This window comes from Cavia porcellus, unplaced genomic scaffold (assembly GCF_034190915.1).
Source record: "Cavia porcellus strain 051 isolate PalLab524CR breed Dunkin Hartley unplaced genomic scaffold, mCavPor4.1 scaffold_18, whole genome shotgun sequence".
Classification (NCBI taxonomy): Eukaryota; Metazoa; Chordata; class Mammalia; order Rodentia; family Caviidae; genus Cavia; species Cavia porcellus.
The window spans coordinates 59,238,144-59,526,501 of NW_026947501.1; the positions used below are offsets into that span (position 1 = coordinate 59,238,144).

Genomic DNA, 288,358 nt, shown 5'->3' on the forward strand with positions numbered 1-288,358 from the left:
CAATTAGGCTTTCCATAGTTACTGATTGCCGGTCACATTTTACTTATGCTCTTTATTCAGATTTGCTGAAGACAAACTGCTGACTCATATATTTTTTCTTAAACATTTTTCTCTATTATCCTCTGGCATGAAATGCACCTGTCAAGAAGTCTTAATTTAAATCTAATGATTTTCACTTGAGTACATGTGCTAATTTTAGCTTATTTCAATAAATTTCTTTTTCTGCAACAAAATTTTACTAGACTGTCTTAGAATTCATTTTTCTGAATCAATACAAATTGTTATACTTTGATATATTTTTCCTTCTTGATCAATCTGTCTTTCTCTGAGTCACTGTTCCTATACTTTTGGAAAAGTTTTCTTGAATAGTTTTCTTTAGTATTTTTCTTGATTTTTACTTCTATTCTTCAGAAACTTCTATTGCTCTTAACTCCTGCTACTTTTGGCAGTTTTTAAATCTTTAATTCCTTTCTTATTTATTATTGATTTCTTCTTTTAATCTTGTATTTTTCCTGATTCATTCCTTGTCATACATATTAGTTCTTAACTTCTTTCTGGGATCCTTGTTTATTTGTGAAAAATACTTTATTTCTAATTCATTTTTTAGAAACTATTTTCACCTCATATTTTCTAAACTTTTTTTAGAAACTATTTTTAGGGCAAGGACTGTCTTATGTTCACTCTTGTTTCATCCTTGTGTTTATGTTGACCCTAATGGTCATCATTTCTAGACACATCATTTAACTGCTTGTTCTCTTTCATCTTATAATAATTTTGAGATTTTTTGGCTTGATAAATTTATATTTCTCATTTGTCTGTGAATTAAATTCTTAAATCCCTTTAGGAGTTAATGTTCATCTAGATTTGATTTTGCTCTTTAGTTTTTTTAATAGAATCTTCTAAAAGGTGATGTCTTGGTTTTCTGCGACTCCCTGTTCCCCTTATATTTTTATCTGGATCATGTTTAGTTTTCATTTATCTTAACATAGTAAGCTCAGGTTCCCTTCTACTTCCTTTCCTCTTCCTCTGTAGAAAATTTGTCTGAGGACCTTCATAAGGTTTACTAATGAATATTTTTTGAAGGGGCAAAATATTTCCTCATCCAGTTGCTGTCTTACTCCCTGGTATACTCTGGTGATGCCAACGTAATAATACCTCGCATTTGAAATTCCATAGAAATATCCTGTCATGGTTTGTTTTTGCTCTTGCACTGTTTTACTCCTTCAGTTTACAAATATTTCCAGTGAGTTCTATTTTTTCTGTCTTCTTGATTTCTTGTTTCCTTCAGGGATGTCTGAAAGCTCAAATTTGTACTGCTAATGTTGTTATCATCATAGTAGAATTCAAACTGGCACTTCCTTCAATAGGCAGGTTGGAGCTTTGACTCTAAGATTTGAAAATTATTTAGGGCCCTTTCATATCCTTTAGCTATCACAAAAAGATTCTGTCTTTGTTTCAGAACAACTGATTTATGTTGGAGTTCATATCAGCAGGATGATTGTGTCTTATTACTCACCAAATAATGACTTTGACATTTGTAAAATAAGAAGAACAGTCTTGGCAGTGCAAAACTCTTCTGATTCCAGGTAAGGAAAAATGTACTGCTATTATTCTCATTTTATAGCCTAACAAATAAAAGATCTTACTCTGGGATGTGTAAGTCAGCTTTCTTTCCCTGACAAAATGTCAGGTAACATCCGCTTCAATGGGGAAAGGTTTATTTTGAGTTTATCATTTCAGAACTTTGAGTCCATGTTTGATTGGCTCAGTTGCTAATTTAATGAACCTGGTGTGAGGCAAAGAATCACTGTGGGAAGTGTGTGGTGCAACAAATCTGCTCACGTAGTAGAAGTCAGGAGACAGAGTAAGGCCAAGGTATCCCAATACCCTTTCAGGACTCACTCCCAATATTGACATCTTCCAATTAATACTTCACCCACCTCCTAATACTTCCACCACAGGGTAACAGCATTATCATTTGGGAAACATATTTTCAAATGAGCTTCTGAGTAACATCTAAGATTCAAAGCATAGCAAAACAACATATTGCCCAGTACATCAATTATCAAATTTAGAAGGACATTTCTCACATAAAAATTGGTACCTCCACACTCCATCCCCGGATCTATACTCCATAGAGGGAACCCATATTCTGCAGCCTAGAGCAACGCATGGTTGTATGTGGTCATCCACTACCTCACTGCACAAGACTACTAGTGGATTTGGGGCTACCTGCTGAGTTATATGAATGTCAGATGGATTTCATTTAGTAAGTGGGCTGGGAAGCAATAAGAATATCAATGGCCTAGAACTTCCCAGGCCATCACACATCATATCCAGTTTCTTTTCTAATATATGTTCCATGTTTAATATGCAATAGCAGGAAGAGTTGCAGTAGATCAAATTTTCTAGGTTAGGACCCCTTCTTCTTAACCAACATACCCTTGTGGTCAAAGATGTAAAAGCAGATGATGCAACTCAAATGTCCAGAGATGCAAACTCTGCAGACTACTGAAATAAAAAGGTGAGCAAGGAGAAGTAAATGTTCTACTCTCAGGCCTGGCACACTGTACATTAATGACAAAAATCCTCTTCACGTGGAGAAATGCCCTTCCATACTTTTTTGAATCACAAGTCCTTTGTGTCTTCCACCTTTTACAAAGACATAGGTAAAATTAATATTCGTATTTCTTCACACTTCAGCCACATAGGAGATAGCATAAAAAAATAACAACACCAATAAATGGCATCTGACACAACTTGATAATAGCATAAATGACAGTATTGTAGGGATATTTCAAAAACTGGACAGCCTAGATTCCATCCAAAATGTGTGCTTCTGCTAGAGATTCTGCTCAGCTTCCAGCTGAGATTTATCACACAGTAACACAGGGCCAATATTGCTAGAGCTTTCATTTGTGCAAAGGAAGCAGGAAATCCAGACTATTGTTTGAAATATTCCAGAATTCAAATGTTGACAACAAATTCAATCAATTTTTAAACACTGTGTAGGCAAATATGGTGTGGGCCAAACAAAACATATCTGAAAGCCATGGGATAGAATGCATTACTTCTGCTTAAGAAGCTCAATCATATTTTTCTCCCATATTTTCATTCTTTTTTTTTTCAAGGCCAAGCTCCTGTGCTAGCTCTTCTGTGACACATTTCTTGAATTCTGCCCAAATGGCCTGTGTTTTTTCTCCTCTGTGTCCTCAGTCTCCACAGTGCAGCCTGCCGCCATAACATCCACACAGTGTCATCCTGTATGGGATTTCCTATTGATTCCTCATGAACCACTGTAAGTTGTATCAGGTAAAAGATGGCTGCAGATTAAGTGATGGCCTCTCAGAGCACCCCCTGCTTACAAAACCAGATTGTGTGAATGTGATTCTGTTTAGAGGGGAAAAAGTGGTCTTTATGGATACAATTAACTCAAGAATTTGAAGGAATGATCATCTTGATTTCTATGGGTGGGCTTCCAAGTCAACTAGGCATGTCCTTTTAAGAGACAAAGGAAAAGACAGACCAAGAAGGTCATTCAAAGACAGAGGCACAGACCAGGGTGAGGCTGACACATAAGTTACCTAATGCCTGGAACTGCTGAACCTGAGTCTTGCAGGGATCTTTCTCCTATAATCATCAAGATGATTATAATACTGCAGATAATTTTACTTTTGATTTCCTACCTAAAGAACTGAGACAAAGTAAATTTTTGCTGTTTTAAGTCCTCTCATTTGCAGTGGTTTATTACAGCAACCCCCAAAACTAGTGCAGAGAATATGTTTATAAAACTTTGTGCCTGAACACCCAGCATGCAATAGTCTGGTGTAATTGAGGCAGACAAAATATTCCTGGCTAATTCATTGCAATCACAAGTATACATTTTCACTCTTTCTAAGTTTACTAGTTTCTTTGTACACTGCATGCACAATAGCAGAAAGATATTATCTCATACCTCGTAAATAAGGCCCGTGAATGGACTTATTAAGACTGAGTAATCAAACCAGAAACAGTTTAGTAGGGTTAGGAATCTTTATGACTTGTTGCTCTCCACACAAGTGTGTGAAGTATGTATTTGTGTAAATGAAAAAGAAGAAGCAATTATTTCAGATGTTTCTGTGCTACACACAAATGCAATATGAGAGATCATCTGCTTTGGAAGGCAAAAGACCTATTGTCACTGAAGGCAGAAAAGCAGACCAGAAACTGTGCCATGATGACAAAAAAGACAAGCATTTGAATCACAGCACTACCTGTTACCAAATTAAGACACTGAGTAAATTATTTGACCTCACTGAGGGAGGGCACGTTGCAGGAGGAAGCAAGTATTAAAAGCATTAAGTAGTTTAATAGTTCCTACTAAATATCTGGACTTAGAAGGAACTGAAAATTGTTACCTACCTCCCATAGCATATGCTGTTTCTTCTTGATTGATGAATTAAAGTTTGGGGGGAAAATGGCTTCACTTAGACTACTGGTTTGAATTTAAAGGTATTAAGTTGGATTTCCTACTCTTAAAATGCAATCCAGATTGCTCTTCTATAATTCCTAAAAAGCCAGTTGAAGGGTAGAACTCTTAGTACCACCAGACCTATTAAATCTTGGCATAGTTTTGCTTACTGAAAAAAATACTCAAGTTCTGCTTGGCTCTGCATTAAACACCCTTCCTTTTGTTGATTGTTAACTGAAGTCCGTAATCAGCATTATGATTCATAATGAGAAAGTCACAAAGATGAAATCATGTTCCCACAGCTAACATCATTGCAATGTCAATACTTTTTATGAGAAGCAGTGTTGACATTTATATTTAGCCTTAGGACCTCTGTTTTCTCAGTTGGAATAATATAGCCAGTATTGTACTAGAGATGGTGGTAATCATGCCAGCATGCTCATTAATCTTCCTAAAAGGGAAATGCATCCACAACAAGCTTGTAGAGAGACAAGGGCTTTCATCTCATTTCTTGTGAATCTATCCAAAAGTTTACTCAAGGAGCAAGTGGTTCACCAAAGGGAAATATCTTTAGGCATGTTTGTCCCCTAAACATGCATAAGGTAACTTAGATTATAGAAATAATTTCATTGGCTCAGTCACTCTCAGTTGGAATCATTGGACATTTCAGCTGGCAATATCTGGAGGTATTTATGTTTGTCACAACTTAGGGAAGAATGATGCTCTTGTTATTATCTAGTGGTAGAAAGCAAGGATGCTGTTAAATTAAATATACCATAAAACACTGGCCAGTACCCAAGCAGGAAATTATATAGCCCAAAATCTCAGTAGGGCTATAGTCAAGAAACCATAAACTAGATAAACACGAGAGAAATGTCTACTAAGAAAAGTGCATTTAAATATGGGGCTTAAATAGCTGTTACGAGGCACATACACGTCAAAGCTAGGAGCCAATCTTAGAGTGAAAGAGAAAAGTGCAGTTTTGTAAAGACAGAGAAAACCAGTTCAGTTTTTTTTTTTGGGGGGGGGAGAGTATTTTTGAGTGGGAATGTGTTGTATGTCGGAGCCCAGAGAGACATGTGCCTCCTGATCTGTCAATTAAAATGAAACAACCCATGCATTTATCATAAATATATTTAAGTGCATCTGTAAAAGTCTTCCTTGGTTACTGAAAGGATAGGGGTCATCAATAAGCAAAAGAAACTGGCAATACATAAATTTATTTTATAAATATACAGTACTGATACATGATCTACTAGCTATATAAACTATTCATAATACATGGACATTGGTGAGTGTTGTGGATTAAAAACTGGTGGTCAACTTAATATCAGCTGAATTAAATCAGCCTAGTGCTGAGTGTAGATGGGCCATTTGACAGCATAAACTGAGATGTGGAGAAGAAGAGGGTTTTCTTCTTGTGAGTTTTCCTAAGTGTTGCTGTTTGGAGCCCTTGGTTCTTCTAACGTAGCTTATCAGCTGGCTTCCCTGATATGAATTCATCCATTATTATTGGAGAAGCTTTGGACCTTGCTGCTGAGAATAGCTTTTGTTCACTTTCAAGGAGCTCTGGTCCTGACGTGGAGCATCGCATACTGGGTTCCCAGAGGGGAGGGTGTTTGCTGTTTAATGACCAGCAAGACTGTCACGCTGGCTTCCTGACATTTACTCAACTGTTCTCATCTTTGGAGGAGCTCAAGACCTCACTGTTGCTGAAGATGCCTGTGGTACTTTCAAAGGGAGCCATGGTCCTTCTTCTGAGAGTGCTTTCTTGGCACCACTGTAGAACCCTCAACCTACTGGCACAGATCCTTCACCCCACTGGCATAGACTTTCTAGCTTCCACCGCTGACCTTTGGGCCTTCCCAGCATAGATCAATTGAACAGACTAACATGAGTCATTGTCATGGGCTCTAGACCTCCAGTTGGACTTGTGGGAGGCATTGTCATTGGTTCTAGGTTTTCAGCTGGACTCATGCAGGACATTGGTCGGGAAATCTAGGCCCTCAACTGGATTTTCTAGGTCTTTAAGTGTTATGGACAGATTTCCTGCACTTTCTTGTGTTTAACTCTGGGTGATCATCATAAAATAATAATAGAATATATTGTATTATATAGAATATAATACAATGTAGACTAATAATAGAAATTCTGTGCCCCTTATGTAATTGTCCTCCTTGCAACCCTGACTATAAAAGTGAGTAATCTGCGAGCATCTGCCTTTCTTTAATCAAATATGAAGCTCAGTATGGTAGCAGATGCCTGTAATCCTAGCATTTGGGGGGTGGGGTGGGAGTGTTGTTGAGGCGGATTGCCATTAATTCAAGCTAGCTTGAGCTTATAGTGAGTTTTCAAAGCCAGGATGAACTACATAGAAAGACTCTGTCAAAAAAATGAAAATTATTTTTCACTTAGGAACATTTGGATTATAGATACTGCATACTGTGTAATTCACAAAGTAACAGCTTTATGATTTCCTTGAAGAACTTTGTAAATGTTTTTGTGCTTATATGAAATTACAAAAAATACTTTAGGGTATACAAGATCTGTGTTAGGAAATGCTGGTTTTAGATAAAAGATGCTTTTACTTAACAGACTAATCTTGAAATTAATCTTTTATTAAAGTGAAAGTGGGGAAGGCATTTTATAGATTCTGTGCCACGTAGAATAATTTGCAGTCACTATTATGAAGAAATGGTAGTTGGAAAGGGTACATCTGGAGTAATTTTCTTATTATTTTCTTTTTTGGGGAAAGGTTATTGTATCTGATATTGTCCTGGCAACCATGGTGAATCGTTTTAATTAAAATAGTTTGGATGCCCAATCTGAAAGACTGAGGATTGATAGAAAGGTAAGATGTTACAGAGATTTAATAATGTGTGGTTGGGATAAAAACAAAGAAACCTAAAAACGATGGTTTTTATAAACAGAAAGCTTGAATTCTTCTAATATTCTGATGTAGAATCTGTAATCCCCAATGTGATGGTTTGTAAAAGGGGCATTAGGAGATATATAGGGCTCAAGGAAATGATGAAATTTTAGCTCCCATATTGAGAGTAGCACTCTTATAAGAGCAGACATGGAAGAGTACAAGGCAAGCAGATGTCCATTTGCAATCCAGGAAGAGAGTCCTCACCAGAATCTGACCATGGTGGCACCTTGAATTCAAACTTCCATTTCCCAGAACTGTGAGTGGATTGCTGTTACTTAAATCACCCAACAATAATACCAACCCAGAAAATAATCCCTGACCAGAAATCAATCAGCCTTGAAAATCAGAGATCAAAAATATCAGCTCCTAACACATTGCATTACCTGCCACTGCAGAGTAGTCACTAAGCAAGAGAACAGTGAGGTAGAATCTTCTGCATGACTCTGGGATCACCATGGTAACAACCAGCGCTTATTTTCCTGTTAGTTCTTTTTCTCCGGGAAACACGGAATATTTTTACAATGTTGTAATCTAAATTTTATTCTAGCAGAGAAACAAATCCATTCCCCAGGTTTGGGAACAATATAAATATACTGTGCAACCTTGCTTGGGATGCCTCTATGGACTAGTATGGAAGACTATGCTTTCTTTCAAATAAAGTAGACCAAAGTAAAACTGTAAGTCACCAGCTTGGAAGTAGGAGTGAGTGACTTTTAATCTGTAGCTGCAAATTGCACAAAGAGAACATGAAACTATTAGTAACTTCTGAGTAATACATAGACATCTTGATCCTCAACTATTACTACAAGTAAATGATTAACAAAATATATTTTTGATTTGGATCATCTTATGTGTCCTGTTAACGTCTTACTTATCATATTCAATGCCAGGAATACCTTTAAGATGGAGATATGTGAGTGACTACTTATTAACTAACAATATCAAAATATAACCATGAATATCTATTATTCTATCTAGATAAATATATTGCTATGTACATATATGCATGTATATATAAATGCATAAGTACGTACACATACATTTGAATATACATTTTGAATACATACTGCAAGATTGTTAAGAGAAGCACTTAAGAATGAGGTAGTGAAAATGTATGCACAAATACACTCTGATGAAAAGAAATGCATCTACTGCAATCTGTATACCAAGTGATTATGCCAAGGTAAACCATATGACCGCTGGATACCAATTCAATAAAAGTTCTAGTTAGAAATTAGTGCTGTACTTCAATGGACTAGTTTGTATCATAATAGTTGTTTTTCACTACCAGAAAAGTTGGGGAAGATTACTTGATGATGTATGCTAGTGACCAAGGTAGTGAGACAATGAAAGACCAAAGCCCAAAAGAAAAAAAAAAAAATTGAGATGGCAGAATAGTATAAAAAAAGCACACACCATTGGAGGAGGATTTGTTTCTTTGACATTTGCTGATTCATGAGCAAAGGCTGGAAGACTAAGAATATTAACAGATTGGGGAATTTATGGCAATGTAGCGACAAGAAAGAGAAATTAGGACTTATACAGCAATAAGGATTTGATATGCATCCCAAGTTTTTAACTAGAAAATGCCAGAAGATGCAATCAAAGGCAGATAAGTGCTTACAAAGATTAGTAGTTTTGAATCAGCCCTAGTTTCAGCCTGGATGAGGATCATTTGCCCTATCCCAACTGCCCTGAAAATGCTAACATGAATCTGGAGAACAATGTGCCAACCAAAGACTTAAATTTTTATTTCATATTTTTTTTCTTGAATAGTTTCTGTATTAGTCAGTGATTGATTACAAAAGCTTGCAGGAGTGGGCCAAGGTTCCTCAAAAAACTGCACCAGATTTTAAGACAGGACACAAAAACTTACAAGACTGTCCTATGGAGGCTGCCCAGAATCAAATACAGAAGAGTACAAAGGAGCTATTCCTGTGCTAGAAATCTGAAGGATATGGCCAAAGGCTTAGAGCCCACAGCAGTGTTCTGCATGAGTCCACATCAAGAAGTCAAAGGATCGGTGATAGAAGATGGAGGTGGGGACAGGGAGGTCAATGGGTTGGCACTACAAGCTAAAAAGTCTGCACTGGCAGGTCAAAAAGCCGATGCTGAAAGATGAAGACTGCATGAAGACCAGAGGATGCCCAAATTGGAGGCGAAGACACAGCTCCTCTGAGGAGAACAGCTGAAGCTCCTCCAAGGAAAATCAGCTGTCTTTCATGGCATAGAACAAATAAATATTATGATTTGTTCTGAGAAAGTCAGATGAAATCCTTTCCTCCCGTCATCCTCTTTATACTGCTCTGACAACAATCGTCCTTAACATGGGTCTTCTGCAACCAGAACTATGTTGATTCAAATCAGCTGGATGTGATTCACTCAAATTAACAATTAATCAATTAACCACCACTGTCTCCCATGTTGACTTAAAAGTCAAAAACAGGAAAAGCAGGAAAAAAGATAAAGAGGGAAACAAGAAGAATAAAAACAGGAAGTAGAAGATGAATTGCTAGACATAAGATATCAAGAGTTGGGAACCAGTGGGGTTAATGGGTTATCATAATAAAATAATTACAGATTATCTAAGATATGGAATCTATCATAAATTAACAAAGCCAACTTTTATATCTGAAAAAAAGTTAAAATTAGTAGTATGTAATATAGTAAAGAGGGAGGATTTCCTTTTGTTTTTGAAATTCAACATTGTTCTCATTCTTTAGTTTTGTTCCAATTTATTGATCTGTTTTATTTTTTTATTTAAAGAAACTAAAACTAAACATAAGAAAACTGAACAAAGCAGATCAAGAGAAAACATTGTAAGTGACACAGATTTCAAAGCAAGACAACAGGAGATCTACAGTGGCTACTATCATGTCTCTTATTTTCTTCTAAAGAGTTGTCTATATTTTTATACACAATGCATTCATACAAAACAAAATAGTATAAAACTGATCAGAACAGAGTAATGAAGGCATTATAGGCCTTCAGAATCAGACAATAAGAAAATCAACAATGGCTACCATCATGTCTCTTGTTCTCTTAAAAATAGCTCTCCATACCTTCATGAATATTGAAATTAAACAATACAAAACAGACCAAAACTGCTCTGAGCAAAGAATAAAAGCATTACTGGATTTCACACCATGACGATATGCAATCAACGATGGATACCATAATGTCTCTTTTTCTTTAAAGTAGCTTTTCATTTCATCAAGCATAATATTGATTCGTTCTATTTAATGTTTTTATTTGTTTCATTTAATTTTACTATGCCTGAATGCATGCACAATTGTGGATATAACAAGGTATATTATGGTAGCCATTTTTGATTTTCTGTTATCCTGTTTTGAAGTTCTATACCACTTTCACATCGCACTTTTTGTTCAAAGGAGCATAAAAAAAGCAAAGCCCAAACTAATGACCAGATAATCTTCCTACCAAAATATTGATAGGTCAGTGTTCCAATGGACAATTAGACCGTGAAAAGAAAGTAAGGGTAAAATATGAACAAAGTGGTTCAATTCCAAGCAATTCAGTTTTCTGGTTTGGATGCTGGATACGTTAGCTACATAATTTCCTGGGCATCTTAGTTCCTTCATGTGTAAAAGAGATGAGGAAAGAAAGTCTGTGGTGATGAACAAATTAGTGAAATATTTAAAAACAACTGAAATACTTTGAACAAATTAGTATGGCCCAGTGAATTTTTGCTATGACTTATCTAAAAACAGTTACTTCATCATTTGTCTAAATCACATGTGTTTTGGAGTGACGTTCTTTACACATTATTCTTGTGGACTGTATTTTTGAATTACTTTCTTGTAAAATAAATGATTCCTGGCTCTACTCACTCGTACAGCTAAGCATACTAAAGTCTTCCTACAAAATCAAAATATTATTTTTTGGTTGCAAAGTTTTCTGAACACCAGGGTAGAGGTTACAGTAATTACGTCAAATGCTGAGGAAAATCTACATAATAATACAGTTTAAAATATATGAGAAGATGAATCGTAAGAGAATATAATTCCCTCCAACTGTCTAAGTAGTATAAAATGCTTTTGAATCCAAGTACTGTATCTTCTCATTGATGGGTTTGGCAATCCTCTATTGTGGGACAATCATTTAAAAACATAAGATAAAAGACAGAACCCAGATAGTCTATAGTCAGATGATTTAGTACCTACAGAGGACAGGCAAGGAGAGTTAAAGATCAGAAATACATTGCATGCATTTTTCTATCTATATGCAGAAGAGAGTCAATGAACTCTATCAATATATCACAAGACTTAAACTTTTGAAACCAGTAGGCAACAGCTTTCAATATTTATGAGTGATCTTTTTTTAACATTGATGCCCGGCACATCGAAAATTGACAATTCTGGGAAAAACACATAATAACAACTACCCACAACTCAATTTGGGAGGATTTCCTAGAGATACTGAAACCAGGCATCTGGACCGTCTTAACACAGAAAAATGAATGATTTTGACAATCTAATGTTAATCTCTTTTTTTGGGAATGCTCCTATACAATTAGAACATTTTATAATTCTTCACAATGTATTTCCGTTTTTGTCTCTGTTTCCTAGACTAAATTCAGGCCTCTATATAATTTTTTAAAATACTCTGAAATGTTTTCTCCCCATAATGACTTTTATATCTTGTTTTACATTATTTCATGAACAATAAGGATATTCTATCTTAATTTTAATTTGATACTTGGCAAATATAATAATCAAATGATATAATCAAGATACATTTAGGAAGTGTCAGAATGGTACACAACTACCTACTTTGTGAGAAAGATTCTGCTAAGAAACTCTGCTGACCTCCAACACTCCACATCCATTTAGTAGTGACTAAAAACATTTAATTTTAGTGACTTTTGAAGAAAAACTGAGGGGATTAGTATTGTATTTTGACTCCAAGAATCTAAGGTATGATTAGACAATGAAAATACATAAAGCTCAAAAATAAATTTGATTTTTAGGTATAATTGCAATCAGAGATTCAAATGCTACCCAGCTACCGTCATGACTGCTTCATCTTTGCAAATATGTCATCTTTAAATTGTTCCACATTGTGTTCCTTAGAATGGGCCACATGATTGCCAATGGTATCTTCCATGTTTTCTCCTAATAGAGAGGGATGATTTAATTCAATTTTTGGATTGTTAGACTTTGGTTTTGGTTTGTTTTAGTGTTTGTTTGCTTGCTTTAATTTCTGGAGACATGAACTCACTATTAAGGCCAGGCTGGCCTAGAACTTGTAATCTTTTTATCTTAGTCTCCTGGGAATACGAGTATGCACCACTGCCATACCTACTTTTAATTTTTAAGAGAAATTTACATTTACAGACAAAAGACCTAAAAGTGGAGATAGGTCCCATATCCCCTCACAAAATACTGCATTGCTATTTTCACTGTTCTTAATATCTTCTGTTTATATGGTATTTTTGCTATAATCAATCAGCCAATATAGATGCACTTTTATTAAATAAAATTGATTGTTCACATTAAGATTTCCTCTCAGTGTTTTCCATTCTCTGGGTCATGATAAATGTTTAATGTTGTATATTTGTCATTATAGGACACAGAGTAATTTTGCTGTCTTTAAGGTCAACTGGACTCCACTTAAGTATCCCTCAAAACCCTGGCAAATCACTTAATTTCCCCTTCCTGTAGTCTTGCTTTTTCTAAAATGTGAAAGATTCTGAATCATTCAGATGCAGTTATAGCATACTGCTTGTTTTCTCAGCAACGTATATTTAAGGCTTCTCCAAATCTTTTCAGATCTAGGTAGTTCATCTACTTTTATCACTAAGTAATGCTCCATTGTCTGGATGTATCATCATCTTTTGTTTTGCCTATTGGAGGACATAAGAAAATAGACTCAAATTTACAGTATGCCTGAGTGATAAATCTAAGTCTACCTGATAGCAAATAGCATTTTGCATAAATCACCTTATAGACTCGTGTGTATGTGTGTTCACACTCAAGTGAGCACTGCCTCTTTCAAAAGAAGCTATACACCCGCGCCTGCGTTAGGCAGCAAGCATCCTGGTTGGGATTTTTTATCCTAATGATACCCATATTCAAACATACACACACACACACACACACAAACACACACACACACACATTTTGTTTATGAATTTTTGTGCACTGAAGACTTCCTGATACCTTGGTGTCCAAGAAAAACAAAAATATCCAACTTTCTGGCACCCATTACTACTCTATTCATCTATGCTACAAATACAAAAAAAAAAAAAAAGAACATTATATAAAATGAAATTCAGAGAGGTAGGGTTAGGATTAAAGAAGTGTGAAGATACTTTGCCTATCTATGGTAGAATCAATAGTTAGCAAAGTAAAAGTGAAGAGATATTCGAACCTACAGTCTGGTTATTTTGGTCTTAGCACTGCTGAGCTCAGAACTGCTGTAACTCAGCTCAAGTTCATTTGACTTGTTTTCCTTTACAAGGTTGAAAAACCCATCCAGAAAAATAGTCATCAGGGCCTTTTATCTACAACCTCTGTGAATGTTTAATGACCAGAACTCTTGGGCTATTATTTCTATTTTATGTACCACACCATTTTCAGTATTACCTCCCCAACTCTGTGTACCACCCTACCTCATATAACTGTCAAATGATCCATTCAATACAATTTAAGTCATTTATTCATTATGATAATTTAACATAGTTTAAACATGTCCATGTTGAATCTATTTAGTATAATTTGCACTATTACTTTAATTCAAAGTTCTATCATTTCCATTATTCAGAATATGCTTAGATGTCTTATTCTGTGAAAATTATTCTGATTTTCAGATATTACCCAAGCAGCAAAAATAAAGCAGGTAACTTGCTAGACAACAAAGTAATAAAAGTTTTCTGATGTCATAATGCCCTGACCAAATAGTAAAAATCATAATGTTCATAAAATTATCACTTTTTTTGGTACAAGGAATCAAACACAGGGCCTCATGCTTGCCAGCCAGGCATTGAGCAGCTGAGTTAAAACCCCTGCCCACAGTTATCACCCTATAAAGCAGGTACTATACTTTTTACTCTCTCTTATTTTAAAGGGAACAGTTGTGTTTAGTAAATTATTCAAAATCTGTTGAATATTGGTATTTTATTGCTTCCATGTGTCATAATTTGAAATGTAAAGTGTTAATGCATTGACTTATTATTTCTAAAATGACAATAATTCAATGGAATATCGCTTGTATGTTTCTTAGTTTACAATCAAAGTTGAATGCCAAAGGAAAACAGTTTTCACGAAGAAAGTTACTCAATACAAATTGGAATACGAATGTCCTTAAAAACTCAGGCTCAGTGGCAGCTTCAATCCCATCAGTAGAACTATAATGAGAAACTTGAGGAGATACAGATGTGGCGGAGAACGATTACTCTGTGGGCAGTGCTTCATCCTCTTATGAGCTCAAAAGAAGATAATTTTGAGAGTGCAAATGAATTGCATCCTTTTTCTTAATGATCCGCAGGGACTGCACATAGTGATTACAAGTTCACAATATTGCCAGGAATGAGCAAAGTAATATTCTCCACTTAAAACATTTCTACTTGGGAGGTTTCCTTACTTGCTAATTATGATGGCCATTATTATTGGAACATACGTTTTCTTACTCCAGTCTACAAAGCCTTGATATTTCTACCAAGGAGAATTTTAAGGCAGGACTTAGTGAAAAGAAAGAGAAACCTAAGGTAAAAGGATTAAATTCCTGTGGCAAATTCATCCCAAGAAGTTCTGTAGGTAAAACATAAAGTTTATATCAAAATGTTTTATTTTTCTCTTCAAAGTGCATTACTCAGTTTCACATCAGTACCACAAAATACCTAAGACAGATTACTTAGGTAAATAGAAATCTATTTTAACTCACTGTTCAGATGGTGGAAGTCAAAAAGTATGAGTATGCAGACCCTTGTTTTGTGCCCTTGGGGCCCTTGGGAGGTGATTTAACTGTGAAATCTGTAATTGTATCAGTGGTTCAATGCACTGGTGGAATCACAGCTTAGTGAACTATTTGGAGATAGCAGAGACTTTATGAGGTAGGTTCATTTGGGGAAAATTAGTTACTATGGAGACTTGGAAGAAAGATGTAGTCCATTTTCTGTCTCTGTCTCTGTCTCTGTCTCTTTCTGTTTCTCTGTCTCTCTGTCTTTCCCATCCCCTGTCTCCTTCCTGACCACTATGAACTGAGTAGCTTTGATTCACCATATGCTTTACTCACTGATGGTCTGTCTCCTCATAGTTATAAAAGTAAGAGAGTCAGTTGATCATGGGCTGAAAACACTCAAACAATGAGACAACATAAAATTTTTTCACCTGTAAGATGAGGTTTCTCATGTATTTCTTATAGTGATAGAAGCTTAATGAACAGTGCCACAATCTGAATGCTTTTTTGTCTCTCCAAAATCCATATGGAATTAATTGTAACTATCATGATGATGATATTAGAGATCACAACTTTGTGAAGTGATTACACAGTAAGAGCTATTTCTCAATAATGAATTTAAAACCTTTGTAAAAGAGACCAAGAAAATTTTAGCATATTGGATATAGTGAGAAAGAAGTACACACATACTATAATTATAAATGGCTCTCATCAGATATATAATCTATATGCATATTATTCTTGGACATTTTACTCTTCAGAACTCTGAGAAATAAAATTATATTACTTATTAGAAATATAACCAGTGTTATTATGTTGTCTAAGCTACCCTCTCAAATTAAGACACAGGTTTTGAACTTCAAGTATTCCTGGAAATCTTACATAATCTCAGGTTCAACTTCTTACAAACAAGGTGAATTTAGCAACTTCATAAAATTGAGAATTTAGGAATTATACTACTAAAACCCCTGGCACTTGGTAGATGTTTCCTTGGTTTCCTTAAATTAAGCAATACAGCAGCTAAGTTCTAGTTTCTCTTTTATGCAACATGGGCACACAGGATATGTAATTTAAGGTAATATCATGCAAGAATATCACTTGAGAAGATTAAAGAATATAAATAACTTGTAAAATCATTAGCATAAACTTTATAATAACCCCACTGATAAAATATTATGAGTGTATGTACAGAGACGTAAGAGAATGAATTTAATACGCTTTAGTCTTTATTCTCCAGGACACCTACCATTGTCTTTGCACTTAGTATTTAAGCAGCAATTAAGAGTAGCTTATATTCTACCTGACCTACACTTACAGATTCAATTGTGTCTTCTTTCTTTTAAATTGCTAGATTTGATCCGTCCCACAGATTGGTCCATGGGCCTCGCCTGGAGAAGGGATGGGGATGGAAGGCTGGGCAAGAGAAAGAGAGATGGAGACAGGTTGAGATTCCAATCGAGTCTCCTTTATTCTGGAAGTGTACATGCTTATATAGAGTCAAAGGGGACATGGCCTTACAGGATGGGCCAGCTTGGATCTTCTCATATGCAGTGGGCCTATCAGACTGGCAGGAAGTCATACATAGGCACATAGGTAAGCAGAGTGATGTCAACAAGAGGGGATTATGGGAGAAGTAGGCTGAAGCATGAAGTTGCTCACGTCATGTGCACTGTAGGCAAGGAGAGGATCATGGGAAATGTAGGCTGACACACAAAATGCCCTCATGGGAGGGACAGGGCAGCAGCAGCCATTCTGAGCTGCTCCCTACATCTCCTCCCTTATTATTATATATTTTTTAGGAGTATGGCAGGCCCTGGGAGGACAGCGCCTGTCTTGGGTTAAGGACTCCTCGTATGAACCCAATCGAGCCTTACCCATCATGGGCCTCCAGGGCAGCTGTTGGTCCTGGGCCTGTCTTAGGTGGCCGATTGGCACTACATATGTGTCCTAGTTGCCAATCTCTGGCTGCCTCCAGTGTCTCAGGGCATTTGGGCCACAGTATCATGTGGGCCATCGGCGAGTGTTCTTTCCCAATAAGTTTGTTGTTCTGCCATTTCCAACTGGTGGTAATGTACCTGAATGGGCTTTGCCATAAATGTGTCAATCCTGTTATTAATGTTATTAATGAGCATCATGATCCTCTGAAAAATACAAGGTCCTACAGTAAGCAGTAACAGCAAGGCGGCTAGGGGTCCCAAGAGGGGGGCAATGTAAGGGAAGAGACCCCCCTGACATGGAGGAGAAGGTGGTTTCTCCGAGGCGCTCTTTTTCTCTCTCTTTGAGGCACTCTCTTAGTTTATTTGTGGACTCTTTGACGACTCCTGAGTGGTCAGCATAAAAACAATATTCTTCCTTGAGGGCAGCACATAAGCCACCCTCCTTCATAAATAGGAGGTCTAGCCCTCTTATATTCTGTAGGACTACCTCAGATAGAGACGTCAGGGATGCCTGTAGAGCTGTCACAGATGTTTCTATTTCTTTTAAATCTTGATCTACTGCTGCCTGTAATTGAGCTAGATGCTGATTTCCCAACACTAGAGCTGTAGTCCCTGTTCCTATTCCCGTTGCAACTCCTAACCCTAGCAATACAGCTAAGGTGAGTGTTGCGGGGTTCTCTCTAACATATATATAGCTGGTCTGTGATGCCTGGAGGTAGTAGTCTCCTGGGTGGAAGGTTATGCGAGGAAGAACCTGTACAAGAACACAAAAATCTGTAGACTTGTTAAAAACAGTAGTTGCTATACAGGGAGAAAGGCCAAAATTTCAGGCCCAAGACGTTCCTGGGGGTGGAATGAGGTAATTATTTGGCTTAAACTCTGAATGAAGCTGGGCACAGAGTCGTGCTGCCAATGCTGTTGGACGATTGGAGTCCCCAAGACAAGTCCCTCTACCTGAGACGTCAGGTGTAGGGAGCCGGCCATATCTGTATAAGAGTACCCGCAAGATGGCGCTCGCCTCCCTCCACCTCGCTGCTCCCCCGCCCATCGTGTGCCCAAGATGGGGCTCACATCCTGCTTCCTGGTTCTTACTCGGCTTACCGTCCCCGCCATATATTGCCGCCCAATCACCTTTCCCCACGTGTAATCCCGTGAATGGATAACATTAGCTACATAAGCCCAAGCATAGGAAGTGCCCGACGCACAACACGGAAGAAGCCGTCGAGGACGGACATGTATTGAGGTTGCTGCCCAGTCAATAAAGGTGCTTGCAGAGGCTGAGTGTTCGTGTGCTCCATTCCGCGGGACGGAAGCGGCTCCGGACAGTCAGGGAGAGTCAGCTTGTGATGATTGCCCCAGTCACAGGCAGATGAGCTAGAAGAACCGTTAAAGGTTAAGTTGAGGGCCTTTCCTTCATAATATGAGGGAGGAGCAGCCAAGCATAACCAACAGGATTGGGTGAGATCAGGTTGGGTATGATTTAAAGCCATATATGCCCCTTTAATCAAACTGAATAGGTTAGAATGTGAATATTGAGGGGCAGGTATATGATCTGCCTGGTGTGTGTGGGGGGGGGGGCTTGAGAAATGCTTATGGTTGGGTGACTTACTGTGTTGTTTTAACAACAGTAACAGGATCTGTATTAGACTAATTGTATTTTGGATTTGGATTATATTTTGGCTTTAGAGCAGGATTTGGGCCTATGGGCATGGATGAAATCTGTAGGGGAAACTTTTTCATGAGAATAAGATTTCCCCTGTCTTTGCCTGACTCATAAACTTGAAGTCCCCAGGTGCATCCTGTCAGCCAGCCAGGGTCTTCAGGAGTGGTGACAGTGACGTTTTAGAACCTGACAGTGTCTTTGATTGGCTGTGGGTAGTCATATAGGCTGCACCCCAGTGGCCCCCATGTCAGTTTAAGATGTGTATCGGGGAAGGCGGGTTGCCATCCTGTTGCAACTGTTTTGCAGCCTCAAAGAGCACAAAAATATTCTCCCGGGGAATTACAATATGATCTGACCCCTGTTGCTGCGGGACAAAGGTAGAATTGACTTTGTCTGGGACATTGGAGCCCTGGAAAGAACCAACAGGGTGTGGGTGCAAACCATGGACTTCCTGATCCTACCCAAGTCCAAACCGTCTCTTGGTCATTCTAGCAGCTAAGCTCCCATTTCCAGGGTTGATAGAGCAGTAAGGAGGAGGGAGCATGGCAGCGCCATTTTTTTTTTGTCTTTTTTTGTTTTTATTGGTACCAGGGATCAAACTCAGCACTGCCTGTTTGCAAGGCAGGCGCTTATGCCACTGAGCTAAATTCCCAGCCCCTATTGTTGTTTTTTTTTTTTTTTTTTCACCACCAGAGTCAGTATGGAGGCAGCGCCATTTTGAGTATGAGGCGGTGCACGCCATTTTGAGTATCCTCGTGGCCTCCAGAAAAAGGAAGTGGCAGCAAGTCGCCATTTTGAAAAAGCTCTGGGATATCAAGGACCACAGAGCTGGGAGGGTTGGGCGCCTTAGATAAGTCCAGTTGTGGAGGGGTACAATTGCAGGAGGCAGATAATGCAGCCTCACCCTGGGCGAGCGTCTCCGTGACCTGAGGATCTGCATGACATTGTGTCAGCAGCTCAGAGATTAAAATCCAATATGAAAAGGCGGTTACCAGAATCTTTTGGGGCCAAAAAACCCCATAATAGTCTTTGCAAGCATCTCCCACTCTTTTCCACCTTTTAAAATTAATGGTGCCCTCTAGGGGGAACCATGGACACACTGAATGTATAAACTGAAATTACTGTATCAAATCTTTTGCCTTAACCTTAATCCCTCTAAATCTTGAGTGTCTCCCTGAGGCCACTCATGAACAATTCGTGCTCACTAAGTGCTTGTGCATGCTAATCCCGTTCACCTACTGTGATTCAGGGGAGATGTAAGGTGGCCGTCTGCACAGATCACAGAAACGAAGTCCCGAAACAGTCACGCTTTACCCCCATGAATGGTCCCGTGTCATTATCCCTCATGCCAGGTCTGTCCCACGCTGGGCGCCACTTGATCTGTCCTGCGAATCAGTCTGTGGGTCTCACCTGGAGAAGGGATGGGGATGGAGGGCTGGGCAACAGAAAAGAGAGATGGAGACAGGTTGAGATTCCAATCGAGTCTCCTTTATTCAGGAAGTGTACATGGCTTATATAGAGTCAAAGGGGACATGGCCTTACAGGATGGGCCAGCTTGGATCTTCTCATATGCAGTGGGCCTATCAGACTAGCAGGAAGTCATACGTAGGCACATAGGTAAGCGGAGGTGATGTCAACAAGAGGGGATTACGGGAGAAGTAGGCTGAAGCGGGAAGTTGCTCACGTCATGTGCACTGTAGGCAAGGAGAGGATCATGGGAAATGTAGGCTGACACACAAAATGCCCTCATGGGAGGGGCAGGGCAGCAGCAGCCATTCTGAGCTGCTCCCTACAAAATGGCTACAACTTATATAGGGTGGAGGCGGGCCAATGGGGCAGGGAGAGAGCACCGAGTGTTATCTGATAGGTCATTGTCACATCTGGATATATGATGTAAGCAGGAGAGGCTTATGGGTAATGTAGGCAGACATGAGGATCATGGAAAATGTAGGCTGACACACAAAAATGCCCTCGGGTGGGAGGGGCAGGGCAGCAGCAGCCATTCTGAGCCGCTCCCTACATAGATTGAAGTCCTAAGCCTGATATGAAGATATTTGGAGACAGATCTTTGGTGAGGCAATTAAGGCTAAATGAGTTCATAAAAACGGTGACCTAAATTAATTAGACCAAAATTCTTATAAGTAGAAAGACATCAGGAATGTGTTCATGGAAGAAAGTGCACGTCAAAGCATAATGAGAAAATCATACACCGAGAAGATGTCCCAGAAAAGGCCAACTGTACCAGGACACTGACCATAGACTTCTAGCTTTTAGGATTATAAAAAAATGAGTGTGGTGATTAAGCCACATAATGTGTTATGCTATTATGGCAGTCATAGCTGGCTAATACTCTCACCCAAATTTATCATCTACTATAGATGTGGAAAATCAAGAGTTCTCACTTTCTTTTAAGATTTTTGTTCCTTTATAAAAGGCTGGTCAAGTGAGGCATTTCATTTGCTAGAAGCAATTGAGTGGGGGAATAGTTCATGAATCAAGAAAACACCATTCTATTTTCAATAACACCAATTCACAAGAGTCTATGTCAATATAATAGTGGTCTTCCTTTAAAGAATGTCGAAGCAGGGTTTCTGTTAGAGAATTCTAAAGAGAACTCCCAATGTATTCCAGCTCAGTTTACATGTGGCTAAGGACATAGTCAGTTTCATAGTGGAAACTGTCTTATAACATGTTTGAAAAACCTGGAATCCTCAGACTTCAGGGTTCAAAGGTGTTGCATCCTGTCTCAAGATATATCTTATTCTCTTTCTAAGTTCAGTCCTGAGGGAAGCACAGTGCACACCAGTACATGCACACTTGAGCCAAGTGTGGGTCTAGAGCTTTGCAGGCAAGGGGGAATGAAGGCTTGACATATTGATAAATGTCCATTTGTGTGTGTACTTGGCCTGTCATGCAGGATGAACTTGGAGATGGGAAGAGAAACAATGTGCTAGAATTCAGGGACCAGAGAAAATCAACCCACAGAGTTCGAAAATTCTCAGTTTGAATCAGGCTTCTGGGTAAATTTAAAATCGTACAAAAATGTCACTACAAAAAGGAGGATATGTTTTATTTAACAGAATATTATCTTATTTTATAACTATTTAAAAATTATATACTCCACTTATTCTGTGCTCCTGCTCCATCGAATAGGAGGTATGACTCAGTCAAACAGAGAAAGGATACAACCGAAGCAGGCATCAGTAGGGGTGGATGGGACCGTGCATCACTGGAGATTTACTTCCCCTAATATCTAGGTTTTCACTTGGGTGCCAGATGTAGAAGTTGTATGAGCAGCAATGGGGGAGGCTAAGATTGTGCCGTAGGCATCCAGCTCCAGAAAGTATTTCATTAGGTTAGGATGGGGGCTTTAACATATATGCAGTTCCCCGAAAGTAAAACGCCACTATATAATAACAGGGTAGCTAGAAAATGACTGAAGGTACCCCACTGTCTGTAAAGCATCTGCTAATCTGTCTAAATCAGCACTACAATACTATTATATATCTATCAAGAGGTTCTGTTATATTGATGAGAAAACTTGAATCTCAAAGAGGTCACCAGAGTAGCCCAAGGTCTCACATCCAGTCGTTTATGGAGAGCCACTAAATCAATGTGATGAACTGTGTTTCCGTGGCTTCATCCTGTCACTCAGTATATGCTGTTTACAATCTTTGAAGTTACATTCAAATGTGTGTACACACACATGCACATACACATACACATATGCAAACACACACACATTCATACACATGAAAATTCATAAAATTGACAGATGTTACCATTTTGAAAAACCTAACACACCAATACATTCTTAAATATATGCAAATTGTTATTCAGTTGATTATGCAATTCTTCCAGAAAGTGGTAGTTATACCATACCATATAATTAATATTGGACTACCTACACAGAATCAAATTAGCTAAGTTTGTACTCTGTGTAATTTTCATTGCAGCACTGTCACTGAGGAATTTAAATAACTTCCAACAGTAGATTCTTTATAATACTCCTGTATTTCAGTGAGTTGTTGGAAACACTGGTGTTTGAAATAGTTTCATTGAACTTGGCAAATATCAACATTAAAATGTCTGCAAATAATATTTTTAAATGTTACAGCATCAAAAATAATTCCTATGACACTGATAGATATGTATTTCAATCTTTGGTTATTTTTGATAGATAATTATTATAGTGTAAGTCTTCCTCATGTTACAAGATGTATGAGAACTTATAAAAAGTTATTAAACTACATGAAGCAATGAATCAAAATTTAGGCAAGTAAGGAATCATTTTAAGCAAAATATGCCTTTGAGATAAAGTTTAATGTGTTGAAACAAACAATGATGACTTTTATTGTTCTGAGATAGTATGAAAGAAGGATCTAAACAATTCTTTGAGCAATCAATTCATATGACAGAATTTGTCCTTTAGAACCACAAATTCGGTTTGATTAACTATTCTTAGCAGTGGCTAAATATTTGGTGTATAACTCTTCTAATAGTTTTAGGAATTTAAGGAACAATGAATTTTTTTCTGAGATAAGATTACTTTTTTTTTTTTGTCTTTTTTTGGTACTGGGGACCTAACTCACGACCACACACTTGCAAGGCAGGCGCTTATGCCGCTGAGCTAAATCCCCAGGCCTGCTAAGATTACTTTTAATGCATCCTAGATGCTAATGAATGGATGCATTTTAATCTAATTCATTTTAAAACTTGAGCATTCTAAAAAATGAAGCATTGATATGATTTATTCATAAATTACTTAATCTGTTGTAGAAGTCTGAATAATAATCACTGAAAGGTAATGGTGCCTATTTCTTGAAACTTATAAATGTTACTAATATGACAAAAGGATATTTGCAGATGCAGCTAAATTAAATCTCGAGGTGAGGTGTTTCCATGGGTTTCTGGTTGGACAGTAAGTACAATCACATGTATCCTCTTTGGAGATGTGCAGAGGGACACTTGCTACAGACAGAAGAGGAGGAAAAAGAAAAAAAAAAGTAATGTGAAGAATCAGGCTGTGATACAATGAGGTAGCCACAAAAATGCAGAACAGCCAGAAAAAGCTACAAAACTCAGTAAACCATATATCCCTTGGATCCAGACAAACAGAGAGGCTTAACTCTGATGTCACCTTTGTTTCTCCTCTTGATAGTGGATTTGGACTTCTGACATCCAAAACTATGACACAGTGAACTATAGATGTTTTAAACTTTGTGATTATTCTTTCCAGCAGTCAAGTGAAATTCATACATCCATCTTTACTTTGATGTCTTCAGTTATGAAGCAAGGGTAACAGCAGTGCCCATTTTATAGAATGACTAGGAAATTAGGGAGTTGATCATTGTAATAAACCAAATGTATTAGTTTCTACCGCAAATGTACCCCAATATTCTTTGAATTCCAAATCTGAGGAAAGAAGAGATATTCTAGGTACTGAAAAATGCATAGATATGTGACATATATCCCAAGAACTTATGGTTGAGAGGCTGTATTAGAAATGAATAATTACATCATAAGAAATTGAAATGATCATCATAATAGATTGTTAGGTTGAAAATTTAAAGACGAAAGAGAATATCATCCTGCTATTACCTGGTAAAATTTTGTGGATGACATGGAATAAAGAAGTAAACACAAGAGAAGCTAAAACTTGAGGCCAAGTTTGTCCGATTACAGCCAAAGAACCAAAGTAAAATTTTCCAACCTTTAACGCAATAAATTGCTCTTCTTCTAATCCATGATAAGGCAATGATGAAAACAAATATCCCTTTCCTAAGTAAAATATTATTCTCTAAATTTTTCATTGCAAAGTAAGGAGGTATAAAATAAATAATTTGAGATGCACATAATAGTATAATATGATAAAATTGATAACAGAAATGTCAGTGTTTAAGATGGATTCTTTGTTAATTTAATATCATGTGGTAAGAACAGCTTGTAATTTTTTTTTCCGTTTTTATTCATTCATTTATGTTTGCAATATATACTGATTTCATTCCTCAATAGGAAAAACCATAGGATCTCTCCCTTTGTGAAACTGATTTTATTTCACTTAACATCATGGTTCAAGGTGTGCTCATTTTTCCTACAAATAACTTGAATTTTTCCTTATTTTTGGCTGAGTAGTACTCATTGTGTGTAAATATCCCATTTTCTTTACACATCTTTATCTGTTATGGACATATAGACTGTAATTTTCAATAGCTTTAAAGTATTTGTATATAATCTTAGCCTGAGATACTCCTATATGAGTAACCAAAAGTATAAATAAAGAACAAACTAAAAAAAAGAGATAATAGGAAAGGGGAAACTAGATCAAAAGAGAAGAGGACCAAGAAATGATGAAGGAAAAAGGAGGAAATAAGTAAAATACGTAGAGGTAATTTTTTGTTCACTTGGCTCTCTCAACATTCTGTCAATATATTGATGGCCATCTCTAAGCTTTTCATTTCCTATAGTCTTGAAGAGTTCTCAGCCATGAATGACAGATATACAGTAAACATTTCTGCAATATTGATGAATGAAAAGATGGTGGCAATATAAAATTAGGGCTAGTTCCTTCTAGAGAAGTTGAATGTATATGAGGACAGGATGAAGGAGTTAAAGTTACATTGAGTGGGTTCGTTCCCAAAAACCTTTCATGACTTTTGAGTTTAAAGACTATATTATTGAGTTCTCTTTCAAAAAGATCTAACTACAATGCTATGAGATTATGGAGAACTTCAGAAATAATCTTAATATCTCATTTGTATTTACAAAAGATTGTTAAAAGCAGTATCCTTACATAGGTTCAAAATTCCATTTCAAGGGGTATATTGCACAGTTCACTGAAGAACTGTACACGGGATGCACCTAAGAATAAAGAGACAATATGAGTTAAAGCTGATAAAGGGAAGTTTCTCAGAATATTCTTATCAACAAGAAGAAGTTATACAAAGTAAGACTGAATTTTTGCATTTAAGGAAAAATTAGGCATTTTTGTATCTTCAAAGCAGACTAAAATTTTTAATGTAAAATCACAATAACAAAATTAGGAATTATAAGAGATAAAAGTCATAAACTATTGTCACCCAAACCAGCACTGCTTATCATGAGAGAGCAGTGTAGATGAGCAGAAAGTATTTGGAGCCATTACAGAACTCAGATTTATTTAAACAGGGAACATCACTTACTTTTAATATTGACTTTTGTTTCCTTTTTAAAGTGTATATACATAACTTCATGTACATTGTGTTAAGAACCATATAATATAATTTAAATTAAAAAATCAGTAAATACCTGATATATAGCAGTTACTCCAGCAATAAAATTCATTATGGGTTTTGGAGTTTGCTGTTGTTTTCCTCAACTTGGTCTCCATATCCACATACTTGTAGCAATTGTACGCACAATGCATCTGTGTCCTTGATTCCTTTATGTTCTGATGGCTTCTTATGTATTCATTTCTTGACATGCACTCATTTTTAACATAGCCTTACAAAATTTTTAAATTATTTCAAATACCATCCCTTGAGTAAACATAACCTCTTGATAAACTGGTCGGCTTTCTGCAGCACACTTTCATATGCCGATTCCTGAATAAGAGATGCTAAACCTTGACAACGAAGAGCTGTCTATTATTTTCATCTGCACTTGGTGAGAAAGTTGTGGCCTCTTTCTTTCACTAATGTGGATTTTACCATCATTGTCCATGCCTCTAACCTACAGCCTTGATTACTATGGTACTCTTGACATTAGGTTACTTTTGAGCTTTGGCTGGTGAGGAACGCAGCAATTTGTCTGCTTGTGGGTTGCCCCTGCAGGAAGCACAGTGTACTAGTGTTCCATCATAAAATGCAGCAGAGCTGCTCTTTAATGAAGCCGCAGCAAGGCTGAGCATATTTGAGGAATCGCTTGAATATTTAATGTCTAAATGGAAAGGAGATATGCTCTTCTCCTTTTGGTATTTTGCCATCAGTGGTTGAACAAAAGGCACTTAATGAAGACCTCTTAGCTGAATGTTATCATTTCTAATACCAGAGGCATTATATAGCCAAAAAGTTAGATTCACAGTGGGGTTTAAAGATGCTTGTTTTCATACTCAGTGCAGATGATTATTAGGATTCTAAGGCCACTGTATGAGAACACACACCTGGTTCATCTGCTAGAACCATTTTCACAGAGTTTAAAGAAGTAAAGTATAAACCAGTGTCTGTTCATCAAGAAGAGTAATTGATTTGCTCTACAATCAAGTGAAACACAAAAGAAAACAAACAGGTAAGTGTCTTCTGACATTGCCAGTCATGTAATAATAGGTAAGATATCAGAAAAGATGTTCATGGTAATTTCATAGAAAGAAAAAATAGACAATTACCTTCGTTGAAATTTTATTTAGACTTGCCTACACATATATGGAATACAAACAATGTATTTTCTATATTGGCTGTTTCTATACTATGCAACTTCACATACTACACATAAATAGACATGAATATACATGTGGTTGATTTCTCTTTGTGTGTGCGTGTGTGTGTGTGTGTGTGTGTGTGTTTGGTACCGGGGATCGAACTCAAGACCTTGTGTTTGCCTGGCAGATGCTTGTGCCACTGAGCTAAATCCCCAGCCGCATGGCTTCTTTCTCTAAATTGACATCTTATTTCTCTTTTGAAATGTATCCTAAGTCATTATTGCATAATGTAGGCACCTTGCTTTGCAACCCTGAAATATTTCATCCAGTTTTATTTTGTACTTGTAATTTTAATAAAATGAAAATATCACAATTCTGTTAATCATTTAGTTTTGGCATATTCTTTTACAGTTTAAGTGCTTTATTGCTATTTTAGCCTGATGTTCACAAAGAGGAAACTTGTAGGCTTAATAAATATGTATATATATATATATATATATATATATTTGCAAGTTGATTAACTCACAATTCAAAATCTTTATGAGTTAACTTTAGTGTACCTTAAAAAACCTGTGGTTAGAAAACTCTAATTTTTGTGTTAATTATAAGCAGGCTTTACTGTCATGAAGATTGATTGCAAGTTCTGGAAACATGGAAGGAGATTGGTGACGGTAGTCCTAGGTCAGACACTGACCCACTAACTGCTGAACCTGAGGCCCAGAGGCAGAATTACAAAGCAGTAAAACAAAGATTTGATGTCAGATTGACCACAAACCAGGTTTCACGGTTCCTTAACACAGAGACCATGAACATGTTACAAAACACTAAAACTCAGTTTTCTCAATCTATAACATGATGATATTGATTTTCAGCTCTCCCCAAATTATTGCACACACTAACATCATTTATTTCATGCTGTGTGGGTTAAACATCAGTAGTTTGGCTGCTATTATTCATTACATCCTGTATGATAATATGAGAACAATGCACTGTTTCATTCAGCAGTCCTTTTTCATGTCACTTCTGAACTTGTAAAATGGGGGAAAATTAGGTTCACTGTTGAGTGAAGCTGTAACTTCACGAATGTCAACAACTCATTCATTTCGCTTTCTTCACCAACTCAGTTGGTGTTAACTGAGTGCATGTGGGCTGGATATTATGGTAAGAACTAATGTTCACATGATGACTAAGACGGAATCTCTGTCTTTAGAAAACAATACAATCATCCATAGAGGCACCCATCAGTGAATAGAAATTACAGTAATGTATCTCGGTAAAAAAAAAAAAAAAAAAAAGTGCCTATAATTTTGTGAATGAAGAGGAGGGGGTAAAAATCTTGAAAAGAGATGGAGCTTTATTTAAATTTAAATTGGACTATATAAGTTATAATTTAAAAAGCAAAGCAACAACAAATATTGCACTAGAGGTTTAGTAGTCCTTGGAAATGTTTTCAGTTGAACTTCAGGGAAATCAGATGACCTGCTCACACCGTCCAAGACCCAGACAGTCAGAGCTCCTCATCCTATCCCAGATCTCGAATAAGCTGTCTTTTGCAGGCACACACTGTTGGTTTTTTTTATGAATTTCTGGGTTAGGAATTGGGCCATGACCTGCAGTCTTACACTCTGGAAAACATAGCCCTTATGTTGGGTAGCCAGCCCATCTGGGGAATGCTGAAACCCTGTAATTTCCACCCATCCCTACAGCGATATTTCCTTTTCATTTGATACAAGGTGGCGATTAAAGTAAAATGTAATACAGTGCACAAGAAGCAGGCAAAGAAAAAGCATGAGAGCCGCCCAGTGAAAAAGGGAAGGAAGTTTATGGTCAAGGTAATTAACTTTTCTCTGTTTCATGCAGGCACATAGTTGAGAGACGACCATAACAATCTGTGTATTTCTGACTTCTATAAGAAAGTCACCTTCCAGCCAACACTGCCTTTCAGTGAAAGCATCATACATCATATAAATGTCCTCCCCACTCTACTTAACTTGGAAAATTTCTTCAACCTAGCTTTACAGTGAACTCAGTGACTTTGCATGCCAATCAAAAATGTAATTGGGAATCATTGGAAGGCCAGAATTAATTTCCTTTTATTTAATGGTACGAAATTATTTTCTACAGTGCTTATGGATTTTACAGTGATCATCACGTCTACCAGTTTACCAATCCATCAAATTCACTTGAGCTTTTGTTTTTTTTGCTTGTCAAATCATTTTTTCAGTTAGGATTAGAAGGAACATAAGGTATTCCATACAAATAGATGATGAGTATATCTTACCACCTCTTTATTCTAAGAAATTTCAACGTTTGATGAATTATCACAATCAAATTAAGGTTCAAAAGAGCAGGAGGAAAAATTCATTACTTTCCTAGGTAGGGAAGAATTAGGATGTAATTACCCAAGCTCAGGACCATGCTGACTGTGAATTATGGTTTGCCCCAATGTAATAAAAATTAAGTGAGACTTTGTCTTACGTTGTCAATTAAATAAACTTCTGGCCTACTGATGAAGATTTGACTTATGTTGCCTCTCTCTTAATTGTTTCAAAAGTGAGAAATTACAGAACTATCTTAATGTTTCAGAAGATTAATTGTCCATAACGCCAATTTGGTTTGCATGAACTCAGAACAGCTGTAATTATGCTCACCTTCCCTAGTGAATATACCTAAGAAAATATTTCTGAGTTACAAGTTCCATCATGTTGCATTTAAGAGGCCAAACTAAATACAATGAAATTTGCTTATTTCACTCTTTTCCTCAATGCTGTCCTACAGTTTATGTTCAATTTGCAAAGTCCTTGCAAAGTTTCCAAACTGCAAGGTTGCCAACATTTAATTTTTTCCCTTCTTCTCACCCTCTTTGAAAAATAAGATTTTTTTTTCGGCCCAGGCAATTACTTTTAGACTGATATCATCCTTTCTATTTCCATAGAATCAGCTAATAAAAAGATAAGGAAAAGAAAGATAAGTTTGAATTTCAAGTTCTCCTCTTTGTCATAACCTTTGAACTGGCTCGGAGATATGTTATCTGAGATTTTCCATTTTGTCACTAACACTATAATCATTCTAAAGTAGTCCATTAAAATTTTTACCTTTAAATATGTGCTGGGAAAATTGTTTTCTGAACACATCAACTCATCATGAAGTACATTTTCCTTATTTTTAAATTTTTAATTGACAGATAATACTTGTATATATTTGTTAGATAAAACACAACATTTTAATATACAACTCTAATTTAGCCTTTTAAATAACTACATACATACTATTCTCTGCATGAGGAAACTACTTTTAATGAAGTGTTCTCAGCTATTAGGGAAGGAGCTTAGGGATCCATACATTTAAAGTTTTAATCTAATGTCTTTAAAAGCGGAAGGAAAATGCCAAACTCTATGTATTCAGTTCCAAAGGCAGCTGTACTAAAAATATAATTCAAAAGTTTGAATGAGATTTTTGCTACTGAATGTTCTTAAAACCGCTTTCCCCTTGAGGGCTATGTTCTATGAAATAGGCTCTTTTTAGCTTTCTGGGTACAAGAGGAAGAAGAAAAACTTGGAAATGGGCAAGAAAGTGGAAATAGAGAATCCAAAATATGTACAGCTTAATAGACACCATAATTAGACACCATCCAGAGTACGCCAAAAGTTCAAAGTACCTTAGAGAGTAATACAGAAAAATTAAGAGAACAGAAATCCAAGCATGACTTAAAAAGAGGCCACGTCAGAGAAAAAACACACATCAGGAGTCAAAAAGACTGTGCTGGGTCCAGTGTTTCACTGACTGTGTGACTTTGGGTAACTTACTCCACCTCCCTTTCCTCAATTGTCATATTTTAAAAGGTAAATCCCATAATATTGTAATAAATTTAGTGGGAGCTTTCCACTGCAAACTGATATAATTCCTCCTAGAGGCACTGAGTCCTCTGGCTCCAGCAGGTCACAGTTCGGAAATATAGTCTGTGTTGGTACAATTTTCCCTTCAATTCCTTGATAATTGAGAGGGATTCACCTGGTCCCAGTCAGACCAGTCAGTGTCCATTACTGGAATGCAGTTTAGGGCATTAAACTTTGTTTGTCTTATCTGTTATACTGAGGTAATATAAGGTAATCATCCTTTGCCATATGCACAGTTAGCAAACAAACTCACAAACAGAGTGAAATGAAATAAGCAGATACTCTAAAGAATAGTTTGAGAGATTTGTTTGAATGCTGGATGGTTTTCTGTGTCCTAGCTCCAATCCTTCGTGAATGTTGCTGCCATTGGGAAATCTTGCCATGATATATGTCAGGGTTCACATAATAAATTCTCCCTTAATCCCTGGGTTTACACAGACTGATTTTATTTCCCAGCAAATAGAAGTGATTGAACTAAGAAGAATACAAACCTCACATTGTAATTGCAATGCTTCAACTGGATAATCGTAAAGAATTATACAGTCCAATGTCTAGAATGGAGTTTAATGGTCACTCATTTTTTTTCGTTCTCTCCTACATGGAGATGTTTAGAGGCCCTTGATAGTCATTCAGTACAGTACATTGGCAAGTTAGTTACATATATTTCCAATGTATAAATGAGAAAACATAGGCCTAGATGGATTTGACAACTTATTCATATGTATAAATTCATTTAATAATTCACTGTCTATTTATATTCTACCAAAGCTAGGCAGTTTTATGTCAATCAATTGAGACGCTTTGACACAGTAGTAAAAAATCATGCCTAACTCCAGTTTCAATAGAGATACAGTAGTTGAACAAGGCAGTGATAGTATCCAAACTCAGTTGCTCTTCAGATATTTGAGACCTACAGATTTCTAGTATGAGAAGCTCCTATGTAGAGCACAAGTTGTTTGAGTTCTCACCTTTCCCTATATTAATACATCAAAATTATTTCAATAATTTACTTAATTTCAGAAAGTTTGCATCATGGTTGGTTATCATTCTAATTTGAAAAATTCATGATGAAAACTATAGTTGCTTTTTCACTATTTCTGGTAAGGTTCATAAAAAAATAATACTTTTCAAATCCTTGTTTTGGAAGAAGCCAACATTCAATGAATTGCTTCTATGTGCCAAATATTATTTAGAAACAATTCCTGCACAGCTTAAATTAACTTTGCTGGTACACTGATATGATAGTTTAAAAAAATCACTTTGACATTTCAGAATAGAAAATGGTGCTGCAGAAGGCTTATGCTTAGTCATGTCAGAGAATTTACGGCAGAAGTCAGACTTCATCCCGAGGGAGTACAGTAGTATAGCCCACTTCTTAAACCCTACTCTGTGACCTGGAAAAATAGGGTGCTGGGAGTGCTGCATGGAGCAACAATCACATGTAGGATGCCTACGTGTGCCACACTGTTGCTAAGCTTGGACAGAAGTTGCTACTTTAATCTAAAGTTAAATTCTGTCACTACAAGTAATTTTGAAAGAAAATTCATATAGCAAAATTTAACTTATGCTTTGCCTTCAATTAATTCAAAGTCTATTTGACATACTTAAATTATGTTGAAGCAGGGTCTTAACTTTAGTAAAATAAGGATTAGTTCATATCTTTGACAAAAAAAATTATATTTCATAAAAACCCAGTAGAGGGCCAGGAATATAGCTCAGAGGCATAAGCACCTGTCTGGCAAGTGCAAGATCATGAGTTCAATTCCCAATACAGAAAAAACAAATGAGGAGGTTAGAGTCTCACCTTATATCATAAATAAAATCCAAGCATATAAGCTGGAATAACATTGCAAAATACTTTAATGTAAAAGCTTATGCAAAATTGTAGACAACAAATTTCATTTGCACTTTGCTACAATATTTCCAGTGTGCTGAGATTCATGAATATTTCTATCTCATATTTCTAGCTTCATATTCAATTTATTTTTAGATCAAATTTTCTAATCTCCCCAAACCTCCATTCCATCGTCTACAAATTAATGAGCAGAAATTTTAATGCTGTGATGAGATTCTGTACAATTGGCATTGGGCTTCTGCAATACTGGGCTTTTAGGTAATTTTTAGTTGCATTTGGATGTAGGAGAGTCAAGTGGCCTGATGTATCTCAACGCACACCGAGAAGACAGGCAGTACAACTGAAGACATTTGCGGAAGATTTGTTTTCTCCAGGATGGAGAACTGATATTAAACAACAAAAAATAGATCCCCAAATATGGACTGTCATTTACAATACAAGCGTTGTCTCAGTATTAGGACAATAATGTGGCAAGAAAGCAGGACAGTCTGACAGCCCTCCTCATGCACTCGGTGATTCATTCAGCCCAGTGCACATCTTTTCAATTCGCCTCGGAATGGAAGTTTTTATTGCCAGGTCTGACAAAGATATCTATCACTTCAATCCATTTCCTATTGTTTAGGCTTCATTACACATGGTCAAATCTAGCTGACAGGAAGTCTGGGCTTGTGGTTTCTGTGTATCCTTGGGATGAAATTAAAATTATGGAGTTTGATGATTGGCCATCTGTCTGTCTCTTCTACACTTTGTAAGATAACTTTTACTTCTACTCTAGCGCTTGGTTCTCACCTACGAAATGCTTTTTTATCCATTGTGTCACGAATTCAACTCAAAGCCCTGGTTGCTTGTTTTGAGGATTAGTTTATTTATCTCTTTGGTGCCTAGTTGTTTTGCTCCAGTATTAATAATTGTTAATTAGTAAGTCATGGGTAAATCTATCAATATTGATGTTAGCTGGTTACCTTTATTCTAGTGGAATCGTTTTCTAATTTTTCATTGTAATACAAAATATGAAGATAGGGGACCTCACCTATATCATATTTAATATGTTCGACAACTATGAAAGAAATTTCTCAATGTGTTTTAGGTGAATGGATGCACATTTAGGTGGTATTACTGCCGTTACATGTAATGAGAAAGTTTTCAAGGAAAGTTTTATTTAAAACTGTTACCCACAAAGCAGTAGTTATATAGTGTTATATATATGACTCTACAAGAAAATCCTCCTCATAGTTAAGTTATTTCAATTCAGAATTCTACTGTTATATCTATGCAGCAATTTAATGCAAATAAAAGTCACTAAGGACTCACAATGTGTGTAATAATAATCATCATCAACATAAAACAAATAAAAGGTGATCATACATTCCATGGCTGTAATTGTGACAGCCATGAATTCTGTTAATTAACTCATGATTTCTTCTGGAAATTGCCTTGTTTGCTCTTTTGTGTGTTGCAGTTTGGACAATTAATTATATGACTATTCTAGTTTTAATATTGTTGTCTGTTTGACATTTGAATTGCAGTGCTTTGAATCCTTTCAAATTTCTCTTCCAGAATGTCAAGTTCATAAAATCTTGTGAGAATGTGATGACTTGAATGTTTCAAGTTAACAAATGCTTGGCTTATAACATGGCCCTGCTCTATAAAACACAACAGTATTTTACACATCTTTTAATAGACAAAATTAAATAGTCACTTTAAAAACTAAAGTGAAATTCATTAGAATACACCACTGAGAAGTATGCTCAGATTTACTTGGCAATAAATTTCGGAAGCATAAATATATCTGGTAGCTGCTATAACTCAATGTCTACTCTTGAATTTTAAATATGAATCACAATAACCAAGGAGCTGACAATAGATTTTCCAAACACAGTTGGAAGTAAGCAATGATAATTACTTGGGAATAGATTCCTTATGCACAAGTGTGTCTAGTAGCAGCCATAGGTGACTGTCACTCTTGAAGTTTCAAACATAATTCATAAATACAATACTTTTGGTTAGATTAATACAGTTCCCAAATAAATAACCTCTAGTTTATTTGAATGCCTTTTAGAAAAACTTATCCAACACTGTTATAATTATTAAGGAAACACATTTTTCAACTAGAAAGATTAATCCAAGACTAGACTCCAGTATTCCAGTTGATAACCTATTTTTTTTTCCTTCACAGTCTAAAAATTCTTTTATTTTTGTGGTCACTCTCCTTTTCCTCCTACTACTCAAGTGCTGGCATTTTATGATTTCAGGATTTAAAAACTTGTAATACTATTTTCTTTTCCAAGAAAAGTCCATGAAAGCTTCACTCCTATATCTTACTCTACAACTGTCAGTTATTAGTCTTTGTTTAAAATCTTGCCTAGAGTTGTAGTGTAACAATGTTTTATAAAATCATCCTTAAAACCACATTAGTGTCACTTCTGTGTCAGTTAAACGGCTAAATGTTTTCCTACTCACTAATCCCATTTATTCCTTATAATCCATAAGGTAGTTATTGTTCTTTGTTTGTTGAGTTATATGCATCTGGACTTTTCTGAAACAATAAACATTCTTGAGGTCAGTGATGTCATACATTCTCTAGAATTCATTTTGGCATTTTGTAAGTGCTTCATGTATAAATTTTTATCACAAATCTGAAGTCACAACCATGTGCATGTGAGATGTATTAATTACCTCCGACTGCATCACAATATTAGCTCAAACTTCGTGTTTTGAAACAGAGCCCATCTATTATGTAACTATTTATGTGAGTTGGAAGTAAAGTTAGTTCTTTTTATCCATGGATTCCACATGAACCAATTCATCCATACTAGTATCAAAAGTTTTTTTGTAAAATCTATATTTGCAATAAAAATCTGTGCCATGACAACAACAGTACATGCAAATATCATGCCATTTGATGTAACAGACTTCGGCATCTGTGGACTTTGGGAACTGTAAGGGATCCTGAAGTAAGTCATCAGTCCTAGGAGTCCTCAAGCATAGGAACCTTGAGATTGTTATAACTGTCAAAAAAAGTGAGTCCCCCATAGAACTCTTCACATGCTTTTCCTAGTGCAATGTTACCATCTAGTTATTTTTAAAAGGAAATTTATTTAATAACAATAAAGTGTTTGTCAGAAAGGACAGTATAGTAAATATGCCTAAGAAGTTTTTAAATCAACATGAGAATTTACTATATGGTTGATTTAAACTGTGATGAAGATCAAATTGTGGACTGATTCTGGAGAGTAGGAAAAAAATGTTCAAATTGGAAGGGAAGCAAGGGACGGAGAGAGGGGAGGAAAGAAAGGAAATGGGATGAAAATAAAATAAATAATAGAAACAAAGTCTTATAAATGGTTTTAGGAAGAAGGATTGAAGGTAAAGGAGGTGAATAGAATAAAAATTAAGACACGTCATATACAAGTACAAATTCCCTCCAATGAACATTTATCATTATGTATGTCAAAGTGTACCAAGAAAATTATTTTAAAATCAGTGAAGGAGACTATCTTGAGGTTCAGTCTAGTCCACTGAAACTGGCCACTGTCTTTCCATATCACTTATTGTGTTTGTATACTACTAAAGTACAACTTGAAAAGCTGTATCTAGAAGTCACATATTTTGTGTAATGTGTTCAATCACATACTTTTGATTTTAACTTTAAAAGTGTTTTTGGCAATTTGAGCTCATCAGAATGTCAAGCTCCAATGCACACAAGCACTGTGGCTTGCCAGGTAACAATTCGATGCCAGGTTCGTTTTAGGTTATAGCCAGGCAAAGTCAATGGAGTACAAGCCATTGAGGGGACTTCAGATTATTATGTCTTAATATTAACATGAGTTCTCAACTAGCTTCATGTTTTAAATCCCAAGTGATGAAATTTTTATAGACTAATAATAAAAATTATAAAATAATGTATCTAGATGTCCATGAGTTATTTGTGATTCTTCATTCCAGTAAACATGCTGTTTCTGTTAAGTAAAATTTCACACAATGCTTAGACACAGTTTTACTGAGCAGAACATTCCTTTGAAGTTCCAGTAAAATTTTTCTCTTCCAATCTCTCTTCATATCTTCTTTGCAATATTGCTAACAGCAAGATATTTATAGGTAAATAAATGTGACTGCCAATTGCCAATTCCAGTTCCTTCGTTTACTACTTGTCTGATCTTGAAAATTCACAGGATTATTGGAGTGCCTAGTTCCTCCCTTACAAAGATTTTAAAAAAGAAAGAGAGAAAAGAAAGTGGATAATTATCCTTGCCTCACAGGGGGAGGTAAGGATTTAATAAGACTGATTACCTAAAGAGCCTACTGCAATTCCCAGCAAAATGTTGGCATGCAGTTCATGTTAATTTCTTCCCTCTTTCTTATATCCATGTGTCACATGTACAGCTTCAAAATGGCGATTCCATTGGAACTTTTCCTTCCAATGAATTGTATACATGTGTAAAGGTTGGGCCTTCCTGAAGCTGAGTTTCCTAAGATGACTACACTCATTCAGAAACATTGCCTATAAACCCTAGAAAACACTTTTCAATGTGGTTTTGATAAAAAAAAGTCTAAAGTTTCAAAGACTCATTGCTGAATTTTATTTCCTTTTTATATAGTAATTTCCTTTCTGCATAAATGAAATTCAGTTATTGGTTGCCTATATTTATGGAGGTTTGTCCATTTAAAGATTTCTTTCATTACACACATGTAAGAGGAAGTCCTTGAACTATAGTACTGAAATATTTGATAAGTACTTTGGCTCATAACTCTATGAAACATTAAAATATCTGATATGTGCAAGTCATACCAGACACTATGAAAGAGGATTTTAACAATATTATTAATCAAGTTATTACTTTAGTAAAGCATACATTGCAGGTCAGATACTCTTTTAAGTTATGCACATATTTGCTTACATCATCTTTTATGGTAGTAGTTATTGCTACCATTTTACAGGTGAGAAAATAGTGACCCCTAAGAGGTCAGATGGCTCACTGAAAGCCACATGAAAAACAATGAGAAAGTCCTAAATTTGAACCCAAGGTATCTGGAATCTCTACCTTCTATTAGTAGACACAGGGTTATACCTGGAAGCTCATGAATACTGCATTTCAATTATCTTTTATTTCATTATTTAAATAAATCTTTTTTTTTTACTTTCATTAGTATGTTTGCAGTACATAATGATAACATTCACTGTAAGAAATTTATATATGCAGGTAGCACACTTCAACTATATTTCCTCTTCCTTTCACCCTTTTCTGTTTTTCCTCAGATCCATTTATTTCCTTTATATAAGACCCAGTTTTAGTAAAACTCTCAGGGTAAAAATCCCCTCCTCTCTCACAAAACAGAAAAATTTAGGAAGTCCCATGGGGCTCCATGTGAACCGGTGGAGCCATCTTTGCAGTGAGATTCAGAGGGGACCGAGCCGTGAGTGGGCTCATCGCCCTGTTTCTCAGGGTGGTGAACCAATCTACCAAATTCTAAGTATGTGGAGAGGCTGACTTTGGTTCCTGGCTTATTTTCGCCCATCAAGGCTAATGGGAGACTTCAACTCTTCATTTACATGCACTCTGCAGACTCAGTCTTTCCACAGTGGTACTAAGGGAATAAGGCAGCCTACAGAGTTTCCACCATTCCAGGAGCAAGTTCCTCTGTGTTACATCACGATGCATTCCAGACTTTGGTGAGGAAAAGCGGTGCTATTTATTTGCCTTTGGAGACCCAGTGATTTAGTCTGCTAACTCACTGCCATAATACAAATCACAAGTCAGCTTTAAACAACAGAAATCTATTTTTTCAGAGTTCTGGAAGCTACTAATCCCAGATCAGAGTGCCTGCAGGCTTAGATTCTTTTGAAGCCTCACTTCTTGTCTTGCAGATGATCGAATTTTTCTGTGTCCTCATATGGCCTTTCCTCTACACACTCATTTATGTTATCACTTCTTCTTACAAAGACACAAATTATATATATATATATATATATATATATATATATGTATGTATATATATATACTCATTTTTATGCTTTTATTTATCACTAGATGCTTACTTAAATTCTGTATTTTCAAATACAATTACATTGGTTATTAGGGCTTTAGTCTATATATATGGAGAAAGACAATTAGTCCATAGTACCTTATCTATGAGCTCAGGCTGAAACAGTGCTAAAATGTACCATTTTAAAAAGTATAGTCATTGCTAAAAATAGCAACTTTGCAGTTCTTAAATAAACACAAACTCTATTGTCTTCTAAGCTTTGTATGATGCTAAATATTTATTGAAATCATAAGCAACATTTATTGAATACCTATTTGTAAAGCAGAAATAAATTAACTCACCGGACCCTTGTTATTCTTCTTCGTTTTGAAACTCATTAACTCATTTTGTAAAATGAAATTACTACAGAGAGACCAAGAATTTTGCACAGATTTTCACAAGTAATGACAGTTCCAAAATCTGAACCTAGATCTCATCTTCAGCTCTGCTTACATCACCAAAATGGGATAAATGTTTTGATATTTTGATATATGCTATAATGTTATTTGTAATGATATAATATAAAATAGAGGAATGGAGATACTTATGAAATATTTATTTTTGAAATATGGTTTTGTGAAAACCTTATCAGAAAAAGAGGCTCTTAATTCACTTTAAGCAGCTCCCCACCTCTAGGTTCACAGAGTCCAGCATTAGACTTTTCTTCCATGTTTCTTGTTTATCAACCAAGCTCCTTGGGTGGAGTCCAGTATTGCAACAGCAGACTTCCAGTTAAAGACTTACTTTGGTAAATGAAAAAATAAATAAATAAGTAAACAGTCCTCTAACCACAGTTGAAAACTAGGAGCATTCTAGATAAGGGAAGGACAGCCCAACTGAAAAACATAATGAGAGCGTAATAGCCTTCCAAACTATACTGCATTCCATTAGATCATGAGAAAGTGTTAATTTTAAATTCATTGCTAGAAAAAAGGGCAGCATCTCCAGCAAACTTTGAAAGTTTCTGAGAAATAATAGTAATGTAAAATGTTGAGCTCAATTTGTAAGTGACAAATAACAGATTTCCTCTTTGGTGAAATTTTGGTCTTCTTAATATTTTCTAAAAGTGTTACATTACTAGGTTTTCAGAAAGAATTTTTTTAAAGTAATAACTGAAACACAATCTAATTGTAGATACTGATTATTTTCTTGACAAATGATGTCTCCAAGCAGTGCTAAAGGGCAGTTTAATTTGTTAGTGGAGTTTCCTTCATCTTTATTTCAACTTGGTTGCTTTGAATAAGAACTGACCCAGTCTCTTTTTACAGAATATGAAAATAAAAATAATTTAGTTCCTGTGGTGAACATTTGGTTGGTTAGTGAATAATAAAAATAATTGAGATTTTTTGAGAGCTTGTATTCTATCATGAAATATTAAAATACTCTTTGCTTATTAATTCATGTCATTATAAAAAGAAGACATTACATTGTCATTTTACAATAGGCTAAATCTAAGAGAGTTTTAATATTTTCCTATTGGTCAGACAGCAACAGTGTTTGTAAATTAGATTATAAATCCAGCAGTATCAATTTTCTAGTGCTGCTATAAAAATTACTATAAATTATGGGGATTAAAATAATAAATCCTCATTTATCTCCAGTTCCAAAAGCTAAAAATCTGGCGTCAAGGAATGAGCCTAGTTGCACTTGCTCTGCAGGCTTTAGGGGAGAATCTTTTTTTTTTTTTTGCTTCTTTTAGAATTTTGTAATCACTGGCATGTTTTCAACTGTGTATCATCAGTTTCTGCTTTGTCTTCATATGACCTTTTCTTTGCTTGTGTCTTCTTACCTATTTCTTATGACGAAACATGTCATTGGGTTTACAGCCTACCGAGATAATCCAAGATGACTGCATTTTAAAATTCTTAATTTGAGACAGATGCTAAGAACTTTTTTTATACTATGGTCATATTCAGTGCTCTCGAGCATGTCTTTTTACGAATCATCATTCACCCTTGACAACAAACTTTTTGTCTGCAATGTTTTTGCTATGAGTCTCTAAATGTACACGAATGTACTGAAAACTGGAATGTGAAACTTCTCCTTAGGATAGAGCCATAAAGAAGGCCCAGGAATGACATGAAAGAAAGGAGTTTGAAATCTCGCTTCACTACATTTACGGTCAAGTGGTCATTGAGCTAAAGAAAGTCACCTAGTAAAACTTAATTTCAGTTGCCATTTGTGAAATCCTGTTTCTATCATATCACTTAGTGAAGATTTAAGACATTTCATAAAATAATTAAACCCTATGTTTTATTAGGGGGGTAAAATATATTTATGCTCCTTTACTGCCTGGAAAAACAAAAACATGACAAAAGTGAGAAAATAAAGAAAAATTCAGCTCTAGATGAGACTTAGAAATAGAATTTCAAAGAGAATCGGAGTCAAAATGTTCCTAAATGAACTAGTTGACTACACAGATGGAAATTTATTTTGTAAAATGATCTTAAGGAAGAAAGATAAAAGATAATTAGATTTGAAAAAGAAAATATTTTTATAGAAAATTCATAGAAAATAATTTCAATATGGTAAAATAAGTAGTTTTAGTATACAGGAAGACTTTTCCAGTTAGGAAGAGAACTTCATAGAAGTCTAGTTGTTTGGTATTATAATGTTTTGAAATAGAGACATCACGGTACAAAATTTTATTAGTGAGAATAATATTTTATATTATGGCATTGCTATTCCCATGACAGAAAGTGTTCAAGCGTCCATGCAAAAAGACAAACAAAAGTAACAGAAATCTTGAAGCAGCATATTGTAGACAGGAGAATTCACGTAGTCCATGAATCTATGATGGCTCTTCACATATGTAGTGTTGCAGAAAGACTGTGCTTTTAGAAGAATGCTATTAGCAATCAGTGATTTAAAATCAAACCTCCAAATATATTAAAAAATCAGCAGACAGGAGTAATAAGCAACCTCAGGTATAAACAGGAATTGAAATATGTTAGATAATTTTTGAAAATATCTTGGCATTTTTCAAGACTCAATGAACCCTATATTCACATTTATGCCAATACATATAAATGAGGCTGATCACTGCTAAATGTATTTCTCACTGGGAATGCCCCAACTAATACTCAAAAGTAAAAATAACAAGTAAACCATGTCAAATAGAAATTGAACTACTGTACTAGGTCAGCACTGTCACACATGCTCATGGATGAGCCTCAATAACATGGGCAAAATAACATGGGCAAAATAACAAAATAATACACAGGATGCGATTTTATTGATATGAATCTCAACTATGGGAAAATGAAACTATGTCTTTTTAGGGTGGTTATATGAAGATAAAATCACACAAAAAAAGCAGTGAACCCAAAAGATTTGAAAGCAAAGACCCCAGTAGTAGCCCAAAGTACCTGAGAGGAAATAACTGGGCTGAGGCATCTGTGCCTTCCACCGTACTGGAAAAGTTACTGTGCTTCTAAAAATCTGTAGTACTATTCATGTACTTTATTTCATGTTAACTTACCTGCTCACTTATTTTTTAATTAGAGAAATATAGTCACATTGTAACAGTAGGATTTTAGAACTTAACACATGTCTTTATTTTATAAGTAGTAATTAATTTACATGAAACTCAGGGATTTGCCTAATGTTGATTAAGAAGGAAACTACACCCTTGCCAGGATTGTGCCTTGTATTTTAAAAAGTGGGAAAATTTACACATCACAAATAATGTTTTGATATTCATTTCTATAAATGTAAATTTCACCGCTTAAAATTTTTTTAAAAATCAGGGTATATTCAACAGATTTTACTCCTCTTCTTCTTTTACTTTGGTGAATTTTGTGTGCTCAATGGTGGTCTTATCCTATGCAAAATGAAAGAAAAAAAATGCTCTCCTTTTTCCACCAGAGTTTAAAGGAAACCAAATCAAATCAACTTGTATTATAACCAGCAGGACATTTTTTTTTCATGAGAGTATATATTCGAGGAAATGAATGAAAGTTCCTGGAATTTTATAAGGTGTGATTCAGATTCAGGAAAATTATTTAAATAACTCTTAAACTACTTAAGTCTTGCTAAGCATGGCATATTTCACAAAAACCTCTCAATATTACAAGTCTAACATCATACCTGTTAGCATGATTAGATTTTACTTCATCATTCTAGAATTTGCTTTCTGTGCTATGTCTGGTTATGTGTTTGACAAGATTTTTTTGGCAAGATATAGAAAGTTTAATAGCCAAGCATGTGGGAAAGTGAGAGATTTTCCATCTGTTAATTGAGGAAAGCCAAGTGGAGGAAACGTCACTGTGCAATTCTAAAACAGTGTAGATTACGTAGATATTTCAAAATGTGGCTCTCATCATATTTGATGTTAAAGATCAGTGTATTTCATTCTACTAAAGAACAAATATTATCTTATGTTTTTCTTTTTAAAATGTTCTCTTTTATAATAGTTTTATTCAGATCAGTTTATCTATCACTCTTGCAGAGATGAGAGGGAGAATTAAATAATCTGTATTCATAATATGAACATTGCCCTGAGTACAAAATACACTGGATGAAAAGCAAGGGATAAGGGTGAATTAGATGCAAGGAGAATATATGTCCAAAGGAGGACAGAAGAGTCAAAGTTGATAGGCATAGAATTCTCCATTTCCTATTTTTGGTGGTCCAATAAGAAAAAGTTAAGATCTATTCAAAAAGTAAAGAATACTTTATAAACATTTAATTACTTTGCCACAATACATTTAGTTTAGAGAAGCTGCAAGCTAAAATGGATACCATTTAAAGGAAAGCAAGTTTGACTTTGTATTTTAAAGCAAAGAAGGAGCATTCCACAATCCCAGTGTATGTCTTTCAAGTTATAATCACTGCATTTCCATTCCCTGTGCAACTTAACACCTAAAACTTCTGTTTAGTCTTATAAGTAGATATGTCCTGGGCACAAAATAAATATAAATTGACTTCATGGCCCAAATTGAGAAATTATTGGAAGAAATGAGGCTCAACTGTGATTTTACAAAATAACCTTTGAATCCTAGTCTAAAAGAAATATTCAAAATGCACAATTTTAACATTTACAATCTGATATTGCTCCAGAATGAATTCCCTGATCAACTGGCAGAAGTGATAAAGAAGTTGAGAAAGACAGAGGAACTTACAAAAATTATGATCAAGGCAATATTGACAAGAGACAATGCAGACCATTCATTTGCTACATTAGAAGCACTTGCAAAAAAAAAAAAAAAGCACAAGATCAATGAAATAGATTAGAAGATACAACCACAAGTACAAACACACTCAACCACCTTATCTTTGATAAAGGGGCCAAACATGTTCACTGGGAGAACGACAGTCTCTTTAATAAATAGTGTTGGCAAAACTGGCTCTCAATATGCCAAAAACTAAAACTAGACCCATGCCTATCACCATGTAAAATCTAAATGGATCAAAGATCTGAATATTAAAACAGAAACACTAAATCTGTTGGAAGAAAAATTAGGTAAGAATCTCAAAGACATAGGGGTAGGTTGAGAATTCATGAACAGGAATCAAATTGCACGGGAAATAATTCCTAGAATCAATCACTGGGATCACATCTTATTAAAAAGTTTCTGCATGTCAAAAGAAATCTTGAGCATGGTGAAAAGAAAACCCACAAACTGGGAAAACATCTTAGTGAACTGTTCCTCAGACAAAGGACTTCTGTCTAAAACATACAAAGAGTTAAAATATATCAGACCCCTGAAATTCAAAGGCTCAATCTAAAAATGGGCATCTGAGATGAATACACAGTTCTCAGATGAAGAAATACAAATGACAAATAAATACATGAAAAAATGTTCATCATCATTACTCATTAGAGAAATGCAAATTAAAACACTGAGATTCCATCTCACTCCAGAAAGAATGGCCAAAGGTTAAAGAAAACTACCAACAACAAATGCTAGAGAGGCTGTGGGGAAAAAGGAACTCTCCTGCACTGTTGGTGGGAGTGTAGACTGGTGCAACCACTGTGGAGATCAGTCTGGAGATTCCTCAAAAAGCTGGTATTGGAAGTTCCACTTGACCCAGCTATTCCACTTCTAGGCATACTCCTAGAAGAACTGAAAACATCATACCACGGTGATATACATGAACCCATGTTTATAGCAGCACAATTTGTGATAGCCAGATCTTGGAAACAACCTAAGTGTCCATCAACTGAGGAATGGATAAAAAAGTTGTGGTATTTTTACACAACGGAGTACTACTCAGCTATAAAGAATGATCACATTGAGATATTTATAAATAAATGGGTGTAGCTTGAGACCATAGTCATAAGTGAAATACATCAAACTCACATATATAAATACCGTAAAGTCTCCCTAGTGTAAGAAATGGTAAGAGTACGTAAAAGTTTATGGTAATCATGATTCCCCATTACATTGCTCTGAAGCCTTATAATGTTTGCCTTCATTAGTTGCAATGGTTTTATACTGGTTTGTTTGATTTCATTATCTGTGATAGTATGAACAGTTATTTTGAAGAAAATAAGACATTATAATAGCCAGTGATGATTTAATATCAGCTTAATCTGAAGTCCTACCATGCGTCTGTTCTTCTGTTTCCATTGGTTCTATCATATTGTATCTTATTGGATTTTGTTATGTGTGATGTATAAACAAATTTTCTAGGGAAAATGAGATAATATAGTAGCTATTGTTCATTCTCTGTTATTTAGTTCTGAATGTCCTGTAATTTCATTCGCTTGAATGGTTTTATACTATTTTGTTATGTTTGATACTATTGTATATGAAGTTATGCTCAACTATTTCAAAGAAAGAGATATTATGGTAGTTACTGTTAATTATGGGTTGTCTTGTGGTGAAATACTGTGTTGCTTACATTGTTCTGTTCTGATCTGCTTTGTTTTGTCCTCTTTTGTCTTAATCTCTTTAAAATAAAAAATTTAAAAATAGTAAAAAAGCTTAAGAACTGAGTTTTTAAACAGTTGTTTAAAATAGAAGAAAACATTTAGAGATGCTTATAGAAAGATATGAAATCCAAAAGATCTAAGACTTAAAGAAAATATTTCAAGTTAAGAGAATAGAGGACATACAGAGGAATGGAAATAATCAGGGTATGACAGAAACCAAGGGTTTGAGTCTTAATTTTGCCTCATTGAACTGGATAAGACTATGTTTGCTTTTCCCATTTCTGTTATGTACTTCATTTTTTTTTTTTTTTTTACCTCCAAAATCCGGTCTCTGGCTTAAGTCTAAATTACTGTTGGTAGAATCATTGCCTCCTACAGTGTATATTTGAGGATGAGGAAAATTTTCAGCGGATAACTTCCATTAAGGCAGTGAAAGAATTCGAAAGCATTTCAGCCTGCCCTATCACAGCCAGTGACAGTCAGATAAAATAAGAAACCACAAAGTAAACTCCCCAGAGACTTTGCAAATTGAAAAAGCTAACTTGCCGAGGATTTAGCTTAGCAGCATAAGCGCTTGCCCTGGCAAGAACAAGGTCATGAGTTCAATTCCCTGTACCAAAAAACAAACAAACAAACAAAAAAGAGAAAGCTAATTTATATGTCTGAAATGGAAAGGGGCATTATTCTGGCTCAAAAGAAGTTATGTACATGAATTTGACATAAAATGCTCGATGCTACTATTCAAAAATTAAGGCACACTATGTTTTCTCTTTGAAACTTAACAGTGGTGCATAATTTAGGCAAAGTAAAATAAATTATGGGTAGTTCCTAGGGATTTGAGTCAGCGACATGGGAACAGGTAGGGAAATTCAGAAGTACTGGCTTTATTTCACTGATGTTAGTTTCCTTTCCAGGACACTGGTGATTTAAATGCATCCTATCTAAAGAGATATAGAAGTGGATTGACGCTGGGATTAAAGGAGAGTTTAATTCAGAAAAATCACAAGGTAGTTTGGTAACTATACTTGTACTATTCGCTGATATTTTTAGGGGTTAATAGAAATATGCTTCTTAGCCAAGGATTTAGCTCAGCTGCATAAGCGCCCACCTGGCAAGCGTGAGCTCCTGAGTTCCACTCCCCGCCATCCCTTACAAAACAAAACTAGCAAAAACGTGCTTCTTGTAATCATCAGCTACAAGATTATAATTCGGCTTCAATTCACTATGTAAATACCTTTTTTCTAATGTGCTGTTAACTTCATTGTTTTCTTAACCTCCACTTAAAGTATAAAAATATGAGATTTTATTCTATACTAATCTAAATGTGACATGCACTGGTGCTCTTTAAGATTCTATGAACATTATAAGTCCTCTAGTGACACATCAAAATGTTAAACAATATCATCCAAAAATCTTAGTAACGTGTTAATAATTCAAATTTTAACTCCGGTTTCTAAGTGGTGAATTTATTCAGTTCATTTTGATAAAAAAAAATCTAAATACTTTTCCTACTGCCTCTCATAGATCTTATATATGTCAACACATTCTCTTAGATATAGATCATTAGCCATCAAACATTCCTTTACCACTTTTAAATTTCATGAAGATATGTCTTACCAGAGTTTGATATGTCTTACCACAGCTGGAGATAAACAGCCTGGTTTTCCTAACTCTCTTTTGTTTGATTACCATACAAATAGGCAGAATCCTATTTTTCCTCTTTACCTTCAAGGAGAAGAAGTTGGAAGCAATCCACAGCAGGGAGCAACACTGTAGGCAAAGGAGCATGCCATCTGGTAGGAATATGCTGGAAAATCTTCAGGCTTCTCATTTCAACAAAAGTAAAAGCAAAAGTCTATTAATTCAGCTTCTAGGTTGGCCGAGAAATAAATTCCACAAGTCTCAAATTGCATCTGGTTTACTCCATGTCTGGCTCTAATATGTACAATAAAAGCCAGGCAATTTGAATGAAAATATTGTTTCTCTTTAAGCTTTTAGCAACCTGAGGCAGCAAGAGTGTTATTCCTTTCTTAAATTCAGAAACCTTCTTTCTTACGGCTCCATGATATTGATCTGGAATGCATGGTCTGTCTATTTGGGCTGTTCCTTGAATGATAAAAACAACTCAAATTTGTTCTTGAGGAGCAAAGAATAATCACAGGAGAAATAGTTCCACAAACAAATATATCTGTTAGTGAGACCTTATGCCCAAATTATCATGATACCGGTATTTGTATACTGCACTGGCAAGATGTTTGAATCTTCTAATTCGGTACATAACTGCCTTTGGAAGCTCTGTGCTACCCAATTACTGTGTAATTATGATCAAAGTCTTCTTCATACTCTCTCTATATGCACAATCACTTTGTATGTATTTTAGGGTAAGAGTCATGCTAATAGTTATCTACTTGATATCACCACATGCTGTATTAAACATTCTAAGAAATAAAAATTGTATATGCTATTCTAAAATCAATATTAACACATTCAGGAAGTAGTAACTTTGAACATTATATTGAGTGGGTGCCATAGTTTTTGATTGGTACCATCTGCCTCTGTTAAGGTAATGTCTACGTCTTTGTAATGTGAATGCGATTGAGCTGTCTTTCACATCATTATTAAAAAATTTGTCTCTTTCCATGACCCAATTCCTATTGGTACATTTTGAAGAACACTCCCTTTCCTATTCTTGAACTTATTTCTATTTGCAATATTTAGTAGTTTGATTTGTCTTAGAGCAGAAATATAGAACAATTCTAAATAAATATTCTCACTTTTTCCCCTCAAATGCTTGCTATGTGGATGCACAACGAATCATATCCTAAATATCTAATTATTATTAATATTATTATTAGTTTGCATTAGCAACCATACAACTGAAGCTGAGGGCTTCTCTGACATGGACTAAGTTCCTATGGTGCCAGCACCTTTCTCTAGCAGTTATTTAGGTCGAAATTTTAAAGTCATGATGGATCGATCGTTCAGTCTCTCCAGAGTCCTCACTGAAAGCACAGCACAGTTCAAATTCCTTTTACAAGTGCATGAAATTCTGTATTACCTGTGCCATTTTAGTTTTAGAATATATTCCTATTACCCACAGCAATTCTACTTCAAGGTCTTTTTGCCCTTCTGTCTCTCCACATAATTACAGGTTGAATATTCCTTATCCGAAATTCTTGAACTGAAAAATCTTGCAAACTTGAGATTTGTAAAAAAAATTGAAATATTTAGATATATCACATCATGAAATGTATTTACTTGTATTACCTAAATAAGATTATTTTCACAATGAAAAATATAAACATGAAATTCATTTGAAGTTGATATATACTTCATTTTTTATTAATACACATTAAAGTACAAAATAATTATATTCATTATGGGAAGTTGGTACCTGTATGTAACACATCTTAGTTCTTTTTTTAAAATTCCCATTCTCTTCTTTCTTTCCCTCATCTTCATCTTTTATTCCCCTTCCCTTTCACAAAAGTTCAATTTTCCTGTTTCTATAATCTATCTTTTATTCCACTGTTTAATCTATGTGTACTTTGGTTTCCTTACATAAAGGAATCCATGAAATATTTAAGCTTGTGCATCTGATTTATCTCATTTCCACTTCATCCATAGCCCAGAAGAAATGTCATTGGATATTTTTAGTGTACATAGGATTTAAATGCACAGTGGTCAGGTGCATTTAGGATTCCCTACTTATAGTACTACGTGCACAATGAACATGTTTTCTATCTTGCAGCACTGTGTCTTTGGATTTCCAGATTAGGGATGCTCTATCTGCACCCCACAAAGTACTTTCTACTTTCTGGATTTTCTCTGTTCATAACTGGATCCATTTATATTTCACATTTCAGATATAAAGCCATTTACTAGTGAAAGGTACCTGTTAGTTACTATATATTAAATGATGTTATTTTAATTCCCACCCATTGCTAATCTAACTTTTTTGCTGATTTATGTGTTTATTTTCTCATTTTCCTCAATGCAATATAAACTGGAGTACGGAAAGAATTTTTATTATTATTTTTTCAACAAATCCATTCTCATTAACTCGAAAGAGATCTGGAACATGTTGCCTGTTCCATAACTATTTATTACATGAAGAATGGGTGAAAGTTTGCAGTGATCAATATCTATACTAGGAATACTGTTCCTGTGGAGAGGGATTTATCTATTCTTCACAGTAGTAATCTTAATGATCCTAAATTGAGGCATGGTCTCTTTCCTTCTCTTTTCAATGACTTCTGTTCCTTGTGCTACAGTGCCAAGATTCTGTGGCCCATCAACCAGTGTCCATCATGTCTCATTTCTGTTGGTTTCTTACAAGTACCAGAATGAGAATACAAATTTAGAATTTTTTATAGGAATTTGACATCATCGTAACTTCAAATTTGTGACCATTTTTGTAATAATTATTTTATTGACTTTTAAAACAGTTGTCATTTGATTTATTATGGGGGGATGAAAGCCAGGTTTTTATCAAAAGTGGATAGAGTAGCTGTTGTAAAACTAAGTTGAGATGAACCCCCAGAAAGTTTTCTTGAAGCCCGGTGCTAGGTAACAGCTGTGAAAGCCACAGCATGTCTATAATTAGCTGGGATAAGATTTCTCAAATTTAAGAGCATAGAACTCTGGTAAGTAAAGGCAAATGTCCTACAACTCTAGCATGTTCTTAAATTAATACTTGACAAAAGTGCATAAATTCCTCATGTGTACACTAATATGCACACATAGAATCAAAACACCTTAAAATCAAATTGCAAAAGTAATAAAAAATGTGCTTAATTAACATTCATGCATAGTAATATGTTTTACTGAAATTTCATAATGTTTCAGGAATATAAAATCAACTGCTTAAGATGCAAGCTTTCACAGGTACAGAAATTTGCAGAATGGAGGCCAGTATACATTTTTTATAAAGGGCCATAAATAGCAAGTAGGTTAGATTTGTTGGTCCCATGCTGTCTTTTGCAACTTATGATGTGAACATAGTCACATAAGTCACATAGTCAATGCAATGAACGGATGTGACTGTGTTCAAAAGAACAATGTTTATGTAGTTAGTACCAAGGCATATTTGGTTTGCCCTGGTTCTTGAGTATATTGGGGAGTGCATATCTTCTGAGGGATGTGACCATATCTTATCCTTGCTAATAGTACGATATTTGGGGAAGACTCTGGGCTTGAAGTAATGGCAAAGAGCAAACAGAAAATCAGATGATAGTAGTAAGGTCTTTGAAAAAGGAATTGGCATCCAGTTTAAAGGACATGAAGGAAAAAGTGAGGGTACTAGAAACAAACCTGAGTAACAGATGTACAATAAAAAGAGGTATTTAGGTAGGACCAGGGGCTATTCTTTGTTATATCTTGCTCAAATTTTAGCACCAGACTGTAGTGAAGACAAATTAAAAACCTGCATTAGACTTAACACAGCCTCAGTAATCAAAGCAAATGATACCGATTAGCGTATTTTGAGTTAGGCCAGTCCTATTTGGGCTGCTAACTCAGCTTGCCAGACTCCATTCCTGGTGCTCTTGATCAGCAGCACTGAGAATTTCATTTAACTCATATCAAATTTGAAATGTCCCTCTGGAGTTTCTGAAAGAGCTCTTGGCTATAGGAATGAGTTGAGAGCCAGGAGCCCAGATACTCTGCCCTCCGTGTGTGTGGGGTCTAAACCCATGGATTCAGCTAATCATGGGAAAAAATTTATGTGTATTGAACATATGCAGACATTTTACCTTGTCATTAATCCCTTAAAAATACAATATATCAAATATTCACATTGCTTTTACATTGAAAGAGGTATTAAAAGCAATCTGGGAACATTTAAAATATGTAGGGAAGCATGCATAGTTTATGTTCACATATAATGCTATTTTATAAAACAGACTTAGGCATCCATGGATTTTGGTATCTGTTGGGGTCCTGGAATCGATCCCTAATAGATACCAAAGGACAATTGTATGTGGTAAAATGAGCATGAGATCATGCAGGAAAATGATGTAGGTTTTTTTCAAGGGCTCAGAATAAACCACTGAAGTCTAACACTGATACATTAACAGGATCCAGGCACAAGACACGGTGTCACCTACTTTTACTCTATGTATTACAGGGAATTAACAAATCACCCAAGAGTAGAATACTTGGAAAGCCATGTAACTTATAGAAGATGCAAAATAAAGATTGCCTGAATTTTTGTGGAGAGGCATGACTACTATCACTGAAGCCCATGGGACACTGCAGATCCAGTTAGGTATTAAAGATTCCTACTAATGTAAAATAAGGAAATTCAAGGCTTGTGCCAAGGACATTTTCTTTAAGAAAATTCACTTTACAAAAATTCTATCTGCATTGAGGGACATAATCTTGGAAAGTCTGTAACACTGTCATATAATTAGCACCTCAGGTTATATTTATTTAATCTCTTGAAAGTCAGAAGAAGCATAGCTCTATCTGGTAATGCCTTGATGAATAATACTCCTAATGGAGTTATAAATTGAAACTAATTGGTTTATGTGATTGTTATTAAGTCTAATTTAAGTTAGTTAATGGAATTTTGTTAGGCAAGGGAATAGAGCTGATCTTTGCACATGATATTTTTACTTTTGAAATAAGTTGTTGTATTACCCTTTTGGATCCATAGATATCAATAAACATGATGCGATACTATTCGCATGGTCCTCTTAAGTCAAAGGTCAATTTTGAAGAAATGTAGCAAGAAAAAATTAATAATACACCTAATATGTTAGTGTTACCATCTGGAGGGTTTCCACACACACTCTTTGTTTTCAGCAGCTTCCATATACGACCAAGGCACTGAAGTCACTGCGACAGGTTTGTGAAGTCCAAACCCATTCTCCAGTGGCTTAAAAAGATTTCAAGGCCATTTAATGAAGAAATAAATTATCTCTTACAAGAATCAAGTGCAAGAGAGGTATTAATAAATCTATTTAAGTAAAGAAAATGTACAATTAAAGGAGTCTTCTACACTATTTGATTGTTTCTTAACCGACCTGCAAAATACAGGGTAACTGAATTTGGAAATCAGTATTCATATATGTGGTCCACATTTGGATAATGTGTTTAATCTGTGTGCAATGCAGTTCTTTCAGATTTTCCAGTTAATGAATCTGCAATATTTAAACAAAGAACAATATGCTTCTACTCATACTTTGTATTTTTAGAATGTGGCTTGTTTTTCCAAATTCCAAAGAGGGTTTGAGAAATTTGGAATGGTAATGGAGTCCACTTTACCACTGTCTGCCATCTTATGTTTGGCCCTTTACTACTTCATAGCCTTTTTCAGGAAAACAAGGAGAAAGGAAACCTACATGGAAAATGAAGGGCCTTCCATCTCTTCATTAACTTCTGGATAAGTCTGTTTCCAAAGTAGCTCTCCTTAAAATCATAAATTCCAGCATCAAGATGCACTGAGTTCAGCCAGATGGACTTGAGTATGTCTGGACATGTGAGTCCATCATTCTTGGGTGCATGAATTTTCTTGTCAGAACATCATCCACAGAAAACACAGACCATGAAGAGTAAAGTCTGTTCATGCCCAATACTGATGCTCTTTATAGTGTCTGGGCTTTCCTCACTCTTTAAGAATTGATGAGTTATTCTAAAGCCATCCTGCAGACTAGATTTTATAACCATTTGGGTAGCAGCACTAAATGATTTCACTTCCCTGGACTTTATAACCCTCTATAACAACTTTACACAGCATTTAATCTCACAAATTTCCATGCTAAAAGAAACATAAGAAATATAGACAAGGTCCCTAGTTGTTTAAATTTCTGTAGCAAATCATAATGTTGGACGTTATTAAAAAAACAAGTTTCTTGATTTTAAAGCCAATGAGAAGAATTGTAACTGATTAATATGTATTACACATATACAATATGTCTTTGTAGACTGTTTCTGTATATTAACTTATTCAATGTTTACCATAGCTAAACTGTGACTGTTACCTAGTATTCTTATTTACAGATAAGGACTCTCATAGTCTCAGAGGCTAATGTATAGCTAAGATTATTCAGTTAATAATGAAATTCTGAGATTTAATCAACGTTCTTTTCAACACACTATGTTATGCACCAGGTAATGGAGAAAATAACTTGCCCTTCTATGCTGGGTAAGAATCTGAAAATGATTGACTCAGTTGCTATACTGAGTTATGAGGAAAAAAGAGCCAATTTTTCAGTGCTTTACTTACTAAAGTATAATTCTTGAAATGAAAATACTTATGGAATATGATGCTTAATATAATTGAATTTTCTTAATATCTAAAACTTGGCCATGTGGTTTCTACTCATTTTGACAATCTGTCTAGATCAATGCAGTGATTCCTTCACCTTACTAATCCTGGCAGTATTTTGATTTCCAAAACTTCTGGTAAACTTAATGACTGCAGTGTTGTTTGAAAAATACAGAAATAGTGTTGGGTATTTATTGATCTCTTCTAAGTCCAAGGTCTCATATATGATACATATTTAATATTAGATTTCAAGTGCCAAAATTATTTCAGGACACTCTTTGAAAGTCATGCAATTCTTTTCTCTAAAACAAGGAAAATTCTCAGGCACCAGAAGTATCCAAATTCAAAACATTTAATACACACTGTATTACTATATGCTAAGTACTAAATTATAAACCAAACAAACTTCAATGCATTGCAACTTCTAAAAGCTTCTGTGGTTTCACATGGCTTAGTGAACAAAGCATGAGAACTATATAAGAGTTTTCACAAATTCCAATCAATATATTCTTCCATTATTATCTTTTCTCTACTTTCCACTGATGCCACCCTGACATTTTCATAATGTGACTATTCAGAATAACCAGAAAATCCACCTTCTTGCTTTTGCTAATATTGGTCCCAGGGCTAAAATTGTTTACTTTCCAACACTATGTTTCCATATTTACTTTCATCTTCATCCGGGCATTCAATAAGTTGCTACTGGGCTGGGGATTTAGCTCAGCGGCATAAGCGCCTGCCTTGTAAATCAGGCAGTCGTGAGTTCGAACCCCGGTACCAATAAAAAGGAAAAAGACAAAAAAAAAAGTTGCTACTACAAAGATCTCTGCAGACACGCAGATTCGCGACTTTCTCAAATTTCCATGAACCGGAGTGCAGTTTGCTCTCACATTCTATTTTAACTGCTTTCTTCCTTATTTCATCAGAATTTATGTGGCAGAAGGAGTGTATCAACCACTCACAGCTTCACCAGTGTTTGTTACTATTTGTACATATAACACCACCTTCTGTGATTACTCAAGATTTATATTTTAATCACATTGCAAATTACCTAAATAAAAAATAAAATTATACAAAATGTTTTTCACTGACTTATTTTATGAATATACATATGTAATTGTTAATATAGTTTTTCTTATTTTTCATTCACAATATTTGAAATGAACAGTATGTCGTTTTGCATTATATGTTACTATACAATTTCTTTTCCTCAGTTCTTCTTAAATATTGCCTTTAAGAATTGAAAGTCTTTGCCTGGTTACGTCTCTCATAGATAATTTTGCTTTTTCTTTCCAAATGCTTAAATAAAGCTGTATTTCTGCTTGATGTTCAGTAATTCAAATGTCATCTACATTAGTGCTTCTTGTTTTATGACATACTATACTGAAATATTGTCAATTCTTTTTTTACATTTTAATTTTAAAAAAATTTCAATACAAAATAATAAGACAATAACAATAGTTAATACACTGTATGCTCTTATCTTCAAAACAGTAACTCAGAGTATAAAACGTAAACAAAAATTTCATACAAAAAATAAAAAAAGATAAAAACTTTCTTTTCAATGAACTAAGATAAACTAGTAGTATACGTGAAAAATATTAGCATATATTAAAATATATTTGAAATAACATAATTCTGAAACAATGTCTGCAAATTTCATTTTATATTTATTTCAAGGTAACGTTCTTTTATCAAAAGTTACATAACATACACTATTTCTTTGCTACTTGTAAATATATTTTTTCTCCTTCAATTATATCAGTTTTCCTGGTCATGTAATTGATTAAATGTTTGGCTTTTTTGTTTGCACTGTTTCTATTTGTTTTGGTTTCTTTTCACTTGGTAATTTTATTTTTTAGCTGACTGCTTTTAGTTCCTTGCGGATTCTAGTTTATATATCAATTTGCTAATGATTTTTTTCTAGTTTTTAATATACTTTTTCACTTTTTGTTGTTAGTTTATCTTTATGATTGAGGTTGTTAGTTTGTATTTCTGACTTTGAAATTTTGGTTTATTGAATTCATAACTATATGAACTTAATTATATAATGTACACTAAAACACTAAGGGAAATTTCCCCCATTATTTTATTTATTATTCTTTTGATAATTAGTTTGTCTTAGAGACACTATAAAATTTTTTTTAGTAAGTTTTTGTATTTTCTAAGCCATTTGCTTTTGCAATTTTTGCTTACTCATGGGCAACTCTGTCTAAATCTTTAATAGTCTTTGTTATACTGCAGGTGATTTCATAACACTGAGATATTTTCATGCTTATCCAGGCCTAGTTGTTTTTCAAAGTAAAGAATGGTCTATTGTTTTGTTTTATTTTGGCAACGTTTGGTTAGGTAGTTTTATTCTGGTTTATCTCTTCACATTGTAAAGTCTAATCCATTGTCATGGGATAATGTTTTGAGTGTCTCAAAAAGTTGATGTGTTGAAAATGTACTCTCTTAAATTCATGTGTTGATGTCATTTGGAAGTGGAAACTTCAGAGTAATTTAGACACAGTCATGAGTGTTGGATCCCCAAAATGTGCTTAGTGGCTTTATGAGAAGTGGACAAAAAACTTGGTAACGTGTGTTCCCTTAATTTTACCATGTGATGACCTCTACTATGCTATGCTAGACCAAAAAGGTCTTTGCCAGGTGACAGCACCTTGATAATGGATCTCCCAAGCTTCCGTATTATAAGAGATGAATTTCTAGGCTGCAGGTTAAGACATTCTGTTGCATCAACACTAACGCACAGCACAACCTACCACAGGAGTGTGGAGAATTCTTCTATGTTACTCGTTCTGGAACTTTGGGTTTCCACATCTTACACGGATTTCTACAAGCTATAATCACTACTTACTAAGTTTTGGAGATGCCAGTGAAATCTCAGAATCTATCAGTTTACTATCTATCAGTAAAATGAAGAGCTATGCTGAGATGTAGAGACACAATTTAATTCTAGATGAAGTTTTATCTCAATCCATAATCTGGTAATTTATGAAGCTTGAGAGGGTTTTCTTTGTCATGTTTGGTTAAGAATTCAAATTTTTCATTTTTAACACACGAATCAATTTAGTAACAGCTTTATTCTAGGTTTTCATTCTGAAATTCCTGCTCATCTTTTTTCAGATTACTCTTCTGTTGCCTTCCTAAAGACCCAAACTCTGACATTTTATTAAAAAACAAACAAACAATAGCCACAACAACAAAAATATTTCTAGCAATCTTCAACTATAATTTTAAAACCGGTGTTGATCAGCATAAATGATCTTGCCACAGAAAGTTTCACGAAATATGTCTTTCTTTTACCAGTGTTATCACTGACACCGTGCACTGTCTTAGGGACTTTTGTAATGGAGAAATTAGAGACAGATGCTGGCCAAAAGTGTGCCATGTTGCTAAGGGGAAAAAAATGACAAATCTTAAGAGACATGATCACATTTTATAAGGTATCAAAATTGCAGTCTGGGGATTTAGCTCAATGGCACAAGTGCCTACCAGGCAAGTACAAGGTCATGAGTTTGATCCCCAGTACCAAAAAAAAAAAAAAAAAAAAATCAACATTGCTACAAAAAGGGTAATAAAAAAGGAAATGATATAAATACATGATAAATAATATATTACAGATACCTACTATACATATATGCATGTACTACGTATATATTTATATATATATTATTAGAATTGAACCAGGAATCTTTACAACTTAGGCTTTAGCCTCAGTCCTCTTTCTTTCCTTCCCTTCTTTGATCTCTTCCTTTCATCGTTCTTTTCCTCTTTCTTTTCTAATGAACAGTGACTCTTCCTGTAGGGGGTTGGGATGGTGACTATTGGCTTCCTCAGAGTGATAGAGACCTATTTAGAATATCAATCCTTAGGACCTGGGTGCTTTCCCAAAGTGGGAGGTGCCTGTCTCCCCACAGTTACAAGGTATCTGGCCTCCTACCTTGACACCTTTGAGCACCCAGCATTGTCTGACTGCCTAGAATATTTCTACCTAACTCAGTTACCTGTAACCCTTCCTTCCTTCCTTCCTTCCTTCCTTCCTTCCTTCCTTCCTTCCTTCCTTCCTCCCTTTCTTTCTTCTTTGATTTCCTTCTCTTTTTCTTTTGTTTTAAGGCAAGATCTCACTCAGTCACAAAATTGTCCAGGCTGAGGTTGAAGTTAGGATCCTCCTGCTTCAGCTTCCCAGAGTACTGGGTTTACAGATATGCACCCCTACACACAGCTTGATATTTCAGAGAGTACAAAAGGGATGGAGGCTAGATTAGATACTTTTCACAAATGGAAAATTTGTAATATGAATCTATTACATGTTTGTGGAAGATGACAAGTCTGAACAGTATCTTAAAGAGTGAGAGAACGTGAAATTTGCAGATACCTTGTGGGCATGGGTAGTTATGAGAACAGGAGAAAGGAGAGAAGCCATTGGAGATGTGTGTGTCAGCAAAATTTTTAGTTTTGCTCTTGTTTGATTTCTAAGAAAATAGAATATTTGCAAGTTTTGTTGTAAAAGTTGACGAAAGCATAGAGGCAACCAGTGACTCTAACCTTTATCCTTAAAAGCTGCCCCACAGATTGAAGACGCCACCCTTGTCACCTGCCAGGTCTCCACTGAAACATTTAAACTGCCTTGCTCTTGTTTAGAAAAATAAGCTTTACCAGCAGGGCAACCTCATTTCACTGACTTCAGATTCTAGCAGGCCAACATTAGTAACAAGAGATTAGAGGTGTGAACTCCCTCAATTTATGTTAACAAGGTGCTAAATGGGAAGGCCAATTAGGGCTACCCCTGATTTCCTGCCTACTGAATAACCAGTGATGGGCTTGATCAGGGCCTAGTCCTTGTTCCATGGTATTTATAATATTCTCAGTTCATACTTAATGAATTCCTGAAAGTATAGGCTATAGATTCCTCAGGGATTGAGGAATTTTGTGGGTTCACTATAAATGCCCCAGATGCTTTCCAGAACACCTGGCAATATATTCCAGCTTCTTTAACTTCCTCTTTTTTTCTGATGCAAGGTTATTAAATATGAAATACTGCCTGCTGAAATTCACATAAAGCAGCCTAATTAGTAAGAGGAGGAAGTGAGAGTGAGGGCACACACGGGAAGGAAGGATTATAGCAGGCAATGAGAGGGATCTATAATCAAAAAACAGGGAACTCAGTCCCCTTCAGCATCCTGCCTGGTGTAACAGCCCTTTCTGCTGACATCCTTCCCCTATTCAGGTGGTTTTTCTGCTTAGAAGTATTGCAGGTTTTTCTCTCTTTCTCCTTTCATATTGTCATTTTTTGCACAGTAGCTTTATATTTACAGAAAAGTTAGGAAGATCTAGCATGGAATCATGTCATGTGACTTTCCTCCAAATGCTGATTTATTAAAAAAATACCAGAACACAGGCTCAATTTATCACAGGAAAGAAGGTTTTTTTCCCTCTCTTCCTTTTTCTCCTACTACCTTCCCTACTTCATCACATGAAAAATATGCTGCTAGCTAAGTATTCAAAAATTCTGATAAGGTTACCAGAGTGATACTCAGCTCAGGTATATATATAAACACTGTGCTCTGCTCTACAAGTTACCAAAGCAAGCTCAGTGAATCTCTTCTGATACACAGTACTCATCACTAGTGCTCAAAGCAATGAGCAGACTGAGTCAGAATATAAATTCTCTACACCACTGACTTCCTCATAGTGAGAACTGATATGCATTCTGTTGCCATTCTCTGGTAACTTCTCATTGCTTTCTGTGCAGGAGAAGCAGTATCTTTTGCTAAATTCATGGTTGAGCCCTTTATAATAAAAGACAGGTTAAGGAAAGAAAGCATACAAATCTATTTAATACAGGTTTTATGTGACACTGGGGCCTTCAGAATTGAACACCATATAGGAACAGGGGGAAACTTTTATTACAGAATTATTATTATTATTATTATTAATTCAACTATGACTAATAACAGAATTATTATTAATTCAACTATGTAGAATTATGACTGAAGAAGAACAAACCTGGTGTAATTTAGGAAAGGGTGTTCAGATTTTGTCAGCATTTCCTTGTGTCTTTCCTTTCCTCTGGGTATCGAGAGGACCCATGTAGAGAAGAGGGTCTTGTGACGGCTTTAAAAGATGATCAGAGAATACTTTATGGTCTGCTATAGAGGAAACAGGTGTGAATGTAAGAGTGGTCTTCCTGTTTCTATGGATTTGTTTTTCAAATGCCAAATTGACATAGTTTGATTTATAATGTTTTAAGCCCTGTCACTTCTTTATCTAAAATAATCCTACACTTTCTTCAAACCCCTTCTATGTTCTGAGAAGTTTTTAGAGTCAATAAGATTTTTTCCCCTATCCACACAGACTTTCTTGGGATGTCAGACAGCTGCTACAGCAACTGCCTAAACACAGCTTGAATGTGGAGGTAATGTCCTAAAGCTGTAGGAAAGAGCTAGGTGCACAGAAGATGATTCACAAAGGGTGACGAATTATGCAAATTCTACTTATCTTTAGTTACATTAAAGAGGAGAATGAAAGAAGTAGATCTAAGCCTCCATATGATTTAGGATTTCTTAGAAAATGACTGTTGTTTGGTTTGGGAAGGAAATACCAGAGGAGCAATAAATAAGTAAAAAGTTGATTACATTGTCAATCTTTAGCAACTCTTAAAGTCTGTCTTATACTTCAGTTCTCAATATTTTATTTTCCACTACTTGCAATTGGCAATGTTACAATGATTTTCTTTGTTTTTCTTCTGTATATGTCAGAAAACAGGATAGTTTCATTCTGTTTTTAACCTGAAAAACTCTTGGAAATGTAGAATGTATTGCACTATTGTTAACTACATTTTATTTCCGATGTTCTAAGTACAAACTCTTTATTAGTAATAACACCACAGAAAAGCAGTCTTTGTAAAATTGTGTCAAATATACCATCTTTCACTGTAAATTGAGAAACTCTGTGTGATAAGCTTTGGGTCTAGAGCACCGATTCTGACTGAAAGATGGTTTTTGAAGTAGGTAATATTTGGCACTCTATGGACACATATTTGTTTTATAAATCTCTCTCTTTTTTTTTATCAGTACCAGGGATCGAACTCATGACTGCCTGCTTGCAAGGTAGGCACTTATGCCGCTGAGATAAATCCCTAGCCCCTGACACATATTTGTTTAACATGAGAAGGATGTGTGCTACTGCAACCTATTGTATAGAGATTAGAGATTAGATGTAGATATAGATTAGATATAGAGATTAGAGTTTAGATATAGAGATTAGAGATGTTACTGAGCATGCCAGAGTGCATGAAAACATTCACATAACAAGAAAGAACTATCTGTTCAAAAGCCAATAATATCAGAATTTTGTTAAACAACAAAAAAGCAAACAAAGTACTCATGGGGACTTAACTTTCAATGTGTCAGTGGACAAAAAACAGTAACCCAAATTAATGGCATTTATATGCTTTCTAAAAATAATGCCTGATATAAATCATATAAATGATAATGAAAACAATATCAGAAAGCATTTTCTAGAAAATGTGACCCTCACGCACAGACACATGAAAATATCAAAAGGGTGGGTACTGGAAGGAAATGTCATGTATTTTGTTTTTAGCTGCATGCAGAGCAGGTGGAGATGAGGGCAGGAGGGATGGAGAAGGGTGATAGTTGGTGACTGGTGACCTTGGGTTTCTCTGAAAGAATCACGAAAATGGACGAGTTACTCAAGAAACTCTGTGCTCAGAGTTCACAATCTGAATAGTGAGCCTGGGATCTAAGAGAGTCAATGGTCACACTGTGCTAAAAAGGTGATCAGAGAGATATGCACAAGACAGCGACACAGCACAGAGGGCAGAGAAATAACCAAAATAGAAAAGGACTGGAAAGGCTTTCTGGATGAGCTGACAGAGGTTATGTCTAAAGTAAGTCCTAAGAAATAGGTCACTGCAAACTAGTTGAGAGGAGAAAGTAGTAGGGAATTTATTCCCGGTCAATATATTTCAAGTAATGCAGCATAGAGATCATGTATTGCAATAGGTAAAAAGACCATCAAAGGTAAGGATAGAAAAGAGAAAATAGAGACCAGAAACTCATGAAGTTTCTTCAGTGTCACTGCAAAAGGAGAGACTAACCCAGAGTTACTAGGGAAGGTTGTAAACAGGAGTAATCAATCATATCAGCTCAACCTTAGGGAAATCACTCTGAGGAGACAGTGTTTAGACAGAGGCCAGACCTGGAGTCCAGAGAGCCGCTCAGAGGACCACAGTGTGTGTGGGGAGGGCACATAAGAGACAGTATCCAGTGTCTCAGATGATATTCTAACTTAAATGAGAATTTTAAGGCTTCTAACTTTTAAAATGTGAAGAAAATCAAATATCCATAAAGCAAACAAGTTTAAACGTTCCTCTAATGAACATCCACTCTAGAACATGTGGATATATACACAGGTGAATCAGACAGGGACACTGACCTCCAGAAGTGGCACGGGAGACAGTATATGTGTAAATCAATGTAACCTAGAGTCAGAAGTGTCAAATGTCATTAGGAAGGTACAGACACCCTGCAGGGGGGTAAATAATAAGTGAAGGAGTAGAGGATCAGAAAGGCCTCACTGAGTAATACTTTATGTGAAAATAAAAGACAATTATGAAACACGTAGAATAAGAGAAGTACTCCATAGACATTTTTTCCATTAATCCTTAATGTTATGAACACTTACTATTTCTGTTTTACAGGGTATGAACAGGTCAAGAGACTTGCAAGTGGTCACCCATCCTTGTTAGATGGAAAAAATCAGAAATCAACTCCTGTGTTGATGAAACAAATACAATTCAGACAAATACAGATGAGAGGAAGAAGCTTCCCCTGCAGAAGGAAGGTTGTTATAATTTGTGTGTAGATGTTCCCCTAAAACTTCATGCACTTTTAGATGGGGCACTTTGGAGTTAACTAAATCTAGAGTTTGTGACTGTGTCATAGTAATGCTGGGATTCAGGGTTCTGAGAAGAAGGATGAGTGGTTGCTGGATCAGCCCATTAACTGGATTGGCACTGCTCTAATCCCAGCAGTCTGGATAAAATAAAAGGCACGGAATGAGTCTTGTTTTCCCCGTTTTCTCTTGCTGCTCTTTTTCTTCTGCAGCCACGAACTCTTACTCTTCTGCCATGAGCTACCCAGCCTTAGAGTCAGCTGATTACGGACTGAAACCACTACACTCTGTGAGCTGAATAAAGCTTCCCTTCTCTAACCTTGAGTGTTGCGTATCTTGGATCAGGAATGAGAAAAGTAACTAAAACAACCATCATCACTGTAGATACTAAATCCAGACAACTTAGGTATACATAAAGAAAATAGAGTTGGATAAGCAAGCATCAATACGCAGATTCTTTTTCCCATGACATGAGGATAAACACCTAAGAATCTATCATAAACAGTGTTGTGCAGACTAAATTGTGCTTCTAAGGTGAAGGACAGGCAGCTTTCCATTGCTTCCTTCCAGCTCTCTGAGGTGGGCCATCTTGAATAGTTTAGAGCAATTATTTGATCACATACTTCCTAATTGGCAAAAAAGAAAAAAAAGAAAAAAAAATGTTAATAGTATCTTCGAAATCCCTCATTCCCTAGCTGCCAGTGAAGCATGCATGGAGCAGATGCCAAAGCAGCTTGGAAACTTCCAAAAGTGCTGGAAATCGCAATTACTATTAGGCTCTCTATCTGCTGCTGCCAGGGCTGGCATCACCAGCTGCTGTGGTGCTTGCCAAGTGGCTCAGGTGGCCTGCTGAAGTGACTTCTTACTTCTAAAGTCATGCCGTGATTTTTATTCCCATTGAAGTCCCCCATGATAAAATACAGACCAAATATATAGAGTAAAGCTTCAATTGGCAAAAGTCAGAATAGATTTCAAGGAAACGCTGTCCTTAAAGAGTTACCATACAGTTAAAACTCAATATAAGGCAAAGATAAAAAAAAATTAGCTATATTTTGTGCAAATTGAAGCTATTTCTCTCATAGGTCTGTTAAATGCCTCTTCTGCCTTACAAAATGACAGGCGTAGGATGTCCTACTGCCATCATTCTGCCACTCAACCTCTTCATGACCACCACTCCTATCCTCACTTCCAACCCTCTATAAGCTACTGTAAAGTACAAAACTGTGACTGATTTCTGCTTCTATCTGCTCTGCTACAGTCTCACTGAGTTTTCTTATTAAATGATCTCTCCTGTAAATAAATGTACCTAAGTGCCCAACTGCACTTTAGGTACATTTATTTAATATTTAACTTTGTTAATTTCAATCTATTTTAACTCTTATTCTAAAGCCTGACTTGATGGCAAGCTATGAAAGAATGAGAATCAACTACCATGTGAACTTAAATATTAACACCTATAATATTGAATTCTTACTGCTGATTTGTATGTCTCACCAACTAGACTTTGAGTGTTCAAAAAACTATTGCCAGGTCATTCGTCATTATGTTCTTAATCTTGGCACAAGGTCTTCTAAATAGGAGATGATAAATCAACTGTTAAATAAATAAAACAAAATCCTTCTTCAAAAAAAAAAATAGCTTTTGGGCCCTTGTATTTTGAGTGAAATTTTATTTTCTCAACTCTTTAGTACAGTGTGGGCTATCAAGTGAAATCCAGGGTCAAGTTCTTCGAGTTCTTTGCACTTTGTTATGTGCAAGTTAATTAAACTTTGTGAAAGTTCTATATTACTGGTACTTATCTGGTGGCTTCATAGCAAGAAATCATGACTGTATGTTCTCTTCCCAGGGAGTAATATTTAGCAAATTCAGTAAGTATTAGCTGTGCATATGTTATAATTAGTAAGCACATCTTCATTACTCTCAAAGTGTACTGGACTTACAAAGGTCTGTAAACTATTTTTTCCCGTTCTTTTTACCTGGAAAAATAAAATAGAATTCTTTAAAACATGAAAATTGCTCTCTTCTTTTTAGCATTCTTTTTTGATTATCCCAGTCAGGATTTTGCATATGAATATGTACAAAGACCAGAACATGGAACTCTAATTTTGAGTAGTGTGATGTTCTATGACCCCGGGGAAGAGTCGGGAATTAGCATTCAGGTAAATCCAAGGCTGGAGATGTTCAGCGTGTAACTTATAGCCTAAAGAAGTCAGGGAAGCAAGAAGCACGGGGGGAGTGTGAGGTAGCCAGTACTGACTCACGCATAGGAGCCCATCCAAGTCCTATAGTCACATCTTTGCTCCCCCAAAAGAAGGAGCACCAGGAGTTGGAAGGTCAGTGCTCCAATCATGCAGGAAATTTTGTTTTTTCTTTTACTCTTGCCAATGTAAACAAAATTTTTGAAATACTTGAGAGTAAGATTAGAACATTCCCTTACATCAACAGATTGGACAATTTAAAAAAAAATGTTATTTGCTGTATATATATTTTTCTGACTTTTCGTTGTTGTCTGTGCTGAAATATTTTAAGGAAAATAATATGCACATGTTTATTCCAACTCTATCATTCAAGAGATGGAGGGCAGAGGGATGGTGGAGAGGAAGGTGATGAGAACAAGGAATTAAGATATGTTGTTTAGATGCACAAACTCTCTAGGAGGAAGGTGATCTTTATATAATACAAAGACGTATTTAAAAAATGAAAAAAATGTGTGTTTTCTTACAAATTTCAACAGTATAATTGTGATTGACAATATTTCCATTCTATTCATGTTTCCCTATGATATCAACATGTATTTTATTGATGATTCATTCTTGTCTAGGTATCAGCAAGGTCACTGCATTATACTTAGGTTTATTTCTTACACCTGGGTTTACACATTAATATCTTGTTACAGAAACACTTTAGAATAATATCAGTTCTGAAAGCTTGGTTAATTATTATTATTGTTATTATATGGCTTTGTAAAATATTTATTTATTTGTAAAGGGTAGGTCACATCAAAACACACACACACACACACACACATACTTTTTTCCACTTTAAGTGGGGCCAATGTGAATTGGGGATTTAGATTGTGACTCTCTAGTGATTTGGAGAAATTCATCTTTAGTTTCCTTTTAAGGGCTTCAGCCACTGATGATGCTGGCCTAAATTAATTATAGGAGATGCAACATTGTTTTTAATTCTAATTTCTTCTACTTATTAGCTGGCTAATTTTCTACTGAAAAGAAACTCCTTCTCTTTCTTTATTTGTGAGAATATTAGATTTTTTTAAATTAAGCAGTATTTTAGGTTATAATGGAGAATTTCAAAGTCTATGTAATTAGATGCTAAGGAAAATGGAAATGAAAATATTTGTTTAAAATCATGATTTTATGAGTAGCTTACAAATTTAAAAGTGTGTCTTTTAACTCTTTTTAACCTACATTTCCATATAAATACATTACTTATAAAACAGTATGTGGAATTCATTGAAAATATAAGTGTGTTATTTTCTGCATTTGGTTGTATAAAGAAATACATAACATGAGATCTACTTAATTTTAAATATTCTATACAGCGGGGCTGGGGATTTAGCTCAGCGGCATAAGCACGTGTCTTGTAACCAGGCAGTTGTGAGTTCAATTCCTGGTACCGATAAAAAATGAAAAAGACAAAAAAAATATTCTATACAGCATTGTTGAGTACAAACACAACTGAAACTTTATACCCATTGACCAGTAACTTCTCATAGTTTAAAAACCCATGAATAGAAATATATATGTAATTTTTTCATATTTGGAATTTGAATATTTTCATATTCCAATTATTTATCTGCATATAGACTGTGAACATATTTCTTGCTTAACTGTTATTCATAAAAAAGTGTTATTTAGGATCTAATAGTGTTCTCCAATAAAATTTGTTTATCACTACTTTGGTTCTTGTGTAGCTTTATGCTATTTCTAAGTGAATGAAATAGGAATATAGTTAATATTAAGATAGTTCATGCTGCAATATTGATACTCTTGATATATTAATTCACATTAAACTGATATAAAAGCAGTCATATTAATAAAAGTTAATTTGTACTTACTGAAAATAATGTATCCATTACCAGAATAAAAACTTTCTATATATGTGTTCATTAGTGCTAATATTTCCCTTATGTGATAGAGATTATTATTATTGTCTCCATTTGAAAGAATGAGGTTGTTGAGGTTTCAAAATCTTAAAAAGACTAGTCTGAAGCTCAACTATTAAGTAGTGAATCTGTTATTAAAAACAATAACTATGAGAAGTTGCTGCTTTTTTGGTATAAAGTTTCAATTGTGTTTGTACTCACCAGGGCTGCACAGAATATTTAAAATTAAGTAGATTTCATGTTATGTATTTCTTTATATAATAAAATGCATGAGAATACCACATTATTTTCAAAGACTTTTCTCTTAATTTTTTATAAGTAATTTATTTATAAATAATATATTTCTATGGAGAGGTAGGTTAAAAAGAGTTAAAAGACACTCTTATTAAGCTATTCATAAAATCATGTTTTTGCAAACAAATATTTTTACTTCCTAAGGTTCCACTACATAGCAAAGGTGATAGGGCTTCAGTCCTTTATGATTCCATATTGTATAGAGCTTCATCGCTGCCAAGGAAACTTTCTTACAAACAAAATTCTATACTGTCACTACTTGTTGAGAATTCTACATAGAAGTAGAGAAATACAACTCTCTTCTAAGCGCAGAGGGCTTCAATATTACTATTGCACAGAGCTGAATTCCACCAAAAGCTCTGTTAGTTTGGAAAATACAAATCTTCACATTTGAACTTTGAATGCAGTATTCTGAGATGCCAACATGATATTTAATATCTGGATTCTTACACAAAATTGAGACTGAGGATACATCTCTCAGTTAGGATGCTTGCACAACAGAGCATGTGTGAAGCCCTGAGTTTGATTACAAACATCGTATAAAAATGATACAATAAATATGTGAAGTTTTAAAATGATAAATTTGTCATAATTTGTTACATAGCATTAAAAACCAGTAAGTGTGCTACAGAATCCAAGATTTCCTGAAGAGAAGGAAGAGGGAACAAGGTCCAGGGATGTGTGTGAGGTCAGCGCTACTCCAAGTGTGAGCCTCTCCTCCCTCTCAGCTACCCAATTTCCACAGCTAAAAAAAATGAAGTGTTTTACACCTTAAAGAGATGTATTTAACAAAGGGGAAGTGCAAAGGCAGCACAAAGTCCAGAGGAAACAGAAACAGAAATTCTAGAGAAATTTGAGCCTTTTGTTACTCATTATAAATCAAAATATTTGAAGTAAAAATGAATAAAAATTAAAGAAGAGCTAGAAAACCCACTAGTATAGTTATAGACCTCAACACTCCTCTGTCAGTAATTTTTAGATCAAGCAGACCGAAAAATCAATAAGTACATATTTGACATCAACAGTACTATCTATTCAGTTGATTTAATTGGCATTTATAGAATACTCCATTGAACAAGAGAAGATTACACATTTCTCTTACATTCACATGGAACATACAGTAAGGTGAAGTGTAGTCTGAGCAAAGGAGAGAGAGAGAAAAGCCAGTTGACACTTTCAATAGCTAAATGTGAAACAATTTAATTTACAGAATAAATTAATAAATGCTATTAGCTTACAACTCAAATTGTAGAATGCCCTTAAGTCATAATATATAAATAAAAAGAGTGGAAAGAAACATCGTGTGTATAAGAATAAAAGTTTTATACATAGGACTGGGTGCATAGCTCAATTGTAGAGTACTTGTTTGCAAAGTACAAGTCTCCAGGACCACACGACTCACAACTTTAGATGTTTTACTGCATGACTGGCTGGTTTCAAAGCAGAAGATTGTTGTTATAGGGAAGCAGGGAGCAGGGAAATGGCATCTAAAACTACATATCCTCCAAAGGCTACATCTGCAGTGGCCTCATGCTTCCCCTGAATGTCACCTCCCAACAGCATCTTTAGCTATGAGCACCAGTGGATTCATCCAATGAAGAATATGGAGCTCCGTAATGTCATCAACTATCCAAGAGTCTGATAAACCAATCAAGTTGACAATTAAGATCACTGGCACAATTACTAAATATAATACAGCATATCAGGTGAAATTATAGAAGAGAAAAAGGGAATTAGAGAAAAAAAGAAATAAGATTAAATCAGGACTTTAATAAGAATTTGTCAAACTTCGTTCATTAGTTGTGACAAGTACATTGCATTATTGAGAGATATTGATTATTGGGGAAGCTGGGTGCCTGGGACATGGAAACTAATATCTAAAGCTCTTCTTAAATAATAATTCAGTTTTTAAAAAATCTAAGCCTGGAGTTCAGAAATAGAATTTGAAGGTTATGACACACTGGGGATGTTGCTGCCTTGATAAAGGAGAGGTGTAGCTGTATGGTAGGAATGAGGTGGACTCCAGGACTGACCATGGAACCTCAGTAACAGTCAGCAAGAAAATGGAGACCTCAGTTTTACAGTGACAAGGAACTGAATGTCCCATGTAACAGAAATGAACTCGGAAGTGGATTTTTCTCCAAAGGATCCAGATAAGCACACAATCTATGCCATACCTCCCTATCAGCTTGTCTCCTTGGGTGGAGACCAAAGATATACTTTGTCTAGACTTCTGGATTACAGAATTTTGAGTTGACAATTAAATAAGTTAATTCACTCATGGTGTGGTCTATAGTATGCAGCAACAGAACACAAATACAGAGCTCTTCAGAGTTCATCTTTCTCCCCATGCCTACCTTAGCAGAATTTCCCACTTTGATAAGGACAAGGAAAGAGATTGGAAAACCTGCTTCAGTATTCTGTCTACTCTGTCAGCTTGGCCTTTTGTTGAAAGGGCAAATTGTCAACTGTTCTGTCCTGGTGCTGTTAGCTGACCAGTTAAGGTTTGCTCCTGCACAGGGACATGCACATTTCTGAGGGCCGCATTCGAAGAAGGAAGACAGGAACTTTGAAAAGCCTACCTGGTGACAGTTACAAATCATGCTGTGCATCTATGTCTGCATCTGAGTAATGGAGTTTCGATTTGAATCCCTCTGTGCCCCCTATTTTAAATCTCAACTGTTTTGAACAGGAGAGACCAAGATAGAATTGTTATTCATACACCCCCTCCAACTTCATTTTAAAGTGCTATTTTTCTAAGAGTCAAAAAGGCATAGGAAAGGAAAACACTTCTTTTTTAAAAAAGATATTATTCTCATTAGAACTACAAAGGAAAGTGGGGTCAGGTTATAGAAAACTATGAATAACAGCATGAAATGTTTTGATTTAATGAAACTGGAACTTTTTTCTTCAACAGGGTATGACACATTGAGAATGAGGTTTCAAACCCATTAGTCTGGCAGGGCTGTGCAGTCCATGGAGGGAGGGGTGGTATGTGTGGAAACAATTATGCCTATGCAAATGCTCTATAAAATGATTTACCTTTGAGCTTCATATAAAAACTGATCTTGGCTCAAACTGGGATCGCTTAACAGGCAAGAAGAAAGAAAGGTATGAAACATAAAACTGCCTCCTTAAAAGCTTGAGACAGGCATACGTGCTTATGAAAGTTGAATTTTTGCCAACGGGCTTATAAAAAATAAAATGTCATCTCACTGCTCTTAGCGGTTGCAGCTGTACTTTCATTTCCATTTGTAGAAGAAATGATTTTCAAAGAATTTTTCATAATAGCCAAGTTTGGCAGAATACAGTATCTCAGTGTCATTTTAAGGATTCAGGTTATTAAATATGGGGGTGCTACAAACCTTCAATAAAAGTATTTACCTGGATGTCTGGCTTTTCTTATCCAAACTGTGAAAGTTGGCTTATTATAGTGAACAATGTAAGGTTTTAAACACTTTAAATCAATGAACCTCATTGTGAGATTGTGGTCTCTGGCACTTACATACTATTAAAGAAAACACTGTTTTAAATTTGCTTTTCTCTGGTATTCAGTATTTTAGATGTCACTTGAGTTATGGGTATCTCTCAAAACCTGCGGTCACTCCTGTAGGCCATGGAACTGGAGACACAAATATGCCCAGAATCAGAAGTCAGTCTAGAGTCATGTGAGTAATGTATGGAGGTTGATTGGTTGGGGAGAATGAAATACTTCCAAATCTACCAAATAATGTCATGGGTTTCATGACTTGCTTGCTAACCAACCAGAATGCTGTGAGAAGCTAATTCACATTGCCTTATGGTAGGCTTGTAATTCACAGTTTCTTTGATTGCATTTCTCTGCAAACATGCAACCTCTAGACAATGGAAGATAGCAGGCAGATAAGTAGAACACAACGCTGGGTTTCTAGATTGTATATTGGGCTTATTTTATTTAATGCCTCTGTGACTTTAAAGTGCTTCAGAGAGCACTTATTTTTTATCTGTTAAATGAGAAATACAATTAGAAAACGAGCGATATTGTTAAGAAACAAAAGCATAAATAATCTAAGTATTAGTGAAGCACCTTCTGAGAAAGAGGTAATTGGATTTGTATATACGTTACATATTTATGCAAAAATATGTTTTGATATACGTGCTGTATATATGTATTTATGTATGTGCATGTTTTCTATATCCTTAAAGGAATGATGAGAGAGGGGAGACTAGAAGAGAAGAGAAAGAAGGAGACTGAGAAAGAGATTCAGGTTAGCGAAGTAACTGACATGATTCAAGGCTCACAAGTGCTTCCATCTGCAGACTGCATCTGCAAGCTGGAGACTCAAGAGTTGATAATTAAGCATCTGTCAGAGTTTGAAGTCCTGAAAAGTATGAAAATTAAGAGAACATTTTCCATAGAAATGATGGTGGGCCCCGAGTCCAAAAAGATTCAAAGTTTTTTCAAATCCAAAGACAGGGAAAAATGACAATGTTATAGTTTGTAAAGCTATTAGAAAGAAAGGCGCATCCTCTATTGGAAGAAGACACACGTACTCATTCTATTTAGAGATCAACTGATGAGAGGAGGACAATCCATACTAACAAGAGCAATCTGCTTTATTTATTCTACTGATCTCATTGAGAGAAGGCCTCATAGAAAGGATAAGAATAATGTTTTATCAATAGCTTCACACCCAATGACCTAAACAATTTGCCACAACGTTGAATATCACAATCTATTTAAGCACAGGTTTTACTGTGAGGAACATATTGATTGATACTAATCACTCTTTTTAATTAACCATTAACCAAATGACGTATTTATAATATCTCTCAAGTAAGCACTCATAATCATATTTTTACTTAAGAAATACAGATTTCATAAGGGTTAATTGTCATGTCCATGCGTAGCAGAGGTAACATGCAGAGTCCCTATATTTTAGCTACAGAATTCTGCTTTTACAGCTAAGTTACATTGCTCATCCTCTTTTTTAAATAAGAAAACTGAGAAAACAAAAACCACAGGGCCCAATTTTCCTTCAAAGTCTGATAGCTTCAAATTAAGCTCCAAGTCAGTGTGCACGTTTATATATAACCGTGTGTGAAGCATCTCTGCCATTTTTCTGAGGAGTTGAGTAGGTGGCATGTATTTCAACAGCTCATCTCCACCAAATGAGAGCTATAATATATATTTAAAGATGATGTCAGCCTTTCTAAATATAATTTTCAACTGTGCTGGGAAAAATATAAACTGCAGCACTGTAATAATCAACATATAAATAGCTCCCGCATCTTTGCCATGTAAATTTGGATAATGATATTATGGAAGAGGATGAGCGAAAGAGACCTTCTGTTACCACTCTTTCTGCTACCAAGGGAGCAGCTGGGATAAATGACATTTTTAGTTAAAGTCGGTTTGGAAAGACTTTTATCCCATGGAGATAAGCTAAAGTCTCAAAATAAAACAACCCGAAAGTGCCAATGTTTGATTGGGCTGCATTTGAAATGGTGATATTTAATGTACGGTTTTCTCACAGTTTTGGAGAAAAAACATACAGCTTTCCATTACCCTTTGACAAACTGAACTTCCAGGTCGTTTTTTTTTTCTTTTTTCTTTTTTTGTATGTCTGTGCACATTTGGTCCAATTGGTATGATTTCAGACATTCAGCCCCTTATCGCCGAAGCTGAGAATAACGTCTTATGCAATCTTGTGCTCATCCAGGCTTTCGCGCTGTTCTGTGCTGGAGGTACTGAAATCACAGCCCTCCAGAGGGATACGTGATGGTTCCCACGCATCCCATGTCAGCTGGAGAAAGACAGAACTCTTGGGGAACTTATTTTACCGGAATGCTGATAATTCTAGGTCATACTGGGTAGATAGTTATATGGCCAATATCACAAACAGCTATTTTTACCTACCTGCTTTGAAACAGATTTGTTTTGCACAGAAATACATATATATATATATATATATATATATATATATATATATACATATATCCTCATAAATGAGAGTTCTATTAGTCATTAACTATCAATCTGAGTAAGACCCTAACACTCTTCACAGTAACACTGATTGAGTTTTGAATTTGTGTTCCTGTTTTTGACTACTAATTTTGACTCTTGGAAGTTTCTAATTGTTTAGCTTTAGTATTGCACTTTGATAAGCTCATCTCCATGATAGAAATCTGGAGAAAAAGCCTCATGTCACACCTGTGATTTTTCTGTCAGTAAATTTTTTTAAAAAATGATAGAATCAATTAGAAGTTTCTCATATCCCAGCTAGGAAAATGTAATTGGAGTTTTTCTTGCATAGCAGTTTTGCTATTGAACAGCATCAAAAGGGAAGTCTACCTACGGGATAAAGGATCTAGAGCCTCGGCTTCTCATTTTCAGGGCAGACTCTAGAACAGGTGTGACATGGGAAGAAGGGGGACTGCTGGGAGTGGCAAACGCAGGAAGTTTTTCATTCTGTAGGGAGAAGTTTAGCTCTGCTCCTACTATTCCAGTTTGGAATTCTCACCTATTGAATGCAGAATAGCAAAAAAATCAACCTATTTTTTACTTTGGTCCGAATTTTATCTTTTATTGAGTTAATCTGTTACCACGGTAGACATTTCTCTTCTTCTTTCTTTTCAAACTCACTCATGACCATTCACCTTACTACCATAGGCAGACACTCTGTGGGAAGTGAGCCATGCCTCCCACCCTGAGAGTGTTTCTTGGCTTTATTTCCCTACCTCTCAAATTGGCATAGACAGATTAATTGCTTTTGCCAGTAAGACACTAGAAAATCTAACATGAACGAATGCTTGAAACATGCTTGTTTACTGATGTTTCACTTGCTGACCAAGCACTACTGTCAAATGGACAAGTGACATCTGGCATGTGACATAAAAGGAAGCCATTGCAGAACATCTAGCACGGGATAAAATGTCAGCTGACTGCGAAGATTAGATGACTAACTCAGAGTAAAAGAGCAATGCATTAAGATCCTCAAAATGCAAAGACAAGTCAGATGAATACTGTTTTAAGCCATTAGTTTTCTGAAGGGAGAATGTTACATAGCAAAAGTTAGTTATTGTCTAGTGTAGTGTCATATAACTGCAAAGCAGCTACTTGGGGAGTTGAGGTGGGAGGACTGCAAATTTGACACCAGCCTATGCGTCACCGTAAGACCCTGTCTCAGAACAAACAATGAAAATAAAAATGAAAAAGTCTCGGAAATGTGGTTCATCCCTCCCATACTCTGATATATTTCGAAGTCTCAGTGTTCTCAAATTCTAGGATTGCAGCCTCCTACCTTAAGTTAGGATGGGTATATAACTTCTATAGAAGAGAATGGCTTAGGAAAAGTTCTCTGTAGATGATACCTATGTTGTTCCTTACTTATCAAAAATTAATTAAGTTTCTAAGTCTCTTAACATTAGCACACATTGAATTCTGATATATTTCCCTGCTCCTTAAAATTGATCTCAACTCCTGGGAATTTTGAAAATCAGCGTTTGTGTTACCATTTTGCTTACTGTGTATAACATCAATTTAGATATTGATATTATAACAGCTATATATAATAACAGATATCATAACAGCTATAAATTTATGACTGTAAAACTAACAAATAATAAAAGACAAAATTAAGTACTTATTTTCATTAAGTTAGAAACTGAAACTGAGATTGAGGCTTAACAAATAAATTTGTTTTAGTTAAAAAAAAATCTTTAGAGAGTATCCATTTTATTTAAACTAGCCATATGCCCTGCTGTGTTTAAGGCTGAATGATTCTGTATCATTTTTTTCTCTCCAAGTTATCAGAATTTACTTGGGAAGACATGCTTGTAAAATGTAAATATTCTATAAAACAAACTGTATAGAACACACTAGCAGGAAATTGGCACACTTCTCTATTAGACAAAAAGGACTGGATCTAGTCTAAAACATTCTGAGGGAATTTTAAGAAGAGACAGAATTAAGTAGGTCTCTCTCTCTCTCTCTCTCTCTCTCTCTCTCTCTCTCTCTCTCCCTCTCCTATGCAATCCATTTTCATTTTCATTTCAAAAAGCTCTAAATCAAATTGTTTTAGAAAACAAAGCAGAAACAGAAAACAGAATCAGCATTTCACACATTTGAGGTTGGAGAGGCTTAACCTTCAAAGAACGCCTGTATCACAGGCCAAATGTATGGTCAGGACTTGTCTCTAGCCTTTGTTAGCCTCACTCATTCTCACGTGAAGTGTCTGCCAACAACATAATCAATCCCACTCCAAGTTTGTAACAAATAAGTAGTTATTTCTTAAAGTCTGAAATGAAAGTATTAGGTCTGATTCTTGTTAGCAAAAACCGGGTCATGCAATCAATCTCTAGAAATGAGAAAGGGTTCAATCTGCCCATGTTGTAAGTAAAGGGCTACAAATACATAGGCTGCTCCTATCAGAAGAAGAGGGCAATACTGTACCTGAACTTCTGAAAAAAATATTTATTTTGGAAATGTTGGATTTTTATTTTGTTGCAGCAAGGAAGTGGATAATAGTAGATGGCCAGTAAGGAACTCTTTCCTTATTAGATCAGTAAGTTGACACATGCAATTAAAAATGGACTTATGTTTCAGTAATTATGTACAATTTGATTCAAGAAGCTGAGGCTTCCATTTTGGTTTCATTTCATTTTATTTCTGAGAGGAAAAAATATTTCACCAAACAAAGAATGACAATCCCAAGGAATCTCAGAAGCTTAGTGGTTACACCTACTCAGTTAAGTATTTGGCTTACTTGCAGAGTGAAGTAATTCAATGAAGCCTGCTGCCAACTGGATTGAGGTAGAACAAATGTGAGTAGCCTCATCTAATAACATGCCTCCTGGACTGTTTGGAAAAACATTTCCTTGCTAACCCAGAAGGCCAGAATTTGAATGATGTTACATCATACTCCTGAAAAGGAGTTAGGGTATAAACCACCAAGGAAGGGCAGAATTTGGAAGGTAAAAACAAGGAATGATCATAGTGAGGACCCAAGAATAAAACAGAAATCAGAAATAAGGAAGGTTTGTAGAGAAGATGCAGAAAAAAACAATCCATCACATAGAAGGCACACATTGTTAGTGAGTCTGGGTGAACTATGGAAGTTTGTAGGGAACTGAAGACATTAGGTTTCAACACAGAAGAAGCATACAAATTGTGGGTTTTTGAAGTCTCAGAAAACCTCCTGTTCTGTGGATTTTTAGGGTTCACTTTGGTTTTGGTTTTTGGAGCTTAGTTGGATAAGTCTATAAATGATAAGCAATCATAGGTGTGTGATGTGTTTAGAATGTAGTAAACAACAGAGTTGGAATATAGTGAAAGTATTCTATTTCATAACCTGCATTGACATTTCCCTGCACATTAGATACACAATTGCCTTAGGCTCCTCATTAGTATATCTACTAATTCCTCTCTTCTTAGATTAGCTATTTATATTCTCATAGTCCCCTCATCTAGAGATATCATGCTGTCTCATAATATTATTTGACAATTATATTTTACATACCATTTTATCACCCTGCTTCTTTCTGCCAGATCCATTATTTAAACCACCATTGTATTCCCAGTACCCACGTTAGTGACCAACTATTGTTTGTTTGTGTGTGCTTTGTGTTTTTTAAATAAATCAAGATGTTTAAACTGAGTTCATCTCAAGCAGTAGTAAACAATGTCATGGTGATATTCACTTATGGAACGTCTAGAAACAGAATACAACCATTGTTTTCTGTCTTCTTCTTTGTGCCAAATGACAATTTTATCCTTTGAAATTTATGGAATGAATTTTATCTTAATAATTTTGTCCTTGATGGGACAAAATACCTGACATCCACAACTTAAAGGAGCAATTTATTTGGGCCCATGTATCTTTAGCATTAAGTCTTTAGTCAGCTTTTCCTAAAATAAACAAACAAAGCATATTGCAAAAGTCAGGGAAAAGAAAGTCATTCATGTCATGGCAGCCAGGAAACAGTGAGAAATGGGAAGATACAGGGAAAAAAATGTACTTTTCCAAGTCACATCCCAGTGATGAACTCTTCCAACCAGGTGCACCTCATAACAGCATAGTGAGCTACTGAAGTTTTTAGCTGACAAATATATCCATATTTATTAGTTTTCCCATGGTCTGATCATCCAAATAGATTTTGGAGGAATTTTTTTTTATATAAATCATCACATTCCATTCTGGTCCTCAAAGTTTGATGCCCATCTCTTTATGTAAAGTGCATTTAGTCCAGCTCTAAGGGTTGCTAAAGTTTTAACGGTTCTAGCAGTGCTGAAAATCCTAGACCCAAAATCTCTTCTGAGACTCAAGGCATACTCCTAGCTGTGAGTTCCATGATTGACTTTCCTTTGCCAAACCCATCTAACATGTCCTTTCTATTTTCCGTTCAAGGAACCATGGACTGAATGCTCTAAAAACCATAAAACAACATAAACCTCTCCTCCCTTAAGTTGTGTGTCAATTTTTATTTTAGTGAAAATAAAGTGACTAAGAGAGATTTTGTTGCCAGAATTTGGATCATGTTGCTGTGACTATGCCTAACCATGTGTTTCATATGTCATTTTAACTGGCTTTCAGGAAGAGTTTGGAAGGATTTGGAGTTGCTAGCTAATGAAGCCCTAGAATTCTACAAGTAGAGTTTGAAGGTAGATTCTTGTCAGAATTCAAAATATCAGAATGTGGATAGAAATAAACATAGTAAAGACAAGACTCAGGAAGTTTCAGTTGTAATGTTGACAGTTGGACTTAAGGCCACATGTGTTATGCTCTGGCAGAAAGTTAAACATTTCTAACATATAGTTTGTCCCAAACTTATGAATGACTCCCATTCTAGGAGAATGTTAGTCAAATGCATTTGTAACTCTAGTAAAGTGATCACTGAAAAAGTGGAGTCTTATATACTGTCAGTTCTCTGATTGAACACAATACTATTGTACGCTGTTGAACTGCACAGTAAGCACGCAGCAATACAACAGTGACAATGCCTGACAGACACATGAGCTACTTCCAGGATTCAGTTACATCTATGAATATTTGTAGTGTGAGGTTTGTTTGTATCTGTGAATTTGAATGTTTGGCAGTTGGGGACCCACTGTACAATAACAGTGGGTAAACCTTTCCATTCCACAAAGGAGACAGAAAGAAATGGAGCTATAGGGATACCAAAATCCCAGAAGGGCTAACATTAAAACTGGAAATTCATTGTCCAGTATCCGGTGAAAACTGTCACAAAAAATGAAGCCCTAAGATTTCAGTGGTTCCACCTGTACAGCATCATTGGTTATAGTCCTCATGGCCTCTCTTTTATGATGACTTTATCATTATCTGTGACCTTCCTTAAAAGACATTCCATGTTTCTGGCTTCACTCTCACAGATGTCTTCATTGCTCTCCAGGGGAGTAGACACTTCTCTGATATCACATTCTTATATTCTGCATGTTCATAAAACCAGCACCACATGGATGACAATGATGTCTTTTACCATCTTAAACAGTAGCTGAGACCCCTTGTATCATGGCTGCAGAGGCCCCAAGCCACTCAGACATGTAAGTGCTATAAATCAAAACCTAGGAATCCAAATTCCTAGTCATCTTTTTAGGATGCAATATGGCTTGCTTCTCAAAGAAAGTCTTTTATTTTTCACCTTTAAGTATATGAATCATAGGTCTTACATTTTGATAAGATATTTTTAAGCCATCTTTCCTATTGCCTTGTTGCAAAATATATGGTTTCTTAGTGCCAAACTTTTCAAGAACCAAACTTTCATGTTTTTCTACCTTGTAGAGGCTTCTTCATTAACTAAACTAAAAACCTTTTAAATAGGTTTTTAGTGTCCAATTTTTATTATAAATCCAGTTGAAAGCTACCTTGTTACTCAGTGATACAACCTAAACATTGGGCTACCTTGAAATTTCCTCTGCAAGATCAATTCATTCTCTCTTTCATCTCAGTATTTCAAAAAGACTCAGGACATGGATAAAATGAGGAAAATTTTTTCTGGCAGAACATAATACACATGGCTTCAAGTCCAACTGTCAATGTTCCCAACTGAAGCCCCCTGAATTTTATCTTTACTGAATGTATTTCTACCCACATTCTGATATTTTGAATTTTGACAAAATTCTCCCATCCAGTTCTACTTACAGAACTTTAGGGATTCTTTAGTTAGCAACTCAAAATCCTTCCAAACTCCTCATGAAAGTCAAGTCCAATGGTATGTGAAGCACATGGTTAGGTATAGTCACAGCAACATGACCCAACTTTTGGTAACAAAATCTGTCCTAGTTGTTTTATTGTCTGAGGCAAAAACTACACAAACAGAACTTACAAGAGGAGAAGTTTATTTTGACTCATGGTTTTTAAAGTGTTCAGTCCATAGTTACTTGAGTCCAAGATAGGAAGGACATACTGAAAGAGTTTGGCAACTTACAACCACTCATGTCATGGTGAGCAGGAAACAGAGAGAAAGGAGTAGCCAAGGATGGTGATACTCTTTTAAGTCATGAACTACATCTTCCAGCTAGGCCCCAGCTCTTAATATCAGGCAGCTACTCAGCTCATTATCAATGAGTGAGTCCACTGACAAGTATAAAACTCCAGTGATCCAATCATCTTCAAAATACCTGAGTCCTTAGGGATAAAATTTTTATCTAAACAACAAAATATTCTCAAATATTTTATGCATGAATTTTATTTGTAGGAAGATTTATGCAAATAAAATAATTGACCAACTAGGAAGGGTATACTAGTAACTGAAATACTACTTTGCAATTTGAAGGATGCTTTCTGCATAAGAGAGCCAAATAAATTTCTAGGTAGCATATCATTCATATCTGGAAACAGATTATAAACAGAGTTATATAGCATCAAACAAATAATTTGATCTCATATATAAAGTAGGTGGACCCAATCCTAGTCTATACTTTTGTAAAAACACAACTTCAGGTCCTTCAGAATTTTCATGTGCACGTGCACACACACACACACACACACACACACACACACACACACCCTCAAGATTAGAGTTCTACTGAGCTAAACTTTACTCCCCATATTTTCCTTAATCTGTGATTACGGTAGACTCTTCCAAAACAATATTCAAAGTCAGTACTTCTTTCTCTTTTTCCATGGTTCACAGACTTGCGCTGAACCCAGTAACCTTGATTTTTGAAAAGTATTTGAGGAACACTGACATATTTTGACAGCCACGACTCATAGCTTAAATCCCCGTTTCCTGTATTTCCATTCTTCTTATAATTCACTAGAGTGTCTCCTGACTATTTTCAAGTCTACCAATTGTTTTGAGCAAAATGGATGAAATCTAACAATCATCATGAAGTGTTAACCAGAAGCAAGGATTCCATGAATTAGGGAATGAATGTGTGAAAAAAAAAAGAATATAAGTCTCTCTAAGGAAAAGTTTGGCAGCTTTTTCTATCACTTCACATACCTAGGAGCCATCCAGCCTCGGCTTTCTGCCAACTCTGGCACAGACTTGCTGTACAAAAGCCCCAGCTGAGCATGTTTAGTTAATAAGTCCAGGAGGGAAGAAAGTATGATCAGGAATCAGGTAAGAGAGGGGCCCACAGGAGATTGTTAGCAGAGACTGATGTCCTAATATATAATAGGCAAAAGTTACCATTCAGAACAAGCCCACAGGAGACAGATTCTTGCTTTAGCCAATTTAGTTTCCAGTTCAGAAAGTTACTGACCATAAATGAAATTATTTTCTGTGTTAAACCAGTTCAATGCAAGTGGTAAGGCCACTGCAATAGTACTTCGTTAGCTGGGGCGTCCCAAACTCACCACATGGAAATAAAGTAATGAATACATGCCTAAGTTGATCTTTAAAAAGAGTTGGCATTGTCACAAAGAGAAATCAATATTAAGATTTTTATAGACATTATATTTTAAAGTCGCAATAATAAAACCTTTGTACTTGGACATGAATCTTCTCTAGATCTGTGCTTTGGAAACACAGATATTACTCATAAGCACTGTGGGTTCCACTCCCACTGGTTGTTCAAAGTTGTTGGGTGCCTGGTGGTTTCCATCCAGGAGAACACCATAGCTACTTCCCCTCTGCCATCTCCACAAGGTACATTTTCAGATTGGTGCTCACTGAGGTGGAACGACACTTGTTTTAAACAAGTGGCTTGCATTTTTGACACTGATGTTGAAACTGCTTGATTCTTTGCATCTCACCTCACAGCTCAGCTCCTATCTCGTCTTTTGGATAGTGACTTCTGTCCATTGTTGCTGCTCCTGCAATATCTTTTACCTGTACCTTACCTTCTCTCTCCATCATGACAATCCAGGAGATAATTTTCACATGACCAAGGATCCTCTTACTCTCATCATTCAGTATGGAAATCCAAGTAAGAGCTTCAGCTCCTCTTTTTCTCCTTGTTTTCCAAGGCTTTCTTCATAAACTTACTTCTTTCTTTCAAATCCGAATAATTTGACCTTGTTTCTGGATAGTGCCCATCCATTTCTGAACAATAGGTGGTAGGTAGTGTTTAATCAGTCTTTTAGTAAGATTTATATGGGAGAGTCCATGCCCCATCCTGAGCCCCGGGACTTTGGGATCATCACTCCAACCAGTCAAGGAATTTCCCAGTTTCCTGCCATAATTGACTGCTCTGCAGGTCTTAGGGGTGTCTGTGCCAACTTCCCAGCTTCTCCCCGGAGGCAGGTTCTGGGGGCCTTGGGCCTGCCTGCACCTTCAATTCTGGAAACTAGGTGGCTGGAGGTGAGTGTCCCTGCACCATCCCAAGCCCTGTGAGTTTAAGAGCATCACTCCCACTGGCCAAGGAACTTCCCAGCTTCCTGCCACAATCAACCAAGTCCCCATGTCTTGGGCCTCTCTGCTCCACCCCCAGTGATGCTCTCTCAATCCAGGGAACTGGGTGGCTGGGGTACCAGGAGCTGAGGGCATAAAAGATGATTTCCAACAGGCCAGGGGAGGCCTGGGAATAACACGTGAAACACAAAAATATAGGAAAATGACAAAATGAAAGACCGAAATGCAGTCTCAAAATTCCAGCCCACCCCGAGAAACCTTATGACCAATGTACATAGAAGAAAATATATGCCATACACCTGAAATACCTGAAATATTAGCAACTGAAATAAAGAAGCAGCTCAGGGAAGCCTTAAAAGAATTCAAACTAGAAATACTCTGCCAGGTAAAAGAAGAAATGATAAAAGAAATGAAAGAGATGCTGGACACCTCACAATTTAAAAAATAGAGGAACAAAACAAAAAGACAATCCCTAGATGAACAATATAAGAAGCAAACAGAATACATGAAGCAGATTCAAAGAGATATACAGAAATCAAAAATTCCATTGTAAGTTGTCAAAACTGCCTCAACAAAAGTGAAGATAGAATTTCAGACCTCGAACACAAAATTGCAGCTAGTGAAATGAAAAGGAAAGAGTTTTTAAAAATAACAAGGAATCAAGGTCTAACAATTCAATAGCTGCAAGATGATGCAAAAGAAACAGCATAAGGTTGATAGGGATAAGTGAAAAAGAAGAGGACAATACAAAGGATATGAAGAGGAGATTTAGAGAATAATAGCTGAAAATTTCCACACATGAGAATGGGAACTGACATCAAGATCAGTGAAGCATATAGAACTCCAAATAGCCATAAGCAAAATAAAACTACACCCCGACATATAATAATCACCATCCCTGAAATCCAACAGAATAATAGAATATTAAAAACTGCCAGAGAGAAAAGACAGATCACCTACAAAGGAAAATCTATCAGAATCACAGCAGACTTCTCAGCACAAACAATAAAGTCAAGAAGAGCATGGAGTGAAGTATTTCAGATCCTAAAGGAAAATAATTTCCACCTACACTGATGTACCCTGAAAAATGGTCCTTCAAAAAGGGTGGAGAAATAAGATACTTCCATGACAAAGAACAGCTGAAGAACTTCATGATCACAGCTAACTCTGCAAATAATACTGAAAGATAATTTAGATACATTTAGGAAAAAACCACTAAGCAAAGCAGACAAACAGAATGGGAAGATAAAGAGTCAACAGCAGAAAGATAACATGTCAATGATAAAACAATATATAACAGTTATAACCACTAATGTAAATGGTCTCAATTCGCCATTTAAAAGAAACACACTGGCAGAATGGATTAAGAAACAGTATCCCACCATATGCTGTTTAAAAATCTCATCTAACCCAAAAGGATACTCACAGACTGAAAGTCAAAGGATGGAAAATAATACTTCATGCAACAGGAGCCTAAGAAAAAGCGGGGGTACCTAGTTTGTTTGCAGACAATGTGAACTTCAAACCAAGAATGATCAGAAGAGATAAAGAAGGTCATTAAAAACTGTTTAGGGGAAAACTTCAAGAGGAAGAGATAACTATCTTAAATATATATGCTCCAAATTCCACAGCACTCAGTTATAAAAAAGCAAGCACTAATAGAAATGAAAAATCTAATGAGCAACAACACAATTATAACAGGAGACCTTAACACACCATTGACACCAAGGGACAGATCAACCAGACAGAAAATCAGCAAAGAAACAACAGAATTGAACCATACCTGTGAACAAATGGACATGATAGACATATACAGAGTGTTCATCCAACAACATCAGAATATACATTCTTCTCAGCAGTACATGGGACATTCTCTAAAATAGACCATATACTAGCCCATAGAACATATTTAAGTTCAAAAGAGTTGAAATTATACCATGCATGTTATCAGATGATAGTGCTATGAAAAAAGAAATTAATGATCAAAGAAACTTTAAAAATCTCACAAATACATGGAAAATAAATAAGGCATTCTTCAGCAATCAGTGGGTCACAGAGAAAATTAAAGAAGAGTTTAAACAATACCTACAAGCTAATTCAAATACAAATACAACTTACCGGAATCTGTGGGATACAAAGAAAGTGGTCCCCAGAGGAAAATTTATGGCACTGAGTTCCCACATCAGGAAAACAGAACGAATACAAATAAATAACCTGATGCTACACCTCAAACATCTGGAAAAATAAGAGCAAGTCAAGCCCGAAGCCAAAAACAGGAAAGAAATTATAAAAATCAGAGCAGAAATCAATGCAATAGAGACTAAGAAAACAATCCAAAAAATCAATGAATCGAAGAGTTGGTTCTTTGAAAGAATAAATAAAATTGATAAGCTCTTAGCCAACTTTATTTTAAAAAGGGAAGAAAAAGCTCAAATTCATGCAATAAGTAATGAAAAAGGTGAAATCACTACAGGCTCTAGAAACACAGAAGATTATCAATATCTATTTTGAAAACCTCTCCTCTCGCAGGTTTGATAACACAGAAGAAATACACAGATTCCTAGAAACATGAAGTACCAAAGCTATGTCAAGAAGATGTAAAACTGCTCAATAACCCAATTTCTATTAATGAAATTTAAAATGTAATTAAGTCCTTATGTACAAAGAAGAGCCCAGACCCAGACGAATTCACTGAGGAATTCTACAAGAAATACAAAGAAGTCTTAATGCTGACTCTCCTCAAACTCTTCAATGAAATCAAAAGGGAATCAATCCTTCCTAAGTCATTCCTGGAAGCAAATATTACTCTAGTACCATACCTGAGAAAGACCCAACTAAAAAAGAGAATTACAGGCCAATTTCCCTAGTGAACACAGATGCAAAAATCCTTAATAAAATATTGGCAAATATGATTCAGCAAATCATCAAGAAGATCATACATCATGACCAAGTGGGATTCATCCAAGGCATGCAGGAATGGTTCATCATACATAAATCAATAAATGTAACCTACTGTATCAATAAAGCCAAAAGTAAGAATCACAGAATCATTTCTATAGTTGCAGAGAAAGCTTTTGATAAGGTCCAACATTCATTCATGATAAGAACTTTACAGAAAATTGGAATAGATGGTCTTTACCTCAGTATGATAAAGGCATTCTATGGTGTTCTATGACAAAACAACAACATGATTTTTTACCTTAAAATCATGCACAAGACAAGGAAGTCCCTTATCACCATTCCTATTTAATATAGTACTGGAAATACTAGCCAGAACAATTAGACGAGAGAGAAATAAAAGGGGTAAAGATAGGAAAAGAAGTTAAATTATCATTATTTGTGGATAACATGATACTTTCCATAGAAGACCACCAAAACTGCATTGAAAGACTCCTAGATGTAATAAATAAATAAATCCAGGAATGTAGCTGGATACAAAATCAATACTCAAAAATCAACAGCATTTCTATACACTAACAACAAAATCGCAGAGAGTGAAGTAAGAGAAGCCACACCCTTCACACTAGCATCCAAAAAATGAAATACTTTGGAATTGTTCTCACAAAAGAAGTGAAATATCTATATAGGGAAAATTATAATACACTGAAAAAAGAAATTGAAGAGAAACTCAGAAAATGTAAAGACATTCCTTGCTCATGGATAAGAAGAATAAATATTGAGAAAATGACCATTCTCCCAAAACTGTTATACAGATTCAATGCAATCTCAATAAAAATACCATCAACATACCTCATAGATCAAGAGAAATAACTCCTAAAATTCATCTGGACCCTAAGAGACCTAGAAGAGCAAAGACAGTTCTAAGCAGCAAAAGCAAGGGACAAAGCATCACAATCCCTGACTTGAAGTTTTACTACAAAGCAACTGTAGTAAAATCAATGTGGTACTGCAATAAAAACAGACCTGAAGATCAATGGAATAGATCAGAAGATACAGCCACAACTACAAACACAGTCAACCACCTTATCTTTGGTAAAGGGGCCAAATACGCTCACTGGATGAATGACAGTCTCATTAATAAATGGTGCTGGAAAAACTGGATCTCCATATGCCCAAAACTAAAGCTAGACCCATGTCTATCACCATGTACTAAATTAAAATCTAGATGGATCAAAGATCTGAATATTATAACAGAAAAACTAAATCTATTGGAAGAAAAATTGGGTAAAAAACTTGAAGACATAGGGGTAGGTAGATAATTCATGAACAAGTATCAAACCACATGGGAAATACTTCCCAGAATCAATAGTTGGGATCACGTCTTATTAAAAAGTTTCTGCTGTCAAAAGAAATCTCCAGCATAGTGAAAAGAAAACTCACAAACTGGGAAAAAATCTTGGTGAACTATCCCTCAGACAAAAGACTTCTGTCTAAAACACATAACGAAGTAAAAAAAAAAATCAGACCCCCAAAATTCAAAGATCCAATCTAAAAATGGGCATCTGAGAGGAATACAGACTTCTCAGATGAAGAAATACAAATGGCAAATAAATACATGAAAAAATGTTCATCATCATTGGTCATTAGAGAAATGCAAATTAAAACCACATTGAGATCCCATATCATTTCTGAAAGAATGGCAAGGATCAACAAAACTATAAACAACAAATGCTGGAGAGGCTGTGGGGACAAAAGCTGTGTGCACTTTTGGTGGGAGTGTAGACTGGTGCAACCATTGTGGAAGTCAGTCTGGAGATTTCTCAAAAAGCTGGGATTGGAAGTCCCATTTGTTCCAGCTATTCCACTTGTAGGCATATTCCCAGAAGAACTGAATGCATCATACCCCAGTGATATATGCACCCATGTTTATAGCAGCACAACTTGTAATAGCTGGATCTTGGAAACAACCTAAGTGTTCATCAACTGAGGAATGGATTAAAAAGTTGTGGTATTTTTATACAATGAAGTACTAGTCAGGTATAAAGAATGACCATATTGAGATATTTATAAATAAGTGGACGCAGCTTGAGACCATACTCATATGTGAAATACATCAAACTTGCATGTGTAAATTCCAAATAGTTTCCCTAGTGTAAGAAATGATAAGAATACATAAAAGTATGTGGTAATCATGATTCCCCATTATTTTGCTTTGAAGGCTTATAATGTTTTCATCCACTAGTTGGAATGGTTTTATTCTGGGTTGTTTGATTTTATTATTTGTGATGGTATGAACAGCTATTTTGAAGAAAACAAGACATTATAGTAGCTAGTTGTGATTTAATATCATCTTGTTTTGAAGTCCCACCAAGCTTTTGTTCTTCTGTCTCCATCAGTTTTATCATGTTGTATCTTATTGGAGTTTATTATATGTGATAGTATAAACAAAATTTTTTATGTACAAGGAGATAATATAGTAACCATTGTTCATTTTCTGTTAGTGGTTCTGAATACCCTGTAATACTTTCATATTTAATGGTTTTATACTGTCTTGTTATGTTTGATACTATTATATATGAAACTATGCTCAAGTATTTCAAGGAAAGAGACAATATGGTAGCTACTGTTATGTCGATTTGTCTTGTGATGAAACACTATGTTGCTTAAATTGTTCTGTTCTGACCTTTTTTTATGACCCCTTTCATCTTAATTTTTTAAAAATTAAATAATAAGATCTACATGTTCTTTTTCCCAACTTCAGAAAAATTCTTTTATGAATATCATTCATCCCTAAGCAATAGTACTTTTTAAAATTTTCAAGAGAATTCTTTCATTTTACATAAAATTGACTTCATCCAATACTCACTGTACATCTTTACAAGCCAGGCCTTTTCTGGGATGCATAACCGATATGCAGGTGCGTTATGAACTCAGCAGAAGAAAAATTCTCTGATAGAGATACTAATGCATAATAGAAAAAGGCAACAGCAGAAGTTGAGAAAAAGTTTCCAGAAAAGCAGCCACAAGCATGAGTCCAAAAGGATGAAGAGGAGATGGTGCAGTAGCCGGACAAGGACACATGGGTGGGAAGTAAGGAGTGGACCTGCTGGACACAGTAGGTAGTTCAGATGCAGCTTGGGGCTGGACTACACATTTCAGTACTGGGGAGGAGTAAGCAAGAGATGAAGCAAGAGGAGATCATACCATGTGAGATTTTTCTCTCTCGGGCTAAGGGGGAGCTCTTCACCATTACCCAAGGCCAATCTCCCATCTATAGGATAGGTTGCAAAGAGGGAGATACTCATTATGTGAAGATGCCCATGAGTTACACAGGACTTGTTAGATAGAAACTTCTAACAATAAGAATTTGATGTTTATATAGGACAAAAATGCTATATTATGAATTTGGCACATTTTTTTAGAAAAAAAAATTTAAGAAATAAGACTTTTAGAGAAATGCAAATAAAGCAACACTATTATTTCATCTTACCAAAAAATAGTGATCATCAACATATCAAATAAAAAGGAATCCTTTCAAATGTTTGGTAGGAATGTAAAACAAGTACAACCGTGGTGGAAATTAGTATGGAGATTTCTGGAAGGAGCAAAATCAGAAATTCTGTTTGATGCTAGGTATCTTTCCAAATTATGCAAAGACTTTATATTACATATATATTACAAATCTATATTAAACCTATTTAATATATTTATATATATAAATAATATATAATTATATAATATATTGCTTAATGTATAATATATTATATGATATATTACATATATATAGAGTTCTATGTAACTATAGATATCTATAGGTATATATCAGTGTTTATAGCAGCACAGTTCACATAGTTAAAGCTTAGAAGCAGCCTACACGTTCCTCTGGAGAGAAATTAACAAAGAAAATATTGCGTCTATCTACACTGGAATACCACTCAGCACTAAGGATGGATAAACTGGAAATACTTGTAGAAAAATAGATACCCATGGAGAATATAATGTTAAGTAAAATAAGTCAGACACACCATCTTAAATACTATATGGCAGCTTTCAGACAAGAGGCAAATAAAATACGAAGTAAAGGTTTGAAGGAAAGGAACAGGAAATAGATATTTTGCAAACAAGACAGGTTCCAAGAGACCAAGTTGAGGAAAGATACAGAGGGTAAATGGAAGTAAAAAGTTTTGAGTGTCAGGTTCATATAATAAATACCGACAGTGAATGTAAACATTATACATTGTAAACATCCAGTAAAAGTAATAATAATGATACCAGTGGTAATGGGGCAAGGGGATCTGTGGGAAACCCTGCAATTTGCCATCATCTTATGTTAATAAAACAACAGGCATCTTAATTTTAAATTTCTATTTAGTAGTTAAGTTTCCCTCTCTCCTCACCTAGCCTGTCACATGTCCCTGTGGTTCGGCCTGTACAGCGATTAGGCTAATTAACCTGCCTTATGGATCCGCACGCAGGAGATTCAAATTACCTTATAGCCCCTGGTCTCCCTAGAACTTCCCGCTGTTGCTAAGTTACCTGCTGACGTGTCAGAACCCAGCTCCTTCTCCAATACACTATATATTTGTTACTCTTTCTTTGAATAAATGAGACTTGATCAGAGCACTGTCTTGTCTCCATTCTTCGCATCTCTTGTCTCTTCTTATCCCCACTCCCCCTCTAGGGTCTTTGTGGACTTACCTGCAGGTCAGGACAGGGATCTAGAGACAAAGGGAGCAATGTTGGTGGGGAAGGAAGGGAAAAAATGAATGTATATGTACTACTCCCAAGTTTAATGCAATTTGTGTGTGTTGCAAACGTATATTAGTAAAATCAAATCAAATCAAGTCAAGTCAAATCAAATCAGTATTTCTAAGGGCTATCTTAGAGATTACGATTCCCTCTTCACTCTTCAGTTTTTAAAAAAGACTCGCAGCTAATGGAACCAATGGCTTTAAAACATTACTCTGAAAGTTATTCTACCTGGGGAAAATTGATCTACTGTAGGTCCATAAGTTAGGCTCAGATTTTTTTTTCTTTTTTTGTACTTTGCAAACATAAGATTTTTTTGTGTGAAAATTTGTGTGATTTTCTGGTTTCAAAATTTACTTACATTTATAACATCACCAGATTTGTAGAGACAGAAGGCAAAAAATAGGTAGATCACAGAGGCTTAGGCGGGAGGATCTCTGTGGGTTCAAGGCTAGACTGAGCTACAAAGAAATCTAGGTTATCCTGAACTTCATAGTGAAAACTCATCCAAAAAAAAAAGAAAATATAGGTAGATTACAGATGCAAAAACTCATAAATAATAAGAGATTGCTGGATGAATAGCTAGAAGATATATAAATGAGGAAAAATTTAAATACATGGTACTAACTGCTGATACTCTTTGTTTCTCATAAGCTCTTCTACCTTTAGAAATTCCTACTAGGTCTTCTAAAAAAGAGAGAAACTAAATTGTTATACTGCACAGGGTATTTCAGAGAACAGGAAATACTTTCATTTGAATCTTAATGCATTGTGCACTTGTGTCTTATCACAGGTACCTTTGACACATGGTCCTATTTTTATCCACCCATAATGCATCCTTTCACTCAAGTAGAAGGACCTTTGAGACACAAACTTTATCTGATCTTTGGAGCCCAAACACTCTAGTATTGAATCTCGCTGGACTAAGGAATAGTGGCTTTGAGGCGTGCATCGTAGACCATCTCAGTTTAGTTCAACAACATGATCTGAGTATACAGTCCTCAGTTCAGGTGAGCCAAATGACTGAAGATCAGTTGTAGATGTGGACGGGCTTGCTGACTTCATCTCAGATTAAGCTGCACTGATTCCAGGATGTCCTTTTAACATCCCCATCAATTATTACACAGTTTCCAAAAAATCATTTCAGGAGGGTCTTTTCCCCAAGAGTGAAGTGTCGACAGTAGTGTTGCATGGAACGGGCTGGGATTTAGCTCAGTGGCATAAGCGCCTGCCTAGAAAGCAGGCAGTTGTGAGTTTGATCCCTGGTACCGATAAAAACGAAAAAAAAAAAAAAAAAAAATTAGAGACTGAAACTGTTTAACTTGGCCAGATAGGAGGGGAGAATTCAGAAACATCAAACAGGAAACAAACTTATGGGATAGATCTATTATCTTGAAATAAACTTTAAGTATGCAAATAATGAGTCCATTATTGTGGTGGTTTTGCCTTATATTATTGATGCAGACCAGGTTGAATTCTTAGAGCACTATGAATAACTACAGCAGACACTGGGAATTATTCACTTACAGCTGTCAGCTACATCCTAAACCCTGCAGAAAAGTAGACTCTGAGTTTGTTGTGTTAAAGGTTACTTATGGGAAATATACTTCAGCTTACACTTTATTCCAGAAAGTTTTTAGTATGATTGAATTAGCTATGCTAATTTTATACTTAGCATAATTAATAATTGTGGCAGGTTCTCTCCTAACGTGGCAGAGCTTATTTATTTCCCTTATGTAATAATGTTTATTGGAGTATGTATATCTATCAACAGGAGTATTTGATTAAAATAAGGATTATTTTCAATAACAAGCTGATTTTATATATAAGCCAGTGAAATAGCTGAGACCCAGAATTAGATGCTGAAATGAGCAGCAAAGTAAAAGAAGAAATAGAACTCAGTGCCTGAGAGTTTACCCTGAAGGAACACTGGATATGAAAAGGTTTGCATCTCCGTACACAGCTCCTACGGAAGTTGACTTGGAATCTCTGAGGCTATGCAGCCCCATTTCTCAATCGACTTCACTTAGCCTAATGATTTACTACCAATGATGAGTTAAAGAGTTAAGTTGGATCAGGGAGTTTCTTTTGCTTAGAAAGTTAGAAATTCAAAGTCAGAGAACCAAAAGAGAAATGTTAATTACGTTTGAGTTGCTTAATAGCAATTTAAGGCAGATTCTTATTTTGCAGACATGTCCCAAGTAAGTATAACACACAAATCAGAAGTCCTGGAAACAGGGAGACCTATAGATAGATTTGGGGTCTGTGAGAAAGAGCAAACAATGACAAACTGTGTTGATATCCCATGCACCTGTTTCCTACTTATCTTTTATTTTTGCAGAGCAGTGTATTTCTTTATAGTTGATGAGGCCCTTGTAGCTAAGGGTTTGTCATGTGGACCAACAGTGACCAATAAACCTCAAAGAAGGTATGGAAGAAGATACAATAAAGACAAGAAATTATTTTTCTTGCTCCGTGATGGTGTCAAGTGAGAATATGATGTTTATGCTGTGACGTCAATTTATGACCATTAGATGCCAAATAAAAGTACCACAACCTAAAAACTAAAGCTATTAGATTGGAAGCAGATGAAGAGCCTTGGTTTCTGGTGATTTGGTTAATATTTAAGTAAACTTCTTTATACTTGATATCTCTTTAAATTTCTCAAATTTATTCTATCCCTAGTTTGGACATATAATCTGTATAGCAGAATGAATTCCAATTTATAAGTACTCTTATTTCCTGAGTTTTACCTTCACAAGTAGATTAATGTCCATGAACACCAGCTGAGTCTGACAAAATTTTGTTGTGATGTTGCCCTGTATTATCTTAAAACAAACCCGATTTCTATTCCTTGCAAATAACCATGACCTTGATACAGGCATGCAGTGATATATTTCTGAATTGAAGCACTTTGAGTAAAATCCCAGCAGAGTTCAACTGTAATGCAATGGTACATCCTCTACAGGTTAGCCACGTGGATTTTTCTGGTTATGTAGCACATGTTTTTTTTTTTTTTTTAATGTTGGAAAATAGAGATATCATTTATGTACAAACTATTCAGTGCTACCTAAGAAACGCTACAATAGCTATTTTAAAAACAACTTCAATGCACATAGTGGCAACATTTAACCCACCATAAAATTGCAGGATAATACCCAGTGAAAAAGAGTTCAAATGTTCAAAGAGTGAGATGAAAATGGAACCTGAAGATACTGGATCACTATTTGAAATTATTGGCAGGGAAGTCACTTCATTCTTACCCATTTAGGTGCATTTCAAAGGAAGCTCTCTCCCTAAAGCCTCTCTATTATGACGCTGGTCTCCAGATCACCAACTCCATTGTCCAAAGAACATTGGACATTGTCCTTGGAAAAACTTGCCAGATAAACAAGTTCTCACAAGCCTGGGGAGAGGTTAAGCAGTGCTACGTGTAGTTACTTCCAAAAATGCCTTTGCCACCGCGGCCCCTCCACCCCCAGCTTCACTGCTGCTGTGAACTTGCCAGTCCTGGAGCTCTGAGGCAGGGAGTTCTCAAAGTGACAGGCTTAAAAAATACAATTCACCTTTTGCCCTTCCACTCCCAGCTGCAGAATACTAGGCCTTCTTGAAACTCAGCTTTGTAAAAATGAATATGCACTGATATTAATAAATAGACTTTGCCCTCCTTGGCCACAAGATTCCAATTGTAGTTGATAGATAAAATCTCATTTACAAGTGCAGATGATTAAATGAGGGCACCTATGATTCAGGCAATAAGAGGAAAATGTATTTTGTATCTCCTAGTTACACACTCCAATCTGGATTTTTTTTTAATTCATAAAAATAATTAACAGCAAACCCAAATTGGCTTCAGGATATCTTCTCTTGCTAACAAAGGAGGAGAAAATCAAGTGACATTAAATGTATGGGAAAATAAAGCAATGTTCATTGTTTATCTTCATCATCGCCAGACTCCGGCAGCCCAGGGTGATGGAAGAAGCTGAAGACAGGAAATCTTACTTGGTCTCTGATGCCGAGAAGTTTCATGGCATTGGTCACTTTGGACATTCTTCCTTACATGAATTTTATGACATTTTATTTCCTCTCTGTGTTTGTCAGCAGCAGTTTAGGTAATATGAAACTCTGGAAACACTTTGAGTTTATTATTCACTACTTCTCTGAATTCAAAAGAAAATTGAGTTTAGAATATATGAGTAGGAGATAGAAAAGATATAATCTTTAATAAATCCAGGATTCTGCTATTCTCTTTATTAATAACATCGTTTTTTGAAGGAATGACTCAGAGTTTGGATAAAAAACCATAGGTTTGAATTCTAGCTTCAAATTTCTTATCTTTTTATAAAAAAAAACAAAAAAACTGCTCAGAACCTCAGTGTCCCCATCTGCCAAGCAGAAATGCTAATACCATTATCAAAATTTTGCAGAAAGATGCAAAAATGTTATATAGGGGACGATATTTGTAAGTTATAAACATCAGTAAACAGCTGTGATAATCTCCAGCATAATTGCCAATCTTTTAGAAATAATGTGTGGAATACAGTGTTTGAAAGAAAATCATAAACATTAGTCACTGAGAAAGTATTCACACTAAAGCTGTATTCAGCTTGTCATCCTGCTTGCTGCTTGCCTAAATATGTAGTTTTAATTCCTAGCTCTTTCTGCATAATGAGAGACCTGTGCAAAGGTATTATGAAGTCCAATAGAATTGTGGCACCTTCAGCAGCATTTTAAATTGATTTAGCAGAAATACAGACTCGGAACAGAATGTGTGAATGCTGAGCAAATGGACATTCAGGACTAGCTGCTAGATCATTTTTCCAAGTAGATACAGTTCCTTAATTCCCATCATTTGCAGAGAAATTACAGAAATTCTGGAGATGTCATTGCAAATGATGATGTCATTTTGACTACAAAAGGAGAGGGACACTCCTGCCAGCTCTCAGACTGCCTGGTGCAGTCACAGCATTAATGGAGGGAGGCAGGCAAGTGACTGTCCCTGTGGTTTCATTACCTGTTCCTTAGAACATGTGAGTTCTCCCTCCCAACCCACTCCCTTGCATTTACTGGAAGTGGAAAGACATCTTCCTTTCTCTATGACCTTGAGTCCTTTCTGCCTTAATCAGTGTCACACTCACCCGAGCCCAGTTATCTGTTTATAGGTTTGAGTTCCCTACAAGGCTTTTCAAAAAATGGCCTTACTCTGCTGCTTCAATAGTACCTAGAAGAGTGACTGGTTATGGTGGCTGATGGGAGAGCTTTAGTCAATGCATGCGTGTGTGAATGGGTGAGTGAGTGAATGAAAGTCAAAGCAGACATTTTTCTATATCTAAAGTTTGCAGAGGTCTCACTTTGATTTTTCAGGAATCCTCTCATATTAGTGCAAATGAATTTGTGATAATTACCTGGGACTCGAGGTCACTGAGCAATGCTGAGGATTGAGCAATAAATCGGTAGAGTTGAAATCTCTGATAACACTCACCAGAATCTTTTTCTTTTGCCTGTTTTGTTTTTTTTCTCTGTTTTCTTTTTCCTTTTTTTGGATAACAGAATTCTGTGTAGCATTGAGTCAGACCAGCTGGATCCTTTGCTGAGTAAGGAGAGGTATTGGTAATCCCATACACCAAGGTCTCCCCAAATGCTGGGAACTGCCTATAGCATTTCGTACAGTTTCTCTATACTGCTCTTCACAACAACCCTAAATATGACCACCCTTACCATTGTGCTTTTCGGAACAGGAATCTGGGGAATGGAAAATCCAGAGGTCACTCCTCTGAGTGGCAGAATGGGGATTTAAGGGATTTGGTGCTAACTCAAAACTGTTCTTTTGGAATCAGAAGAAACCTCTGAATACTGTGCCCATTGCTCTCTATTCAGTGTTAATACTGCCTGAAATATAAGCAGAGCTGGTTCTGGAACACTCCGTGCAACCCTAATGTGAAGTTTAGGCAGAGGGTAGATGGTAGCGGGTTAGAGAGACTTGCAGGGAATACTGTGTCCCACATGTTTGTCATATCACACACTGTCTTGCCTCCCTTAAACGTGGCTAAAAAGAAGTATCTAGCGTTGGAAAACTCCAAATCTGCCTTATTGCTGCTACTGATGTTCTTTTGTCTGGATGGTAATGACAGACATCTTTTGTCCAGATCTGGCAGACACAGGAAAGCAGAGCTGACTCCCTCAGGGCAGCACAGCTGCCAGCAACATAGACATCTCTAAGCTCCCTAAGTAATACAAATGTCCTTCTTTCCTTTGTCTCCACAATTATTCATGAAAAAATATTGAATAAGCTGAAATGCAATGTGATTTATGAAGCAGCTGAACTCCAAATAGTTCTGAATCCTCCCATTCCTCATGAAGAGTAGAAGGGGAATATAAACCAGCTAGGATAATAGGGAAGTGATAGATGCCAAATTTGTGGTTCCCAGGAGTCCTTCTTACCAGGCAGTTCATAGAGGCAGAAGGCAGGACTGAGTCCAAGGTAAAGCTGATCAAGGAGAACTGAGAGTCAAATGCTAGAGATAACAAGTGCATCCTGAGTTCAAAGAGAAGAAGAAAAGAATATGAAACATAAGTACCACATACCACATGTTTGCTATGGGACATGTTCTACCCTCCACATATTTTAGGAGTTACTTCATTTAATCTTGGGCAAGCATTGTCATACTTAGTAAAAGATGAGGCAGCAGATGCAGTAACAGTTGAGAACCTACAACGAGGAGGTGAAGCACAGAATGTTCATAGTGCTTAGATCAAGTCACAAAGCCCTGCTGCCATCAAACTCAGTACTGACCTGGGGGTGTGTGGGCAGGCTGTAGGTGGGTCTCTCATATGGAAAGGGCTCAAGGAAGCCACCAAATGCAACTTACTTCGGGCATGTTCTATTATGGTTTATGTCTGGGTGTCCCCTCAAAGCTTCATGCCATCATAGAGGCAACTGAGTCTAGTGTGTGTGATTGTTTGTTGTCTTGGCTGTGTGGATGCTGCACCCATCCAGCCTGCATGCAATATAAGACAGGGAAAGAGGTATGCTTTCTCCCTTTTTGCTCTTTCTGTTCTTGTTATTTGCAACCACCATGAATGGTTAAACTTCAGCCATGCCACTCGGCCTTTGAGCCATCTAAGTATAGACTGAAACCTCCAAAAATACTGTAAGCTAAATAAACATTTTTTTCCCTAATCCTGGGTGTCAGGTATTTTGTCTCAGCAACTACAGTAAAGTAACTAAGGCAGAAATCTTTATTGACTCTCTTAAACTGAAATTTGGGTCAAAGCAGCTAGAATACAATAAAAACTATCAGCTAAATTTTATAATTAAAACAACAGAGTCTAATAGATGAGAAAGAAATTGTAACTCATAAATTTGTGGCATATCTATGGATATGACATTTTGGATATTTTTTGTTTGTTTTGCTGTTTTGTTCTGTTTATGTAGTAGTTACCCATGGTATTGTTTAGACACAAAATGTCCTCCAGAAGTGCCATACACTCACTCAGGCTTTTGGAAAATGAATGAATCATGGGGAATCTCGAATAATCTTTGGGTTAACACACTGAGGAGCTCATTGCTGAATGTGTTGTTAGGAAGGGCACAACCTGGAAGGGTGAGTTATTGTCCCTGACTCCTTCCTTCTTGGCTACCTTCTTTGTTCATAGTCACTGCCATGCTGGTTTTTTTCTCACTGCCAGACAAGACTCAAGAACCAGATCCTCTGAAACTATGAGACAGAATAAACCTCTTTTGCCTTAAATTGTGGGCATTTGATATATTGTGCCACTAACTAGGCATTGACCACTGACCTCCTGCCCCTGCCTGTTGTTGTTTTAATATTTAAATAGCCATTTCAGTTCCTATTATGAGCAATCTATTTAGTTTAAACAGAATGTGAAAAGTTCTAACACATTGATACTTTCTTATATAACTCTACAGCTTACACTAAATCCACAACTTCTTCATTCAATATCCTCTTTTTGACTTCAGAAAGGACTATCATAGCCACCTCAGCCAAGAACTAGGTAAATAAATTTTGTGAGTTATTTAAATTATTTTTCGTGACATGGGGTCACTATTTCTCAGTGTCATCCTATCTATTTCCTGCCTCAATTTTCCTATATCTCTTCAACAGGAACAGCTTATAGCTTTCAATTTATTTATCCAGAGAAATGTGAAATAATTATTTGGCTAAGTGATAAGGTGAAGGCAATTGCTCCATGTCACAGGAGGTTGGTATATGCTGTTTCTGTTTGAGAAATAGTGAAATGCTTTCTTAAATGCTAGAATTAATATGTATATCACTGACACAGAAACTGGAAATTAATATTATCAAAACTATAGCTATCAGGTCATTTATGTCAGGTAATTTTCTCCTTCATTTAACAGTGGCTCAACAAGTGGGAATTTTTCCAGATGCTGTGCTATTAATCATACAAAATGATTAATAGAGCAAGGTTTCAAGCTTGAATAATACAAATTCATTCGTAAGTAAGATCATTATAGAATTAGCAGCAAAATGTGATAGCATTATGACACAGGAATGCTGAATCTAATGTTAGTTTAGAGAAAGGCTGGTTACCATTATTATTATTATTATTTTCTGGTAACATTGATTGAACTCAGGGGCTTGCCAGTGAGCAATATCCCCAATGCATTTTTTAAGTTTACATTTTGACACAGGATCTCACCAAATTGTCCAGTTTGAACTTGAACTTGCCAATCCTCCTGTCTCTGCTTCCTAGAGTTCCAGGATTACAGATGTGCACCACTATGCTTGGAATGTGGACATTTCAAAGGGTTTGTGAAGTTGTTAGCAGAGGAGTTAGTCCATGAAGGAATGAATTATATTTTGTAAACAAAAAACAAAAAACAAAAAACAAAAAAAAAAAAAAAAAAAGGAATGCAGCTCTCAGTATGGCATACCTCCTCACTAAGACAGGATCACAGAAAGGAACGTTTCTGAGATTCAGTGACTAATTCAGTTTCATACAAATGTGAAATGTGTATGACAAGATGGTCAGATATGGCACGAAGATATACTAGCCAGACATTAGAAGATAATTTAGAATAGGTTGGAAGTCAGTCTAATGCTTGAGTTTACCTGAGTCCTGCCTGGTAAATGAGATGGTTGGAATAGTGGAACAGATTTGGTTAAAGAGGGGTTATATATTGTAAAGTGTTGGAATAATCCACATAAAATCAGTAGTATGTGGACCTGACTTGAGGTGGATGAGATGAAAAACATGGCGTATATTCAGGAGACATGACACCATTCCCAGAGTCTGGCTTCCAATTACTTAGGAGCACTGTAACTCCTGAGGGTTAATCTTTGGGACAGAAAAATCAAAGTTTTTTCAGAACTAGAGGGTAGGAGAGGAGCAGTTCTTGGTGACTGGAGGACTTTTAGGAAGACTTGTCCAGCAGCAACAAACTTCAAATGGAATTTGTTGCTTGGCAGAGAATGTAAAGTAGGACTTTCAGTGTGGAAGATGTCAAAGAACACTTTGGATGAGATTTCAGAGAGAAAGCATTTAGAGGAAGATGAGAAAATGGATGACAAAAAGAACAAAGGCAAATACAGTAAGGAACCACAAACGAGGATTTAGGGAGGGGTGGTTTTGCAAAGGAAAGGAATGTACAAGTGTGAATGTTGGCATGAGGTCAAAAATGATGAGAATGTCTAGGACTGTCACCACGTTTAATCAGGACCAAGCAGCAGTCCTGGGAAAGAAGAAAGGGTGGAATGCAAATCCCAAGGAGTCTACGAGGGCAGCTGTGTGAGGATGCAGAAGGAATGAGGGAAAATGCACTTCTAGCGATTTTGGAGTTAAGAGGAATGTGGGTGTGTGGGGTGTACACTTGATGAGACACTAGGAACGATGGGTGTCGTTTGTTTAGGCTAAAATTATATACTGAATGCTGGTTTGTGAAAAAGCACTAATAAGTCAGATGGAATATCACAAATCGGAGGCCAATTTATGTATCTGTAAATTATATATTTATATGAACAAATTTTAGATACATATTAGCTTGGAAAATGTATTCATGTTCAAGTTTACATGTTTTTAGGTACACTCATGATCTTTGTCATACTCATACCCTGTAGAGTCAAATTCTGTGTAAATATTTTCATTTTAAAGCCTTTTAGGTTTTTAATATTATAGGAATAGTAATCTTTGGATATTAGCTTACTTCCTACTCTATCATTTAAGGTGGTTTGAATTATCACTATCTATGAGAAGACCAGAAATGCAGCACCATGAACAGAAAAGGCCTCCCTGCGAAGGATGGGAAGCTCCAGGAGATGTTCTGTGTCAACAACAGATCAGATCACTTTTGAACATCATGGGGATCAAAGAGGCAGGTCTAGAAAACCATAGGAATTTGGACTCACAGCTCTAAACTTCAGCCAAGAATGCTGAAGAAACCCCTTTGCAATTCCTACCTTCCTTTCTCCTTTCAAAGAATCTAAAGATGTACTGACTTTAAAGTTCAGATTAAAAAAATACAATTAGAGAGAATATGAACATGTTCAATATGGAAGAAGCTTCCAATTGGTGTAGACATTGCAGATGAATTATCTGAAACCATTTATGCCAATTCATGTAGAAATACAGACAATTCTTGTCATTACTTGTATCTTAAAGGAGAGACAAATTCCTTCACAAATTTATCACAATGTGCACGCATATTCCTTTGTATATACACAGCAATGTAACAAAAAATGACTCTGCATGCAATTAAAAGTTTTGCCATTGATTTACATTCTAAAATCTTTTCCAACAATTTGTTCTTTATTCAATGTCTTTTTAATAAAATCCTGTTATTATATTTTTTTAATTTGTTGATTGCTTTTATTTTACCATACAAACACAAAGACCTCCCCGCTCAGAATCGTCTCATGTTTTTGAGATGGTTACCATTTTCATATTCATCATTTTTGTACTTGTGCAAAACTGCAGATTCTTGGAGAGGATCAGTACATATTTACAGAGTAAACTGAATACACCCAAAGAGCTACTTCCCAAAGCAATTTCTGCACACAGAAAGAGTTGTGGTTTTTATCCCCTCACCTCATTGACTTTCACACACAAAAAATAAAGAGCTAATATCACCAGTGGGCAAATTTTGTAAAATTACTCTCCAAGTGTTTCAGCAAAACCTGCCAACACAACTCAAAACAAAAAGTCTCCCATCCCTGTGTTGTGGCAAAGGGCCTCACTGGGACGAGACGCCAGTCACACAGAGGAGAGCCAAATTGTTCAGTGGGTTTCAGAAGTGGACAGATGTTCTCCTGGGAAAATGGAGACAGGCACCACCACATACATTTTCACTTCATGTGTTAACCAATATTCCTCGCCAATTATTCAGAGGCACCCAGCAGTTAATGTATGCAAAGGCAGAAGCGGGAATCATCACTCACAGCTTCCACACAGGCCCGAACTCCTGCCAGAGTGTTAAATTCCTCTCCAGCTCCAAAAGACACGGAGTTCATTTTGTGGGGCCTTGGATGTGTTCCTTGAGGCTTATATGAGAACATCTAAAACTGATTATGAAACAGTCATTGTGGATGAATAAATATGAGAAAACAGAGCAAACTCTGAGCATTTATACATCAATATCTCAAACATGAAAGAATGGGGTTTCACATACAAGAATGCATTTGAGGTCTCAAAGGTAATTACCCCAAGGCACTGAAATAGCGCAATAAAAACAGTAGCAGCTGGACCACACTTGTGATCTACTATACTAACTGCTGTTGGCTAATTTGCAGCAGAAATATGATGTAATAAGATCAATCACCATTAATGGAAAAATAGAAAAACAAAAAGGCTATGCTGTCTACTTTATTTGGCAATGTGGTAGCAAGTGCAGACTGAAGATTAGAACCTCTACTTCCAAGTACCCTCTGTACAGTGTCATAGTATTTCTGACATCTCCTTTCTTTCAGCTTTGCAAAATTGGAGCTGATAGCTGGAAAATATGAAAATAAAAGGGTGCAAATTTTGTTTCCAATAAATTTGCACTGCTAGGCAGCTTTTCTAAAGTAATACAGCTTCCCTATTGGAAATCATGCAACATTAAATATAAATATATATGTAAAATATATACTAGTTATAAAAATATTTACATACGTTATATGTTTTTATACATATTTATTTTTATAATAAAAATGCTTATTCATATTATACCCATTTTAATTATTTCTTTTCTTTTTTTTATTTTGTTTTGTTTTCTTTTTTGAGAGATGGTTTTACTCTGTAGTCTAGGATAGCTTCAAACTTGCTATCCTCTTGCCTCAGCCCACCAAGCACTGGATTACAATCTGGAGCTACCATCCTTGGCTTCTGTTGCAGTCATTTCTATTACAAAATTGTTGAACCAAGGCATCAACTTTGTGGAACATATAGAGCTGTACCCATCAATGTCCATTAAGCTTTTTAAAAAGTAGGTAGGTTAATAGAGATCATGTGTTAACCAGATGATAGAAGCTAAGAAACCAGGGAGAGGCCCAAGAGACCCCAGACGTTACCAAGTATAAGTAGCAGCTCTCAATCATGTAGTGGGAAAAAAAGCAGGAGGAAAGATGTCCTGGGAGCTGATAAAACCTCGCAGGCCACGGATCCCTGGCAGATGACTGTCTGAAGCAGAGGGCACCATGGAAAAGAGTGCCATTTGAATGACAATGGACTACTGAGGAGACCCAGCCACTGATTAAGAAATGAGGGAGGGCAGAAGTGGGGCCACTACTGTGACCCTCCCTCTCTGCCACCCTCCAGACTCTTGCCCAGGTGAGGATCCTGGTTAAAACCAATCTACAAGGAAACCTGAATACTACATATTCAGTGTTTCTGTCCATTCAAAATTGATATGACAAAACCAAATGATGATACTTGGGGATATTTGGAAGGTGAGTATTGCTCTTATGAAAAGGACTGGTGTTCAAATCCAGATACCCCAGAAAGCTGACACTCTGATTTCAGATTTCCAGCCACCACAAATGTGAGAAGTACACATTTTAGTTTTTTATTTCTCCTTCTCCTCCTCTTTATTTCCCCTTCCTCTCCTCTCCCCCCCCCCATTTCTTGGTCTCCTTCTTATTTGCAAAAGTCTGCATCCCTTTTCCTATCATCTGCCTTCCATTTAGCTCTGTAAGAGAAAGCATAAGATATTTTGGCTACATGTGTCATTTCCCAGAACATGTCATTGGATCAAATCTAATCATACCACTACACTAAGTTAATAGCCATAATGGTCTGAAAAAATGCTATTTTCATGAAAGAAAGGAAGGGTAAATATAGAAAGAAATCTGGAGGAATGAGCAAGAGGAGCAAGGAGACACATACATTTAGAGCAGGTAACCTATTTTGGATAGACAAAATTCAGTGCTGTGGTTAGATGATGAGCACTACTTCAACAACCACAAATAAACATCTTGCAAATGTTTCAGGAGAAAGTTAAGGCTATTTTATGAAGTGCTGTGTGGTATAATTGAGTTACAATTTAAATTGGTGGTAGGATGCATAGGAAAATTTCAAACACGAGTGAAAACTACTATAGCATTGGAATTATCATTATATTTCCTCAGAGAAATGAGGAACTGCTGGGTTATGAACCATCTTCCAATCCATGCAATACTTAGATTTCTTCCTATATATAAACAGAATCCTTTTTCCTAGGTTGTACCTTGAGTTTGATGATCAAGTATAGAAAAACAAACAAACCAACAAAAACAAACTTACTTTACTGTTGTAGAACTTATTGTCCTACAATAGACCTGAAACCAGCTGAGGTTCTAAGACTGTATGTAAATTATTAGGCTAACCCTGGGTTATATGTTCATATACTGGAGTGTGCAGAGTTTTTTTTTTTTAACAGTTCAGTATCAATTAGTTGGGTTTTCAATCTTGATACAACTACTCAGCTTTGCTGCAACAGCACTAAAATAACCACAGATAACGTGGTAGGGAAGGAACATAGCTATTTTCTAGTAAAACTTTGTTTACCAAAACAGGCAGCTGCTGATCTCGCCTGAAAGTCTTGGCAGACCCCAGGTCTTCATTGTTATTTCTTTTACACTGGTGCAGGGTGCACATTTTCTTTTTCACTTTACTGAAGTTGAATACAATCATGAGCCTGCTGCTGCCCTCCCTAGCAAAGATCATTATAATACAGCATGGAGTTTGCTCCCTGGTTAATGGTGAAGCTCACATGGCTCATGACAGCAGAGAAGGAAGGAATGGCCTTCCATGGAAGGAGTCTCCAGTGGAAGCCTTCATGGAGAAGGCAGATTGGAGCTAAGTCACACAGGCTCACTATTTAGTTATGTCTATTGAGTTAGAAATGCTATATCATTTCTGTGTGGTCGTACAGCCACAGTGAATTGAAGACACTACCAAAAGACTCCAAACTAGAAAGAGATGGAGTTAAATCAGGATTCCAGCTTCATTATCCTGTTAATATTATGATTTGAGTGGCTTGAAGAAATCAGTCCCCCTAAGAAGATTGCTACCTGGCATCAAAAACTGTCTTCTCTACACCAATCTCTGCCATTAACATTCACGTCTTTTCTGAGGGATGGTGTGTGGCGGTAAATCTCATGAGGAAATAAAAGATCATATTATTCTTTTTTTTTTTTTCCTTTTTATTGGTACCGGGGATCAAACTCACAACTGCCTGCTTTCAAGGCAGGCGCTTATGCCGCTGAGCTAAACCTCCAGCCCTGATCATACTATTCTTTATAGAGTTGTGCTAGGGGAAACAGTGGCCATTAAAAAAAAAAAAATATTACCCTGCACGATGTCTGGAACAACTCTACAACTCAGTCAATCTTATACCAATTTATTTCACATTTAATGACTTTCTGAAATATAAGTTCCATGGTGTCAATATTCACCACAGGGCAGAGGAAAGTAACATTTTTTTGCATCCTCCTCCCCGCTGAGCAGTGGTAGTGGCTCACCCAGACATTAGAGGACCACATACTCCACAGCAGTATCCACCACATTAAAGGCTGGTAAAAACAGGGGACTGCAGTTAGACTTCAGAAAAAGCGTTTCTATTTAAATGAAATAAAAGCACAGGTGGTTTAGTGAATTCACTCTGAGTCAAAATCCCAAAATGCTATTTAAAGTACAAAGTGCTTAGAATCTTTTATTTTTCTGAGCAGCTCTACCCGCATAGAAACAACAATCTTACCACTACTGACGATGTGGGGTGTTCATGTATGCTGGGCTCTGGACCAGTTCTTGTGTTGTAACATTCTTTAACTGGAGAAAAAAGCCTTCTATTAAAATGCCAGAGAACTTTGAAGCATGATATTGCTAATAGTATATTTTTATAGCTCTCTCAAAACTTTGTTATGATCATAATTCTCATTTATCTCTGCCCTCTTCAGCCTCCATCAGTCATTACCGACATTGGAGGGCTGTCACCTTATGAATCCTCCCACCCAGAGATTATTCCATCGCTCGTAGTTCTAGCTCTTTATATATTGCAGTAAGGAGAATGTACCAAAGCAAATGTTGTCTTGAAAGTATGCATGTGGATAGGAAACCATTCTAAACTCAAACTGGTGTCCTACTTCCTAACAACCACTCATCAGCAGCATCACATTTTTAAAGTCTGAAGTACAACTAAAGCAGACTGAATGAAAATATAAGAAGCACTGTTCAGCCTCCAAGTACCTTCTGATTAAGTTACGAGCTATTTGCCAATAATAAGCATTAATTTGAAAGCACAGAGGCTTTGAAGCTAGGCTGTTTAGCTGTAGGTCCAAAGTTAGCCAATGTCTGGTTAAACGGAACATAAAATATCTGCTTATTTCTTCAATTCCTCCATATCCTCATCTGTAAAGTGGGAGTGATAATGTGATGCATGTAACAGGGAGGTATTCTGAGGACTAATTGACTTAACATGGACAAACCATTTAGAGCAGAGATCACGATGCAGTGAATATTATATTAATGTTTGCAGGTAGTACTTCAATGATACGTGCCAAAGACTGTGAGCCTGTATTGTGTTAAGTACTTAATAAATGTAATCTTACTTAGTCTCAGGCAACTCTGACTATAGATGTATATATAAGGAAAAACAGATCTTTGGCGCTTTTATTTCATGGTTTTGGAATGATAGAATGGAGAAGACTATCTGGCTCCCAAATTCATCATACAATAATTTGCTACATGCAAAGCTTGTAGGCTAGTTTTCCTATTAAACAAACATAAATAGAAGAAAGCATCTCCTAAAGCACAGGAATCTACAAACATCATAATATATTGCTGCATGCAGATATACCTCCTTAGCACAATAAATGTTCAAAAAAATTTATACTTAAATATTCTGTCCCCTTCAAAATCAGTCTTAGTACAGGTGGTAGCCTGGGTTAGAAGCATTTTAGGAGCACTGATCTTGCAGTCAGCATCTTCTCATTAGGATCACCCAGTGATATTGTTTTCTGCAAAACTAAATATGCACTTACTTTAACAGATGCTTTTATATTTCCTCAGGACTACCTCTAAATATTTCTCAGAAAATACTTAGAGAAAATGATGGCACATTATAGAACTGGATTTAGATTTCTTTGTTAATCTTGTTAAATTTTCCCTGGTCATGTTATCACTAGTTTTTAAACCACACAGTTATGTAAAAAACAAACAAATACATAGTGAATAATGTAAGTGCAGGACTTGAATCAGCAAATTTTCTGCAAGCAATTCCATTATAGATTGGTAACTTGTGATCGATGTAATACTAACATGTGCACTTCTTTATCTTTACCTTTACCATTACCTCTCCTTGGCCCCACCAAATTATCAGCCTCATGATTCTTCTACTGTGCTTTGCATTCAGTTGATTTCATTTTATTATTTTGGTACATATGTAGGGATAAACATCCAACTCATAGCAAACCATTTAGCACTCCAGGAAAAAAACAAAAAATCAAATCAGTACAGCATACACCAGAATAAGAACAATCTCCTATTCATGGCACATGAACCAGCAGGGATTTCATATTACCTGCTTCCAAATTCATTAGACTCAAATAGAGATCAAATACTTTCACTCCCTATAAACCCCCTAGAACACCCTACGCATTTCCTGTTGTCTAACAGTGTGTTCATGCTGGTCTATTCTGCGTTCAAAACTGAGAAGAAAGAAGAAAGGAAAGGGATTAGAAGCACAAGATAACTGATATGAAATCCAAATCTTGGACAATAAGTGAGAAAGAGATATAAACATTAGATCAAGCCATATGGATAAGAGCACAAAAAAAGAATGAGTAGTAAAACTCATTTAAAATTTTCTGCATTTTAGAAGTTATATTTAGTGTTTTGTTTGAATTATTTTGTGCTTTTACCTTCAAAATAAACCTAATGCATATATATATATATATATATACAGCCTTTATGTTATAGCTATGGACCTGAGAAGGATTATATAGTGCTTGTTGTTAATTAGCCGTTGCTTTTTAACTAATTTGGAAGAGAAGATGAGTTAGGAAGGAAGAATATGCCTTTTAAAGTGCAAATTAGCAAGATGTAGAAGGATATGCTTTTTAAAGACAAACACGCAGCATAGAATATCAGATATGTTATACTACCTTTGAATATTGAAGAATTAGATGTTAATAAAAATGAATTTGTATGCTGTGAGGTATTTTTTACAAAGGAAACCCAGGAAGCTAAGACATAAGGAAGCCAAGCTAGAGAATGACGTTGTTATAACTGTAGGAAGCTATTTAAAACAATTTTATTTCAACAGTAAAACTCATCCTAGCAAGTCTAACAGACATATAGGCCCTTAGTAAATAGCCAGATGACAGAGATGATATTTAAAATGTTAACAGGCTAGAACCAATGGATCAAAACATGCACAGGTAGACTTATAAAATGCCAACCTGAGGGTACTGTGAGTTTAAATACAAACTTACCTCGTGCAGGTTTTGTGATGCTTCCTAGTTACTCAGTCTTTACTAGCTTCAATTGCCTATAAAATGAGAATAATAGTTTCTCTTTTATAAGATTAATCTGAGTTATTTGGTTTGCTTTAGAAATTAAACTGTGGAACTATAGAATAATGCAGTTCTTATTTGCAACCAAAGCATGTTCTCACAATCTTGGCCATTAAATATAATTTGTGGCTGAAAAAATAGCTCAGACAAATTTAGGCTGCATTAATAGAAGCAACAAATCCAGATCACAGGAAGGAAAATTTTCATTATATTTTACTATACATAAAACAATCAAAATGGTAATAGCATCATGGGATATTATATTACTACTAGACAGGGCAGAAGATAAGTGATGGTAGCTTTATCTGAAAACTGATTGTTTTTTTAAACTATGATTGTAATATTAATGTGTGGCATATGTGCCTGCACTACTTGATTGGAACACACAAAACACATTGCTGATTAGTCCTGACCTTCACGCCCATTGAGCACTTTGCAAGTTGTCTAGGACATCATTTTCAACGGCCACTGTAAATTGTTTGGGATATCATCAAGCACAATGTATTTTTACACAGAGATTATGTTAGATAAAAATGTATAATGATTTTTTATATCATTCTTTAGGCTCGACATTTTGCATTTGATAATCTAATAATAATCATTGTGACTCCTGATTGACAAAATACTATTTAAAATATTGTTGCTATACTTTACTCTTCTAAAGTTCACCTTATATTTAGTAATCCTATGTCAGTGGTTTATGTATTTATTTATTTATTTTTGGTACCAGGATCTGAAGTCATGACCTTGTGCTTGCCAGGCAGACACTTAGGCCTGCTGAGCTAAATCCCCAGCTCTTAGTAATCCTATTTCAATCATAGAGTTCCTCAACAGGAACAGTGCCCAGGTCCACAGCTCCTCCAGTCTCTCCAAATTCCAGGCCCAGTGATTGATCAGCTCCATGGTAAATGTATAACATTTTCCTGCTTATCACTTGAACCATCAAGATGACAAATATGAGACATAGATGTAGGGTTTTGTTTCTCCACTTGGGCTTTGGATAGCCTTTATTCTTGTCTACTTCCTTGCTTCTCTGTTAGAGCTCTTGTCCTTGGGATAACATGGATAAACCTGGAGAACATTAGAGAACCAAGCCAACTGAAGCGCATGAGGTACCGTATGATCACTCATAAGTGGAATCTAAAGGTATTGGCTTCATAGATGTTGAGAGCAGGATGATGGTCATGTGAAGCTATGGTAATCATGAAGAGGGAGCAGAGAGACATTGGTCAGATTATACATAATTAAAATGAGATGAAAGGTGAATTTCAGGAGGTCTGTTATACCATAGATAATGATATACATTGTTAAAATGTATATCATTATAAGAATGATATACATTCTTAAAAATATACATAAAAAGAGTGAATGTCACAATATACCACCACCCAAAGGATAACTATGTGAGATACTGTATTTGCTACCTAGTTATGGCTACTCACGTCCCAAGGCACATATAGTTTAAAATAACATCCTATATGATAAAAACATGAAATGTTATCTGCCAATTTAAAAGTACATATTGATAAATAACTTACTGGCTTTTATTGCTCCATAGCTTCAAGTTAAAAGTAAATGAATATTTTTTATGTTAATAGTGTATACTTTAATTTTACATATTAGAAAACTACCACATCAAATCCAGGCATTTCTAGATACTTACTGTCACTCTACATCATGGTGCTACTCCAAAGAAGTGTAACATGCAATGTGATCTGGGGCAGAGGTGGAGCTTTTGGACCATAATGAGATCATGGGGACACTAACCTGATGAAAGGATGAATCCGCTGAGTTCATAACTGATTAACTGTCATCTGGTGAAGCCTGGCCAGGGGAAGTAGGTCCAGGGACACATAGCCTGGAAGGACGGATTCTTGTCCTCAACCTCTTCCTCTGTCTCTCTGGCCCTTTCTCTGTTCTTTGTTTTCTGACTGTCTTGAGGTAGAGATCTGTTTTTTTCATGCTGTCGCTGTTACCCAGCTGATCATAGAAGGAAACCTTTAAAATTGTGAGCCAAATTGAGCCTTTTCTCTTTTAAATTGGTCATGACAACAAAAAGTTGACCAATACAACATGAGAGTAAAATTGTTCCATTCAATGAGAAATTTGACTTGAGTAAAAACAAGTTGAAAAGGTAAAAATCATAAACATGGTGCAAACTTCTGGATTTCAATAAACCAGATAATTCTGGTAGGCTACAGGCACAGAGGTTACACATAGAATCTGGAATGATAGAATCTGGAACATGAGAGCATCAAAAAATAATTGTTTGGTAATATAAAATATGCCCCATGTGGAATAATAAAATATGCCACAATTACATAATACCATATAATTACATGTATTTCTGTATTAAACCAAGATCAAACAAAATAATTCTCAGCAAAGACATTGAGGTTTGCTATGTGACAGTCGACCAATTACAGAGGAACAACGGTGAATCTGTGAGACAGGGTTTACACATCATAAACCACAGAGGTTTCCTAAATCCTATTTTCAAACATACAGTCAAGCTTTGATGCTTCCTGTCTAACAACTAGGTAGAAAAAATATTTATTTGTGTAGCTTGTGGAGGAACTAATGGGGAGTATTATAAGTCAGCTCTCAGAAGAGTGTAATATTACTTGTGTCTTCTAAGCTACATGACCACATCCACAATGTGGCACAGATATGCACTAAATTCTGATATGAAGGGAAGTTAATTAACTGAGATCCATTAAGATCATTTATTTTCTTTTCTATTTTTTTTTTCTGCTGAAGAGTTTGTCAACAGAAGTAGCAAAAGACAAGGCACCTACATAGAAAACACAAATTCTCTGGTTTACAAAAATACCTTTATTACTTTTGAAGACTTTATTGGATCATCATCTTACTGGTAAGGCCCCAGTGATGTGGGGAGAAATAGTCAATAGCAAATATAGGAGTCATAGGATTAGAACAATAAGCAATGGCAAAAAAGAAAGCACCTTTAACATGGAAATAAGGAAACAGGATTTCTGGTTCACTTCACGTCATTTGAAAAGAGTAGGACTTTGGTGAATTAAGGAAAGTTTCCTCTGTAGTCTATGTGGTGTATTTGTTTGACTAATAATAGCAAAATATAGTTTATCAAACTCATATTGTATGACTGGGATTGCTAAATGTTGATTATTTTACTCCTTAAAACACCTATTCATATTTTTCAAATTAAATTGCTAAGAAAGCTTTATCCAAAGAATATCTTCTGGAAAACAAACTTTCTTATACTAGTAAGTTACATACAAATATGTAAAATATTTTCCCAAACAAAACTAAAAGAAATCAGATAAACTAGATGGCAGATTTTTGGTTAGAGTTTTCAAATTCTGTCTGGATGCAGTTATCATGATTTTGGTACTACAGTAAATGGTTCCCACATTTGCTCACATATGTATAATTTATTTGGATAGGTGTCAGAACTTTTGTATAGGTTTCTCAAATCTGGCTTTCCCCAGTAAGACAATAACTATTGATAAAATCTTTGGTCAGGCTGAAACTTCCCATGTGGTATGGATTAGTAGCTGGCCAGTAACAATGTCATAGCAGTGTCATTTTTAGGAGTCATTACTGCTCAGAAGTGCAAAGATTTTCTTGTTGGAGAAAAAAATGGCCCATGGCTGACTGTGAAATGTAAATTAACAACTGCCCCCAAAATATGTGTCAATTGGATTTTTGGGGACAGTATCTGAACTTCAACCAAATGTTTTGTAAGTACTATGTGAGTTTCACACCACTGAGCTACATCCATTGGACTTGGAACACAACTATAATGGACTAAAATATAAATATCTGTAATCACGAATTCTTATGGCATTTCCTAAAATAACTTTATTGAAAATTTATGCTATGAGGAAATCTGTGAGCTTATAATTCAAGAATCATTACTAATACTATTATTGAAATTTTTGGCTTTCATGCATGCATCATTAAATATACATATATAATATATATGTTAAACTGAGTTTAATTGCCTTAGTATTTTATTAGCATTATGCATATATGTACTTTTACAACTGATAAGTCACACATGCATACATATGTATGTATGATGAATTCATATTATCTATATGTACATTCACATTAATGTAAAATCCAATTAGTTGCTTACAGCAATCTTAACATCATTATCTACTTTTTTCAACTGTAAATAACTGAAGTTCAGAAAGGTTAATCAGCTTTTCAGCTCAAAAGGACAAACTCAGGGAATTAGGGTTATTGTGAACCAATAGCCTAGTGTCTACATGGAAAAATTAAAAGTGGTTCTTATTTTATATTGATGTTTATTTGCCAAGAGGAATACAGTCTTATAAATCAGTTTGAATTTTAAATCAAGCATTCTGATGCTTGTGCAATATTTCTACAAGCAGTATCTCTAATACTACCACGTGCCCTAGGAGGAGAAGCACTCCTTTTTCTTCCCTATTGAGATAAAATAAATGATATTTTCTTTTGCCCAAGGAATGATAATATTAGTCACATTTAAATGACATAAAAATAGCAGGAATATCATGGACAACTACTAACATTCCCTGAACAACAATGATGAACTAAGTAATTTTTCATATATTACTTGTAACTATGGCATTATATGACACGGCAAATTAATAATACATACTTCATCACCCATAAACTTCCTATCTATTCAAAATCTACCAAAGTTTTCCATCAAGGAGAAAACATTATGAGAATCTGTGTTTTTGTTTTCTACTCTGTAAGATAGAATTCACAAAGATAGTACTAATTGAAATCTCAAGCAATACATTTTCTAGGGCTGAGGATTTAGCTCAGCAGCCTAAGTGCCTGTCTGGCAAGCATGAAGTCATGAGTTCAGTCCCCAGTACCAAAAAACCCAAGCAAACAATACATTTTCTAATTTTAGTATAAAAATATATAGAGAAAAATACTTTCTTTCTAAGGGAAATTTTACCAAGTACACATGTAGGAAATTTTCCTACATTGTGTGTTTTCATAAAGAAAATTGGATAATCAGCATTTGATTAATAAGAAAACATTGTTTGTATTACACAGACTGTTACCAGCTACAGTACAATCAAGTTTTGGGACCACTGTACATGGAAGTAATAGTTTGGTATTTCTGTGAGGAAAGGATAGGAACACAGAAGTATTTTGTGTTCATTGCTCTGTTAGCATCTCCATTTTACTTTTATTTTTTCTCTTTTTTAAAAAATTTAACACATTTTCACTCTTTTTTGTCATTGGGTTTGTTAGTAGTGCCACAATACAAATTACAAGATCAAATATGTGATGATAGCAGAAATAAAGAGAATCTGGACTATTAAAAGACAAGGGAAGAGGGTTTTTCAGTTTTTTTTTTTTTTTTTAGTTTAAAAAGAATAAAACAAAACAAAGCAGATCAGAACAAAACAATGCAAGCAACACAGGATTTCAAAACAAGACAACAAGAAATCAGCAGTGGCTACCATAATATCCCTTGTTTTCTTTGAAATAGTTGTCCATATCTTCACACACAGTGAATTAAAACAAAACAAAATAGTATAAAGTTGATCAAAACAAAAGAATGAAAGCATTATAAGCCTTCAAAACCAGACAATAGGAAAATCAACAAAGGCTACCATAATGTTTCTTGTTCTCTTCAAAATAACTTGTATATACTTTCACATATATTGAAATCCAGTAACAGAAAATAGACTAAATCCAATCAAAACGAAGAATAAAAGTGTTAACCAACTTCAAAACAAGATGATAGGAAATCGGCAATGGCTGCCATAATGTCTTGTCTTCTTCAAAATAGCTGTTCACACCTTCACGTGTAATAAAATCAATTCTTGTGCTTTTTTAATTTTAAAACAAAAAATAGAAACAATAATTCAGAATTTCAAATCAACATAATAGAAGACTAACAATGGTTAATATATTGCGTGTTGTTACCTTGAAAGTAGCTGCTCAGAAATAAAAGACATTGGCATGTAAAAAAATGACCAAAGAGAGCACAAGCCCTTCTTTCTGATGAACTAACAAATGAATAGTATACTTACCTATCTTGTGCATGTGTATGTAATCTTTCCCTTCTTTCTTTTCTCCTTTTCCCTATCCCAGTTGTTCTTTCCATCTGAGTAGTTTCCTCACCTTTAACTTTCACATTTATTTTATATTTTGGGTCTTACTTACTCTAGGAAAGAGAGTTTTTTATGTATTGATTAAATTTTTATATGAATTTCTTTGGTTTAAATCATGACAAGACAAATTTAAAGGTATGCTATATGCCTTTGTTTTTAAGAATCTGAAATTAAATAATTTTTAGTTGTTCTCCCATAAAATTTGCCTTTTATCGTGAAATTTTACTTACAAATATAACTATTGTGTTATGAAAGAACAAAGTACTTTAAAATCACAAACTGTCTAATGTGTATGCATATACACAGTTCGTTTCTCTTGGTGCTATTTTCTCTAATTTTTCATGAATATGTTCTTTTAGAACCATTTAGAATATAAAAAGATCCAGACAAAAAATTCTATTTACACTTATTGAGCCTTGCAGGTTTGTAGTTTTTTTTTTTTTAGTAGATCCATATTAGCTCTTCCTATTGATTTAACCTTCACTGCTTTTTAATATCCTTCAGAAGAGTATTTTAGACTGAATTTTTAAAATCTCTGAAAATCTCAAATTTCTCATTCATACTGTATTTACATGTATGTATGCATAGTCGTACATGCCTTAATGAAGAAAACATGCTACGAGAAATGTGTCTTTAGGTGATCTTGTCAACATTATGCCATATAGCTTCACAAGCTTAGATGGTACAACCCACTGCATGCACAGGCAATTAGGATGATTATGTGCTTCTAGGTCCATGATGAATAAGGCAACGTTAGGTTGTCAAACACAAGAAAAAAAAATGTTGTAATCAAGAAACATGGTAAAGAGGAGATGAATGAGGCTGCTATTGAAATAATATGATATCCTGTTTGAGAGTAAACTTTGGCTTCTGTAAGTAAATCAGAGGAATAATACCTTAAATTAAGATTAGAAGGTATAATATGGTGACTATATAAGCCAATAGTAGTCATTTATTTTGAGCAGGAATTGTGTTGTACATAATTCTATGTGACTGGTGGAACAGGAGATTTGTTTACATGCCCATCACCACAAACATATGAGTCCTGAGTTTCAATATGATAGTACACTATCTGTGTCATCAGCAGATGATAGGAATATTTCACTTCTTTTATAATCTGAGTTAGGGAGTGCCAACATTTAAACAGCGTGTCATTAACAAAACACTATCATAAATACTCATGTGCTACAGAATACTGGTGTGTATGTGTGCATATGTGTGTGCAAAGATAACTTCTATATTAGTTTTACAGAGATAAAGTGTTAAAAGGATACATGTATATTTAGAAAGATTTGTTATAAAGAATGATCTCATACAATTATTGAAATCTTTTTTTTTTTTTTGTCTTCTTTTTTATCGGTTCTAAGATCTACACCAGAGAAGGCATTCTTCAGTTCTCATATGAGTGTGAAGGCCTGAGGACATGTAGAATGAATGGTGGAATTTCAGGTGTAAAGACTGATAGTCCTGAAGACCAGAGTCAGTATTTCAGTGCAAGTGTGCGAGCAGGGAAAAGCCATGTCCCTGCATTGCAAGGAGAATTTTTTTCTTATTTTGACTGAGGAAGAAGGGTGGACTTCAAACCTTTGCTGTATTTAGAATTTCCAGTGGGTGGATGGGGTATATTCATATTAGGGAGGCAATTTTTCCTACCAGTTCTGCTAGCACATATATGATTTCAATTTTTTTGTATTTGTGTATATTTGCTGTACATAATGATTATATTCCTTGTGAAGAGCTGATGTTTCTTTTTTTCTTCTCTTCATTCTCTTTATCTTCCTCCATCTCTTGGTTCCCTCATTTCTAAAAAGATCTATATCACTATTTCCTATTATCTATCTTTTATTTTGCCCTTTAATTATATTATAAGAGAAACAATATAATATTTAAGCTTGTACATCTGATCAAATCCTAATCTACCTCAACTGTACTCGCCTAGACACACCTAAGAGTGTTTAAACAAGTTTTGGGTCACTTAATTTTATTTTACTGACAATATAGATATCTATCTATATCTATATCTGTATTGAGAGCTTTCTTTTAAAATATTTTTCTGAATGATTGTCTAGGAGACTTTCTAGGAGACTAGATTTCTAGGGGACTAGAAGTGCTGTATCTAATCTTCATTATCAAAAGTGATCTTTATCTTTCATTTTCCTCTTAGCTTCAATAGCATATTTGATAGAATGGCTTGGATAGATGCTTTGAGTTTGAATCTAAACTTGACTCGGTAACCCTGCTTAATCTCAGTAATTATAGCTGCTTATCTGGGAAATGGGATGCTATATGTGCATTAGTCACCATTATTACTGTGGCAAATACACATTTTATTTCTCAAGTCTTTTGCCTTGCTAAATGCTTTTCCTGGAACTTATTATTTTACATCTCAATGACCTACAAAAGAAGTGTCTCCAAAATACAGAAACTTAAAACTACAGGGATGTGTCATTTCTCATTGTGACAGGTATCAGCTATGCCTCGACTTTTTCTTCTGCTCTATGTTCAGAATATTTGCCTCGACAACTTACAAAACTGCATTTGAGCCAGGAACAGGATGGCTGTTAGAATGTGCTAGAACACTTTCCTGGCATTTATGCCGGTTATCACTGACTGTAGTTGAGATGTTTTGGGTATCTTTCCTGTAGCTGTTCTTCCTGAAGAAGTCTAGACCTGGTTCCTGTTTAAAGTGTCGCATCTGAATTCCCAGAAAATAAAATGTGGATACTGCGAGATTTTTTCATAGGTGAGTGCTACAACTGGCCTAGCTTCACATTCACCTTAGTGCTACTGTTTAAAACACATCACGTGACAATTGAGATGCAAAGTTAAATAGACTCCATTGCATGTTGAGAAGAATGTCATGTACCTAAGCGAAAAGAATGGAATTGTAGATGACCATTTTTAAATGCATTGTCCAAAATAGAGTAATTGGGGGGACTGGTTCTTCTTCAGTGATGTGTGATGGAATTCTCCCATGCCATTTGCCTAGATTCTGATGGGTTTTGTTTTATAGACTCATTCCTTGTTTTATAGAAACATCACTCTGATCGCTACCATCTTCAAATGGAATTCTTTTTATATTTGTATCCATTTCCCTCTTTTAAAAGACACTGTCCGTATCGGATTAGGGTCCATCCTAATGAACCTGTTTAAATGTGTAAAAGTTGCCTCTCCTCATCATGTCACATTTTGAGCCAATACAGAGAGATGATGGATTTTACAATGTGAATATGAGGACTACGCAATTCAGTTTATAATAATTCTGTACTCTATTTAGTCTGATAGAGACTGTATCTTCAATTTTCAGTAAACCTCTTTCAGAAAAATGGCCCCTGGGAACTTGAGTCATGAGCTATTTTTTGTTTATTTGTGTTTACTGATGGGTTCCAAACTCCTGGAATAGTGCTTGACATAAATCAAACATTCAATACAATTTTTTGAATGAGAAAATGAGTGACAATCATCAAAATGTTAGCATACTGTCTGGAAAATGCAAAGTGCCAACAATATTTGTTCTTATCATTATCACACTCATATTTATCCTAAAAAGTCATCTTTGAATGTTGTTTTTCAAAACAGTTGGGAATGACTATTATAAAATTATTACACATACAGAATGAGCAAATGTCTATGAATTTATTTTGTTAAGTGGGTTCTTTAAGAAAATGTTTATCAGCTCCAAGGATTATGATTTAATTTGGTAATCTGGGGAGTTATCATGAGAAATCTGATGTAAATAAACCTATTAGTTTATATTTATCACTTACATTGATTGCTCACTAATTCTACAATTGCAGTTCATGTATCATTTTTCTCCACCTTCAAGTGTACTTCTGAAATATTGATTGGTTATATTTTCAAAAATATGTCTTCTCTATAATATCAAGAAATGAATTTGTCATATATGCATGTTCTATGTATTTGTCTTAACAGATAATATCAGTATGAAAAAATACTACTGGTCACTAAGGAAATTTGAATATGCGTATGGTATGTGTATCAGAAACTGCTTATCCTTCTTCATCTCAATCATAGAATTACAGTGGAAATATTTCTGAACACTATTCCTAGATTTTAAACATTAAAGAAACAATAACTTTCATTTCTTCTATATAAGAGCCATACTAAGTTTAGTAGTCAAAGTGAGCAACTCTTACTTTAACAAGACTAAGTCCTAAGGAACAATAGTCAAAGTAAAATTCACCCGCATTAACACTGTAAGCTGCCATTCAGAACCATCCATGCTGCTGATGAATTTTCAATGTGGATTAATATTTTTGTTGGTGAAAATATGCTAAGCAATCTTCCTACTAGCCTTTCAGTCTAAGACATCTTCATCAGATCTGCCTCAAATCCAGGGATCCAGTTACTAAAGACCTCACAAGTCACAGAGGTCTACAAAATAAAGTTAAAATATTGTCCAAAAGAGGCCATATGTCTGAGCAGGCTACATTTGTCTTGGTGAGGGAATGGGAGTGCTAAGACAAATCATGTCCAATATGTCAGAAAATCAAATTGGGCCTGCAAGGAAGAGGTAAATTTTAGTCAAGGGAGCTGGGAACCTTTATAAATATTCTTCTGAAATTAACACACATGATGCTGGTCTCCAAAACACTTCAATTCTTCCATTTCCCCCTAAAACAAAGAGATTAAAAATCTAACATGTGTAAATACATGTATCTTACAGTTTATGCATCAGTACATGTTATTTTAAAATTTATATAAACAGTAATATTAATACTCAACTGAGCACATGATAGAATGTAGAAAAAATGTTAAACAAAAATTAATATTACTTTAGATTGCAAAACTTATTTATATTTATTTAATTTCTCTTTAGGGATGAATATTAAATAAAATAAAAATTCCTGCAGTTATAAAATGTATACTCTTACCTGAACATAGAAAATAACAACACAAAATGTGCAAAATATAGACAAACTTAGAACATCAGAAGTGATGGGATGAAAAGCTGAGCCAAGCAATTGAACATATATTCAAGAGATTGCACATGGTCTAATTGGGAAAGTCTTCAATGAGAACGCAAGGCAGTGAATGAGACAGAATATACTAAAGATAGAGCAGCAAGCAGAGGTGAGTGCAGTAATGCAGGCCAGAGGTATTGGCAGTTGAGGGGAGAGTGGCAGCAATTGAAAGGTGAGAAATAGTAGTTCAAATGCAGAGCTGGAAAATTTAGATGCAATGAATTTGAAAAAGAGTCAAGAATACTATTATGAGAGGGCATCAAAAGAAGCCACAACTCTCCACCCTTTCCAAAGTGAATGATTTCACCTTGAGAAGAAAGTTGCGAAGCACCATGTTCCAGAATGGTGGCAGCATAGAAAACTTATTCCTCAGAATTGGATCGAGAGTGCCTGGTGGTCCAGGCACTCAGTCTCTATAGCCAAAAATAGGAAATTCTAGCTACTGCTTTAGCTGCCAGCAGACTGGCATTACTGCATGTGGTGCTGGTTTTAAGTACATGTAGAACACAAGAGCTGTGGGGCAAAGAAGGCTTCCACCCTGATTTTGGAAGACCTTAGAGGCCAGGCACTTGGCCCTTGAGATGGCAATGTATAAAGCTGTGAGGATGAAAACAAAGTGTGATAGAGACCCCATAAGTCTGAAAAAGCCGGGAATGTTGATCAGCTAAGGAAACATGCAGGGAAGGAGCAAAGTGTGCTGAAGAGAAAAGCTGTGGGAGCTGCCACCACCAGAAGTCCATAGGGGCAGAGTCAGTCACTTTGGAGCTCACAATTTGCCACAGATTGCTTTAGATGCTGCGCAGGGAACTATAGGACTTAATATTTTAGACTTGCTTTGGTCCCAGTCTTTTGCATACCTGTTTGTAACTTTTGTAATGAAAATGTTTATCTTGTGCAATTGAATGCTGGAAGTGTTTAACTTTTCATTTGTACAGGGGCTTACAGCAAAGTTTATCTTACATCTTGGAGGATACTTGGGACTTGGACTTTTCAGTAATACTGAACCTGTTAAGAGTGTGGCAACTCTTAGAGATGGACTAAATGCTCTTGCATAAAGGAATGTGCATGAGTCTTGGGGAGAGGGAGGGGCAGAATTTTGTGGTTTTAATATAATATAAACCTAGTACTGGTTAGATAGACCTAGTACTGGTTCTTAAAGATTGTTAAACTTCTGTTACGATGTTTAAAAAAGGAAAGAATAAGTATGTCTTTGTATTTGGAAACTAGTGTAAAGAAATGTATCTGGTTGCCACACTGACAAAGAGGGGAATGTAATGGTTGATACGTTGTGTCAACTTGAGAATTCTAGAAGTTTACCCAAGTAACTAAGTTATCAGGAGGTCCTCACTTGGGAACATGCTGTGTCTGTGTAAGGAGGGCAAAGAGATGCTCTAGGGGCTATACTCACACTGCAATGGGCAGCCTGATTACAGCATAAGGGAGGAAAAAAAAAGGCTTTCTTACCCCTTTTTTCGCTCTTCCTGATTTTGCTGTTTTTTCCACCATAAACTGTTATCCCCTTGTCATATGCCTCCCTGCCTTGGAGCCAGCTGATTATAAACTGAAACCTGTCCAAACTGTGATCTAAATTAACCCTTTCTTCCTTCATTGGGTAACATGTATTTTGTCTCTGCAATGAGAGAGTAACTAAGACATCCAATTAAACATTTCTAATGTTTCTGTTGTGTTAAACATTTCTAATAGATCAAGTAATGAAAAATGACTACCAACTTTAGTAGATAACCTTCTGAAGATTAGCTCTGGAGTAAGTTGAGAGCAAAGGGATATTGAAAGAGTTTTGCCCTAGAATAAATTGCTGTGCAGTTATGGTGGTGGTCTAACGTGAGGGAAGGCCAAAATGGGAACACCTACCACTTCCTGCTTCTTCTTCAGCCCTAATTGCAGCTCCCCTTCCTGTTTACGTGCACAGAGAATTCCAATTGGCTCCTCTGACATCATCAATATCACCCCCTGTTCCACTTCAATTAGAGGTCATATAACTCTCTGGCTCTCTGTATCTGATCTAGGGAGACAGTCCAGCCACCATGGGTTATGTGCTCCTTTCCAAATCCTCAACTCAATAAACCTGTTCATTTTGTACTTTTGCTTCTCTATTGCGTCAGAATACTTTAACAAATATTCAGAGAGAATTGAAGAGAATTGCAAAAGGCAAGTTAGATATATCATTGTATATATCACTTTTGAGAGTTCTTGAGTGTTCATAAAATCAGAGACCATGCTAGACAATCTTTGGACCTTCAGTCTTTCTGTGTAAATTTGTATTTTCATTGCAATGACTCATTCATTAAGCCAAGATATAATGTGTGTAATCATTGATCTGAAGTAAGCTTGTGTGCAAAATGGACTTCCTGATCACCTGCACTAGACGGATACTAATAGAGATTCACCCATCAAAGGAAAGGTATAAGAATTAGACAACCCAATGTGTTCAGTTATTAGTTAGAATATCATTAGATTATAGGCAATTTTTAGAACTAGTATTAAAGGAACAACTGATAATCATGTAGAAGAAAAAATATTCAGAGATCTTATCTCAGGTGTTCCTATTTTCACAGTATTCTAAGAGGTGACTAGGCAACCAAAGCCCATGCTTTGGAGGTAGTTTGTGCTTCCTCCTCTTATATATCTTTCTGTCCTAGAGATCTATTGGCTCAGTGTAATTCATCACAATTTCGTATAACTTTCCTTTAGGGCTACAGAGAGGCAGGGCCATTCAGATTTAGTACTGGAACATTCTGGAGTCAGAAATATGCTCCCTAAATCAGCAAAGATGCAAAAATGTGCTCCAATTTTTGGTTGTCTACCAATCAAACTTCATAAATCAGGCAAATGTCATAAAACTTATGTAGAATCAGAAGTTGACTTTTTGAAGGGAGATACAATCTCTGCAAATGCTAAATCTTCAAAAAATGAAAAAGGAAACAATTGATTTTCCTATATGTTGATATCCACTTTGGAAGCTGTTTCAATCTTAACATATTACATGCATTAATAAAAGTCAAATAAAAACACAATATGTGAAGGTTACCTAAATTATCCATGAAAAACTTAAGTTTAAAGAAAAAATACTAATAGATGTAAATTCTTCAGGAGACTATGGAAAATCACAAGTTTAATAAAAGGAGCACAATAAAGTGTATTTCTTAATGTATTAAAATGCTGCCCTAAAGTGTGACAAATGAATTGGTGAGGGAAATGTACATCCTTCTCAGATCTTGTTCTATGGCTGTGGAATGGAAAGAATGATTGCATTTAACTGAAGGGCCCATAAAATTTGAAAATCATTTGAATGGGAAATGAGCACACATAAAATTCATCCTGCATTTATAGAAGCATTTTTGTACCAAATTGTAATTCAGTATGCATTATTAAAAGAAGCAAATACAAATTGATGCTTTTCAGGATTTTTGAAATAAAATTCGGATACACACAACAAATCTATCCAGATAAAAAAGAACACTTTAATGTCTTGCAAAATAATATGTAATAACTGTAGATATTCAGCAAATCATACAACCTCTTAAAATGACAAATATAAACATTTATATGAATGTATTATGTATTTAATATGAAAATACAAACTGTACTTTATATGAATGTATTATGTATTTAATATGAAAATACAAACAGTGTACTCAAAATCACAAATATTGAACCCAGACAATGATATCCCTTCATTCAAAAATAACATTTGTGTTTTTATAGTGGACCAGAAATTATTCTAGGCAATAAAGAAATAGATTGGAACAGGATATGTTTTTGCCTTCATGAGACCTCATTATATTTAAAGGCATACATTGTTAGGTAAGCAGTTAATTTGCTTTATCTTTACAAATTTAATACAGAACAAGTGGCTATTGTATTTAGCACTTTTATTAAATTTATGAATGAAAATAAGTCTATCGTTTTCACATGTGAAAATCTACCAAAAGAATTTTAATTCTAGTTCTAACATTGCATAGCATGAATTTCTTTCAGAATATATGAAATCTCAAATGCAGGACAAAAGAAAGGCTTGCATAAGGCTGTATAGTAGGCATGACCTTCAACATTAAATTCAACCCAAATTTACTACTGGAAAAGTTTTGAAAAGTGTAACAAAGTGTTCACAGTGTTATAGAAAAAAAAAAAGCACACCTTTTTTGTTTCTATAATGAAAAGCATATTTCTGACAAAATTAAAATCAAATTACTAAGCCTGTTTCTAAGCAGTTTTACCATTTTGCATTTTTTCCAACAAACTGTAAGACTCCCACTTTAATTCTCTCAGTTCCAACAGTTGGTATTATTATTTACGGAAAGCTGCTCACTGTGTTTTCATGCTCATTTCTTGGGTTACAATGATAAGAACTATATTTTCAAGTGTCTACTTGCTATTCTCATAGATTTCTATAGAAAGTTATAAAAAATAGATTTTCATATATTTAGATTATATCTATAAATTTATATATATATATTATAAATAATATTTTATAGATGTTTTATAAAATATCCTGGGTAAACTCTTTGGTCAGATATATTCTTCTAGATATTCTTGTTTTTTAAAATAATACTGTATTTGAAGGAAACATTTTAAAATTTATTTTTAAAGTCAAATGAAGTCTAGTCTCTGAATTTGCTATTTTATTATTATTCTTTTTCTTTTCACTCCAAGAAATTTTAGCTTATCCAAAAAATTGCCTGGAATTTCTCTGTTGTTTTACTTTGAAAGCTTTAACATATTAACTCTTATGCTAAGACATATTACACATTTTGAATTATTTTTGTGTGTTTCAATGTAAATGTCATTGAGTTACTGTATAATAAATATTTGTCTAGAATCTATTAAAAAGACAAACTAAAATTCTGTATTAAAAATCTATTTAGAAAATCAAAGAGCCAGCCAAGTGTGCACCTATCACTGGTTTACATTCTGTGTTCCACTGAGATGCTTCCTGAGTTCTCTTCCCCTATCACAGCTCCTGATTGGGAGTATTGCTTCAACTCTCTTACACAATTTGTGTCAACTCTCCAATCTTATGCTTCTACCAGTTTTCTTTGAATAGACTAGATACTTCACATTTTCTTTTGAAGTTTGAAAATTAGTTTGCTTATTTCCAAACAAGAACATGCCTGCTGCTGTTACATTTGTGATTGTACTAGACCTCTAAACAATTAATGGAGAATCTATACATTATTTCTACTGAGACTTTTAATCTATGAAGTATTTATCTTTATGAAATTTCTAAAGTGTCAATATCTTACAAGAGTAATTTTAATGTTTGATTTCTAAATTGCATCTCTCATTTCTCACCAGCATCACCTTTATTTAGCACTGTCCCCACATTTCAAAAGAAGCATCTTTAAAAACACAGACAAAATCTACATTCAGAGTTATTTTGCTGGACCCTTGAGCTACCCTAAGTAATTTCTCTGTCTGTCTGTCTGTCTGTCTGTCTGTCTGTCTCTCTGTGTGTGTTTTTCTGTTTCTCTTTCTCTCTCTGTCTCTCTTTCTCTCTGTTTCTCTCTCTGTCGCTGTCTCTCTCTGTCTCTATCTCTGGTGTCATTGCTGTAGAATTTGTTGCACAACACATGTGCTGCACTGAAAACCTGAAAATCTGAGCAACCGAGTTTCAGTTCCACAGCAGAGCTCACCACTCCATAAAGTACTATACAGTTTCTACTCCTTTATTATTTTTATACCTAAAATGCTCCCACACTGTATTTCCGACTTGCAGATCATGATGGAACTTGTAGGATGGAATTGAAATGCTCTTTCATTGGCGTAACCTGTCTTAATCCCAACAAAATTAATAGTAAAATGTACGAATTGTCATTTTCATATATCCAAGTTATAATGTGGCATTTTGATGTGTGTTCAAGTTCATATGATATTGTCTTCAATTCGTATGAAACATTAGTATTACATATGCCAGAGGTTTATATGTGTTTCCATATTTTAATGATATATCGTGAAATATTTCAAAGTTATAGTAAAGAGGTTATAATACAGAGATGAACACTCCAGTGGTGGTAAACAATGGTTTATTTTCAGTCTCAGAACAACATATTTGGTCATTTTTTTGGTCTTAATTGGGGTGATGAGGAAGTTTGCTACTGGCATCTAGTGGACAGAAGCCATGGAAGAGACTAAACACAGCAGCATCCTACAAAGCACAGGACACCACCAGACAACAAAGAATTTCGGCCTTGGCACCTATCATGCAATAAGTGTACAGAAACTGCGCTACGCTTACCATTAAACTGAACTAGATGTGACTATTTTGCCACATCTGTTCCAACATTCTCCGGCAACTTTTAAATATTTAATAAAATACATTTTAAATACCCATTTATTCTTATAATCTCATTCTTTATCTTCTTTCAGTAATGATAACCACTATCTTAAAATTAACATGCTTCTAATTCTGCATATTTATACAAGTACATTTTATTTTAAGCATCAAAAGGAAGCTCTATTTTGTTAATTTTCATACATATCTAGAAGTATCAAAGTGTCTGTCAAATATTCTACCAAGTTCTTCTTTTCACTTGGTGTATTCTAATGATTTGTCATTTTGATATTCCTAGATCGTGATCATTACTTTTAATAGCTGAATAACCTTCATTGTATGCTGTTAATTAATACACCCATGGACAGTCTGTTATTTAAAATTATTTTTCCATTGAAAAAGCTATGTGATGAATTTTCTCATTATATATTTCTCTAAGGCAGTATACTGGGTTGAAAAATTTCTCCTAAAATTTTATATCTTTCTGGATACTCAGAATGTTCCTTTGTTTGGAGATACATTTAATGAAGTAAAGATGCGGTCATTCTTGGGCTCAGAAGGTAGATACAATAATAGGAAAGATTTCTTTCACACTTGGCTCTCTTTTTTACTTGGTAAAGAGTTTCTATGTGATCATAGAAATCAATATGAAATATATAAAAATAAACTAAAATAACCTAACTCAAAAAAAAAAAAACTATTTAGTCAAAACTGTGAGACTGGTAATCCAAAGTATACTAGTTTTTTTAAAAATCACATTTATTTCTTCTTACTTTATATGCTTTTAATCTTTTCTGATTTGGTTAGTTTTTTTGAGTGCAACAGACTGTGGGTTTCTGTTTTTTGATGCAGTCTGCCAATCTGTGCCTTTAACTGGGGTGCTGAATCGAGTTGCAGGGAGAATTTTTACTAAAGGGTGCAGATTTAATCCTTATTGCGTTCTCTTTGCCTTGACAACTTCTTTATTTTCCTTTTTTGTTTAACTACTTTCCTTGCTCGGTGTATGCATTACATTTTTTCCTTTTGTGTGTGTCTAAAGTTTTCTTTAATACTTTTTTGAATGTTGCTTTGATTCTCATGTATCTCTTAAACTGTTTCTGTTGTGGAATATCTTTATTACTCCATCAATTTTCAAACATAGTTTTGCAAAATATTCTGGGTTGAAAGTTCTTTATCACTAGGATATGAACCACTTCACTCCAAGACTCTTGGTCTTTAAAGTTTGTATTGAGAAGTCTGCCGTGATCCTGGTGGGTTTACATTTATATATGGGTGTTTGCGTTTCTTTTACAGTTTTTAAGATTCTGTCCTTTTGTTAGACATCTGGGATTTTGACTAAGGTGTGTCATAAGGAGTTTATTTTTTCATCATAGTAAGTTGATGTTCTGTAAACCTTGCTTAGCCATATGTTGAAATCTTTCCTTCAATTAGGATTTCTGTAAACAGATTTTTTGTTCCATGTGTGACTGTCTCCTAATTTCTCTCTAATTAGCTTTAGGTTATTCTTCTTAGAACCATCTAACTAGCTTCTGGATGAAAATATATCTTGTTTTCCTGTCACGTTTAAAGCTCTTCTGAATAATTTCTCATAATTTGCCTTTTTAGCCTTTGATTTCTGAAATCCCATCTTCACATTGTTTGTCTTCATTGTATGAATTCAATAAAATTTTTTATCTCTAACATTTTTGAAACCTATTTGTTGTATCTACATCTTTACTAAATTTGTCATTTATATTTTTAACTATTTTGATTAACTTTTCTACATTTTTGTTTTGCCATATTGACATTGGTAAGTTACGATAGATAGAAAGATAGATGATAGACTCTTGTGTGTGTGTGTGTGTGTGTGTGTGTGTGTGTGTGTACACATGCTTGTGCATGTGCTCACCCTGGGAGCTGAGATCAAATAGAATAAGGACAAATTGTAGTAGATATGAGGATTTTCTCAGCTAAAGTCTGTTGTTCAGTAATGTGGTGGTGTCTTTCTTTGTACATAAATAGTGTTCATCCCTTTAGGTTTTGAATTCAAATGATTTGGATCCTGTTAAATTTCTAATAGGTACAACAGGACAATGAATCTGATCAACATCACTCTTGTATATGAAAACTTATTTTTACACATTAACCCATTATCAGACTATCCTATCTAAAAAACAAGGGAAGGAAAATAAAATGATTCGGTAGGTTTGGAGTCACATTATCAGAGGTCATTTATAGTTGGATTAAAGGATTAATCCAAAGTGTTGAGGGGTTTTAAGACCTTTGTGGGGGAGGAATCAGGATGTAGAGGGATAGAGGTAGAATTCAGAATTGACTAAAGCAGAAACTTTGCCAGAATGTATTCATATATTTGTGATTAGATTTGTCTGAATCCACTAAGCACAGCTCTGTTAGAGGCTGACTAGGAATGGTGTCCTTCAAATCACAGCAATGGTCTGCCTTCTCTTCTACAAATAGAGGTACCTGAGGGTTATATGTGTGTACAAGGTGGAGAGACAAAGGGAGGCAAAGAAATAGGTAAACTACGGGATAGCTATGAGAACTGGATAGGGAGGAAGGATAATAAGGAAAGAGTGAGCAGAGAGAGAGAGAGAGAGAGAGAGAGAGAGAGCAGACTGCAGAAAAAATGTTAATATTTTAAAAACAGAAGTAAGTAAAAAATTAGTTTTGCTACTTTAATGTCTCTTGTTCTCTTCAAAATAGCTGTCCATACGTTTATATGTGTTTAAATTAAATAATACAAAACAGACTAAAACCGCTCTAAAAAAGATAAATTGGTAGCCAGTGTTGATTTTCCTATTTTCTGGTTTTGAAGGCCTGTAATTCTTTCATTATTGTTCTGATGATTTATACTATTTTGCATTGCTTTAATTCATTGTGTGTGAATATATAGAAAATGATTTCAATGAAAACAAGAGACATTATGGTAGCCACTGTTGATCTCCTGTTGTCTTGCTTTGAAATCCTGTGCCACTTGCATTATTTTCTTCTGACCTGCTTTGTTCTGTTTTATTTTGTTTTACTCTCCTTAGAATAAATATTAATATTTCTACAGGAGCCAGAAGTGAAGGAAAGGGATGGGGCATAGAGGAGAGAGAAAACAATGATGACGACAACAATAAAAACCCAAAACAAAATCCAATGAGAATCCAGAACACTCCAACAAGAGAATGGACACCACTTGTCATAAAGCCTGAGTGTCTACGCAGTCCCCCTCCCTATTTTAATCATGATCCATTTACAGGAGCCACACTGATTTTCCAGTGGCCTGCAGGCTGCTTACCAGCCTGCCTATATAGTGGTGAGGCTTGTCACTTTCACTGAGCCACCTCCTTGGTGCACACTGAGGGCAATGACCTGTGACTCCTGCTTCACTTGGTTCAGGGGCGCCTCAGAGATTTTTTCCAACTAAGTTGTCACCAGATGTTCTTCACCCCAGCCTATCCAGTCTTTTGCTTTGTGCTTGGATCTCAAACTGATCTTGTCTCAAGAGCTCCCCTTTCCAGCCAGCAAAATCTCACGTGGTCCCTGCACTTGGTTCAGGAACTCTTCCTCCAAGCAACAGGGTGATCACTGTTCAGAATTTCTGGCTTTGTGGAAAGGACAGGGAAGAGCTCACTCTGGACAGCTGTGCAGCTTCACTGCCTCCCTTCTGTCACCAGAGATGTGATCTGTGGGTCCCTGCCAGGGAACTTGCCTCTGTTCCACTGCTCTTGGTGTGCTTAGCCTTTCTCTGCTTGGAGGGAAGTGTTATATCCCTTGCCGGAGCTGACCCTGGAGTGGATGTGGTCTGCATGTGAATCCCTCAGTGTTTTCAGGAATGATGGGGAGAAGGACTGGTGCATGCAGTCTCCCCCAGGAGTCTCACTCCTCCTCATACTAGTCATTTTTCTCTGAATGTTAACAGCCTCTCAAGATAGCTGCTCCCCAGGAGGCATAGGGAGTAGAGTGGTGCCGTTTCCTCATTTCAGAGATTCAGCTATTTGGTTTGATTTAAATAGATCATTTTTTCAGGTTGGATTTTTAGTTCAGGGTGTGACTGCCTCCTTAATTTCATGTTCCCTGTATTTTTGGTGACTTTTCTTTGAGCATCTTGGATACACACTTCCTCTAGAGCATTATGCTGAATCCCCTCTACTCCCGTATTTTCTTTTATTTGGCCCAACTATTGTATAAGCACTTGATTTACATTATTTTAAGGCTATTTTTCCTCCATATTCTGAGTTTGGGGTTCAACTCACGAAGCCCTTGGTTCAGTTTCTGGAAGTGCTGTGACACTGCTGTCAAACTTTTTACTGGTGGCCACAGGGGAAAGTTTCATGTCTGGGGTACAGCACAGCTACTGTGGTCCAGGGCATGTGGCCCCACAGGAAAGGTGAGCAGGTCCTCAGGGCACAGAGTGGAGGCCAGGCATGAGGGAGGGAGAAGAAAGAGGGGATGTGGAGTGGGGGTGGCAGTGGGCTCCCAGAACAGGATTTGGAGTCCAGTGCCAAGAGGTAGTGACAGTAGCAGTCATCACATCTTTGTAAAGCTGTATTCTTTTTTTCACTGTAAGAGTGAACCTCTACAAATAATAGAGAGACTTTCTACTATTTTAGATTTAAAACCTAAGGAATAGATACAGCTAGTCAAGAAATCATGCCCCCTTAGTTTTGTAAATTTAAATTCCATGTTTAACATTTGACTTCAATAAGTTACTCAATTTTTGTTTCATACTTGTCTTTTCCAGAACTTACTGTGTATGAGAATTGGAAATGATGGTCTCAAAAAAGAAGAAATGGAATGAAGAGAAGGAATAATACAGGAAGGGAGGGAAAGAAGGAAAAAAGAAAAAATGAAGGAAGAGAAAAGGAGGGAAGGGAGGAAGGAGGAGAGAGTGAGGGAGGGAAGGGAAGAGGGTGCAGTGTTCACTGGTCATTGTTTCACATTTTGTACAAGTGGAGCACAGGTTCCATAGGCCTTCGATGTCTGTCTACAGCTTCCCATCAGCTTCACTGAACCCCATGAATATTGACTATATTTACTTTTTTTAAAAAATAAAGACATGAAACTTGCTTTAAATAAAGTAGCATCACCAAGTTGTCAAAGCCGTCATTTGAATTGCGGTCTGTTAGTTTTCAACAGTCCAGCTTTCTCCTCAAAAAGGATTGGGTCATTTAGAAGATCAAGACACACAGCACATTTAATTTTGAAAAGGCAATGATTCATCTAATACAAGCCCAGCTCTGGAAAACAATCTTCAAATTTAGGTGAGTAATAAGCTAGAAGAAGGGAGGACATTGGATATCTACTTAAAATGTGGAATATTCAACAATTCATGTGTCTGTGTCACGTTTCATTCAAGTACAATGTGGTTGTTCAAGAGATCTAGAGTATGTTGCAAGATGACAAAACTGGTTGGCAACAGAGCTAAAATTAGAGCTGAATACTTTTGATATATATATATATATATATATATATATATATAGTGCATATGTATAAAGTGTGATCCAAGTACTATAGTACACATGAAATATAATCTTTCATCTAATTATGTGAGATATATGAAATTTTTTATTTTATAATAAAGGAGGATAAATAAATAAGCCATGGCTCCAAGAATTGAAATATTTTTCCAGGGTCCATAACTGACAAGGTACAAAAATCAATCCTTGTTTCTTTTTATTGCAGTTATTATATGTCAACAATTTTCTAGTGAAATGTAGTTTAGTTGAAAAATAATGAATGTGTACGGATGTATTTATATGTATAACCATTCAGGCATGGATGTGTATCACATAATATTTATTTTAATAGTGGGTTATATCAATAAATATAGTCTGTGGATCATGTTTCCTGGTGATTGTTACAATCATCTAATTCTTGTAAGATCAGAACAATATTCACACAGTGACACATTCCACGGAATGTGCCTTCATGGCCAAGCAACTGGTGACCATATTCATTGATGTATTTCTTATATCATGAATCACATAAATTTATATTTATTTAAATTTATTATATATCATATGTATATTCTTATAATTAACCAAATCTCAATAAGAAATAAACTAATTTTCAATCCAAAGTCCTGATTTCCTACAACTTTAATATAATAATACTTTCTTCATGATAATGCCATATTTACTCATTTGTTATCATTTGAAATAGAATTATATAAAATCCATAAAACACACACTATTTATTCTATCTTTTGTTTATGCAAAACCAGATTGCAAAACTACATAAGTAAAGGAAAAAGAAATTCTAAGACTCAGCTATTGCATGAAATTCAAACAAACGCTCTACATCAACTCTAGAATAAAACAGTAGCAACAAGCACAGTACTTCCTTCTTTATTCTCAGGGAAGCAGAAATTGTAGTCTCCCACTTTGGAAAACCATGCTCTGGCCATGGCCTAAGAATTATGGCAATGCTTTGTGTATTATTTAAAAAGAAAGCAGGGTTATGAAAAACAAGCTTCAGTTTCTGGGTTTACTAAATGTGTAAACCAATCACTAGATAGCAAAATGAACTCACTTGTGATATAAAGCAAAATGGAAGAATTTGAAAAAAAATAAATAGAAAATTAAACAAATTGCTAGTTTTTAAAATGTATTGTAAACCTAAATATTGAGTTCAGTCATCCATGTATTGTAATCCTTCTTATAGTTTTCTGCACAATCCAAAAGGTTATATATTTGTCAAGACGTCATTGGAATCCTAGCAAGTTAATTCTAACCTACCATCACCAATCCAATCCACAGCGAGACTGAAGACACCAAGACATGTTCCAAGTTAAGGGCAGCCAAGGGGTCCTAAGTTCAATTCCTATGAGGACATGTGGACAAAGGCCTAGAATCCTAGGCCTCTCTCAGCATTTATTATCTTGTGAAGAAAGAGGATGGCTCAGGGGTGAGTGGTAGTGACAATGTTGGGGATTACTGTGTAACTTGAGCTGGCTGTCCAGGTGTGAGAATAGCATCTCTGTAATTTGCAGAGATGAAGATATGCAGAAGGATCAATTTAAGTAACCCAATTAAGGTAGCAGTGGAAATGTTTTTGGGGGCTATTGCTCTGGTTTCTGATATGCAAACTGTAGTGCCCTAGGAAGTCATAGCCTCTTATCTTGAGGCTCATACCCAGTTGACATTCCTGAAGCTATTTGCTCTAACATCTCACAAACTCAATCCTGTATTGTGGAGAGCACCATGCAAGAAAACAGGACTGTCTGATGGCTATAGACTTTGCACATTAGCACCTCTGCTAGCTTTATTTGCAATGCTCAGAGCCAAATGAAGAGAGGGAAATACTCTAGCCAGCCTTTTACATATTAGTATAAGGAAATGAGTCTCCAAGTAATCAAAGTCACAGCAATTGTTTTGGATTCAAAGGGAGTCACTGGCGTTGTCTCCCACAAAAAGTATAAAATGGAAAAGTAAATGAATTAAAGCAGCAATAAACAAATGTTACAAATGAGAACTAAAAAGCTATCAATACAGATTAGGAACATGTAGACTGGGGCTCTATGGGTCAATACTGTATACAACTAATTATACAAAATGCTAATTGATAAAACATTGCTTAATAAAACTGAGTCACGCAGAGATTTCAATATGCATATGATCATTGACAAAACGTGGCAGTTATGGAAGTTTCTCTAAAATATTACAAACTTAGGAAATTTATTGTTTATATTACATTTTCATTAAAATGTTTAATTTAAATGGTCTAAAAACTGTTTCCAAGAACAAAACATAATGGAATATTGCACAATGTATTTTATGAATTTTGTTTACACATGATGAGGTACTAAAAAAATGATATCATTTACTGATGTAAATGAAAAGTACAAATGAAATATTATCAAGCTGAATTCAACAGGAAATTAAAAGAATCATTCTCTTTTAAGAAAAGGTCATTAATCTTATTATATGAATAATCTGACAAATTATATTAACTTTTTTGTAAGAACACAATAAAAATTACATAAATGTAATGTCTCCCAAGTATGAGCCCAGGAAACAGACTGAAAGACAGCTGGCCTTCTTCCTAGCACCATAACACAAATATCAAATGGAACCCAGCTGCTAACTGCATGTCCCAGTTCAAGTTAGTAACAAAGTTACAAGTATGATTTTGTAGTTTTTGATATGTTTTATAGATACAAGCTTACTGTAAACAGGCATCGGGGAAGGAATCATCATCTTCAACTTTTGCGACATGTTTTTTTCTACAAAGAATATTAAAGACAATAAAAGTAAAGGAATACTAGTAACAATGACTTCATGACAGAAAAATACAATTTGTACACAATCTTCTACTCAGAATAATTGAAAGAAAATCATAATTCGACGACTGAAATTTAGTGAGCACTCACTTTCACCAAGCATTGTCCTGAATAAGTTGACTAAATAATATAAAAAATCATTTTCATTATTAGGGTAGGAAAAGGGAGGCTCAGAGATATAAATTAACCTGTCTGAGTTCTAATATCGAAAAAGGTGGGAGTCAGTCATTGAACCTGATTTATCGAATTCTAAAGCATTTATTTGTAATATTCTGTCATACTGGTTATTGAATGCAAGATCTCACATATACTAGGTAAGTGCTTTGCCACTGAGCTACAACTCTAGTCTCTTTATTTTTTAAATGTTTTGAGTCAGGACACCACTAAGTTGCCTGAATCTTGTCATCTTCCTGCTTCACCCTCCTGTTTGGATAACACCAGTTTATTTATATAATAACCTTTTATTTGTATAATATAACATAAAATTTACCATCTTAATCATTTTAATTTATGGATTAGCCATAATCAAAGCCCATTTTATTAAATCCTAGATAAACCATATAATATTGAAATTTTCATGAACGTTAGTATGTTTGAACATTTTTACTGTTGTTGAAGATTAGTCCTGGAAATAAATGAATGAAAAACTACTAAAATACAGTAGATTGAAGATAGGAAGTGTCATGAGTGAAACTTGTATTTTGGAGTAAAAGTATGGTCTCATATCAAATAATATACAAAGAATAATCCCATTGGTTACATAATTGAATGCAAAGAGGTATTCAATTATTATTTTATGGATTCTAGTTACCTAAATTTATAATGTTTAAGAGCATTAAAAGGAACTGGGCAGCCTGAGATGAGTGCCCATGCACCATCCTGAGTCTGGCAGAGTTTAAGATCACTACTCCCAGTGGTTGAGGAACCACCCAGCTTCCAGCCACACTTGACCAGCTCTGCAGGGTCCCAGCCTTCCTGGGCCACCCCCAGTGACCCTCTCAATCCAGGGAACTTGGTGGCTGGAGGTGAGTGTCCATGTACCATCCTAAGCCCCGGCTGAGTTTAAGATAATTGCTCCCAGTGGTCAAGGACAAGCCCAGCTTCCAGCCATCTAGGATAGACTAGGTTTTGTGGCCCAACTAGATTATGCCCAGCAGCCTAATTCAATCAGGGAGTTAAGGGCACATAAAGTGAGTTCCAGAGCATTAGTCCTTGCCCAGAGGGGGCTCTGGACCATCATCCACAGTGGGTAGGTGCCCACTCTGCTTCCTGGAACACTGAGGTGGAATGGGAAGTCCTAAGGCCTGACTAGACCATGATCAGCAACCTCTATTGAGTCTCAGGAGCTGAGAGTATAGAAGATGATTTCCAAAAGGTCCAGGGGAAGCCTTGGAACAACACTTGAAACATGAAAATACAGGAAAATGACAAAAACAAAAGACCAAAATGCAATCTCAAAGCTCCAGCCCATCTCAAGAAAGCTTAGGAGCTATGTACATAGAAGAAAATATATGACATACAGCTGAAATACCTGAAATAATAACAACTGAAGTAAAGAAACAACTCTGGGAAGCTTTAAAGGAATTCAAACTAGAAATAATCTCCCAGGTAAAAGAAAAAAATGATAAAAGTAATGAAAGAGATGCTGAACATATCTAAAGAAGACACAGCTAAAACATTGGAGGAGCAAAACAAAAAGATAGAATCCCTGGATGAACAATATAAAAAGGAAACAGAATACATGAAGCAGATTCAAAGAAATATATAGGAAATCAAAAATTCCATTGAAAGTTGAGAAAACTGCCTCAACAAAAGTGAAGATAGAATTTCAGACCTCAAAGACAAGATTGTAGCTAGTGAACAGGAAAAGAAAGATCTTTTAAAAATAACAAGGAATCGAGCCCAGCCTGTTTAGCTGCCGCGCCTGGCCACAGGTCTGCAGAGGAGGAGCTGGGCAGATCTGGGGTGCCCTCACTGGCCTCTCTGCGTGTCTGGAGGACTCTGGATTTCTGCGCCCAGACTGCTGGAGTTCCCTCAGGCTTCCAGGTGCAGTGAAGGAGAGAGGTGGGTTTAAGGCTTCCACATCAGCCTCCCCATTCCTGGCTTCATTTGGAGACCTGCTGAGCTCCCAATAGGTGGGCTGGCCCACACTACCAGCCTAGCCCAGCCTGTTTAGCTGCCGTGCCTGGCCACAGGTCTGCAGAGGAGGAGCTGGGCAGATCTGGGGTGCCCTCACTGGCCTCTCTGCGTGTCTGGAGGACTGTGGATATCTCTGCAACCAGGGAGGGTCCACAGGTTCCTGAAGCACTGCGGCCTGTGGTGAGTACCCTAACCCGGCTGCGATTGAAGAACTGTGGAGCTTCCAAGGGGCAGGTGGGCGCACAGTGTCCCTGAGGCCCAGCTTGTCTGGAACTGCGGAGTTCTGAGCAGGCAGAGGAGGGCCACTGGTTCTGCAGGCCTAATGGCTTGGAGTAGCGCGGCGCCATAGTCCCAGTAGCTCCAAACATAGAAGGGGATTTTCAACAGATCCTGAGGAAGCTTTCAAGTAACACTTGAAACATAGAAATATAGGAAAATGACAAAACGAAAGACCAAATTACAACCTCAAACCTCCAGCCCATCTCAAGAAACCCTAGGAGCGATGTATATAGAAGAAAATATATCCCATCCACCTCATATATCGGACACAATAGCCACTGAAATTGACAAGCAACTCCAGGAAGCTTTAAAGAAATTCAAACTCGAAATAATCTCCCAGATAAAAGAAGAAATGATAAAAGAAATGAAAGAGATTCTAAATATATCTAAAGAAAACACAGATAAAAAATTGGAGGAACTAAACAAAAAGATAGAATCCCTAGACGAGCAATATAAGAAACAAACAGAATACATAATGCAGATGCACAGAGATATACAGGAAATAAAAAACTCCACTGAAAGTTGTAAAAACCGCCTTAATGAAAGTGAAGATAGAATTTCAGACCTTGAAGACAGGATTGCAGCTAGTGAACAGGAAAGGAAAGATCTTTTGAAAATAACAAGGAACCAGGAAACAACAATTCAACAACTGCAAGACGATGCAAAGAAGAATAACATAAGAATGATAGGGATTAATGAAAGAGAGGGAGACAACATGAAGGATGTCAGGAGGATATTTAGAGAAGTAATAGCTGAAAATTTCCCAAGCATGAGATCAGAAACTGACATCAGGATCAGTGAAGCATATAGAACTCCAAACAGTCATAACCAAAATAAAACTACACCCAGACATATAATAGTCACCATCCCAGAAATCCAACACAAGAATAGATTATTAAAAGCTGTCAGAGAGAAAAGACAAATCACTTATAAAGGAAAACCTATCAGAATCACAGCAGACTTCTCAGCACAAACGATAAAGTCAAGAAGAGCATGGAGTGAAGTATTCCAGATCCTAAAGCAAAATGATTTCCAACCAAGACTGATATATCCTGCAAAACTATCATTCAAAATAGATGGTGCAATACGATACTTCCATGACAAAGAACAGCTGAAGAACTTCATGAACACCAAACCAACCCTGCAAAAAATATTGAAAGACAGTTTAGATACACAAAGGAAAAAACCACTAAGCAAAGCAAATAATTAAACAGAACCGAAAGATAAAGATGCAACAGCAGAGAGATAACATTCCTACAATTAACCAGCATTTAACAGTAATAACCATTAATGTAAATGGTCTCAATGCACCAATCAAAAGAAACAGACTAGCAGAATGGATCAAGAAACAAAATCCAACCATATGCTGTTTACAGGAAACCCATCTAACCCAGAAAGATACTCACAGACTGAAAGTCAAAGGATGGAAAACAATTCTTCATGCAGCAGGAATCCAAAAAAAGGCAGGAGTAGCCATTCTGTTTGCAGACAACGTGAACTTTAAACCAACAATGACCATAAAGGACAAAGAAGGTCACTACATACTCGTAAGGGGAAAACAAGAGGAAGAGATAACTATCTTAAATATATACGCACCAAACTCCAGAGCACCCAGTTATATAAAACAATTATTAACAGAAATGAAAACTCAAATTATCAGTAACACAATTGTAACAGGAGACCTTAATACACCACTGACACCAAGGGACAGATCAACCAGACAGAAAATGAGCAAAGAAATAACAGAACTGAATCACACCTGTGAACAAATGGGTTTGATAGACATATACAGAATGTTCCACCCAACAACATCAGAATACACATTCTTCTCAGCAGTACATGGATCATTTTCTAAAATAGACCATATATTAGCTCACAGAACATATTTAAGCAAATGCAAAAAAGTTGAAATCATCCCTTGCATATTATCGGATCATAGCGCTCTGAAATTAGAAATTAATGACAAAGGATACTGCAAAAATTCCGCAAACACATGGAAACTAAATAACACACTCTTGAGTAATCAGTGGGTCACAGAAGAAATTAAAGAAGAAATTAAACAATACCTAAAAGAAAATGAAAATGCAGATACAACTTACCGGAATCTGTGGGATGCAATGAAAGCCGTTCTGAGAGGAAAATTTATTGCACTGAGTTCCCACATCAGGAAAACAGAACGAATACAAGTAAATAACTTGATGCTACACCTCAAACAGCTAGAAAAAGAAGAGCAAGTCAAGCCCAAAGCCAAAAGAAGAGAGGAAATTATAAGAATCAGAGCAGAAATCAATGCAATAGAGACTAAGAAAACAATCCAAAGAATCAACGAATCAAAGAGTTGGTTCTTTGAAAGAATAAATAAAATCGATAAGCCCCTAGCCAACCTTATTTAAAAAAGGAAAGAAAAAGCTCAAATTCATGCAATAAGAAATGAAAAAGGAGAAATCACTACAGACCCAATAGAAATACAGAGGATCATCAACACCTATTTCGAAAACCGCTACTCTCAAAAGTTTGATAACACAGAAGAAATAGACAGATTCTTAGAAGCATATGAAGTACCAAAGCTAGATCAAGAGGATATAAAACTGTTGAATAACCCAATCTCTGCTAATGAAATTGAGAATGTAATTGGGTCCTTGCCCACCAAGAAGAGCCCAGGCCCAGATGGATTCACTGCAGAATTCTACAAGAAATATAAAGAAGACCTAATGCCGACACTCCTCAAACTATTCAATGAAATTGAAAGGGAAGCAATCCTTCCTAAGTCATTCCTGGAAGCAAATATTACTCTAGTACCAAAACCTGAGAAAGACCCAACTATAAAAGAGAACTATAGACCGATCTCCCTAATGAACACAGATGCAAAAATCCTCAATAAAATATTGGCAAATAGGATCCAGCAAATCATCAAGAAGATTATACACCATGACCAGGTGGGATTCATCCCAGGAATGCAAGGATGGTTCAACATACGCAAATCAATAAATGTAATCCACCATATCAATAAAGCCAAAAATAAGAATCACATGATCATCTCTATAGATGCAGAAAAAGCCTTCGATAAGGTCCAACACTTATTCATGATAAGAACTTTACAGAAAATTGGAATAAATGGTCTTTACCTCAATATAATAAAGGCCATTTATGACAAACCAACAGCCAGCATCATACTAAATGGCCAAAAATTGAAAGCCTTTACTTTAAAATCGGGTACAAGACAAGGATGTCCTTTATCACCACTCCTATTTAATATAGTACTGGAAGTACTAGCCAGAGCAATTAGGCAAGAAAGAGAAATAAAAGGGGTAAAGATAGGAAAAGAAGAAGTTAAATTATCATTGTTTGCAGATGACATGATACTCTACATAGAAGACCCCCTAAACTCCATTGAAATACTCTTAGATACAATAAATAAATTCAGTAATGTGGCTGGATACAAAATCAATACTCAGAAATCAATAGCATTCCTATACACGAACAACAAAATTACAGAGAGGGAAATAAGTGAAACTGGACTATTCACATTAGCAAGCAAAAAAATGAAATATTTAGGAATTACTCTTACGAAAGAAGTGAAAGACTTATACAGTGAAAATTATAATACACTGAAAAAGGAAATTGAAGATGATCTCAGAAAATGGAAAGACATCCCTTGCTCATGGATAGGAAGAACAAACATTGTGAAAATGGCCATTCTCCCAAAACTGTTATACAGATTCAATGCAATCCCAATAGAAATACCATCAACATACCTTATAGATCTAGAGAAATCACTCCTAAATTTCATCTGGAACCAGAAGAGACCTAGAATCGCAAAGGCAATTCTAAGCAGCAAAGACAAAGCAGGAGGCATCACAATCCCTGACTTGAAGTTATACTACAAAGCAACAGTAGTAAAATCAACATGGTATTGGAATCAAAACAGAGCTGAAGATCAGTGGAATAGATTAGAAGATACAACCACAACTACGAACACACTCAACCACCTTATTTTTGATAAAGGAGTCAAGCAGGTTCACTGGAAGAACGACAGTCTCTTTAATAAATGGTGCTGGAAAAACTGGCTCTCCATTTGCCGAAAACTAAAGCTAGACCCATGTCTAACACCATGTACTAAATTAAAATGTAAATGGGTCAAAGATCTGAATATTAAAACAGAAACACTAAATCTATTGGAAGACAAAATAGGTAGAAACCTTGGAGACATAGGAGTAGGTAAAGAATTCATGAACAGGACTCAAACCGCACGGGAAATACTTCCCAGAATCAATAACTGGGACCACTTCTTATTAAAAAGTTTCTGCATGTCAAAAGAAATCTCCAGCATAGTGAAAAGAAAACCCACAAACTGGGAAAAGATTTTAGTGAACTCTCTCTCAGACAAGGGCCTCTTGTCTAAAACATACAAAGAATTAAAGAAACTCAGACCTCTGAAATTCAAAGATCCAATCCAAAAATGGGCATCTGAGATGAATATGCAATTCTCAGATGAAGAAATGCAAATGGCAAATAAATACATGAAAAAATGCTCATCATCATTGGTCATTAGAGAAATGCAAATTAAAACCACACTGAGATACCATCTCACTCCTGAAAGAATGGCCAGGATCAAGAAAACCGACAACAAATGCTGGAGAGGCTGTGGGGAAAAAGGAACTCTCCTGCACTGCTGGTGGGAGTGTAGACTGGTACAGCCTTTGTGGAGATCTGTCTGGAGATTTCTCAAAAAGTTGGGACTGGAAATCCCATTTATTCCAGCTATTCCACTTCTAGGCATATTCCCAGAAGAACTGAAAGCATCATACCACAGTGATATATGTGCACCTATGTTTATAGCAGCACAATTTGTAATCGCCAGATCTTGGAAACAACCCAAGTGCCCATCAACTGAGGAATGGATAAAAAAGTTGTGGTATTTCTATACAATGGAGTATTATTCAGCTATAAAGAAGGATCACATTGAGATATTTATCAATAAATGGGCACAGCTTGAGACCATACTCATAAGTGAAATAAATCAATCTCGCATGTGTGAATACCGAATAATTTCCCTAATGTAAGTAATGATTCAAATATATAAAAATATGTGGTAATCATGATTCCCCATTAGGTGGCCTTGAAGCCTTATAAAGTTTTCACTCATTAATTAGAAAGGCTGTATTCTGGGCTTCTTGATATGAAAATATTTGAAGCTAGAGTATATGAAGTTTTACCCAAATATTTCAAGGAAAAAGACACTATGGTAACTACTATTAAGTCAGGTTATAAGGTGGTGAAGTACTAGGTTATTGAAACAGTCATGCTGTGACCTCTATTGTTATATTGTTATGTCCTGTTTTATCTCAATCTCCCCCTTACTGTTTCAAAAAAAAATTATTTAGTCATTTCTTATGTTTGTCTTAATTAAAGAAAAAATTCAAAAAAATTAGGATATATAAATAGTAACTCTTTTCGATTTCCTATTAACTTGTTTTGAAGTCCTGTAATACTCCCACAATCTTGTTTTGACTGATTAGACTCTGTTCCATTCTATATGATAGTATCAAGTTTGAAGACATAGGCAACTACTTTGAAGACAATAAGATTCACTAAGATACCCATTCTGGTTTGACTATTGTCTTCTTTGGAAGTCCTGTAATGTTTACAATGCCTAAGTTTTATTGGTCTTGTTCTCTACTGTTTTGTCCAACTTTATAATATCTAATAAGATAGACAATTCTTTTTAAGGAAACAAGGGACAACGTTGATAACCATTGTTGATAAACTTGTACTCTGTTCTACACCATGTGCTACGTCTATCCTTGGTATTGACTGACAGCTTTGTTTTGCCATATTTGACTGTATTCTTCCCCCCTCCCCCAAAGAAAGTAATAAGCACTAAGGAGTAATAAAATCCAAGATGTGTAAATTTTGTTGTAAAAAAGAGAGGGAAAAAAAAAAAAGAAAAGGAGCTCTAACGGATATAACAGCAAGTGTGTTTGGGGGTGTTAAATAGCTGACTTTATCAATGTTTTTGGAACATTGAACACAGCTGTTTGCAGTCTCCCTGTTTGAATGTCCACCTTGTGTTCTTTGATACTGTGATTTGAGGAACTATTTTCAAGAAAATAGTGTGTAATCTACTAGCAGGTAATTTCTTACTGTTATGGTTTTTTGTTTTGTTTTGTTTTGTTTTGTTTTGTAGTTCTGTATTGCGTGTACCCTTACGCCGCTTTGGTTTGTTTTGTGTTTTTCTCTTTTTCCTCTTAAATAAAAAAAAAAAAAAAAACTGTGAAAAAAAAATAACAAGGAATCAGGAAATAACAATTCAATGCCTGCAAGATGATATAAACAAAAACAACATAAGATTGGTAGGGATAAATAAAAAAGAAGGGGACAACACAAAGGATATCAAGAAGAGATTTAGAGAAATAATAGCTGAAAATTTCCCAAACATGAGAATGGAAACTGACATTAGGATCATTGAAGCACATAGAACTCCAAATAGCTATAACCAACATAAAACTGCACCCAGACATATAATAATCACTGTTCCAGAAATCCAACTTAGAATAGAAATTAAAAGCTGTTAAAAAGAAAAGACAGATCACCAAAAAGAAAAACCTATCAGAATCACAGAAGACTTCTCAGTACAAAAAATGAAGTCAAGAAGAGAATGCAGTGAAGGATTTCATATCCTAAAGGAAGATGATTTCCAACCCAGATTGATGTACCCTACAAAACTGTCCTTCAAAATGGATGGAGAAATAAGGTACTTCCATGACAAAGAACAGCTGAAGAACTTCATGATCATCAAGTCAACCCTGCAAAGAATACTGAAAGACAGTAGGTACACTTAGGAAAAAACCACTAAGCAAAAATACAAAGATGCAACTGCAGAAAGATAAAATGTCAACAATAAAGCAATATATAACAGTTATAACCATTAATGTAAGTGGTCTCAATTCACCAATTAAAAGAAACAGACTGGCAGAATGGATCAAGAAACAACATCCAACCATATGCTGTCTACAAGAAACCCATCTAACCCAAAAGGAAATTCACAGACTGAAAGTCAAAGAATGGAAAACAATACTGAATGCAACAGGAACCTAAGAAAAAGCGGGGGTACCTATACTGTGCAGACATTGTGAACTTCAAATCAAGAATGATCAGAAGAGATAAAAAGGTCATTACATACTGGTTAGGGGAAAACTTCAAGAGGAAGAGATAACAATCTTAAATATATATGCACCAAATTTCAGAGCACACAGTTATAACAAGCAACTATTAATAGAAATGAAAAATCAAATAAGCAGGAACACAATTATAACAGGAGAACTTAACACACCAAAGGACAGAGTAACCAGACAGAAAATCAGAAAAGAAATAATAGAACTGAACCATACCTGTGAACAAATGGACTTGATAGACACATACAGAATTTTCCATACAACAACATCAGAATATACATTCTTCTCAACAGTATATGGTACATTCCTAAAACAGACCATATAATAGTCCACAGAACATATTTAAACAAGTTCAAAAGAGTTGAAATTATCCCATGCATGTTATCGGACCATAGCACAATGAAACTAGAAATTAATGATAAAAGATACTGCAAAAACAACACAAACACATGGAAATTGAATAATACACTCTGGAACAATCAGTGGGTCACAAATGAAATTAAAGAAGAAATTAAACAATACCTACGAGCAAACAAAAATATAAATACAACTTACCAGAATCTATGGGATGCAATAAAAGCAGTCCTCAGAGGAAAATTTATTGCACTGAGTTCCCACTTAAGGAAAACCACAAATACAAATAAACCACCTGATGTTAAACCTCAAACATCTAGAAAAACAAGAGCCTGTCAAGCCCAAAGCCTAAACAAGGGAGGAAATTATAAAAATCAGAGCAGAAATTAGTGCAATAGAAACTAAGAAAACAATCCAAAGAATTAATGAATCAAAGAGTTGGTTATTTGAAAGATTAAATAAAATTGATAAGCCCCTAGCCAACCTTATTTTAAAAAAGGGAAGAAAAGCTCAAATTCATGCAATAAGGAATGAAAAAGGCAAAATCACTACAGACTCTACAGAAATACAGAAGATCATCAACACCTGTTTCAAAAATCTCTACTCTCATAGGTTTGATAACACAGAAGAAATGGACAGATTCCTAGAAACATGTGAAGTATCAAAGCTGGGTCAAGGAGATGTAAAACTGCTGAGTAACCCAATTTCTATTAATGAAATTGAAAATGTAATTAAGTCCTTACCTACAAAGAAGAACACTGGCCCAGAAGGATTCACTGCAGAATTCTACAAGAAATACAAAGACTTAATGCAGACATTCCTCAAATTCTTCAATGAAATCGAAAGGGAAGCAATCCTTCCTAAGTCATTCCGGGAAGCAAATATTACTCTAGTACCAAAACCTGAGAAAGACCCAACTAAAAAAGAGAACTACCGGCCAATCTCCCTAATGAACACAGATGCAAAAATCCTAAATAAAATATTGGCAAACACAATGCAGCAAATCATCAAGAAGATTACACAGCATGACCAAGTGGGACTCATCCCAGGCATGCAGGGATGGTTCAACATACATAAATCAATAAATGTAGTCTACCATATCAATAAAGCCAAAAGTAAGAATCACATGATCATTTCTATAGATGCAGAAAAAGCCTTCGATAAGGTCCAACATTTATTCATGATAAGAACTTTACAGAAAATCGGAATAGATGGTCTTTACCTCAATATGATAAAGGTCATCTATGACAAACCAACAGCAAGCATCATATGAAATGACCAAAACCTGGAGGCCTTTACCCTAAAATCAGACACAAGACAAGGATTTCCCTTATCATCGCTCATATTCAACATAGTACTGGAAATAATAGCCAGAGCAATAAGACAAGAGAGAGAAATAAAAGGGGTAAAGATAGGAAAAGAGGAAGTGAAATTATCAATGTTTGCAGATGACATGATACTCTACATAGAAGACCCCCAAAACTCCTCTGAAAGTCTCCTAGATGTAAATGAATTCAGCAATGTAGCTGGATACAAAATCAATACTCAAAAATCAATAGCATTTCTATACACTAACAACAAAATCACAGAGAGAGAGAAATGAGAAGCCATACCCTTCACACTAGTATCCAAAAAATGAAATACTTTGGAATTAGTCTCACGAAAGAAATAAAAGATCTACACAGGGAAAATTATAATACCCTGGAAAAGAAATCAATGAGGATCTCACAAAATGTAAAGACATCGATAGGAAGAGCAAACATTGTGAAAATGACCATCCTCCCAAAACTGTTATACAGATTCAATGCAATCCCAATAAAAATACCATCAGCATACCTAATAGATCTAGAGAAATCACTCCTAAAATCCATGTGGAACCAGAAGAGACCTAGAGTAGCAAAGACAGTTCTAAGCAGCAAAGGCAAGGTAGTAGGTATCACAATTCCTGACTTGAAGTTATATTACAAATCAACTATAGTAAAATCAACATGATACTGGAATAAAAACAGACCTAAAGATCAATGAATAGATTAGAATATACAAACACAATACCAAATGCTCAGCCACCTTATCTTTGATAAAGATGCCAAACATATTCACTGGAAGGACGGTTTCTTTAATAAATGGTGCTGGAAAAACTGGCTCTCCATATGCCGAAAACTAAAATTAAATGCATGCCTATCACCATGTACTAAACTAAAATCTAAATAGATGAAAGATCTGAATATTAAAACAGAAACACAAATGTGTTGGAAAAAATTGGGTAAAAACCTTGAAGACATAGGGGTAGGTAGAAAATTCATGAACAGGAATGGAACCTCATGGGAAATACTTCCCAGAATCAATAAGTGGGATCACCTCTTATTAAAAAGTTTCTGCACGTCAAAAGAAATCTCCAGCATAGTGAAAAGAAAACCCAAAAACTGGGAAAAAGCCTTAGTGAACTCTCTCTTAGACAAAGAACTTCTGTCTAAAACATATACAAAAAGGAAAAAAATCAGACTTCCAAATTTCAAAGATCCAATCCAAAAATGGGCATCTGAGTTGAATACACAATTCTCAAATGAAGAAATACAAATGGAAAATAAATACATGAAAAAATGTTCATCATCATTACTCATTAGAGAAATGCAAATTAAAACCACACTGAGATTCCATCTCACTCCTGAAAGAATGGCCAGGATCAAGAAAACTACCAACAGCAAATGCTGGAGAGGCTGTGGGGAAAAGGAACTCTCCTGCACTGTTGGTGGGAATATAGAGTGGTGCAACCATTGTGGAGGTCAGTCTGGAGATTTCTCAAAAACCTGGGATTGGAAATCCCATTTGTTCCAGCTATTCCACTTCTAGGCATATTCCCAGAAGAACTAAAAGCATCATAACACAGTGACATATGGGCACCCATGTTTATAGCAGCGCAATTTGTAATAGCCAGATCTTCAAAACAACCTAAGTGTCCATCAACCCAGGAATGGACAAAAAAGTTGTGGTATTTTTATGCAATGGAGTACTACTCAGCTACAAAGAGTGATCACATTGAGATATTTATAAATAAATGGGCACAGCTTGAGACCACACTCATAAGTGAAATAAATCAAACTCACCTGTATACATACCGAATAGTTTCCCTAGTGTAAGAAATGATAATAATACATAAAAGTATGTGGTAATCATGATTCTCCATTATATTGTTTTGGAGACTTACAATGTTTTCATTCATTAGTTGCAAAGTTTTTATTCTGGGTTGTTTGATTTTATTGTGTGTGATGGTATGAACAGCTATTTTGAAGAAAACAAGACATCATAATAGCTAGTGCTGATTTAATATCATCTTGTTTTGAAGTCCCATCAAAGTTTTGTTCTGTCTCCATCTGTCTTATCATGCTGTATCTGACTGGATTTTATTATATGTGATAATAGAAACAAGATTTTTATAGACAAGGAGATAATATAGAAAACATTGTTCATTTTCTGTTACTTGGTTCTAAATATCCTGTAATACTTTCATTCTCTTGAATGGTTTTACACTTGATATGTTTGATGCTACAGTATACGAAGTTATACTCAAATGTTTCAAGTAAAGAGACACTATGTGAATTACTGTTATGTTAGATTAACTTGTGATAAAATACTATGTTGCTTAAATTGTTCTGTTCTGACCTGTGCTGTTGTGTTGTTATGTTCTCTTTTATCTCCATGTCCTTTTTATTTATTTATTTATTTAATTTTTTAATTAAGGAAAAAATAAATTTAAAAAAGCAGGATTTATTATTGTAACTTTTTTGATTTCCTATTAACTTGATTTGAAACCCTGTATTGCTCTCACCATCTTCTTTTGACTGATTTTACTCTATTTTGTTTTGCTATTCTCTCTAGTATCAAGTTTGAGGGTATAGACAACTACTTTGAAGACAATAAGATTCACTATGATGTCCATTCTGGTTTGAATATTATCTCCTTTTGAAGTTATGTAATGTTTTCAATGTTTAGGTTTTATTGGTTTTGTTCTGTACTATTTTGTTCAATTTTATTATAAATCACGATACAGGCAATTCTTTTTAAGATACCAAGAGGCATTATGGTAATGTTGTTGATCACCTTGTATTCTGTTTTTACATCATGTTCTATATCCATCCTTTTATTTTGACCGACTCTGTTTTGTTTTGTCACATTTGGTTTTATTCTCTTCAAAAAAAAGTAGTAAGAGCTATGGGAGTAATAAAACCCAAAATGTGTAATTGTTATTGTAAAAAAGAGAGGAAAGGAAAGTGCTCTAAAGGATATAACTGCATTTATATTTAAGTGTGTAAGATAGATAATCATATTACTGAGTTTTAGTTGGATCACTGAAAGAACTGTTTGCAGTCTCACTGTTTGAATGTCCACTTTGCATGCTTTAATTTTGTAACTTGAACAACTATCTGTAGGGTTAGACACAGCTATTTTGAAGAAAGTAAAACGTTATAATAGCCAGTGCTGATTTAACATCATTTTACTCTCAAGTCCTACCATGCTTTTGTTCTTCTGTCTCCATTGGTTTATCATGTTGTATCATTGGATTTTATTATCTGTGATAGTATAAACAAAAATTTTTTATGGACAAGGAGATAATTTAGTAACTATTGTTCATTTTCTGTTACTTGCTTCTGAATGCCCTGTAATACTTTCATTCTCTTGAATGCTTTTATACTATTTTGTTATGTTTGATAATATAGTATTGGAAGGTATACTCAAATATTTCAAAGAAAGAGACATTATGGTAGCTACTGTTATATTGGGTTGTCTTGTGGTGAAATACTATGTTCCTTAAATTGAAATGTTCTCATCTGTTTTGTTATGTCCTCTTTTAATACTAATCTTTTAAAAATAAATTTAAAAAACATTGAAAGAAAGAATGTTTTACTATGTGCATATGGAATACCTGATTTTCATAAATTGATATCAACTACATTGAGGCACATATCATAGATTGTTAAGACTGTAAATATACAAAAATTACATAAATAATTAGGATAACTTCTATTCAGAAGAGTTATCTAGGAAATATAACCTTATATAATGTAATCATCATCTATTTATTTGCTTATTTAATAATTACTATCACACAATATCCCAGGGACTATGTTGAATATTAAAGGCCCATTATGAGGGCAAAGGACATAGCTGAGTGCACCAGTGCCTGCCTGGTACACGTGAGGTTGTGAGTTCAATCTCCAATTTAAAAAAAGCAGAAAAGAAAATAAAAATAGCTTTATGAACCTAATAAGTATTAGGAAAGTCAGATTAGAAAAGTAATCAACTGTAAACATCACCTGAAACATGGAAATCAAAAAGATAATAACAAAATTCCAAGACTGTAATAAATCCAACTGCCCCTTCAAAATACTAAGAATAGATAAAGTGGGGAGAAATTCACTTTTTGTTTGGAGTGTACAAAATAACTGTTGCTTGAAAAAGTGTTGTATTGTTTCTAAAATATGCAGATTACTGACTTCCAAGATTGTCTAATGTTTCTGAGGATTACAGAGTCAAGAGAAAAATTCCTGGTAAGGTTGCCTAAGAGAGAAGTTAGGACAATCTCTTTGATTTCTTGATTCTAAGAAAATGCATCAAATGATCAAGTGTTTATCATCACACTCTTCAAGACCATGAAGATTACATGAAAATGTAAACTACAGACCTTCCAAGAGGCATGCTGGGATAAGCATATGTGAATCAAGAGACTACAAATTTCAGGAGTACTGGAATGGGTAGAAATAGGCAATGCCCATAAACCTGGTGCAGTGTAAAGGAGCCCCTGCCAAACAAAGAATTATCCAACATAACTGCCAGTTGTGCACAGGCTGAGACACTGAGGTTTACTTCTTCTCTCCTGGTACTTAGGAAGCATCATTTGTGGAGGAGAATGCAAACACACTGTTGCTCATTTGAGTCACTCTTCTAGTCTTGGAATAAAGTGCTTGTCTGGATGAGCCAAAGTCTATTATAGGAGCCTAGAATAGCCCTGATTCTCACATATTTTTAAATGGATCTTAATGCAGAAGTTCATACCATCAGAGATCCCTGCAAGTTAGTTAGGCTAGGTGATTTGCAAGAGGTCACAGGTTTCTGCCCCAATGCTTCTATAACTTTACACTCTCGACAATCACTTCGTAGGACCTCTAGTTCTATGACTGTAAAAATAAGTCATTGATTCAAGAAGTGGCATTTTACAGTTGGAATATTTTCTATTTGCTTCCACCCACAACCTATATCACATATACCACTTTGCCCTTTCTCATTCCAGGAAAAATTCCCAATTTTCAACTTTTGTCTTTTTCATATTGAAATATGGAAAACGTGAAGCCCCAATTCCTACATACACAAGTGTGTTTCACATTCCAGTGCAGAGCATAGAGGAAAGCAAGCTTCCAATTCTAAGAAGGTACAGTCTCCAATTACAACATCTTTTTATTAGCCTATTAGTACCATGGCAGGGACGGAGGAAAGAAGCACCAAAAAGGCATTTATCTCCATTTTTATTTGCTGTTTTTGTAGTGCCTCGGCTGCGTAGTATAACTTTTAATAACAATTTTGGGTGAACTCTCAAAGACTACATAGCATTCTTTGGCTTCAATGGTGAGAAATGCTGCTTAATTAAAGCACACATTTGCAATTATATACCATGACATGCTTTTTTTAAATGGTAGATGTTATAAGGAATTTTATTAAATGTTAAAGAAATTTAAGTAAAATGTTATAAGGAACTTTATGGGAAATAGATATTTTATACTTTGTAATTAAGTAGAAAAATTATTTTTATTTCTTTAAAGATCAGGAAACTCAAGGTGACAATTATATATTTCAATACACAATTTTCCAAAATGAGTTTACAATATTATAAGGTTCAACATATATATGTTCAACAGTTTTGTCTCCACAGTTCTAAAATATATGTGTATATATTTACAAACACACACACACACACACACACACACACACACACATACACATACACACACACACACACACACACACATATATATATATATATATATATATATATATATATATATATAAATTCATGGACTATGTATGTGTGTATTTATGTATGTATGGTGTTGTAATCAGGGGTTGTGAGGAAAACAATTAAAGTGAGGACATGGAATTTATAATATTATTTTATGATTGTCACCCAGAGTTAACACAGGAAACTTCAGGAAATCTATTCACAGCATCAAAGACATAGAATATTCAACCAAGGGCCTGAACCCCACAGCAATGTCCTTCATGAGGACCCAGATGAAGGTCCAGATGAGAACCCAGATCTCGTGACAATGCCTCCTACAAGTCCACTTGGGGGTCTAGAGCCCACAAGAAGGACTCACGCCAGTCTCTTTTATGGAACCATGCTGGGAAAGCCTAAAGCTCAGTAGTGGAAGCCAGAAAGTCTATGCCAGTGGGGTGAAGGAGTTTTGCTGGTAAGTTGAGGGTTCTATGCTGGAGCCAAGAAGTCACACTCACAACAAAGACCAGGGCTGACCTGAAAAGCACCATAGCATCCTCAGCAACATGGGGCCCCAAGCTCCTCCAATGATAAACACAGTCAAGTACATGCCAGGAAGCCAGCGTGACAAGTTCATCCTGGAGCTTAAGCAGCACATGTCTTCCCCTACAGAGCCAGGAAGCGATGCTAGATGCAAGGATCAGAGCTCCTTCAGGAGAACCAGCGGCTCACATAGTAGCAGTAAAAAAACCCACAATGCCTCAACGCCTCAATGCCTAGCTTCTCCTTCTCCACATCTCTATATATGCTGGTAACTTTTCCTCAGGTAGAACGTCTACGCTCAGCATCATGCTGATTTAATTCCGCTGGTGTTAAGTTGACTACTAGTTTTTAATCTATAACACATGGTATACACATTTTAAATACTTAATTCTTTAGGAATTGTAGTAGGTCTTAATTAAATTAATTTTGAATTGATACAAAAACATAGAAAGTACACCAATTAATGGAGTAACATGATATTTTTTTTAATTTTTTATTTAAAGAAAAGGAAACAAAAAATACAAGGAGATAAAAAAGGGTAGAAATAATACAAAATTACAGAAAAATAAACAGTAAGAAATCACTGGTTGATAAGTTACATATTGCCATCTTAGAAATAGCTGTTCAGGTCACAAAATTAAAGTATTTAAAGTGACATTCAAAAAGTGACACTGCAAGCAGTTCTGCTCAGTGATCGAACAAAAACTCAGTAATATGGTTATCAGTCCTACATGTTTTACATCTCAAAGAGGGTAAGATTAAACATGTCAAAACAGAACAAAACAGTTAAAAAAACAATTTAAAGAAATACAGATTTCAAAGCAAGTCCACTGGAGATCTTCACTGTCTATCTAACTGTCTCTAGTTTCTTACAAATAGTTGTCCCCATCTTAACCCACATTATATACATATTGCATATTATAGAACTAATCAAATCATTACAGGATGATGAAGACTTTTTAGGTCTTCAAGATCTAACATTGGGGAAGACAATAATAACTACTATCGCATCTCTCATTCTCTTCGTGGTAGCCATCCCCATCTTTACATATGCTGAAATTGAACTTAAGAGACTAGACTAATATCATTTTGATCAGTGAATAATAGTATTGCTAGAATTTATATCATAATGCTACAAAATTATCATTGGGTTTCTTAGTGTCTCTTCTTCAGAGTATCTGTTCATTACATCTTGCATTATATAATCTGTTCCCGTAAATAATTTTTTAAAAAAAATCTCATATGTGAATTTATATATATATATATATATATATATATATATATATATATATATCCTCTCTGTATTATAGGGAAAAACAAATCATAACAAGACAGCAAAACAAATTCCTAGAAAAACATGCAATGGATAAGACATATAAGACCACAATATAGATGATCTTCCATAGTTACTATGTTTTCTCTTGTTATTTTCAATAGATTTGTCCACATCATCAGCTTAATATAGTTAAACATAGTATTACCTATTTTTATAAAAACACAACATTGAAAGCATTGTAGGATTTGAGAGCTGTTAATAATTAATACCAGTATGGATATCCTTTACATCTTGTCATCTTCAGAGTAGTTGCCTCTACTTTTAGGGTTGATACTAACAAGCATACCAAATTCAAATAAAATCAGCCAAGGCAAACCCATGGTCTTATGAATCAGATTCAATCAGTCATATAAGACAATGTAAGTAACACAGGATTTCAGTTTAAGTTAATAGGAAAGTAAGGATAGTTACCATGGTATAACCTGCGATTTTGGGGTCAGATTTCTGTGCCCTCAAATCTGACATGAGTGGACAGACCAGAACAAATTAAATTTAAAATAAATATGGTGATAAGACTACTGTGTCTTTTAAATCCTGATACACTATTAACAATGACCTCTGCCTTTTTTAATAGTGTTTCAGAGCTGTCTATACTAAAGACTTAGCTTACCGTCTGCCTCATGTCTGCTACTCCACTTTTCTGTTGTAATTTGTCCACCTTATTCCCTCATTCCACTGTCTGCCCCATTCATTGAGGCCTCTCTGCCACTGTTGCTAGAATCCTGATATCCTTTCCTCTCTTTCTCTGGAATGACCTTCAGCACTCTCTGTAGGGTTGGATTGGTGGCCACAAACGCTCACAGTTCCTCCTTGTCTTGGAAGCATCTTATTTCTCCATTAATTTTGAGAGAGAGTTTTTATGGGTATATGAGTCTTGGTTACATATTATTTTCTTTCAGGACTTGGAATATTTCCCCCCATTCCCTTCTTGACTTAAGAGTTTGTGTTGATAAGTCTGTTGTTATTTTGATAATTTTCCTGTTGTAGGTAATCTGCTTCTTTTCTCTGGCTGCTTTTAATATTCTGTTCTTTTGGTGGATTTCTGGAATCTTGATTAGTATATGCCTAAGTGTAGATCTGTTTTGGTTGTAGGTAGTTGGTGTTCTGTATGCCTCTTTTATCTGGATATCATTTCTTTTTGCTATACATGGGAAATTTTGCTTTAATATATCTGTGAATATTCTTTGTATTTCATTTTTGGTTGTTCCTGCTTCCTCACTCACATTCTTTATTCTTAAGTTATGTATCCTTTTGTCATCTTCTAGCCTTTGAATTGTTTCTTTCTGGTTCCTTGTTATTTTTAAGAGGTTTTTTTCTTTCACGATCATATGTCATAAATCTCTCTTCAAGTTTCAGAAGGCTGGCTTTAGTTTCTGTCAGAGCATTTTGCCAGTGTTCAATGGAGTTTTTAGTTTCCTGGTAATCTCTTTGGATCTGTTTCATGTATTCTAAATTATGTTTAAATTCTTCTTCAGAAGTTTCTCTTTCTTTTCTGATTTCCTCAGTTCTTCCATCTGTGTTCTCTTGGGTGGGGATTGTCATTTCTTTAATTAATCTATTTATATCTTGCCTCATGATATTTAAATAGATATATAAATTGTCTAATATTAAAATCAGGCTAAATATATTGGTGCCCTGAAAATTTATTTCTTTCAGGTGAAAATATTCAAAATATTTCCTTAGCTTTTTGAAATGTATAGCAGGTTGCTTACCCTACTATACAATGATATAAAACCTCTTATCTCAGTTCATTTTAAATAGTAACCCTTGATGAAACTTTCCACATCTTTCCCTTGCTTCTGTTTCCCAGTCTCTTGTGATCACTGTTACACTCAGTTTCTGTGAGACCTGCCTTTCTCAAACTGAGTGAGAGCAGGTAATATTTTTATTTCTGTGCTTCACTTACTTTCACTCAATGTAACGATCTCCAGTTCCATCCATGTTGTTGAATATGATAAAATTTCATTTTTATGGCTGAGTAGTATTTCATCATGTTTGTGCACCGCATGTTCTATATCATAATGTGTAATAATTAGGTTGTTTCCTTTTCTTCTTTTTCCAGTACTTGAGATTGAATCTAGTCCCTACACATTCAGATATAGCTCCAGTACTTTTTATTTATTTATTTGTATATTTTTGTTGAGGAAATGTCTCACAAAGCTCACAATTTTCTCAGTTGCCCCAGCTGGGCTCGAACTCGAGGTCCTACTCCCACAAGCTTCTGGAGGGAAGCCCCACACCTGACACCCTCAATGTACGTGAGACCATAGATGTCTTCTCCGCACACTGATGTAGTTTTCTTTAATATGTACCCAGGGCTGAAACTGCTAGATCGCATGACAGGTCTATTTTCAAATTTTCAAGGAGCCTCCATGCAGTCTTCGAAATGTCCTGCATGAATTCACATTGCCACTAACAATGCAAAGAGGTGGCATTTTCTCCACAGTGTCATTAGCACTTGTCAGCTTTAGTCTTTTTGGAAATAGCCAATTGTACTCAGGTAAAAGCATATCTTGTTATGGTTCTAATTGCATTTCATGAAAAACAAATTAGTGGTGTTGAGCATTTTTCACTGTTGGTCACTTGTTTATCTTCCTTGGAGAAATACCTATTCAGTTTACTGCCCAAGTTTTACTTGGAGTATGGTTTTTCCTATTGAGTTTATGGAGTCCTTTATATATTTGAGACAATTATCACTTGCCAGACATGGAGTTTACAAGCGTATTTCCCCATTATGCCAGCTATTTTTCATCCTGAAGATGTTTTTTCAGTGTATAATCTTATTAGTTGGATGTGCTCTGTTTTTGCTTCTCTTTCTGTGGTTTTGAGATCTCCAAAGTACTCCTTGCCCACTCAATATCCCTCTCATTCATTACTGCTATATCTTTGTTGTCAAATGAGTTTAAGATACAGAACAAGTAGAGCACATTCTCTGCCAATAACTAGGCTGATGTGAGGGTGCTAACAGTAATGATTTGGGGATTAAAGTTATACAACTCGGAAATGAAATTTTAATATGGGTATGTTATGTATATATTCTTTGGCTCTAAATATCACTAAACAAATGATTGCCAAACTTTGCATTTTAAAATGTTTGTTTCATATTATAATGTTAATTTTTTATGTATTGTGATAAAAGTCCATTATTAGATATTTGTTTTATGAAAGCTTTATCCCAGTTTCTTTTTTTGTTGTTGTTATTATTTTACCAGAGCCTTTCAAAACATAGAAGTTCTGAATTTTAAATGAGTTCAGGATCATGATTTGGTTATCACATATTACAAATATTTAAATTAAAATCACAATGCTTATGCATAAGTTTCCTGTATACTTGTTATAGTTATAACCTTCACATAGAAATCTGTAATCCATGAATCAATGTGAGATAAAGATCAAAGCCCATTTCTTTTGAATACTTAATATGTATCCTTTTTGGAATCAATTGGCCATATATATATATAAGACTGTTTCTGGAATCTGTGTTGTGTTTTGTCTAGCTTGATGCTATTATCACACTAATTATTATAATTTAATAGGAAATTTGATGTCAATTATCATGCCTCCCCCATTTTTCCTTTTCAAACTATTTTGGCTATTTCAAATTCATATTAGAATCATTTATTAATGTCTACAAAAAAGGATGCTAGGATTTTGCCTGGAATAGTGTTAAATCCATGGATAGATTTTAAGAGAATTGTCATACAAAAACATTGTCTTTCCACCCATGGACATGATGTATTATAAATTATTTAATGCTTCTTTAATTTGTCTCAGTAAAATTTTATGGTTTACAATTTGCAGGTCTTGCCCATCAATTTTTGATGCTTTTTTAAAACAGCATTTTATATTCCTAGTGTTGTTTAGATGGTTTTTTTGTTTCAACAATGATTGTATTTGCAGGTGGTTGGTTATTTCATAATCTTATCATTCTCTTCTGGCACAATAGATTTTTAAGATTAGACTCAAAATATAACTATCTTGTATTCTGTTAACTTGATGCATACCTGTTAGTTCCCTTTGGTACAAGGTTGTGCCAAATAAGAATAAATTTAATTCTTTCTTTCCAGTATAGGGGAAAAAAAACCCTTCAATGTACAGTCAGAATCAGCAATGTAATGATGAATACAGCCTCTAAATGCAGTCTTCCTACATTTGGATTAGCTACAAACGTTTATGTATTAATGTCTTTATTAATTTGGATGTAAGCTATAAACTCTCTATAGATTTTCAAGTTTGTGCCTTTCTACTCATAGCTTGTTGAGAATTTTTGATAGGAACTGGATGGCACATTTACCAACTGCCTTTTAGAGACTGCAAATAATCATAAATTTATTTATTTTCTTTTATACATCATCAATAAGTTTGATCACATCAATATCTTTGCGAATGATATATTGATTTTGCATTCATGAGTTACTTGAACAAATACTGATTTTTATATACATAGAGAATATATAGTGTATATGGAATTGGTGTAATACTTTAGTGTTAGAATGAAGTTACTAGTGAAGCTATTTGAATCTGAAGTTTTCTTTCTGAGTTTTTAAATCACAAGGAATATTTTCTGTTCACTCTTCTTAGGATCTTTCACCTTCTGTAATTTTCCTACTGATAACTGGTTTTACTGTGTCCATTTGAGGGCTCTCATTTTTCTATGAGTCTGAATTAATGTGTCCTTTATGTACATGATTATAGCACTACCCATGTACCTTTTTGTAAACAACATATTTCTCACACTAAAACATGATCTCCTTAACAACAACTTGAATGTATTTTTCTATGAAATAGGCAATGTATGACATACAAGAAAATATTTTTATTAAGTAAAATAATAATGATCATATTCAGTCTTTCCTAAACAGATATGTGCATAAAAAACAACCAGACACAATTATATTATTATGATTTTTGCTATGCAGCTGTGATGAGATAGAAGTATTATTGAACATGGATGTTTGCTTCAGTACTAGCTGTGCAGAGAAATGAAGACCACCCAGATGCGAGGAAACAGAAGGCATTTATTCAGAGCTTTCCCCAGTAAAGGAGTCAGTCACACTCACTTTTGCTTGGCAAAGATTCAAAGACAGGCAGGGAAATGAGAAAGCTTTGCAGTAAAAAAATAAAATAAAAAATAAATAAATAAAAAAATTTAAACAGTGAGAAGGCTTCACACTTGCTCTAATTAGAGATTATTTACCCAGGGAAGCTGAAAGTGTACCATTTAAAAGTATGATTGGTTTGGAGAGTATTGTTGGCTTTCTCTAATTGGTTATCAGGTAGAAGCAAAAACATAAAAAGAAAGGTAGACATTGTTGCTTCAGTCTTGACCAAATATGAGGCCAATTGCTTTAGAATTATGGTTTGATTTTCTGAGCTGTAGCTGTAGAGGTTTTGAGGCAGAGTTTTGCTGTTGTTTCTGGTCCAACGAATGCTGATTCTTGTGCTCACTGTTTTACTAGTAGGCTGGAAACCTTATATGACTTATTTCAAAGGCTGATGAGAAACTGAAGCTCAAGGGAAAGTAGGAACGATTTTAGTTACATACCTAAGAAGAATCAAGAATGGCCAGTAATGTCCAGCAATAAAGTGCAATAGTGGAAGAAGCATTGTCCACATAACTTAAGAATCGTTAGAAATGCAAATATCTGACAAAGAGTCACTGTATCAGATATTCTTGGGAAGGGGTTCAATAGCCTATGTTTTAATAATCCTGCCTGGTAATTCATATGCATTTGCTAATATGATTTCAAGAAGCATTGATGTAGAGCTGTGTTTATTATTCTGAGATATCTTCAAGCTAGGCAAAGAGAATTCCCTCACCCTAAATGTGCTCCTCTAGAAGTCAATGGTGTGATGTTTAGAATGATTTGCTTAACAAGGATTAGAAATAATCACTGTGTTTTAAATGTTAGATGCTCAAGTCCTTGCCAGGGATTTGAATAAATGGAGCTTTATTAGGACTGATGAAATGAGAATACTTACTTCCCTAAAGAACAGTTTAAGCCTGAACATGAAATAAATCAAAGGATATTCTAGTCTTGAAATCTGCAGATGCCATTAATTAGCAGATGAGGCATTTGGCAATTGCATTTAGTTAGAATCTTGACTTGGGGAATGGCATTTGCTATGCAAAATCCTGGCCTTGCATAAAGTAGAAATACTATATTTATGAAGATCCCACCCATGCATACCAAAAAAATTAAATAAAATCAATAAGAAGTATCAAGCCCCTCATTATCTTAAACAAACAGCCTAAAATAACTCCACAGAGAACTTGTACTGGCTACTTTACATCAGATTGGTGGCTTATGTTAATCAGAGAAAGGATGTTATTATAAGAAGCTAAAATAACTAAAATAATTTATATATTGTATAAGGCTATCATATGTATAATTTTATAATGCAACATCAGAATAGAAAAGCATTAAAAGATAAATACATTAACTTATAATGAAACTTTTCAATGATATATTTCTATCTTATTACCAAGAAAATAGCTGAGGCCATATGAAAAGTTTTTTTTTTTTTGCATGTCAAAAGAAATCACCAACAGAGTGAAAAGTGAATCCACAAGTTGCAAAGAAATCTTATCCAACTGTCTTTCTGAAAAAGGACTTCTATCTACAACATGTAAAGAATTAAAAAAAAAAAATGAGGCACCCAAAATTCAAAGATCCAATCCAAAAATGGGCATCTGAGATGAATGCACAATTCTCAGATAAAGATACACAAATGGCAAATAAATATATGAAAAAAAGTTCCCCATCATTGGCCATTCAAGACATGCAAATTAAAACAACACTAAAATTCCATCTCACTCCAGAAAGAATGGCTATCATTGAGAAATCAACCAATAACAAATGTTGGTGGAGCTGGGGGAAAAGGAACATTTCTCCATTGTTGGTAGAAGTGTGGACTGGTACAACCACTGTGGAAATCAGTGTGGAAATTCCTCAGAAAACTAGCATTAGAGGTTCCATTTGACCTAGCTATTCACCTTCTGCATATTTTATTGGAAAAATTGAAACATCAAAGCGCAGAGATATATGTGCATCCAAGTTTATAGCCGCACAATTTATAATAGCCAAACCTTGGAAATAATTCTTAATAAGTCTATATGTGTGCATTTACCCATGGCTATGAAATATAATTATTTCTCTAAAAACATCAGCTAAAGTATACCTATGTCTTCAAGAATTTTACCTATTTTGTCTTTCAGCAGATTAAGTGCTTTTGCTCTGATGTTTAAATATTTAATATATTTTTATTTTAGTTTAGTGGATGATGAGAGATATGAGTCTAGGTTGATTTTTCATTATGTGGGCATCTAGTTTTCCTAAGGCTAATTTTTAAAGGAGTTATTTATCCTCCAGTGAAAGGATTTGGTCACTTTGTCAAAGATATTGTAGCTGAGTGTGCCCAGAGTGGTGGTGGTGGTAGTTTTGCATTCTCTATACTGTCTAAACCAGTCTGGTTGGTTTATTTGCAATTTTATTATTATAGCTTGCACTATAATGTAAAGGACTGGACTGTGATACCACCTAACTTGCACTTGTTGCTCATTAGTTTTTGCTGTTCTAGGTCTGTTGTGATTCCATGTAAATTTTTCTTTTCTGTGAGAAATGCTGTTGGTGATTTGATTGGCATTATCTTGTATCTGTATAACAGTTTGAGAAGTATAGTCATTCTATTTCCTGTCTATTAAGGAGCAGAAGATATCTTTCTATTTTCTGACATCCTCTTTGATCTCTTTTTTCAGAGTAATGTGGTTTTCATTATAAAGGTCATTCATTTTCGTGTTTAGGTTAATGCCTAAAAGTTTCTTTTTCCTTGATGCCACTGTGAAAGCTACCATTTCCCAACTTCTCTTTGAGTGAATTTTCACTGGTGTGTAGAAATCCACCTGCACTACTTAATTTGTTTATTATGTTTTAAGAGTTTTGGGTGGCATTGCGGGGGACCTGCTGGGTAGAAGATCACACAATCTACAAATAATAACAATGCAATTTCTTCCTTTCCTTCAAATCACTTTTATTTCTTTCTCTTGCCTCATTGCTCTGCCTAATCTTATGACAACTATTGAAGAGAACTGCAGAAAATGGATATCCGTGTCTTGCTCTTGATTTAAGAAAAGAAAGCTTTCAGCTTCTGTATTTAGAATGAGGTTGGCCATAGGTTTGTCATATATGACTTTTATAAGATTGAGAAAGGGCCTTGTATTGTTATTTCTTGAGACTTTTTTTTAAGCATGAATGAATGTTGGATTTTGTCAAATGCTTTTTCTGCAGCTATTAAATTGATCATGCAATTTTTGCCCTTACTTCTGTCTATATTTTATATTACATTTATTGATATGCATACATTGAATCATCCTGCGCCCCAGAGATGAATCCTACATAGTTATGATGTATGATCTTTTTGATGATTTTCTACATTCTCTTTGCCAGTATCTTGTTAAGGATTTTCAAATATGTTTTCATCAAACACATTGATCTGTAGTTGTCGTTTTTTGGTTGATGTTTCTTACAATTTTGGAAGGTAACTCTTGCTCCCAGGAATGATTTTCGATGTACTGCTTCCTTTTCAGTTTTATTAGAGCTCGAAAAGTATCAGCATTCGTTCTTCTCAAAGTTCTTAGAGAATTTTCCAGTGAATCCAAAATGATGTCTTTTTTGTTGTTGTTATTGTTGTTGTTGTTGTTAGGCTGTCTATTATTTCTTTAATTTCACTAAGTGATGATATATTGTTTGGGATTTTCGTATCTTCTTGGTTTGTCTTTGGTAGTTCATATGTAAGCAAGAATTTATGCATTTGTTTCTAAATTTTCCATTTCATTAAGTGTAGTTTCACAAAGTGGTTACCAAATTTGGATTTTGGCAAAGTCCATTGTGATTTCAGCTTTTTCACTTCTAATTGCATAGATTTAGATCTTTTCTTTACTCTTTATTTTGCTAAGATTGGCTGAGTTAACGTTTAGTTTTTCAAATCATTGAATTTTTAGTCTTAGTTTCACTAATTTATGTTCTGATCCTTAAAATTTCCTTCCTCATGCTAGCTTTGTTTTGGGATTATTCTTGTTTTTCTAGTATTTTGAAATCTATCATTAGGCTTTTCATTTGAAATTGCTCTGTTTTTCAGATGTGGGAATTCTCCATTATAAGGTTTCCTCTTAGGAAAACTTGCATTGTATCCTATTGGTTCCCACATGTCACACTGGCATTATTGTTTAATTGCAGTAACTGTCTAATTTCTTTTTTGATTTTGTCTCCAGAATGTAGCCACCCTCAAGAAATCAACCAAAAATAAATGCCGTGAGGCTCTAAGGAAAAGGAAACTTCTTAATTTCTGGTGGGAGTAGGAACTGGTATATGCACTGTGGAAATCAGCATGCAGATTCCTCAAAAGTTTGAAACTAGAAATTTCATTTGGACCAACTCTTCCTTTTGTGGTTATCTTCCGAAAACAGCTAAAGATATCACGCCACAGTGATATATGCATACCTAAGTTTAAAGGAGCGCAATTCATAAAATGCAAAATTTAGAAACAGTTTATACAACCCCCTCACAGATAAACAGATAAAGATTATGTTAAGTGAAGTAAATCAGACACACAAGTTTAAATATATCTCATGATTTAGTTTATAGGCAAAACTCAATATATAAATAAAGTGCAAAGTAAAAGAAAGATAACAGGAAACATAAAGAGAAAAAAGAATTTATTGTAATCTAGCATGGACGGTGTATCTAAAATTGTACAATGATTTAGTACAATTTTCTCACAAGTTTTATACATTTTTTTGCCTATTAGTCTGGTTGTTCATCTACATATGTGACAATCAAGAGAACGTCTTGCATCAAAAGTTCAGCTTGGGAAATATTTAGTAATCAGATGCAGAAGTCTTGCAGGGAAAACTCAGCCATCACACTTGTTTTCAGTGTAACTATAAGCAAACCATTTAGTTTCTTACTTAGAGTTTCCCCATAAAATAAAATACAATTTGCTGTGCTCTTACAAAGATCAAATGGGACCATTTCTGTAAAAGTGTTCTTTAAATTTTATGTTTTTACAACTGTAAATACACATGTTATCATCAAATTAAATTAGCTCTGGAAGAGCTCCGTCTCTAATAAACTCCCTTGGTTCAGCTAGTCTTTGGCCATAGCTACAAATTTGTATATATATATATATATATATATATATATATATATATATATGTATATAGTTAGTTAGTTTTAAAAGCAGAAATGACTTCAAGTGCAGATATGCTCCCTTGAAGACAGAAAGCAAATTTTAATAAGTAAAATGTTTGTGTAAAGGGTAGAATTTAATTGATGAGACCAGATTAGGAATACTAAGACTTGTAGACCACTATGCAGGCATAGCTAGATATTTTGTGAACAATATTGGAAAAAAGTGAGTATCACATCTAGGGATTCAAAAATAAACTGGCAAGAAAGGCAAATTCAGTAGGTATTCAGAACTAGTGGATATCATGGGATACAGGGATTATGTGAATATGGTTCACAGTGAACATGATAAAAATATATATCGTATTTCTGAATGGAGGAAAGAGAAAGTACTTAAGTCAAAGCTAGTTTAATATTATGTAAAAGGAAAACTTTTGAGTATAAGATGTCATTTCAATTTTGGTTGAGAAAAACATCTTTAAATTCCTGACTAAAAATCCTATAAAATACAGGAAGATTCAGCACATTCCTAGGACAAAAGAGCAGAATGTGGGTCCTAAGAGTGAGAGGAGCCTCTGCTCTAGGGTAAGCACAGAAGCTGTGGTACAAATGAAGACCAACAGCAATAGTACATAGATCGCTGCGTTCTTACACACACACAAATCTGGAGAGGGCCAGATTTGAAGCCATTTAGTGGCAAAAGAAAGATGAGACAATACACTAGACAAAGTAAGACAAACAGAACATGGAGTAGAGGAGGGCGGATAAACAGGGTGAGGTGTTTAGATGACTCGGTGAAACTAAGGTTCAGAGCTAAACTACAAAAATCATCCACAACCTTGCTGACTAAATTCATTTCCCTCTTACAGAATGATTCTATTACATGTATACTGATGAGTGTTCAAGAACTGACACATTTCAGATGGATAGTAAAACTCTAATTGTCTTAAAGAAAACAACGTAACAATGACCAGTGAAGAATGAAACTCTTCCAGTTCTGATGAACCAAATAAATTCTGAAATATCTCCCTAAAGAAGATCCTGGACTTTGTTTTTACAAAGAAAGGCGCATTAGTTTTCTAGTTTCTGAGTCTCTCAGAAAATAACCTGTTCTGGAAGAACAAGAATACTACATAAAAGGCATAAATGCTAAATGTGGGCACTAGGAGAACACAGACATAAAAATGCCTGGCAATTTCCCTGGCTGCACTTTGCCCCACCTCTGTCCTCGCACCTGACTATTTTCTGGCATTCATTGTCAAATGGAACCCCACATTGTTAAAAACGTGACTCTTCATTCAAACATATCCACTTCATTTTTGCCTCCACAAACTTATCCAAGAGTAGATGAAATTAGTAACATTTATTTATATTTAGATGAGGGGAAACTCTAGTTCAAAGATAATGATGAAAACTAAGGAATTTTAATCAATGATATAATGGAAAAAACTGAATTGCAATTATAATATAATCATCAAATCATGTATATTTTCCTATGCAAAATGAAACAAGGACCAAAGACTACTGTGCATGTCCATCATTTTGAAAATTTCAAACATTTGTAAAAGTAAATGTAATTTTCTAAAATCATCCATTTGTGTTAAAATAGTTACATACAAATACTTGTTTTAAATTAATGGAGAATAAAAAATGTCTTAGAGCCATAATGATACTTGTGAAATACTTGAGTCATATTAATCAAAATAAAAAGACAGAAGAAAAACTATGTGTCATATATTGAAATTAAGTTGCATTTCTTGTCACTGTAATTAGAAACACAATTTATTTTTCCCTGGAAAGTCACTGGTGCTTTTGAGGCTAAAAACTTACAAGACTTAAAACAATGCTGTGATTTTTCCAAATTTCCTCAAAGAAAATAATGTGCTCAGTACACACTGAATTATGATAGGAACAGTACTAAAAATGGACAGATAAACTGGATGTAGTAAGTGAACAAAGAAATCTATGGATTATGGTTTAGCAAAGCAAAGTGTATTAATTCTTTAAAAGACTGACCACCTAGAGAGACGAGACATACAAACTCAGCAGTAAAGGTCACCAGCTGGGTTCTGTGGTCCAAGAACAGTCAGCTTTGGAAAGCTTCCAACTCTGTGCAGTTCGCAGCACATAGCTTTTGGTAAGATGATTTCAAAAGTCACTGCAGTTTAAAGAAGGCATTCGCAAAACAATGATCTGCACATCTCAAACATTTTTTAAAATCATACATATTTTACAAATGATTTTATTTAATGCCAAACTCTCTTGGAACATAGCCACCTCATGGGTAAGGTAAGTGTAAGAATGCCAGGAGCCCAAGGGTTCCATTCTGCTGAGGAGAACACAGGTGAGCTGGTAAAAGTCGCACACTGCGTAATCATTCTCACTGGGGAGCGGCCCCTTTTCTGTAAAAGAATTGTACACCACCACTCTGTCAGGTACACAGTGCCACCCTCTTTCCACACTCTGGCCCATCAGGGTCAGGTGAACCCATGACCTGGCAGAGAAAGGGATAGTTCTCAATGGACACTTTAAGACTACTGTGCATGTCCAGCATCTGGTTCTTTATCCCTTAAAACTATGTCACCAACACAAGAGCGTCCTCCCAGCCTGAGACCAAGGATAGACCAAGGATGGTTGCATCCAACATCCAGGTATGCACGTATCAGAGAAAAGCAAACTGTCCACATAAGTTAGTGAATTCCCAGGGTAGTGATAAACTCAGGGTGCCTTAATGGAAGCAACTAATGCAGACCTAGTTTTCTCATCATGGGTAGCACATCACGAAACCGAAGACTATGCTGCCACAAGATAGGTCATAATAGCGGGTGCTGGGACCCAGAAACATGGACAGCTGTGTAGAGAGGCTGCAGGACCATCGTTTCAGAAAGCAGTCAGCTGTTCCCCCACAATCCCTCAGCTACCTCACAAATAAGAACCTGAGCACTGAATGAAGTTTTGTTTTTACCCAATAGGTGCTTATTTTATGTGATGCCCCTGTGAATGGTGCAAAACATGTTTCATCTTTTATTTTATGCTTTTTGCACTAGAAGCTTAGAGACAAATGTGAAACTAGCCCTTCTTTAGATAACACAGATATTTAAGTTTTGCAATTTTATATTTCTATCTCTGTTTTCTGTTCCTGTCTTTCCATTTGTGTTTTATGTTTCTTCATGAAGTTGACTCTATGTAAGAATATGTTAAGTTGGATATAAGGGTTTTTCCCCTACTTTGTCTCTTTTCCCTATTTTATCGAGTGATATACATAACAGATAGTAAGTGAAGACTAAAGTATGTGATCATTGAGTGCCAACTATGTGTCATAAATACATTAAATATAATTAATGCTTTCCAAGTCATTGATACCTATACTGCTATGCCAGTTCCTCAGAAGAGAACCTGGAATGTCATAGATGAGAACCATACTGCACACAGTGATAAGACATCGTGAGAACAAAGCACTTAGATGCCTATAATTCCAAAAGTTCTCTCCAACTACTGCTTCTAAATTACCAAGCTCTGTACTACAGAAGTGAAGCTAATTAAGTTTGATGATCAATAGTGCTAATAGGTTCATGTGATGATAAATGAGGATGATCAGGTGCCTTTGGAAGTGTCATGGTGGATTTTTCTTAGTACTTGCTATATTATGCTTTTAAATTAAAGCCTTGTAACATCCCCTGTAACCCATCATTAGCTCTTCACAAAACCAAAGATTCTTGGGCATCCTTAACGTGAGTCCCCAGTGCTTTGATCATGAAGTTTCAAAGCTATGCCAAGTTTCCTCTGATTGCATGGCATGCAGCCCTACGTAGTTTTTATTTTTGTCTTTATGCAAATAAACAAAGGCTTGGGCCAGGATAGCAAATCAAAGATGAAAGTCTATTTATGAGAATGCCAAAACAACTTGTTGTTTATCCTTGTTCCTCTCATTCCACTCTTAATTCTTCCCAGATAGGAACAATGACACTAAATAGAAGTAATTTAAGAAAAATATCAGCTAGAAATAGCAAGCAGATAGATGACTTTGCAGAAAAAAAAATTGCTTGAAATCTTACAAGTCTGAAAGTTGATTGATCTAAACCAAATGAAAACATACCATTCACTGTTTACAAATGTCAGGCATTCAATTGGGTATTGACTACATAAGCTAATTAAATCTTTAAACAACAGTGCAAAGCCATTACTATTACCATTGTCATTATGTAGATGAGAAAACTGTCTGGGTGATAGGTTTTTATTTGTCCAAATTAATGAAGCTAGCATGTGGCAATGTCAGATCTCTGGGATCTATATCACTATGAGACCCAGTTTATCTAGAGAAATGCCTGCTAATGGTTTGTGTCTAGGTGTTCCTCCGAAGCCTCATGTGGCCATAGGGTCAGGCTTTTCAGAGGTGACTCAATCTAAAGTGTGGGATGCTGGGATTAAAGTGTATTATTATTAAGTCAGTCCACTGATTGGTTTGCTTAGCTCTGGCTAAGATTAAGCGTGCGTGAGTGTTACACTCAGGGTAGGGCTGGTAGCCTGCATACAATTTAAGGAGCAGAAAGTGTTTTGTCTCCTCCTCTTGCTGCTTTTGCTATTTTGTTGGCACCATGAACTAATTTGCTCTGCGATGGCCCTCTACCAAGCCAACCTGCTTGGAGCCAGCTGACTACAGACTGAAATCTGTACAAACTGATCTGAAATAAACCTTTCTTTTTTTAATTTGGGTGTCGGTTGTTTTGTCTCAGCACTGAGGAAAGTAACTGAGACATGTCTTACCACTACAAATAATCCAGAGGAGATACTGCTTCTTAGGAGGGAATAAGTTAAATATAAAACAGAGATCCCTTATCCTAAAAGCTTGGCACTGGAAGTGTTTCATATTTAGTTATTGCTTTGGTATTAACGTGTTTGATAGGAGATTTTACTGGCTAATCCCCCATAACCTAATATTTTTAAATCAAAATGTTCCAAAATTTGAAAGCTTTTGGCCCTCATGTCAATGCTCAACATTTTCAGATTTTGGAACTAAAAGTTTCAGATTTGTGATTTAGGATGTTTAACTTATAAAATGCTTATCATTTCTTTCCAATTTCTATTTAAAATTTCAGTCTTTTTTGAATGTCCAAACGTACTCTGTTTTTCATTAGCTTCATAGACTTATGATTTTATTCTTTTTCCAAAAGTATTATTAAATTCATGATATATTGATTTGGGGAAGAGAACTAGATTTTTTAGATTCTTGATGGGCCAGCTGAAATGAAAGACTTCTTCATTACTTTTCCAGTGATTAGTTCAGGTTTCTTAAACTGGCACAATTATTCACCTGTGTGTCTTCTGCATAAGAATGTGTTCATTAGTGCTTTGAACAGTAGAGGAATAAATATATTTATTAAATAGTTTCAAAAATATTATCTCCTCTCCTCCTCAACTCTCAACACTGATTACTACTGTCAATAATCTTACAAACACAGAGGTTAAAAGGAAAAATATTCAGTACCAAAGATATTATGGTACTGATGAAAAATGCATAGAAGAAAGAATAGCATGAAGACTCCATTAAAAAGGTCCATGTATATGACAAACTGATTTTTGATAAAAGAGAAAAACCAATGCAACACAGCAAAGTTAGTCCTTTCAAAAAGTGTTGCTACAACTGCTGGATAACCACAGAGCTTAAAAGACTCTGGAAAGGCATTAAATTTTTTACAAATATTAACCCAAATTGTTCATAGAATCTAAATATAAAATGTAAAATTATAAACGTCTTAAGTAATAACAGAGAAATTTTATTTGATCTTTAATATGAGAAGTTCTCTTTGGATGAAACACCATTGCAAAAGTCTATAAAATAAATGATTGATAAACTGGACTTTATTAAAATTATAAAACTTTTTTATGAATAAGACAGTGTCAAAACCATGAAAAAGAAAGGCTCGAACTGAGAAAATGTATGCAAAGGACACATTTGCTTAAGGACTATTGTGCAGCATATACAACTAGCTTAAAACTGAACTGTGGGAAAACAAGCAAGCCAATTAAGTAAGCAAAAGACCTTAAAAATTACCTCACCACAAAAGATGAATGCATACCAAATAAGTAGATGAAAAGACAACTTATCGCCTGTGCCATCAAAGAAATTCACATTAAAGCAACAATAAGACGCTAGTAGACACTTTAGTGCTAAATACTTCGATATTCCATCAAAGAATGGTAAGAGTGTGGGACAACAGCAATTCTCAATCATTGTTGATGGAAATGCAAAGTGGCACTGCCAGTTTTCAAGACAGTTTGGTGAGTCCTTACAAAATGATGTTTACTCTTAAATCACAGCATGGCACTTGTGCTCCTCATCTGGCCAGATGGAAAGATTACTAATTCCTCCACAGACTGTGCACATAGAAGCTTATAGAAACTTTATGTTTGCCCAAATTTGGAGGGAAAAAAAAGTCCCTCATAAAGTAAATGGTAAATAAAATGTGGCATGTGAAGACAGGAATTATCATTCTGTGCTTAAACGCACCTTGAAAGTACATGGAGGATCATGAATGCATGCTGCTAAGTGAAAGAAGCCTATTTTTTTTTTAAAAAAGTATTTCTAAATGTGTAATAGATACTGAGACAATGAAAGGAAAAGAAATTGCTCTAAAGGATATTACTATATGTAGGTTTAATTGTGCAAGATAGATAACTATACTATTAAGTTTTTGTTAATTCATCAAACAGAATAGTTTGTCCTGTCACTGTTTGATTGCCCATTTTTTGTGCTTTGATTTTGTGACTTGAGCAACTGTTTCTAAGATAATCATATGTAATTTATTGACGTGATTTCTTGCTGTTTTTGTTTTTGAAATTCTGTATTATTTCTATCCTTTTTTTTCTGTTTTGCTTTTTTTCTCTAAATTAAAAAAAAAAAAAGTATTCCATGTTTCCAACTATATGCCATTCTAGCCAAGGCAAAACTATGGAGCTATAAGGTTAGTACTTGAGATTGGGGGTGAATACGCAAATTCAACAACTCAATGAAGGGCTTCAGAGCAATGAAAATACTTAGGCATCATTCCAGGTTGGCTGTACCTATAGAGCTCACAACATGGAGAGTGAACCCTAACATAAGTAACTGACTCGATGATAATGAGATGTCAATGTAGGTTCACTGATCACTTTAAACAGCATATTTATAATAGAGAGTACAATGAATATGTGGGGACATGGGTATATGTTCCTCTCAATTTTTCTGTGTGCCTCAAACTGCTCTACAAATAAATGTAATAAGGAGTAATGCCTTGGACAACTGCACAAAGGAAGTCATTAGGTTGTTGATGACATCACTGAACTATTTTCTCAATCAACCCGACAGGCTGCCCTATTTCCAGATTCCAGTTTGGAGAACAATGTATTTCTTAATACGCAATTCAGTCTGAGGCAGATTTTCATTTGTATTTAACTGGAAACAACTGATTTGCATTTCTGAAATTCCTCTCAGTCCTGATGACTGTGCTATGGTGTGAGAATTAAAATTCAAATTTTGACCTTCTTATTTTGAAGTGAGTGACCTTGATAAAATTATTTAACCTCTCAGTTTTGAATTTTATGATCTATAAAATTTTAATTCATGCTCAGCATCACTGTCCCCTTGAGCTATGGGGTTCAAGGATGATTTTCAGTTTCTTCAGTTTCAGTTTCTTCAACAAAGAAAGAATTGGATGTAGTAAAGGATGACCCCCCCCCCAAAAAAAAAAACCTGGCAGTTTACTAAAGGGAAAGTACACTGGGAATGAGTAGACAGGTGAAAGAAAAAATGACATGCACCTAGTGTGCGTGGTGTAGTCCTTTAAAAGCCCTGCTTCCTTTAAAGTCTTTTCCATTGATGTTCTCCAGAACATGATTGACACCATGACCGACATGGTGCTGATGCTTGGTCCTTGCATCTATTGCAGATGTCCCTTCCCATAATTCACTCTACTATGATAGTATGGGTAACACGCAATCTATGTGCCTGAGCTTTCCGATGAGGTCCAAGCGAAGAATTGCTACTCTTGGTTTGGAATTTTTGCAAAGTTTCCCAGCAAATTTGGAATCCTTTATTCCCCTTATTTGGATCACAGTGTGGTAAAGGCTGAGGTGGCATCCAGGGTTTGTCTTGAGGCACTGACCAGTTTCTGGAGTGGAGTGGTCCTGTAGGGAGTAAGGGGGAGGGTGGAGAGCATCCAGGTGAATTGTTTACATTATTATTGTGCATATAAAATAAAGCATTACAGGTAAAATACCTTGCATCATGTCAATTTCTCTACAAATATTGTAGTTAATGGAAAAGAAATTGTTTCCATTAAGTTCTTCGAACTAAGTTAATTACTTCCAGAAATATAAAGTATTCATATTTCTTTTGACATAAACTCCTATTTGGTTATATTTTTCCTGTGGTAGCATCTTTGAGAACTAAGACTTTTGTGTCTTCTAAAATGTTCTTGTGAGAGGAGCTTGTTTTTCCTGTACTGTAAGCTCTGATGGCATTCAGAGCAAGGCTTTCTATAGAGTGGAGACATGATAAGCTACTGCTTCTTTGCATATAAGCATGTAATGAGAGCATTGCACAAAAGGAAACACCTAACTCTGAGGAGATATTCAGAAAAATGCATCATTTACCTGGGGGGCGTTCATTACTCTCATGTTAATAACTGTCATGCACATGGGTTTCATTGTTAACTTGAGATTTCCTGGGAACTAAGGGATTGCACAGAAAGAAGTGATAGAGGGATACGCTTTGAGCAATTGCTCTACATAGTACATGCTTTAACAGTTTTTCACACCTATTAACTCTCAGAATGATGATGATTGATTTCCTTATTTGTGCCATCATTCGACAGACATTTATTGAGTCATGGAGCAGCGTGCTAGTTCCAAATGAGATGCCGTCTGCATGTTGCTTTTTTCTTTCAATGTAGCCTGTTATCATAAGAGATTACTGGGCAAGTTTGAATTATTCCCATTTGTATTAAGGAAAGAGAAGTAAATTTATAATGATTTGCCCTGGGTCACCTGGAGCACTAGTGTTGAGATATTAGGAAAGATGCAGTGAGAAACATGAGATAATTTGTGTCATAAATTTTACAGCACTCGTAACATACTCTATGGATATTTGGTGAATGAATAATTGATTCCGAAAGCAACTCTATCTTCCTCCCATTTCCATGTCATTCTATGATGCCAGGCTACATTAAGTAATCTGTGTTTTAGTCATTATCTTGACAATATTAAATATTCTTTCATAAGTGAATTATGTTTTTGACACAGTCAAATTCTCCCAATAATGCAGTCATTTAGCACTTTAAAGAATCACTTTTATGCTGTCTTGGTGAGATATTGAAATAAAGATATATTTAATTTTTTAAAATTTCATTTTATTGTTTTGATTTGAAAAGTGCATGATAATTGTAGCTTACATTTTTCTGATAACAAGAAATAAAACCCTAAGCCAAATTAAACAAAAAGCATATAGATTTAATCAAGCCAGAACAAAAGGATGTACCAAAAACCTACCTTATCTCAATAGCTCAGTATTGATTATTTTGCTTCAAAAAAGAATTAACAATTGCTTGAAGAATTTTCAGGAAAATGAGCAGAGAAAGGAATAAGAATTTTGAAAGAAAGAAAGAAGGAAAGAAAAAAAAGGAAGAAAAGGAAGGAAGGAGGAAGGAAGGAAGGAAGGAAGGAAGGAAGGAAAAAAGGAAGGAAGGAAGGAAACCAATTAGTCTGGAACATATTCCAGCTGATTTAATGTTATGGCATAGTTTGTATTTCTCAGATCTCAACTTCAACTATTTCTTCTTTCACTACCACCAACCTACTATAATACTTTGTCTTCGTCTGGCACCCATTGTTTGAGTCATTCTTTATAGAAAAGTAGTTAAATCAGTCATTTCCAATCTATGTCTGCGTTTACGGATATATTTGTATACATTGCTCTGAGGATGGATTTTGTGGCTTCCTTTAGACTTCCAAATGAGTTCATAATTCAAAATACTTAAGAAGCACCTCTCAGTTCCTTCTTGCCTTTACCAACCTTCAATATTAGTTCACAAGTTATTGTTGAAGGCCAAACCCACAACTTCTATAGCCAGTTTGTCTCAGTTCAAAATTCCTGCTCTAAGACTAGTGTGGTTACCCCGGGCATGTTATTTAAATATATTTTATTGGCATATTAATATTACTTATATCACAAGATTTTAAAGAATATTGAAAAATGTCATGAAAATAAAATTTCTACAATAACACTAGAGCCAAGAGAGTATTATAAAATAATTAATATGTATTTATCATGAAAGAGCAAGACAGTATGGTATATAAGTATACATTACTATTATTATTCCAAAAGCCCATCATATCACAAGTAATGCAAATGCACTTCTAAACTATTCCCCAGAGCATTGATTTGCTATGGATATTATAGCAGCCTGTGTTAAAAGAACAAAAATTTTGAGACATATTTAATAATTCTTACACATTCAAAATACATACTAGTTCTTTTTCCATAAAATTATAAGCACATCTCATTAAATATGTTTAAATTCATTTAACTACATATGATTCACCACAAAGTCCTTTTCTGGAAGAAATAGCTCTTATATTCTTGTGGTGTTCTCATTTAAGTAATATAATCCTACTGGATGGTGTTACTTCACTATTGAAAATGAAGTGACACTAGTGTCTGTTGTTGTTCTTTTGGGATATAAGGGCGTATTTAGTATTTGATATTGTAATTTCCAGTGTTGACTGGGTCATTTGTAGAGTTCTATATTCTTAGAGAGCTGGGGAAAATGGAAAAGCCTCTCTCACACACATAAAATATACACACAGGACAATTCTTTTGTGAAATTACCTAGCATTACAGTTCTGATCATAAAGCATTTGAGAGAACAACAAGAATTAAAGGTCACTGACTAACAATTTCAGCATTTTCACAGTTTATTATAGTCACCTCAGCAGGGGATACTGTCAGACATCAGACACTTCGCCAAAACCCACCATCAAAGTATGTGTTTAAACTGATAAAGTGTCGCATTTTTGTCAATTTCATCTGTGGAATATTTATATTCTTTCTGCAGTTTGTTATCAAAGGTAGTTTTTTAAAAGTTAGAATTAGAGACTTGTAGTAGTAACCTTTATCCACAGGGAATACATTATAAGGTCTGAAGTAGATCTCTGGAACCAAAGACAACTCCTGTTATTTCCTGTAAGTTTTGCTACAGTTTGAGTAAGTATTCCCTTACAGGCCCTGCAGTAGTCAGGGTTTTCCTAGAGAAAACAGATATAACACGACATATACAGATGTGTAAGAAAGGACAAGATTGGTTTATGATGGTCAGCCACAGAGCAGAATGAGGAAGCATCAGAGGGTGTCTACACACTGGAGGTTGAAGGATTCAATCCAAGGTCTAGAATTCACCCTAGTGTCTTGTGCCAGTCTACACCAGCAGCTGATGGGTCTGCCACAGAAGGCCTAAGTCTCTAGGACGAAAGGCTGAAAAGTCTATGCTGGAAATCTGAAGAGTCTACACTGAAAGCCAAGAGAGGAGATCGAAAACAAAGGCAAAGATTGGAGCTATTCCAAAGAATGGAATGCACTGGTCCTGCCTCCTTCCCTTTTACCCTGCTAAGTGAGGAGCCACCCTAGTTTGGGTCTTCTACATCCTAGAGTGTAGAGTTACTAAACCCTTTTAGTTAAGCATCTAAATGTCTCAAACTGACACAATCAATCAACCACTACAGGCCCATAGGTTAAAATCTAGATCCTTGGCCTTGTGGTACTAGTGGAAATTGGCAGAACTTGAGAGACAGAAGTTCTAAGGTCACTGGAAGCACATACCTGAAGGACAGTGTGACACCTTGCTTTTTTCTTCTGCCTCTCTGTAGGTGAAAGGTTTTATCACCTCATCATACATGAACGCTGCCACCACGGAGTCTAAGCCACAGATCCATCAGTCACGAACTGTGAGACAAAATAAGCTATACATAATCAAGCACAGTGTAAGCTTTATACAGCCAGCAACTTCAGAGATAAGTAACAATAAAATAAAACTTTTTTTCCATACCAAGAATCGAACTCAACCTCATGCTTTCCAGCAAGCACCGTGAAGCTGAGCTACATCCCCAGCAAAATAGAAGATCTATAACAACAAACTGTAATAAAACTCATGTGAATGGATTTTTTCTTTCAGATTGTATTATATTATACTGTGTTGTGCAAACTTTTTGATTTGAGCAATTGAAATCGATAAAGCAGAACAGTGAATGAGTAAGGATTATACAGTTTAAAGTGAGGCATATTATCCAAGACTTTCTGAAAACCTATCTATAATTAGTTCATGAGGATGTCCATCAGAAATTACTGTAACTTGGTGACTTAAAAGGGCAGGGCCACCCTGCTTCTACAGGATGTTGGAACCTTAACTGGGTACCTCTTCCAACTGCTTGTGACCCCAGAACTCTAGTCCATCTCATTTTAACATAGATACTGTCTATGACTTCCTCTTGTCCTAATCTTACAAGAATACTAATCATTGGATTTTATACCGAATACTTTTATCCCATAATCTTTAACTAATTACATAAGCTAACCAGTTAGGATTCTTTTTTTTTTTTTTTTTTTTTTTTTGGCTTTTTCCTTTTTATCGGTACCGGGGATCAAACTCACGACTGCCTGCTTGCAAGGCAGGCACTTATGCTGCTGAGCTAAATCCCCAGCCCCGAGGATTCTTACTAAGTCTTAGCTGAATTTATGGCTGATACTGATACAGAAAAATAAAGTGATAATGTATGTGAAGAAAAAAATGCAGAATGCATTTAGGCAGAGGGGTGTGAGAACATCAGGAATGTATAATGTTTCGAGATAACTTGATCAAGTCTAAAACACAGTGTATATGTAACATTATAGCTCATGTGCAATAAAAGGAGAGATAGCATTTTGATAACAATTTCTAATTCATGGAAATACTAGCATTTTAAGAAGTACAACAATGACCTAGAAGAGAAGAGAAATTAGAATGATTGAGACTGCATTTGAGAACTTGGAGACTTTAACAACCCCATTCTTCATTCTTCCCTTACTCTTTACTCAGAGATTTGAAAACTCGCTCTACTAAATCAACTTAAACTAAGGAAAAGAGTGTGTATTAAACTGTATGGTCTAAGAATTCCACAGCCAGTCATGACACACATGAATCTATGAAACACTGAGAAAATTAATACAGTGTGCATAATTCCCATGACAGTCAGAGAATAGACAACCTTCAAAACGCCATATGTTCCTAGCTGGGAATAGTATATATATATATATATATTTTTTTTAATTTTTCTATTAGAAAAATGTTTTTTTATTTAAAAATAAGTTGACATAAAGTACTTCCAAAGTTATTTAAAAATATGTTCTATGTTCCTGAATAAATGTAATAGCAAAAAATTTGATAGTACAGAAAAAGTAAGTTTTATTTAATGTGCATCAGAAGTGCATTGTCCTTAAGGTATCAAACAGAAGCCAATTATTATGCAATAAAGATTGGGCAATGGCATGAGAAATATTCAGCTCTTATCTACATATTAAATACCAATTATATCAAGGATCTTTATGAGATAAACAAAAATAGTCTGTGGTACTGCAGGTGCCTTCCCACAGAAAGGCAGTCTGCTATGAATATTTTGGGGGAGGGGTCCTCATCCTTCTGATTCCTTACAGCTAGTAGCAGGTGACTTCCGGCTCTTTCCTACTACTGAAGGTAGACATATGCAATCAATCCAGGACATCTACACAGTTACAACTGCATAACTAAAAGAACTCAGAAAATACATTCAAAACTGCTTCAGAAAATTGCAAGAACAATGGGATACATGTGTGAAAAGTGAGGGAAAATATTTTGAGGGGAATTAGTGGCAGTATGACTTTCACTGTAATAATTTATTTTCAGTGTAAACATTCTCCTTAGTTTTTGATTGTACCACATGGCTACCCATCAACAGATAGATGCACTTTCAAAGGATGGCTTATAAACACAGGGAAATACATAATATCCACCTTTAAAGACAGGAAACACTGTCGCTTTTGTCAACAAGGATCAAGTGAAGGGATCTTGTGTTATAATAAATAAACAAAGCAGAGAAAGACAAAAGCTCATGCGTCATGATCTCACTATATGTGGAATTTGAAAGTGTGGAATTCATAGAAGGTGAGAATAGAGTGCTGAGTACCAGAAGCAGAGATGTGAGAGAATTTTAAATGTTCTTCTCATAGATTTTATGAACATTTCAGATGTTTTATATGCTATTTGCACTGATTTGATCATATCATATATATATGTGTGTGTGTGTGTGTGTGTGTGTGTATGTGTGTGTGTATCCAAGTATCACTGCATTCCATAAATATATTCAATTACTATTTGTTAATTAAAAATAGACTGAAGTTAAACATTAAATAAACTATCAGTATAGTAAACATGTGCTAGAAACATTCCTATAAGATTGAAACAATTTCGCCAAAAGCAAGATGATCTGAAAGTAAGTTAAGCATCAGAAAAAGTGAGGTAAACACATTTTAAAAGAACAACATCACACTCACATTCAGAAACATAAACATAATGTCGGCGTTCAAACAGCGATTTCAAATCCAAAAAAAAAAAAAAAAAGAATTAAAAAAGTGAGAAAACCATATTGAGAAGAAAAATTCATCATAGAAACAAAATGAGGTGGCAGCAAAAAATTCAACTATAAGTATAGGACTTTAAACCCTACAGTGAAAAACAGAGCAAGAAAAGAAATTGAAACAAAAAAATAATCAGCAAATGTAACTTCTTCAACTTAAAAGTGGAATGTCCTAAAAATGTCAGGAAGCCGAAAGAACGAGCTTAACAGCAAGTAAAGTGGTATCAAAGAAAAGATTACTGAATGTGGATATAATAATTAGAAATCAGAGAGAGAAAGAGACAGAGAGAGACTGAGACAAAGAGCCAAATCAGAGAGCCAGAATCAGAGAGTACTGAGAAGATACTGAATAGAAACCATGGACTAGAGTGGTTCAGTGCGTACATACCTGAAGTTTCAGGGTAAAATAAGGCCATGCGAGGGACCACGGGTGGATATTTAGTACAGAATAATTATTTGAAGAATGACCACATTCACTCACAAATTTGAAGACAATTATAATCTCAGAGATCCAGGAAGCTCAGTAAATACCAAGCAGAATTTAAAATAAAGCTACGCTGATATGCATAATAATTCAGTTGCTGGAAACAACCAATGAAAGAAAAAGTCTTATCAGTGGTCCTACACAGTCAGTATTGCATAAGAAAAAACAGTAAGAATAGTGATTACCCTTTCATGTGGCCAAATGACATACACTTGTCCTGCTGAAGGAAATGTCTGTCTTTTCCTATCAAGCCAAAATATAGTTTACAAGTTAAGGTGCTATGAAGAGTTTTTTTTTTTTTTTTAATGCAAGCAAAAGCCAAAGGATGTTACTGCTAACTGATCTACACTATGAAAACAAACAAACAAACAAAAAGAATAATCTTCAGGTTGAGAGAAGCTGCTACATAAGTGAAATTCAGATCCTCACAAATAAAAGGTCAGCACAGTATTAGTCGTAGTGATATGTATAAAATGTTTTCCTTTCGATTTAAAAAAAAGTTTTCAACAATCAATGAATTGTACATTTGATGAGATTTGTAGAGGTAAAATGGATAAAAATATGAGTACAATGTTGAGACAGAGAAATTATTATTACCATTACTGGATTTTACCTTCACCATGAAATGGTATGTAATTGTATGACAATAAATGTTGATGGCTTTGAAAATGGATATTGGAACCCAGGGTGTAAATGTCTGCATATCTGTGTCTAAATAATGGAGAGTGAAATGGAAAAATGTACCTTTGACCTTGGTAGTTAAGTATTTTGTGAGAACAAAGTACTGGTAGGTGGAGAGGAAATGCATGTGCTTCCCCTCCAAGGTGCAGGGCTGGGCCCTAATGCCCAGCATGAAGGCCCTGCGGGAGGGTATCTGGAGGGGAGGCCCTGTGGGAAAGAGATGGGTATGTGAAGAGGGCTGAGCCTGTGAGTGGTATCAGTGCCCTCCACCACGTGAGGAACAAGGAAAGGGCACCATCTTCAAATCAGAAAGCAGCCCTCACTGAGAATTGAACCTGCATGTTTCTTGATCCTGGATTTCCCAGACTTCCCAGTAGTGAAAAACAATTACTGTTACTTAAAAGCCAGCTATTTTATGGTACCTTGTTATAACAGCCTGAATAAATCTTTTATCAGCACAGTTTATCTTTTATAAGGAAGAAACAAAATTTTGAAATCACAGTTCATATTCAAATGTTCTATAGTTAGCATTTACATGTTAATTCTATTATTTCCAATAAATTGTTATTGACTCAGTTACAAATTTTGTATTTTATCACCAATTATTCCTCATCTAATGCTGTTTTTCTGTTTATGTACATATGAAATTCTAAACTTTAGCATTTTCTTCTAAGAATTTCTGGCAGGTTAGGTCTATTGACAACAATAATTTCTTTTAATTTTTGCTGCCTAAATCTTTAAATGTCTTTCATTGGTGAAAGATAATTGTGCAGGGTAGATGTTTAGGTAGATGTTTGCTCTCTCTCTCAAAACTTAAACATATCTACCCAGTCTCTTCTTTTTTGCATGATTTCTGAGTTATTTCAGGTATAAATCTAGTTTTGTGCCTCTGTAGGTAAGATGTTTTTTTCTACCCCAGTACCTCTATCTTCTTTTAGGATCTTTTTAAAATTAATTTTATAGTTTCCATATGATTAGTCCAGTGTAGTTTTCTTTCACATTTTCTTTTTGTATTTATCCTATTTGATGGTCCATGAAGTGTTCAGATTTGTGGCGTGGTTCTTGTCATTAATTTGGGGGATTTTTCAGTCATTGTTGTTTCATGTATTGGTTTTGTTTTTTCACTATTTCTTCTATTGGAAGACCAATGATGAATGCATTTTATACTTCTGGTAGTTTCCACACAATCTAGGTAGTCTGTTTCAATTTTTCAGTCTTTTTTTTTCCTTTGGTAGTTGTTACTTTGTCACATTTGTAGTGAAAATTGCTTCACATTTGGTAGTTGTTACTTTTAGTATTTTACTTTATGGTAGTGGGAATCAAATGGAGGACCCTCCAGGCTTGGTATGCTTGGTAGTTTTTAACCTCAAATTCACAAATTCTTTCTTCAGCTGTGTCTGGATGATTAAAAATCCCACCAAACATATTCTTCATGTCTGTCACAGTGGTTTTCATCTTCAGTATTTCTTTGTTTCTTTTCTCATATTTATACCTCTCTATATTATCCATCCGTTTTTGTGCACTATTTATTCTGTATATCAAAGACCTTAACGTAATCATCATAGATGTTTTAAAGTGTATCCTGATAATTCCAGCATCCTGCTATATTTAATTCTGACATTTAATCTATCTTTTCAAACTGTGTCGCATGGCTTTAACATACCTACATTTTTTTTTTCTTGACATGATATGCTGGATAAAAATGACTTCTATAAATAGGTCTTTAGTAATGTCGGTGTGATTGAGAAGAATGTTCAGCAAACACTATGATCAAATCTTAATATTTTGTTATTCCCATTCCTCTAACTAAAATGTCAGCTTCACAAGTGCTCCCCAGTCCTGTGATCTTCTTTAATGGCACAGGAAGGATAGAGTGCTGGAACTCGGCACCGCCTTTTTCTGCAGGGAACCCTATGAGAGAGAGACTGTGATTGTGTCTTCCCCTTATCCCTGTCAGCTCTCATTCAGCTCTGATAAAACCTAAGCAATCTCAGATTGTGGGATCATTGCTAATGTTTACCTCTGGGGGAGGCCTCCAATGATGAGACCCACTTGGAGATTTTAGTCTCTAACCCTTATGCACTATGAACCTTCAGAGATTCTTCTACTACATTTTGGGTTTACTGACCGCAGAGTTGTTCCTTCAGAGTTTCAGTTGCTGGGTTTCTGGCTCAATACACTTTTGATTCTTTGAATTTTGCGATATGACTATCTAAGTTTGCATACTGATAGCTTCACTTGCCTGATGAGCCAAGAAACAATAGGTGATTTTTCAGATTGTTCAAATTGTCACTTACTAAAATGAAGAAATTAACATGACAAACAAAAACTAAAAGTTCCTTGTTTATTTTTTGAAAAGTAATTTTACCAGATATAGAATTCTTGCTTGTTAGTCTTTTCTTTTTCTTTCTTTTTTTCTTTTTTGCTTTTGGTCACACTGGGGATCAAACCAAGGTTCTCAGGCATTGAAATTATGTGTTTTGCCACCAAGCTAAAATTTCACAACCCCAGAACTGATTTTGTTTCTTAATTCACCACTTGAAATATACCACTCTGCTACCTCATGGACTTTACACCTTTGAATAAATTTCATCTGTTAATATTATGAAGCATAGTTATTTACAATAAATGTTTTTATCTTATAATTTTGAAGAGTCTTTCTTGCCTTTGTCATCTGACCCTTTAACCATGATATGTTTAAGTTTGGATGTTTCATAGTGCTTACATTTTTATTCTTTGTGGAACAAGGCCTTGAACCCAGGGCCTCTGCATGGTGCTACACTCTTAGCTCCTTATTTATTTATTTGTCTGTTTAAAGATAGTTTCATGCTAAATGCTAAGTTGCTCAGGCTGGACTCAAACTTGCTATCTTTCTGCATCCAGAATGCTGGGTCTACAGGAAATTTTGTTTTGCTTTGTTTATTTTTGTGTTGATTTTAGTTTAACCATTTGTACTTTGCTATATTACTTAGGTACAGCTGAACTTTTTAAGAAATTAAGAAGTTTTCAGACACCATTTCCTCAAACACTTTTTCCTATTTTGGGATTATTTTCCTTTGTATGTATTGGTGTGTTTCATGGTGTCCCCTGGGTCCTTGAGGCATGATTCATCTTTCGACTGTTTCTTTCTTCCTCATGTTGAATAATCTCAGTTAGAGTATCTTCAGCATCACTGATTCTTGTTTCTCATGGTAAAGTTGCAGCTCATTAAGACAGTGATTTTTAAAATTTATTAAAAAGTACATAATTTGCAACTTTCTTTCTTTCTTTTTGAAAGTAAATTCTATAATCTAATTAATATTCTCTAATGAGATATAATTCTCATTACTTTATTTTTTAATATTTTAATCATGATTCTAATTTTTAAACATGTCTAATACACTTGATTTAAATTATTTGCCTAGTAAATCCAACCTTTGTGCTTCTACAAGGACAATTTTTTATGCTATTCTCTCTTTGTTTAAACTGCACTTCCTTGTTTCTTTGCATATATTATATCTAAATAATTTTTTTAAAAAATGATATAGCATTGAAGTCCTTAAAATAGATCTCTGAGTTTTTCTATTGTCTATTGCTCAGATTGTCTTTTTATTTAGTGATTTCCAAGGATGAATTCTGTGGAATCCACATTCTTTGTATTTGCTGTCATTGAAGTCTCTATTGGAGTGCTAGTGACAAACTAAAAATTATATGGCATTTTTCTTAATAGTTTTGTATTAGTTTCCTGACTTCCCTATGCTATGCAGGACTTGTATGTGTCCTAAGGTAGATCTATAAAGCTCTAGAGAATAGTTTACAGCACTACTGTAGTTTTATGAAAAAAAAAAAAAACTGATCACATTTATTTTGCCAATGTTCTTTCCACATTAAAAGAAGATTTTGTTCTTGAAAATCCTTATTCTCACTTCCCAGAGTATTTCCAATCTGTTTAATCACTGATCAGATTCAAAGGAAAAAATCTTTAGTTGCCTCCCAGATTCTGCTGAAATGGAAGAAAGAAGATATAATTATAGTATAATAAATTGTATTTCCTTGATTAATTCACAACACCCTTATATACTTGTGAGCTTCTGTGAAACCTGAATGACACAGGAAAATGGAGAGAATAAAACAGTTTCAGTCATTTAAAAGACTACAGTTTTCTTGAGCTATTTAAGGGTAATAAATATAACTATATATTGCTATAGGCATTACCACGAGATATCAAGGCTATAAAAATATAGCTATTCTTTTAGGTGATATGTATGACACAATGACCCATTTTTTTGGAGTTAGTTTTGCTTCTTTAAATCATTTTCAATGATCTCTACAAGCTTGAACAAAAAGCCACGTTTTTGTAATTTTATTCCATACATTATTCAGTCACAAAAAAACTGAGCAAATCCAGGAGCTGATGAAAATATCTGGGTCACAGTGAAATCCCAGTCACCATACCTGCTTCATTCTTTATGAGGAGCAGTACTTTCATTCCAGTCTTTGGGTTTATCACCACCAATGAATTGTCTGATCTCTTGAATCTTTAAATAACTTATGACTTTCAAGTATAATACCAGAATTAAGGGGTTGGGGATTTAGCTCAGCGGCATAAGAACTTGCCTTGCAAGCAGGTGGTTGTAAATTTGATCCCTGGTACTGATAAAAGGTAAATAAACAAAAATAAAATATAAAAAAATATAAAACCAGAGTTAGCATCTTTGGAAAGAATCTCCATATTCTTGTGGAAGGTTGGTGAAAGCAATCATCCACATATTTATTTAACTCAGCATTAATAATAAACACAAAACAGTTCATCTTATATTTGTGAATCAACACATATAAATTTGTGCAGTAAAAATCAAAAGTACCTTTAAACCTGATATCATTGTGTCTGGTTGATTAACCACATTTGTACAAGAGTTTCATAAAGGTTTTTTCATTTAATTTTTATGCAAACTTCTAAGTAATAGATATTTATCAACCGGTCTTCTTTGGCTTTTTTCTCAATAATATCATTTAAGAAGCTGTGAGCTTGCTACTAAATATGATGAGGTATCTTGCAACTCAAGATATTAGCCTTTAGACAAGAAGAAGCATATTTAATTGTGAAAGCCAAAACTTTGAATAACAGATCATAAATCACAAGCTACTTAAAATCATGTAAGAAAAATATGAATTTTCCCAATTAAGTGATTTTTTACATGATTTTAATACAAGTGAACTAAAGTTCAATTCAGATTTGCTTCTTGCAAATCAATTATCCCTTTAAATAGTTAGAAGATCATAGAGATCTACAAGCCAGTTATAATGAGAAAATATAAGACATTCCAAATTTTTGCATCTTACCATTTTGGATATTTAAGTATGAATCCTATTTCAGTCACTTAGTTATAGGAGTGAACTGAGGAAAGACTTACAGTTCCGTTGTCTTAAATATTATATTTGAAAAGTACAAGCAACCTAATCATACTGAATTCTCAGAATTATGTAAATATTAAGGATAAATCAGGCATAAAATACATTGTTTTAGCCTCTCCTTTTTTTCTTTTCTGTTGAGGCAGGATCTTGCTATGCAGTTCAGGCTTGCCTGTGCTCGTTTTGCAGCTCAGGTTGGCCTTGAACTCACAGCAGTCCTCCTGCCTCAGCATCTCAAGTTGGAGGATGACAGGTGTGTACCACCATGCCTGGCTGTTTCTGTCATATTGAATGTTACTCTTACTTAAAAGTTAATAAGATTAATTAATTTATTAATGGTTTAATATCAGTGAATGCAACTAATATTTTAATATATGAATCATGGAATAAATTTGTAATTTTTGTTGTTGTAAACATGTTATTCTCTCAGTTTTACAAAGATTATTTTTGCTCATGTTGAATGTGTGCATATTATTTCTTCCTTTTTATTCGATTAACTTGTCATACCAATATTGATTTTAGAACAGAGGAGAAACTTGTTTTGTCAAGGACAGCATGTATATATAGGCACACAAGTATTTATTACATAATGAATTCAACCTGAAAAGGTTGTGTTTCTTTTTTTTTTTTCTCTTATTTACTCTCATAGTGGGGTTTGAGCCCAGGGCCTCATGTATGCTAAGCACCAGTTCTACAGCTGACCTACATTCCCAGCCCTTGAAACTGAATACTAAATTTGTTTGCCATCGACAAAATACAGTTTCATATGCTTGAGAAAAAAAAGAAGAAAATGTATGCAGAATGTTCTTTTTTAGAACCATATTTTGGTGAGTTAAGTAGAAAAGAATGAGGAGCATAAGGATCAAATTTCCTTGGGAAAGAAATGTCCAGGTTTAAAAATTAAGGAAGAAAAGCACGTAGCACGCAATTTTTATATTTTGCTAAACTTGAAAAGTTTGAAAAGCAGCATTCTATATTTGATGGAAAGAAATATAGTTTTAATTCCTCACTCCTAATGCATAAATGTTTTTAATGAAAACAAAAATAATTTAATGAAAACAAAAAATATTTTCCAATTTGTACAATTTTCTTAAAATCTTAGATTTGTGATAGAAAATGAAGGTACCCTTTAAGAATTAGAAGACAGAATTTTATATTTGTCCATTTGTCTTCTTCCAGAATGAAATACTTAGAAAGACCTTTATATGTCTGGAGAGATGTTGCCTTTGGGTCTCTAATCCCTCGGTGTGATCTCCCCCCAAGAACCATCTTGTTTATCTGTGTGTTTTGAAATTTTTTTGGAAGTGGATTAGAAATTTCCACAACAACCAGCATATAGCTCATTTCCTGTCATATAGTTGGTAGTTAGTTCAATGCTTGTCAAGTAAATATTGTATCATAACTGCTTATTTAATAAATCAATATAGTGATGTGTGGGAGTAATTTTCTTAATCTTATATATTTTTCACAAAACAATAAAAATGACTAATCTCGAAGACGTATAACTTTTACCTATCACTTTTTATGTTATATTTCAAGTCAAATCTTTAGCATTGCATAACAGTCAATCCAGTTAATAAATGTTATCACCAATTTCAGTTGAAAAGCTGAATTTCATTTGCAACTGATAAAGTATTTGTGGTAAAATCACAAAATCAAAAAAACAATTTCTTTGAAGTTATCAACAGAAGAAGGCTATAAAGTTGCATGAAAAGCCATCAAAATATTTACTGTAGATTTTTCTCAGCTTTCCTTGTTTTTATAGACCAGAGGTAATACTAATAGTTTTAAAAGTTCTTGTAGTAGTCAAACTTGCGACTATTTTCTTGACCTATTTTTCAGGTGGTTGCCATATGTTTGGCTTCAATACATAGGTAGGTTTTCATTCACCTCTCTCACATATCAATCATTTTATTATGGAAACATTCTTTTTCTTAGAATGCACATTAGGTTCACTGAGTTCCCAGAAATCTATCCATGAAGAGGTAGAGAGAATATGGAGTGTGATTCAAGTGAATAAAAGGGCAACCTTTGAGTTGAGATCAAAGCAAAACTTTGAAATTCATACTTAGTCCATCTGTGAGTTCAAATATCTGGACCATTTGAATAATCTGTAAACAGGCTTTCCACTTTCCTGAGGCACTATAGTGTGCTATTTCTAAAAATATAGTGATTCTTATATGATCCCAAAACAAAGATAAAATCATGAAATTTAATTTTGATAGGGCATATTTTGTAATCTATCTTTTGCAATTAAAATTCTCTAATTTTCTTAATATATTCTATTTTTTCACTACCAAGTATTCTATCTAAATTTTCTTACATGGAATTTCAACCTATATCTTTGATCTTTAATACTGTAGAAAAGATTCTTTAAATTTCTTTGCCTCATATTAAATTAACATTTTCTAAGAAAGTGGACTGTTTCTCGAGTTCATTGTTTCTTCTGATATCAGATTCCTACATCATATTTATTAATAAACAATATAGATTTGATCATTTTGTGATATCAGCTTTGATACCCTGATTAAGGTGATGTTTGTGAGGTTCTTTCATTCCAAAACTAACATTTTTATCCTTTGTAATTGACAATAAACTTGTAGAAAACTACATTGAAACAATGTAAGTCTCATTCCTTCTTATTTACTTCCAGGTTTAGCATTTATCTGATTCATGACATAATTAGGTCTTATCTTAGTAGGTGAAAAATGAAAACTTTCTTAATACCACCATTCTTCTTTATGCATTGGTTAGGATTCCACTCAAAGACACATTTCTACTTTCTCTCTCTCTTTCTTTCTTGCTTGCTTTGTTTTTCTTTTTCTTTCTTTCCTTTCTTTCTTCCTTCCTTCCATCCTTTCTTCCTTCTTTCTCTTTTCGATAAAGGAATTTATAATCTACAATTTCTATTTTTTTGGTATTAAAATTCCTCTTGACTTGGGAAATAACAGTTTATTTAAACCCTTCCTTAAAAACTGATAATAAAGAGCCCAACTTTCAAATGTTTGAAGCAGGAAGTATATTTACTAAAGGGAATTGAAAATTAAACAGTGACTCAGCAGGTTAAACCTTGTTGCTTCAAGGTAACAAATCCAAACCTTTTAGACTTCAGTGAGGGAGTGCATGATATTTATTGGGATTGTAAAGGACACTTAGGGCTCTGAAATAAATTTTATTCTAAGTGAACAGGCAAAATATGATTGGATTTATTTTTCTATGGGACCATAATTACAGAGATGCTAGAATGGGAGAAGATCAGAGCAAGAATGATAACGAAATGGGTCCTGAAGCATGCAATTATAGTTATCTGGGACAGTGAACATAATGAGACTATTAAACTCAGGAGCATTTTTGTTTGAATATAGAATATGTGACTTAACTGGATTTGATGTTATAGAGAAAAGCAGGGATAAAAAGTGAATTATAAAAGCTTCAACTGTGGCTAGACAGAAGGTTGTGTTAACAATGAGATGTGTACATGTGACAAAAGAGGTCTACTTGGGAAATTTAGAAATAAACAATAATTATTATTTATGTGTAAGTTTGAAATACATCCAATGCCAAATCTTAGATACAGGATTCAGAAACTAACGGATGTGTTTGGTGATAGAATTATAAAGTTTGGAAAGCATAAACCTACATATATTGTACTATATAACTGAGAAAGTAAGTTGAAAAATTCATGCTATGTAGGGGGATACACATTAGTATCATCTGTTTTATTTTACTGTTAATGTAATTAATTGGCAAACAATGCAATGCTGTAGTGTTCCGCTCTGAAAAACATAACTAGTTGGCTAATTTTGTTAGTATATAAGAAAATGGATAAATTTTAAATGGAAAAATAGAATGAAAATTCTTTTGACATTTGAGCTAAAATTAAAACAATAAAGAATATAGCAAAGGGAAAAATATTCATAGAATATAATGCTGCAAAATTTTCAGATCTGGTATGGATTTTTTTCTTTTGTACACGTTTGAAACACATAATGTTCACCATTCTTGTATAGAATTGGTATATGAGCATGTTAATTTCTTTTTTGATCCCTTTTCCTTCCAATCCTTCCTCCTCCCTCTATCTTTTGATCCCTTTCCCATTTGAGAAAGATCTATGTTCCTGCTCCCTGTTATCTATATTTATTTTTCGCTTCATTTATAATTTAGATTTCTCATATGAGAAAAGCAATACTCCAACTTATGTGTCTGATATTTCACTTAACATCATGGTTCCAGGTGCATCTGGTTTCCTAGAGATGGCCAGCTTTATCTTTCTTTATCGCAAAATTGTACTCCACTGTGTGTAGGCACTACATTTCCCTTATCTACTCACCTGTCAATGGACATACAGATTGCTTCCAGGATGTAGCATTATGAATTGTGCTGCTGTAAACATAGGTATATCTATAACATTGTCATTTATTATTCAAGCAAAGGCATGAACAGAAATATTCAAAATAGTTTTTCACAATTTCTAATATGTAGAAAAACTGAATACTCATCCATAAGAAGATATATGAATATGTTTTAACATAAATCTTATATGAAAACCTTCAGATAAATAGAGTAATAAATTAATTTTACAAAATTAATGGATTGCTCAGACATTATTTTGATTAAAAGAGCTTGGATATTAAACAGTTCCTAATATCCTGTACTCATAATAGGAGCATTTTGTGAAGGATCAACAATAATAGTCACTTCATGGAATTTACTTAGGCTGGATATGAATAAAAGAAAAGTAATATCCACATCTTTGTTTCAGTTATAGCACAATTAACTGGGGTTTTCAAATATGAAGATTCGTTTTAAACTGAGTGTTTCACTTGGAAAATTAACCCAATTTATTCTACTTAAATCAGAATAAAATGTACAAATAAAATATGCATTTCTTAATTCCTTTTCACCTGTTATAGTAAAATATTGTGAAACAGTTAGGTTATGGACACTAGAAATCCACGTTTCACAAACTGGTGTAGCTTCTGGAATGGGATTTCTTCATAAATGGTGACTTCTTGTAGTATCCTGACGTGGTAGATGGGATAAGCACAGTGATTCCCTTTGCAGCTTTCACACAAGTCACTCTTCATTGCTGAAACACAGTTCCCAATACCCACAACTTAAGCTTGCTTATGGCTGTTTTTCAGGAAGTTTGGTCAAGTTCACTAACACAAATATGGTGCAACATTGTGTGATAGAATAAATGCTTAGCTCCTGCGCGGCGGGAAACAGACCAGAGGAACAGCATCAGAGAAGAAAAGAATGGGAATGAAATCTAAGCCCGGCTAAGCCCGGCGTTCACCCCTCCATGCTCTGCTGAGACATACCCACATAAATGTGCTCTACCAATCCTCTCAATGGCTCCTAAGTAAATAAGTAGAGAACACAAAGTTTAACCTCCACATTTCAGCATTTGATCACTCCTGAGGTTCTTGCCTTCTAGCGCTATCAGTGGTAGTTTAAATTTTCAGCTTCTGAAAGTAAGAAGGAAAATCCACAGACGCCAGCAACAATCATACGATACTTAAGATATTATGAAGAAAAAATGAAATAGTAATTGCAAAACTTTATATGTATATGCTTAGTTGGTAATAAAGATCAATGCTTGATAATAATTTCTATTGCTATGCAATCACAAGCAATTTCTTAAACTATTTGGTGTTTTTTTCTCATGATAAATCACAGCTTAGATCAGCTAAACATTTTGTGAAAGAAGATATGGAAATAGGCAATGAAAGCATATGAAAAAAATTAATATTATCAGTGATTGGGAAAATGAACATTAATATCACACCTACCTTTATGGAAAGCTATCATTTAAAAACAAAACTAATAATGTTGGTGAGAATGTTAGAGAGAGAGGAACTCATGACTGTGTGAATGAAAACTGATTCGGCAGTCATGGCGAATTTTACGATTCCAACAAAATGAAACACACAATTACTATATACACTAGCAATCTCACTTCCAGACTCAAATGGATACTTGTGCATCCATGTTTATAGACATGCTATTTCTAGGAGCCAAAGCAAAAGAACCAAAATAATCATCACTGGAGGAATAAATTAATAAAAACTGGTATACGAACACAACAGGAGTGTTATTAAGTCATAAAAGATCAGCTACATACTACATGCTAGAACAATCTCAAAAATATCATGCTACATTAAAGGGTTCTGACATGCGCATAAACACTGCTGCCTTGCCTGTTGGAACATTGCTACAGAGATTTTCAACAAGAGAATGATTCACTTAGGATCTGTTCAGAGCTGCTTCATATGTGCCCTTTGCGGAAGAATGTCAGTTAATGAAAACAAAACGTTGTGGTCAAGCTGAGCATGATGTATTTGTGGAGAAAAACATTTGAATTTACTAGAAACTATTTAATTCTTTTTTGTCCTTTCCTAGCAAATAAAGAATTGAAGAATTGTTTCTTCAATCTTCAATATATGTTATTTAATTTTTATTTTATTTAAAAATGTGTTTAATTTTAATTAACTTCAATTATTTAATTACAACCTAATACGAATTAATTTTCTAGCTATGTGTGGCTATTAACTATCATTTTGGACAACTTAATTCTGCACTTCTACCAACTTAAAGCACTTAGATAGTACGTTCTAAGGCATTTTAATGTATCTTACCTCTTCCAGGGAAGTCTTACGTCTTTCCAAATTGGTTCTTCCCAAGACTGCTACTGTCCTACCCCCGTCTTATCCTAACACTAACATGGTGTCTGAGAGCTGGAATACTGTGTGCAGTGTGAACAGAGCAAAGGTAACCTCACTGTGTTGTGGGAGTGTCACCTGGTCTCTGTCTGCAATATATCTCATCCTTTGCCTCTGTATGTCAATCTGTGTTTTTACAGAGTCCTTTGTTTTGTAACAGGTTCTAGATTTTATAACTTGGCTCTTGTATTTGCACAGAGATCTCGTAGCAGGGTTCACCAAGGATTTGTATGTCCTCGCGACCCTTTAACATTTTTACTTATTTATGATGTGGATTGTTATGAGTGTTTCTCCTGTCTGTGTGAATGACTATTTGACCTCCAGGTCTATTGAAATGCACTCAGTCTCACAAATCTGTTTTCCCATTCTTAGAAGGAAGCAGATACTGGAGCATGCACCTCCCTCGGAGGAAGCTCTTGGGCCTTATCTCTTTCTCCAACCAGTGCAACTCTCCTATTTCCAGATGCTAAAAAGTAGGATTCTTCCAGAGTCTCCAGGCTCTGATCAAGAAACAGTACCAACACTGAAATTGTGGGAAATCTCCAAGATTTCTGAACTTTATGGTGAGTGATTCTTTCCTTTCTTTCTCTGTTGTCATATACCTTATCTATGCCCCCTGGGATTTGAAGGGCTTTCCTAATCGGTGTGGTAAATTCCTTCAATTGAGAATCTTTATTCTTCTTACTCTTTGGATCATGCTAAAATAGCATGATCTTTAATCTTGGGTCACTGATATGTAAAACACTACTTTTAGGATGTCAAAAAAACTTTTATTTGAAGGTATAGCTGGGAATTTTGCAGTTGAAATTTGAAGAATCTAGTATATAAACTCAAAGATGCATGATCTACATGAGGTTCTAGAGCAGCCTCAGCCTACTGAAGACTTACGGAGTCTTGAGTCCCACTGGCTTCCGTGGCCATTCAGGTTCTCTGTTGTCTCACCTCATTTCCAACCACCTTTTTCTGCAGGTGTTAATTTCTAATACCACTTTTTCATGCTAAACTCGATCTCAACATTTTCCAGTGAACTCAACCTGGGGCATTCAGTTGAAGCTCAGTGGTGAGTACTGACTCTTAAATTTTTCTTCTTCTTCTTCTTTTTTTTTTTTTCTTTCTTTTTAGGCTGTATCTCCCTTTCTCAATTTTAACCTACTGCAATAAACTTAATATACTTTGCAGAGTCTTAATTGAGTGGTAATTCCAGAAAGCAAGCACGCAGCTTTTTAGAGACAAATGCTTTGGATAATATTTCAAAGCACTACCCTGCTCTGCTCCTTTACTTAGTTACCTTAGCACAAGGAAAACGAGGTCAGAAATCTGACTTTTCTTCATGAAACTTCTGTGGTAATTAGTGATTTCAGAAGAAAAAGAACTCAAAAGTGAAAACTGTGAATGTGTACACCTTTGTTTTCCTAGCCTTAGAAAATCAAAATTTATCACTAAAGTAACCTTTGATAATTTTACTTAAACATTTTCCTAGTCATATGCTAACAGTTTAACATTACCACAGGAGCAAGATCTCAACAACTATGACATTCCTCTTCTTAGTCAAAGCATGCTTCCCTGGAGACATATGAGTATATTTTATGTCTCCCTCTCATTTGCATCTTTTTAGTGCCAGTACCTTTGGCTGATTTTTGCTTTCCTTGCATATAAATCCCCCAATGTGCTGGTAATGCCTTGCTAGGAGTTTTAAGTAGGAGGGACAGCATAAGTACTCACACCTCATGTACCCAATATGCCTGAAAATGAAGAATTTTACATAATAAATTATCCAAATTGCCTAAGGTGCATTCTCAAGTATTAGAAATTTGTAGAACTATCTCAGATTGGATGAATCTTTAAAAATGCTATAGAGGCATCTTTGCCTTCTGATTTAGATTAATGCTTGTGGAGGTATCAATGCAATATTTGGAAGAATAAAACTACTAAGGATATGACAGTGTTAGTCCCAAACTAAGATATCCCAGATTCCCTTACATGAGTTGCCAACTGATTCTTCTAAACTCGTATTGTATCTGACTACCAGTCATCACACCTGTATTTAGTGAAGAAATCTAAGTCAAGCTTTAATTTTGAATGTTCAGAAAATGGGTAACCAAACTGGGAAACAGCACTGCATAAAAATATTCACTTCATGGGAAGAACTGTAGGTCTTTCTGGTAAATAAATGTAAGTGATCCAATGAATGGACACTAGTTTCTCTGTATTTTTTTGATCAAGCAATCTGAATTACAGTAAGTTTTACATCTGCATGCATGTGTGTGTGTGTATGTGTATATACAGAGCTTCACCAGCTTCCTCAAACCATCACTCATCCATCACTCTCTCTTGTCCCTCCTATTAGATGCTTCTCTCCCCAGTGACTATACATCCTAAAGAATGCAGTACTGACACTTTCTATTCTCCTACAAGTTGTTTACCACACATCCACTTCCTTTCTAGTTCCTGCTTTATTTTTATTGTATCTTATCTTTCTTCTCCCAAGTCCTATCATTTGATAAGTTATTTTCTTTTTTTTTTTTGCTCTTTTTTTTAATTTAAGGAGAAAAAGTGGAAAAACAGAAAAAGGATGCAAGTAATACAAAATTTAAAAAATAAACAGTAAGAAATCACTAGTTAATAGATTACATATTCTTATCTTAGAAATAGTTGTTCAATTTACAAAATTGAAGCATATAAAGTGGACTTTCAAACAGTGAGAGTGAAAACAGTTTTGTTTAATGATCCAAAAAACACTCAGTAATATGGTTATCTATCTTATACACTTAAACATATATGCAGTTATAACCTTTAGAGCACTTTCTTTTCTTTTCTTTTGTACAATGACAATTACACATTTTGGGTTTTATTACTCCCACAGTTCTTATTACTTTTTTTGAAGAGAGTAAAACCAAATGCGACATATCGGAACAGAGTCAGTCAAATAAAAAGGATAGACATAATAGATAATGTAAAAACAAAATATAAGGTGATCAACAACGGTTACCATACTGCCTTTTGCTATTTTAAGAAGAATTGGCAGTTATAATAAAATTTAACTAAACAGTAAAGAATAAAACCAAAGCATTGGAGACATTACAGGATTTTAAAAGAAAATAATAGTCAACTGAAATGGGCGTCATAATGATTCTTATTGTCTTCACAGTTATGCCTATAGTTTCAAACTTAGTACTATCAAGCAAAGCAAAATAGAGGAAAATCAGTCAAAACAAGATGGTGAGGGCAATACAGGATTTCAAATCAAGTTAATAGGAAATCAAAGTAGGTTACTATAATGTATCCTGCTATTTTTTATTTATTTTTCCCTTAATTAAAAAAATAAAAAGAAAAAAGTAAATAATTTTTAAAAAGGGGATTTGAGATAAAAGAGGGCATAACAACAGAACAGTGCAGGTCAAATCATAAGCATTTGAGCAAAATAGATATCCTGACATAAAAATAGTTACCATCGTGTCTCTTTCCTTGAAATCTTTAGTATAACTTCGTATACTGTAGCACCAAACATATCAAGACACTATAAAAACATTCAAGAGAATGACATTATTATTGGGTATGACATTATTACAGGGTATTTAGAACCAATTAACAGAAAATGAACAATGGTTTCTATATAAACTCCTTGTCTATAAAAGTTTTTGCTTACATTATCATATATAATAAAATCCAATAAGATACAACCTTTTAAGACCGATGGAGACAGAAGAATACAAGTTTGATGGGACTTCAAAACAAGATGATACTAAATCAGCACTAGCTATTATGATGTCTTGTTTTCTCCAAAATAGCTGTTCCTACCTTCTGATCTTCTCTGCCTCATTTCTGTTGAGCTCTTTTTCTGTCGTTTGTTGCCATTTTTTCTTCTTCATTTCATTTTCTGCTCCATTCATTGTGGCCTCTCTGCCACTATTTCTGGAATCTTGGTATTTTCCTTTTTTAGAATATCCTGCAGTATTCTCTGTAGAGTTGAATTAGTGGTTGCAAATTCCCCTAGTTCCTCTTTATCCTGGAAGCACCTTGTTTTTCCATCAATTTCTAGGGACAGTTGTGCAGTATATATCAATCTTGGCTGGAGGTTATTATCTTTCAAAGCTTGAATTATTTCCCTCCAAGCTCTTCGTGATTTGATGGTTTGTGCTGAGAAGTCTGCTGTAATTCTGATGGGTGTTCCCTTGCAAGTGATCTGTTTCTTGTCTCTGACGGCTTTTAATATTCTGTTCTTATATTGGATTTCTGGAATTTTGATTATTATATGCCTGGGTGTAGCTGTGTTTGGGTTGTAGGTGGCTGGAGTCCTGTATGCCTCATATATCTGAGTATCTTTACCATTTGCTAAATTAGGGAAATTCTCTTGGATTATTTCTGTGAATAGCTTTTGTAGTCCATTTGTTTGTGTCCCCACTTCTTCTCTTATGTTCTTAATTCTTAAGTTATAGATCCTCTTATCATCTTCTAGCTTTTGTATTGTTGCTGTTTGTTTTTTTTTTGTTATTTTTAAGAAGTTTTTCATATCATGCTCCCATATTAAAAATCTGCCCTCCAGTTCAGATAATCTATCCTTAGTTTCTTTCAAGCTGTTATGCCAGTTTTCGATAGAGTTTTTAGTTTCCTGGTTATCTCTTTGAACCTGCTTCACGTATTCTATGCTTTCTCTATTTTCTCCATCAAACAATTCCCCCCTTTTTTTCTGTTCTTCCATTCCACCATCTGTTTTTTCTTGGGCGGTGCTTAGCATTTCTCTAACTATTCTGCTTACGTCTTGCTTCATGTCATTAATAACTTCATTCCTGAACTTGTCTATGAGGCTCTGGAGATAGCGCTTTGTGTCTATTGGTGCGGTGTCTGCTATTGCATGTTTCTCAGGATTGGGGGCCAAGGACTCTTTCTTGTTGCTCCCTCTTCCCATATTCTTTGTTCCTTATATATAAGCGTATATAGGAGGCCCAGCTTCCTTCCCTGTTGGCCACAGTCTGTTTGAATTGTGCCAACTAGGTGTTCCCACCCACTGCAGTGCACCGGGGAGACACAGTCTATTGTCTGTGTCCGCCCCTCCAAGTCAACCTACCGAAGGCTTCACTACTAGGGTGCATCTCCAGGCACTGGGACCTGGGTTGGGCTAGCCTACTGGGTCTCAGCCAGCGGTGTCTCACAGGCCAGGGACTCTCCACCAATCCTGCTTGAGAGGGGGATATGTGACTGAAGTCACTGCAGCCTCTCGTTCTGGGAAGTCTGCCTGGTCCGAGTATGTCCTCTGCTGAAGCCTCCTTCTCTATGGAAGGGTCCTGATCTGCTCACTCACTGCAGGTCAGTGCAGGGCACATGGCTAGCCCCGCTCCCAACTCCATTCAATGCTTCCCCCTCTCCGAGCTTTCCTACCTCTCTCCCTGCTGTGCCAACCAGGACACAACAGCAGCTGCAGCAAATTCAAATCTCAGTTTCCAGTGGCGCGGGGTCTGGCTTCCGTGCTGAGACCTTATCTGTTCCTGTTGTATCACCGGGATTGTTTTTCCAGTTGGTTTCTCTTAGTTCGTTCCTGGGTCAACAAGAATATCCCCCCTTGCCTAGGACTTCCTGTCCGGCACCATTCCTGGATTTCAAGTGCGGTTTCTCAGAGAGCCTCTGAGGCTGCTGGTATCTATCTGCCATGTTCTTCTGGACTCCACAAAAGTTCTGATGTCTTAAAACAACTTTCATTAAGAGTCAGCAGTATTCCACCAATAAGATCTTGAGTCTGAAAGGCTGCAGTTTCTGTAAGACTTGCTTAGCTTCTTCCTCTTCATCAGCCATCATTCCCTCAGCCGTCATAAGTCATTTTCAAAGCCCCTTCTTGAAGATAGAGGAATTTCAGTAAAACAAAACCCCAATACCTTAAGTCCTTCACAAATTACTTTTGTTTGTTTGTTTGTTGTACTTCATTATGCCTTGAGTCAGTGCAGGGTATCAACTTTCTTTAAGTATATTTCACATTAGGGTACTCATCTAGCATTTTGGGGTTGGCAGAAAAAGTAACAGAAAGAAAGCATTTATTTGGTTCCAAATCAAATCTCCTCCCAAAAGTCACCTGAATTTCTCGGTGATCCATTTATATCATTTACTATTCCTGTATATGTGGTTTGATATGGTTCCAAACTCAGTCACTCTTCATTTCTGAATGGAGAATTTCTGGCACTATAAGATCTACTCTTAGTTTTCAGCCTAGCTAAACCTTCTTCTAGGCACATCTGATTGAGCACTTTTTGCCTGGGAATTTGTGTTTTTATTTCTCAAGTCTAGTTACTATATACTCTTCTGATTCTGGGCTAAAATATACACATATTATTTAGATAAATCCTCTTAATATACATTCACACTTTTCAAAATTTGTTTTTCTGAAGTTCTAGGATATGTAAAAACCTATGAAATCCTATGGTTCTTTTTTTTCCTTATGATTTTCTTTTAGTTGATATTTCTCTTTCCATTACACAGCATGTAAATGAGCCTCAATTATGTTCCATACAACACTCTTAATACTGGTACCTGACTTTGGATCATCACACACTAAGCAAGTGTCCTGCTGCCATACTGATAAATTGTGTTAACATTCTAATAATCTCTGTATGATTTGTTCTCAGCATTTTGAGTGGAATTTTATTTCCAGTCTATGCTGTATATGTTGCTTTTGAGCCACAGTAAAAAAAATTCTGTGTTCATAATACTTTTCTTGGATTTGAATTTTAACATTGTGTCCTCTGTTTGCACCCATCACTTAGGTAATTAATATTTACTTATCTTTCTGGACTTATAAATGGTAGAAAAAGTGTAAAATCACTTGGAATATAAGACATTACAATATCCCCTGTATTTGCAGTCTTGTCTATCAAAATTTAGCAATCAAATATTTAAATGTATTAACCCATTTTAATGAACAAGCACAAAATAAATATATTTTTATTTATGCATTTTGACATATATCATATTCTAGTGACTGAAAGAGAAAATAAAATTTCTCCTTTGAAGTAAAAATAACTGTGTCAAAGGGATGGAAAGCACATGGAATAATCATTTTAATAGAATACTGTTACTATTATTATACAGATAAGGGCAGCTAATAGGTACGTCTGGTATGGATCATATAACTCAAATGAATGGGCATTGCCTTAATCTTTCTGAATGTAATGCCACCTGCTTTGCTTCTTATTTTTTGATGAGAGATATAAGAGTTTCTGGAGAAAAATGCATGCTTGATTCTAGGGGGCTAAAATTCTGGGGTTTTTTTCGCTCATCTTGTGATTTTCATTTATTTGGTAGCAGTATTAGGTCAATAGCAAGCTCTCAGCTTGGGAGGTCATTGTACCTGTGCCATTCCTAGGGCTTGCCTGCCTCTACTTGGCTTTAGCATTTGCTATTTGTCAGAGAAAATGTATGCCCCAAAAGCTGCGTTCAGTAAAAGGAAAGCTTGTTATATGCTATTTTATGACGAGAAGTAAATAATGATTAACATGTTTCATATTCATCAGAATAATTTCCTTATGCTTCCATCATTTGGCCATGGGAGATTTCTTTCACATTAAAACCTGTTCTTTGGCTTCAAAAATACTGTCTAGCTCCAGGACCCTTCTGACCCCAGCAGTCTGTTCCTTTGCTGCTGAAATAGTTCTTTTCAAGGAAGAAAATATGCTCTGCTCTATTCCTTCACTGTTTCATGTCTGAAGTTTTCATTATCCAAACGGGAAATTATACATATAAAGTAATGTAGAAAGGACCTTTCCCAAGTATAGTCTGTTTTCATTCTAGCCTCTAAGCAGTCTAACAAAATGCTCTCAGAATATGTAGCTGGTGTTAATCAGATTTTATCAGAAGAGTTTATAATATTGTCAGTTAATTCTCACTGACCTTTCATGTGTGAGGTTTTTAAAACAGTCACATTTTTAAAAAAATCCAAGACAAAGCATAATAATTTATATAGTAATTGTGAACCATCTAGAACACATTTAGGTATGCTCTAGGATGCTTTGAAAAATTGTCAACTCCACCTTCCACTTTATCTGTGACTTTTTTGATCTTTCGTGATTTAGACTATTTTTACAATATGCATGTTGCATATTAAAATATTTTCTAATGCAAACATACATTTAGTGTAGATAAGAATCTGTTCTTGCCAACTAAGTTAGAAATATCAGTGCCATAAGGTTGGCTGTCTCTGGTGGACTTTTTCCATAACGAATATGCATAATTATTTGCTTTCTTAACAAGGTCTGAAAAGCACTGTAATTTAAAGTTTAGACATGTCTTGCATTATGGACTTTGGAAGAGCACACAAATGAGGTGAACAGTTTAGTAAGTGGGTTTTACAGAGTGTATTAAGTGTTCAGATGACTGATTCTTTTCATGCTCTTGATAGTAAATTCACTTTCTCATGCAATGAATTTGCTTGAGATTCATGGTCTCCTCATAAACCTCATAGTAAATGTTTAACCTCAAATTTCAAATGCTATCGTATTCTTTATGGTAATAAATGTTGTCCCAATAGGACTGTGAATTTGGCGGTTATTCTCAGTACCTTGGTTAGACAGCCCTTACCTCCCACATGTAACATATGGAGGTCTCATTTGAGTATTTGATTACAAAATTCATAAGGATTATTTTAAAACACACATATGCATCCTGTGTTTCTATGCATGTAGATGGAATTTTTTAGCCTCAATATGATTACCCCATAAAGTAAATAATCCTTCAGAAGATTTGTGGTATGGATTTGGCTATATTTCATTAAATCTGGCTGTTTTTATTATAGTATATCTTAACATTTAATAAATGTTATGAACATAGAAGAGCATTTTGATTTAAAATAAGGGTCTTTTGTGTCATTTCTAAAAAAATCACAGTTTTCATCTAATACAAAACTTGAATCATTGGGTAGGATTTCAAGTATAGTAACAAGATAATAATAAAGAATCCATTGGGAATATTCTCCTTCAGTCTAAGAATCTTATGTGCCTATATTCAAAACAATAAGGATATTAAGTATATTAAACATACTTGAATATTGATAGCATTTTTAAAATTTAACACATTTTCTTGAGAATTTAGTATATGAAATAACCATTTACCAAGCAAGAAATGACAAAATGTGTAAATAAATTCAATTCAAAATATGTCATAAATGCTTAGCATATGCAAGTGCTGAGGTAAGTGTCATATTACGGTAGATTTAATAATGAACACAATTCACTATTTGTCAGAACAGCCAAGAAATTAAAAACAAACATTTTGATAAATACGTAAGAAAAAAAATAAAAGAATAAAAGAAAGATTTTAATGCTGCTCTTGCTTTTTGTCTAAAGCAGTTTGTCAAAGGATTGCGTGTCCAACCCAATGAGTGACATCCAGAGTGCCATTCACATAAATGTCCATGACATCCATAGTCGTGGAAGCAAATACTCTGAAGTCTCACACTTCCCATTAAATACTCTGGGCCAGAAATGACACATGTCATTTCCACCTGCAACTCACTAGCTCAAATAATCCACGGCCAGCTGTAATTTAAAAGGAGCAGAAATGTACACAGAAGGAGGAAAAACAACCTTGAGTAATGTGAATGCCTGACCAACACACAGTAACCTCCTTTGTGAAGATTAATCAGCTCAGACAAACAAGGACACAGCAGCAATCACTAGCTCATTCCCGTGAGGCTGTGTTTAGTAATTACCTTGAAAGGCATAAGGAGATAGTTGACTTTCAACTTAAACCTCATGATAACAGCTCTAGTGGAAAAGATATGGTTGAAATCGAAACAGGCTTACTGGATGTAATTAGTGAATACTATTCTTTCATGGTCTTGTTGTTTATAACGTTCATAATTCTAAAGGCCGAAGGTCCAAAATTAGATATGTGTACTTGTTGAGCTTGTGGTTTGAGCTTTCATGGACGATGGTATCAGAGTGGAAATAAATGTGAAAAAGACAGAGAAGTCACATAGAAGAGGCAAAAGAGAGTGATGCCAGGAAGTATATCTCTCTTTGTAACAACCCCTTGTTACTGCAACAAATCATTTCCTGAGACCTAACTCACCCTTTCAAGCATGCTCTAATGCTTTCTTAGTGCAGATCTCCCATGACCTAACCGTCCGCCATTAGAACCAGCCTAAAAATCCACCATGTTTCAATCTTGTCACCAACGATCTAGCACAAAAAATGTAGGGGGACGAATTGCATTCAAAGCATTAGCACTAAGTAAAATATTTGCAGTCATTTCACCATGCTTCTTTTACAAGGTGGTCTCTATCTTCACTTGGATCAGATTTTGAGACACCATTTGATCTATTTTATTTTACAGAAACAATGCTGCAAATCTCATTTAGAATGTATGGTACATTAATTTCAGAGAGTAGTTGTTAGGTGAAATGAATATTAAGGAGTCAGTGAGCTAGAATTGAGCATGAAAAGGAAAAAAAAGTGTTGGGGGAATAATATTTTTGGTTCTATTATCCTATTTGCTCATTTTCTGGAAAACAAGTTATTGAGATGGAAAGTGAGGAATTGTGACTTAACTAGATCAGAGGAGCTGCCACTTGGTAGGATATTTAATTCATTCTGAGTGGGTAAGCCATTGTCAAACACAACAAATTAGGTTTAACTTTCAGGAAGGGAATTTAGGTAAGAATAGACTAAAAGGACATATAAAGTAGGATGTGAGAAGAGCATAAGCAAACGACACTGAAAATAGGAAAAAAGACACAATAAATAAAAATTTAGTAGTTTCAGGAAAAGTTACATGATGAAGCTACCAACAAAGATTTGTTATCCCAACTACACTAAAGGCTCTAACAGCAGGAGCATTTCAACTGTGATGTGCTATGCTCTGGTTCGTATCTGCTGTATCTAACAAAGTCACTCTTATACCAACTGCATTTTCTCTGTTAATACATTGTTATGAATTATTAAATGGTATAGGTTTAAACTTCCAACTATATAAATATTTTTAGGTTTTGCCTGTATTTATCGATTCTTTTTAGTATAAATGATCATTTTCTTTTGTTGTTTTTGTTTGATTGTTTGTTTCAGTGGTACTAGGAATTGAACTCATGATTCTTGTTCTTGTCAGGCAGGCGCTTATGTTGCTGAGCTAAATCCCAGGCCCCTTTTATTTATTGCTTTTTTAACCGACCTCTTTAGAGTAAGAGTCACAGTGCTGGTAATCCTCCACAAAATATTCCCACTGCTTTTGAACATTGATCTCTGATCCCATCCTTCATGTCACTTTCTGAAGCGGTTCTAGATGTCTTCTTTTGTGTGTCTTTATTGAGTGTGACAAAAAATAAACAAATGCTGTAATTGCTGCTTCCATCACATGGTGCTGTAGGCTGGAAATGTAGGCTCCTAAATGAAAATACAGGCTCCTAAAATTATTGTTGTGCATCCTTATAAAACTTTTCATGGGATCTGACTCCATACAATGTCTGCCTGTGTGCTGATTTGAAAATGATTTCAAATCCAAACATGATGAATAATTTTAGGACATTGGTACATCCAGGACAGAGCAAATAAAGACATTCTTAAAAGAGGACTTACAGGACCATTTCAGAAAAGAGTAAGAATGATAGGTTTACTCTAAAACAAGATGGAGTATTCTGAGTCAGATTAATAACAATTTGTCTTTATTTTTTAAAAATTTAAGCACATGCTGTATTTTTTCTCACATTTCATACAATATAAATGTAGTTCTACTCCTGCACATTGTTTATTAGAGTGATAATGGGATTATTCCCTATCACTGTGAATTTTGAGTGTTTTTTATACTTCTATTCTGATCTCAGTGATTCGGTATCCTGGATGACAGGTTTTGTAAGGGCTCCTAACAGGACATTTTTCCAGTGGATTTACACTTCCAAAATGAGGAGGCACTGCTGTGACATTTTACAGTATTTGGAATGTGTGATGCTCCACACAGTGCCATGACTAGTTGTGCTTTTTTTACTACAGTGAAAGCATATTATGTCTGGATTGATACGATCATATTACCGTGTTGCATTTGTAGACATTATAATCTATGGTCATTTTGCCTTTCTTGCAGGAAACTCTTAGCTAAAAGGGAGAAATTATTGGTAGGGGCTCTGTATGCATCATTTGTACAAGGCTCTTTGCATCATAGATGAGACCATACACTTGGACCATCCACTGATTTCTCCCTTTAGCAAAATCTCCAGTTCATAATGTAAACAGTGAAAGTGTTTATTCTGATTGTTTCACTTTGTTTCTGCTATATAGTAATTATATTAGTTTTAGATTCTGGAGTAATTTTTTCTTTGTTCACTAATGCTCAATGTGAGTGAAAATTAGAGCCAGGGAAGACAGACTTCTAATTACCTTATTTGGAGAGGCTGAGGCAGGAGGATCATAAGTTTGAAACCAATTTGTGCGATTTAGCAATTTGTTCTGACAAAACTTTGTTTAAATTTTTAGGAAAAAAAATTTAACTAAATCTAATGGAAAACTTCCTAACCTGTAACTTCTGCCCATGCTACATTATTACCCCTGGACACGACCCAACCAAAATATGACAAGAACAGCCTCTCTATTGCCGTCTCCCAGCATTAGCTCCTCACTATTCTGTTTCAGTCATTCAGACTTACTAATAATTCCCTTGATACGTAAAGTTCTGCCTTCTTTAGTTTCTTGAAATTCAGCTTTACTCATCATGGATTAAGGCTGTAAGCCTTTTTAGCTAGCTAAATCCAAAGCACTATTGAAAATTTAATTAATTTATCAGGAAAACTCTCAGGCTACAGGCACTAGCTAAAATATTGATTGAGGCATCTCCTTATATGTACAGTGCACATACAAACTTTTACCTGTGCTATACTTTTCTGTATAAATTTTTGGCTTCTAAGTTGGAATGTACACTCTCATAGGAAGCAAAATGGTAAGATTATTATAGAATTTATATAGATAGGGTCAGATAAATATGCTTTGACCGTAGATGAGACACATTAACATGCTATGGTATAACATCTCTGGAGGCACACACTATGATATATTTAAATTCAAATGTCCTTCATGTGTCTTATAATCATTGCCATTCTGCTGAGTTAGAGCTACACATGTACCTGAAAAAATATCAAGACATAGGTCTGGAATCAGAAAAAAATGAAATGCTATATCTAATCTACTATGTGTATAGATAGAGTTTAAGTGGGATTTCTCAAATCTATTGATCAATTATCTGAGCAATTTTTAAGAACCAGTATAGTATTAAAGGTTAAGAAGACATATAAAAGTATTACTATTAGATAATGTACTTGATTATGATAACTAAAATTAACAAATCAATGTAAGCAATATGAATTATAGTTTAGGAAAATATTTTAAGAATGTAGTGCTTTCTATAAAATCAAGAAACAATGAGATGATGAATGTGAACTTTTTCGTATTCTGTTGTTTTTCTTTTAAAGATATTTTACCTTTAGCTGGCACATAGCAATTTGACACATACTGTATATAAATGGCATATGGTATGATCTTTCATTACATATATAAAATACATAATAATCAGATCAAGGTAAGCACCATATCTATCCCCGCAGATGTTTATTGTTGTTTTATATTTGGAACATTCAAAATCTTTTCTGATGCTATTTTGAAATATTGAACTTTCCAGACACAGGTATTCTACTGACCTATGGAGTATATGAAGTTATTTCTCTTCTCCAAGTGCACCCATGTATCTCTGAAATATCCCATCCACATCCCCCATTGTCCACATCTTTCCAGACTCTTCTAATCACTGTTCTAGTTCTACTTCCATGAGGTAAACTATTTAGCACAGTTTAGTTTTATTTTCCTTACAAAGAAGTAAAATATACAGTTGTTTTCTAATGCCTGATTTATGCAACATAGTTCCATCTATGTTCCCACACACTGAAAACTATATATTTTATGTTTAGTGTATATAAGTAACACATTTTCTTTATCCATTTATTTGAAAGTCAACATCCAAATTGATTCTCCATCTTCACTACTGTGTTTAGCATTGAGATTAATATGTGAATGTGCATTTGCTTTCAACACTGTCAATGACTTTGGACACATATATAGCAATTACACTGTTGGGCCATATGGTATACTACTTGTAGCTTTTGGTGAAAGCTCAGTATTATACTCTTTAATGTCTACAATCATTTACATTCCCATCCACAATGTACAACTATATGAGAGTTTCTCAATTTCTGCATTCTTGCCCACATTTGTTATTTCTGTTTTTTTTTCTGTCATAGTCATTCTAACTGAGGTGAGGTGATGTCTCATTGTGATTTTGATTTGTATTACTGATGAATAACAATCTTAAACCTTTTTAACATAAATATTTTGGCAATTTTATCATACTTTTAAACACATTCAAATCCTTTCTCATTTTAAAATCCTTTTATTTGTAGTCTCTTCATTTTCTCCGTTGTTTGGCTTACTGTATAGAAGTTGCGTAGTGTGATGGAATACAGCTGTCAACTTCTTTTATTGCAAGTGCTTTGGAGGTTTTTTCAAAAAAGAAGGAAGATAAAGAAGGAAAAACCTTTACTCAAATATATTGTGCACACAAACACATACTAATGAAAATTCTTTAAAAATAAAGATAAATATTAAATTTAAGGATAATCCCTGTTTCCCTATTTTTTTCAAATGGCTCCATAGTTTTAGGTCTTTAATTTAAGCTTTCTATCTATTTTGAACTGAAAATTTTATATGGTGTGTGATAGAGACCCAGTGTCTTTCCTCTTTGTTTGAATATCTATTTTTCCTCGAATCCTTTGCTAAAGAGATACTGGTTTATCAAATGTTTGTTCTTACTGTTCTGGTAAAAATCAGTTGGCTGTAGATACAGTTACTTTTGGATTTTCAATAATCTTCTCTTTGTACAGATGTCTATTTGTATTCTAACATCATAGTTAATGTCTCTTTTTTAAAACTGAAACATTTTAATAGTACGTATTTTCAGCACATTGTGTTACAGTTAACCTTAGCAGTTTATGCACATACAGAACACATCCTCATTCTTTTTCTGTCCCTTAGTAACCCTCCTGGCTCATTCCAACTCCAGGTCCCCTTCCCATTTGCGAAAATTCTGTTGCTTTTTATTATATTTTAGAATCAAGAGCCTTAGTGCCTTAGATTTTGTGTTAATACAGTAGTATGGCTGCAGGGTAAGTTTAAGATATTTCTAGGTAAATGGATGCACCAGAGAGCATATTCTTCAATAAAGTGGACACAATTTTAAATACCTGGTATGAGGAACCAAAAGAGTAAATAAGGGAAATGGGAAGACTATGTTCAAATGAGAAGTGGAACAAGGCTGAAGGACAAGAGAAAGGAGAATAAAAGGGGAAAAATAGAACAAAGTTTTTGAAAATATGGAGAGCAAGGAGTTGTAAGAGTGAGAGGGGAAGGGAAAAAGAAGCGAGCTATATTATGCACAGGAACAAATTCCCTATGTTGAATGCTGTCATTATGTGTAACTAAAATGTACCTGTAAAAATAATTTAGAAAAATTTTTTTGAAAGAAATCCCTCTCTTGGCCAAGTGAAAAATAAATAAATGAACAAAAGGAGAATGGGTGAAGATTGCTGCTGATTTCCTGATGCAGATTGTGCTGTTCTCATCCTGTGAGGAGTTCAGGTCCTTGCTGTCACTGGTTAAATTGCTTAACTCATAAATGTGGCATAGTAACAAATAGCTGACTAACATCACATTCTTGACTAAGTTTATTCCAAGATGCGTTTTTGTTTGTTGGTTGGTTGGTTTGATCCTTTATTGGTTCAGCTTTTATTTGCCAGCTTGTTTGAATAGGATTGCTGTCTTGATTTCTTTCCCAGCAATTTCATTCTTAGTATATAAAAATCTACCAGTTTCATCTTGGCTTTATCTCTTGCAACGTCGGTGAGTTTGTTGGTTAGTTCTTATTGTTGGTGGAGTCTTATTTTTCCACTTATAAAATGACTTCCTCAGCAAAAAGGGACATTTGACTTCTTTTGGTGACTTCTTTTATTTTTTCCTCTTGTCTTATTTCTTTGGCTAAGGTATTCAATACTATATTGAATAAAAGCAGTATAAGTGACTATTCTAATATTTGAGTAAAAAAAGTGAGATTATTAAATTTTTTAGACTTTCAAAAAACTATTGTGATGATTCAACTTACATATAAAATTTACCCATTTCAAGGATAAAACTTATTATTTTAATTTACTTATTTATCCCCAAACGTACAACTTTTTCACCCAGTAAGATCTCTCTGATATAGACTATGTATACACACACACACACACACACACACACACACATACACACACACCTATGTATATAAAATCATAGAATAATGATCCCTTGTGACTGATTTTTTTCACTTCTCATACTTTGTAAAATTTTACCCATGTTGCAGTATGTGTCAATTTAAAAAACAACTTGTTGAGGATTTCAGACTCAATTTCTCTTTACAAATAAATTCTTGTATTTATTTGAATTCATGGATTTACATTTTGATTACTAAATTTATCTCAATGTTTTCTTTAGGTCTTTTGAAATTTACTTAAATCAATAGAGCATTTATACCTCACAGTTGGTAAATGTGATGTGGAACATCTATTACTTATTTTTATTCCACCTGATGAATAAAATGAAGAATTCTTGACACAATTAAATTTTTTTGAGGAGCATAAAACAATACAGTGCTAAAATTACCACAGTATCTACTTTAAAGGTAATCTTTGACCACAAAAACCATGGGTCTCTTAAGAAGTTTGCTAATCTTGTTTTTATCCAATAGGAACAACAACACAAAACCTTGTAGAAAGCTACTGAAGGGAAAAGGATTTTTCAAAATTAGGCAACATGTAAGATTAATTATTTTTTAAGATTGAAATATAAAAGGAGCAAAATCTCCCTAATACATGAGTGTATTTTTATGATTTTATTGCTAATGACTTGTGACAAAATGCATTGAAAAGAAGACAAACCAAAGGCAGAAGTGACAAATATTTTATGAATAACAGATAAATGTCACCTTAGCTAATTGTATGTGAATTTTAAATAAACTAAAACTAGATTGATAATTAGATTCTGTTCCAATCTCTGATAGCCAGCAAAAAATTACTATACAAGTATGTCTTCAATTTATTATTTGAATTCCAATCTCTCTCTCTAGATATCTAAAAAGATATCCAGGGAAAGAGAATCAGAAGACAAATCAGGCCATAGTTCTGACCTTGGAGCCACGCAGACCTAGTTCCACCTACTGCGGTGTTCCGTGGGTGATGTTCCCCTCGTCTTTCTAAGCCTCCCTTTCTTCAGTCCATGTATTTCAACACATGCTTCTTGAAAGTGTGTGAACTACATTGTAAGTAACACAGAGCACTTGCTATCAGGAAATTTGCAATCACTTTATGAGTAAAGTAAGGAAACCCCTTCAATAGGATGTCCATCGAATTGCCCACTGGCTGTTTCTGCTGATAGAGGATTTTCTCATGGAAATGCTTTCTGCTTTAGAACTGCATGGCGCCGAGACAAGCATACAGATGGCAAATGGACCTATTCAGAAATGCTCTCGCTGTCTCACTTCACCTTTGCTAGCTTCAATCTCCTGTTGTATGAAGAATGAGGTTAACTATCTTGTTCTGTAAGAGTTGAAAAAAAAGCAGAATTCTGAAGGTAAAGTTCATACAATTTTGCTTGGCACAGGATTTGGTAGCTCCATTTATTAACACTGAGATATTATTGCTATTATCAACATCACCACTCTGCTCCCTTTCCGAGTAAGATTTCTGAGATGAAGCTGATAAATCCAAAATAATTACTAAATGATCTTAACAAAATCCTGGTTCCATCTTGGGAATGTTTACTGTGACTTGACTTCCTTGTTTTTATAATATAGGTGTTGACATTTCAATTTAGGAATGATTGACAGCTTAAATAAAATACTACTTTGTACACTGCCTTTATTTTTGAAAATACAGTAAGTATTCGAGAAAGACTTCTTATTATTCAAAATATTAAATTTAGATGTGGCTTTCTCTCTTAATTCTTTCATTTTGAAAAATAATTTTAAAATATTATATGATGGTTATTATTATGAAATATTTTATTACCATCAGTATGAATGGTAGATTGTTTTAGGAAAGAATAATTGTTATTTTTGTGTGTGGATGTTCCCTGCAAAGCCTGATGCAGTCATAGAGGGTGGGCTTTTTCAGAGGTAGATGAATCTAGTTTGTGATTGGTTCCTAGTGCAGTTCTGGGATTAAGGGTTGAAGTACTAAACCCAATATAGGGCTAGAAGCCTGCATACAGTGTAAGTGATGGAGGAAAGAGGTGTGTCTGTTGCTTTTGCTGTCTTTCACCAACATGATTGTTGCTCCTCTGCCATGGGCCACTGTACCTTGGAGCTACCTGATTATGGACTGAAACCTCTGCAAACTGTAAGTTAAATAAACTCCTTCCCCTCTTTAACTTTAGTGTTGGGTATTTTGTGTCAGCAGTGAAAAAAGTAATTAAAACCATCTTTAAAGTCACATTGGTAACTATTATTATTCAAGACCATGAACATGGTTGTCATGAACCACAGATGGGCGAGCTCTGATTGGGTTGTAACTCCTTTTCATTGAGGATGTGGAATTTCTCACCTGGTTGATGAGAATACTTGAGAATGTTTCTTTCCTCAGAAAATGATCTAAGAAGTACAAAGTATATGTTACTAGAGGAATGACCTGAAAATGTCAATGAGGATGGGAGGGAGTGTAAAGAATTTGAAAAGCAATAAAAGAAATAAAAATGACAGTTCATGCTTGATAAGTGTGTGAGGAATACGTGTCACACAGCAAGGAAATAGAAAGTACTTCTGGAAACTAAGGTCCACGGGTGATATTAGGCAGCTGTGTGGATCCTGGGAGATTATGAAGGGTGTCAAGAACATCAGCATTAATAAATTAGAGGTCAGGGATCATACTGCTCATCAGTCAGTGTCACTGGTGATGAATGTCTTGAGGGGAAAGGTCAGTGGATGAGAGGGGACTGGCGTATTCCAGAGGAGCAGCACTTTCTCGCTAAACAGGAGGCTCTTGGAACACAGACACATCGTCATTAACTCTGTCATGTCGGTGACCAAAGGGCAAAAATCAAATCAGAGAGAACATTAGAAGAGTTTTAATAAACTAAAAAAAGTACAAAATGAAGTGTTATCCACAAAGCTATTGCTTGTAGATAATTTACATTAAAATACTAATTACTTTCTTACAATGTACTCCTTTTAAAAAATAGGTTCATGATGCCTAAACAACAGCAAAATGAGCTTTTTAAAAAACACTTTTGCAATTGTTTAGATACTTCCAATGAGAGAGCTACAAGCACAGTACAATATTAGGTCAAGAGTTCAGCTGAATAAATACAATGTTAAATTAAACAGGTACATTTTAAAATGAGTGCATACTTCTTGAGTGAGGTGGACTGATGTAATTTACACAGTTAGAGTAGGTATATTGACGTGTTTTTAGATCAAGCCCAAATACAACTATTGGGCAAAGCATAGTGAGCAGAATATACTGGAAACAGAAAACTTTGCCGATTGGTAATAATCTGAGAAAAACAGACAATAAATTCCACTTTAGCATTACTCATAAATAAATAAAAGTACATATATGACGCATTTAATAGAGCACATGGTAAGGGAGATGTGTATGACAGATCTCAATAAATGAATATGGTTGCATGCTGTGCACATGCAAATATACCTTGAATCTCAGGTAGGTACCAGATATCTAGCAGTGAGCCAAATATGCAGTCACAACCTCTTCAGACTTCTATGGAAAATAACACAGATGATAAATAAGAATGGACACAAAGGGTGTGACAGTGAAATACATGGAATTACAAGAGACACAGGTCAGAAAGCCCTGTATGGCAAGACTGTGAATTTAAATATTTTAAGGAATTGTGATTTTTCGTGAGGGAGCATCCAGGTGAAGATGAATCAGGGAGCCACTGTAGCACCAGGAGAAACACATTTCCCAATGAACCAGTGCAAAGGATGTGAGTGGAGACCTCCAAGTAGAGCACTGTGGCAGAAGCAGAGAGAGCCGGCCAAATCATCTTGGAGAGAAGAAGGAGCAGTGGGGTGGGCCAGGCAGGCCCCAGAGGACAATTGGAAGGACTTTGGTTTGAAGGAAATGGGTAATTACTGAAAGTTACAAGGAAAGGAGTAATGAGAAGACAAATTGTTACAGACCCTCTTTTCAATAGGCCTCCAAGTATGTTCATCCTAAACCCCCACGATATCAAAAGAAGGTGCAATTCTTAATCCCCCATTAGCCAGGAATCAGAAGCTCCTAGTTTAAGCAATTGAACAAGCTCATACATGGTCTAGAGGCCAAGCTGTATGTCAAAGCCAGGCAGGTTTGTGGCTGTTCTAATCTATGAATTTGTTCTAAGATGTGAGTGCATTCATTTCTTTTGATTTGCAACTCACACTTTCAATCCATTCCTTTTCTTTAACATCTCAAAAATTTCTCATTTTTAACATACATTTTAGCTTACTTGTAGGGAGCCGAGTGACAGCCCATTGCTGCCTCCCTGCCTCTCTCTCCTATGGGCACTGCGTCTGCCTACATTAACCATAATCCTCTCCTGCTTACGTCACATATCCAGATGTGACGGTGACCCTGTTGTATTCACCCCTTAACCTCTTCCTGTTCCACCTTCCACCCTTGGCCTATAAAAGGTGTGATCATTTCCTGAATAAACGGAAGCTTGATCAGATTATTTCGACTTGCTTTCATCTCTCTTTGTCTCCCCCATGTCTTTTATTTAATCCCAGTTCCCCCTTCAGGAGTTCTCCACGGATTGATCTGCAGGCTGGATCACTTACTACATTCTGATCTTGAATGAAATGCTATTTAGGAGGTATGTTTATTTTTTATTCAAGTTGTTTTTTTTTTTTCTTTTATTTCTCCCAGACTATACTTTATATAGATCTTGTGTGTGACGTTATACTTCTGTGAATTTCCTTTTCTTCTCCCTGTTTTCTTGCCTTTTGTTTTGCTTTGTCTTATCTTCTTTTGTTTTCTTCCTAATTTCCTACCTTTGGTTCACTGAAGTGAATTAGATATTTTTTATATATTGTATTGTTCATCCTAGGGAGTTCTTGGTCACATTCTTGGCTGACTTCGTCATCTCACCAGTCATACTTAGCCATCTCACCTTCCATCTTAGAGTATTCTTTTCATTGGCTCTTCATAGCTGTGTAAGGTTTCAGACTGTGGCAGGGTCTGTCTGCTAGCTGGATCCACTGACAAATTAGATCTAAATATTCTGGAAACTGAGAAGTATAGCAAAGAACTTGTTCTTAGCTCCACTACTATGTCAGAGTTGGTTGGGAGAAATGCATTTCTCATATTTATAGCTGTAAGAAATGCAACTGAAAATATGATTCCAGGAGAAAACTTATTTATTCATTTATGTTATATAAAACTGAAATCATTTTCCCATTAAAGAACGTGTGAAAATACAAATTTCAAAAGTACGTACAATACCTTGCATTACTTTTAGAATTCTTTTAGTTTTTGCTTCAGTACTTTATGTTTCTTAAAATGAACATTTCAAGGAAGCAATGAGCTGCTGTGAGCTCTTCTATTTAATTCATTATATCCTGACTTTTTTGGAAGTCTTGAAAGGAAAAATGTTAATGAAAATGAAGAATATTATACTTTCTACTTCTCAAAGAGAACTCGATTTTTCAATGTAACATAAAGACAAAAAGTGGAAGAGAGTTACCATTTCTTTGCACTGTACTTTCTTCCATAGTTTTACTCCATTACTCATGGTAAAATGTCTACTGGAAACCAGATGTGTTTCTTAGGTCACTACTATCATTAGACAATCTTTCCACATTTTAGAAAAACCTAACTCTGAGAATTGATTTTCAGTGTTCACAAGAGACTCAAAGAATTTAAAATACTTGCCCAAATTGTTGAGCGACAAACCAAGACCCAAGGCACACACACATGCACATGCACATACAATCTCAACTGAATGCTTTACCACCACCATGTGCCTTTTTAAACAAAACATAATGAATGTTCACATAGTCCTGTCCTCTGGTATTTGTATCACTCCTCATTTCACATTTCACTGCCCTGTTGGCTGTTGATGTGGTGCCATCTCTTCGAATTGCATTCCCAAGTCTCAGCCACCTCAGAGATCTATGGGCAACTTCTTTTCCTAAAAGGTGGCCTCTTAGTGGTTGAATCCAGTCCTCCTCCTCCTTCAGCCCCAGCTGTTTTCAACCTGCTGTTACTGGATACTGAACAGCTGTAACCTCACCAAGAGAGAAAGATCAGCACATGTCCAGCTTCTGAATTCTTTGATTAGTTTGCTCATGACATAGGTATGAATACAGAAGGTGATCTCTCCTAAAATATTTTGGTCATACTTTTATTTCATTGTGTGTGGGCTTTTGTCTTGCAGAATGTTGAGCAACATTCAGTTTAAAAATTCAGAAATGTTTTGTTTAACCTAAAATAATTTAATCCTATTAATGTTACTCAAATTGTTGTAACCGCAAGAATATTATCCATAGAGTTGAGTTCAATTGCTCTGGGTTCATCAGGCTATCATTGCATGATTTTTGGCCACGTTATTTTAGTGTCAGATTCCTGTAAATCTTCTAGATCCTGAAGTGTTTGAGGCCTGGAAAAAGCAAATGAGAATAGGGCGGGCGCTGGGAAGCTTATATCAGCCAAGTAATTATTTAACTTGGAAAATTTAACTCAGTCCAACGAAACAATAATATAAGATGAAACCCATATGTATTGAACTGCCAAAGAGCCTGTTTATTTTAAACAGCTTTTAGTTCCTTTAATGACACTCCTGGAATATCATTTAAGGCAGTGTCACATTTTCGACAGCAGTATTTTAAGTTTTAGATATCTAAAACTAATTAGTCCCTTGAGAATATTGATTATATTCATGTAAGTTTTATAATTATAGAGATAGAAAAATTGGTGCAAAGTTATTCTAGAATACTGTACAAAAATGACTGGAAAGGAAACCAGTTAAAATTAACACTCAACATGCAGTCACTGTCAATCCATTTCCATGTATTTTACTCTTCCAAGAATAATAAGTTATTCATTCCTTTTAGAACTTTCCCATAGATATTTTTCTCCCTTTTGTAATTGTCTTTCACTAATCCATCAACTTAAAATGGTGCCTATGTTAATATTATTGCTTATCCTAGGCTTGCTCATTATGTCTAAAATCCACAAGTACAACTGGTCTGTTCTACAAAATCTGTTTACAAGTTGTGAAGTGGTTTGTTTCAATTCAGTGGCATTTATGCTAATTAATACTTTCATAATTATGGGGCAGGAAAAGTAAGTCAAGTACACTGTTAGATTGTAGAGAGGCATAAATGAAGTGGCAGGCAAGCTGAATTCATTGCCACTGGAATGAGATAAGACTGAGGCAGGAAAACACAAACACTAGTACTATGCATGAAGCAGAGGTCTGGACCTGTGATGAGTGCCGAGACTCAGAATCTGTGTATGCAAACAATTAAAATATTGAAATTATCTACCGAACAATCATTGCTTTGAAAGTGTGTACTAAAGTAACATGTAATTTGTACGTACTTCTACTGAATAGGTAATTTACAATCCTATAGGTAAATTAAATTTGTGCTTTAGTGAAAGGACATTTCAGTTTTCTCTTAATAAATCCTATTTCCCTATCATAAAATAATTCCTAGGACTAGCTAAATATCTGAGACCTAAATAAAAATGGACATGATTTTTATGGTTGTAAAAACATATTTTAGAAAAATAAGTACGGGATGTGTGGAAGTCATATTTGTTTATTTTCTCTGTCCTTTTAGAGAAGGTATTCATTGCATTGTGTCACTATGGTGGTCTTCATGGACTGATTTTAAGCACTTGTTTGACAATGATTTTTCTTTAAAGAGGGTTTGGTGTGAATATCTAGTCCAAAAACAAAACAAACCAATCCTGCCCGCCCGCCCCCCCCCCAAAAAAAACTGGAGTCTACATTCATTTACTACTGCTACTCTAATGAAGTAACACCGATTGAGGGACCTTTCTTTTTTTTAATTTTTATTTAAATAAAAATTAAACAAAACAGAAAATAAGTAGAAATAGTACATACATTCAGAGAAATAAAACAGTAAGAAATCACTAGTTGATGTTGGTATTTTACAAATAGTTGTTCAAGGTACAAAAATGGAACATGTAAAGTGGGAATTAGAACAGAGAGACTGGAAAAAGTTCTAATCAACTGTTCAACAATAACTTAGTAACATGGATGTCAATCCCATACATTTAAACCTACATGCAGTTATCCATATCTTCACTTATGTTTAGATTAAACAAACTAACGCAGGCTAAAATTATTCTGAATAAAGAATAATAGTATTGCTGGATATCACATCATGACACTCCATGATCAGCACTGGGTACTGCAGTGTCTTCTTTTTAAAGCTGAATTTAAAGAAAGACTAAAAAAACAGAAAATGAGTAGAAATAATACATAATTTCAAAGAAAAAATAAATGGTAAGAAATCATTAGTTGATGATTACAGATTGTCTTCTTACAAATAGTTATTCAAGATACTAAAGTGGAGCATATAAAGTGGGGATTCAAACATTCAGATTGCAACCAGTTTTGTTCAACTATCCAACAAAAACTTAGAAATATGGTTATCAATCCTATACACTTAAACATATATGCAGTTACCCATATCTTCAATTATGTTGAGTTTGAATAAACCCAAGCAGGTTAATATCACTCTGAACAAAGAATAACACTATTGCTGGGTTTCACATTATGACACTCGAGCATCAGCACTGGCTATTTTAGTGTCTCCTTTTCTTCAAAGTATATGTTCATTTCATCAACTGTCATAAGATTGGTTCTCTTAAACTGTTTATAGATTCTACACATGCATGAGTCTTAACGTGAATTATTTTTTAATTTTGAAAGTAGTAAAAATGCAACAGCACAAGACAGAACAAAGCCAATCAAGACAATGCAGTGAAATTGGTACAGGATTTCACAGTAGGATACTGGGATAGTAGTAATAAGTACTATGGTATATCTAACTTAACAATAGCTGTCCAGTCAACTATGTATTGTAAAATCATACCAAAAATAGAAAATTATAAAAACAATCGAGAATACTGAATAGAGCAAAAGAAACATAACAAAACAGTGAAAACAACCTATGCCTTCAAAGAGAAGATAGAAGGAAATCCCCATATTTGCTATACTGTATATGGTCATCCTCCCAAGAGATGTTGAAACATTTATCCCCAGTAGCTATGGGGGGAGGGGGCAGGTGGGAGAAGGGTGCTTGATTTTGAGTTCGCATGGCAGTAGACTCACAGGTAATGGTTCTTCTCCAGGCCCAAGCTGCAGATGCTTACCAAAAGGGCCAGTGAATAAGCTACCTGAGTCCCTCCATGGCCGGATCTCTGGAGCTCTGTTCTCCTCCTGGCCCGCATTGCAGAGGCTTACCTAGAGGGCGGGCAAATAAGCTGCCTGAGTCCCTCCATGGCCGGATCCTGGAGCTCTGTTCTGGGACCTTTCTTTTTTAATCTAACCATTTTACAAGTAGGCTATTAGACTGAAGTCAAGGTGTCAGCAGGCCTGCCTTCCTTCTGATGGTTCTAAGCAATAATCTATTTCTTGCCTTTTCCAGATTCTAGAGTCCAGCTGTACTTTTCAGTGTTTAGTGACTTTCTCTAACATTAAAGTCAACAACAAAACATTTTCAAATATCTGCCTCATTCTGTCTTCCTTTTCTTCCTCCTTTTCTATTTTAAAGGAACCTGATGACTACATTTGGCCTGCCTGGATAATACAGGATAGTTTTATGTCAGATATTCTGCTTAATAAACATAGTTTCCTCTGTAACTTTATTCACCCATTATGATGAAAGCTAACATGTTCAGAGGTTCTGGGGATTGGGACATACACATCTTTGGATGTTCTAACTGCCACAGAGATTTAACCACAGGAAATCCTCATCTCATGGCTATGAATTTCAACTGGTTCTGATAGGCTTGCAGATACACCCTATAATCACATCTACTTGGGGGCCAGGTGCATCAAGGTTTCAGATCAGAAGATTGCATCACGGGTCACGAAGTGGAAAGTGGACTGAAATGCACCATGGTTATTTTTTGGCAGTTTATCTTTAGTCATTTTCAACCATTAACAAAAACATCGCTACTTCTTTCTTCCTATTGGCACTGGCCACATTTTCTGCCACTAGGAGAATATTTGTGAGTTTGAATTTGGTCCTTAGGAATGTAGGAGCATTTGAATCAGAGCAGCATTCTGTTTCTGAGCAAAAATTAAGTTTTGGAAACAACTGTGAAGCCATGAGGCTCTGACATCTATCTGACACTACCCATTGTCATCATTCATCAAGGCTGACTTTATTTTTATTATGGAATCTTTCTTTACATGTCCTATTACCAAAATTAATCAACTGTACTTCAGCAAGTTAGCTTAGTATACAAGTCCCATAAAGTAGTGACTTTAGAATATCATAGTTATTATGATAGAACTTTGTAGCAAGAAATCTGTTGTAGAAAAATCTGTTTCTCCTGTCAATTCTACTCATGACTGTCCCTCTTTGATCTGTTAACATATCTAGGGTAGTCAATTGAATAATGCTTCTCAGTACTTCCCTGCATTTAAAATTAGAATTCTATACCTGCCTCCTTCATCACATAGCTACCTAGTGTGTCCTTTCATGTGACTGGAGCTTTTCTTACTGCCCTGATGATGTCGGGGTTGGGCATAGCATATAGCATAAATAACATTGTGTTCTTATGTAGTTGTGCCTTACACATCCTTGCATCATTCTGCTTTCTTCCTGCATTTCCCATGAGATAGTTCCCATCAGAGAGTATCTGCTTCAAAGAGAATAAGTGACACATAAAATCATCCTGAGCTCAGCTCACAATGTGCCATCAAACTCAGCGGAGGGAGTCAATCCCTTGCAGACATGCAATTATGTGACCAGCAAAAACAAATGCTTCTTTGTTATCAGGAGGCTTAGGTTTTATGTGGTAGTCTGTAAGGACAGTAATATCTGATTGCTATGATTGCCATTCATGTCAATCTTCCCCACCCATCTTGATTCCATTATGTTCCTCAACCTTTAAATAAAGTTATTCATCCAGGTTGCATGCATTTTGACATTGTATTTATCCATATATATTTTCTATCACTGATCACTTGCTTTGGTTCAGGTGGGCATCATCCCACTCCTTGATAATAGCAGCATCCCATGGCTAGACTCTGCCTTCATCTCAATAATTCCAGTCAATACTTCTCAATGACCTAGAGTAACTCTTCTGAAATTTAAGTTCGAGAATGCCAGACTGCAGACTATAATTACGAGCTTTATGTTCACGTTAATGAAGGTCAAACACATTGTTATGCTTCATTATATACACAGACCTTCCTGATCTGTGTTCCACCTGTTTTAATACCAATGTCATTTTCTCATGTATCTCCCATAATTGAAACCAATCATTCAATTTGAAGTCCTCTTATAGGTCACATCTGACATTTTAGCCATGTCAGTATCTGACAAAGTTGACTTGCTTCTTAGTATAGCAACTTTCTTTATAGTAGTAGTACAAAAGTTAAATATCAAATGTGATATAGCAAGTAAACTTAGTACGTGAGCCCCATAAAGCAATGATTTAAAATATCATGAAGTTACTGTAATAGAACTTTCTAGAAAGAATTATATTGTAGAAAAGTTTGTATCTTACATCAGTTCTACTCAAGGATCTTTGCTTGATAATTCTGGGTAATTGTTCCCAGTTCTCTCTCTTTTCTATGTTTTTCTCCACTTTGTTGTTTCTTCAAGCTCTTTCTTTTGTTAGGAACGCCATTGTTTCTTGTATTTGTACCAAGTAGACATAAACTTAGACTCAGAAGAAAAGTTATTGCACTATAAGCTATTTTGTGACTTGTTTTCTAAGCAAAATAAGATTATGGAGTTTTATAGTTCTTTGCATAGATTATGACTCTAGTTCTTACTATCACTGCTTCAGGACATCTGGGGTCCCTGTACTATCCCACCCCACTATTGTGCTTCATTGTCCTGGTGACTTGGATAGTGTCTCATGGATTTCTTGATACATGAGTTCCCTCATTTTTGCAAATATTAATGCAGTCTATATCATATGTAGTGCTTTATCCACTGATAAAACAATGGATAAGTGTAAGCAAGTAATTAATCTTCTTATATCAATTCAGTGTTCAAGAACAGTACATGATGTTTTAATTATGAAACTCTAAAATTTATGTATCATGTTTAAATTCAAAGTACTGAAGCTGAGAGAGTAATGTCACACAGTTATTCTTTTTTATTTTGAAATGAAGAAAGAATAAAAGCAATGATCTAGAACTTCAAAACATAATAGATTAACAATATTTACTACATTGAGTATAGTTATATTTAAATTAGTTGCTCAGATTACAAGATATCAGCATGAAAAAATGATCAAACAATGAAAGCACAAATCATTCTTTTTGATGAGCTAACAGATTAGTAATGTAATTATCTTTCATATATAATGTAATATAATATTAGTATGTTTTCCCTTCTTTCTTTTCTTCTTTCCCCCAACCCAGTTGTTATTTCCTTTTGAGCAGTTTCTTCTCCTTTCACTTTCAAAATATCTGTTTTACATTTCAGACCTTATTTCCTTCTCATGGAGTGAGGACCAGTAACTGTGCTCTGTGAGTGCCACAATGACTGTAAAATACACATGCTTAAAATGTCTGTTGTTGTTCAGGGCATAAGAATTTACAACAGTCATTTAAGTTTTGTGTCCAGTTGGGGATCATTAATATGGGTTGCTGGTTTCTAACTCACATGGTAACAGCTGTGGCCAGAAGGTCCACTTCCAGATGATGTCTCATGTTTGCTGTCTTCCTCACATTATTGCCTTCCTGTCCCTTCTTTTCTCCCCTTAACATCTTTCCCTCTTCTTTCTTCTCTTCTCCTTTTTTATTCCATTTTCAATTTTCCATTTTCCTTTTCTTTATTCTCTCTTTTAAAATCACCGTAAGTGTATCTGACATCTAGCTATTTAAACCTCAGGTAGCAATTTTAATAATGAGGTGGTTTTCTTAATTGATGTGGTACATTGTCATGAGGAGAGGGTACAGTGCTCCCTGTGAAAAGTAACCCCAGATTTTGGGAGCAGTTTTGCCTGCCCCACAATGGATTATGTTTGCTATAGACCCTGTGAATTATGTGGCTCCTATTTTAATTCTCATATGAAAACTGTTTTATATATCTTTTAACTGGTCCAGAATTTATATGGAAAATAAGAATCATATCTACTGAGACTCTTCAAATGTCATTATTGTTGAACTAATATAAGAAGAGCACAGAGAAATATAGTACTAAATTTTCATGAGTTGGTGCTCCTGGTTCTTAATTTGACATTGAGAAAAATGCTCCTTAGTAAATCATTTAGATACTCCAGGCTCATGTTTATTTTTTAATAATAACAATGAAAGTGATGGGCTAGATCAGTGTTTTTCAAGCCCAGAGTAATTCACTATTCTGAAATCCCACACCTGCTTAAGAAAACAAAACATATTTCTAAAAACACTAGAAAATCATTCCACTAGATGATCAGTGTTCTTTGTTTAATTTTTGACACAATGTTGCTCCCTGTAACCCCCATGCAGGATAACCTGAAATAACAGGAGTTATGCAGGCTGGAGGGAAAAGCAAACCTAAGCTTGGACCCCCACTCAAATGTATGGTGACATTGCGTAAGATGTATAACAGATTTATTGCATAGATAGATTCACAGATAATAGGTTGGCAGAGATATAGGTAGGTAGGTAGGTAGATAGATAGATGTAACTATTTAGATTTAATCATGCAATGTGTGGGTAATTCCTGAATGCAAAGAGTGTACTCAATAATTGATAAATCATTTAAATAATTGCTAAATTCTCCCGTCTGTCTTTCAAAGGGAAAATCTGTTCAATAATAGCATCAAATATTTATACAGTGCCTTAAAACATTTTTACACATGCCTTGTTTCATTTAATTCACATGATTCCCAGCCTACATTAATTTCCTCTTTTTTACTCTGAGAAAATCAGCTCAATGTTCTGTACAAGGTCATGCAGCTAATGGATAGTGTGCTTGGGGTTTGAACCTGGACTCTGTAATGCTAAATCTATGTGAGTGCCCAGCTCCAAATGAGTTATGTTTCGCCTATTATCATGACTTTTTCTGGTTCAACTCTTCCATGTGACTCGTGTAAAATGAAATTGGTGATTGTTTATGGCATCAGTTATGTTAGCTCATCTTCTGAGGCAGCCATTGTGAAATAACATGTGCAGTGACCCCTCAGCACAAAGTCCAGCACTCATGTCACACTTGTCATTGTTCAGCGCTAATATCTACCCCACTGATCCTTAAATACACTTCCCAACGATTCACATCAAAGTGCTCTCAAAGTCACTCAACTGCCAAGTTCTGAAAATTTCAGGCTGATTAACATGAATTTCTACATGTAAGCATAGTAGTTGATCGTTAGGCCAGGTAAAGTACTACTCAAAACAAATTATGCATCAGAGGAGTTTTTAGATGACCAAATTGTTTTATTTTTTTAGAGCATGCTACACAGAAATAATGTTTGTGGATTTGGTTAGGATCAACCAAATCCTGTGGAGAAAATAACCCAACTTTACTTTTGAAATAGTAACAGCTAACTAGGTTAAAAGCAGAATAAATAACAGAGCCTTGACTTTTCTAATGATGTTGTATTGAAAATGTTCTGAAAAATACATTTAAAAAGTTGCAAGGAATGTATTCCAAATTGCACCCAATTACCTTTAATCTTCTTACTCCTTATTCCGTGTTCTCAAACAGCTCAGGTGAAACAGCCAGTAAGTAGATAAACAACAATAAAAACAATAAATCAATTACAGCACATATCCACTGGGAGTTGGGGAAATGACTGAGCACAATACATTGCTTGTTAAATTTTTATCTTGAATTATACATTGATGGTTCTATTCCTCTGTCACTCATGCCCAGTCCTACATCACGCCTATGTTTTGTCTTTACAACCTTTAAAGATGTCTGCAATTTGGTACTGTTTCACCGTGTCCTACTCCTTAGGCTCACTTGCTGTCGGTATTTTTCTGAACTAAAATTTCCACATTTGCTCTGTGCAGCAGTCTCCGATCCATTCAGTGGTTTCGGTGATCCTGTTTGGAGGTAGACCAGATGCTGACTTCTGCCCTGCACCCTGCAGGGACTACCAGCCTCAGCAGCCTAGAAGCCAGATTCCATTTCAATTCTGACTCCCTGTTACTTTATCGACAGCTGTCCTCTCGTACATTACACTCCAGGTGCACTGTTTAACTCTGTTTCATACAAATCCCAAGCTTCAAGGGCTTTGTACTGCAGCTGCCTTTACTCCAGAAGTCTGTCGCTGAGACCCTGGTAGGGCTGTATTCCACTTTCCTCCCTATCGTGACACAAACGTTGCCATTCCTGTGAGGCTCACCATGCGTGTGCTGCAGTTGCACACTGAAGTTATTTATTGCTCATCCTACTTCATTTTTCTTCTTAGTCTTCGCCATCTCAGACGTACTCCAAATTCAACTCATTCATCTTGTGTATTTTCTGCATAACTTGTTGAGAAGATAAACTTGATGAAGAGAAGACAGTTGAGTGCATCATTCACTTTTCAACATTCAGCCCCAACATCTACACCAGCATCTGGCAGATACCTCTTAAGAGTTCTGTTGTTGTTGTTTGGTTTTGTTTTATTTGTTTGTTTTTTCAGTAAATGGCTCTCTGTCATTATTTGTAATGGAGGCTTAGCACTAATAACACAGAGAAACTGTGGCTTTGACCTGCATCATCCTTAGGATTTTAGTTTGGGCACATGATTTTTGCAAACGGTTGAGTGACTACATAGCCCAATTACATAGCCCACAACTGCTTTCCTTTCTATTAGAATGAGAAAACTCATATTCAGTTCACTAGTAACTGTGAAATTTAAATGAGATAAAACTCACCAAAAGAAGATCTTAAAGTTTGATATAAATATTTAGGTATTATGCATCTCATTCCATAGCTCAATATTTAGGTATTTGTGTAGCTCATTATTCAGGTAGTGAAGTCACTCATTCCCCAAAGCATGTTCTATAGGAATTCATGCAATTGTAATCCAGAAGGATGCATGACCGCCAGTAGTTATAAGAAAGGATCTCAAAATGCACAATGAATTTAGAATTGGATGTTCTGACTAATTGCGTGATGCATTTTTGGCACAGTGGCTTTGTGCTAGCCATTTTTTCACTATAACAAAATACCTGAGGGCAAGTACTTCTAAAGAAAAGATCTTTATTTAGCTCACAGAATGGAAGCTGAAAGCCCAAATACCATAGCGCTGGCTTAGGTGAAGTCCGCCTTGGCTACATCTTTCATGGCTAGTGGCTTAGTTACACAGCACAGCATGGAAGGGTTTATAAGACCAGACAAGAACCCTGTGCAAAGGGCAAGGACTAGCCCTGTGACCATCCACCAGGCCACACCTCTCACAGTCTCACAGCTTCACAATACCCTGCACGGGGAATCAAGCCCTGTGTGCACGAGTGCACATTCAAAACACAATTCAATACAGTCCATAGCAATTGGGACACTTTGGCTGTGTCTTGATCCTTTAAATGAACTGATTTCTTCTTCCATTCCTCACCTACATCCTGCAGCACTCAATTCCATGTTTCTTTATATTTTAGGCTTCTCGTAAATGTCACATCCTTCATAACGTCCTCTTTATCTTCCCTATTTATATACTTTTATAAGGCATCAAATACTTCATTTTAATATTTTATAAGTACAGTAATTTACTCAATAGGTGCTTTCCCCACTGTAAGCACTATCAGAGCATGAGTTTTGTGCTTTTACCACTTTACTCCTAGCTCTACTACATGTCATATATTATGAATTCAGCAAATGTTTGTTGAATGAATACTAATGTACCTTTAGAAAAATTAAAATCTCAGTATTGATTCTTAAATTTCAAGTATTAAACTATTTATGTTTCCATTGTTAGATTCTTCTTATCTCTATGACTTTGTCAATGTTATATTAATCCAACAAATACTTATGAGTATCTATTACAATAATATTTTGAATATATTATGTTCTATTGCTACTATCATACATTTAATTCTACAAATTTTAATTTTTATATTGAATTTATTAATTCACTTGACACACCTGATCTAATACATGTGCACACACTCCCACCTTTACATGCTTTTATAAAAAGGGAACCTAAGGCACAGGTAACCCAGATGTCTTATCTTGAGTCACACAGGTAGAAAGTCTCAGAGTCAAAATTTTAAATCTGGTAGTTAAGTTTTAGAACTTAAAATCTTTAGAGTTTAAAATTTATCCGGAACATAAATAAGTAATACTATTCCCCAGAATCTAAGGAAAGAAGCATTTAATTGCATTGAAGTACAACTAGTTTGGTAATTTCAATATATTTTTATTGGTCATTGGAGAAATTGCATGTAAGTTGAACTTTTGCATTCAGCAATTTGTCAAAAATTATTGCTTTAGTGAATAAAAATTTAGCACGCAGTTTGTCTGGACTTTTTATATGTCACTTATCCCCCAAAATGATGTGGTTATTTGAGTACACCTTATTATTCTTGTCTCAAATATACATTATCTATCTATCATAATCTATTTATCCATCTATGGTTAAATACATATTTCCTTATGAAAATCTTTAAAGTAACTAATAAGGTATACTTTTTTATTCAATTTGCTTTTATTCACCTGTGTTTTTGAAAAACTATCTGTTTGACAATTCAGAATACCTTTTGAGCTTCAGTGTAGTTGTGTTCTCTTTGTGTCTGCAAACTACCTCAAGGAGTTCCATTTCTATGATCAAAAACATAAACGAAGTACGAAGAGTTTGTGTTTCACAAAAACACAGAGTGAGCAAGAGCTTGTAACTCTAGGTGGTCTCTTCTCAGCGGAGGGAATGAATAGAGGAACAGAAAGGTTAAGTGACCTCTCTAGCATCGCGCAGAGCACCGATTCCCCAGGGAGTGCCAGGACAATGTTTCTTCTCCATTAATTCTCCTGTGAATCATTTTATGGCTTGAAGACTCCCTAGGCCGTAAAAGTTTATTAGCCATGTGTGAGGAACTTTGCTAGGTGCTGGAGTTGTGACGATTTATGAGACATAGCCCTCGCCCAGAGGACATCACAATGTAATAGCAAAAGTAGACACAAAACATGAGATAGGAGCTAAAAGGTAAAACCCATGCAGGAGATGGACGTGTGACCGTCACCAGGGCAGTCAAGGCAGAGGCATTGGAGAAAGTGGCTTCTGATTTGAGTCTTAAGTGATAAGTAATGGTGGACGTGTTCTAGACAGATAAAGAGGACTGTAGAGGAAGACAGAGATACATAGAAGCCAAAGCAATGTGAAATTATTATGGAGAGTGCAAGTAAAATACAAGTAGCCCATCCACTGTCCCTGGGCTGTAGAACAGAAGAGGAGGACAGCAGAAAGTAGGTCTGCCTGAGGAGGTCCATACCTGGAAAGCACGGGAAGGCAGGTTTGTTTTGCTTTTGGTGGCACTGGTGAACAAACACACTGACATCTTAATGCTGAGCTAAATCCCCAATCCTTTTTAAATTTATTGATGAATTTTTATTCTGAGACAGCATCTTGCTAGTTTTGCCCGTTTGGGCTCGAACTTGGGATCCTCCTCCAGTCTCAGCCTCCCTCAGTGCTGGGATTATAGGCATACATCACCGAGCCAAAGTGGAGCCCGCATCTTAAAACTTATTTGATTACACAGGTATGTGTCATGGCTGGGAAAATTTAAACCAGAGTGTGACAGTTGGCTTTGCACTGAAGCAACCTTGGTGCCAAGCATGATCTTAGGAGGTAAGAGTGGACCAAGGGACACGAGATGGGAACTGATCACGCTAATCCAGTTGAGATTTTGGAGCTCTTAACAAAGGCAAAAGATTGGCATGGAAGGTGAAGGAGTTGTTGTGATTGTGTATTGTTTTATTTTATACATACATACATATATATATATATATATATATATATGAAATAAGTCTATTTCACATACATATTTTATGTGAATATTTTGTACCTAGTCAATAATTGAATATTGTGGCTGAAAATATAGAGAAAACAAGACTGACAGCCAAGTACTTGCAAGATAACCAATTAAAATGCATAGGACAGGTTCTTTTCTTAATTAAGCTTATTGGTACATTTTAGACACACGTAACAATCATTCTGAACATAGGGAATTTATATCTGTAAGTGATATATTTTGATTCCTCTTTCCCCCCCAGTTTCCTCTCTTCCCTTCAATCCATCTTCCCCTCCCTGTTTACAAAGCTCTGTTTCCATCTTATCTTTTTTTCCACTTCTTTTCCTTTCCCTTCCATCTTTCCCCCCATACCCCACCCTGGTTCTATCCATCCTTGCACAGTTCTTCCCATCTGACAATATCTATCTACTGTACAATTTGGTCCTTATTTACTCTGTCTGGTTTTCCCACTAGGGAGACAATGTTTAAACTTGTGAGGCTGATTTACTTTGGTTAAGGGTATGGTCTCAAATTGTACCCATGTACGAAATATCTAAGATTTTATCCTTCTTATAACAGAGTAGTACTCCATTACACAAAAAATACCACATATTCTGTGTATATTCCCCAATGAATGAGCATTTGTGTTGTTTCCAAGATAAAGCTATTATAAACTGTGCTGCTGTGAACATGAGTGGACATATATCACTGTTGTATAATATTTTTAGTTCTAATTGGAGGATACCAAGAAGGATCGGACTGATTTAAGTGGGGGTCAAATTGTAATATCACACTGACGATGTGTTTCTGTACAAGAATAAGGCCTACTCAGTAAATGAGACCTAGGAGACTTTAAAGTGAGCATGTGAAGATGGCTGAAATCATACCTGCTCATAGCTAGCATACTACTAAGCAATTGGCTCCCTTTGCTTTGTGAAGGCATATTAAATGAGAAGAGCAAATTGATTCAGGAAAACCTTCAGAGCTATGAAAAGAGGGAGGAAAGAAAGATGTTACAGACAAACAGAAGTCACATTTCGAGAGGAAAGAATAACCTAGTAAAAGAACAAATGGTTAAGTATAGAAGAATAAAATATAATCATAAAATTTAAGATATTAAGGTTTTTGATGGTATATGAGGCACGGTTTTCAGTGCATTCCAATTACTCACTGGCAATGAAGGAGTTTTAGGAAATAAAAATCGATGGTCTTTTAAAAACCATGGATCTGAATGAATTAGAAGATAAGGACAATGGGTGAGAGAAGCTCCAGGACGGCTAGTATGTTCAGGCCTTTGCTTATTTATAGGCTGAGGAAGAGGCTGTTTGGCAAAGATGCTAAAGATAAAAGAGCACAGAAATGTAGCTCCTGTGGAAAAAGATTCCAGAGGAGTGGAAGACGGATGAGACCAGCTGTGCTGCTAGTCAGGGATTAGCTAAAATTAAGGAAAGAACCTCACTCAGGGGAAGAATAGGAAATAGGGTATAGATGAAAATGAAGATAAGAATCAGAGAGGAGAGACAAGGTGAGAGAAATCTCATATCCTAGCTGAACCAAAAGTATATGCTAGGTGAACCAAAATATATGAACTCAATATAGTTGTTTCCACTAAGATAGCAAAAGAAATCAAGCTCTGTGAGGCTGACTTGGTGAGATTATTGGGACAGCAATTTTTTAAAAATCTGTTTTTGATTTTCTTGAGATAGGGTCTCACAGTGGTGTATAGGTGACGTTGTACTCATAAAGTAGCCCAGCTGGCCTTGAATTTGTGGCACTCCTCCTCCTCAGCCTCCTGAGTGCTGGGATGATGCATGTACCTAGTTAGGAAAAGCAAGATTTAGTGATCATAGCGTGAGCTGTCAAATGTCAGTGTTTCTGTTAGCATCAAGTTTAGTCTAAAATTAAGGTGGAGGAAATGAATGAGAAGATAACAAACAAGTACATGAATGAAAGTCAACAGATGGAGGAAGCCTAGAAATCGGATGCCAAATTAACTAACTGAGCTTCATTTGTAATTACTGATGTCTTCTAGACTTCGAGTTAATTGGGATGCAGAAATGAAACTAAAAGAAGTCTAAAACCTCTTTAGTATGAGTTTGTGTGTGGGAAAGAGATGACATATAATAGGAAACCTGAAAGTCAAGTGGAATTATGGAATTATCAATGGTGCATTTGGAAAATACCATCATTGTTTATTTGAGAGTGCTGGAGAGACAAAAACTGTTCTCAGACAGAGCCAGGAGTGGGAGAACACAAAGCTTTAGAAAAGGTTTATGAGAAGGTCACTAAACTGGTAGCTTTGCCCTCTTTTTTTCTCCCAGAAGAAAGAGTTGCAAGGATTCAAAAATTACTTCAGTCCATAAAAGAATCAGAGGAAGTACAGAAAGCAAAACAGTGAGAATATATAAGAAGAATGACATATAAGAATATATAAGAGAATATATAAGAAGAATGAAAGATGTCTTGTGGATGCCAAAGAACCAGAAGGGATGTGATTCAGATGTCAATCCTAATAATGTCATACACATCGCAAGAAATATAGAATCACAAAAGACACTTTTCTGAAAGAGCAAGTGGACACTCAAGTGGTCAGAGAAAGACTCTCAATGGGAAGGAAACTCATTTGGAGTTTTAGGATATTTAGAAAATAAAGTTCAGGTGATCAGTATGTGAGTATCAGGTGAGGTTGTAGGCTTTGGTTTTCTCTTGGCATTGATGGTAAGTGAAGGGAGGATGTTTCTGCTTGCTTATTCTTTAACCAGCTTGCTTAGACGTAGGGTAGAAAAAAGGGGGGGAAGTGATGGCTCTTGAGCTGTCAGGAATCAAACTTCAGCTATGGAACAATATTCTGTATTTACAAAGGGATTTCATTACCTTCAATAGCCCAGGATTATGTGGATAAGACACAGCTAAGAATGCCAGAGCGAAGGCATTGATGTTCATTATTTTGAAAGCTTAAACCGTTCACACACACACACATATTCTGGAGGCCAGAGGCATTAAAAACAGGAAATCAAAGTGGAAAAGGCCCTAGGATGTTTAGGGGTTAAGCCAAACAGTCTAGAGGTCAGGGAAAGAGTCCTACCCCTGAGGGCAGAGCAGAGCTCTGCCCAGAAACTGAAGTCTGAATGTACAAACTCAGCCAAAAACAGGCCTTAGGTGCCAGAGCCGCTGCTAATCTGTTCACAAGCGTGCGGGAATTTGGCTGGACTGAGCCTGCAGGTGAAGGCTGTTATTGACTACAGGCAAGGCGATGCCAGCATCATGTCACATCACGTTTTCAAGATTTTACAGCCTTGTTAGCAGAAAGAAAGAAAGAAAGAAAGAAAGAAAGAAAGAAAGAAAGAAAGAAAGAAAGAAAGAAAAAGTCTTCTGAATTGATAGTGGCATGTCTTATCTATACAACTAAGGCTGCAATTGGAATAAAACCTAGAATTATCAAAGTTAGAATTTTAAGCATTATACTCAGCTAATGAATTCATTATTTTTTCCCCCTCTCTCTGGAAAAGAATGGGATTCTTGAGCTCTAGCTCCAGGTCATGCAACCTGTCTGAGAAGGCAGACGCAGATAACCTTCTCATGGCTTTTAAGAGTGAGCCTATCTAGAAACAAGTAAAATTCTGCCATTTTAAAAGAGCCAAAATAATAAGGCAAGAAGAATTTAGGCCGCTATAATTTTTTTCAGAATTCATAACTTGATCCATTAAACTCCTGTTTTCATTGACCAGTTCTCTCTCTCGACTGACGCACTGAAATACTGGGCCTTTTTCTAAATATATTTACAGAACAATTGAAAACTATTCCCACCAGTAACAGAATGTCAAAGATATCATTACAAAAGTTAAATGCTTTACAGAGTCATGAAATCACAGCAATTTATTGGAGAGCCTGTTGGACACATTTGTAACTCAAATATTTCAGCTTTGACTGGGTCATTATTAACAATAGATCCACTGATGTGACTATATCCTGGGGGAATACCAGTGCTGGTTACAAGAATCATGGCAAAATAGAAGGAGGAGTAGTTTGACAACTTTTTCTAGTGACTAAATGAAACATAAAAGATTCCATGTATCATTTCTGAACAGATAAATGTTGAAGGAAACTGTAGGGAAGGCATTCATTTAAGTAGGGTTCTTGGTAAGCATGATGAATAAGATCACAGACATTGGATCCATAAAGCTTGGGTTCAAATCCTACTTCTGACAATCACCACCTGTGTTTCTCACCCATAATATGTTTGAGAAGGAAAAACTCAATATTTCTTTTGGGTCAGGAAAATGAAAGGTATAGCAGCATAAAGTTTTCAGACTAATTCTCAGATCAGAGTGACATTCTGCAAGCACATTATATAATTGTGAGGCACATGGTTCTCAGGACCTGGTTCTGTGTAGGCCAGATATGTGACCTCTCTTCTGACTTAGGCCTGATAATTTGGCACTGTTTACTTTTATGCTGAAATCAGTGCATGATTTAATATTATGGGTATAATAGATCCTCTCATTTATTGCCATATTAGTGTAGTTATAATTCGTTAGTTAATTCTCCAAATTGGCTCAAATTCTCTATTATCTTTGTCGCAGTGTTATTTGCCTTCTAAAGCAGTCAGGAATTGGAAGGCAGCATTGTAGTTGCCTTGGCAGCACTTTGCATGGTTTCATGAGTCTTGTTTTGGATATGTTCTGGGAAGAAGGAGCCAAGATTTGTAGAATTTAAAATCCCATCCTGGCAGCGACAGCATGTGACTTTATACAGACTGTTAAGGAGGTGAGATGGTTTGCTCAGCAGGTGAGAAAATTATTTCTGTTAGTCTTTCTGGCTGTCAGGATTTGGGGCAGCAATTGAGAAACCCCTTTTCTAAATACTTAAAAAGGTTTCCTTCAATGTCACCAAAATAATAGCAAAATTAATTCCATCAAAGCAATTACCAATGATCATTGTGCAAGTACTATATTATTCATTCAGGCCATCTTTAATTCAGCAAAAAATGTCTTTTCTTTGTGTCATTCACTGTTTCAAAATGCTTCAAAGTGATGACTAAAATCTGCATCTGACATCCATATGCCACAGTCCAATAGGTTTAAAAATATGCTTTTGAATATTGGTTTGCAGTCTACAATTTAAGACTGTGATTGAGAAAATATCACTTCTCTTCCTGTGTTCTCTAATAATCAGTACGGAGTCAAGTGTATACAATAAAATATACATTTTAAATGGTATTGCTGAGCCAACATTACTGCCATTATTATTTAGTAGAGGAACTTTTCAAATCATTTATTTATTTAATTGGTTATAAGGATCCGTGGTTTCCATTTCAGTGGATTTGTACATGCACATAAGATGCCATGGTTATTTTTACTCCTTCATTTCCTTTCTTGTGTCACCCTTGCCCCCAGTTTCACATTTTTGGGAGTGGTTTCATTGTGTTTAATGTCATCTTCTTATGCAGGAGATGACTTTAAGAAAAAGGGAAAATATACTTCTGTTGTGATTTAAACTTGGAAATGCATCACCTTCTTGCCCTGTGAGGGAGTGTTAGAGGGAAACTCTGGATGGGATTCGGCCTTACCACACATTTCTCACCTCTGGGAAGAACTGTAGCATGACTCTTGGGGTTGGGGTCAGGCATGGACACCTCTGAGAATGCCTATTTTACTGGCCATGCTGATGGGGTTCCCAGAGGTGGTACCTCTGGACCCAGTGCCCTATGTGTAGCAGTTTGTCTTCATTCTTTCAAAGTGACAGCAAGGGACAGTCAAGAATGCTGCAGCCCTGAAATCCAACAGGTCTGAATTTACATATTTGCTTCTGTTCTTGTTATTAGGTTGGGTTCTGTATAAGCCTCTGGGGCAGTGAGGGTGCCCCGTCCTGACTGACCTTAGTTTCTTCCATGTGGATGTGTGGAGCACACTTCTGGGTGTGTCTGGATGGGTCCTGCAGGCAACACCTTCGGATCTATTTCTGATCCCTTGCCCCTTCCTCTTTGGCTCTGTTACACTACTCAGCTTCTTGGCCATTGTGAACTAAACTACTTTTCTCTGCCACAATCTTCTGGCATGATATTCTTGTGTCGGACCAACCCAACCACGGACTGAGTCCCCTGAAACTTAACTAAATTAAACCTTCCCTTCTTTAAGCTGTAAGTGTTGTATATTGTGGTCAAGCACTGAGGACACAGTCTAAGATTTGTGTGTGTCCAGATGGTACCAGGATAGCCTACCTCACAAGGTGGTAATCAGGATTAAATGTGATAAGCACGTGAATGTGTGTGTCATGTACACATACGAATGTTTTTATCAAACATTGAAAATATGACATAAAAGAAACTTAGGAGAAATATTGTGGGATAAATTTCTTAGCTATGAGTTGTATTTCTATCCTCAGCTGTCATTTTTAAGTATGCCTCATGAAAGGCAAATTACTATTTCCATCTTACTTAGTGATACACAACTTTTTTATACTGGATGCTCCAACAGAAACAAAATCCCACAGGTTGTTGTAATCTCCAATGTCTAGTACAGAATCCAAAATATGTGTTCTTAATTCTGATTTGTGTCCTAACCTTGTCTCCAATCCAAATTTAATAATATGGTTGACTGCACCTCATCACAGGAAAGTTTAAAAAGATTCTTCAAAGGTATAATATATATAATTTTAAAGTGATTTAAAGTTTTAATCATCAAATAGTTTTGAGAATTGATTCCCACCCGTTTTTGACCTAGTAAATGAGTGATGAATGAATCAAAAATGAGAAAGTGGAATGTCTTGGCTTGTGTCTGCAATTCCAGTACACAAGTGATGAGGCAGAAGACTTGGAAGTTTGAGTTCTGCCTGCATTCTTTAATGAAGGTCAGAATGAAATACATAACTAGACCTTACCAGAGAGAGAGAGAGAGAGAGAGAGAGAGAGAGAGAGAGAGGATCCTAAATTATCAGTAACAAAATTTGAGCTGTTTAGTGTTTGTCAACTTAATAAGGTAAGTTAGAAGAAAATCATTGAAATTCTGGAATCTTAAGGTCAAACTCATCTTAGATGTTAGCTAGAGATACTAAGATGAAGAACAATTGGAGTCACAAGGGAAATTTATGATTACAGCCAGGCACTGGCTGTATAACCTTACTCCAGAGTCTTCACTTCACTACTTTATTTGCTCTTCATAGAAAAGCTATCATTTTATTATAAAATTTTAAAAAAGATCCAGTAACATTATGAATTATGCAGATTTATACAATCTTAAATAAAGTCATGACTCCTTTGCAAATTACTGTGTTTAGGATGTGATTAGAACATGGTTTCAAAAACTAATCCTGAGAAAGCATACACATAAAAATGAGCCTTGGCAACAATTTTAAGCTCTGAATAATAACTTTACAAAAAGTGATTAATTAGTAAGTATTTTAATACTAATTCAGCTAACTCTATTCATTTTCCACAGCACACTGTCTCTATTTAGCTGATTTGCCATTAAAAACACCACATTTGTAACAAGAATTATACCAGGAAAGAAAAGGAACTTCCTGTCATTGGATTCAAATGCTAATTCACAACTAAATCTTAGGGAAAAAAAATACTTCATTTACAAAAAAAAAAAAAAAAAAAAAAAAGGAAAGAAAAGCATAAAATCAATGTTACACTGCAGTAAACATATATTTATCTAATTGAAAATATTTTCAGAGGTGTAAAGTGTTTAAAGTGGGTTGTAAATATAAGAACATTTTAGAATTCAGTTCTGTTACTCAATCATAATATAATTGTGATGTTTTACAAAGGCATTCTTTAATCCAAAGTTTATATTGCATCAAACAAAAATGTTATATAATTATTCATTACTCTACTAGTTTCCAAGATGGAGTCACTTAGTTTCCCAGGGTAGATGAAAATCATAATTCCAGTAAACGAAAATTTCATTTATGTGTTTCTTCATTGAATATTTGACCTCAACCCAATTGACAGGTAGCAATGAGCCAAATGTTATATAAACTGATACTGCTTTTCCATTTTGTTCTTCCTTGTGACATAAAGAGTCTTCTACATTAAACGTTGGGAAAAAAATTAAATAAAAACTGTAATGTTTTAATCATTTCAAGCTTACCTTTCTGATTCACACATCTGTCAATATCTAAAATTTTTCTACTATGATGTGTTCAGGGCAGCAGTATGTCCCATGAACTGTCTTTAGCACAGCAATGAATTATTTTGTAAGGTCCGCAAGCTAATGTCATTTGAGAGGTTCCATGTGAGTCATCACATACTGTTAGAAAAACAAAAACAGAACCCGCTGACTCTTAAAAAGCTAAAATGGCCAGCACTGGATACCAGTCTAATTTTAGTTAAGAAATTGAAGTAGTATGTAGTTGTGGGTTTTCAGTATTATAGCAGGCTAGACAGATAGTCTTTATTATCCTGTTACTTTGATTTTCAATTGTTACCGAAATGCTTTCATTAAAGATTCAGATTTTTATTTAGAGCAAATATTATGTTAGTGTCATATCAACTAAAATCATTCCAGCACTTAAATTTAGAGGTAGAAATAAAATGCTCTCATGTAAATATTGCTACTCTTCTAGACAATCTGAGAAAAACTGTTACCAGCTTCAATAATTGTCCAAAGTATTAAGAGACAGCTCAGAGTTTGCAGCACCCAGAATCTGAACAGCGGAGTCCATAGCACCTCAGTCTGCTGAGGCAGTCACTCCCTCAGTGAATGAAAAAATGTGCTGAAGTCGCACGTACTTTACTGACAATCTAATGACACGGACAAAATTTGAAGACATGTGATAGGCTTGATTTTAACATTGCTTCCATTGCCCTTTAGAGCTCTTTTCCTCATTTGTCTAACTTCAGCATGCCATGTGTCAGTATAGCTCCTCCTGTCCAGGTAAGCGCCGCTGTAGCTTAGATAGTTAGATGGGACCCAGCTGCACAGATAGGAATAGAATTGCACTTTCAAGACTCGCCGTGGCCCAGTGGCATTGAAACAGATATCGTATCGGTGACAGTTGAGACGCTTACTCTGGCCAAGCCACCAAAAGCTACTTAAGCAGCAGTCACTCTTTGCTAAATTCAGTGACAATCCACTGGACCCAGAGCTAGTGAAGTTGAATTTAGAACCGATTTAGTGCTCAGAAGAACAGGAGAAGTTAAATCAAGAACAACCACATTGCACTTGACATTATTCATGGCTCTGAAGTAATTTCTGTATCTTTCTAATCAGGAAAAACGGTGAATAAATGTTAATATAATAGCAACAGTAGTATATCTAATTTTGGACCCTATACATTGACAATGTGCATCAGTCATTCCTCCAATTCCTACTCCCACTGCGATTTGTTGGTACTCTGATAAATCCTAGACAATGAGGTGTGAGAGCATGCTGTACATCTCACTTCCAGGCTTGGGCAGTCAGAGGCACCTCGGCTCTTGTCCCTTATTACAGTAGTCTCAGATACCACAAGGATGTAGACGGTGTAGCGGGGAGATCTGGGAGTTGCAGAATTCGATGTCAAACTATGGCCTGCTCCACATTCTGAAAGTTGAACGTAGACCTGTATCACTCACTCTGCACTAAACTAAAGTCAAAATGTACCAAGATCTAAACATTAAAACAGAAACACTTAATCTGCTGGGAGACAAAATAGGTAAAATTCTTGAAGACAGAGGTGTAGATGAAGACTTTCTGAACAAAAGCCTGGTTGTATAAGAAATAATACCAAGAATCAATAAATGAGATCACATCAAATTAAAAAGCATCTGCACAACAAAGGAAATCACTAACAGAGTAAAGAGAATATCTATAGAAAGGGAAAAAAACTTTGTCAGCTACTCCTCAGACAAAGGACTAATATCTAGAATATATTAAGAACTCTAAAAAAATTAGCCCCTCCAAATTTAAAGACTCAGTTATAAATGGGCATCTGAACTGAATAGACACTCAGATGAAGAAATACAAATAAATCCATGAAAAAGTGCTCAACACTAACGGCTGCTGGAGAAATACAAATAAAAACTCTGAGATTCAGTCTGACTACAGAGATAATGTCTACCATGAAGACATCGTGCCACAGTGCACATACCCATGTTTATAGCAGTGCAATTCCTAAAAACTCAATCTTGGACATAGTCTATGTGCCTATCAAAAGATGACTGGATAAAATAAATGTGATATTTATTCATAGTAGAGAACTATCTTGTCATAAAATGGATGCATTAGACTCATTTGAATGAAAATGGATGCTCTTTAAGGCCACAGTTCTAATGAGGTTTCTGAAGAACACAAACTTAAGTGACAGATCTTTATTTCATATGAAAAAATATATACATTCAAAATAAAAAGCGGGTAACAGAAAAAGAGGGAAGAAAGAAAACATATTATAATCTGGTCCTGACAATTTATCTAAAATTGTACCTTGATGCAGTATAATTTTCTTATTATTTTATACAATTTTGGCCAGTCATACTGGTTTACAATCTGTATACAAGAAATGATAATTAATTTGATAAGTTCTTACAAGATAAACAATGAATCTGACGCCAGAAAAAGGGATGGAGAAAAAAAAGAAATAGAAATGTATTACGCACATATACAAATTCCCTCAGTGAATATAGAAATTATGTACTGAAAATGTGAATTACAAAAAGTAATACTGAGTGTGGAGGATATAGCTCAGCATCACAGCACCTTTCTGTGAAGTACAAGGTCCTGAGTATCAGGGTCCTTGATTCTTGTTTAAAAAAAAAAAAAAAAAAAAATATATATATATATATATATATATATATATATATACATACACACACACACATACACAAGAGAGTCCAACTGCTCCTACTTTATATTTAAAAAGACTAAAACACTTAATTTTAAACAATTCCCTTGAAACAACAGAGACAGTACCACCAAGACTGCATTTCAAATTATTTTAAAACAGAGAAACAAAGGGCTAGAGAATGGTCACTATATATAAACACAGGACATTTGTCATGCAGATCAGAGTCAATCCAATCCTTTCAGTAAGTCAGCATGAGTTTCAAAGTAGGTACTTATAAAATAGGAATGGTACAGCATATAGTCCTTGAATCTCTTCTAAGAAAAATATTTTCATTATCAGAGATGCTACTTGGTTACAGGATAATTATTAAAATATCATGTCCTTCACAAGGAAAAATATTTTTGGAATTGGCTTTACATGCATATCGTGTTTCACAAGTGAGTGCCTTAGTTACTTTTCATCTTTGAGACAATACATTATATCAAAATTAAAAGAAGAAAGGTTTATCTAAATTCACAATTTGAAGAGCTTTCAATCCATAGTCAGCTGGTTCCAAGGCAGGCTAGGGTGGCAAGAGGAAATGGCAAAGGTGAAATAGTCCATGGCATGATAGTCAAGAAGCACAGAGTGATCAAGGGTGGAAGGAAGGAGACGACCCTTTCATGCTCACTCCAAGTGACCCTCCACCTCTGACCAGGCTTCCCCGTCCAGCATCAAATTTTGTTATAAATTTATCAGATAAGTATCACAGCTTCATGATCCAGTCACCTCCCAAAGTCCACACATGAGCACATGAGGTTTTGAGATGACATCTATATGGAAACCATAGCAATGAGAATATTACCTTAATATTGCAAAGATATTGAATGTGTATCAACTTTTTCCTTCCAGACTATAATTTAGTGATTCAGTATTAATTCAAGGCCAATAAATGAACTAAAATACGTTAATCTTATTCCTAGCGGGATTGTATCTTCTGGAATTCTTACTACTTTGATTGAGCCTAAATGAATCTATTACTAATTCTAAAATTAATGAAAGAAACTGGGTCCTGAAATCTTTATTATGTGATTTATCTGATCTTACTGACAATATGTTCCCATCAGCACCTCCAGTACCCAACAACTCTCATTTCTAATATGCTTTATGGAACTAACCACCAGACTTATAGTATACCTATAACTTCAAGGTCATTTCTCAAGTCTTGAGTAATCTCCACATTTAGTAGCCATTTTTGACAATTTGGTACTCATTATGCTTTCTTTGAAAAAAAAGCCTTCAAATTTTAAAGTTCTGTAAAATATCTTTAGCTGGTTTTAATTTCTTCATCCATATGTACTCAAGGCCAGCTCACACAAAAGCCTGTTCTCTTCTTTGATAATTTAAAAAGAGCAACAATGTTTTCAGAAAGAAAAATTTACTTTCAACCATTTTAGTTGGATTCTTGCTAATTCTTGAGTGAGTGCCTTACATAATATGTGAGGGATTTTTCAAAAGATCTGGGATCTAGTTGTATTTCATCCACTGAAACTAGCTGTTTCAAGATGGGAAACACATTTGCTTTCACTGAATTGTAACTTAAAGTTTGTTGTGAAGAATGACAAAGATTCCAGAGTTATTTCCACTGCTCTCTTTTTGGGTTGATATATGAATAGCTGATTCATTTAATCTTTTACCTAGACTTCTGCAATATATTCCTAAATTTCACGACCCACCAAATAGCACTCATCTCTGCACTCGTCTTTTAAGATCTTTATGAAGACATAATTTTCTCATATACAATTTCCTTATTGCAGATGTACAATTGTATGATGTTAACAAATTTAGTAATATATCAAATATTACAATGTCTTAGAATGTTTCAAGGTAATCACAAATCTCTCCTGTATCTCTTTAAATTTAATCCTTTGTGTATGGATAAAATGTAAGTTTCCAATCATATGCACAGGTAGCTGACCTGCTGTCTATCTTTATGAATATTTGTATACTGAACATTAAAAAAAGCAACTATATAACATGTAATATCTGTCAATCTGTTTTCACTTTAAAACTTTAACTTTGTTCCATATTTTAGTATGTAACGTTACTTTATTCCTTTTTCCCATGATAGCATTGCTTTATATGACCATTTCTGCAATTTCACTGGTTGGCTGGAATTTATATTGTTTCCAAATTTGCATATTATGAATAATGCCACTGTGCTCACTTGTGTACCGACTTTGAAAGAAATAATTTTGGGGGGGAGAGGTGATAACAGTGGAACAATAGGGTCTTATGAATATATCAACTACTTAAGTTGCCCAGAGGTTTTCTAAATTGTTTGTAATAATTTCCATTCCAATCAGCAACATATGGAGGACTCAGTTTTCTTTCATCCTACCCAAATATTAATATCATTCCTCATTCTGAGGGTAGCCATCATAACAGATATATAGTGATATCTCATTATCATTTTAACTTTCACCTTTGTAACAGCTGGAAAAGCTGTGGCACTAGGCGTGTGCCTTTGAAGGACATGTTTTTAAGTTTCTAATATTTTCAAACCCCACATTTTCTCTTTCTCTCTGTGGTTCACATTGGTCCTCAATGTGCTATGTTACTGCCTGTGCTGGTTAAGCTTAAGTGAGGCTTGGGAGAGCCACACTTCAGGTGCATCTAGGTAGGTCACGGAGGTGAGACCCTAGGTACAGTTGCCGGTCTCTCTCCCCTCCTGTCTGCTGCTGCTACTCTTGCCAAATACGCACTAAGCAGCTTTGTTCTGTCATGACCTTCCATACATGATGTTCCTGCCTCAGAGCCAGCCTACCACGTAATGAACCCCTTGAAAATCTGGACCATATTAAACCTATCCTCTAAATTGTGAGTGTCAAGTATTGTGGCCCAGTAATGGCAAAAATGACTGTACGCTGCCCAAAATTGTCCCTACAGATTTCTCTTTTTTGAAGTGCCTTCTTCCTCTCTCTGTATACAATTAACTATTTTCTTGCTTCCTATCTTAGTTCACGCATTACATTCTGATCTTTCTAACTATGTGAATTATCCTATAAAATATTTATAAGTAACAGATAATTTTAATCCTTAATATTTACCAATTTTAATCCTTAATATTTACTATTATTTTCCTTGTGCAAAACAATTTTGTTTTGTTTAATGCCAGTATCTGTGATGATTTTGTGACAATCTTGAAGTAAAGAGCCAAGATATCATTTTCTTACATAGTGTTAAAGATGGTGTTTGGTTTCCTGCAGTTGCAAATAAATTTTGAAGTAGATTTTCTTTGCATCTACTGGGAACCCAAATCTTTGTCACTCATGGAGGGTACAAAGATAAATTAGATACATTACTGTTACCTTTATACATATTAGTGTGAATAGATTATTTTTAACATTAACATTACCACAGTCAAAGACTGTCTCTTGATCCACCTTAGATAATATTCTTTCCATGATTTAGCTTTGGAGAGACAAAAGTTCATACTGACTATAGACACAAACATCAGCCTCAAGAAATAATCACTTGAGGTTAAATTTTAATGTCTTGCAGTTGTCATGTATTTAATATATGTTTTACTTTTATGATTAAAGTGATATGAAAAGACAAGGGTTTTACAAGGTTTATACTATAAATTTAAGCTAACATGAAAAGTACTTCAATCAATGAGAGAAATTGGCAGATAAAAATTTTCTGTTAAGTCTCACTTGATGTGATTCTTACTTAACATGAAAACAGAGGTCTTTCGTGGTATTCTAATCTCAGAATAAAGAGATATAAAAATGTAACTGGACAATTAAGAGGATAAATGGGGAAAGGAAATAGAAGATAGATAAGAAAAATGATTGATATAAAAATAAATACTGTGGATGTGTTACTTTTGCCTGTTATGAGCTGCACTTCCACTATCAAAGCATGATTTTTCCACAGTCAGTCAGTGTGATTGGCAACCCTTCCTTTGCTCCCTGGCAACTCAGATCAGTAGATTTACTTTAGCCAGTGACGTAATATTAAAATTTACATAGATACAGATGCAGATATAGAGGTACAGAGATACACCCATATCTTATTTTATTATTTTGCTAATTCTCTTACAATTTTTCCTTTTGCCACAAGAACAATATGTCTCAAATAGGAGTTCTTCTATTAGTCTGCTCCTTATTTTATGTTTTGTCCTTTTTTGTTTGTTTGTTTGTTTGTTTTTAGATAGAGTTACCTTATGAAATCCAAGCTGATCTGAACTCACAATGTAGCCCAGACTGGTCTCAAACTTGTGATTCTTCTGCCTCTAATTTGAATCTTAAAGTGGAAAAACATGTAGAACAGATTTCAATGAAATCCGTAGATGCTAGTAAAAATGTGAAATTAGCCACTGTTGTTCCTACTCACGAAGAGTTTGGGTTATAGAAACCCTGCCAAAGAACCCAGAGTTATAATAAGTGCAAATTGTTTAAAATTTTTGAGGAGTAGTGTAGATACGTCTTCTTTTTCAGCATAAATTTTTCTGTTGAAAACACCATATATTAACCTGGTGCATATTTTCATCTGCTTGTGATGCTTTGATGTTACATATATATCATGAAAAACCTCAGAAAGAAAAGAGCGAAGCAAATTAAAACAACCACCGCCCTAAAGAGTCAATTCTCTTTTTTCCCAAGGAGACACTGAAAAAAACCAACGTTCTGAAGCTGCTTTGATAGAGGATATTCCGCAAGCGTTACCTCAGACTTGCAGTTACAATCCACGGATACTGGTTTCTAAAATGTGAAGGGTAACATCTTTTCCTTTTTGAGGGAAAAGACAGATTCTGTATCACAGCAGACTGGATTCCTAACAACTGTTAAAATTGGAATTTGGGTCTGATTTTTAAAAGTAACTCACTGTCAATTTAAGAGAAAGACATTCTTAACAAACCTCTCCACTTACCTTTTAGGCACTCATTTTACAGTCTCACACACTATTCTTACTTTGACCAGAAATTGGCAGTACTATTTCTGAGTACTAAGTAGTGCGTGGGCAGCATCTGAGTTGTTTAAAATCTGTTTCATAAATGCCTTTCTCTAAGTGAACATTGTCAAAGGAAAATGCACACAGGTGCTGATGTGGTTAAAAGTTTTGCTTCTGGTTTTATTCATGAAGGACTTTTCCTGGAAAGATAAGACAGAATGATGGGAAAACAAAAGCCTTGAAAGCTAAGCTGAGTTTTTTTTTTTTCCCCTGACCACTGCAAAAGCAGGATTTCCACAAAGATTTTGGAAATTACTAAACATTTAGGAGATGCTCATGAGAGCATCTAGAAGCTTACACTTGGCTGGGAATTACTTACAAGGTAAGAATTTTGTTATGTATAATTGTATTTGTTTCTTGGATTTCCTCTTTGGTGTCTTTTCTCTACCCTTTGTGCATAAAGAATTTAGATTTCCTAGTAGCTAAAATGGTCTTTGTCATTCACTTACTTGTTGAACACTGTAGTTTGTTCTGTTTCAGGCTGATTTGTTAATATCTCATTTTTAAAAGTCTGTTTTGGGTTAAGCAATAAACTCAGAGACTAAAGAAGGAATGTCCTATGGATACAAAATAATAATGCAATGAGGAGCAGGAGCAGCTGATGCCTGAGTACAATGACTGTGACCTAATACCAAACTAAAGACAACTGAGGTCTGTAGGTAAAGAAGGGAGAAAGAAGAGCTCTTCTCTAGGAAAAGTAGCAAACACACCATGGAGGAGAGCATTGCAGTGGAAACTGCAAATCATTTTGATGAATCAGAATTTAACACTTTGAATCAGCTCTGCTTTTCCTCATCTGTTCTTGTCAAAATATTTTTTGCAATTCATCTTGAAAAGCCTTTCTACTGACTCTAACTCATGACACAGGAGGGTTGATTCTTTGTGCTCACTAAAATGGTGGTGAAAAATGAAGGATTAAACGTGTCTTCCTCACCTGCAATGTACACACATTATGAAGATCCAGCACACTGACAAATACTGGCTTTCTTTGAATGACATCTGTATTTGCATATTTCATCTCCATTTTCTGCACCTATGTTTAAAGTTTAGCTTACTTTTGGGTTTCTCCTTGACTCATTTTTGGTCATCCACTAAGAATTTTCTACTTCTTGTCTTTCCATTAACTTATTCAGTCAGCTTTTTCACTGCCTTGATTAAATAATCTCTTTGTTCATTTTTTGTCTGATTTTTCTACTCCTTTGTATCAGTGTCTCATTTTCCTTTCTTTCACCATCTCCATCCCTCTCCCAAAAATATGTCCTTCTTGGCAGTCTTTGTCTTTATCACTTTAGCTATGTGCTTTATCTTGACATTTTTTTCTTTCCATATGTTTTCAAATTCTCTGCAGCTTTCATGACTTTATTTGATTCATTCATCTTTTTAAGCCTCCTTGTCAAGATGAATATCAACACTCCCTGCTGAAGGATCATTCTCTGAATTCCTATTGTAGTTTTCATCAATACCATGAGATTTATTGTTAACAGCCTACTGTATTATATAGCCCAAGTCTGACTTTGGATGGTGCTACTGTCATCTTAATTTCATTGTAATATCCTTAGACATAGGAACAGTGGTTCACACTTCTGTGCATTCCATGCCAGGCCTGGTGCTCTACTGAGAATTTAGTGAAAATCCAACAAGTGATAGTAGTCTAGGAACCAACAAAAGCACTTTTATTTATTTCATTTCTAAATGGAATCCTGATGCATCCTGATGCAATGGAATTCTAATTCATCCTGAGATAGCAAATAAAATTTGATATATAATTTTTAAAAATTTGATTCCAAGTGATTTTAAAATTAAGTAACTTTGAAAGACTATATAGTAATGGATTAGTTTGTGATCCATGCAACACAAAAGCATTTAAATTTTAAATCTGTAATATATCTTTATTTTAAAAATGTAATTACTTCTTTTTGGTTGAGTTTCTTTCAATACCCATCCATCTTCACCTATTACAGCTGTATTCTTATGTTTTATGTATCAACATTGATATCTCATAAGAAATTGGAAAGACAGTTTCTCTACACAAAGTCACTATTTCTGTGGCAGTCAATGTATGTGTTTCTTGTATTATCTGTATCTAAGTACACTCAGTCTTGTTGTCTTCCAGACCTAGATGGAGTAATACATTGAAATTGCTTTGTCATTGTTGTTTTTGGTCCCGCTGTGTAGTTCAGACTAGCCTTGTACCCTTGAACTCACTATGTAGCTCAGGTTGGCCTGGAGTTCAAAGGAATCCTCCTGCTCTGCCTCCCAAGCGCTGAGATGACAGGTGTGTGCCACCACACTCTTGCTACAATTTTAATTCCATATGTTGGTTGAAATATTATTTTCATCGGATTCCATTCAACAAACCTACACCGTAACTAGTCACTGATTTTGTTTTGCTTCTAGACTCCATCTTTTCAAATTAAGATCTCAAAATGACTGCAAATGAATATCAAATTAATTTCTGGAAAGATCTGTTTCTTTCAATGAAACCATCAAATCTAGTTGTACTATTCACCTCCTAGCCCACTTACACAGTTGACTATGAAGGGGTTTGAGAATAAACTGCCATCCAGATACAAAACTCATTTCACTGTGACAGATACAATCTTTCAGTAAAAACAGTGAAAGAGCAAGATTGGATTCATTTCATTCTCAGTTGTTTTTACCAACATTTCTGGCACCTTTGTGTGGGATTTTTCTGTACCAGTAATTAAGTCTCAAACTCTCCAGACTCCAATTGGGTGGATTTACAATTCAGTTGAATCTGACATTAACCACTTGGAGGTAACATAGGTTCAAAAACTCAGTTCCACAAGATTGTCCTCACCACTGGTAAGTGATGCATGCCTACTGCGCTGTCTAACTTGACTACAAGGTTGAAGGTTCCATACTCTTCACTGTTGACCCCATAATGTGCTAAAAATTGCTAGTGGAACTCAGGAAAATTATTTCTCTCATGGGTTGTATAAAAGAGACAAATGAACAGTGAGATGAAAAGATACAGGTAAAGACCTGTAAAGATCCTCAGTATAGAAGCTTTCATCTTCACAGAGCTGGGATGTGACATCTCTTAGGATCTTATATGTGTTCACCTTGGATATTTTCCAAATCCCATTGTATATTTTTTAAGGAAGTTACATTATGCAGGCACAATTGATAAAATAATTAACCATAGGTCACTAACTCAAAATCTTCCTCTTCTCTTTCTTTTCCTCTTATTTTGAGTTTAGGAGATGAGAAAAAGTTCCTAATCTTCTGATCTTACTTCATCTTTTTGGAAGCCGGCTTCCATGCTAACACTGCCTAGCGACATACAAAGAGTCACTGTTAGCGTAAACTTAGATGTGGATGAAAAGGGAAACATTCGGGAACAACTAAAGCTAATGCTCGCGTTTAAGAAACTGTGAATGTTTTAGAAGCTCTGTGCCAGCAACAAAATACGAGGACCACATAGATATATATATTTTTTTTATTCTACAACAGCACCACAGTCAGCCACAGTGTGGCTTGACTCAAACTCTCTGAGCCTCAGTTTCTCCTTCAAGAGTAGTTGAGAAAGTATCAGTTAATAGCATCGTATCTTTGACACAATATTTGTTTGAAATCACATTTTGGTTGAGAGATACATGGCAGGGATTAAAAAAAAACATAGCCACGGAGTTTGCAAATCTATAGTTCCCAGTGGAAAAAAATTGAGGAGATACAATCCTTTTTGAAGTTTAATTTCTTGATCAGAAAAATGAGAATGGCCTAAGTACATATGGTGGGCCATATGGACTCTTATAACAAAACACTTCAGACTGGATAGCAACAAATAACAAATTTCAAGAGAACCGACGTGGGTGAGAAAAAAGCCTTCAAAAACTACACACATCAAAGAGTCTTTCTGTAAACTGTTTTTGAAATAACAGCCTTATAGAACAGATTAAGTGCTTGCTACAGGTTACATGGAGTGTGCATGGGAGGAAAAGGAGTATGAAAAGACCAGTGTAAGGCGTGTTTGTGATGCTGTCTCTCGTAGTGTTATAGGAGTTTGGTACACATTTCTGGACTCAGACATAGAATCAATCTTTTCTCTAAAAGAACTTGATACCTTGATAATTCTAAAAGGACTTGATAGCACATATTAGCACCAAACTCTGCTAAGAATATAATTACCGCTCAATTAATCTTTTGTTGACCTCTTAAGTTGGAAGCATGAGAAAAATATGAAACAAAGAAAATGTATACTTCTTAGCATATAGTATTCTAAGTAATTATGGAGTAAGAAACATAAAATATAACTTCATTGTATATAGTAATTTTTCTCTTATTTTCTATCTTAAAATAATTTTAAGCATTGAAATAGCTGTAAGGATAGTATGATAAACTTTACCTATATTCCAAATACCCAATTCTCAATTCTAAGACAGTTGTAATAAATGATTAGTTTGTGTGTGTGTGTGTGTGTGTGTGTGTGTGTGTGCCCGCGTGAGACAGATCATTTGAGAGTACGGCACTGACATGCTAACGTTATGCTTTACTGTAATTCCACTTTCTGTAATTCCACTTTACTGTAATTCCACTTTACTGTAATTCCACAACAACAAAGATACTATTCAATGTAAAATAATCAACTCTGAAAAAATTTTGTCCACATTTTAATCCACAGATCTCAAGTCCATGTTTTTGTGAAAATAATGATCTTTAGATTAAAAACAAAAACAAGAAAACTAAAATTAAATCTTTATATTCTTTCACATCCTTTCCAAAATACAATCCAGGATCACACCTTGCATTTTTTTTGTCACATTCCTCTAGTCATACTGCGTCTAGCATAGCTGCTTCTTCATATTTTCTAAACTTGATGATGTTGGCAATAGTCCAGTTATTTTCCACAGTTCTTTGCAACTTAGTTTCCAGCTATGTTCCTACAAATCAATTCAGATTAGTCATTTGGAATGTATTGTTCTATTCTTAGCACCATACAAAGAAGTGCAAGATGATTATTGTCCTCACTCCTGTTGATATTAACTGTCAACTCTTTTTTTTTTTTTTTTTTGTCTTTTTCCTTTTTATCGGTACCAAGGATCAAACTCACGACTGCCTGCTTGCAAGGTAACTGTCAACTCTTAATGAGATGATATCTGCTTGACTTCTCCATTATAAAGTAATAAATATTTTATTTTGCCAGGTCCCAGTGGAGGATTGGCACAATCCTGCTCCCCTGCCAATTACAAGATTATAATATCAGCACATCAGCATCCATCACATGACACTCCACAGAAACTCCATGCACTTACTTGAATTTTTTAAAAATAAATTTAACTTTGGGTACATTCTCTGCCACATATTTAATTTTCAAGCAATGTGTATTATCTTTCACTTAATGCTCCAATCTCATGGAACCAGTGATCATAGTTTTAAAGTTGTGTATCTTACAGGATCTGGGATATTATCTTACTTTTAACAGCTTCTGAGATGTATATGTTATTACAGTTGCATTGGAATCATTGTGATCATGCTGAAATCAATGTGAACATGCAATTTCCTACAAAAATAACTCATACTCATTTAATCCTTTCCATTTTTACTCAGCATTGTAGTGTGGTCTATTTGATTAACTTCCGCTTTGGCAGTGGATGATGAGTACTTTCACAACAGGTCCATTTTCTAACTCACATCTTCAAACTTGGACTAAACACACTCAAGATTTTTCTGCCTCTGATCTGTTCTCCAACACTATGGCTTTCTTGTTTTGCTATATGTTGTCATGTTATTTACAATCTCATTTATGGTTTTATTTAGTTAGGATTGATTTAGTTTAAATCTGTTATCACGTCATTTATTACATCATCTTAAACTAACTGCGTCACCTAGGTAAATCTCAGCTTCCTCAGTAAAATAAGGATTTGGGGAAACTTTCTTTGTTGATCACTTGGAGTACAGATTAAGATAAAGGAAAAACATATACATTATACGGTACTTCCTTAGCAGGGAGCATACATTTCCACAACAGAAGGGAAGTGGATTCAGATAAGAAACAGATGTTTAGCAACACAAAAGCAGTATCAGTATTTTTGTAGACATAAACTAGCTTATTCTATCAGGAAGGATATGCATGTCCAGCTTTCCACTTTACACAAAAGTCAACTTTGTCTGCAATCATAATTTATCATTAACACATTGCTTAATTGAACAGCAGTAATGATACAAGTCATAAAAATAAAACCATAAAAGTGAAGAATATATTTATTTGAGGTGGAAATCAGATGCAGTGGAAGAAAGAAAATGTAAAAAAAAGAGGTGGAGACAGTAAATACCAAAAGAAGAACAGTAGAATTTAGAAATCATACACACATATTTATCAGAGAACTGAAGAAAAGCATGTAGATAAATACAACTATTGAAGATACCAGAATCAAAGTGAATGTTTTGGTCAAGATGTTCACTGAAAAGCAGACAATTTACTGAATATTAGTTTAATATTAAGATAGACCTGTGGGAAAAAGTAGTTAAATGGTAACTTAAAGAAAACCAATTTGAACATTTTTTTAATACCAGGAATCGAACCCTGGGCCTTGCACTTACCAGGCAGGCACTGTGCCTCTGCACTATATCCGTGGCCCAAGTGGGGTATTTTTAAAAAACTTTTTGGAGTTTATAAACTATTTTATATAGATAATCAGGGAGGGGTATATCATAAGCAAGTTTCTACAATTTTGAATTTAAAGCATCTCATGGGATTTGTGTTCAATGGAACACTTTCTTAACTTCTTTTTTTTAAAATTTGAATGAGACATGAGAAGTGTAGCAATTTTTAAGTGTCTGTGATATTAAACACACAGATGCATTGTTAATGAAGGGAGAACCAAAGAGATCACAGAAAGATACATCAATTTAGAATTATGACAGGGGCAATACTCTTAATCATTGAAGGTCAATAAATCATAAGTAATATTTAATGAGTATGGATTAGAAATAGCTCTAGACACATAAATTGAATAAGGTACACATTTTTCAATATTCAAACATAGTTAAGACATAAGAAATACTGGCTTTCAATATTCTGGTTTAATCCATTGTACTGGTTTGCAATAACTTAATTCCATTGGCTCCAACTTACATAATGCTCAGATATTTTATAATTTTACCAAGACATGTGGACTCCATGTGAATATTTAATTATAAGTATTGTGCACATACTGGAAAAGCTGATCTATACTGACTAACATCTGTGAACGATTCTATTGAGGCCACAATTCTTCAACTGTTCTTGTAGCCAACCATACCTTATACACACAATAGACTATATCTTGGCAAAAAAAAAAAATAATGTAAAGCTTGTTTTATACATATTGAACACCCTACTGAAATTGAAAAATAGGATAGTACACTTTCCCACCAAGGTAAAAGAGGAACTGAGGGCTTGGGTTTCCTTAATGTCGCTTCTCTACCATGATTACGAGAATATTCCTGAGCTTGTCTTCAGAGAATGGGAGTGAGTGACTTCAGTCATCCTAAGGCATTCAGATCAGTCCCTTGGTCAGCTTACCCTGAACATCTCATTGAGTTCAGTCAAGATGAAAAAAACAGCCCATAGCATCTCCCATCTGGCCAAATACAGATGACCATCCCTAACAAAGGGAGGTGGTCCTCGACTTACGATGGTTTGACTTATAACTTTTCAGCCTTATGATTGTACAGAGGTAGCACACATTCAGTTGGAGACATACTCTGAACTGTGACTTTCCCCAGGCTTACAATGGAAAGTATCTACCTTTCTCCTCATACGACATTGAGGTACAAACCTTACCATCTCCATGGTAAACAAATAGTTCTCTACAGTGAGCTGTGCCCCTATGTTTTGATGTTTGGTAAGGTTGGTGTTTTAATTGTATTTCTAGAGCCTCTACTTAGGATGGAGATAGGTCCCAATATTATTGGGACCTATCTCCATCCTAAGTAGAGGCTTGTCTGCATCATTTTGCCACCACCAACTTATTTATGACATTGAATGATTTAGGTCATTTTATGTATTTATTTTTATTAGTTCATATTCTCAGAAGATAATGATTACTTTCACCATGGGGAGTGGTACATGGACATGAAATATCTAATTTTTTTTTCATTCCCTTCACCTCCTGTCCCTTCAATTTTTGGTTCCTTTCCCTTTGACAAAAGATCATTTCCCTGTTTCCTATTAAATCTTGTTTTGTTTTTCACATGTTTATATTTTGAGGTTTCTCACACAGAAGAGATCATGCAATATTTCACATGCAATATTTGGCTCTACACAACTGTTAGATTGAAAAATTAATGACCTGAACTAGAAAACATCAATGAATAGACAGGACCCTGTGTAATGCCATAAATCTGCACTGTCTCAAACAACACAGGTGATTTCGACATGGAATCAGTCTCTGAGCTCTTTGAAAATGGTTATTTCCATGAAAGTCAAAGATGCCCCACTAGTCAATTTTCTATGGAATACAGAGTGACAGATAAATGTCTTCTAAAATGGTGCTTGATGATGATATAACCAATATAAAAACAGTAATATTAAAACAAAATGTATAGATTGATGCAAAATTGTGAAATCAGCATATAATAAAAATAAGTTACTGTTTATAGCACCACAGTTCATAATAGATAAATACTCTACAGTGCCTATATTCCATCAAAACGAATGAATAAAGACAATGTGGGATTTACACACAGTGGTGCATGATTCAGCCACAAAGTTCCCTAGAGGTATGACCTGTTTGACATAAAAACAACTTGGGTTATGATCAGAATTTTGGTTTTAATGTATGACCAAAGTCTTTAGTTATGACCCAGATGCCAGCAGCGTTTGCCTCCTGAAGGTCTCAGATACAGAAGTAACCCTTAAGAAATTCTGCAAGGAACCATTAATACATCCATTCCTGTATAGGATTAGTTGAGAAATCTCAGGCCAATGTCTCTTTAAGGTCACTGAGATCTGTCTGTGTAAAGGAGAGTCTGAGGCTGTAGAGAGGAGCCTGAGCCTATTACTGACAATTTGAGCTACACCCAGTCCTCGGGAACGAATTGAGTTCCTAAGTGATGGGTCCACTGTAAAGCTGAGTCACCTATAGGATATCAGGTGAAATGAATCACACATTTTCTCTTACAAGAGAAATACAAGTTATAAGTAAAAAGAGAAACACAAGATAACAGAAAACTGGGAGACAGTTCTTTCTCCAATGGAAAAAGGATCAGGAGATGGAAGCTGAGGAATGGGAAGAAAACAAAAGAGAAAAAGAATTCAAATATATTGGGCATGTGGGCCAACTCCACACAGCAATGTAAACACAATGTGCTACAAGCATACTAATAAAAACTAAAATAAATTTTAAAAGATTAATGGCTAGAAGAACAGATATGCAGCCTCCCCATAGAAGATAGCAGGAATGGTTTGGGTTTGAGGGGACAATGTCCTTTGGCTTTAAAGAGAATCGTCCCCTGGTGAACACATGCACAGCGTTGTCAGATATTTCATCATAATCCAGACAGACTTTATGGAACATTGCAACTTTGGTTCCTGATGGTAGGTGTTTCTATTAAAAAAATATTCCATACACTAAGCATATCTGCAAATAAGATTTGCCACATTGATTATAATTTATGGCCTCATAACTCTTACCAAGAGAAAGAGATAAGTCAAGCAGTCTCTAAATGTGGTTTTATGAAACCAGTGGTGTTTAGTGTTGGCAGTTGGAGCCATAAGATACTAAAACATCTTAAAAAACATCTTCTGTTAGGTTATTGTCACCTGACTAGTCTGGTGTGTTTATTAGCACAAGTACCAAAGAATATATACATAATATCCAGATAAGTGCTATTGCTTCCTACATTTCTATTATTATATGAAAATACTAACCTAAATCTCATAGCTTAAAACAATATCCATTCATTCTACCACTGATTCTGTGGGTCATTCAGACAGCTTAGCTGTGTCCTCTACAATTCTACAGTGAAAACACTGGTCAGGAATGTGGTTTCCACTAAGGCTTGGCTGGGGAAGAATCCTGCCATGGTCTGGTTTGAGAGCATCACCTGAAAGTTCATGTATTGGGAGCGTGGCCCTTCAAGTGATGATGTAAAGAGATGGTGAATCTTTGGAAGGTGGACCTAGTGTGTGGTCATTGCAGATGCTGCCCTAGGAAGGGATCATGTAGCTCCTATGGGACAGCAGTTGTTTCCTGAGAGTGTATTTTTATGAGCATGAGCAAGACTGCACTTCCCCCCACACACTCGGTTTCCCGTCTCATTGTGTGATTTCATCGTATCTTTCATTTATAGGCTGAAAATTCATTACTTTAAAAGAGTTGAATGCAAACATACAAACCTCCTTGCGAATTACTTGGTGCCATTTAAAACTAAACCAAAATGCATAGGTAATAAAAGTAAGGCCTGCTACTTTAGAAAAATTGCTTCAATAGAATTATGGTATATATTGTTTTTCAGCAGACCAATTATAGAGGCCAAAATTGGAACCTAAATGAATAGCTATTTCATGTTGCTGTAAGGAACTGCAAGAATTCTCCATTTCAAAGTCACTTGACATAAAACTTGCACATTCCACACTTCTGAAACTTTCCACCTACTTATATCGCTGCCACTTACACATATCGTTAATCCATCAATAACTCTCAACTTGCAACAGCTGAATGGAAAAATGGTCAAGGTTCCCCATTTCATAAATCTCACAGTGCTTGTGATTCTTAAAAATACTGTTCATATTTTTATTTGCACTTTTAAAATGATTAAAATAATTTAGAAACAGATACTTTTAACTGGTGATTGATTTAGTCTGGAGTCAGAATTAATATTCCACATTTTCTCATTTTTGGACAGAGAGCTATTTACTGAAAGGATTTCAAGCAAAAGGAATTAATACATTTTATGTTGACTTTCCACCCTTAATATTAAAAAAGAGAACATTTATTGCAGAAATATGATTTCACAGTTAGTCTAGATAGTTTTGTATATTGAAAGTTTCACGTAGAAAAAAATATTGAAGGTTTAAAGTTATGAAAGTTTATTTTACTATCATACATATTGAATAGTTTATATCACAAAGGTTAGGTTATTAATTTATTCAGTAAATCTACCCAAAAGCGAGTGTTCCCAAAGGAGAAATAAAGAAGGTTCCTATAATCTGACAATATGAAAATGGAAACTTATTTGAGAATTGAAGTTAATTTTAAATATCAATTCATATTTTCTAAAGTCATACCATATACCAATATTTTAAACATTAAGAACAAATCATTTGTACTGTATATGGAGCAAGAAAAAGGAAATTGTGAAATGTAAGAGGAAAAACAGTCTCCTTAAAGAATGCACCCAATCAGAATCTTGAGTTTATTATGAATGTTTAAAGAGATGAGCAAATAAATTCAAAATAACATAGGACATTTGAAAGAAATGATAACAATGGGAAAGTATCTTAATTTACATGATTCAATGACAATTTGAAGAGGGTAATGAATGGAAACATTTACAAAAACTAAGTCATCTATGGTGGTCTCTAGTATGGGTTGCTATTAAAAAGTAAAAGTATAAAATAGAATAAAATTTAAAAAATGATTCCAGAGTCTGAGTTCTTGCTGATGAAGGCCTTTCCCCCAGAGAACCTTCACAACCCTCATCTAACTGTACCTCTGCTAATAAAGTTTATTCCCTTAAACTAATTGTCTCTAAATGCTTTCACTTTTGCTATAGTCCTGGAACAGCTTGCCAGCCCTAGCATACAAAAGCCAAGTAGATATAAGAGCCAGTTAGCTTGCTGGTTTCCTAGTGTGGATGAAACCTTTGAACATTTCACATGGCAAATTTAAGGTCTTGAAAATTTAGCTTGTGGCTATACAAGAAATCTGTGAGCAACTAAATATGATGCTTAATATAGCAAATTATCTAGGGGCTTTATTCATAAAAGATAACTGAATAAATAAGAAACTCAATATTTTAGCTAATAATTTTTGGCATTTTTAATTGATCTAGCAACAGAATATCAATAAATTTAGAACAATCTGCCATCATGATGGACATTGGAGAGGACTCACCTGGTACTTCATTCATTCCTGGAAGAGCTCTTTTGCAGATACATATTTTTATAGCTAATAATTTCTCAAATATAGATGCAAAGGCATGTGTCCCATGTCATTTCATAGACAATCTATAGCCGTGTTACATATTTCAACTCAATTTAATAATTTTTGTGACAGTTTCACATATTTTAGTTTGTAGTTTATATATATATAAATATATATATATTTTTTTTCCTTATATATATATATATATTTTCCTAATATATATATATATATATATATATATATATTAGGAAATTTCAGTCATTTTTTTTTAGTTTTATATTTCCTCTTTATCTCAACGAACTTTGTTATGTAGTTTTTAAGTACTTTTACTTCAGAGCTTTTAAACTTACATATCTTTTCTTACTGAATATGCTTAATTTTTTCTATTTCCAAATACACTAAAATAGCAACATTTACTACTCTCTTACTATCAACCAGACATTCGATCAGAAGCTTAGCTGGTACTAAGTCATCTATGCTTCATAATAATTCTATAACTTAGGCATTAATGCTCTGCTCTGCAAATCCACAAGGAATGACACTAAGTAACATTTAAATTCAGAAAACCCTACGGAAAGGCTGCAGGAGTGATGAGTGTGAAAGAAGGTTCCTGCACTCCTAAGATGCAATGTGCCTGTTTATTTACCAATATAAGGTGAATAAGGGCCACCTGAGAACCATGGGAGTGTACTACTAGGTCCGCGGGAGGGAAGTAGGCTGGGATCAATATTTCCTTTACGATGCTGAATAAGACTTTGTTATTTTATGTCTACGTATTTCTTACTTAACACATTATGTTGTTCTCTTTCATTAAAATTTCAATAACCATAAGCAAATTTTTTAAAAATTTCAACTCATGTTGATATTTGCAAGTACGTTTTTGTGTGCTATTAATTCAAGTGGAGCCACCTATAATATTATTTCTAATAATTATTTTTCACTTTTAAAAACATTCATGATTCACATTTATTTTACTATATGTATGATTCAATTTTACTTTAAAAATAAATTTCTAAGTGCTTTTTAGAAAATAGTATTCTAATGAATAATATACATACTGCACATACAAATGTAGACACAGTATTATTTTAAATATATTATTTACTTTTATTACATATATTATTACATATATTATGTTTTTATTACAATGTATGTAATATGTCATGAATCTTTCTGAGTTTACAAACTGATACCCTTTCTGCACCAATAAACTATAATAAATTTTCTAATTTTAATCACCTTACTTTTATAGTAACTTTCAACAATTGTTGATAAAACCATCCTTTTATTACATTTTCAAAGTTATGGTGAATATTTTAAACAGTGATGCAGAACATTTTTGAGCTTTCCATGCTACAAAGAGCCCAGAGCAGCACATGTGCTATAGGTTGGCCATCATTGCTTTAGACTATGTATTCTACCCAAAAAACTAGAGGATATACTTTGGGAGATTCATTTCTTAAACATTATTTTCAAGCAATATTCGTAGTTGGGGATACAGCTCAATAATACAACACATGATTCATATGTGCAAGCCCTGGATTCAGTCTCTAGCACAAGAAAAAAAAGATGGAAGGGAGAAAATGAAAGTTCAAAAGGGAAGGAAGGAAGGAAGGAAGGAAAGAAGGAAGGAAGGAAGGAAAGAAGGAAGGAAGAGATAAAGGGAGAGAAAGAAAAATAAAAGGAAGAAGGAAAGAAAAAAAGGAAGAAAGACAAAATTTTTGGTAAAATTTATATATATTAGCTTGAGAAAGATTAAAAAATATAGTAGACTTATTAATAGGAATTATGTAGATCCTAAAGGATGATTTAGTAACAATATATGACTAGAATTTACTGTTCTTTATTAAGAAAGGTTGTTACTTATCATCATGTTGCTTAATATTTGCATCTGTTTATCTGTAATTTTTAAAATTTGTGTTACCTTCTTTGTTTTGAAAAGTTTTATTGTTGGTGTTATCTGGATTCTAAAAATAAATTAGATCTGGTACTATAAAAGAGTAGTAGTAGAGGAACTTATGAAGAACTATCCTGGAGGCTCAGGAGTAGATTAGGGGTCAAATAATAGCTGGTAGAGGATATTTGAGATATGACTTGAAGAATGACTGGAATTCATGGAAGCAAAGGGAACAGGAAAATGTCAGCGTGAGTGGAAAGCATGGGAAAGTTCCAGGGGACAGTGTTATGTCAATACTGTGGGAGTGTGGCAGGTGAACTCTTAGGACCACTCAGAGGAATCAGAAAAGGCAGTAAGATCATGAAAATCAGAATCTGGAGAAGCAGACAGAGCTGGGTGAGGTGGCAGGAAAGCACTGTCGAGGAAATATGGAACACCGACAATGTTTAGTTTAAACAAGAACTCACATTGGGTTAACTGTATGGCTGAAGGATCTAACATCACCATCGGGTTCTCACCAGAAATATGATTTTCCACGTTTCCTGCTTTGCTGCCCAGAGTGCATATGTCATCTTAAGGCCAACTCCTTTCTGGTTAGTGAAACACAAAATTTTGGAAATCACATCCCTGGGAAGGATATCTGGTTTGAACCATCTGCATATTTTCTGTTAGCTACCAGTGGGTCACTTGCTTGTTTCTTGATATCTTAGACCAATTGCAGTAGTGCTGAGAGTGAGGTCTCTTAGTCAGATGAATGGTAGTGATGATCACTGTCCCTGGGATAACTGAGATTCTTTATAAAGTAATAGGAAACCAAAGATGAAGGTTGGACAACCAACAGCACATAAAGTGTTAATGGAAACAGGACTAACAGCTAGGTATTTGATTCAGCACCTGGGTCATTTGTGAATAGACCAAGTTTCAGTAGTGAGGGAGCTCACTGACAGGGGTGAAAGAACACATGGATGGAAAAGGAAGACTTATTTTGAGTCTGTGTGGACAATGCAGCTCTTCTTGTGTGACGTGCAAATGTTATTCTGTGACATCTGCAATAGAGTCATCAGCAAATATCAAAAGAGCCAAGGAAGATCCAAAGGTTGAAAAAGCAGAGAAAGAATCTGACCCCCAATGAGAGTAAGAGCAGATGAGAGAGAAGAGAAATGCAGCTGGTGTTAGGTGCAGAGCTAAAATTTTGTGCTATCATTTCTTTCTCTTCTTTTGAACGTGTTCTTTTTGCTTACATGCTTGTTTACTTCCCTTCTCTTTTCTTCCTTCCTTTCTCTTTTTCTTTCTTTTTCTTCTTCCTTCCTTTCTTTTTCTTTCTTTTTTTCTTCCTTCCTTTCTTTTTCTTTCTGTGAATAGAAGCACAATGTCAAAGCATATTGCATATGCATTTAATATCCTTGTAGGTGTGTACCACCAAACATTTTGTAAATCTCAAAGAATAGTTTTTATTCTGTTAAATTCATTATCCAATTAACTTAGATAAACATTTTCCCTTTAGTTTTTTCTTTAAGTTTTAGAGAATACAATTTTTAAATTATATAGTTCTATTTTTCTGTGATTATTTATTTTCAATAAGTTATTACAAATTTAATATTTAATTTGGTCTATTCTATAAATTAGTGTATAATAAAACTTCCCTCCTATATGTTTTCATGGAAGAAGCTTTAAGTTTGAGCAAACAAAAAACATTGGAGTTAAAGTGCCATCTTTTGTTTCTCAGACCTTGAGATTGAACCCAGGACCATCACACTGATCTACCACCCCAGCCCTTTTTTAAGTTTTTGAGACAGGATCTTCCTTAGTCACTACACTGCCCAAGGTGCACTCAAGCTTGTGAACCTACTGCCTCAGCCTCTTAGTGTATTAAAATTGAAGGCCCAACTAGCCCTGTCCTTCTTGACTCATCACTATACATTTGCTCAGTCTAAACCTCTTCTTCTCAAAATGCATTGTGTATCAGAATTTCTTGGACAACTAAAACACAACTGCTGGAATGTAAACATTTTTAATTCAATAGATGTCAAACCAGGGTTGAATATTTTTACTTTTATTGAATTACAAGGTCATTTATCTTGCATGCTTGGAAACTACATTTTGAGAATAAATGTTCAAAACCATTCAGTACTTTAGCTTCCTCAAATCTAAATAAAACAATAACTACAACAAGAGAAGAAATTGTATTGGCCACTTTTTAAAATATATATAAATGCCAAAGGATGTGGTTAGTTGAGATAAGCTTTACAGAGCTGGTAAACACTGAGTTAAGTCTTGGGGAAAATTCATGGCTGTCTAACATGGCAGAGCATTTATAATTGAAACAAACCGAGTGACACCTGTTTACAGTAATTTTGAAGTACAGATGACAAAAAGCACTGAAGTATTACTTGAAAAGTAGATTAAGATATCAAGACTATGGAGTAAAACACTTGTGACCCTTTCAATATTGCTATGTATGAGTTTGAAAAAGCACAGAATCTTGAAACTTAAATTGATTGGAGTCAGAGGTCAGTGTTCAGTTCCTAACACCACAAATTATTAGCTTTACCTATGATTTGGAAAGAATAGATAATTATTTTCAATTTATTTGTATTAGTTCCCTAAGGCTTTCATCGTAAGATACCAGGAGCACAATGGTTTAAACAACAAAAGTGTGATTTCATTTTCTAGGAGCTAGAATCATACGATGGAGGTGTCTAAGCCAGGTCCTTTCATTCAGAGCATGACTGCCTGGAGTGAACCGTGGACCTGCTCTGAGGGAGCATCTCCTCCACAAAAGGCTGGTCTCTCAGTTCACTCACCCAGCCCTCTCTCTCTCTCTCCTCCACTTTTTCATTTAGCTATTTAATTTTTGCCCTGTTTTCTGTCGAAGGCGATCTGGATGATGAGTCCTGGGCCCATGACCAGCAGGAGCTGAATCGATGCTGAGAACACATTCGAACAGCTGAATGGGCAGCGTGCAGGCGATAATGACTTCCAGTCACAATCTGTGCGAGTCTCAGCGCTGTGCTTCAGCTTGCGAGTCCATTACCAATCTTCCTGCTCTCTCAGTCTATTACCAGTTCACTTCTTGAAGTTCCCTTTCATACACTTTTTGCTCTTGCTTGCTTTCTTATTCAATTACAGCAGCTTTGGTCAGAGCAGGAATGAGTGTTCCCTGAGTCACAAGGCAAATTAAGATGCCATTCCAATGTCACCTATGAAAGCAGGCATTCAGATTGAAAAGGCCTTGGCCCCTTTTGTGGACCAGCATCTCTATCACACAAATGCCACAGTCTGGTCAGCTTCCTAAGGCATCTGGCTTTACATTTCCTAATGGACAAAATAAAAATCACAAAGATGATACAGGAAGTACTTCATATTTTTTTTCAAGGAGCCCAAATCCCTTCTCTACACTCTCTGTTAATGTAATACCACCAATAATAAGAGTAAAAAAGTGAGTAGAAAGGTAAAATTAAAGATGACCCAAACCAATATATCTGTTTTGATCTATGTATTTTAATTGTATTTAAAAAAGGAAATCAAGGTAAGCATTAATCCAAAAAATTTTCCACTTCTTGAGCACCTATAATTTATATGCATAAGTACCAATGTTTTCCTAAATCTTTCAAGCTTATTCACACTTTTTAGGTAAGAAAATAGATATGTGAATGTATGGATAGGGCCAGCCATTGGTCCCATCATTATTAGCTGGAGGATCTGGGATTTCCTCCTGGATGCCTGGCTGGGGTCCCTGGAGCTGCTGCTCCATATACCATGCTTGCAATCCTTGGCATCAGGACTCCCAGCCACACTGCAGAAGCGCAGGGTGTATGGTATGTTTAATTGGATCTCATCGTGCACATTCCAGGAAAAACAAAGTGTGAGAATTTAAAGTGCTTTCCTTGATATCCATGCCTTTAGCTCACTCTGTTGCCTGGACAGTCTAAGTGAAAACAGGTCTGGTGAGATGACTGGGTCCTGTGACACTGTGCAGCCGGCTAAGGAGGCAAGCATCCATTATAGCTTCCACCATGCCCTTCCTCGGGACTCAGAATAGCCAGGTTAATTTTAGCTTGTTTCCTGTTCAGCCACTTCCTGCCTCCCACACTGACTGCAAGCATATATTTTTATCCAATGAAGAAGATATAAATATATATATATATATATATATATATATATATATGAATGTGTGTATTATATGTAATTATTGACATTGTATATGTGTGAAAATATATGTGTGTATTCTTAGTTGTGCTATTTTCATGATAATAAATATCTTTCTGAGTGAAAATTGTAGCAATATGCTCTGTCCATTCTGGGCTTTGGGAGGCTTTTTAGGTAACCGAATCCTGAAATGTCTATGTCACCCATTGTGTCTTGAAAATTAATATACAACAATTTTATCATAGTGGTACTGGATTATTCCTTCTCCTTTCACCTTATTTCTAATTATAAAATAATTGAAATTTCTATCGCTCAACTGAAAAACAGCCTAGGCGCTAGGCAGAAAATGACTTACCTTAGCCTTTATGAAGCAAAACAGTCATAGGCCCACAACATTTATTCAGTGTGAATTGAATTTATATGAGTATTTCTACTTGTAGATTTGAAAGCTTTCTCATGCTTTGTGTTTATTGACCATATAAATAATGGTAAAACAAAGCCAGGCAACCTGTAGATTAAAGGCCTGTGTAGTTTGAGTTGTGTTTGTTTTATGCACAGTGAAACCAGAGTATCTCAGGAAGAGTGAGCTTGCCAAGGGCCCCAGTGGGTGGGGAAATGTTAACCACCTGGTTCTTCTCATTGTGTCTCCTAGACAGGGGTCCATAGGCCAAGTGCACCTTGAGATGCTCAGATGCTTCCTCTCCTTCTCAATAACCTTCTCTCCTGGAGGCCATGCACAATGGCCCTCACTATTTCTTTGACAAACACTCAGATAACAGTGCTTACAAGAGACAACTCGAGCAGCAAAGGCTATGGCCCAATTTACAGGCAGGTGAAAGTGGCGTGTGTGAAAATGAAATTCTTCTAGTTTTATTTAGGTTTTTGTGACTCTCCTAAAGAAACACTTATGAAGTTTTCCTATTCTTAGTAGTAATCTTTCTCCCTCAAACAAAGATAGGGCTACTTAGATTAAATTTCCTAATCATGACCAATAAAATACTATATAATCATTGTCAGGGATGCTGAGATTATTTTAAAGTAATGTAAGAGTATTCAAAGAGAAACAAGAAATTTCTAATATTTTGCAGCTGAAAAAATTCTATAAAACACAATGATCTTTTTAAACTATAAATTAAAATTCCCTAAAATGATTTAAATCCATATTGCTCATTCTGAAAATTCTCAGTTATATGAATTATGGATATTTTCATTTCATTACTATTAATTTATTGGTTTTAGTGGATATCAGACAACAAATAATAAAATAATTCATCCTAGACTGGAGAAACAAGACTTAGACTCAGTTCAAGTTCCTGTATCATCTGCATTAGCCATGTCACTTTGTACAAGTCTCTCAAGTTCTTTAAGTCTCAGTTTCTAGAATAATGACATCCAAACTTCATTCCAAGGACTGTGGAGAAAATCAAGAGGCTACATATGTAACAAGTCCCATGTATGTGCCAGGAAATATTATAAAGTTCAGCAGGTTTCATTAGTTAAGATAAAAATATTCTTTCATTTGTATTTTGATGTTTTATCTGGTTTTCATGACACCTCTTTGAGATAAGCCAAAGAACATTAAGAAATTTTGCTTGAAGTGAGGAAATGAATAAATAGTCTGGACTCCAGGTTGCCTGATTCTAAAGCCCAATTTTTGTATCTCTGTATTATATAATTCCCCTTAGCTGTCTAACTTTTAATGTCTCTGTTGATTTTACTTTCTCCAATAATTTACATCATAAAAGTGAACCATGGAGGCCATCAATTGAAATATACAGTGAGGACTGAAGGCAGAATCTTGGAACCAGAAAGTTCTGTCAAAGTTATTGAGCTGAACCTTGCTTTACGGAAAGCTCAGCAAAGCATTCCAGACACGTTGTCAGAGAAGGAATTAACTGCTCTGCTAACTCCTCTGCTTAAGCGTGCTTGCTACCCACTGAGTTCCGTTCCTCTTTACATCACTTGAATTCCCTCCAGCTGCAATTTATGCCATTCTTCTCTTATACTCGCCTCATCCAAGAGAGAACAGCTGGTCACCGTCCTTCATATAATCACACTTGGGATAATGAGGGCAGTTACTGAGTCACCCAACAACAATTCCAGTCCAGATCTTACTACTCAAGACCCATTTATCTAGGGGGAACTGACAAAGAGGACAAGGAGAGGAAAATACATGCAAGCACTAGCGCCCAGTAAAATACTGAACAGGAAAACTGTTTGAGGAATGAGTATGGCATCCCGTTTCTTATTACCTCTAGTGTTCAGCACTTGTCTTAAATCTGAAACCCACTGCACACTAGATAAAGATATGATTTTTTTTCATACAGTATGGATTTGGCTTTATCTGAGTTTGAAGTAATTAAGTCAGGAAATCCAAGGTGAAGGAAAAGAAAAGATTTGGACAGGGGCCAGCAGGTTATTTGATCCAAGGTACATGAGTCTGAAATTAAATTTGGAAGTTAGTCTATGCTGTCCTTAAATCATGACGGCAAATGAAGGGGAACCTTCTGTGTGCTAAGAAAAGAGAATATGTAGGCTGCTGCCTTACGGGAATCACAGAGGACAGGGATCATTCCCAGAAACTGCTTGGATTGACTGAAAGGCGGTTTGTCACACCAGAGTGAGGGATGAAGAGTGGAAAACTCCCTATAATTACCTCTTCAGTGTTCCTGAGAGATTGCCTGTGTGCCCAGTGGATTTGGGTAGGTACAGCTGCTGGAGAGCTTAGGAAATAAGGCACAGTCAGGATAGAGTGATTTTTAAGGGAAACGAGCCCTCTTTAGTTAGAAATCTGAGATGGATAGATAGGTGATAAATCAGATGTATACATGGAAATCAGTTACACAGTTCCATCAGTTGTAGATTCATTTGTGTGTGCATGTGTGTGTGTGTGTGTGTGTGTGTGTGTGTGTGTGTGTGTGTATTTCATTCTATACTGGGGGTTTCTAACTTGTAGAATAGTGTTCTTTACTACTCAAGTCAAACAAATTCCTGGAACCATGATTCTAAAAGAACAGGAATCACAATCAGGCTTCATTTTTGGTCCTATATAGTGAGAAAGTTTTCAGAGCATTTATTAACTCACTTTTCTTTTACCCAATCAACCATCAGTAAGATAAAGGTAAAGCATCATCCATCTCTTTACAAATAAGCACTTTATGAGTTAATATCTGAAAATTTCATGGTGAATAGTTTTATTTCAATAGATGTTCAATAATGTAAGCCATTATTACATGTAGATACATCCAAAGGGCTTTGGGAGGCCATCCGAGGGCAAGCAAAACTAGTGTTTAATGGAAAAATGTCACTTAGGACACTATTACAGCAGCAAGCATCTCAGTGGTCAATTTTTAAGAAGCAAGAAATTGCTTCAGAAAGAAGATCATGACTTCTATTTGATGCTTGTTGAAGTGATACAGTAAAAACTATGAAATCAATTAATTCTATACAAAGTTAAACATAATTTGTTTCTCAAGCAATAGCCAGGAAAGCTCTCAACTCGCTTTGTTCCTAGGCTTCCCTTTTTCTAGTAATTCCTCCTCCACACAGCAACAGAGAGTATAATATGCTAGCTGTTTATTTTAAGGGCTGTGATACAAAGTTCTACAATAGAATCTGACTCATTTACTTTAGAAATAAATTATGTGCTTATGATCCCCCACCCCCATATACACGAATGTGCACACATTCTGTGAGCACGTTTGTTTCTCATGTTCACTGAAGCTTTCCCAATGACAGTCAAGTGCTTGAGTGAAAGTGACCTCACAATGATTTTTTTTCTCTTCTGAGCAATGAATCTTATTTGTAGTACATCATCACGTATGAAGAATTTAAGAGAATTTTTGGAATTTGGACAAGTGATTGTGCTTTTGCATCTTTGTCCCTCTACAATAGGAAGCCCTGTGCTTATAGAGATGGAAGCAGGTCCCTCACCCTCTGCTCATGAATATGGAAAGCTAGATATGCAATGCATCTTGTTCACTCCAGCTCACATAGCTGTCTTTCCTCTCTGAGTTATTCTGGAACCACTCTTCTAATGAAGACTTGGGCCTTCGAAAGTAAAACTAAAGTCTCTGCTTCAGGTTTGTGCTAGAGGAGCAGTTCTAGCTATCAATCAGGTCTTGAAATGTGGAGAAAAGTCATATGAGGGTGCAGGTAAAGAAAAGAATGCTACTGTTACGTAAATGATACTTAAAATATTATGGTTTGTGTTTAAACGGCTCCCCAAATCCTCATGCAGTCAGGAGGGGCAGGCCTATCCAAGGTGACTGAGTCTAGCATTTGTGATTGGTTCATTGTCTAGTGCTGGGATTGACAATGTGGGTACTGCTCCCACCAGGGGCAGGGAGCTGGCATACAATATGAGGGATGCAAGGAGGTGTGGTTTCCTGTTGGCCCTTTTCCCTCTCGGTTGCTGTTGCCACCATGAGTGGCTGTCCCTTAGCCACACCTCCCTGCCTTGAAGCTAGCTGAGTATGGACTGAAACATACAAAAACTTTAAGCTGAATAAACCTTTCCTTCCTTTGTTTTGGGAATCAGGTATTTTGTCTCAACAACAAGAAAAAAATAATAATCAACACAAATGTCTTAGGTGAGCCGTAATTAACTGTAAAAATGCTGCATGCATGAAAACAGTAGAAGTCAAAGAAATAAAAGGAATGAAAAAATTCATTTCAAAAGACAAGCACTTCATGGTATAAAATTCCTTCTGAAGATCCAGAAGCTGCTTTATCAGATGCTCTTTGTTTGTGTAAAAGGAATCAGAGGTTTCTAATACATAGACCACATTACTTAATTAGATGTCATCTTTTATTTTGTGAAACCAACATCTTTGAATATTAAATAAGACAAAAGCTCCAGTCAAAAATGCTTCAGAAGCCAAGCATGGAAGTACAAGCTTCTAACTCCAGCACTCTTAGAGGCTAAGAAGGTAGATCACATATACAAATCTAGCGAGGGGAACTTGGAGGCTAAGCTTAATTTGAAGTTCTGCATTCAGTTTCTAGTAGAGAAAGAAAGAAAACAGATAATAGAAAACAAATAATACACAGCACTTATGAAGGTACATTACATTTCATATTTTGCCACAGTTCATTATTATTTAAAATAAGTTTGTTTCAGCTTCCATTATTAGATCATAATAATGTTCAATAACATTTTACTTAACACGTGAAGTTAAGTTCATTCACCCTGTAGTTATTGAGCATATCCTATGATGATCGATGTGATACGTCCTGGGTTGAGATGGTTTCTGTCATCATGGAATTTATCTTTTCCTTGAAAGACACAGACAGTTATTAAATATTATGACAAATGATATTAGATAGTCCTACATGCCTCATAGAAAATAAAGTGCCTGAAATGTAGTGACTGATGATATAACATTTATTGAGTAACCATTTGTGCTTTTCTATTTTTAATATATCATTTGTTACTGGGGTGTCAGTTAAGAACCTAAGATGGAAAAAATATAGATATTTCCTTTCCATACAAAATCTTGATAGGTGAAAAAAATTTTAGAAGAATTTAGGCTGACACTTTCAACCACCATACTAAAGTTTTCCCACCTTCAGAGATAGTATTTAGATCAATTGTCATTTGAAGAACATGTAAATGTGATCTCTTGCATTGTTTCTTCTGCAATTTTGAATAAAATGGCCTGAAACATTCCCTGATTTGAATTTCAAGCACTTAATAAATACATGTTGATTAACCAAGGCCCTGGTTAATCAACATGCATTGATTTCCTCAATGATTTCCAAGGCCTTGGGCCGAACACAGGGAAGAGACAATCTTAAAAGTGTCAAGAAAATGGTGATAAACACTTTGGTGACCAGGAGTGAGATGTTAATTGTGACTTTGGTAAACCTTCCCCTTGTTTCAGATCTGCAAGAAAGAGAACTATAAATGACTTCACTCCTAACCAAGTTCAGGAGAGTAGAGTCACAATATTTTTTCCAATAAATTTAGAACATTTTTAGTTTCAGTGAGAACATTTTGTAGTTGAAATGCTCTTGGAAATATGAACTAAGGATGAAGTAGAAATATTAAAGAAATGTTTTGGGGCTGGGGATTTAGCTCAGTGGCATAAGTGCCTGCCTTGCAAGTGCACAGTCGTGAGTTTGCTCCCGGACACCGGTTTAAAAAAAAGGATAATGTTTCAAGTGAACAAAGTAATAACGATTATCCATGCTGGGATACTGATCTGTAAAATAAGGAAAATCATAAACATGGTGAAACGCTATTCATCTCTGTCATTCTTGCAGATGAATAGAAAAACCCTGCTTGGCTGAAGGAACATGATTCTTGGGACACCTCACTCCCATTTTCCAAATTTCACTGCATTCCTTTAGAGTAGGAAGTGATGGAGCTACAGGACTGACTGCACAGAAAGGATCTGCATTGAAACTCAAAAATGTGTAGCTCTCAGACAGAATGCCACAGTTCTTCTATTGCAAAATTGTCCTTTTGCTATAACTAATTGTGAAATATCGTAGGAATAGGTAAAAATAGCAAAGACGATGTTTATGGTAAAACTACACAAGCTAAAGCCAGTCTACTGGATTACATGTTCTGGAATTAGGCTGCCTTGGTCCATATCCAGTTTCTACTACCTACACATGTACATGATCTTGAAAAAGCCAATAGGCCTTTTGTTTTAGTTTCATCATCTGTAAACTCAGATAATAATATTGCATGTTTCATAGAGGTACTTTGTGCATTAAATGAGTTAATATATGTAAAGCTCAGTGTTTGATATTAAAAGAATGACATGTGTTAGTATGTCATTATTCATCAGAAAGATCTTGACATACCCTGCAAAGACAGAATCATACAGTAGGACACATGTGCAGGAGTAACTCAGGAGATGGAGCAGTCACTGCAGGGCTGAGCATGGAGTTTTGCCTTGAAATTTTGGTAAACTGGCTACAAAGTAGAGCGATGATGCCCTTCTGGCATCTCAGAACTGTTGCAATGATCAAATGCAATGATGTTTGGGGAGAGGTTTATGAATTTATGAAGCATGATAACTATGTAACTTAGCAGCATTTTATTATCATTTTAATAGAAGTGTCAAGGAGATGGCAGGTCCTTCCTAAAGGCAAAGCTCGAAAAAGTATTTTCTTGCTGCAGAAGGAGGCAAAGTGCTGAAATGTAGTCAGCCATCTTTGTCCTGTGTCAGTGGACAGACTCAAGATTTCATTCATTACTTTTATGATTAAAAAAGTGGCAATGAGAGAGAGAAAGAGAGAGGGGGGAGCTAGTTTACCCACCAAATTATGTTTTCAAACTGCTTTTCACTTGTTTGAATGCTAGCGTCCAGGATATGACAATGTTACCACCTGCCTGAATTACTGAGCTGACTGTCAAATCCCTTGGGGCTGTAGGACTCAGTCCTCCATTCCTTGTTAGCATCTGTGTGTTAATGTTTTAGGCCATCCTTCTAATCTATTCCTTGCATTGGACTCTTCCTGAAATGTTTCAAGTGTCAAATGTTTTAATGCAATTCCCACAAATCAAATAAGGGAGTGATACACATATAGCTGTACATGTTTATATATATTTTGTATACATACATATGACACATGTGTATTCTCTATGTGTGTGAGACATAGTTTTGTCAGTAACACCACTGGCACTATTGGAAGACAGTAGAAACTCTTAATAGGGCTACTTGGTTAAAGCAAATTAGTTCACTGGAAGGACATTCTTGAAAGAGATACTGGGTCCATTTCCTCTCCACCTCTCTCTTTACTTCCTGGCTGCCATCCACTGAGAAGCTTTGGCCCATTACATGCTCTCACAGTGATGTTCTGCGCAGCAGAGGTTCAAAGAAAATAGGCCCAAACAATTATCCATTGAAATGTCTGAAACCATTACCAAAATGAGCATCTCTTCATTATAATGTTATTATCTCAGTTTATCAAAAAGCCAGAGAACTGTGTAACACAATCATGATCACCATATTCATTTAAAGTTTTCCTTTCATGGAAAACTGATATTGTATTGTTTCTTTAGGTACAATACGTTATTTGTCATAGATGTTCTGCAGTTGAATACTGTGGTTTTTTGGTAGTTGCTTTTTATTGGCATGTCTCTGATTTAAAGTACTGGGCTATTTGTTCATTTTAATTTTAAACATAGATTTTAAATTGTTATTTGAAAGGTCTTGACCTGATGCATTTGATGAAGAGTAAAAACATGAGTTAAACCCCAAATAGAGATTGTTTTGAATTGGAACTTTAATAAATGACCTGTTACTGGTTTATCAAGCCACACACATAGGCACGAATTAGAACCACCATGTTAAATAACTCCCATAACTTATTAAAAGCTGTTACCTTATTTTTATGGGAAGTCACTTTGAAATGACATGTGGGTATCATTACTTTTTGCTAGTTAATTCTGAACTTTCCAGGATGGACCATAAGGAGGAAAAATGCAGAACATTTTACATGAAAAAATTCTAAAACATGGAATAATCTATTAAACAGGGAGCTAAAGTCTCCCAGAACCTAAACCACTTTACAGATACATGTTGAATCTTTTGGAAGGTGAAACTGACCATTGCTCTGGACAGTGCTGAACAGTAAATAGGCTCTAAAATCAGAAAAACTAGATGTACTTCCAAAATCTAAATTAGTTTTTGTTCTCGCTGATTCATTTCCCTAATCTCTTAACCAGAGAAAACAAATATTCTAACTTTGTAGGCTTGTTTCAAGGTTAAGTGTTTATAAGTATGCCCACATAGCTTGTAATTTAAAAATAAAATTTTACTTCCTGGGTTCAAAAGTTAGCAGAAAACTTGACTTTGCTACTTCTGGAGGCTGTGTGGAATTGAGTGTGTTGGCCACAACATTTTCTACATAATGAGACACTGTGTGTGTGCCGTTAAGATGTTCATCTCTGGAATTTTGGAACATACAAATAGAGCACTTAAGTGCCTTGGTATAATTCATTCCTCTCCTGTTAGAAGCCCCAACTGACTCTGGAGATTAGTTATTCCCCAGGGTTTCCTCTTTTGCTTCACTATAAAACTATAATGACTTTCTTTCCTATCTTGTTGACTCAGTAATGCAATAAATAAGATATAAGACATATTTAATTTTCAAGCCCTTTATTGGTTTTATTGAGTCTCATTTGGATATGTGAATCACTATACTAGAAATGGAAACTAACATTTATGACTGAGTTTATTATGGGACACTTGTGTATACAGTGGTAGATAAAATATGCATTCACATAAATTTAAATAAAGTCAGTATCCCACTATTCACTGGCTTATACCTGGCTTTATTGGATGTTATTCCTGCTTAGGGAAATACCTCTCCCCTTAGTATTGTGTTCTGTATCATGACCTCTGTTTCTTTCCTGTTTTCCTTATACTTGGATTCCAGAGTATTATCTTCAACACTAAACTGTACTTATCTTCTAACCTTCCTCAATAATTTGATATATATACTACAAACATTGAAAATTTAGTGTGTATGTAGTATAGATACTGAAAAATTAGTATATTGATGTAGTCTATGTACTAAAAATTTTGTCTATTCTGTATGTATATATATATTGTATAAAATAATATAATATATATGAATAAATACTGAAATAAGGGCAAACCTAAATGGAAAATCAGATAAAACATCCCATTTTGTTTAATTATGTTGTTTTTTCAGGTTTTTGGAAGCTATTTTTTCTAGAATGGTATATATTGTATACCTTTGATGGATTATGCATATGTTTTATCAGTATCTTATTATATTTTCTTGAATAATATCTGCAAAAATGAATGCTACCTTAAGCTTTATTTGTAGAATAGAGTAAAAGTAAAGTTCTAGAAAATTGCATCTCTAAATGTTTATAAGTATTATGCAACCTAATATTAGAGATTGAATTTAAAACCATATATGTTCATAAACCCATTCATTCCTCTTTATCAATAGAGTAAGGAATATATGTATGCACCGCCAAAGACTGAGAAAAACCTTTTCCCCTCACACATCTCATTTCTGTCATGTCAGTTACACAGAGAACCAGAGCAGACGTGTGCTAACAGAAAATTCTGAAACACATTCCCTCTTATGTTTTCCAATAAAATTAATGGGCACTGAAAGACAATTTTCCATGTCCCTAATCTTTATCATGGCAACAGTTACTCTTGACATTGTCAATGTCGCTTTTTTAAAATCCTTTTTTTTCCCTACAGGACAATGTGTTGGCTGATGATGACGAGGAAAATGATTTCCAATAAATGAGAAGCCTGTTGCAGGAGGAGTAGACATGAGGAGGTGGCGCTGAGCACTTCCACATCAAAGATATTAGCTGGTTTCCAAAATTATCTGTGCGTTTTACAGTTATTCAGGAAATCTCTTCTCACAATAAATAGATCCCCGGTGCGGCTTTGAAAGGCCATGGCATTCATTTCATTCCATTTCACGGAGCCAGAGCAGCTTGTTGCACAGATGAAATGGGTGAGCTCTGCTATCAGCTGCTTTTTAAATTATATTTATAGGGTGATCGGAAATTTCATAGTAATGATCACTTTTTGCTTTTTTTAATGTTACTTTTAAAATCCATTGGTAGTATCTTTTATTTCTCCTGAAGGGAGTATATTTGGAGTAGTCATTTACTATGCCACACATACACATGCTTTACTTCAAGTTTTCTGCACAATGACTGCACCTAATTCCTTGTTCCTTTCATTCCCATAAGTAGTTTTCCCACAATAAATGACTTCCAGCTCCCAGTATATGTTTTGCCTAGCCTGCTACTTCTAGTTCTATCTTCCTAAAACTACTAAGAAAATCCAAACTAGACATTTTTATTTCATCCACCCTGTCATATTAAATGTCTCAGGCCCAGGAGACAGAGACATATAGAGATAAAGACAGAGAGATAGAAAATATTTACCACCATTTTCAATAGAAATCTAAGACCCATGACCAAGCTTCTGAGGCTTTGACAAATATTTCTAGTGGAAAGAAACAGTAGTTCACCTTTAACAAGGAGATTTTACTTCTATTTCTTTTTAAGTAGCTGTCTTATGATAACTAAAGTAATCATGGCACTATGTTAAAGATCACTGGCCCTAAAGCAATAATTCTGTGATATGGCTCTTTTTTTTGCTGACCAACTATGGCTACTAATAGCCCACCACCAGCTACCTAGGTGCTTAAGATTAAAGCATGAATAAAAAAAAAAAAAACCCACAAAAACTAACATTCATAATCCCTTCATTTAAAAGCTGTCAGGAATTACTTTGATTCAAATTTCCTAGCACTAACAATTGATCTATACATATAATTATTCTTGCTCACTAAAGACTAGCAATTTATAGTATATATCAAAAATTTTTCTATAAGATTGCTTCCAAGTTAGACTTCCTTGGTGAAAACAGATTTCCTTTTTTTTTTTTTTTTTGTAATGAATGCAGCACAATAAATAAATTTAAAATGAAAGTATAACTTCCTTGCAACACAAGAAATAAGCCTTCCTCCTGTGCTTTATTCATAAATTAACATTTTATAACTATCCCAAATCACTATCACTAAAATGAAGGTGATCTGGCTACAAGTTATTGCTATTCATTCAAATTATACAAAGGGCTATTAGAATAATGGAAGATTTGAATAAAATTATAAATTTACAGGGCTCTGAAGAACTACTTTAAAATCAAGAACGCGCATTGTTTTGGAGATTAGTATTAATCATTTGAGAGATCTAAGTATTTTCATATAGTTTTTGTACAGTACCCTACTACTGGCCATAAGTTTTCCTCAGGTTACAACATGTCTCCCTAGAATTTATTTGCTAGGTTTTTCTCATGAAAGTAGTAAGTCCAAGTAGCAAATTATCCAAATGAGTGTGGTGGCTTTTATTTCTATTCAACACTGAAGGAAGACTCACTAAATTCCAACAGCAATTATACATTTTCAAATACATTTCCAGATATGTTAAGGAATTTGATTGATCAAAATTTTTAAAATTTTGAATGGGAAAACACCTTGGATGTCAGGGTTAATGTATCATTCAGATGCACCATTCACTTCCAACTTCTTTCTAGCTGCTGATAATTTCCTACTAGGACTGATGCTTTCATGTGGAGCACAACTGCTTGCAACTGTTTTTCCTTCTGTATTTAAAAAAGAAAGACAGAAAATCCTTCAAATGCAGATGTTCCTCTGGTCGGCCACAGCCACCCTAACTTTTAGCACTTAGTTCATCGGAATTCCTGTTTTGGTCTCTGCCAGGAAGATTTCATCAACTTCTGTCTGTGCCACTTATGCTCATCTACTGACTTAGTCTTTCCAGAAACAGACTCCACTGACATAGTCCACCAGGAAACGCCGATTTAGTGTGGTAAATTACCATTTCATTGCTGCTTCAGCCTTTCCAGCAAAGACTTCTTTTTCCATTGGCTTTTCTATTAGAAAGCCATGGTTTTGAGATAAAGTTTGAAGCTCAGGAGGATTACAGAATATAATGACAGGATGCCCTCAAGTGGTAACATTTACTGTACAGAGAAAGCTCTAAGTAGTTCAGAGCATACATGCACAAATCATCCTGTGGTCTCTTCAGCAGAGGGCCACAGCACCCTGTGAACTCATAACAGTTGAAAGAAAGAAACAGAGAAGATATTAAATGCACTTTAATGGAGCTTAAATGTATTTAACTAGAAGGATTACCCACAATTGTCCAATTCCCCTTGCTTAAAATATTGATCAGTAGCCTGTTGGAAATTAACAGCAACTTACTGTTGGAAATTAACAGCAACTGATCAGTTACAAAATCATTTAAATACACTTGTTATCTTGGGTTTGTTGATCTTAAAAATTGACATAGTTCATGAAGAATAAATCCTACCAGTTAACCACTCTGGACCTCTCATGGTCTGATCACCTTCCACAATCTCATTATAATATATGCCAGATTAAAATTCATGATGGGTCTATTATATTGAACAGTTTTTCACACTAAGTAGAGATGTAGAGATTCAGGAAAGGATTGTTTAATCCCATTTTGGTTATCACATCCTCTTCATTAGGGAGGTAGCATAAGGTTCAGAATGCAGATTTAAAAAGTGCGTGTTTGGAAAGGTACAAAATGTCTCGAATGATGGATGCACATTAATATAATGTGTCATAAATCCCTGGGGAAGCTAAGGCTGAACATTTTCCAAATCCAATGTTTTGCTATCTCCCCCACCCCAGCTTCTGTATTTCATTAGAAGTGGATTTATCCTGGTTAAGTCATTCAGGTACTGAAGTTACAAAGCTCAATCATCTTTGAGTCTTTCTCTATATTCCTCACTTGAATCACTTGGTTTTCTGGGTACTACTTCAGCACATTGCTACTTCTTTCTGTTGCCCTTGTGACAGCTTTATTACAGATTCTCACCTTACTGGTCATTGCAAACTGAGTCTTTGCTTCTTACTGCAGCTGGTAGATATTATCTTTCTGTAAAGCAATAGTGGCCATTATTTTCCAAATAAGGTTATTCTTTAATATTTTCATTTCTAAAAGAAACACAAAAAGCCAATCCTTTTGAAAATAAAGAAAGTCTTTCAAGTTCTAGACCATGTCTTTAACTTATCTTGTGGATTAAAAACTGGTAGTTAACACTAGCTGAATTAAATCATCATGATGCTGAGTGGAGATGTTCCGCCTGAGGAAAGTTGCCTGTATAAATAGAGATATGGAGAAAAAGCATGAGGTATTGTGAGTTCTAAATGTTTCTTTTTCTAGCCATTGGTTCTCCTGGAAGAGCTCCTCATGACTGGCTTCCCCTACATGAGTTTGGACATTATGATCAGAGGAGCTCAGGACCTTGTTGGTGAGAATGGCAGTGTTTCACTTTGGGCAGCTCTGGGCCTTACATCGAGCATCACTTCCTGGCCTTACATCGAGCATCACTTCCTGGCTCCAGAGAGGAAGATGTGTGCATTTAATCTCCAGGAGAAGCTTGTCACACTGGCTTTCAGGCATATACTCAACTGTTCTCATTGTTGGAGGAGCTTGGGACCCCTGTGTCACTGAGGATGGCTGTGGTACTTTTCAGTGCAGCCCTGATCTTTATTTTGAGCATGACTCCTCAGCTCCAGTGTAGTACCCTCAACCTACCAACGCAGCTCCTTCACCCCACTGGCATAGACTTTCTAGCATCTACCACGGACCTTTGGGCCTTCCCTGCACAGATCTGTAGAAGAGTCTAGCATGAGTCCTTGCGTGGCCTCTAGACCTCTAGACCTCACGGGAGGCATTGTCCTTGGCTCTAGGTCTTCAGCTGAACTCGTGAAGGACATTGCTGTGGGATGAACATTGGGATGGACATTGCTTGGCTGAATATTCTGAGTTTTAATGTTGTGGACAGATTTCCTGCACTTTCTTGTGTTTAACTCTGGGTGACCATCATAAAATAATGTTATAAATCCTGTGTCCTGACTGTAATTACTCTCCTCACAATCCCTGACTACAACAACGTAATTCATTTCTATTTTATTTTCTGTCTGTATTCAATAATTTCCAAGTTTCTTCACTGTCTTTCTTCCTCTGTTCCTTGAACCACTTCCCATACTTGGACTCTTTATCACTCTTGAATTGTGTGATTTGAAAGGATAAGTTACTTAAATCCTAATATTTTAAAATAGGAAATTGAGAGTATAATGAGGATTATGCTTTTTGAATTTTTTTTATTTGTATGTGTTTCCCATACATAATGACCACAATCCTCAGTGTTTTCTTATTCCATTGCCACATCATATGGAGTACATCTTTTGTCTAGTCATATGATACGATCCTTACATTACTTTGAATATATGTTCTCTAAGTGAATGTGTACGTGAGCATACACATAAGTGCAGCTGCCTTAAGAGTCTTGTAATAGGCAAAATGGGAGGTCACAGAAAAATACTTAATCTACGCATGATTGAATGGATAAATGAAAAGCATTACATTTCTTTCAATGTCTACATTAGTAAGCTTTTCCATTACTAGGACAAAATATTTGATGTACACAATTTAAAGAAGAAAAATTTATTTTTCTCTCATGGTTTCAGAGATTTCAGTCCTTGGTCAGCTAGATCAAGGCAGAAATGTCCAGGCAGAAGAAATGCTCAACCCATGGAAATCAGGAATCAGAGAGAGCCAGGAAGGATGAGTGCCAGGGAAACCATGTATTCCAGGTCCTCCAAACAGGCTCCCCCTGTCAGTGCATCCAGCTAACGTACAAAGTTAGCTCTCCACAACCTAATTACTTTCAAAAGCACCTCATCTGTATATATGAATCTTTTGGATGAAATTTTTGTTTAAGCCATCATCATGTTGGATGCATAGATATAGTATTGGGAAAGGGAATTTCAATTGATTGTAGACTCAGTGTGATTCCTAAACATAAATAATATTGCATTACCTTAATTAAGATTTAGAAAATGGACTTTGGCACAACCTGATAAAATGTGAAGTGAAGGATGAAGATTTAGACAGGAAGGACACACTGAGAAAGAACACTGACTCTGTGTACACAGCCCTCATAAGCATCGGCATCTACAAATGAGAGAAATGCCGAGGTGCTTGTCTGAGGGCAGGAATTGACGAGTGGAGTTACTGAGCAAAGATCTTTGCTATCATTCATTGAAAGAAAAGCAAGGCTTCAGTCAATCCAGATTTACTCACTATGTATCATATTCTATATCACATTCTTCATTTATGACACACAACCCCAACTACAGGGCTTGAAAAGGAATCAAAAGCAAAACAAAAAATGTGAATTTCAGGTATCTGATAAAATAATCAATATAAACAATATTGGCCAGGGATTAAGCTCAGTGGCATAAGCACATGCCTGGCAAACATGTGGTCATGAGTTCGATCCCTGGTTCAAAAATAAATAAATAAAATCTAGTTGACCCATATATTTGAATTATGACATAATTAGTCATAATAATGTACTCATAAAGGAAATATAATTAATTATCAGACAACTTCACTAAGGGGAATTCTTCCCTGCCAGCACATCTCAATTGCAACTTCACTGTGTATTTCAAACCTCTCTGTATGAAGTGGTGTATAGCAAATACACATGATTGCTAGGATTCTTTTTACTGAGTGAGGGTAAATGTAGGCATTGAGCTTGGAGGGAAACTATTAACTGTGAAGAATAAGGTCATTTACATTAAAGTGTCAAAGGACACAGTGCAAGGTAAGGCTTCAGACTGTATATTAAACGAGTCTGATATAGTGGAGTCAAAGTTCCCCTTAAATATTAAATCATGTCTGTTAATAGTGATTGCCCAAAACAATGTAATAGGAACTTTCAAAGTTTCTTAGGGAACTAAATGGATCAATTAATAACATTTTCCACGATGTGGGAGACATGGTAGACAAGTACTACATTTACGCTCCCCATTCCACTTTCTAATCTATTTCCAAAAAGAATAGTAGAAAAATAGTGAGCCAGGTAGCAATCCCACAGTGATTTATTTTTCCATTTTTCTTTGCCTTATAATAGAGGATACAATACACAGATTAACATTTAGTCATGTTTATGCCCAGCAATGTGTTAGACACATTAGCAGACTTGTTTACATACCATAATATCTTTATAAATTATTTCATTAAACAAAGCCATAAATAATAATTCAGAAAAGACATTTTACACACTTTTTCTTCAATATATCAACTAACTAATGAGGAGATTAGATCTTATATCAAATGAAATCATCTTGTTTTTTACTCAAATGAAATGGTACAGAAGTTTATGTGGCCACTTGCCTGAGTCACAATTCCCAGCTATTTGGTCAAACATTTTACTCAGAGCATGTTTTCAAATGAAATGTACATTTAAATCAGTGGACTTGAAGCAAAACATATTGTCCTCCCAATACTGGACCCTAATATCCAAGACAGTAGTGGGTGATCCTCCTGCAATCTGTTAAAATCCTGGCTCGCATGAGAAGCGTGCAGGGGTTTCAACAGTGCACGTCCTAGAACTTCTGCTGAATTGTTGGCCTTAACTGGTTGCAATTAAACTGCAGTGCTTTCATAGATCTCTAGCTTGTTGACTGCTTCTTCAGAGTCTGGACTTGCGTGCCTCCACAGTGATCGTATCGATTGTTTAAAACTAATTCATATTTATGGATATAACACACACACACACACACAATAGCCATGTGTTGCCTATTGGCTGTTTCTGTGGAAAGACCTAATACAACATGTTTGGTTATTACATAATTAAATTATTTTGCACTCTGCATTCATTATAGATACCATATGTAGCAATAAATCATTAAATTTGAGACCATATGAAGGGAAGAAAAACAACACCAAATACTTATTTTGGCAACCTATTGTGGGTGACATTTTGCAAATGATATAGATAATAGCAGTCTTTGTATTATATAATTCTCTCTTGTATCGTGGGGTTTGCACACCAAGATGGGCTCAGACAGCCCTGTTTTAGGTTTCCTTAAGCAGTTTCAGTCAGGCTGTTGCTGGACCTGGAACATCAGGGGACTAGAAGTGTGTGTCTGTGTATTTGTGCCTGTGTTTGTGTGTGATGTATGCATGCATGCATGTACATTTATGCTATCAATATGTGTTTAGTCTGCTATTTTTGTGCTACCTTTCACTTTCTCACAGGTTAACAACTCCTAACCTTTCTAATATTTGAAGTGCAAATATTCCAGGGAGCAAGTCGGAAGCTATATTGTACATTATGATCTAGTCTCCCTAAGCACATAACATCATTTCCTGTTGCACTGTTGGTTTAAATGATCATCAAAGCACATTCAACTTCAAGAAGAGTGAATATAGATCCTTGCTTTGAATGACAGAAACCAGAAAAGTGAAGAATGCCAATGATTTTCCTTCTAACTTCTGTATTTCTTTTTTCCAAAAGGAATTCATCACTTTCTTTCTTTACTGTTTTCAGAGACACAAAATTTTTCTTACTTCTATTTTTCTGAAAACCATATGGAAAAAGCATAAATTCATGCCCAATCAGTCCTAGTCACCCAATTATTACATAGTTTGTTCCTTTAGAAGCTATTGTGTCATTGGTTCCTTGCAGGTAATATTTTTGTAACAAATAATAAACAATATAAAACTGATTTTTCTGTGCTCTACAGATTATCATCTAATTTTAAAATATAAATTTGTTCCTTTTACTTTGTCATACCTCATATTGTTCTTAAAAGTGTTAGTAATCATAAGTGGTCTAGTGATCATAAGATTATTATGCCCAAGATACTGTATTAAATCTATTCTTTCCAAACAGAATTCCCAAAATGTTCCATGTCTGTAATTTTATTAATTTCTCTTCATTGTGAATAAAGGAGTTGATATTAAAGATATTTAACAATTCCGTGACTTTCCACCTGATGGTACATCTAGAAAATAATTAACATCTTTAGTAATGGATTCTACAGCTGAATAACAAATCAAGTGTAAATTGTGTTTTTCATCCTTTTCAGTAGCTTTGGTATAAAGGAACTGTACTCTTCGTGGTATAAAGAAAGTCATGCACAGAGAGGCTGAAAATTTATTAGTAAGCTTGTGTTCTGCCAATAAAAGAAGTAGTCTGCTTGTCAGTTGTTGGTAATGTGTTAATTGTCTTTTCTTCTTCTGTTTTCCATTAAACAGAGTCTACAAGTGCTTAAGCCACAGGTATCTGCTGCAGGAAGATAACCTAGGGGGTCATTTCAGCATTTATAACACTAAGGCACAGTTTGAACTGGGAACATGCTTCTAATAAATAGTTAAAAAGGCAAAATAATAGATAAGTAGAGTTAAACTGAGAGAATGTAGAACACAAAAACCCAATGTAAATAAAATGTGTGGAGAAATCAAGAGAAAATCCAGAAGAAAGATGAAAAAAGGATGTGAATGAAAAGTAAAGGGCTGTGAAATAGAGCATTACCGAATTCTCCTCCATTCTCCTTCCTTAATCCTAAGATTCTTTAAGAAGGACGATAAATAAAAGATAATTTTGCAGCATGTGTACATATGCATGACATTCATTAGAATGTAGGACTTTTTGAGATATAATGATTGTATTTAAAATAAGCAGAAAACTTTTCATGAATGACATAGGGTCTCACTGATTAAGTTATACCTACAAATTGTGCTCAAATAAATGATCAAGAACTCCATAAGGTAAACGTCCTCCAAATCAATATCCAGTAGCAAAGGCAGATGCTTCTAGGGGCTGTAGTTTTACTTGCTGAAAAGGTCACTTATCGATTGTAAAATCGGAATTTATTTCATCAAACTGTGTTGGTGATGATTTCTTCCCTTTCTAGAATGAGAATATGTAAGTTACTCCAGGAAGACATTTACCTCAAAAAAAATCTGATCAAAATATGACTATATACAGGTCTGACATGGACTGAGCTGGGGTTCCCACCCTCCTGTCTTTATAACAAGGTAAACTGAACAAACTCAAGGTGACAGAAGGCAGAGCGCTACAACCAAGACCAGCTTACCTGGGAGGAAAGTCACTGAAGTTGCAAACATTTCAGAGCTCTGAAATAATAAATCTGATATATTTCTGAGGCTCAGTGAGTTCCCACGTGAATATGAGAATCTCCTAGTGTCGATGTTTTAAAGGTGCCAACAAAATTTGTGGATTTCACCTCTAAGCTTCCTTTCAAATTTCTCCTATAAAGAACCATGAAAGTCCCCTCATGACCTGACAGTCATGGGAAGGGTGACATTGTGAAGCATTTTCATGTTTGCACCAAAACAGAGGCTTGCTGTCCAAAGAAAAAGATGTTGTAAAGGTGACTTATTTCACCTGCCACAAAAGAGTTACTCTCACCCTAAGTTCATCCAGATTTCTTATCTCAACAAAGAGGGAATAGGTACGAAAGGCAAATACCAGTAAAGGCCAGAGATGCTAGACACAGGCGAAGTCAATGAATTTGATTGTAGTCTTGGGGTCATAGAGCATCTCTTCCTCACACCTTATGACCACACCAGTAAGTACCCAGGAGTATAACAGTGGATTACAGATAAAGTAGCTTGAAAAGTAGGCTCTGTTTAAGAAGGAGATTTTATGATGTGTGAAGCCAACAAGGGAGAAAAAAAGAAACAGAAAAATCAAGCACACTGCAAACCAAAAACCTTAGCATCTGCATTTACAGAAAGCTGAAATACTTTTCAACTCCCATCCAAATTGACATGTAGTATATCACACATTAAAGGCCTGTTTATCTCTGATCCTGTGACCCATAACACCTGCCCAATAAAAGAAAAGAAAGCATACCAAGGCCTTAACACCTCAAAAACAATCCTTAGGGAAGAAAGCAAGAATTATTAAGACAGAGATGCCAAAATCATCAGATAAGGGAAATAAAGTAGCTATAATTAATAAATTAAGGGATTTAGTGTCTAAAAGTAGTTAAATGCCAGACCAGATGAGTCGACAGATGGAAATTAAAAGAATCAGAAGTGGTAGAACTAGAATACCAGAACATGAAGGAAGAATTTCTTGGATAAACTCATCAGAAATCAAACACGGTTGGAGGAAGAAATGAGTTTGAAATCAAGTCGATAGAAATGTCCCAAGCAGAAATGAGAAGAGGACAGAAACCAAACACTTAAAGTGCGTTAAAAGTGCACTTGTAATTATAATACCAGCAAGAAACAACAGCATTTAAAATGTAAAGAGATAATAGCCAAAGTTTTTTTCAAAAACTAGTAGTAGACACTAAATCACAGCCCAGCAAGCTCAGAGAACAGCAGCACAGTGCACATTTCCTCCAAAAAGACAAACAAAACAAGAATAAAAGGTAAGCTCATACTTCAAACTGAAGAGAAACAGGGACACAAATAAAAATAACAAAAGAAGCCAGAAATTAAGAATAAAAACTTTATCCATAAAGAAAAGGAAAGAAATGCAGCCAGCTTTTTGTCAGAACCATGCAAAGAAGAATGGACTTAAACAAGAAACTTGATGAAGCAAAAACACAGATCACATCTAGTAACATCATCCTTCCAGTGTGATGAGAAAAATAGACTATTTGACAAAGAAATGCTGAAGGAATTCCTCAGTCCTACTCACCTGTCTTGAAAAGAATATTTAAAATTCTTTGGGAAAAAATAAAATTTATAAAGTTCAGAAACTTGTATTTTTTAAAGAAAAAAAAAGATTGTTACTGAATGAATTGATGATGTAAAAGAAAATATTTTTTTTTCTGCTTACTTGATTCATAAGACATCTGTTGAAAACAACAATGTTAGGGCCAGGGATAGAGTTCAGGGGCACAGCCCAGATCTGGCAAGCATGAGGTCCTGCGTCTGATTCCTGGTAGCAAAATAATTTTAAAAAATAAAAAAGAAATAAAATGCTAGCAGTGTACTCACTAATGCCATCCTACAGATAAATAAAGTGAATGACAGTGATGTCATAAAGATGAGGAAACTGGAATATTCTGTTCAGACTTACCTATATCTGAAGGCTATAATGCTATTTGAAGGTGAATTTTTAATCAGCTATTTTATACTTAGTGTTACTTGTAAAGAATATTTACACTGGCTGGGGATATAGCTCAGTGGCACAGTGCCTGCTAAGGTTCTGGGTTCTATTCCTGGTACAAAAAAAATAATAAAAAAGAATATTTAGCAGTGTGCTAAAATGGAAAATAAAATAGAATTATATAAAATGTTGAATTAAAATCAAAGAAGGATAAAAATGGTAAAAATATTATTTAGTGTATCAGTCTGGATTCCCTTATGTGCCACCTATTTTTAAAAATTTAGTGATAAACACAGTCACACTCATTAACATAATTGTCTATGCTGCTTTCTTATTACAGTGTTGGCTTCATTGCTACCAGTGAAGGCTGTCTGGCCTGTGAAGCCCAAAAATATTTCCCAGGCCTCTACAGGAATAGATGATTAACCTCAGATACAACCCAGTTACCTACATTCAGATTTCATTAATTGTCCCCCAATAAAGTCCATCATAGCCATTTATTCCAAACCTCAAAGCAAATGTTGCATTAATTTAGTTGTCATTTTTCTCCACTTTTCTTCAATGTCTTTTTAATCTTGACAGTTCTGTAAACTACCGGCAAGGTGTTTGATGGAATTCTTTTTTGGGTTTAGAGTTGTTGAGAAATTTGGCGCTAATATCAGAAGTAATACTTTCTCCTCAGTGCACCATGTCACATCATGTTAAATTTTCAAAATACTGGAGATTTTAACTGTCTGAAAAGTTTTCTCTTATAACTAATTGGTACATTTTGGTCAGATATCAAATTTAATGAAAGTGTCTTAAAACTCATCAAAAATTTACCCATTTTTTTGGCTTACAGTAAATTTCTCTGTGTCTCTCTCTCTTTCCTCTTTTTCTCCCTTCCTTCCTTTCCTCCTTTGTATTTGTATCTTTTCCCCCTTCTTTTTTTTTTTTTTTTTTTTTTTTTTTTTTGTGTGTGTGTGTGTGTGTGTGGTACTTTAAAATGAACCCAGGGCCTCAGGTACACTGAAAATGTACAGTTTTGAGGACAGGTCTCCCTAAATTGCCCAGGCTGGCCTTGAACTTGCCCTCCTTCGGCCACAGTCCCCCATGTAATTGGGATATATGCATGTGTTAAACATCTAGCTCCTCCTGTATTAATTTTTCAGCTCTGTCATTTTTTCTATGTTTTTAATTTAGTATTGAATTGCAAAGTGTTTTATACACTCATATGTGTGTGTGTGTGTGTGTGTGTGTGTGTGTGTGTGTGTGTATGTGTGCAGCTATAGACTTGAGGATTCTTGGTGTATTTAATTATCTATATGCGTTGTTAATACCATACTGATTCTAATATTGTCTCAGTCTGAGGCCGTAAGAGCTCCCCGAGGCTGCTCCTGTGTCATTTTGCTCTCCTTACTTTCTGGTGTATTAATGTTCTCTAACTACAATATTGTATCTTGAATTAACCTTGTCCCCAAAGATCTATAGCTTTCTATTCCAGTTTAAAGCACAATGTCATTTCAGCAGCAACATTTGTATCATACACAAGCAAAAACTAGTGTTTCTAGGAAAAGCAATTTACTATTTAGAGAAATAACAGAAACTCAACTTGGTACAGGCTTAAATTGTCATGCTTTCTTTTCTAGGCATACTGTGTCAACAGTCTTATTTTCTAACATTTATCACGCTTTTATGAGAGAATACCCTGTCTTTTACAAGACGGTTTAATACTGTGATAAATAAAGGTAAACTGGTTAAAAACATTGATTCTCTTGATGTTCATTTTCTCTGAAATGTGAGTGCTGCAGTATCTCCCAAAGTCATCTGCGCATGCACCTCCGTGGGTGTGCAGGTGTCTTCCTAGTCAGTGTTTGCAGAATTCCCTAGGGTTAAGCCTTCTCGTAGTCCAGCCATGAGATGATGCTTAATCATTGTCCTGGTTTAGAAGTGAGTCTGCTTGTTCACTGCCCTGACAAGTCAGTTTTGGCTCCCAACTGTTACTACATATCTGAGAGCCTCGGGTCTTACTAATTCAATCACTGCTTAAACTCTAAACTCATCTTATAGAAAATCATTGGCTCATCACAGATGCTTGACCCATCATCCAGCAGAAACATTTTCTGTGGAACTTCCCACTATTGTATAACTTCCACCGGATTCTCTTTTGGTGTCTTTAGAGTTACTTTCTTCATTTCTCTGGTAAAGCTGTACCAACCGAGTGTTCTTTCAGGGTTGCCTTTTGGTAGACCAGACGGCCATTGAAATCATTTACATTTTAGGAATTCAAATGTTATCTCATGAAAGTTAGACATTCTTATTGTCTTCCTCCAGATTTCTTTGAATATCCACAGTGGTTGAATATCCTGTGCTCACTGAGTTCCAGATTCGATTTCTGTCTCATTTTCTTAGAGCTTTTCTTTTAGATTTGTCTTGCTTCTTTATATTTTAGAGATTAATAAATTTTTGTAAGTGTGGAAAATAAAAAACATGAAATAATGACTTCTAATAATGGCAGGTTAGCTTGCAAAAATCAGCTCACTAATAACATAGGCTATGATTTACATATTCTTACAGTAGTATTATAATTACTTCTAACATACTACAATTACTTCTTCTAAAAATTTAATATTTCAAATATCTTGCATTTTGGTTTGTTATTTAGTATATTAAATATATTAAATGACAGTAAACATATTTACTCTCATTACTATTCAATACTACCCATTATTAATAAATAATAATAAATATTACTAAAATTAAGATGCATTTATTAAAATATTTTATCAGTTGTACAGTATTAGCAAGAAGAAGGTATCTAAATAGCTGTAAAATAGTTTCTTTACTTCAGCCTCTATTTGTGTCATGCATTTTCTTTGTGGCTTTAAAGTGAAACATGAAACAGTCATTAGAGTATCATGGCAAAATTATGATTCAGAGAAGTTCTTACATTGTGGATTTTTATGAGTATCTTAATTGTGGAGTTAATGCAAGCTATAGATCCATGTGATTAAATCCACATGGCCCAGTCTGTTGATCCTTCAAAGTTTAAATTTTCAGTTATTGATTCTCCTTTTCCTACTGTGTATTCTCAGTAACAGTATCTTTCTTTCTTGTTTTGAAAAGGCATTCTACTTTTTATTATAGTTGGTCTAATTTTGTGCAAGCTAATGATTTTTTAAGTTCATGTTAAGAGGACAAGGCATATATATTTACATTATGTAACATCTCCCTGAGCATTTCTTACTTTAATGTTTACAACAAAAGTAAGATGGTTTTTCCTTTGTGGTTTAAACTAATCATGTAATTATAAGAAAGAAAATCAATTTAAGTACTCAAACAGTACTCAAACTTCATGTTCATTTGACAACACTTAGTGAGATAGATTTAAAATGAATTTCTAATGTTTAATGATGTATAACTTTGCAAGCCATACATGTAAATGTCTCCCTAGTCTCTAGTCACACAACAAAACAAATTTGAAACAAAAAATCATACATCTAAAACTGATTTTCTCTTCCTAAGTGACTTCTGATTGCTAGTATTGTGGAGGGAGGGTGACTCTGAGAAAGGCATGACTAGGGAAGATTCACCATCAATGTTTCTCTGTCACTAATGTCTCAGTGCAGATTAATTTGTAGAAAAATCAAAATTTGGGATCCTACTGGCAGTTAAATTTGCATACAGATTAGGAAAAAATCAAGTAACTACAACCAAAGAAGGTAAATATGGAATTGCGTGAAAAAATTCTATCCCCTTTCTGATCCTGCTTAGTAATTGTACAAAATTTTGCTACTCTTAAAACTGTATATTTTGTATGACTCTAAGATACTAAAAACAGATTTTATCCTCTTATCTTTAAAACTCCTATATTTTTTGCCAATCTCTTTTGTTCCAAATTGTTCCTTACAACAAAAACAACCTTGACTTCATGAGTTTACATCTTATGTTTCCATTTGGAACTTGCCATGTTCCTTGTAAAAACACAGCTATGGCTCACAAGTGTTCAATCGCTTACCACCCACAGTTGCTCTGTTCTCTAATAGAATGTGTTATGTCATGATATATTTTCTCCCTTAGGTCTGTTTATGTTGTCTCCTATTAGTTTTGACTATCGTTGCAGTTATTTATGCACATGTTATCTTGTGTAACTTATGGTGTGTTTTGATGTGATGGTTCTGATCTGCATCATTTCTGTAGTGGTCACAGATGACAATTGTTCACGTATTTGTGGAATATGTAAGGATGCAGTCCTTCAAGAAGGCCACTGTGACCCCTGCTATGGACCCTACAAATCATTCTCCCATCTAAACTGTGAAGTTAATTAAGATACCAAGGTCTCATATCTGGAATGCATAACTCACCCGCAAAAGAGCAAAATAGTCCATTAACTTGCTTTCCATTGGAAAGAGCCTTTGAAAATAGCCAAATTAACCAAATTAAAGAGGGAAAGAGTGTTTTTAAAGGGATTCATTTTATGAAATGACCATTATTCAAGTAAGGATGGAGGTCAGGGTTTTTACATATGTGGAGAAATCAGAATGTTAACTAAGTCTTTGGTGACATGACTGGATTTAAAGAGTATGGAAATGTCATTTTGAATATAATAAGGGCCTGTAACAAAAATATTTGATGTCATAATTGTCAGTTAGTGTGAGGCTCCAATGACTTAGCTTTTATGATATGTAATTATTCATAATTGGCTTACGTTCACTGTAGGCCTTCCATGAACTGCTAGTCATTTTACTTCTTGATGCTTCACAGTTTTCTATGGTTAAACACGTGATATGTTGTTTTACAAAAGCAAGTAAACAGAGAAAGTATTCCAGGTTATTATCACTGGACAAGTTGGAGTACAAAGTTCTCACTGTTCTACAGTGAAGTAACTGAATCCGGGAAGGCAATGGTGTGATTCAAATGTCAGTGTCCTGCTATCCGTGAACATGGTGCTTCTCTTGTTTCTGGTTGTTGTTTCGCTTTATGACTTTAGAGGTTCAGCTCTGGAGAACCAAACGTCTGTCTCAGTCCAGAACAAAATTTGTCAGTATCCCTGGGCTTTGTCAAACATGTTCCGCAATTAATATTATACTTCTTGTTTTCAATCAATTCAAATGCAATTTCACTTTCCTTACTAAGAAAAACCTTTCCATTGGACAATGAAAAGTCCCTTTATTATTGCTGTTACTGAGAATAATAATAGTGATAGTCAGTTCAAGTGAATACTAACTTACCTTCTTTCCTTATCTTCTTACTGTGATCATTCTTCCTATAACTTCTGATTTTGTTTTCAACTGCAAAAATTGGAGGTCTGTATTTTTAAAAGCTGATGTGAAAATATGAAGTTTCATTGTAAAATACAGGAAGATGATGGATTCTATTCTGTTTGTCTTTCTCTGGAAGGCAAAGTCTCAAACTGCTCTCTACTGAAAGACCACTCCCTTCTCATGTTCCTCTATGCCATATTCTGCTTATTGTGGTCTACTTGTAACAAGTCTGCAACATTTCTTTCCATAATATTCTAATATACGAGGCAATGTTCTACTTTTATTCATTATTAAAATGCTGTTGTCTATCGACTTCACTTTTAACACTCTTACAATTCTTCTGCCTTTGTTGGATGACCGGTCAATAAAAATGTATCCCTAGCTTAACTCTCTTTGGATGAGCCATTCTCAAAGATGTATTGTCTAAATTGCATCTTCTTCCTTCCGCTGGGTTCAACATTTCATTCTGGATGTTCACTTTTCCTGGAAATTCCTTGAAGTGTTTGCATTTCCAAGAGATGTCTTCTAATCTTGCAAGAATGAATTTTTTCCTGTTAATTTTCCTCTGCTTCACGTTTTCTCTGTTTTTAAGCATGAATCCCTTCAGTGAGAAAAACATACTGTATTTATTTCAGAAACTTTCTCTCTACCCAATTTCTTCTAGAAGGTTAAGAATATCCTGCCCAGAGTTCTCCACTGAGAGCTTCAAAGTTCTTGTTCACTGGTCAGATAGTGTTGAATGAAACAACTTTATTCTCTCTCTCTGCCTTATTCTCACTGTCTCTCTAAATTTCATTCCTAACAACAAAGTGCTTTACTTTCCCTGATCTCTCCTATAAAGCCCTAAACAACTGGAATATTTAAGAATATCTCATTACTTTACCTTACTTTTTGACTTCATTTCCTTCTGAATAGAAATAAGATTAACTTCTGTTTAGATACAACCATAACCTGTAGTCTCCAGCACATTTCCTTCCTAAACTGTACGCCTAAAGTTTAGAATATTACTTTTTCAGTGACAGACTTTGTTTAATACTATTATGATAATATGTACACTATTACCTAGAAATTTATTGGCTATGAAATACATACTTTGTTAAGAATAACATGTATCTTGTAAACATTTTATTCCAAAAAGAACAACTAGGGTCCGAGAGAGTTCAGTTCACCAGTTTTTTCTCTTCCTTGAACTTTGATTTTGCTGAATTTATTTGCATGGTGATGTACATTTTATCTATTGTATTTGTCATCTCTTTCCCCTTTACTGTCCTTTGTATTGTGCTGATTGAACATGTATTTCTTAGGGATCATCTGTGCTATTTAACTTCTTTTTTATTCTATTCATAAATGATAATTCATTAATATTTCATATGACCCAGGCATTTTGTTTATTTTTTTATGTTCAAAAATTTAATTACAGAAACAACAGAGGGAATCCTTCACTTCAAAAATATACACATCACCATAGACTTTACTTGGCAGTATGTACTATTAACTTTTTAAATCCTACCAGGGATGGGACCCACTCAGTGAAAATTTGAGGTTGAAGGTGTACTTGTATCATTCTTTTTCTTAAACTTTATTTAAAGAGAAACAGAAAAAAAACAGAAGAAAAGTACAAGTAATACAGAATTTTTAAAAAATGAACAGTAAGAAATCACTAGTCAATAGATTACGTATTGTCATCTTAGAAATAATTGTTCAAGTTACAAAATTAAAGCATACCAAGTGGACATTCAAACAGTGAGACTGCAAACAGTTCTGTTCAATGATCCAACAAAAACTTAGTAATGTGGTTATCTATCTTATACATTTAAATATATATGCAGTTATAGCCTTTAGATCATTTTCTTTTCCTCTCTTTTTTAAAATAACAATTACACATTTTGGGTTTTATTTTACCCACAGTT

General features: G+C 35.3%; 1 long non-coding RNA gene across 1 annotated transcript; it reads left to right on the forward strand.

The window, feature by feature from the left end:
- The first annotated feature begins 262,222 nt into the window (after positions 1-262,222).
- Positions 262,223-274,139, forward strand: LOC106026530 (uncharacterized). The gene is made up of 3 exons (XR_001200168.2): positions 262,223-262,431; positions 269,938-270,202; positions 273,477-274,139. It is a non-coding gene; the product is annotated as an uncharacterized LOC106026530 (long non-coding RNA).
- The last annotated feature ends 14,219 nt before the right edge of the window (positions 274,140-288,358 follow it).